Source organism: Misgurnus anguillicaudatus, chromosome 18 (genome assembly GCF_027580225.2).
Source record: "Misgurnus anguillicaudatus chromosome 18, ASM2758022v2, whole genome shotgun sequence".
Lineage (NCBI taxonomy): Eukaryota > Metazoa > Chordata > Actinopteri > Cypriniformes > Cobitidae > Misgurnus > Misgurnus anguillicaudatus.
The window spans coordinates 30,513,605-30,767,963 of NC_073354.2; the positions used below are offsets into that span (position 1 = coordinate 30,513,605).

A 254,359-nucleotide genomic window follows, 5' to 3' on the forward strand; every position below is an offset into this window, starting at 1 on the left:
TTTGATTCAGTCCTTCCAGAAAAATGCAGTTTTTTTGTGATTGTTGCATGCAAAAATCCTCGATCTTGTTTTCTTAAAAAATGCGATGGAATATGTAGGATATTTATGCAATTTTATGGAATGAAATTGCAGGAACTTGCAAAACTGCGGGAACTTGCAAAAACTGCTGTCGCATAATTACGTCACTTCACAACGTTCCCATGGCAATAGGGGACATGGCTGAGCTTATGTGAAGTATATGCAACATTTTTCAACTTTCTGCTAAGACATAAGTGACTTTTTGCTACGATTATTAATTATGAAATCATGCAAGCCCCGCATATTTTGCACGTGAAAGTGCGGCATATTGAAAAAATGCGGCCCCGCATAAATATGTGGACTTTGGCTGAGTATGCATTGAATCATGCGATCGCATAATCGCGTTTTTCTGGAGGGACTGTTGGTTAATATCCTAATGATTTTTGTTATTAAAAAAAATCAATAATTTTGACCCATACAATGTATTGTTGACAATTGCTACAAATTAAGAGTTTAAAAGTCCAAAACGCGATAAATGCCATTAAAAAAGAGTCACCGCCAAAATCAGTATTGTATCAGGTCAGTTTTTAAAAGTAAATTCTTAATTTTACGCAAAATCCAAAATCCGCCGTGTTATTCTGTCATCTTTTCTCCCTTTTTCCCAAAACGCAATAAATGCCACTCCTCCTTTTCTGTAAAATGCAATAAATCCGATCAACGAATCACAGCGCACCATTCCACGCATTGTAAACAACAATGGCGGCACGATGAATACACAGAATCTTAGTTTTCCTCATCTTGTACTTCATGATCATCAAAAAAATAATAATAATAATAATAATACGTTGATGGCATTAATAAACCTGTGGTGGTTTTCTGTGACAGGAAAGAAACGTAAGCCATCAAAATCTAATAATTTACGGAAAACGGAAAAATTCTGATTTTGTCATGGATTTATTGCATTTTGTGGAAAAAATAATCCGTTTTTATAATAAAGCTTTCAAAATCAAATAATGGATTTGAATTTTTTATGTTGTTATAACCTAAAGATGCTATGTGAAAGTTTGTACTAAAAATAGTGTTTTTAATCTCTTTTTTAAACACGTTTTTACGCAAATTAGTCAAAATGAATTTATTGCGTTTTGGAACCAAACTCTTCAAATATACCCGTGCAACTTATAACTAATTTTGTGGTCCAGGCTCAAAATTGTTTCGTGATATTCAGGAGGTTACCATACAGTACAGCTAAATCAGAAAGTGGAAATTCCTAAATAGCTTTTGAACAGATAACATGAACAGAGCTCTCGCATGAAATTCGGGCACCAATTTGAAACTTTCTAATATTGTTTTTCACCTTCTTGGTATGACACAAAACAAAAAGTTTCAACCCTTTTTGACTTTCTCGCACATAATAATGCTATTCCTACCCCCTCCAAATATTTTACATTTATCTCGAAAAATGCCCACCTACACGGCATAATAAATTATTAGTCTACTAGAAAATAGCGAACAGTGGCACACGTTAAAAAAAGGCTTAAAATAGAAAGAAGTTACGACTGTATTCTATTCGGTATCTCGATAACAGGACTCAACACCATCTTAAAAAACACGATATTCACAAACAACCTTTTGGAGCAAGGACAGTCGCTCGACGGCCAACTGCTACCTCTTCCAAGGTCGGCCTATTTCTAGCTGAAAGATATTAAATACGCAACAGATTTTTGACACCCCATGCAAACAAGTACGGTTGATCCTGTGTTGACGTCGATCTGATAAAATCATCCTTTAACTCCAAAAAATATGAATCTCTTAGCAGCTACTGTTATCTTTATTCGTTTTTTGTAACTCGTCTTGGCACTTTCAACGCACACGTACATCCAGGAGAAGAAAAACTAATCGGGTAAGAAAACCGTGACTGCTAGAATAACCCTTTGTAAACACGACCACGACAATTTACCCCAGTCAACATTTGAAGATTGTAAAACTACATCAGTTAACTAATATCATACTGACTGGTTAATGAACATTCTTTAAGTGCGGATGGTTTCTGTCCTGCTTGGATCCACCGGGTCCATTGCACGAGTCCAAGTCTTTGTAATTTCTGTCTTCTGGCATCCGCAGAGATCAACACAATCTGCTCATTTGCTCAGCACCGCTTTGTATTGTTCATGGTTGCAATGAAGCGAGAGTCTGCTGAGGGAGCTTGGCCACAGGGTGGCTCTCTCGTACCTCCCGGATCTCTGCAGCGATGCTCTGGTGCTGAGCGAGAGAGAGAGAGAGAGGAAGGGCTGGGCATAGACAAAGAAAATCTGCTAGGTTGCATTAGTTTGTGAGGTTAAACGTCGGTTCTGTGTTCCTCCGACAGTTCGTAAGACACTATCATGTTAAGACATTTACGTAGAAAGACGAACATCAGTTCTTCATTTTGATTGGTTGATAAGGCAGATATCCTCTCACTTTGACCTATGGAGGAAGAAAACAAAGAAAATGGGAAAGTGTTAAAGGGGACATTTTACAAGACTTTTTAAAGATGTCAAAAAAATATTTGGTGTCCCCAGAGCACATATTTGAAGTTTTGGCTTACAATACCATATAGATAATTTATTTTATACAACAGGTCTTTCTGGTTCTCGAATCTGATTGGCTAAGAGCTATGCGATATTGTACTGATAACGGCACAGTAACCTCTTCACCTTTCGTATCATTCCGCCACCTAGTGAATGGAGGTCCTAAACAGGCTAATCTCTGAATGGAAAAACACAGACGCGCTGTTTTTAAACACTCTCCGTGTGTCTTATTAGTTCACTAGCTCGTAAATCAGTCGGTGAATCCCAATCGGAAGTTATTATTCCGTTAAAGATCAGCGCTCTTGGATGTTACGTTAAACTTAATGGGATTAATGTCTTGTCACATCGTCTGGACACTTGGAAAGAGGAATGTAAACACTCGGTTTTTCTTCTGGAGCTATATCTCTTAACAGAACGTGAAAACACTGTGGAACTGCAGGTAAGCACCGCAGCTTTTAAATGTGGACATTGATCATTTATTTAATCGCGACGTGACTATTAAAACATGTTATGAGAATATCGCCACTGATATATTTATAAACAGCATGCAAAAACATCTCTCTGACACTTATAAAAACTGTTTTATATAGTACTGACAAGAACAAAGTTTAATAATAACCGAGTGCTCGTATCGCGTTAAGAGTAAATGGGAAACCAATAGTATCATTATATAAGCATAGTTTTATTAACTTTTACCTCGCGCCAAAACAATAACAACACAAAAGACACTAAATATGAATAAGAAAACAAGTAATAGTTTCATCATGACACCAAATACTGCTGATTTGATCTCATTTTGACTATCAAAAACAAAGAAGGCGAATATCAGAGCCATGGAATCCCTGTCAGAGATGTAGCCCAGAGAGGGCGGTGGTCAGCGGGGCGAGTGAACACTGACGTCCGCTCATGCTTTGGTTCTCATTCGTACCGAATCTCACTAAGCAAACGTTCAAACAGGCGCTATCTTTACTAATCGACTGCAGATTTAAATATAATAAATATATATTCTCGACTGAACTAATCTTAAAACTACACTTTGTGACCAAGAAACGTTAAAATAAAAAAACGCATATCCGTCCATTGAGTTAATATGAGATTCAAAGCAGCCGAAAGTTTTACCTGTCATTCTGGCAGCCCTGAAATCCGTGGCGGAAGAAGTAGTTCTCAAACAAAGAGGCTTTTAAAATAACTCTGTTGTTGTTTTCTAGTTTTCGTTTTTTCAAACGTGTGCCGTCGAACTGTTTATTATTTGAATTTAGTATTATTTTTCCTGCCGTCCATGATACTATCAGCAATCCATATTTGGTTTACAACCAACCATTTGAGAAGCTCTAATGTAAGCACTTTAATATTCGTCAACAAGCTTAGGATAAACTCTATCAATGAGCAGTTTTTGTAGCTGGCTAAAACAAAGCATCTTTTTGTGTCTATGTGGGGTTTTGCATCATCTTTGAGTTGCATAGTAATGTCTTCTGCCCTTTCAACAAATTATTAGCCGTGACCTTTTCCACTTTTCATTACGCTTTTCTATTTTTCTCCATGCTGCATCTAAGAAGCACAGAAAGCAGATGCACCCCTTTTTTTTACCAAAGCATGCATACAAAAATCTCCCACCGCCATATCAAAATATGCAATCTGTCTATGGATAGATCTGCCATTCAAAGCACTCCAATGCATTATGGAAAAGAGACCCTCTGACATTTACAAAAGCAAAAGACTCGTGACAGAGTGGTTTAGTCAGCCGGCCATGTAATAAATACAAAACACCGGCTGACAGTAAATACTCAGCGCAAGATACTTTTACCAAGTAAAAACAGAAAAGCGCTTATGGGTAACAAGGGAGTGTTGCTCTTTTATAAGAGCAATTAATTTCCTCTCTTTTCTTTCTGTGGATTCTGTGTACAGTAATTCTCCTCCATCTGCTCCCAGAAGACAAGGATGGATGGATCTTAAAAGTTGCACAAAGCATTGTAACTTGTCATTGATTTAAAAGCCCATGTAAACGCACCTGTGGCAGAAAATAGCACAGTCAAAAATGCATTACACCATGAAGGTGTTATTTACTTAAAGGTGCAGGGTGTAATTTTTAGAAGGATATTTTGACAGAAATGCAAAATAATATACAAAACTATACACCACTGATAATATAAAGACGTTTATTGCCTTAGAATGAGACGTTTTTATCTACATATACCGAGGGTCCCCTTACATGGAAGTCGCCATTTTGTGCCGCCATGAAATCCTTAATGGACAAACTTTTTTTTACTAGGTTGTCTCCGATGACATGTTTGTCCGTTAGCTTCTCTATGTGATTAAAAAACGAGGGGTAAGCAGTGGACTGAGCCATTGGTTGCAATTCACCAGCACCTCACCACTAGATGTCGCTAAAATTTACACACTGCACCTTTAACTGCACCTTAAACTAGCTGCCAGTAACTTACTGTAGATTTTACATTTATGTTATTTACTGGCAACATTTTGTTCAAAGTTAAATGAACATGAAACATTTTTTGACTTTATCTTCTACAGTAAGTTACTGGCAACCAGCTGCAAAATTACAGCAAATTTTTTAGAGTGTATTATTGCATCCTTCATATCTCCGAAGAGTCTTAAAGTTTTGTCAGATTTATAAAAGACAGATCAGCTGTTCCGCTACTTTCAGAAAAAAAAAACAAAAAAAAAAAACAAAGAGCTAACAACGGGTGGACCGAGTCACGAGCAGGCAACACTCACAAAACATTAACCCACTATCTCTGTATAATTTGTCTGTGTCATTTACATAATCCCGTATGCATTTTCCGTGTATTTTCCGTATTGTTCTTGTGAAAAGGGCTCTGTAATGTTTTCCTCACAAAACTTAATTTTTTCTCGACTGAACAAAGAAAGACATCTGGGATGACATGGGAGTGAGTAAATTATGTGCATTTTTTTTATGAAAGTGGAAAATTCCTTAACACATTGGCCAGAATAACACATAATACTACAATACAGTTGTTACCCTGACTTTTCAGGAATTGCTCATGTGTAAACTCCCACAAGGTAAAAAATTACAGACCGATGACTAAAATCTCCAGAGACAAACTGTGGTTCAATATTATGGGAGAATCTTGCTCTCTCACTATCTAAATCCATAAAGGATATCCTTTCTGATCTCACATTGCTGACTGGATTCCAGTTGGCTCTTTTCTTGTCTCTGAATTCAGATGCTGGGCAGCTCAGCTGTGCCTTTTTTTCCCTGGAGGATGGCCGCTGAACGTCCCGGCTGGTATTTTGATGTGACTTGCGTGCCAAGACCAGCGACAGGCACATTTGGACCCCCGCCATATGTTTTCACATCAGCTGGGCTGATATCTCACCCACAGGCCAAAGATGACTTTGAATGATGCCATGGTGAAAATACAGTTCATGTTATTTAATAGCTCATACACCTATAGTGTACTTTTAGATTCGGATGACCAGTTTACATTTGGCAGACACGTCTAACACACAGGAATTTATAGTAAACTCAAGGTATATATTTTATTAGTTTGTAAGTGTATTGGGATTTACGGATGCTCCACCAGCTACAATATCAAACAGATACGATGCATTTTATTGATGCATATTTTATTGTAACTGTTACCGCTGTGTATGCTACCGTTTTATAGCGACTTAACAGAACTGCATTAAAGTGATACTCCAGTCAAATATCAAATAACCCCATAATGTACTCATTCTAAGCAATATGCGATACATATGTCCATCATCTTTCAGACAAGCACATTTGGAGATTTTCGAGTAAATGTCCTTGCTCTTCCAAGCTTTATAATGATAGGAAACAGGGATCAGGGAACAACTTCTGACTTTATACCCCCAAAAAGTGCATTAATCCTTCAAAGAGATAATCCACAAGGCTCCAATTGTTTAATAAAGGTCGGAAAATTGATGCAGTTTTGTAAGAAAAATATCTAGATTTAAACTTTATAAACTGTAATAACTATAAAGTAAAAAAGTTGTCCGCCAGCATTTTTTGTGATTTTCACAAGTTTCACAAAATGCCTTCCAGGAAAATTTTTTTCTAAAAATGTATAAACATAAAATATTTCAAATAAAAGAACAGACCTCCTGCTTTCAAACAAACAATAAACAAACAAACAAAATGGGATAAAAGCGTTTCATCCTATCTATATATCTTAAATAAAGGTATTTTTCTTTAAAAATATTTTTTTTTAGTAAAAAGCTGAAATAATTGCATTTTTTGTGTAGGAATTTTAAAATTTTAATAATTGTTTAGAACGATTATCAAAACATACACAGAGTTTAAAGTTAGTAAATAACGTTTTGGATTCAGGTTTTTCATAAATTGGGTAAGTGCATGGATAATCTAGTGGATAATCACAGTATTGCAGATTAACATAAAAATTCCTCAGAAACACTTTTTTATGCAAATGTTTTCTCTTAAAGGATTAGTCAATTTTCTTAAAAAAAAAAAAAAATCCAGATAATTTACTCACCACCATGTCATCCAAAATGTTAACTCTTTCACCGCCAGCATTTTTTAAAAAAGTTGCCAGCCAGCGCCAGCGTTTTTCATGATTTTCACCAAAGTTTAATGCCTTCCAGAAAATGTTCTTCTTCAGATATATAAACATATAATATACCAAATGAAAGAACAGACCCTCTGCTTTCAAACAAAAAAAACCCGTTTCATCCTACCTTGAGTAGTTCTTTTGTAATCAGCTTTTGAATATGGGTAGGTTTCTGCAAAAACACCACATTTTGAGCAAAAAGCAGAGATAATTCAATTTTTGTGACGGACTTTTCATAGAGATCCCATTCAGAGCGATCTTTAAAACAGACACGGACATGCAGCAGCTTGTCAGAGGGCAACACTTCCGGGTTGTATAAGTTGCGGAAGTGCGCCACCTGGTGGATAAAAGCGGTATTGCGAAAAGACGGAAAATCTCGTCATTGGCGGGGAAGCGTTTTCTCTTAATTGACGAGATATCTCGTCAATATCTCGTCAATGGCGGGGAAAGAGTTAATGTCTTTTTTTGTTCAGTCAAGAAGAAATTATGTTTTTTTAAAAAAAAATTCCAGGATTTTTCTCATTTTAATGGACTTCAATGGACCCCAACCCGTAACAGTTTTATTGCAGTTTAAAATTGCAGTTTTAAAGGACTCTAAACGATCCCAAACGAGGCATAAGGGTCTTATCTAGCGAAACGATTGTAATTTTTGACAAGAAAAATAAAAAACATGCACTTCCAAACCACAACTTCTCGTCTATCTCCGGTCCTGTGATCCGCCAGCGCGATCTCACGCAATATGTCATCATGTCAAGAGGTCACAGATGACATATGCGAAACTACGCCCCAGTGTTTACAAGTGTGGAGAAAGAGGACCGTTCTGACGTTGTTGTATGTCGAATGATACTAATTACTGTCTTTGTGTCAGTTCATTGTTTAAAATGGTCCGCAAATGTGCGTTTCATATATGTAACACGAGACCTTTCCACGACGTTACACAATTACATGAGGTCGCGCTGGCTCGTCACCCAGCCGGAGGAAGACGAGAAGTTGTGGTTTAAGGGTGCATATTTTTATTTTTATTGCCAAAAATGGCAAGACCCTTATGCCTCGCTTAAGACAATTTAGAGTCCTTTAAAACTGCAATTTTAAACTGCATTAAAACTGTTAAGTGCTGGGGTCCATTAAAGTCTATTAAAATGAGAAAAATCCTGGAATGTTTTCCTCAAAAAACACAATTTCTTCTCGACTGAACAAAGAAAGAAATCAACATTTTGGATGACATGGTGGTGAGTAAACTATCTAAATTTTTTTTAAGAAAATTGACTAATCCTATAATTGACGAGATAATTCGTCATAACAAAAATAACCTTTATTAACCCATTGGAGCCATGTGGATTACTTGTAGCGTGAAGGATGGATTCACTTTTTTGGGCTTCAAAGACAGAAGTTGTTCCCTGATCCAGGGTCATTTTGATATTTGGCTGGAGTATTGCCTTAACCCTTCCTCTGTGGCTTCTTCCATCAAACACTTCTCTATTGAGATCATAAAGGTCTAAGCTTGCATAGCATTGCTGTCTCACCTTCTGGCATAATGGAGCACACTGTGGACTTCATAGTACACAATCACCAATAGATCAGTGTCAATAAGCCAAATCCTTTTAAATCTCCCAGCGATCGCACAGTCCCACCTCTGAGCATTCAACTACTTCTTCATAAACATTTAAGCCGTCAGCAGAGACTAAGAAAGCCGAATACCTTCTCTAATATTGACATATAGCTATTGTCGCAGCCACAGTGACAAAGAAATGTTCCTTTGATCTTTCAGACAGCTACTCTACAGCATTCATACGTGTCCTTACTATAGTGTCAGACTTACTTTATTTAAATCTAAGGAGTTAACAAAGATGAAAAAATTAAAAGAATATATCATGAAAATATATATTATTATTATATTAACAATAACTATATTATATAATAAATAATGTTTGCTTACATTTAAATCCAGCGTGTTTGTGGTACTTACATGTACATTGGTTGTAGTTGCAAATGTGATGTCTTCTGTGGTCCTTGGTAGCCGTATGAATCGAACCCTCCTATAAAGTCAACTACAGAAAAAGAGAGATTATTTTATTTAATGTTTTTGAATGTTATCATACATCAGCAGATCTTCATTTGATCGTATATTCAGTGGTTATGGAAATTCATGAAGAGTGAATGCATGCTGACAGATTCGGATTAGATTCGGACCCCTGTGAAGGCCGGCCAGCTGTTTCAAGCCCAGGAAAGGGCCGAATATCTAGTCTCTCCACAAAGATGCTAATGTACTAAAGCGTGAGATAAAGACCCTGGGTTTGGCCATCAGAGGCCGTTTCCCACACCAATGAACATTTGAGATAAGCAGGCGAATTAGCCAAGATCTCCCGTGCATCCCAAACCGAGGGGGAAGTTAAGATATGCTGATTATCATTCTCATGACAGATTTAAGGGGGCATATACCTACAAATCCCATAATCCACGTGGGTCTTATTGTAAAATCAGACCTTTGTCCTGATTAGTGTTATCAGGACCCACAGAGGTCACTCCCAAAGCAGATTAAATTAGATACTTACATTTAACAGTACGTTGTTTTTATGCAGCTGCAGTTGCTCACCATATTTCAGTCAGGATCACTTAAGAATACCAAAATTATATAATATATTTATATATTATAACAATATCTGAATTTGGCCAAAGGCTGAGGAATCAAGGGGCTCGGTTGTCATACTGCACCTTTAAGATGCATCCTTTGCATGTATCCCCCAGCCAATCATAACCAACATTTTAGTATGCTACACGTGAAAATAATTAAAAGGGGTGCAATGGTTGTGAAACTGAGATATTGGAGGTGAAGGGGAGGTGGTGGGTAAAATTGTCTGTGCGACAGAGTAGCTACAGAGCGTCTGATTAACTGCTTAAATACTGTTGATTAAAGCAGGTGAGAGTGATTAAGCAGCTGAGCGTCAGCTGGAGTAGTTAGCGATCAGTGCTCTGCCTGAACTACGCTTGAATTCCATCCGGTCACTCAAGCTATATTTCAGTCAGGATCACTTAAGAATACCAAAATTATATAATATATTTATATATTATAACAATATCTGAATTTGGCCAAAGGCTGAGGAATCAAGGGGCTCGGTTGTCATACTGCACCTTTAAGATGCATCCTTTGCATGTATCCCCCAAACACAACAACGTAGTTGAGTGCATAACTTCTAGAGACTGCTTGTCTCGGAGTACGCGGCTCCTGGCATGTTGGGTAGCATACCTCAAAAGGGAACGCGGTTCCCTGATATTCATCAGATTGGAACAGGCAGGTTCAGAGGAGAGAAATAAAATGATGGACAGCTTAGGTTGACATTAGTTAATCATTAATTAACAGACCACCAACACAAGATAACGCGTGCAAAATGTTTCTTACATCTTGGCATTGTTGGAGACTTTTTACGTGACATTCACTCTTCTCAATAAGCAGCTACCGCTGCTTCTGTGGGCTCCACCCCCGACCCAAAGCCTTCACAGGCTGTCTAGTCCTTGCGCAGCAGAGCAGAGTCTCTCTTAGGCCATGTTTACATTAGAGCATTTGCGTTTTAAAACGGCATTTTAAAATGAAAACGATCCTCGTTTATACTGGCATTTTTAAAAGAATCTTCATCCACACTTTACACCACCATAAACGCATGAAACTTGACCAATCACGTAACTGGGCATGCGCATATAAGTGTAAAATAACTTATTACTCTAATAATAGCTTACCTTTGCACGTTTATGCAGCCTAGGGGTGTGCGATATTGACAAAAAGTCATACATGGGTCCTTTGCTGGCAACTATAACAGACACTATTTTTGAACCTATAAAAATGTGTTTGGGAAAGTCTTATACTGTTCTATTTCCCCCCTACAACATATTCATATGATTAATAGGTTAATTTTGATTTTATAACTAAACAGAAAGGTCTTTATGATTTAAAAAAAAGCATTCAAGTGAACAGTACTAAACATTAGCGAAGTTGAAGCAAAAATAAATTTCAGCAAATGCAAACTTTAATCAAACATAGTAAGAGGTGAAGTATTGCTTTAGCCTACCAGAAATGCTTATTGCATTAATTTTTAAAAGTGTGCGAGGTCCGTGCACGTCCTCCGCTAGCAACACACAAATAGCTAAAAACGCAAGCGCCTAAACCAGCATTATATTAATGACGTTGAGTTTATTGTTTTTATTAATTTATATTCACAAAACTAATCAACAAAACATCGATTAAAATTAAGAGACAAATTATCTGAAACGAAATTCATTTTAAAGTAGCAAACAAAACTTACATTAAACTGGAAAATAATGTCTGACCCATTACAATTCTCCCTTCATATTGGCCTTTGCAACGCCTATATGGCGTATAAAATTACAGTCTATCTTTAAATTTAAACAAAACATAAACACATTAAACCCAACAATACTCACACATTAATATAAAACAGGCATTATCTATAAGGATACATGTTAAAACAATCCGATATAGCGTTTATAATAGCTGGTTGGTAGATGTTTACTATTTTTGGCAAAACCTCCGTTGCAAACCAACATTTACATCAATAAAATAATTTTTACTTTGAAAATGATGCGCTGTCACGTTAATATCAGCTGTTCGTTTACATAAGACTCCGTCTACGTTCATTTACACTTAGAGCAACGTCTGAGTTCTCAAACTAAAACAGGGTCTTCAGCGTTTGCGAACGAATCCGTTTATGAGGGTCGAAAACGGTGATGTAGTGTAGATGAAAGGCGTAAACGTAGCAAAAGTAACGCGTTTTAAAGCATAAACGCATTAATGTAAACATAGCCCCAGTTGCAATCGGGGCAGGAGAAGTGGTTATCTATCCGCGTCCAGACGGCATAAACGTGCATGCGGGAAGCCGGAGCAGGCGGATCCCGCGATGGCTTACATATATGGCGAGATATAAATATAAAATGGTCTTTGAATAAAATGAATCACTGTACATAAAATAAATGTACTTGAAGGAGCTGAGCAGCAGCACATTTAGAACAGACAAACTGTACGGAGCTGACGCGTTAATGGGCTATTTACCTACAAAACAACGTTTCCCATCATTTATCAGTGTATGTTTTGAACTGGACTGTTTGGCCATATAAACATGAACATACACACATTCGTTTTATGAGAACATAAGCAGATAAACAAACGAGAAAACATTTTCAAGCATTCATGTGTCTTAAAATAACATTTTTGACAGTTCAGAGAGAAAGAGAAACGTGAAATAATGTATTAAGCCAGTGTAGTAAGAATGCAAATGTGACGTGATGACGTCACTGTTAAGCAAATGACGCAATGACGTAATCTAGCTACATTTAGCGACTTTCCAAGCAAGCTTAGCTACTTTCCATTGAAAATAGTTGGCAACACTGGTTTCTTATGCTTACATGCTTGTTGAAGATGCGTAGAGCGACTGCCTTCGGGACGTTAAATCAAGTGTAAGACACGAAATGCTGTAAAACTATAACTGTCGAATTTTTGAGGCAATCAATTAAAACAACATAAACACTGACACTACAAGGTGACCTGAACGATTTATATCGAAATGAATTGGAACGAATGACGGACATACTCCTTGCTTGTAGTCACATTGGTCCTAAATATTGCATGAAATGCTGTTAATAGAACATCCTGCTATACTGTTGATAAGAAAGTTATTGTTTACAGTGACATAGCGATTTTAGACTATTTGAGCGACAAAGATACTAAAGTGAACTTTTCCAGTGCGCATACGTGCACAAACTCAAAGCTCACGCACTGAAAAGCGCGTTCAAAGATCACGGAAACATAAGTTCTTTGGGCTTGACAGGAGATATACGCACAAATTATCTTAATACCTGTAAGGAATGGATGTCTTCCGGCACTTCCACAGAGAGTATTGCAACATCTTCCGATTCCGAGCAAGCCATGGTAACGCCGAAAAGGGTAAGGAATAAAATTCTATCGATCGCATTAGTACTGGCTCAGTCTACAATCTGCTATGCAAATGTCTGTGCGACAGACTCGGTAAAAATGTCTGTGCGACAGACTCGGTAAAATTGTCTGTGCGACAGAGTAGCTACAGAGCGTCTGATTAACTGCTTAAATACTGTTGATTAAAGCAGGTGAGAGTGATTAAGCAGCTGAGCGTCAGCTGGAGTAGTTAGCGATCAGTGCTCTGCCTGAACTACGCTTGAATTCCATCCGGTCACTCAAGCTATATATCTGATTGTATAAATGTACACATTTCACCTATACATTTTAGCGATGTAGTAGTTACATTAGTAGTAACCATAGTAACCTTAGTTTAAACATGGTATTAGTAGTAAAATCACAGTAACCACATACAGGATTTTACCATTGTCTAACCATAGTTTTTACCATTGTAAAATCATAGTAGCCACTAATTTACTATTAGCCTCACCATAGTAACCATAGTTTAACCATGGTATTTCTAGTAAAGCTATAGTAACCAGAAATTTACCCTTATTTCACCATATAAACCATAGTTTAATCATGGTATTTCTAGTAAAACTACAGTACCACAGTAACCATTGTTTTACCATGGTACTTCCAGTAAAACTATAGTAACCACAAGTGTACTTTTTATCTCACTATAGCATTCATAGTTTAACCATGGTATTTCTAGTAAAACTATACTAGCCACAAATGTACTATTATCTCACCATACTTACCATAGTTTAACCATGGTATTTCTAGTAAAATTATAGTAACCAGAAATTTACCCTTATCTCACCATAGTAACCATAGTTTAACCATGATACTTCCAGTAAAACTATGGTAACCAGAGATTTACCATTGTATCATCATAACCATAGTTAACCATGTAATTTTTCAACCTTCATAATACATTTTCAAGACCCTTATGATAGTACATCGACTTTAAATAGGTTGAATGACATGTCTACCATAGCCTGTCGGGGTCTGTATCGTTTTTACTCGTACTTTAAAACTTTTTTTCTGGTAGTAACCAGGGCACAAAAAAACCCTACAAATTCGACTGCTTTACGGCATACGTCACTTCCTCCACACAATTTTTTTTAACGTGAATTTTGCTGGAGGCTACTTAAGGAGTGTAGAGAGCAACTTCTATTTTGTGACTCTGTGGCACCGTGTTACGGCGCATTCACACGGGGCGTCAGCGTTAACGCTTCTCATTCACTTTTAATGGGTGACGTCATGCGTTGCCGAACTGAATTGTGGATCCGTCGGCGCCGCGTCAGTGCCGTTGCTCGCGGCAGAAGTTGAACATTTCTCAACTTTTCATGCGGCAACGCGTGCGTCAGCCAATCAGATTGCCTTATGCAAATTACCTAGACTGAGCCAGCCAATTACATTTATGGAAGAACGGAGCATGTGTAGCGGCCACTGTGATTGGCTGTTGGCCACGCTTCAGACAAGCCTTCCGTTAAGCGTTAACGCTTACGCCCCGTGTGAATGCGCCGTTAGTGTCACGGACCTATGACACGGGCGACCCGGGTTCGATTCCCCTTTAAGGCAATTTTTTATATAAACTCACGATCTTGATTCATACATAAATGCGATCTTCTTTATAAATGACGGCGATTATCTTGCATATAGTTCCCTGTATTCAGATGCTGCATTCACGTGTTCACATATTTACCTTTCTTTTACTGTCTATGTATTTACATTACAATCCAGGATGCTATAGCAGTCAAACTTGCTCAAACTCAAACAGTGTAAAACCAAACCCTATTCATTCACCAATCAGATCTGAGCGTTTCTCTCTTCTCTCTTCCTCAATTGCTGCGTTCCGCTGTCACTCACGTGACATATTACAAAGCGGCAGACCTAAACACATCGGTTCACTTGGATTTGGAGTGACAATTTTCACATAAAAGAGAGGAAATACGAGCGCCATTGCGGAAAATCCTGGTGGCGAGGGAGAGAGAGACGATGCAACAATATTTGTTTGGAAAAAGGCAAGGAAATACTTCTGGTCCTTTCTCAATTGGAAGGCTGCAGCCTCCGGAGGTCAAATATGCAGGCTGCATACGTCATCAAGCCTGGTTTATTAAGGTAAACTGAGCATTACATACGCAAGTCATAAGCATACTGCAACAATTTACGATCAACTAAGTATAATAGTCAACTTTATAATTGTTAATATTCTGAAATAAGACAGTCTTGATGACGTATGCAGCTTAGAAATACGACATCCGGAGGCTGCAACCTTCAGATTGAGAAATGGCTTCTGCCACGACGAGTTCCTCACCAAAAGTTGTAACATGACTGCGTTTCTCACTGATGCCTCAAAATGTTGATCGTTTAGCGTTTTAAAGGTTTAGTTTTTAGTTTAGTTTTAAGGTTGGCCAGTTCTTTTCCTTTGCGACAGTGCTGCGGCGCTTGTGGCCTCTAGGGGCGCTAGGCGTGAAAAATACATGTCAAGCGCCCCCTAGTGGCCAAAAAGTTCCGCGGTGTGCCTTTAACCATCGTATTTCTAGTAAAACTATAGTAACCAAAATTTACTATTATCTTACCATAGTATTCATAGTTTAACCATGGTATCTCTAGTAAAACTATAGTTACCACAATTAACTATTATCTCACCATAGTATCCGCAAATATACTATTATGTCACCATAGTATTCATAGTTTAATCATGGTATTTCTAGTAAAAATATAGTAACCGCAAATATACTATTATCTCACCATAGTATTCATAGTTTAACCATGATATTTCTAGTAAAACTATAGTAACCGAGAATTTACTATTATCTCAATATATTAACCACAGTTTAATCATGGTATTTCCAGTAAAACTATAGTAACCACAGTAAGCATTGTTTTACCATGGTACTTCCAGTAAAACTATAGTAACCACAAGTGTACTATTATCTCACCATAGTAACCGCAAATTTACTATTATCTCGCCATAGTATTCATAGTTTAACTATGGTATTTCTATAACTATAGTAACCACAAATTTACTATTATCTCACCACAGTAACCGCAAATTTAATATTATCTCACCATAGTATTCATAGTTTAACCAGGGTATTTCTAGTAAAACTATAGTAACCGCAAATTTACTATTATCTCAATATAGTAACCATAGTTTAACCATGGTATTTCCAGAAAAACTATAGTAATAACAGTAACCATTGTTTTACCATGGTACTTCTAGTAAAACTATAGTAATCACAAATTTAATATTATCTCACCATAGTATTCATAGTTTAAGCATGGTATTTCTAGTAAAACTATAATAACCACAAATATACCATGGTTGCACTATAGTAACAATAGTTTAATCTTGTAGTTAAACCATATTAACCACAAATTTATCGCTGTCTCGCTGTAGCAACCATATAGTTTAACCACAGTATTTGTAGTTAAACCATGGTAATTAATCTGCCTTAAAACATACTACCCTTTTAGTATAATAAAGTAATGGTTCATTTTCATTGGGGAGTACACACACACACACACGCACGCACGCACGCGCACACACAATCTTTATACACGCACACAAAATCCAACGGCAAACAGTAATCATTTCAGTAAGGAAATGAAGTTAAGCCACACTTCAGATCATTCTCATGTTAATGTCCTCTATATAAATATGTCTTTAGGGGATAATTGTTAAGACGGATCGCCTCAAGACGAGTGTCTGCATTAGAGTGCTCTTAAAATGCTCTTAAAACATTTCCCCTTTCAATGGAACAAATAGCTCAAGTTGTTTTACAGCCTCTCGGCTAGTACTGCCAACTTAATGGAAACGCTGGGATCCCTGATTCAATAATGAAGTAAAAAAACTACAAGTATGGATGACTGTGGACAAGAGGACAGATCGAGGGCCTGCCAGCCGCCTCCAGCTACAGCATTAACATTCACCCACATAAAACAACCATCCAACGACCTCAATGAAACAACTCGCACAGCTATTTATTCCGTTTTAAGCGACACATCCCAGAAACAAGCCATTCAGATGGCCCTTCCACCGGAGGGAATTAAGCCAAGATGGACGTGTTTTCCAACGAAATGCCTCGGCTTCACCCTTCCGAAAGCATTTGTAAACCGCACGAGGCACACAAATCCCATCGATGTGAGCTACCACCCCTGCAACCGCAAAACCTGACTGCGTATCCCCAAAGGAAAGCCTTTGCCTAATTTCCTTGTTATGGATGCACAAAGTGTTTTCCCGCACTTTACACACAGTAATAGACACTCTCTCATGCTTCTGTCTGCTCTCAGAGGTAAAATCATTTTAAATACGGTCCTTTCTTTAAATGGAACCTGGGACAGTACCCTTGATAAAAGCTGTAATTAAGAAAGGAACGTGTTGATTAGTTTGAGTCCTTCATTACCTTTGCAGAGGTTCCTCATGTACTGTAATAATTAAAGCTGTAATGGCCAATATAGCGACCCGATTAGTGTTTCTATACATCTCGGAAAACAAACCGGCAATATCATAGGCTGGCTTTGGAGGATTCAGAGCTTGCACGATATTACTCATCTTTTGTAGTTTTTAATCTCGTGTCTGAAACATCACCGTTACATCACCTTTAAAGGGACACTCCACTTTTTTGAAAATATGCTAATTTTCCAGCTCACCTAGAGTTAAACATTTGAATCTTACCCCGGATTCCCACCGACTGCGGATCCGCTGCGGAAAGGCGGCGGAGTCAATCGGTTTCCATTCAAGTCAATGTGTGTATTTCCACTGACTGCGTTCCGGCCATCCGCAGCCCTCCGGAACAAATACGCAGAGCTTCTATTTTTGACGGATGCCAGACAGCTCCGCAGGGCGGAGACATGACTATATCGCGTGATCATACCTGAATTCACGAGATCTCGTGTTGTGATCCAACACATCCTCACCCCATGTCGTCAATATTTGACGACACTTGACCATTCGTCAATATGTGACGGGGAGGGTATACCTTTCGCGTCATTTTTTGACGAACTGGGGACTTCAATACTATTACGTCCCTTGCATTCTCTTTCCTGTTTTCTTGCCATTTTCGCGTCGGTTTAGGGTTAGATTACGCAAAATTAAACAGTGTACGCAAAATTAAACAGTTGTCACCTGGCGTTGGGGTTAGAGTTAGGTACGACAGTTGTCACCTGGCGTTGGGGTTAGAGTTAGGTTTGGGTAGGGATGTCATTATGTAAATCTAACCCTAAACCGACGCGAAAATGGTAAGAAAATAGGAAAGAGAATGCAACGGACGTAATAGTATTGAAGTCCCCAGTTCGTCAAAAAATGACGCGAAAGGTATACCCTCCCCGTCACATATTGACGAATGGTCAAGTGTCGTCAAATATTGACGACATGGGGTGAGGATGGGTTGTGTGATCTGGGCTGGTCCAGCAAAACGTCATAATTTAACGTCATAATTGGCGGAGACAGAACTAGATATTGCGCGATCATCACGTGAATTTACGAGACCTCATGGGTCATCGGCACTTCGGCACGCAGCCGCTCTGCAACAAATACGGAACTGGTGGGTATTGGCGGACCGCGGAATGCGGACCCGTAACGCAGCGGAGCCGATCTGCAGCCGCTCCGCAGTTGGTGGAAATCCGGGGTCACAGTTTTGGAATCCATTCAGCTGATCTCCGGGTCTGGCGCTAGCACTTTTAGCATAGCTTAGCATAATCCATTGAATCTGATTAGACCCTTAGCATCGTGCTAAAAAAAACCAAAGAGTTTCAATATTTTTCCTATTTAAAACTTGACTCTTCTGTAGTTACATCGTGTACTAAGACCGACAGAAAAGTAAAAGTTGCGATTTTCTAGGCAGATATGGTTAGGACTATACTCCCATTCTGGCGTAATAATCATGGACTTTGCTGATGTAACATGGCTGCAGCAGGCGTGATATTACGCACTGCCAGAAAATAGTCCCCTTGGTTACTTTCGGCACTGCGTCCTTAAAATAGCATATTTGTTATTTTGTACTGTTCTCTTTGTCACTATGACATCATAGCCACACACTTTTCAAAACGAGTTGAATTCTGACCTTGGTTTAAAGGTGCACTGTGTAACTTTTTGCGCCGACTTTTTGGGACTTTAGCTTATACACCGTATCCCCAAGAGTTAGATAAGTCCATACATACCCTTTTCATCTCTGTGCGTCCCGTTACTGCATCTGACGCACCCACCGCTAGCCTAGCTTAGCATAAAGAATGGAAGTAAATTGCTCCAGCTAGCATACTGCTCTTTATAAGTGACAAAATAACACCAACATTTTCCTATTTTTATGTTGTGATTTGTTTAGTCACAGCGTGTACAAATAACAAGGTCAGAGATATGACACACAGCCATCTTTAAACCATATACATACTGGAAACTATATTCTCAGAAGGCGAAGCACTGCTACTTGGGCGTAGTGATTAGCGTAACACTTGCGTGAACTCTCTGCTCCTCACCACGGGGATTCTCAGGTGTTGCGAGTAAATCATTACGCTGCCTTGCTTTTAAAGCTGGTTGCGCAGTGAGAACAAGCGCCTGTTAAACAAGCAGCTTGTGTTTTATAAAGAAAAAGTGTCTGACTTTGAGCACGCAGCTCACGCTGTATAAAGAAACAACGCCTGGTATCTACATGAGCCACAGTTGCTTACATTCAGGCGACCTACGGACTGATTGGGAAGAGATACTTTTCAATTACACAAATGTTCCAGAACGTCTCCTGATCGCTGATTGAGACAATCAGACGGCTCATTCAACATCAGGGGTGAAGCTGAATTATGTTTGAGTTTAGTCAGACTGTGTGGTTACGTTTATTTGACTAATCTCACTCCAGTAAACTGGATTTTGAAAAAAACAATATGCATTTGTCAGGCGTTTTTATCTAGTGCATTTAATGTATACATTTTAATAAATATGTGTGTTCCCTAGGATCAAACCTATGACCTTTTGCATTGCTAATACAATGCCTTACCAGATGAGCCACAGGAAGATCTTGTTTTTTGCACGACTTAATTGTAAAGTTTAGCTGATAAGGCACTTAGAGAAAGCTATTATGCGAAAAAAGGAACAGTTCACTGAAAAAAAATGAAAATCTGAATTTGTTAGGTTTATATTCGAACCAAGAAAAAGCGATTTGCCAATGGGATAAGAAAATTGCAATTAAATTAAGATATATTTTTTCAAATATCTTATGCTAATATGTTACAGTTTCACTTCAAGTATTATATATTTTTTGTTACAATGATAGTATCATCAAAAATAATTTATATAGTTGTTAAAAACCTGTATACATTTCTTTGTTCTGTTTAACATAAAAGACGATATTTTGAGCATTATTTGTAACCAAACCACTTTTGAGCACCATTGACTTCCAAAGTATTTTTCTTTCCTACTATGGAAATCAATGGTGTTCCTCTTACCCGCCTAATTTACAAATTTACAGTGTGTTCACACAAGCCGTGTTTGAGGCGTCAAATTCGCGTCTACCGCGTCTAGTTTGCCGCTTGAACATTTTGTGTTTACTCGCTTCATTCGCGCATGAAAGCCACGTGTGAAACTTTAGTTCATTCCTCTACCGCGCCTAGTGTGAACGCAGCATAAGAGTTTGGTTCCAGAACGCGATAAACAGCATTTAAAAAAAAGTTCATGCCAAAATCAGTATTGTATTTGGTAAGTATTAAAAAGTCAATTCTTCATTTTGAGTTTACTCGCTTCATTCGCGCGTGAAAAACCACGTGTGAAATTTTAGTTCATTCCTCTACCGCGCCTAGTGTGAACGCAGCATAAGAGTTTGGTTCCAAAACGCGATAAACAGCATTTAAAAAAAAGTTCATGCCAAAATCAGTATTGTATTTGGTAAGTATTAAAAAGTCAATTCTTCATTTTGAGTTTACTCGCTTCATTCGCGCGTGAAAAACCACGTGTGAAATTTTAGTTCATTCCTCTACCGCGCCTAGTGTGAACGCAGCATAAGAGTTTGGTTCCAAAACGCGATAAACAGCATTTAAAAAAAAGTTCATGCCAAAATCAGTATTGTATTTGGTAAGTATTAAAAAGTCAATTCTTCATTTTGAGTTTACTCGCTTCATTCGCGCGTGAAAAACCACGTGTGAAATTTTAGTTCATTCCTCTACCGCGCCTAGTGTGAACGCAGCATAAGAGTTTGGTTCCAAAACGCGATAAACAGCATTTAAAAAAAAGTTCATGCCAAAATCAGTATTGTATTTGGTAAGTATTAAAAAGTCAATTCTTCATTTTGAGTTTACTCACTTCATTCGCGCGTGAAAAACCACGTGTGAAATTTTAGTTCATTCCTCTACCGCGCCTAGTGTGAACGCAGCATAAGAGTTTGGTTCCAAAACGCGATAAACAGCATTTTAAAAAAAGTTCATGCCAAAATCAGTATTGTATTTGGTAAGTATTAAAAAGTCAATTCTTCATTTTACGCATAATCCGATATCCGCCATGTTATTCTGTCACATTTTCTCCCTTTTTTCCAAACCATGACAAACGCCAATCCTCCATTTCTGCAGAATGCAATAAATCCACTTAACCAATCACAGCGCACCATTCCACGCATTGTAAACAATAATGGCAGCGCTTTGAATACACACGGAATACACAGTTTTCTGTGACGGGAAAGAAACGTTAGCCATCAACATCTAATAATTTACGTGGGAGGCACTCGGGCGACGGAAAAATGCCGGCTGTTGCTTGTTCTCACATGACAGCATCAAGCTTTTGTCATGCTAACACATTGACCCCAGCAGATCTTATGAAAAACTTTCCATTATTTTACTCAAAGTCAACAAAAATTGAGCAGGACAAAAACATTTAACAGCTGATTGCTGTCAAAAAAGTTCAGTGACGACGTCCCAAGGATGACAGCAGCAGTGACAGTGTTCTTAATATGACAAAGTAAGTGTTTTGATTAATGTCATTAATGTTTAGTTTTTTTTTTAATCAGTGTGTACCACTAGTCAACTTAATGAAAATAACCTGGCAAAGATGAATGCACATTTATATATTGATTCAATAGATTTATAGCATTTTGAAAAAAATCTTCAGTTTTTACAGTATATTAAATCTTTGTACATTTTTTAAATGTTATTATAACCTAAAGACAGAAAATGGTGGTTTTCATCGTGTCACTTTCATGGTATAGAAAACACATTTTACCCAAATTAGTCAAAATGGATTTATGGCATTTTGGAACCAAACTCTTCAAATATCTTCCTTTGTGTTCAGCAAAACCAAAAATTGTATACAGGCTTGTAACAACTTAAAGCTCACGTAACACACGCTGTTTCTGCATTTCTGATATTAATCTGGAGTACCTATAGAGTAGTATGACATCCTTTATATCTCTGAAGAGTCTTTAGTTTAATCAGATTTATAAAAAAAGATTAGCTTTACCGAATCTTTCCGATAACGTACGAAAAAATGAAGAAGGAGGAGTTATAACACGGGAGGAGCGAGTACGAGTCATGCAACACTATACAACACTGTTTTAACTTATGATTCACTACATGTTCGTGTCATTTATATAATATACACGCGCCTATTTCCAACATAAGACAGAAGTCTTACTTACCACGTGTAACTCGTCATGACCCGGTTCTGAAAATCCACCGCATCAAACACACACGCAAAACTCCGCTGCTAATACGGATAATAAACTATATCCATTGTTTCCATAAGGCTGGATGTCTTCTCCTTACATCCAAAAACACACTTCTTGTTGTGCCATTGTTGACTTTTGAAATTAAACAAAGCTGAGTGGGGTGATAAGCTGTTAGCAAGCTCTAGCGTCTCCCGCTGACTGACGGCTGGGCGGGGTTTTCCGGGGGAAGTTTTCCGGCGGAAGCCCATATAAAGAAGTGATACGTATCGAAAACCCCTGAAACGTCAGTTAGAACCGTAATCGAAAAAAATTAGCCGAAACTTGTACGAACCCTGGCGAAGTGCATTCGGCACAGAAATACTCTGATACACGCCCAACTGCATTTTTGACACTTTGCCTACGTTTAGCATGAGGAAACAACTCTATAAATATAGCTTGAGTGACCGGATGGAATTCAAGCGTAGTTCAGGCAGAGCACTGATCGCTAACTACTCCAGCTGACGCTCAGCTGCTTAATCACTCTCACCTGCTTTAATCAACAGTATTTAAGCAGTCAATCAGACGCTCTGTAGCTACTCTGTCGCACAGACAATTTTACCGAGTCTGTTGCACAGACATTTTTACCGAGTCTGTCGCACAGACATTTGCATAGCAGATTGTAGACTGAGCCAGTACTAATGCGATCGATAGAATTTTATTCCTTACCCTTTTCGGCGTTACCATGGCTTGCTCGGAATCGGAAGATGTTGCAATACTCTCTGTGGAAGTGCCGGAAGACATCCATTCCATACAGGTATTAAGATAATTTGTGCGTATATCTCCTGTCAAGCCCAAAGAACTTATGTTTCCGTGATCTTTGAACGCGCTTTTCAGTGCGTGAGCTTTGAGTTTGTGCACGTATGCGCACTGGAAAAGTTCACTTTAGTATCTTTGTCGCTCAAATAGTCTAAAATCGCTATGTCACTGTAAACAATAACTTTCTTATCAACAGTATAGCAGGATGTTCTATTAACAGCATTTCATGCAATATTTAGGACCAATGTGACTACAAGCAAGGAGTATGTCCGTCATTCGTTCCAATTCATTTCGATATAAATCGTTCAGGTCACCTTGTAGTGTCAGTGTTTGTTGTTTTAATTGATTGCCTCAAAAATTCGACAGTTATAGTTTTACAGCATTTCGTGTCTTACACTTGATTTAACGTCCCGAAGGCAGTCGCTCTACGCATCTTCAACAAGCATGTAAGCATAAGAAACAAGTGTTGCCAACTATTTTCAATGGAAAGTAGCTAAGCTTGCTTGGAAAGTCGCTAAATGTCGCTAGATTACGTCATTGCGTCATTTGCTCAACAGTGACGTCTCACGTCACATTTGCATTCTTACTACACTGGCTTAATACATTATTTCACGTTTCTCTTTCTCTCTAAACTGTCAAAAATGTTATTTTAAGACACATGAATGCTTGAAAATGTTTTCTCGTTTGTTTATCTGCTTATGTTCTCATAAAACGAAATGTGTGTATGTTCATGTTTATATGGCCAAACAGTCCAGTTCAAAACATACACTGATAAATGATGGGAAACGTTGTTTTGTAGGTAAATAGCCCATTAACGCGTCAGCTCCGTACAGTTTGTCTGTTCTAAATGTGCTGCTGCTCAGCTCCCTCAAGTACATTTATTTTATGTACAGTGATTCATTTTATTCAAAGACCATTTTATATTTATATTTCGCCATTAATGTAAGCCATCGCGGGATCCGCCTGCTCCGGCTTCCCGCATGCACGATTATGCCGTCTGGACGCGGATAGAGAACCACTTCTCCTTCCCCGATTGCAACTGGGAGAGACTCTGCTCTGCTGCGCAAGGACTAGACCGCCTGTGAATGCTTTGGGTCGGGGGTGGAGCCCACAGAAGCAGCGGTAGCTGCTCATTGAGAAGAGTGAATGTCACGTAAAAAGTCTCCAACAATGCCAAGATGTAAGAAACATCTTGCACGCGTTATCTCGTGTTGGGGGTCCGTTAATTAATGATTAACTAATGTCAACCTCAGCTGTCCTTCATTTTATTTCTCTCCTCTGAACCTGCCTGTTCCAATCTGATGAATATCAGGGAACCGCGTTCCCTTTTGAGGTATGCTACCCAACATGCCAGGAGCCGCGTACTCCGAGACAAGCAGTCTCTAGAAGTTATGCACTCAACTACGTTGTTGTGTTTGGGGGATACATGCAAAGGATGCATCTTAAAGGTGCAGTATGACAACCGAGCCCCTTGATTCCTCAGCCTTTGGCCAAATTCAGATATTTGTTATAATATATAAATATATTATATAATTTTGGTATTCTTAAGTGATCCTGACTGAAATATAGCTTGAGTGACCGGATGGAATTCAAGCGTAGTTCAGGCAGAGCACTGATCGCTAACTACTCCAGCTGACGCTCAGCTGCTTAATCACTCTCACCTGCTTTAATCAACAGTATTTAAGCAGTCAATCAGACGCTCTGTAGCTACTCTGTCGCACAGACAATTTTACCCACCACCTCCCCTTCACCTCCAATATCTCAGTTTCACAACCATTGCACCCCTTTTAATTATTTTCACGTGTAGCATACTAAAATGTTGGTTATGATTGGCTGGGGGATACATGCAAAGGATGCATCTTAAAGGTGCAGTATGACAACCGAGCCCCTTGATTCCTCAGCCTTTGGCCAAATTCAGATATTTGTTATAATATATAAATATATTATATAATTTTGGTATTCTTAAGTGATCCTGACTGAACTGTGTTAATAAGTCAGAATGCTTGAAATACCATTAAACCCCCCCTTTAAGGGTAAGTCAATGATGACAGAATTTTATTTTTTTTGTGTGAACTATCCCTTTAAAGTGATACCATGTAATTTTTCAACCTTCATAATACATTTTCAAGACCCTTGTGATAGTACATCGACTTTAAATAGGTTGAATGACATGTCTACCATAGCCTGACGGGGTCTGTATCACTTTTACTCGTATTTTAAAACTTAGGGTTTGTGGTAGTAACCAGAGCACAAAAAAAACTACAAAATTCGACTGCTTTACGGCATACGTCACTTCCTCCACACATTTTGTTTTTAACGTGAATTTTGCTGGAGGCTACTTAAGGAGTGTAGAGAGCAGTTTCTATTATGTGACTCTGTGGCACAGTCTTTAGTGTCACGGACCTATGACACGGGCGACCCGGGTTCGATTCCCCTTTAAGGCAATTTTTTATATAAACTGTTGATTCATACATAAATGCGATGTTCTTTATAAATTACGGCGATTATATTGCATATAGTTCCCTGTATTCAGATGCTGTGTTCACGTATTTACCTTTCTTTTTACTGTGTCTATGATATTTACATTACAATCCAGGATGCTATAGCACTCAAACTTGCTCACAGTGTAAAACCAAAGCCTATTCATTCACCAATCAGATCCGAGCGTTTCTCTCTTCTCTCTTCCTCATTTGCTGCGTTCCGCTGTCACTCGCGTGACGTATTACAAAGCGGCAGACCTAAACGCATCGGTTTACTTGGATTTGGAGCGATTTTCACACAAAAAAGAGGAATAACGAGCGCCATTGCGAAAAATCCTGGTGGCGAGGGAGAGAGAGAGGATGCAACAATATTTGTTTGGAAAAAGGCAAGGAAATACGTCTGGTCGTTTCTGAATTGGAAGGCTGCAGCCTCCGGAGGTCAAATATGCAGGCTGCACACGTCATCAAGCCTGGGTTATTAAGGTAAACTGAGCACTACATTCGCAAGTCATAAGCATACTGCAACAATTTACGATTAACTAAGTATAATAGTCAACTTTGTAATTGTTAATATTGTGAAATAAGACAGTCTTGATGACGTATTAGAAATACGACATCCGGAGGCTGCAACCTTCAGATTGAGAAATGGCTTCTGCCACGACGAGTTCCTCATCAGAAAGTTGTAACATGACTGCGTTTCTCCCTGTTGTCTCAAAATGTTGATCGTTTAGCATTTTAAATGTTTAGTTTTTAGTTTAGTTTTAAGGTTGGCCAGTTCTTTTCCTTTGCGACAGTGCTGCGGCGCTTGTGGGCTCTAGGGGCGCTAGAAGTGAAAAATACGTGTCTAGCACCCCCTAGTGGCCAAAAGTTTCATGGTGTCCCTTTAAGGTATATTTAGACACTTTGGACAAAAAACAATGAAATTTATTAAAGTTTAATAAAATGAATTTTGCATTACTATCCTTAAGAATCAAATAAATTTTAGATAGTAACCTTAAGTCATGCTTTGCTCCAGTTCGGGCCTAAATCCCAATGCGCAAACTCATGCATAAAATCTCATAAACACAAATAAACAGTCTGCATGAATAGACCATCACGGCAGACTGAGTACATTCAGCCACAGGGCTCTCTATCAGTGATCCTAACATGTACTGAAGCCACTCAGTTTAATGAGAGGCTGGACCTCTAAACATAGCCACCTTTTATTACATACAGACTGAAGTTTAATGACTCGGATTATAAAACATTATTGACCAGTTAAAAACAGTAACATGCATACTTTCTCTTTATCATTGTCTGTGTTCTTTGCTGTATGGAACAGTAAAAATAAAGAGAAAAACAGTATCGATCTTGCATGCTTGTGTTAGCTTGCATATCCCTTGTAATTGTATTTATTCCTTGAAGGAAAACACCACTGTTTTTCAATATTTTACTATGTTCTTACCTCAACTTAGGCAACTTAATAAATACCTTATAAAATCTTTTTTCAATGCGTGCACTTCATCTTTGCACAGTGGGTCGTGAATGTGTTAGCATTTAGCCTAGCCCCATTCATTCCTTAGGATCCAAAACAGGGATGAATTTAGAAGCCACCAAACATCAAACTTTACATGAGTAGTTACAACTGTATTGCATGACGGAAGAGCACTTAGTTTGCAGTACTTCGACCTCGGGTGCAGTAATATTTAGAGAAGTTTTATCGAGAGGGGGAGAAGTCAGGAGTGATGATATGTTACTGCGCGCTGAGGTCGAAGTGTTGCAAACTAAGTGCTCTTCCGCCATACAATATAGTTCTCATTTCTATCCACTTAAAAAAATCACCACATTTTATTTTGTTCCACAATAGACCCCTTCACGGTTCACGTCACAGGTGGTTCCCACTGCACATGTCGGGGTCAGAAAAGCCATTACAGCAGATTAGTTGCGTATTATTCGGTATCGTAAAAAATGCCTACTTACGTCGTAGGCTGTGAAAATCGTGCGATTCATGCAGAATCTCAAAAACAAAAAAATACAACATCTGCTGCAAGCAATTAACGTGCAGACACGGACAATGCAAAGATCAAAGAGGCTTGTGTTTTTAGTGCTCACTTCATTTGAGGTAAGTCATCATTTTTCAGCCCTGTAAGATTAAATTATAAAGCCTGGATGGTATGAACAGTTTGACCCCATGCTGCGTGCGCACCCAATAGTCATTCAATGTTTACAAACCTTGAAGGGGTCTATACTTACTCATGTAACTACTCATGTAAAGTCTTTAAATAGGGAACACATGGAAGTGTTTTGTGGCTTCTAAATTCATCCCTGTTTGGATCCTAAGAAATGAATGGGGCTAGGCTAAATGCTAACACAGTCACAACGCTCGGTACAAAGATTAAGTGCACGCATTGAAAAAAGATAAGCATGTATTAATTCATCTAAGTTAAGGTGAGAACATAGTAAAATATTGAAAAACGGTGGTGTTTTCCTTTAACTTCTTAGGGTAAACACATTAATTATGAATCCTCATGTATTTTGCTTTATAATAATTTGTCAGGAATTGTAACTGAGAGGAATAATGCACGTTCATGCATGTTATTGTGATGGTGCCTGTTAGTAATGTCTTAGCACAGCAAATTGAGCGCTTTTCTACAGAAACTGGTAATCTGGATATTTATATAATTTAAAAATAAAATTAATAATATAAAATAAAATGACCTTATAAATATTATGCAATTATAAAGAAGTACTCACAGCTGTCTTCCTCTTCTGAAATGAGCTTCACAACGTAACAGGCATAGATGAACCCAGCCAGCTGTAAAGACACAAACACAAACCAATATTAATCAGGATGTTTTTAATTTTTAACTCAAAGTTTGCCCTCTATATTAAAAGTTAAAGTGATTAATTAATTAATGCGATTTCATGTTTTATTTCAAAGTAAACTGTGTTTCAAAAATGAATGTTCATGTAGTTGGTTATAAATACAGGACAGAATGAAGAGAGAAAACAGGTGTTGTAATGGCAGGAGCTTTGCATCAAACCGAGACACCGCTGTGGGAAATGGGTCTTTAGAGCAATAAGGACATTGAGAAGCAGAAATGCTACTCTCTACCTCTCGAAAACACAACAACTTTCAATTACTGAAGCACATGGACGCATAAAGCTTTCTAGGTTCTGAATTACTCATCAACATCCGTGTTTTGAAGACAGAGACTACACCAAAGACTTCAACAGTAATTAAAAGGGTAAAATATGACACAAATGGAAAGACCGTGCAAGAAAATTGAGTGCAGCAAACAAATTTAATGGACACACGAAGTAAATCTCTTTTAGCAGAGCATTTTAAAAGCTCAAGCACCGCAGCTGTGCTTTATATAAACCCTCTTCATCAGAGAATCATGTTGTGTGTTGCACCGTTGATTTTGTAGGACCGGACTGATTGGACGTCTCTGATTGAATCCAGAGAAATGAGAGAGCAGGACAGTTTGAAGTCCTCTCGTCTGCAGGTCTACTACTGTCTGGAGAAAAAAACGAACTTAAAAAATCAGAATGTTGAGGACTAAAAGTTGCAATCACCCAATAAAGTTGTATAGAAGACTACAACTTTCAGTCACTTATTCTTTTTCTTACTCGGTGTTCACAGAATAAAGTCATACAAGTTTGAAACAGTTTGAGAGACAATTTTCATATTTTCCTCCTGCAGCCATGTTACGGCAGCAAAGTCCTTGATTATTACGCCAGAATGAGAGTATAGTTCCTAGCCATATCGACCTAAAACAAATCGCAACTTTTAATTTTCCGTCAGTCTTAGTACACGATGTAACTACAGAAGAGACGAGTTTTAAATATATCGAAACTCTTTGGTTATTTTTTAGCGCGATGCTAATGGTCTAATCAGATTTAATGGATTATGCTAAGCTATGCTAAAAGTGGTACCGCCAGACCCAGAGATGAGCTGAATGGATTCCAAAACGGTGAAAATAAATGTTTTAACTGGAAAATAAGCTGGAAAATTAGCATATTTCCAAAAAAAGTGAAGTCTCCCTTTAAAAATAGATTCTTCAGTAGCATGATGGTACTTTAGTTGTTACTATAGATATTTGGTACAACAAAATTGGGCGCTGCAATTACTATGAATAGGAGACAATGCAATGCTCAAAATGGCCGCTCTGGCGACTGAAGTCCCGCCTTCCAGTTTTTGGGGGAGGGGCTCTGTATAGAGTCACGTGAGGCACTTTACAGCCTGTGCACATGTGCAGTAGCTGAAGCAACCTTGAAAAAGTATTTTTAACACAATTTAAGTTTAAAGCCCCCCTAACCTAAAAAGGCACTTTTAAATGTGTTTCTATCAGAAAATGAGTTGCCAGTGTGTGTTTAGAAACATTCTGTTATTATACAAATCCATCTTTTCTTCTTTGTGTAATCTCCTTTAAACCGCAACAGTCACACAAAACAGGCTCTAGCAATGTGATGTCACATTGATTACGCCCCACTCTTGACTGCTCACAGACTCCGCCTTATGAGTGCGTAGTTTAATCTTCTGCCAGAGACACATGTTTTTGATGTCTTGTTGCGATGACACACTCGTCCTCACCACGACACGCCCCTTACGGCATTGTTTCTGCCTCTTGTTTACACAGAATGCTTTCCGTGAATGTTACGGCAATGTTACTAGGTCCTCTTTATGGGAGGGATCCCAGAACATTTACAATGATGGGACGTGTTTGTGTTCACACTGAAGCCCCTCTGTCAATTTTACTGTAATTTTCTGGAACCAAAGTGCTGTGTGAATGGGGTTAAAGGAATATTACTCATTTTCAGTATTGAAGTGTGTTGTTGCCTTGACTGAGAGTTGTTGATGCATCCCTCTGTCATCTGTGTGCGTGCGCGTGGGCGCTGGAGCGCGCTGCGACGCTTCGATGGCGTTTGGCTTGGCCCCATTCGTTCAATGGTGCCATTTGGAGATAAAGTTAGAAGTGATCAAACACATCAACGTTTTTCCTATTTAAGACAAGTAGTTATACGAGCAAGTTTGGTGGTATAAAAAATAAAACGTAGCGCTTTTCTAAGCGGATTTAAAAGATGAACTATATTTTATGGCGTAATAGCACTTTTGGGAGTACTTCGACTCGCCTGAAAAGTCCGTTCCCCTTCTCACTCTCATAATGGGAGAGGGAGGGTGTTACTGCGCAGAGTCGAAGTACTCCCAAAAGTGCTATTACGCCATAAAATATAGTTCCTCTTTTAAATCCGCTTAGAAAAGCGCTACGTTTTATTTTGTACCACCAAACTTGCTCGTATAACTACTCGTCTTAAATAGGAAAAACGTTGATGTGTTTGGTCACTTCTAACTTTATCTCTAAATGGTACAATTGAATGAATGGGGCTAAGCTAAATGCTATCGAAGCATCGCAGCGTGCTCCAGCGCTTACGTGCACGCACACAGATGATAGAGGGATGTATCAACAATTCTTAGTTAAGGTAATAACATATTTTAATATTGAAAATGAGTAGACTATTCCTTTAAAGTTTCAACAGTTCTTAAAAACATACATTACTGTATAAAGAAAGAAGTATTATGTAAATATAGACCGCCAAGTGCTTCACATAGCGGAAATACGGATTGCCGGAAAATCTTGTCATTCGCAGGGAAGCGTTTTCTATATATTTTAGTGTTTACACTAATCTATGTGTTTTTCCTGGGCATCAAACCTACAACCTTTGCACTATTAAGGCAATGCTCAACACACTGAGCTACCGTAAAGTACTCTTGGTAGTAACTTCTTTTTAAAGAGTGGCTTGACTACAGTTAGAAGTACTTTAGATTATAACTAGCTTTTACTTTGGCAAGCTACAGTTTTAAAGTAATTTCCCAACAGCGGCCCGCAGAGACGCAACAGACTCGCACAGTTGTGCCTAAATCAAATATCCTTTGACGTATAAGTGGCCACCCAGACTTAAGATTACAATTAAGAGTCTGAGAGCCATTTGCTTTTGCATGAGATATAAGCTTGTGTCCCCCCAGGGGAGTCTCTAGCAGGGGGACATATTAACAAGACTGTTTATATCACCATTCTTATCTTTCGAGCAGTTCATTTAACTAAATACACGGAACAAACAGTCCAAGACTGCAGTCGGATCCCGCCGGATAATCACGACACTGCAGTAAAAGGGAAAAAAAGCAGATTTAGGATTCCAGGAATACCTCAAGGTCCTGCTCTCATTTACACGGTATAATGTACCACTCCCAGCAGCACGGGGCGGCACGGACACAAATGCAATCCGTCTCCAGACACGCTCATTTGCATAATACTGCACAGCTATAGGAAGGACACGAGAGCAACATGGTGTCACCTCACCTCAGCACAGTTTCTGGTTCCTGGGAAACAGCGACCAGAATGGATGAGAGGGATAATGGAGCAGTTATACAATAATAGCAGCTTGAGTCTGTGTTTTTGTTCAGGAAGGGGTGGATCAGGGATCAACACACACAATACATGTTGCTCCTTTGATAATCTGATGCTATCGTCTGTTTGCAAATGATGTAAACCAAATTAGCAGGCTGTAAATACACTCTGCACTAGCGGTGTGATCTTGAGGCTATGTAATAAGGCTACAGTACCGTATTTCTTACTACATAGCAGTACAATATATTATAAAAATGTTTTTACAGTAAGCATCACCTTAGCAAAACCTAATATGCATATTTGCTTAATAGTACCTTAGACACATGATAAAAATGTATAGCTTGTAATGCACTGTTAGTCACTTTGGATTTAAAATGTAAATAATGTCAATAAATTAAGTTGAGTAGCATGCCATGCATTAGTATCGCTGAACGCAGACTATTATTTATTCTAAATAATAAATAAAAACAGTTATTTATCATTTTAATCCAGTGATGTATTGTGAGATAGCATTTGTCAAAGTGTGCTCTATGGTATACTGCACATTCTAGCATCCATACTACAGTAAAGTATAAGAAGTATGGTAAGAATACTGGGCACCATGTGCAAACCGGTGCACACACACTCTCAGACACATGCTGCTCTATTGTGTACCATCTTCCTGTGCCATGCCATTCCCAAAAGGCAGTACTAAATTTAGATTCTGTATAAGTGAATAATACATGCAGGCGGGTTTCTAAGGAGATGATAAATAATAGAGGATGCGTCTCGAAGCAAAGCACTAATCTCAATGCGAGTATCTTATAGTTAAAGCCATTGCCTGTTCCTCATCGCCTGCGGTTTTCGATAAATGGATTTTAATGTTTAATATGTTTATCTTTAAAGCACGATGCAACTTGATTCCCAACAACAACAACAAAAAAATAGCTGGTTAAAGGTGCAATTTGTAAGATATTTGCAGTAAAATGTCCAAAAACCACGAGGCCAGTGTTATATATTTTGTCCAGCTGATTACTATCAATATCTGTAATGTTTTCAACTACTTGTAAATCGTGAGAAAATTTCCATTAAAACATTGACACGGGGCAGTGCAGTCTCCTGTCAATGACGTTAATATCCATGTGACCCTTTGTCACCACCTTTACTAACGTAAAAACCACATGACAACAGGGGTCGAGTTCCAAAAAAATAAAATGGCGGGCAAGGATGCAACTGGAGCACAAATTTAGTGTAAATAAACGTATATTTTCACTTTTTACACATTTTAATTGCATTTCTAGTGAGAAATTAGTATTGTAGTTTTCAAATATGTGATTATTTATCACAAAGGCGCTCTCTGTTTATATTTCAAACACGCTGCCTTTGAAGTGCATCTGAAAGTCTTTCTCTGAGCTGCCTTCATGCCTCCGAAGTCATTTCCTCATGAGGCAGCGAGGCAACAAGTCACTGCCTTGAGTTTTCGGACGCAGACAGTGTCGTGGACAAATGCGGAACTATGCGATAGCGCCGGTCAGGCTACGCACTTGCTTATGAACTTATGGATAACTCTTTACCGTCTGCCGCTGGTTGTGTCAGCAAAGACTGCTCCTGTAAGCGTACGGGCCAACCAAACGACCCAAGAAGAGTTTGGAACAAAACGAGAGAGGATCAATTTGTTGTTGCATTATCTGGATGGAGAGAGCTTCACGACAACATTTAACTAGACCGAGATTCTGATTCTGCTTGTGTTTTACGCGAGTTGTTTTAATTCGTAACCCTTCAAAAAACGTATGCTATTATATTGATCACAACATTCGTGTGTAGATTGTAATCAGCACGTCTTCCCGCGGACGATATGCACATCAAGAGGTATTGTACAGCAATATAAATGGTCATTTTAAGACACTTCAAAATAAGATTTTTACTGTCAATACAATATGTGAAAAATCATTGTAGATTGTAAGTTGAAAACTTAATTCTGTGCTGTGTTAAGCATCGAATTTGGACTAATAGTGTAACATCTATGACTAACAATTTCGTTTTGAACATCACATATAAACTTACATAATGAAATAAACGATGTCATCAAACGCAACATTTATAAGACTTGATTACTTTATCCATCAACGTGATTTCTCGTTCACGTCTGATTGATGGCCATCAGCGGTTGAGTTAAAGACTACAAATCCCATAATTCCACGCTGCTTCAGAGCGTCATTAAACAACATCATTGTTATTGATTTGATAATACAAATTGCATCTTTAAGTATGTGACTGGTTAAAGCTATATCCACTTGAATAAAAATAAAGGCAGAAAAAAAATGTGTTGCCATGCCTTTAAAGGGGTCATGGCATGAAAATCTGACTTTTTCCATGTTTAAGTGCAATAATTGGGTTCCCAGTGCTTCTATCAACCTAGAAAATGTGAAAAAGATCAACCCAGTAACTTAGTTTTGGTAAACCATTCTCTGCAATCATGTGAAAAATAAGGTAATTGAAAATTGGCTCTCCTTATGATGTCATAAGGTGTAAAAAGATGTCATAAGGAGATCTTATTATAATAATACCCTTAATCTGCCGTATCCAACCACGGCACAGCCATTTAGTGCAGAGAGAAAGAATGAGAGAGAGAAATTGAATTGCAACTGCAACAAACCACCATCATTGTGATCAGTGTTTGCACTTCATCCGATCATTTGCATTTTAAAGGACACACCCAAAACAGCATATTTTTGCACACACCTACAAAGTGGCAATTTTAACATGTTATAGTTACTTATCTATATGGTATTTTGAGCTAAAATTTTACATATGTACTCTGGGGTCACCAAAGATTTATTTAACATCTTAAAAAATATTGTGACATGTCCCCTTTAAGAAACACTGCATGTAAAATACAAAATAAGCTGCATTTAAGTCAAATTTATAGTTTTAAATAACCCATCTTTCAACAATAATCATCTTGTTGCCTGCTTTACATTCTGATTGGTTCAAATAAAAAACAATTTGCTCTGAAATGTAGTGCATTAATCTTTAATATCAGTGTAAATGATAAAATCTTCAATAAATCATCTTTTTGTACAGGGAATGAGGTTACAATGTTTCACGATACATTAACTCTTTCCCCGCCATTAACGAGTTAACTCGTCAATTAAGAGAAAATGCTTCCCTGCCAATGACAAGATTTTATGGCAATCATATTTCCGCTATTATCCACCAGGTGGCGCTCTTACCCAACTTATAAAACACTAAATCATCCCAAGACCAAAACAGTTCAAACTCCGTGTATGTTTTGATTATAGCTCTGAATCTGACCTCTAACAAAAGTCCTTCCAAAAAATGCAATTATATCAGCTTTTTGCTAAAAATTTTGTATTTTTGAAGAAACCTACCCATATTTGAGAGGTGATAAAAAGAGAACAAATTAGGGTAGGATGAAACCGGTTTTTTTTTTTTTTTGGAAGCAGAGGGTCTGTTCTTTCATTTGATATATTGTATGTTTATATTTTTAAAGAAGAACATTTTCTGTAAGGCATTAAACTTTAAACAAAAATGCTGGCGGGGAAAGAGTTAAGTATTCAAAAAAAGATCAAGGAAAATGTAAATTTTTTCACAATATGACCCCTTTGAAAACGCCTCCATCTAGCACTACTCTTATAGTTTCTTACATTACCTACAGTACTGTGCAAAAGTCTTGAACCATCATCACCAGACTTGTTTAAGATAAAACTATTTTATTAAGATACAAACAGAAAATACAGGAAATATATACAAAAAAAATGTCTTCTTTAGGCATTGGCGGTGTTTAGTGTGACCTCTCTTGGCACTAAACACATCTTGAGTGTTTTTAAGCAGAATGAAGTAAAAAGATTAATTTCTTTAAAATTTGAAATTAGGATTTAAATGATTAGTCAATTTTCTTTGAAAAAAATCCAGATAATTTACTCACCACCATGTCATCCAAATGTTGATGTATTTCTTTGTTCAGTCAAGAAGAAATTATTCCAAGATTTTTCTCATTTTAATGGACTTTAATGGACCCCAACACTTAACAGTTTTAATGCAGTTTAAAATTGCAGTTTCAAGGGACTCTGGGCGATCCCAAATGAGGCATGGGTGGCTTGTCTAGTGAAACGATTCTCATTTTTGGCAAGAAAAATAAAAAGTACGCACTTCTAAATCACAACTTCTTGTCTTCCTGTGCGACGTGCCAGCGTGACCTCTCGTAATTGCGAAATGACGTCAAAAGATCATTCGCGGACAATTTTAAACAATAAACTGACACAAAGACATTAATTAGTATCGAGAAGTTGTGATGTTGATTCTTTTTTAAGAAAATGGACTAATCCTTAACTTTTATTTAGGTTCAAGAGATCCTGCAGTTTCCTGCTATTGCTCAAGTGGAAGGGGAGTTTACCCTAAAAACCTGACCCATCAGTTTACATTCTTATAGTTTTTAATACTATATACACATTTCCTGTATTTTCTGGATGTATTCTATTAAAGAGACTGAGAAACAATTATATATGATCACTATAACATCGCAAAAACAACAAATCTAATTTGGCATAGTGGCCTAAGACTTTTGCACAGTACTGTACATTACCTTGTTTTGTGCACAATAACCTGGTTTATTCAATGTTGATGGAGCATCACTCATCTCATTTCTTGGCCTGAAACTGTGCTTGCATTTTGGCGGCTTGGACTAATTCACATGTCCTTGACTTTCTTCAGGCGCTGGGCTTCTCTACAGGTGGGCTGCTCACTCCTGGCATTTATAGACTGCGCTATTGGGCTACTTAACATGCCAACAACCGCCCATGTCCAGACGCACCAACGTCTTTGCAATCTTCAAAGTGCAAACACTTATCCGGGGGCAACCGGTGTTTTGTTTTACTGAGCAAATCAAGGGTGAATGGTTTATTTATGCTTGTTAAACGCAGAGAGCTGACATAAAGAAATGCTGATTATATGGTCGCCTGGGTCGTTTACGGGGTGAGTAAGGAAGTGGTGTGTTTTTTATGAGTCATCAGTCAAACAGTTTTTCAATAAAACAGTGCTATTTTAAAAAGGATTGAGTACTGCTTGACCTGAAGCAAATATGATATTACAAGTATGGCTGAAATGTTTGTTCAGCTCGGAACTTGGAGACAAAGATGCCTATTGCAACCACCATGACCCATCACCATCTCTTTGTAAATTTAAGAATCTATTATGCATGTGTACAATTAACACAACACATATGCAAATCACCAAATAATCTACTTTACATGCTATTTTATCACATGGTATTTCACTTGTGTGTTTTAATTGGGTCTCTGCTGTAGGCTACGGCAATAATAGACATGTCATCTTTGACCTTCTTACTGTGCCACCAACAGTCTTAGTACAAAAACTGCCACAGGAACAAAAGAATAACAAATTTAAAGCCTTAATATTCAGATACACTTAAAGTAATATTACAGTATTTCCAGTCTGATAATTAGTTAAAACATTACAAATGACTTTCAGTAGTCCTTGTGGTTTTGGAAAGTAATTCTTTAACCTATATGGAATACCCCTCTGCCACCTTTTAGTGCTCGGAAGAAATTCATTTCAGCGCTGACCTTCTTGGGCTTCGTCCACCTGGCTCTTAAAATGAATTAGACGCAGTACATTATCACGGGTAAGACCATGCTGTAGCTCGGAGCTAGCGTCGAGAAGTCTTGTTAGCAATGCTAAATGAACCTTTTTAGCTCTTTAATCAAGGTTTTGCATTTATTCGCTGGTTTGTGGAGTTCTCGGCTACTTAAGTGACGTTTTGTAAAGAAAAAACATGCGAAAGGGATTCGCAATGCAGGCGAATGAAATGTATTATTTAGAAAAATATGCTTTGCTGGACTGCAAGATCAAACCGAATGATTCCAGTGTAAATGTATTATTCATGTTATGAAAGAACAAGTTGTCCAGACAAAATTTTTATTGCTCCGAGGTTGCTATATAGCTCATAAATCTAAAGGTACAGTTATGTTTCACTGAAATCGGATGCTTTACTTTTTTTTTTAGAAAAAGTAAAAATAGAACAAAAATGGGTCAATTGTTCATAGTAAGATTTACATTTTTGTTTTTTTACATGCATTTCACAGACACTTAAATCTCAGTGACTTACAGTGCATACATTTTATTAGTATGTGTTCTATCTATCTGTCTATCTGTCTGTCTGTCTGTCTGTCTGTCTGTCTGTCGGTCTGTCTGTCAGTTTGTTTGTCTGTCGGTCTGTTGGTCAGTCTATCGGTCTGTCTGTCGGTTGGTCTTTCTGTCTGTCTGTCGGTCGGTCAGTCTGTCTGTCTTTCTGTTTGTCTGTCTGTCGGTCTGTAAGTCTATCTGTCTGTCTATCTGTCTGTCTGTCTATCTATCTGTCTTCTGTCTGTTTATCTATCTATCTGTCTGTCTGTCTGTCTGACTGTCTGTCTGTCTGTCTGTCTGTCAGTCTGTTGGTTAGTCTATCGGCCTGTCTGTCGGTTGGTCTTTCTGTCTGTCTGTCTGTCTGTCTGTCTGTCTATCTATATGTCTATCGATCTGTCTGTAAGTCTGTCTGTCTGTCGGTCTGTATGTCTGTCTATCTGTCTGTCTGTCTGTCTATCTATCTATCCATCTGTCTGTCTATAGGTCGATCTGTTGGTCTGTCTGTCTGTCTGTTGGTCTTTCTATCTATCCATCTATCTATCTATCTGTCTGTCTGTCTGTCTGTCTGTCTATCTATATGTCTATCGATCTGTCTGTAAGTCTGTCTGTCTGTCGGTCTGTATGTCTGTCTATCTGTCTGTCTGTCTGTCTATCTATCTATCCATCTGTCTGTCTATAGGTCGATCTGTTGGTCTGTCTGTCTGTCTGTTGGTCTTTCTATCTATCCATCTATCTATCTATCTATCTGTCTGTCTGTCTGTCTGTCTGTCTGTCTGTCTGTCTGTCTGTCTGTCTGTCTGTCTGTCTGTCTGTCTGTCTGTCTGTCTGTCAGTCAGTCAGTCAGTCAGTCAGTCAGTCAGTCAGTCAGTCGGTCTGTCTGTCGGCCTGTCTGTCGGCCTGTCTGTCTGTCTGTCTGTTTATTTGTCTGTCTGTCTGTCTGTCTATATATCTGTCTGTCTGTCTGTCTGTCTGTCTGTCTGTCTGTCTGTCTGTCTGTCTGTCTGTCTGTCTGTCTGTCTGTCTGTCGGTCTGTCTGTCGGTCTGTCTGTCTGTCTGTCTGTCTGTCTGTCTGTCTGTCTGTCTGTCTGTCGGTCTGTCTGTCGGTCTGTCTGTCTGTCTATCGGTCTGTCTGACTAGCGGTCTGTCTGGCTACCGGTCTGGCTGTCTGTCTGTCTGTCTGTCTATCGGTCTGTCTGTCTATCGGTCTGTCTGTCTATCGGTCTGTCTGTCTATCGGTCTGTCTGTCTATCGGTCTGTCTGTCTATCGGTCTGTCTGTCTATCGGTCTGTCTGTCTATCGGTCTGTCTGTCTATCGGTCTGTCTGTCTATCGGTCTGTCTGTCTGTCTGTTGGTCTATCTGTCTATCGGTCTGTCTGTTGGTCGGTCGGTCTTTCTGTCTGTCTGTTGGTCGGTCGGTCTTTCTGTCTGTCTGTCTGTCTGTCTGTCTGTCTGTCTGTCTGTCTGTCTGTCTGTCTGTCTGTCTATTTACCTATCTACCTACCTACCTACCTACCTACCTATCTACCTACATACCTACATACCTACATACATACCTACTTATCCATCCATCTATCATATTTAATGTGCAATAATGGGGTTTGCATGATAGATATCTTCAGGGTCATTCCCACTGATATAAAGCAGACAACAGTATAAGTCTATATTTTACCAAAAATCACAGACCTAACAATCTTCAGACAAACACTAAACTTCCAGAAAAAGCAAAGAGTCTTCACAAGACCAAACTCCTGTGCCAAAATGCCTTTCCATTCATTAGATTACTCTTTATTCACTGGACGCTTTCCAGTCTTAGTATGCATCTCTATACCGTGCTGTATAATGTGCACAACAAGGTTGTCTGTTCAAACTAATAAGCAGAGATTGAATTCCTGCAAAAGGGAAAGGCTAAAACCAGGTATGAAAAAAAGTCTCAGAGTAGGGCAAACTAAATTAAAAAGTCTTTGAAACAGGGTGACACCCATCCTGATATGAGCCCGCATTTGATGCTCTATCAACAACACTAATGTCCATCTCAAAACATTCTGCTTCTCCGGAATGTTTAGTAATATTTTCTTTAAAAACCACTGATAATAAACCACCCTGTCTATCTATCGCTGCCAATATTTCTCTAAAGAGCAACAATCTGTGAGGCAGTGTTACGCGCCAATGGGTTCTCGCTTTTGTTGACAACTGGCAGAATTTGACTGCGTTAGTAGAGAAGGATAACAAAAAAGGGAGTAAAGCCTTTACTTTCATCGCAACCACTTTGATTTCCAAACAACACATCACACCCAATTTTCCACTTTCACAATTGAGGAGGCACTTAGCCGGAGGGGATAAGCTTCTCTATAACATGGCACCACCGACGCTCAGAGGAAACAACACAGTTCTGTACACAACACAAGATCCTTACAGGGAATCTGATGGAGAAAATCGAAAGAAGAAATGTAAACATTTTGAACGCAGAACCTGCTGAGGCAGAAGAGGGCTTTATCATGAGCATTTAAACCCTCATATTTTGTACTAATATCAAATGGAAAAAATACAGTGGTCCTGTATAGCTCAGTGGTAGAGCGTGCATTAGCAGCCCAAATGGTCATGGGTTCGAACCCAGGGAACACACATACTGATAAAAAATGTATACCGTGAAAGGGTGCACGGTGTTTTTCAAACCCAAAACCTTTTGCACTGCCAACACAATGCTACCTGTTGAGCTACATGAACACCACCTTTACTGTTTATATTTTCGAAGTACTTTTTAAGCTTGTGTGAATTTATTTGTGGTCTCCATGTGACATGGTGACATGCAATCAACCATATTCAGCTCTGGTGTTAATTTAAGGATGTGTCTACTTTGTTTGATTTTATTTCATATCACGGCCCTGAGCTTTACCGCGCTGTATTGATAGTCTGCTGTAAAAAGAGAATCTCCAATAAAGAGCATAATTGTTCTTTGTTTACAGTAATGAATTCAGACATCACATCGATCTTGACAAAATATTGTTTGAGTACCTGCTTTCCACACTGCCTGCCAAAAACTGCCGAGTATCTAAAGCCTACTGGGACACGCTTGCCTTGCATTTTCAGTTTTATACTCCTAAAAGAGCGATGCTGCCGCGTTGCGACCTCTGTACTCACAAACACAAATCATAACGCCGGACTTATAAGTCTTGTTCAGACCGCCGAGGGAAGCAGAAGGGAGAATCTGCAAAAAGTGAGACGTACGACATCGTGCTTGGCGGACCTGTTGGCCCTCTGACGCACGTGTCAGTGCTCATATTGTAGTAGGAGAGAAATGGGTGGTGGGCAGACGTCCAGCTGAGTTCGAGAGGTCAGGCGGTGCTGGAAGCAAAGCCTCAATGACTCTTGGATAATTGCTTCTGTGACCTCCATCAGTAATGGCAATTTTATAACACACCAGAGATATTTCCGTTCCTGCCAGAGCGTAACCGGTTAAGTGAAAGGTTTTATACTGACAAACACAGAGATAGATAAAGAATTTAAACCTAAAACCCGCAGGCGTATGGTTGGTGTGATGCTGCATGTCAGGGCCGGTGAAATTGCTCAAGGACTTGGTTTTTTAAATGCCCACCAATGCAATACCTGCAAAACATCCTGCAAGCTAATCTAATAAATATCATGTTTGTTTTGACAGAGCTGGAAATAATCCCCCTATGTCATAACGTACGCAACACAAAAAAACACCCCTGCCCTGTCAGCTGCTAAGACTGTATTGTCATATGTTGTCCAGTCAAACAATAGGAAAGAGAGATCTCATTTAAAGGGATAGTTAACCTAAAAATGAATATTTTGAAATCATAAGCCCCATTCACTTCTATGGTAGAAAAAATTATACTATGGAAGTGAATGGGGCTCATGAATGGTTTGGTTACAAACATTCCTCAAAATATCATTCTTCATGTTTAATAGAACAAATAAATTGATACAGGTTTGTAACAACATAAGAGTGAGTTAATTATGACAGAATTTTCATTTTCGGGTGAACTATCCCTTTAAGATCATTTTAAAGGGGTCATATTATCAAGTTTTTTTAAAGATGCAAAATAAGTCTTCAGTGTCCACAGACTGTGTATGTAACGTTTTACCTCAAAATACCCTACAGATAATTTATTATATCATGTTAAAATCGCCACTTTGTGGCAAAAATGTGCCATTTTGGGAATGCAAATGCAAAAATGCAAATGAGCTGATAAAATGCAAACACTGATCACCATAATGGTGGATTGTTAAAATTGAAACTCAATTTTTCTGTCAATTATTATTTTTTTTCTTTCTGGATATTGCAGATTAAGGGGCGGTATTATTGTAATAAGACTTGCTACCTACGTCACAAAACAGGCAAAATCTGAATTTTTCACATGCTTGCAGAGAATAGTTTACCAAAACTAAGTTACTGCTTTTTTTCACGTTTTCTAGGCTAATAGATGAACTGGGAACCCAATTATAGCACTTCAACATGGAAAAAGTCTATAGTACTATTTGTACGGGATTAGTTTTCCAAACAACGTTTGAGTTTCAACGTGTCACCCAGGACGTCTGTGATTTTATGTACCGATTCGGACGGGATTAACTGATGCAGGCTATTCCAGAGATGGGAGTGTCTGTTTCATGCATTTGGGCGTTGCAAAAGAGCATGTGCTCTGAATACGCGTGTTTGTAATGTTTAATATTTTGCTTTAAATGTAAAATTATGACAGAACATGTAATTTATTAATTTAATTTTAACAAATCAAAATAAAATATACAAATCCTACTAAAGTAATGTTAGCCTACGTGTTTTATATAACTGTCTGCTTATAATAAACACAAATAAATAAAGAAATAATGATTAATAACAATTTATTATCTTTATTAATTAACATTACCATTCCGAAGTTGAACAACTTTAAACAGAGTTTCTTATAACGTTAATGATATTACAGTGGCCAGTCTTAACAGGGTTTGATATTCAGCTCGTCTTGATTTAATTAATTTATTTTGCCGAATGCGAAAAAAACATTCATATCTGAATGAATGGGACTCAGGAAATACAATATTCGGACGGGATTAAATTTCTCAGAGGACCTCTGAGTTCGGCGAAAAACAGGAGGTAAATTGCTCTGGAATTCTTACGGAGGTCGTCAGAGAAAAACACAGACATGGCCAATTCGGACGGGATTAAAAACACAGAGGACCTCCGAATAGGGCTTATGACCCCTTTATGATTGAACCGCTTTACTGAGTTCGAGATAAAACACATGAAAGAGACCTTTATTATCTCTGCAGATGGTATTAGGGTCAATGACGTGACGTTATTTATTTTGTGTCCATATATGGTTCAATTAAATGTAAAAGGGTTAAAATTTCAAAATAAATTTGCAGATTACTTGTATAAATTCTCTTTTTTGAGGACCAAGTCTAAAATTTCTGGTTTTATTTCATTTTGAAAGAATATTTGGGGGATAATTGCAAAAATGTCAATGTGGTGTAACCGGTCTGTGTCAATTGGTATAACTAGTATTTTTTTTAATGAAAATATAAATATATTCATAAAAATGTGAAATAAAATATAATCATCTAGTTTAGTGTAATATGATTTTTTTACTTACATTTTTACATCACTTGTCAAAGATTATTTAGAAAACAGAGCTGTTTTCAGCATATGTCAACAAATATTACAAAAAACTTTAAACATTAAAATTTACATTTAGAAATAACTAATACAATTATTTTTTTTAAAAATTTTTTTTTGATGAGTACATTTACATGCCATCAAATTGGATAAAATATTTAATATTTCTCATTCTTTGGCGCAATTGGCGGTTACACCATTTGACATTTTCAGGTCCATTCAGTCTTAACTTTCATAAAAATAGTGACTTGTGTGCATTTTGAAGCAATACAAAGGGCACTGATGTATTTTAAGATATGTGCAAGCTGTTTTCAGTTTGGATAGCTCTTACATTTATTTTAGTCTAGGACTAGTCTAATCCCTGTCCGGGAAACCGCCCCTATGTGCATTGAAATAAACCTGATGCGTAGTTTTTTTAAAAGATTTTTGAATTTCTCATCTTGCCAAACCGTTTTTGTCACTGACCCATAAACCATCTCTTGTCAACTTCCTACTTGTGCAGAGTAACAGGGTTCTGTCATTCAAACCCCGGTCGGTGTTTTATCAGATGAGACGCTCTGCCGCGTCAGCCGCGCTGACAATATCAGACCTTCTGTCACTCAACCCTGGCCCTTGACGTTACTCACTCCAAAAGAGTGATGGTTAAAAAAGCAAGACATAAAAGAACTGAAGGGGTTCAACGAATGGATGAAAAGAAACAAAAATAGACTTTGAATAAGATCAGCTGGGATTTATGCCCACTGTTGACATTTGCGAGAGCTTGCGGCAATCGCCTGCTGAACTGGCATCTGCCAAGACTCTGAGCAAGACTCGCCACCGAATTAAGACCCGAGATGCACTTGGCGGTGGCGACAGGTTTTTCATGCAGGTCTTGAGGGATCAGCATGTAATGAGGTCAATTGATTTTTTCCTTTCCTCTGGGTGTTATGTTTTATCAGAACAGTTACCTTTTCTTCTCTAGGCGTTTCATAAATCGTTCAAGGACTGACAGCTTATGAGTTCTGTCTGGTGTTGTTGTTTTCAATATATATGCAAAGGGACGGTCACAACTGGACGAATGGAAGAATGGCTTTAACAGAGTTTTAGCAAGAAGTTTAGGGGCAGTTTCCCAGACAGGGATTAGACTAGTCCTAGACTAAACTAAATGTAAGAGCTGTCCAAACTGAAAACAACTTGCACTCACATATCTTAAAATACATCAGTGCTCTTTGTTTTGCCTTAAAATGCTCACAAGTAATGTTTTTAGTAAGGCATGTTTGATAAAACTAGTTATATTTCCTAATTAAACTAAGGCCTAGTCCTGGATTAAACTAATCCCTGTTCGGGAAACCAGCCCTTAGAGTTTGGATACTACTCAGAGGAAAATTTTATTGCTCATAGGAGATTTGATGGAGATCAACTTTTGAGGCTGTTTACACCTGGTATTAAGATGCGTTTTGGTCGATCGGATCACAAGCGGGCGGCGCTAAATAAATGTGTAAACTGTAATAATCGTGCAGTGTATCCCGGGCTTTAGGTTTAACTACATTAATGAACCTGGAACCATCAAGTGTCGCCTTTTAAGTTAAGATTTAGAAAATGTTAAAAATAAATAAAATACATCACATTTAAAAAGTTGCCATGTTAATCCTCCATTAATATGACTTTGAAAAATGTGGTTTTCTGCAATAATCCTTATACACCTCCTGCAATGATTTCATTCAATTTAATTCCTTGTTTTTATCCCCATCCATTTTCCTCACAAAGCTGCCACTCAATGTCCCTTCCTTTCCTTATCATTCTCACAAACGTCTCAGAACTGCAGTCAGAATGAACGGTTCAAGGCGAGACACAAACGGGTTCAGATGTTGAAATGAATGTCTGAGACAGGAATCCCAAGCAATCATCTGGGGAACGCTGAAGAGAAGCGCTGGGGAAATTGAGCGAGTAGACTGAGTCCCGCCGTGCATCTTAGCAACAGAGCACAGGGAGAATTGTTAGCACATCGGGTTATGCAAATTTTACCGCTCAACCAACAGGCTTAATATGGAAGAGGGTACATAAAACCCAGAAGTGGGACTATTAATAAGGCAAATATACAAACCGTTTTTGGCATAGGTATAAGAATTTGTGAACATTCTTGCATCGAGCAAACTCATTAATTTTTTTATCGAGCAAACTCATTAATTTCGCTGTTACATTTTCTTAACATAACCTTGACCGTAGTTTGTATAGATTTTTGATAATTCCATTTTTTCGTATAAAAAGATCAAAATTACTATCATACTCTTGGTTGAAAAAACAACTGTGAAAAACAAGCCTTAATTATTTTAAATCTAGATTTTACTGTATTTTACTTCATGCAATCTAAAAATGCTGGACTGTTTGAACCCCTGTTTGGGTAAATTATGAACAAATGTATGTGTATTTTCCTTTGACTGAAATAACCACTTGTTACAACCGAGGTATGCAGCAAAGCATTTGTGAAGCCACAACACGCACAACCTTGAGGCAGATGGGCTACAACAACAGAAGACCCCACCGGGTACAACTCATCTCCACTACAAATAGGAAACAGAGGCTACAATTTGCACGAGCTCACCAAAATTAGACAGTTGAAGACTGGAAAAATGTTGCCTGGTCTGATGAGTATCGATTTCTGTTGAGACATTCAGATGGTTGATTCAGAATTTGGCGTAAACAGAATGAGAACATGGATCCATCATGCCTTGTTTCCACTGTGCAGGCTGGTGCTGATGGTGTAATGATGTGAGGGATGTTTTCTTGGCACCCTTTAGGCCCTTTTGTACCAACTGGTTTTAATGCCACGTCCTACCTGAGCATTGTTTCTGACCATGTCCATTCCTTTATGACCACCATGTACCCATCCTCTGATGTCTACTTCCAGCAGGATAATGCACCATGTCACAAAGCTCAAATCTTTTCAAATTGGTTTCTTGAACATGACAATGAGTTCACTGTACTAAAATGGCCCCCACAGTCACCCGATCTCAACCCAATAGAGCATCTTTGGGATGTGGTGGAACGGGAGCTTTGTGTCCTGGATGTGCATCCCACAAATCTCCATCAACTGCAACATACTATCCTATCAATATGAGTCAACATTTCTTGTTGAATTAATGCCACGTAGAATTAAAGCAGTTCTGAAGGCGAAAGGGGGTCAAACACAGTATTAGTATGGTGTTCCTAATAATCCTTTAGGTGAGTGTACATACTGTACCTTGGCCAAAAAATTGTGGCACGCCCCTAGTACTTCCTTTCACTGTTTAAGAACAACTGTCATTAACCTTTATGATCAAATATCGATATTGCATTTTTGCACTCACATGCATATATTTTCTTACACCACTAATCCCTATATCCATATCTGAATGCACTGTTAATAAATGCATTCATGTAAATACAATGTAATGTATTCAATAACAAAGAAACGCCATGATGCCACGCTGTAATAGAACAAGCTTGAATTGATTATTGCAAGTGAAAATGTTTCCAGTAGCTCACCAGTTTAGCATTTATTAACCTGACTGGATAAACCCTTGGCTACGGCTGCCTGTTGAGAACAACGCATGTTGCAACCAGCATAATGCGAAAAAGCGGTGACTCAGATTTTACCAGCTGTCAAAAGACCACCGGCTGTCAAAAGACCACCGGCAGGGGCCTGTTCGAGCCCAGCGCATGGGAACAAAGACTGGGAGTTGACATCGAGAGGGAGATTTCTGTTAGCATATGTCACATCGTACAGCTGTGACGGCTGAAGGTAAGCAACAGGGACGGGACAGACAGTGCCCACACAGCTGACAATATCATGTGAAATTCTCACCGAAGCCTCTCACCATCATTACCAGCAGTTGCTGTAATATAAATGACATTTAATATTTAAAACAGCACATGGGATAAGAACGAGGTGAGGGACTGAAACGTATCATAGGTGATTGATATGAAAATGTACATGTTCCTGTAGCTCAAATAGTGGAGCATTGCATTAGCAATGCAAAGGTCATGGCTTCAATTTCCAGGGAATACACATACTGATAAAATGTATAGATTGGATGCACTGCAAGTCACTTTGGATAAAAGTGTCTGGCAAATGCATATATATATAAAATGATCTAAGTAGATATAAATACTAATATATTCAAAAGTTAAAGGTGCCAAAGAATGCATTAAAATAATATGGTAAATTGTTCTTTGATATCTACACAGAAGGTATGTGGCTTTATTAAGTGCCAAAATTATCCAAAAACGTCCATTTACAACACTAGGATGAAATGGTTTATTATTACCTTATTTGAAAGGGTCATGAATAATAATGTTGAGCTCTACTCTGATTGGCTGTTTCACAGAGCAGCTCCTTTCAGTAGTTTTGTGTGTGTGTAAACAGACTTTATGTCTGAGCAGGTATCAGATACAAAGATACAGATTTTGAGGAATAATAAACAGTTCGGAGATTGGTAATGGACATTTCTGGTTGGTAAGTTTGTGGGGGTTTTTTCAGTATGGACCTGCAAAACGTAACTGTAACGTCAATAGTAGAACGTCAGTCTAAACGCTAGCATAAAGCATGAACTAGCATATAGCGCTAACTCAGCAGTCCCAACTTTGTTTTTAGCATTGTAACAACATTGTACCTAATTTAATTTGTAATTTAATTTTGATGGCCCACATCTCGACTGTAAAGTCACAGTCGCCGTTATGATGAGATTGGCCTGTTTTCAATGTCTTTTGCATGTACGGTGTTTACATAAAACGAAGGAAACGATCTTGTTTAATGCTCATGATATGTCATTACCATGTACAGAACTCCATTATTCATCTATGCCTAAACACAGTTTTCCATTCTACTGCACCTTTATGCAAAAGTCCAGTCAGTGGATTAGGAAGACTGTTCATGGTCAGGCAAATCCCACGGCTGATGACATCACTGCTACTCTATACAGCTCATTTGCTAATGTACCCATGCAGAGAGAGAGAGAGAGAGAGAGAGAGAGAGAGAGAGAGAGAGCAGTGGTCTTACACTACATACTGCCTGCTCTCTCTCTTTCAAAGAGAAGGAGAAATCTGCCCAGGAACAAATTCCTCAAACGCCCCAAAGGTGTCCTCTCAAAAATAAATATCAGCCAGCCATTCGCCCGAACCTTAGTAAAGATTTCCGTAGAGGAATTTTGAATGTCAGATAAACGCACGCCTTTTCAGTACAGTTGCTTTTTGTATGGCAAAGGTTTTGTTTCAGGTGACTCCTATTTTCTGCGCACGACACAAACAGATGTGAGAACGTCCGCCGGGTTCTGTAGACAATGTTGGATAGCAAGACCGGAGACCTCACGAGTACATGGGGCAGGAGGTGAAGGGAAGAGCATTAATCACAGATGAGAAGTGTTATCCCACCATCAGCGCTCTTCTCCCCTCTCTTCTCTTTGCTGCAACCTTTCCCACAATGCACTTCTCAAATAGCCTGCCACTGGAAGCCAAGTGTATCGGTTTCATCCAAAGCACCTAAGCAAATAAACACACTCTCCCTTGGTAAGGACTTTCAAATTTGGTGTGTGTTGGGGGTGAGGTGTGCAAAAGAAAGTTGTTTTTAATGCACCACTACTTACCGTGGGTTCCCACCAGCCGCGTTTGAGGCATCAAATTCGCGTCTACTGCGTCTAGTTTGCTGCTTGAACATTTTGCATTTACTCGCTTCATTCATGAGTGAAAGACGTGCATGAAATTCTAGTTATTGAGACATTCACGTGGAAATTCGCGTCATGGGAGGGGCTTCTGCGACTTCGCTCGCTTTCTGTAAGTACCTCGACTCTCAACACATCACAACCTGGTTAAAACCACAGTGCGATTCGCTGGGGTGCCTGGGGGGATTATCCCCCCTCTGGTCTTTATATCCCTTCCTCTGATTAATAATTTTTACCCCTGATGGGGACAAAGTGTATCCATCCCCTGATTAATCAATATAAGCCTGTGGTTCATAATTTATTTTCATAAATAAAAATATATAAAAAAAAAAACATCCACCATTTTTTCACAAATCGCTTCCTGGTTAACACTAACCTGATCTCATGGAAAAACTTACCTATTGTATGTGGTGGTGATATTGCATGAATTTATATGATGTGAATGATACAAAACCATACGATTATCCGAAAAAAGCACAAATGAAACCCCACCCCTAGTCTCAGCCTCAGAGGTCATGTCCTTTGTCTATTTGTTCTTTTTAGATTCATTTAATGGGTTATGTGTTTTATTGTCTATTTATTTATTTATTTCATTATTTATGTATTTAACTTACTTTTATTTTTTATTATTATTTATTTAATTTAAATTTAAACTCTTCTTTAACTTGTTCAATCTTTTACTTTTAATTAAATTCATTAATAAAATAAAATTCATTAATATTCATTAATTTTTACTTTTTAATTTTATTCATTTATGTTTTATTGTCTATTTATTTATTTCATTTTTTATGTATTTAACTTTTATTTTTTTATTATTTATTTCATTTTAATTTAAATTATTCTTTGGCTTGTTTAATCTTTGTTTAATTTTATAAGTTTTATTCAGATTAATTAATTAATTTAATTCCGTTATGTAAATGGCTGTCATCCTCTTTTTGGTTGATTTATACAGGATTCCCGAAAGACGTGTGTGTCACGTTCTTTAACGGTCCGCCTGGAACCAATACAAAGCCAAAAAGTATGCAAGGTTCACAGCATAAAGTCCAAGAGTATTTTAACGTGTTTGCCATTGTTGTTATGAACTTCAGAGACGTTCGTGACGGCCTTCAGACGAACTTCAGAGACGACCAGTGTTTACACGAGCTGTGTCCGAAACCGCTCCCTATCCACTATATAGTGCACTATATCGGGCCATTTTGTAGTGGTGTCCGAAACCTGAGTGAACAACTTAATTCCCCACATTCGTTCACTACTTTTTACCCACAATTCACTCTGATTTTGAGGGTACATTCGATGTACACTCGCTCATTCATATTTCCCATAATGCAACGAGAGACGAACGCATAAGTGGAATCAGCAAAAGGATACTGACAGTAATCACCAAAGATTTACGTTTATACACAATTTTTAATTCTTGTTGTCAGTTATTTTCTATTTTTTTAAAGGTGACATAGAATGATTGAACGGAGTATTTATCCTTGTTCTGTGACATGTAGACAATTTTTTTTTGTTTGAGTCTGTAATGCCTTAGAAGCTTCCTAAAAACCTCTCTCAAAAACCTCTATTAGGGTGGGGGATTTTAAACAAGTGGTTTTGCACCTATTTGGCTCCCCCTACTGGCTTAACTTGCAATCTCATTTCTGATTGGCTGACTTTGCTGCCACTCAAAAAATGTAGCCAATTATTTTAAAGTGGATGGGCAGTTAGATGCCTGTGATGTCATAAGCATCAGTTTTTCAGATTGGGCCATTTTCTGGCTGACATTTCTAAAAGAGGAATTTCTATGAAACTGAGATGTTTAGCATGTTTGGCACTTTTTGTATGTTTGTGAATGTGGGTAGACTACCATTATTCAACAAAGACAAGGAAAAATGGTTTTTCATTCTCTGTCCCCTTTAAATAAACAAATTCAAAATAATTGCGATATCTTTTATTTAAAAAATAATACACATTTTTATTAATTAATAGATAAACAACAGTAAATAAATATAACAAGCAGTTGTTTTGTTCTCTTTATTTTTAACTAATACAATGAACATGACAAATTATGTGACAAACAGTAAGAAAGTAAACTTTACCGTTTCACAGTACAATCAATAAAGCCGCACAGGTGTAAGGGTTTATGACGAATCTCTGCGACAGCTCTCCGACGCATGGTATTTACGTCAGTGTCCGATATAGTGGACTCAATTGTCATTTGCTATATAGGGAACAGTGAACGCATGAACGAGGAAGCGGTTTCGGACGCAGCTACGAGCCGTTTCTCAATACCAAGTACGCCAAACTCGGACTTGTGTCCTTCGTAGTTCGAACTTGCAAGTTCAGACTCAGAAGAACGAACTCCTGACGCGAAATGCATTATGGGAAACTTCGCTGTCATAAGTCCACACAAGTCTCCTCTGATGCATCCTCGATAAAATGGGCGGATCAAGAACAAATCCGGGGATTTTATGTGAACTTGGGCTTGATGCGAACTTTGAATTGGAACAGTACTTGGGCCGCGACGACGTTTCACAAGTCCACAAGAACGCAAGTACAGACAAGAACGCATATTGAGAAACGGCTACGGTCTGTTATTGTAGAGACATTTGCTCGCCAATAAATATGACGTGCGAAAGCAAAACGTGCTTGATTGCTTAATGTGTCAATCATATGGCCTGGACTTGGACGGTCCCTTCAGTATGAGACTACCTGAGACTACCCCACCCCTAACCCAAACATAACAGGAGCGAAAGTAGATCATACTAAAATACACAAATGACATCGTACAAATGCATGCAAACCAGCCACCTTACAAAATAGGCACATAATGGCATGAGATTGTGTTGGTTGTGCAATTTTATGTATCCTCCATTTGTATGCTGTTTCCATTTATTCTGTAGTGCCTCTGAGTTAAGAGGTCGTAAAAAGAGTTATTCAAAGCCAACCCTGGAGTCATCTACCCAGCTGTTGAGGATTACAGTTTTATGAGATTGCTTAGCACTCAGCCCAAAATCACATGTAGACTGAGAATGTAGACAGTGTGAAAAGACAAAACGGAGACAAAAATATAAAAGATAAAGAGAGAGAGACTAAGGGATTATCACGGAAAGATCGTTGTACGATTCCGATATTAGCTCTCGCCGTGAGTCTTTTATTATCACACGACTCGACTTAATTACTTTCAGACTGACGCTCTCTTACTGTGTAATGATGCATGCAGGCTTACTAATGTCTGAGCTGCTTGTAAATGAATGGTCGAAGGCTTCGCATCCGTTCGACTGGGAGAGAAACCTCATTAACTGAAGGTGCATCGCTGATGCTCTGACTGGGGAAAAACAATGGGCCCGAAGATGCGTCTCCGAGCTTACCGCGGGTGCCGTTTGGAAAACTCGAACCGTCTGGCTAGTGACAGGACGCTTTCCCAAAAGCCTCCTGTGTAATCCACATAATTATCTGCGCGTCTGCGAGAGCGAAGGAAGAAAGGATCTAGCCGTCATTACCGTGGTTCACATCGACGACTTCTCAACGAGCCTCATCCATCTCCATATTACTGAATCGAATTAACCCCTAGGTTATTTTCATTAATAAATATGAGATAAGAAATTATACTTTGTGTGCCGTCTAAAAACTGTGTTTTAATGATGGAAAAGACAAACGAAAGCTGATCTTTTCTGCTAGACGAAATGAAAGGGGGTGAGACGAGAAAGAGAAAGTGTAGTTGTCTCCATAGTTAACCGATCAAAGAACCACTTATTCGCTTTATAAGGAAAATAACTAACAAGTAATTTTTCTACCCCCTGATTCAAATGTGGGGAACAAAGACGATCATTATGTATCTGGGAGCTTGAGGGAATGACTGAAAATGTATTCAGACAGCAGGGAACGCTTTATACAGTATTTTCCTCCCTGTGTATTTGGGAAGGGTCTGAAACATAAAGAAACATGTCATGAAGGAGGCTGACACATTTGTGCTTCATTCTTTTTTTTTAAAAGTGGTCGTCAAACAAAGATGCCTATAGATAACGCACATTATGAATGGGCGTCTGAAGTCTGATGGTTTTGTAAATAATTGGCAAAATGAATTTACGCCTGACCAAAAAAATCTGCTAAATGCTTTTGAATCTTTTACAAACCAATTTAGTAGTGACATTTATTTAATCGTAGTCACGCTCCACAACAACGATTGGATAATCACTGCTATAAATGAAATAATTGAAAAACAACTATTATGTAAGCAATAATGTACAGAGAGGTGATCATATTACAAAATAAAACCTGACAGGGTGATCAAGACCCTGATGCATCTCTCCTCTATAAAAGGGATAGTTCACCCAAAAATAAAAAGTCATAATTTTCTCACTCTTATGTTGTTACAAACCTGTATAAATTTCTTTGTTCTGACGAACACAAAGAAAGATATTTTGAGGAATGTTTGTAACCAAACCAATCATGAGCCCCATTCATTTCCATAGTAGTAAAAAGAATACTGTGGAATGGGGCTCATGAATGGTTTGGTTACAAACATTCCTTGAAGTTCATCAGAACAAAGAAATTTATACAGGTTTGTAACAGCATGAGAGTGAGAAAATTATGACAGAATTTTCACCCTTGGGTGAACCATCCCCTTAAACAGAATAGGCCGATTTACACGCCTGCGTAGGACCCACACGTCACTTATTATTTATACTAGGGATGCATATACTGGGCTTTTTGACGGGGTTCGGGTTCGGCGAATCTTAGATTATTTTTTCACCGAAACGAACCCTATGCTTGCGCTACGCTGGTCAACGTCACGCGGCCGTTGATTACACACATCGGGTGCTGACGTGAAGATAAGCGTTTTTTTTCCCGGTGAGCCTTAGGGGCGGTTCACGTTTCGTGGACGCACCTGGAAAAAACTAGTGCATCGCACCGCATCGCTTTCATTATGCATAGGCTTGGTAATTGTCAAAATAGTTTTTCCCACTTGTCATCCTGGCATAATGTTGCCTATCCTTTTTTAACAGTTAAAATAAAATAAAATGAAAAATACACTGCTGTGGACGTTGTTTACTTCATTAATGTGTTTTTTTACTGTGTTAATGAAATAAGGATGCGAGTAGGATTCGGTATTCAGTTTCGGAATCGGCCAAATCTTAAACAGTGGATTCGGTATTTGGCTGAACCCAAAAAATCTGGATTCGGTGCATCCCTTATTTATTGTTCTGTGTCGTTTGTGTGCACAGCATCAAGGCAAACGCAGAAGAAGAAGAAGCAGAGTTATCTCGTCAATTAAGAGAAAACATTTGCATAAAAAACTTGTTCCTGATGAATTTTTATGTTAATCTGTAATACCGCTATTATCAACTAGATTACCCATTTATGAAAAAACTGAAGCCAAAATGTTATTTACTAATTTGTATGTTTTTATAATTGTTCTGAATCTGAACAAAATACCTTTCATGAAAATGCAATTGTTTCAGCTTTTTGCTAAAAAATTTTTTTTAAAGAAAAATACCCATATTTAAGAGTTTATAAGCAGAGAAAAAAATATAGATAGGATGAAAATTTTTTTCCTGTTTTGTACACACAGCCTTTGCTGTAGGTCCAAAGCAGAAGTATAAATCGACCTTAAAGAGCTCGTTATAGTCGTGCGTAGGTCTTACGGCGTAGCTGCGACGGCGTAGGTTCCGCATCGGTTTTCATATACTTTTGCGTCGTCCTTTGTGTCGACGTGCAAACACACGCGCAAACCGCTGGAAGGCAGTATACACACGTGTAACCACAGTAGCAGCGCGACCGTCAGCGAGGAAGAAGCTTGGCAAGTTAACCAGCAACTTGTTGTGTATGATTTGAGAAGACCAGCAATGACTTTCGATGCAGTTTGAGTTAAATCACTCCCCAACTTGGCTCATCTTTGTTTTCACCGTCGCAAACGGAAATACCTATTACGCAGTTTTTTTACCTGACGGGAGGGGTTCTGGTGGACCAATCACAGCGCTTGCGGTCTGCGTAGAATTGTTGCTAAATTTTTATTGTGTTAATAGAAAATCAAATAAACAAGCACAACAAAGTTTCTTCTGCAAAGAGATATTTAATATCTCTTTAAAAAGGTTTATGTCTGTTAAAAGTAATAAAAATTAAACACTTCACAGTCTTTACTGTACGAATTAAATATACACGCATTCGTATGAAGTACAACAGTTCCCTAGTCAAGAGCAGAGAGTGATTTTATTGAGAGATGAATTAGGTTACTGTAGCTTTAAGACATGAGAGAGGAGCGCATCCTCATAGAAAATACACATATCTCTGTAAAAGCTAAGAAAGAAATCCAAATCTGCATGTCTCACATGAGCAACAGGTTATAAAAATGCTTACACTACGTAAAAAAAGGTCTCTAATTGCAGCCGCATTCAGGATCCTTACGATGACAAAAGTAAACAGAAAGATCGGTTCACGAGATCGGCAAATTTAGAGAGTACCGATCGAGTCATTTAATGCCATTATCGGCCGATCGATCGAAGCATCCCTAGTACAAATATGGGTTACACTTAACTGACTATAAGTAACATTGCATCTCTTTGTCAACTTATTCTCATTCATTTGCATTTAACTACATGTCAACTAACTTTCATTAGAGTATTAGTAAACTTTTAGGGATAATTGACATGTAGGGCTCTATCTTACACCCGGCGCAATGCAGCGCAATGCGCGACGCAAGTGTCTTTCGCTAGTTTCCACCCTAATTTTCACGTTTAGCGCCGCGTTGTTTAAATAGCAAATGAATTTGCGCCCCCTTTTGCGCCCATGGGCGTTCTGGTCTAAAAACGAGGTGTGTTCAGGCGCATTGTTGGCGCGTTGCTATTTTGAGGCAACTAAAATAGACTACGCCATTGACCAACAAAAACCTGCTCTAAAGTCTAAAGTCAATGGCGCAATATGTTTTTTGTTATTTAAAGAGCGCATTAGTAATATGTGCCTAACGGGAGGACAACGCTGGTTTGCTTATCACAAAGTACATGAATGCGCAGCAGCACAAAAATGCTTTTAAATATGAATGATTAAAGGATTGAATGTAAAAGATTATTATTGAGTCTCTTGGACATAAATGAGGACTAATTATGAGACGTTAGAAGGCGCAAAGAGCTGCTTTACCTGCAGCCTGATAAGTAAATAAATGCTTTGCTTTAAACAAATGCATCTGTTTTTGAATGTTTTTTTTAATGCTACCTCACGGATTTATTGTATAAGATGACTCTGTACCTGTGGATATGGTGAGATGAGAAACATTTTTAAGTAATGCTTAAAAAAAACTCTTTGCGTAAAAAAACGCTGTCCAAAGTGCTGAAACGCGCAGAGAGCCGTTTGTAAATCTTTATCTCCTGTTTGTTACAAATAAAGTATTTTTAGAGTACAAACCTTATCTTACATACTTGTAAATTATTTTTTGATGATATTGGATAGCCATACATTTAAAGCAATTACAAGCCTGTTTTTTTACTTCAATGACTAAAAGAAAACAGGTTTTAAAGGTTTTAATAAAAAAATAACAATTTCAATACAAATGAAAACAACACAATTATTTAACTTTAATCTTAAACTGGGGATCTTGTTCCTCCACTTAGTTTTTCAGTTTACAAAGTCCGTCATCTAAATAGGGATTAGACATAACGCCAGCGCAACTTGCTTTTAAAGGGGATGAGAGCTGAGACTCTCATTGGTTTACTGCACGTTACGCCCAAAATACTCCCATTACAATAGGACCAACCCTTTTCGACCATGCGCTCGGCGCAAAAAACATTTTTCCCGTCGTTAAATTAGCAAAAGTGGATTCGGACCCACCCATTTACACGTTGCGCTGTGCGCTTTAGACAATGCGCTTAGATCGTTAAAATAGGGCCCGTAGTTGTAAGTTACTTATAGTTAATAATGTCTAAAGTTACCAAAACATGTCTATGTAAAATTATGTCTAAGATGTAAGTTGATTTTCAGCTATACACAAGCTTGACTAGGTTTGGAAATGCCTAAAATAACAGCGCCTAGAAGTACATAGTTTTTCTATTGTTGCACTATTTTAATATATATTTACATTACATTTATGCATTTGGGAGACGCTTTTAGAGCAGACGTGACAAGGTTTACTTTTTTATCATGATTTTTTGTACTGCTAATGCAATTCCCTTCCACTGAGCTATACAGAAACACAGTGGTAGAGTTTGTACTTAAATCTCCAAAAGAAAACCACAGGGTTTGGTATTAACCCTTACACACATGTTCCAGTTCACATAACTTTCAACACCTTTGATTGTGCAATAATGTCTGCCAGAGAATCTGGATCAATAACCGGGATTCTTGTAGAGTTTGAGGGACAGCCCAAACCATAAAGCACTGTAGGGAGACCACCAACAAAATGTCTTGATATTGTTTTACACCCTCTGAGCGTAACCGTGAAGTGAGAGGAAAAGCTTGAGCGGCCGACGGTGAGACTCTGCTCAGCAGTACTGTTGACACATACATATGTCTTGTCCCTTTTAATGCTTCAGAGAGAGCTTAATTCAATCATTTCCATATTGATTCTGGCACTGCGTGTTCTCCTGACAGTTCCTGCGTTTAGAAGACTAAGCATTATTGAACATGCAGTAACTTCAACAGTTTCCTACATATGTGAAAGACCCTTATCATATTTCTTAAGCTGTACATGAAAGTGGGCTTTGTTACTTTCCCAGCATGCACCAGAGACACTTCCCACAGGAAACTGAAATAACTTTAATACCTGCTTCTCCTAGCAACAATGACAATAAATAGATTTTTTCTTTACTTCCTGATTTCTTCTTGAGAAAGAGGCTCCAGAAGTTTCCCATAGAGGTAAAATTTCGCACAAAAGTCAATTTCGCAATGATGTATTTAAAATGATGTATGTATGGTGCATTGGCGTGTTTTTAGTATTGAAAAAAAGATTTACAACACTTTATAAAGACAACAACTCATGGACAATAACTACAAAATAGTCGCACGACCGGCAGGTTTGCGACTGAGATGCCCTTGAGCAAGGCACCTTAACCCCAATTGCTCCCTGGGCGCTGCAATGATAGCTGCCCGCTGCTTTGGGTGTGTGTGTGTTCACGACTTGCTGTGCTTGTGTTCACGACTCACTGGGATGGGTTAAATGCAGAGGTCACATTCCAAGTATGGGTTACCAAACATTGGCAAATCCAGGGTTCCTACAGGTTTATTGTTTACAATAAACGTCCGTTTTCCGATCGACTCGGGTTTTATACACAATGTTAATCGGACCAGGTCTTCCGTGAAAACCTCTAATGCATACAACTCTGCTCAAGTTCAGAAACATGTGACGCTGAACTCGCTTCATGTCGCACCCAATTCATCGAGACACAGAGAGCACTTGAACGTACACCAAACTCATCGAAAGAGACACAATGTGCTCGCACGCAAAAAAAAAAAAAACACTTTGGATTTGCACGAAGTCACCCAAACGAGGAAAAATACAATAAGGAGAAGTTACATACATCACAATTTTGAAGACCCAGACATCAAAATTCAAGACTTTTTTAAGTCTTTTTAAAGGAATAGTCTACTCTTTTGCCATATTAAACTATGTTATTACCTCAACTTAGACGAATTAATACATATCTTTCTTTTTTCAATGTGTGCACTGTACAGTGCGTCGTGAATGTGTTAGCATTTACCCTAGACCAATTCATTCCTATGGTACCAAACAGGGAAGCCACCAAACACTTCCGTGTTTTTCCTATTTAAAGACTGTTACATGAGGAGTTATACCAGTAAGTATGGCGGCACAAAATAAAACTTTTTTTTGGTACCATAGGAATGAATGGGGCTAGGCTAAATGCTAACACATTCACAACACGCTGTACAGTGCACGCATTGAAAAAAGATAGGTATGTATTAATTCGTCTAGGTTGAGGTAATAACATAGTTTAATATGGCAAAAGGGTAGACTATTCCTTTAAGGTATTATTTCCAAATTAATAAATTAAATGCTTTTAAGGCTTTTTAAGACCCCGCGGCCGTGAGAACCCTGCAAATATGACACCTTTCACTTCACAAAATACTACTGCAAAAATCAACGCTACCTCATTGCAAGTCGTACATATTTTAAAAGGTGGCTTATTCATATTAATTTGTACGACCGCATTCCTACATTTTTGTACGTTTTGCTTTTGCCCCTGTGATGTTGGGGTTAGGGGTGGGAAAACCCTTATATGGAGCTGGTTTGGGTGTGTTTTATGCAAATTACCAACCACGTGCATGCAGCCGCTCATGAAGAACACTCCAAATTCACTAACGTAAAAACAAGTATAAGAACAAACTCATGTGCATACGCACCTGTTGTGAATTAGGTAGAAAGTTTTCATGAGAAGTTCAAGTGTGCGCATAAATACGAAAAACGTACGCAATTATTAGTGAATGAGACCGTCTCGGTTACGGATGTAACCCTCGTTCCCTGAAGGAGGGAACGGAGACGTCACGTCGTGACCGACGAATTGGGAGCTCGCTTAGAGAGACCAATCTGCTTCGAATACTACTAAAACGCCAATGAACTTGGCATTGAGATATTTGCATAATGCTGGCGCCGCCCCGCCAGGTGCGTATATAAGGCGCACGTGCAAATAGGGAAATCAGCTTCTGTTCGCTGAGAAAGCCGGAAGGACCGGCCTAAACAGCAGGTGGCAGCACCTGTGGCGACGGGACGTGACGTCTCCGTTCCCTCCTTCAGGGAACGAGGGTTACATCCGTAACCGAGACGTTCCCTTTCAGTCGGTCACTACGACGTCACGTCATGACCGACGAATTGGGAAACCCTATCAAAACGCCACTAGGGGCTGACCTCTTCCAGTGTCTGCATAAAGCCCTCCGGTTCCACTTAAGGATAGGAGAATTAGGTTTTAAGGCAGAAGGCCGGGCACTAGATGTTCCTTTAACCCCACAGTAGTGCCAGCGACTGGGAAGCGCCCTATCTGAGCGGTATAGGGACGCTGCGGAAGCCACCGCCCCGTTTAGGGCTAATGGTGGGCGAAAGTCAACCGTAGTTGAGGTATAAATGACAGCCGTGGCTGTGTAAGCAAAGCAGTGCTCTGCTAAGGGAAACGTGGGCTGGTAGGATTAACCCCACGGAATAATACTCACAAAGGAACCCGTTGGGACACAATGTGGGGCCCTGGCCAAACACGTAGGTTCGTAAGAATACAACTAGTGAAAGGCTGACAGCCAATGCTCCGCAACAAAGGCTGTCAAGGCAGTGGAGAGAGCAAATCAAACCATTACGCATTTTTGCTCTGTTAGCCTTCCATACTGAAACTCAATTTGGAGCCTCAGTCGAAGGCTGCAAGCCGACTTGCGAGTCTGCTCTCCGTGTCCTCCCTGGTGAGGACAGAACACGAGAGGATACAGGCTCGATACGAACATTGTAAAATCTAATGAACGTATTAGGTGTCGCCCAACCAGCAGCTCTGCAGATGTCTGTCAGCGAGGAACCACGAGCTAATGCCCAAGATGAGGCAACACTCCGAGTGGAGTGCGCTCTCAGATTAAAGGGGCAAGGAATGCCCTGCAAATTGTAAGCTAGGGCGATAGTATCAACTATCCAATGAGACATCCTCTGCTTAGTGACAGCTTTCCCTTTCTGCTGGCCACCATAACAAACAAAGAGCTGGTCCGAGGTCCTGAAGCTTTGTGTGCGGTCCACGTAGAATCGCAGTGCGCGTACGGGGCACAACAAAGCCTCGGTTGGGTTTGCCTGCTCCAAAGGCAATGCTTGCAAGCTCACCACTTGATCTCTAAAGGGAGTAGTGGGAACTTTGGGCACGTAGCCTGGTCTGGGTCTCAAAGTCACGCTTGAGACAGAAGGACCAAACTGAAGGCACGAATCGTCAACAGAGAATGCATGTAAATCCCCTATTCTCTTCACCGAAGCCAATGCTAGTAGGGTCAGAGCTTTCATTGACAAAAGCTTCAGACTCGCAGACTGCAAAGGCTCGAACGGAGGACTCTGCAGCGCTTTCAGCACCATGGACAAGTCCCAGGGAGGAATAGAAGGGGGGCGCGAGGGGTTTAGCCTGCGAGCGCCTCTCAGGAATCTAACAACCAAATCATGCTGGCCCACTGATCTGCCGTTAATAAGTGAGTGATGCGCAGATATAGCGGCGATATCAACTTTAATAGTGGACGGTGACAGCCTACCATCTAATCTGTGTTGAAGATATAAAAGCACGATGTTAATAGGGCATTCTCTGGGGTCCTCGCGTTGCGAAGAGCACCAGGTGACGAAAAGGTTCCATTTTAACGCGTAAGCCCGTCTCGTAGACGGAGCTCGTGCCGCGTCAATAGTGTTAGATACCGCCTGGGGCAAATCACTTAAACCTTGCGCGCGCTCAACGACCAAACGTGGAGATTCCACAGGTCGGGGCGCGGGTGCCATAATGTGCCCCCTCCTTGAGAAAGAAGGTCCTTCCTCAGGGGAATCCGCCAGGGAGGGGCTGTCGCGAGGAGCATTAATTCCGGAAACCAATTCCTGGTCGTCCAATATGGGGCGATCATTAAAAGGCTCTCCTCGTCCTGCCTGACTTTGCACAGTGTCTGTGCTATTAAACTCACTGGGGGGAACGCATATTTGCGCATGCCCCGCGGCCAGCTGTGTGCCAACGCATCCACGCCGAGGCTGCCCTCGGTTAGTGAATAAAACAGGCGACAATGGGTATTGTCCGGTGACGCAAATAGGTCTATCTGCGCCCGACCGAATTTCCTCCAAATCAGCTGGACCGTCTGGGGGTGGAGTCGCCATTCGCCGGGGCGCGCCGCTCGGGAAAGCGCGTCTGCCGCTGTGTTGAGCGAGCCCGGGATGTAAATGGCACGAAGGGACCTCAGATGCTTCTGACTCCAAAGGAGGAGATGACGAGCGAGATGCGACAGGTGACGAGAGTGCAAACCGCCTTGACGGTTGATATACGCTACAGTCGCAGTGTTGCCATATTAAACTATGTTATTACCTCAACTTAGACGAATTAATACATATCTTTCTTTTTTCAATGTGTGCACTGTACAGTGCGTCGTGAATGTGTTAGCATTTACCCTAGACCAATTCATTCCTATGGTACCAAACAGGGAAGCCACCAAACACTTCCGTGTTTTTCCTATTTAAAGACTGTTACATGAGGAGTTATACCAGTAAGTATGGCGGCACAAAATAAAACTTTTTTTTGGTACCATAGGAATGAATGGGGCTAGGCTAAATGCTAACACATTCACAACACGCTGTACAGTGCACGCATTGAAAAAAGATAGGTATGTATTAATTCGTCTAGGTTGAGGTAATAACATAGTTTAATATGGCAAAAGGGTAGACTATTCCTTTAAGGTATTATTTCCAAATTAATAAATTAAATGCTTTTAAGGCTTTTTAAGACCCCGCGGCCGTGAGAACCCTGCAAATATGACACCTTTCACTTCACAAAATACTACTGCAAAAATCAACGCTACCTCATTGCAAGTCGTACATATTTTAAAAGGTGGCTTATTCATATTAATTTGTACGACCGCATTCCTACATTTTTGTACGTTTTGCTTTTGCCCCTGTGATGTTGGGGTTAGGGGTGGGAAAACCCTTATATGGAGCTGGTTTGGGTGTGTTTTATGCAAATTACCAACCACGTGCATGCAGCCGCTCATGAAGAACACTCCAAATTCACTAACGTAAAAACAAGTATAAGAACAAACTCATGTGCATACGCACCTGTTGTGAATTAGGTAGAAAGTTTTCATGAGAAGTTCAAGTGTGCGCATAAATACGAAAAACGTACGCAATTATTAGTGAATGAGACCGTCTCGGTTACGGATGTAACCCTCGTTCCCTGAAGGAGGGAACGGAGACGTCACGTCGTGACCGACGAATTGGGAGCTCGCTTAGAGAGACCAATCTGCTTCGAATACTACTAAAACGCCAATGAACTTGGCATTGAGATATTTGCATAATGCTGGCGCCGCCCCGCCAGGTGCGTATATAAGGCGCACGTGCAAATAGGGAAATCAGCTTCTGTTCGCTGAGAAAGCCGGAAGGACCGGCCTAAACAGCAGGTGGCAGCACCTGTGGCGACGGGACGTGACGTCTCCGTTCCCTCCTTCAGGGAACGAGGGTTACATCCGTAACCGAGACGTTCCCTTTCAGTCGGTCACTACGACGTCACGTCATGACCGACGAATTGGGAAACCCTATCAAAACGCCACTAGGGGCTGACCTCTTCCAGTGTCTGCATAAAGCCCTCCGGTTCCACTTAAGGATAGGAGAATTAGGTTTTAAGGCAGAAGGCCGGGCACTAGATGTTCCTTTAACCCCACAGTAGTGCCAGCGACTGGGAAGCGCCCTATCTGAGCGGTATAGGGACGCTGCGGAAGCCACCGCCCCGTTTAGGGCTAATGGTGGGCGAAAGTCAACCGTAGTTGAGGTATAAATGACAGCCGTGGCTGTGTAAGCAAAGCAGTGCTCTGCTAAGGGAAACGTGGGCTGGTAGGATTAACCCCACGGAATAATACTCACAAAGGAACCCGTTGGGACACAATGTGGGGCCCTGGCCAAACACGTAGGTTCGTAAGAATACAACTAGTGAAAGGCTGACAGCCAATGCTCCGCAACAAAGGCTGTCAAGGCAGTGGAGAGAGCAAATCAAACCATTACGCATTTTTGCTCTGTTAGCCTTCCATACTGAAACTCAATTTGGAGCCTCAGTCGAAGGCTGCAAGCCGACTTGCGAGTCTGCTCTCCGTGTCCTCCCTGGTGAGGACAGAACACGAGAGGATACAGGCTCGATACGAACATTGTAAAATCTAATGAACGTATTAGGTGTCGCCCAACCAGCAGCTCTGCAGATGTCTGTCAGCGAGGAACCACGAGCTAATGCCCAAGATGAGGCAACACTCCGAGTGGAGTGCGCTCTCAGATTAAAGGGGCAAGGAATGCCCTGCAAATTGTAAGCTAGGGCGATAGTATCAACTATCCAATGAGACATCCTCTGCTTAGTGACAGCTTTCCCTTTCTGCTGGCCACCATAACAAACAAAGAGCTGGTCCGAGGTCCTGAAGCTTTGTGTGCGGTCCACGTAGAATCGCAGTGCGCGTACGGGGCACAACAAAGCCTCGGTTGGGTTTGCCTGCTCCAAAGGCAATGCTTGCAAGCTCACCACTTGATCTCTAAAGGGAGTAGTGGGAACTTTGGGCACGTAGCCTGGTCTGGGTCTCAAAGTCACGCTTGAGACAGAAGGACCAAACTGAAGGCACGAATCGTCAACAGAGAATGCATGTAAATCCCCTATTCTCTTCACCGAAGCCAATGCTAGTAGGGTCAGAGCTTTCATTGACAAAAGCTTCAGACTCGCAGACTGCAAAGGCTCGAACGGAGGACTCTGCAGCGCTTTCAGCACCATGGACAAGTCCCAGGGAGGAATAGAAGGGGGGCGCGAGGGGTTTAGCCTGCGAGCGCCTCTCAGGAATCTAACAACCAAATCATGCTGGCCCACTGATCTGCCGTTAATAAGTGAGTGATGCGCAGATATAGCGGCGATATCAACTTTAATAGTGGACGGTGACAGCCTACCATCTAATCTGTGTTGAAGATATAAAAGCACGATGTTAATAGGGCATTCTCTGGGGTCCTCGCGTTGCGAAGAGCACCAGGTGACGAAAAGGTTCCATTTTAACGCGTAAGCCCGTCTCGTAGACGGAGCTCGTGCCGCGTCAATAGTGTTAGATACCGCCTGGGGCAAATCACTTAAACCTTGCGCGCGCTCAACGACCAAACGTGGAGATTCCACAGGTCGGGGCGCGGGTGCCATAATGTGCCCCCTCCTTGAGAAAGAAGGTCCTTCCTCAGGGGAATCCGCCAGGGAGGGGCTGTCGCGAGGAGCATTAATTCCGGAAACCAATTCCTGGTCGTCCAATATGGGGCGATCATTAAAAGGCTCTCCTCGTCCTGCCTGACTTTGCACAGTGTCTGTGCTATTAAACTCACTGGGGGGAACGCATATTTGCGCATGCCCCGCGGCCAGCTGTGTGCCAACGCATCCACGCCGAGGCTGCCCTCGGTTAGTGAATAAAACAGGCGACAATGGGTATTGTCCGGTGACGCAAATAGGTCTATCTGCGCCCGACCGAATTTCCTCCAAATCAGCTGGACCGTCTGGGGGTGGAGTCGCCATTCGCCGGGGCGCGCCGCTCGGGAAAGCGCGTCTGCCGCTGTGTTGAGCGAGCCCGGGATGTAAATGGCACGAAGGGACCTCAGATGCTTCTGACTCCAAAGGAGGAGATGACGAGCGAGATGCGACAGGTGACGAGAGCGCAAACCGCCTTGACGGTTGATATACGCTACAGTCGCAGTGTTGTCTGAGCGCACTAGTACATCCTTCCCTCGCAGCTCCGTAGCGAAGCGTACGAGTCCCAGATATACTGCCCATAACTCGCGGCAATTGATATGCCAATGCAACTGGGGTGCTGTCCACACCCCCGAAGCCGTGAGCTCGTCGTACGTGGCTCCCCAGCCCGTGTCGGAGGCATCTGTGTGGACAACAGCATGCCGGGAGACCTGTCTCATGGACACGCCGGCCCTGAGAAACGCGGGGTCTGACCACGGGGGGAATGTTAGGCGACATGCAGGTGTAATGGTTACACGATGGATGCCAGCGCGCCACGCTCTCCTCGGGACTCGATCGTGAAGCCAACGCTGAAGCGGTCTCATATGGAGCAGTCCGAGCGGTGTCACGGCCGCTGCTGCTGCCATACGCCCCAGGAGTCTCTGAAATTGTTTCAGAGGGACCGCATTCTTCCCTCGGAATGAACCGAGGCAAGTCAGAATTGATTGGACGCGCTCTTCTGTTAAACGCACCGATAAATCGATCGAGTCCAGTTCCATACCGAGAAAAGAGATCCTCTGCGTGGGGCAGAGTTTGCTCTTTTCCCAGTTGACCCGAAGACCCAGACGGGCGAGATGTTGAAGTGTTAGATCTCTGTGTTCGCACAGCGTCCGCCGAGAATGCGCTATTATAAGCCAATCGTCGAGGTAAGCCAGAATGCGAACACCGCTCTCTCTGAGGGGCTTTAACGCCGCCTCTACTACTTTCGTGAACACACGGGGAGAGAGAGACAGCCCGAACGGTAAAACTTTGTACTGACATGCCCGTCCCTCGAACGCAAACCGGAGAAACGGTCGGTGACGAGGGAGAATGGACACATGAAAGTACGCGTCTTTCAGGTCTATCGCTGCAAACCAATCTTGGGGGCGTATTGCACTGAAAATTTGTTTCGGTGTAATCATCCTGAAAGACCTCTTCTGAAGAGATTTGTTCAGGACACGCAAATCCAAAATCGGTCGTAACCCGCCGCTTTTCTTGGGTACTATGAAATACGGGCTGTAAAAACCCGATCCCATCTCGGTAAGAGGGATCGGCTCGATCGCGTCCTTCGCCAGCAGGACTTCGACCTCTGCACGCAGTACATGTGCAACGGACGCTTTCACCGTGGTGAAACGTATGCCCGCAAATTTGGGAGTGTGCCGATTGAATTGAATTTCGTAACCGAGTCGGATCGTGCGTAAAACCCAATGAGACGGACTGGGAAGCTGAAGCCAAGCCCCCAGGGACCGTACGAGAGGAATTAACGGCACTACCGGTGTACCCGCGGCGGGGCAGCGAGGCGGGACAGGCGGGACTGCCGGTGCGTCTGCCGTGACAGCATAAGCATCTACAGTATGTGTGTGTGTGACACTGACCTGAGCCCGCTGAGGGAAACGGTCGTCCGGTCTCCTCAGCTGAGGACGCAGACTCCGAAGGGGTTGCTGGTGGTCCGGTCTCCGTAGCGGAGAGCTCGAACTCCTCAGAACACCCACTGGCGATAGAGGAGAGGGAGGAAGAGCATCTGACTGCCCGCTCACATCTCTCTCGATCCTCTGGAGACCTGGAGGAGGAATAGGAATGCACTCTCTTTGTGGTTTTGTGGGTGCCGGCTGAGAAGCCGGCGGAACAGAAACAAAACGAAACAAAAGATTTTCCACCCGGCCCTCTACCGGTGGAAGGAGCGGTGCCGTCACCGTCTCCCGCTGAGTGATCCCATCCAACTCCAGGTCGCCCGTCTCAGGGCCGCTTCGATTTCCGTTTGCCACGGGAAGCGGGTGGTGCGGGCGGGGCGGGCTGCCGACGGCTGTTCCCCCTCCGTGGTCTAGAAGACGTTCTAGCGGGGGGGGCGGAGGCAGCCGCCGGAGGGCGCCCTCGGCGAGGAGCAGACGGGGCCGCCGGCGCTGGGGGGCGAGATGCAGGTCGCTTGCGCCGGGGCATAATCTGAGCGATCGCTTCCGTCTGCTTCTGGGCGGCGGAGAACTGCTGGGCAAACGACTCCACCGACTCGCCGAACAGGCCTGCCTGGGATACGGGCGCATCCAAGAACTTGTTCTTTTCAGCATCCGTCATGTCAGCCAGACAGAGCCACAGATGGCGTTCCTGGACCACCATCGTGGACATCGCACGACCAATCGCCTGTGCCGTGACCTTCGTAGCACGGAGGGCCAGATCCGTAGCGGCCCGGAGCTCCGAAAGCACAGGCGAGTCGTGTCCTCCCTCGTGCAGATCTCTCAAGGCCTTGGCCTGGTGGACCTGCAACAACGCCATAGCGTGCAGGGCTGAAGCCGCCTCTCCACATGCATGATAGGCAGCCCCCGTTAAACCGGAAGACTGTCTGCAAGCACGGGAGGGGAGGGTTGGACGATCCTTCCAAGTGGGAGCGTTGGCCGGACACAGCTGCATCACGACCGCACGCTCCACGGGGGGAATCCCCGTATAACCCTTAGCGGCTCCATCGGTGAGGGAGGTGAGGGGGGAGGGCTGAAACGGCCGTAAACGGGTAGAATACGGCGACCTCCAGGTCCTGGTCAGCTCCTCGTGCACCTCGGGGAAGAAAGGTACTGGCGGAGAGGGCTGTGAAACCCGGGCAGCTCCAAAGAACCAATCATCCAGGCGGGACGGTTCGGGCTGTGGGGGGTGAACCCACTCCAACCCTACGGTCTCCGCCGCTCGAGAGAGCACGGCCACCATCTCTGGATCGAAATCCGGCGTCACGACCCGTCTGGAAGGGGGGAGGACATCCGGATCCTCAGAGGTAGAGGGCCCACCCTCGGATGCTGCGGTCTCCGTGGACCCGGAGGGAGGCACGACAGATCCAACAGACATCGTAGAACACGACTCTGAAGTTTCCATCGGCGCATCAACCGGCTGTGGATGAGGAGGCTGAGAGCCGGAGGACGAATCCCCCGCCCGGTTCAGCACAGTGATGCGGAGATCATCCTGCGAGAGCTTCACAGCCGCACCGTGGCGGCAATCAGAGCTCGTCGGACGTGGGTTGCGTTTTTCCCGGAGGAAAGACAACCGTCTCCGCAAATCCACAAGGGACATGTTCTCGCAGTGAGAACACTTACCCCCAGCGAACGCTGCCTCAGCGTGCTCGATGCCCAAGCACGAGAGACAACGCTCGTGACCGTCCTTCGGACCCATATACTTCCCGCATCCAAGATCGCACGGACGAAAAGCCATCCTGAAAAGGACGCTAATCTCCGGATATACGAGAGAGTGGCTGCCTTTAACAAGGCACAAAGCTCTCTCGTATCACTCTTTTAGGGAAATTCACTCAGATGCTCAGTTGATGATGCGCACAGGGAAAGGCAACGCACACACTAAACTCAAAACAAAAAGATGCAGAGCCTGTGGAATACTGCGAAGCGTCCGCTGTGGTACTGCCAGTCCAACCAACTTCCGCAATCGATCCCAACAGAGTAAAGTAGCTTCTCAGTAGCAGATACTGCCGGCTTTCGAAGCGATAAAAAGCTGATTTCCCTATTTGCACGTGCGCCTTATATACGCACCTGGCGGGGCGGCGCCAGCATTATGCAAATATCTCAATGCCAAGTTCATTGGCGTTTTAGTAGTATTCGAAGCAGATTGGTCTCTCTAAGCGAGCTCCCAATTCGTCGGTCACGACGTGACGTCGTAGTGACCGACTGAAAGGGAACCATTGTTACCCAAATTATTAGGACTTTTTTTAAAAGGTTCTGTTCCAGTAACATCTTTTGTACCTTTATTTCAGAAAGTGTATGTACTTTATAGCTCTGTACTCTTCATACTAAACAGCTGATTCATTTCAGCATCTACTTTTTTCTCCTTCATCTGAGATATCTAAATTAGAGGAACCCAATTAGGAAGTCCATTAGGTCTTACGAGCTGTAAAAAAAAATTCTCAGCGATAAAACGGGTGGAAATTCTCCAACCAGTGTGAATGTACAACTGATACAATTATCATAAATCTAAATGAGCTTAATATTCACCATATGGTGTCGGCACAAATAAGACGTTGACTCAGAAGAGTGTAGAGCGTAGCCTGCATGGAAAGGTATCTCCTCGTAGAAGAAGCGACTCGACGGAATAATGAATTGTGAAATCAAAAACGAAATCCCTCGCGTTCACGCGCTTAAGAGAGAAATTCCCTCAGGAAGCAGGTGTGCATCAATATTATCATATACACAGCACGGCACTCAAATCTGTTTCATCAACACACACGCTTAATTACATGAAATCATTACAAAAAACCCTCAGCAGCTTTGCTATTCTCTCATATTCCAGGCAGACTGACATGAAGGTTTTAGCCCTGCAATTACGAGAATAACTAGGAAAGAAAGTCTACCAGGGATTTTATGCATATCAGTACTACACTATTTTTGACAAAAGTATACCCCCTTTTAATGAACAGGTTTGACTACTTTAGTCATTTCCAGGAGAACAAATATTAATGATACAGAATATAATGATATTGTAGAGATTTGTTGTGTGCTTCATTGTATAGCGAGTTTGGGCAAGGATTAAGATTGAGTCGGTCTAGTGTGGAAGAACTTAAAAGCCCAGATCTGAACCCAGCTGAACATCTATGTAATGACGCCAAAGACTCATCATCAAAACCCATCAATTGCTTGGTACATAGGGGTACAGTAATTTCGGAACAGAATAAGGCCCTTTCAAAACAAACAAAAAAAAGTTTTAATGGTATTGTATGGTATACTATAGCATTAATATTTTTTTTAATTGGAATTATTAGAAGGGGGTGTCTTAATACGTTTGTCCACACAGGCCTAGTGTATAATACAACATTAACCTCTTGAAAAGCACCCCCACTTTAGCCCAAACCATGAAAAGACGTACTTTCATTAAAATGGTTGTTTTTACCAAACCATTTAGAGTATAAGCATCATTAGAGAGAAGACACTTTGAGCTTCATTTTCCAGGTTTCAAAATAATTTTAAGTTAAAAATTAAAAAAGTTAGTACATTGGAATAAAACTTTTTTTGCATAACATCTTTTTTATTACAAAACAACTTACTAATAAATATGTGTGTGAAACCTAGAAATGCAATGATCCCAAAGCCACAAGTCTAAACAAGTTATGTTTCATGTTTGAGGTCAATAGGCCCAAAAATGGCTAGACTAGTGCCTTTTCTGAGTGCCAGTGAGCCCCAAAATAAAAGTCTTTTGTTTACATGCATACACGTTTGTTCTTATTATTATTTATCCTTATGTTAGCATATAAAATGCAGTTTTTTACACCAGGAAATAAAACTTCATACAAATATTGTTGGATTCGTTAATTGGCTACACATTCTGTCTATCATTATTTTCCATGAATTCATTGGAGGAACGAGCGAGTCAAATGCTGTTTTTGACAGCGCTGTGTGGATATTATGTATTATACTCCTGCCTACTTTTAAAATCAAAATTTGAATGCGGGTTTATGTGTTTAGCGGAACCTAAAGTGTAATCACATACACAGTGTTACGACGTAAATAGTCCTCAGATTGTATATTATATTCTATTACAAGATGTTCATGCAAAATCTGATGTAAACAACAAACTATATATCTATATTTCATGGATTATACGCATTTGTGGACAAAAATGGTAATTGGATGTATTCTATTTGACGGTTTTCATGGGCTATGCACACTTCTGAAACAGACTGGATTCGACCTGCGATCGTTATATCAACACAAAGATAAGAAGTCCTGTTTATATTTTGCATGTTGTCATCTGGACTTCTGTCATAAAATACTACATTTATAATGCTGGATCATCTGTATCTCAAAACAGAGACCATACACTGATGCTAAACCCGTAGACCTTTTAAACGATGTATAGTAATGTTAATATTATTAATGTTTGTAGACAGTAGGCTATATAGATATTGTTAGCAGCGTTAAAAAAACTGACGTCATCCCGCCCACGAATTAGTGTGCGTCGAGAGGTTAAACTGCCCATAGCTTCCTCCAGTAGAGATCTAACAGGCAATAAGAGAAAAGCATCTACTCTCGTTTCTGCAGACCTGCCAACCTTGGAAATTTTTTTTGAGTAGCAACTTACCGCAGCGGCGCAGCGCGAGGTCAGGCACATTTGTTGATCAGTAGTGATTGAGTTCACATGCTTACTTATGACTTATTACTACAACTTATTACTAAGCAAATTGTTCCCACTCACCACCATATCTAGTCTTTCAACATACAAGTAGGCTATGAAGAACTCATTTAATGAAAAGGCAACCTCCAAAAATATTCCTATTAAACAATATGCTTATGGCATATGTCTTAAATACATGGGACATTATAAATAACAAAGAATCAACAAATAGCATGCTATGTCCTTGCTTTATATTCCAGCAGGCACGTTGACATAAACCTCTAATGGGGCACAGCAGGCCTACCACTACTTTTTCTTTAACATACCTAACATGAACAGTATTAATATGTTTTAATGCATAAATGCCATGTTAGCAAATGTGCATTCTACAGTACTGATGATAATGAGTCTTTTACACAAATTTACAATAACATTACTTAGCTGCTACTACAATAAAAAACATATGTGGATGATCCTTTTGTGTATTTTATCAGCATAGTGTTTAAACCTGCTGAAAAAACAGCATAAACCAGCATGATTCCCTTGCTGGTTTAGCTGGTGGACACCAGCATACAGCACCAAAACACAACATGGTCTTGGTGGTGCTGGTATGCTGCTGATGATGACCACCAGCTAAACCAGCACCAAATCATCATGAGAATTAAGCTGGTCTATGCTGGTCACCAGCAAACCAGCAACAAAACACAACATATGCTGGTCCTGCTGGTATACTGCTTTTTTTCAGCAGTGATGCCAACTGTTTATGTAGTGTCCTAAAGTAGATCTAGTGAACTAAACAGTAATGTCATATCTGACAATACAGAACAGTACACAAACATTGATTTTCTCAGCAATAATGCAAACCTCTATACTTGGTTTTGACTGGCTGAGCATATAGTTCGTTTTACCTCCCTCATCATCTATACTTTCTGCTTCTATTTCCCTGCTCTGCACAAACAAATCTGATGTAGATCGACAGGAGCCAGTAACAATCGAGTAAGAATAAGATTGATTTAAATTCAGAAGCGTACTTTTGTTTTGTCATGTTTTCTCGCGTGCCTCACATCACATGCTCTTCTGAGTGAGCGGCGGTATGGTGCTACAAAAAGTAAACACAGAGGCTCCGCTCGTGGACATCGATTTCTGCGTGCTCGCGCCAGTTTGTCTTGTGGGACTGCAACGTGTTTACAAGCGTGAATTACGGTTCATATAGCTCAGTCTTTTTGGCGCGATTAACAATGTAAATGAATATACTAGCAAATAAAGTAAAAACTTAAACTTGAGGCACAACATAGGACACTGGGTACAACAGATTTACACTGGGGCACGTACAACAGTAAAAGGCGTCTAGACGCCCCTGGTTGGCAGGCTTATTACAATGGATCCAATTCACAATTCCCATACCCTGCCCATTTACCTTTAAAAACGGTGTTTAGAACCATCCTCCCTTGTAAAACAAGTCACAGTATGAAGATGGACTGGGATGAAAAACAATTTCGTTATTTTCGTTATTCGCTTCGACGGCTCCCCGCTCTCCGCTTTGAAGAGTTTAAAACTAGCGCTATGATTGGTCGACGTCGTCTTTTCCCAACAGGTTGCTACAATGCGGTTACACAGATAGAGGAGTTGCCTAGTGCGCAAATGCACAGACAGTTTAATTCAAAGCCACCAAAGGCTTTTCGCGTATTTTGAAGTGACAAATCGTAGCAGCGTAGTTTGATGTCTAAATGCGTATCTGTTACGCAAAATGCGTAAAGGTTGGCAGGTCTGTTTCTGGATAGGAAGTCCCACAAAGCCACTAAAAGTTCCCACCCGACCCTACATCCTAAGAGAGGACCGGCTGCCTTTCTTCTCCACTATTTGCTATATAATATCTCTGCAGGAATGTCAGTGGTAAGAGTGAAAGGTCTATAAATAGAAATGCGAATGGAGCCGATACCTGCCAGAGTTGTGTTACTGCTTTTTGTGTGACTCTGGTGGTCACATTAAAGTCACTGACCCACAGACACTACAGCTGATGTGTGCCGGTGTAGCAGACTTGCACAGAAATGCTCTTATATAGGAAACATATTTCAATTCATTCAAGCATTTGAGTACACACTACAAATGCAGGGTTGTTGGGTCAAATATGGATATTTTCTAAACCAGCAGTTGGGTTTGTCCATATTTTACCCAACCATGCAAATATTTAATGACTATTTTCACTCTCTTTATTCGGATACAAATAATAAATACTTTAAATATCGACACAATGTAAAAAAAACTAAATTTTCAGAACAAAATTGCATCTTTAGGCACAAGTCAGTAGTTAGTGTGATCTCTCATGGCACTAAACAGGTGTTGTATCACCCTGCAGAGGTTTATTTTGTGATAGTAAACACCTGACTTAACATCATCTGGCTTTTTAAATGGCTGTTTATCAAACAATTAAATTACAGTGAAACAAACGAATACATGATATTGAAAAAGGAATGCGGAATAACATCCCAGACAATGCAATATAAAACACGCAAAATTATTTTGCTTCAAATATGTTCAAGGACTAAAAATTGCATAACCAACATACATATTTTACATCCTGTCTGGGAAAACAGCATCACTCTTTTCTTTATCACATGATCCACTGCTATCTGCATCAACCTAAAACTTACTATTCATAAGCTTGGAATGGTAAAAATGTTCCCTAGTTGTCACTGGGGCAATACCCTTTAAAAAAGTACTAACATGTAACATTTAGGCACAGATATATATATATTTGGTGCCAAAAATGTACCTTTAATGTAATAATATGCACTCTTTGGTATCAGTATGTGGGACAGTGACAAAAACGGTTTGGCAAGATGAGAAATTCAAAAATCTTTTTTAAAAACTTGATTTAAAAGCATGCATTGGGTACATTTCAGTGGGCAAAGATTAATTATGATTAATCGCATACAAAATAATATATAAAAATATTAATAAATATATATACACATGTAAATGTTTCTTAAATATATATATATATATATATATATATATATATATATATATATATATATATATATATATATATATATATATATATATATATATATATATATATATATATATATATATATATATATATATATATATATATATATATATATATATATATGAATGTGTGTGTATATACATAATATACATAATAATTACACACAGCACACACTCATATATTATTCCAAAAAATACTTTTATTTTGTATGCAATTAATCACGATTAATCTTCGCCCAGTATGTTAATTTATGCAATAAAAAAATGCATTTGCACCATTTTTATGAAAGTTAAGACTAGACCTGAAAATGTCAAATTGTGTAACCGCCAATTGTGCCAAAGAATGAGAAATATTAAATATTTTATCCACCTTGATGGCATGTAAGCATAAACATCAAAAAATAAATAAAAATAAAAAAACATTTTAAAATATCATCTAATTAGTTATTTCTAAATTAAAATTTTAATGCGATTTTGTAATATTTGTCCTGACATTTGCTGAAAACAGCTCAGTTTTCTAAATAATCTTTGACCATGATGTAAAATAAATCATATTAGACTAAACTAGATGATTATATTTTATTTTTTATGGATATATTTATATTTTCGTTAAAAAACGTACTAGTTACACCAATTGACACAGACCGGTTACACCACATTGACATTTTTGCAATTATCCCCCAAATATTATTTTGAAATAAAATAAATCAGAAATTTTAGACTTGGTCCTCAAAAAAGAGAATGTATGCAAATAATCTGCAAATTTATTTTAAAATTTTAACAATTTTACATTTAATTGAACCATAAAGAAACAAAATAATTAACCTCACGTCATTGTACCTTTTTAAGTACAAAGGTTAACATTTTAAAAGGGTACTGCCTCAGTGACAGCAAGGAACCATTTTTTGATCATTTATCTGCCAGTGTACAAAATATTAAAATCATTTAGTTACTGCAAAACCATTGTTGCTTATGTAATGTATTTCAGTTTGTATGGAAATAATGGTCACGACCTGATTTTATTCCCTGTGATCTTGGTTATGTTTACAAAAAAGATAAATCATTTCAGTAGCAGAGAAAGTTATAAGATCGTGATTTAAGTTCGCGTCGACAAACAACATGAACGTTACAAACTGATAAATCATGCACAATAAAATCAGGAATATTCATGCACAAACATCCAAACTTTGATTTCACGTTAATCCTATATAAGATTTTTTCTATATTAAAAATGAAAACAGGGACAGTCACGTACAAGCTTGTAATCAGAGACTTAGTGCTTCTAAGTTGCTTCACATCACTATCGAATTAGAGATGCTGATTGCAACGGGGGTTTGGCTGTGGTGTGGGTGGGGTGTGGGAGATAAAAGCAGGTGTTGCAAGTAATGAAAGAGATAAAGAATAAAGACTCAGAGGAAGGGAGCATCCTAAGGGCCTATTAACAACCCTCATTTAAGCAATATCAGCACTGGAGCCCAGCCAAATGGCTCAATGCTTCTCATGTTTCTAGCATTTCCGGTAGAATTTCCAGTTGTTTACCTTTAACAGAATTGGTGTAATCAACTAGTTACAATTTGAATAGATGAAAACAAATGCACTGCACAGCTTATAGCCCAAAATTGCTGAAGCTATTGAGTTTTTCAATCACTGACTCTTTGCTGCCTCCTGAAAAGCTTTTGGGTGCTCTGTTTGCAGATTTAATGTATTTCTGCTTGTTTAAAATGGAGCATTCTGGCTTTATTGTTGAAAGCCTCGTAAAAACTATAATAAAATGTACAGTCAGACAGTCGCAAAATAAACCCTGGCGGCATGATCCGGTGTTGTATCACTCTGCAGAGGTTTTTTTGTGATAGTAAACACCTGACTGAACATTATCGGACTTTTACATGGCTGCTTACCAAACAATTAAATTATGGTGAAATACAGGGCGACGCGATATTGAAAAACCGCAATAACTTCCCAGACAATGCAATATCTGATATGCAGTATGATTATGCTTTAAGTCTGGAAAGTCAATTTAAATGAAAATAAAATATAAAAAAATTAAGATAGGCCTACATAGCCAACATACATTTCATATTGCATGTCTCTATCTCTCACCTCTCTCAACAATCTCTCTGGTATCTGCATCAACCTAAAACTTACTATTCATAACTTTATTCAAATCATTTAGTTATCGCAAACCACTGCAATGCGCACATTTTGATGCATATTGCAGCCCTAGTAAAACATTGACTTGTTAGTAGAAATAATGACCGCAAAGTGATAACACTGCCCCAGCAATGCAAACACACAAAATTCACTTCAAAGTACATCTGAAATGCTAGCGAAATGTGAACTTGTCTGTGCAAGAGAGATACAACTTGCAGTGGTTACCCAAGACAATTCAATTGTACAATTTAGGTCATTATATAAAAATATTAGACCGCATAATGCACCGATCAATGCAGACCAAAACAGAGTGAGTTTTTCTGAGCCATTCAATAAAGCAAATTCATGATGATAATCCTTCAAATACAACTTCATTTAAATCCTCGAGTAACAGCACACAAGCAAACACTATACTGTAGGTATTGGATGCTACTCACAGCCAGGATGATCTGTAAGGAGCTTTGAGCCACCTCCACATACTGGTACTCCAGCAGACAGCCGGCGATGCTGATGTAGCGATGGTCCTCCGGGGCCCAAGAAGGAGGAGGAGTCACAGGGGTCACCCTGCACCCTGGGCCGTTCTCCATCCACCAGGAGCGATGCATGGAGATATTAAAGGTCATAATCAGGTCTGTGTCCTGCGGGAGAAAAATCAGTCAGAGAGAAACTTTATTAACCATCACCTGCGGTAACATTTCTGCATTATGAATAATCAAGTTTTTCGCTTTAAATGGTTAAGTTGTTGCCATTCTTAATGCTAGACTGCAGTTCAGACCAACTAGTCAAATGACATCAAAGTTATCAACCAAAAATCATACTGTAAATTGTTTATTCAACTCTTCTTCCATGCATTTAAAGGTCTTAGCTAAAAAATTGTCGTGGCACTTAATGGATTCTGTCAACAAAGCGTTATTTCTAAAAGGCAGATTTTTGCGAAATAAGACTTGTGAGGTGTCATGAAACATTTTTGATAAAAAATTATATGCAAAGTAAGAGTCTCAAAATAAGAAGCATATTTTACAAACATCTCGTCATGTATTATTTTGCACATGATTTCAAATGACATCATATCAATTTTGTTGTTTTTTCCACATTTAACGGGAAAATTTTCATTACCGCAACGTGTCCATGACTGGATTTGGGTTCTTTGACATGGAAATATTTATAATTAAAAAATAAAAAGCTTCAGTGCATGTTATACTATAAACATTTACAGAAACATGTGGTATTTGGTGATCATTGGTAAATGTAGCGACAATAAAAAGGAATATAAATGTGTCTGAGACCAATTTTCTCATCCTCCGCAACAATTTTCAATCATTGTTTAAGCCCTCAAGGAACTAACATGTGACACTCAAGATGGCTACCAGGTAAGCAGTTCTTATTTTTTGCCTCCAGATAAAAGTAGAAATTTTGTCATTGTACCTAGACAACTTTTCAGTTCTCATTACCGAAACATGAGTTTGTAAATGCATATATTTAATGTAATATCATGTTGCGGTAATGACAATTTTTGATAATGATAATTTAAAATTTTAAATAATTATATAGGAAAATTTTTTTAAATCCTCTAAAAATAATGATTATAGTAAGTTTATATGCAAAAAATTGCTTCAAGGGCTTTTTAAAAAAAATCTGATGCTGGACACCTTCTGAATCTGGATTTCGTGAGAATCACCCAACAGGCCTGAGGCTGGGATTAAGCAAATTTGAAGCGAAAGTATTTGATGTATAATTTGTGCTAAGAGCAATCGATCAATATCATTATCTAATTTTTGACAGAGGTGGCATTTAGCTTTTTCATATATTCAGAATAACACCGAAATTCAATTTTCAAGTGCTGGCAAGTCGTTATGGCAACAAGTCATTGCAATGATAATTTTTAACAAGCACTTCTTTAACAATGTAGGTCAAATATCAAGCACTTCTGAATATTTTAATCAAGCTAAATTCAGTCCACTTTAATTCGTAATCAAGAGAGCAAGAAAATTCCCCTTTGAGACGTATCAACTTCTAACCTCAAGAAATGAAGTACGAATCTTGAATTAGCTCATAATAAAATAATAATGCATCATGATCATTGTAACACTTGCACCCGTTGTTTAAAGTCAGACTTTGCAACATATGGCAAAAACAAAATTTTCTCTCATTTTTCATTGTATCGTTAATCAGTTAAAGTATCCCAAAATTGCGCAGTACAATTGTTTTGCTGGCACCTTACGTTATTAATGTTGGGGACTCAAAAGGGGCTCGTCGAACACAAAGACAGTTAAATGTGCCGTAACATTAAGTACAAAATCAAACGTGGGACGAAATTACATTTCTCAAATCCTAAATTTCCTTTTGTGCAATGTTTTTTTTTGTTTTAATGATCCACCCGCTGGTGCGTGAAGTGTTCACAGCACCCTGGGTCATTTAAGTGAATGCCAGCTGCACGAACTGAGGATTATTCACCAGTTTCGAGAGGGTAAAGCATGCATACTGTATTTAAACAAATCCCATCAGTCTTAAAAAACACGAAAAGCTTAAAAACAACTCTAACACTCAAACCTATAAATGCATGACCGTGTAAATTTGGTGCATGTGCAGAGTGTCTCCAACTTCCAAACCATGCTTTAGGTCTGAGCGTTTCACGCTTGAAAATAAAACTGTGTACAATATAACACTTTTCAAGAGAACAGTTCACCCCAAAAAAGACCCTTATTTTTGCCTCCACTGTGTTTCGAGGCAGAGTGAGTCATCTCAGTGGCCCGAGTCCTAGTCTCCATTATGTTTTCTTGAAGTCCAGTGGAGGATCAATCACTCGCCAGCCTCCATAAATGGCTCAACTGTTTACATAGCCAGTGTGGATGATGTGATAAAACACTTTTAATCCATTTCAAACCGCACACCAATGGCAGACGTTTTGTTACAGACTTGACTGACCTCAGACTGCAGTGTCCATCTAAGTGTGTGTGACTCCACAGCTCCACACAAAGATGCTCCACAATCTCAACAGAATTCAAACTGGGCTTTAGTGTTTTCATGTTTCTTATTAAAACATGTACAAAGAACCTGAATGCTTGAATTGATTCGTTTTCACAAATCAATACACCTCATATACATGCACAAAGCCTTGTTTGTGCACAGAAACATGGCGAATGACAGACCATTATGATGCAAAAAGTCAGGGCTTTAATTAAAAATGCAACCATGCAAAGTACAACCACCTGTTTACAACACCTTTGACCGCAGGCTGTTAAAATAAATGAATTTCTAGATAAAATAAAATAAATAAATAAACATATCAGCCTGGCTTCATTATTATTTACTGATCACTTAAAAGTAAAGGTCCCCAAAATGGTCTCTTTGTCTGCTAAAAACGGTTGGCACTGTGTGGCACCTTCATTTTGAGACGCGTAAAACAAGTAAATAAAAATACTTATGAGAATGTTTGACTTTAAAGCTATTCTAGAAAACGTATCGAGTCACGTATGTAACCTTTGTTCCCTAAGAAAGGAAAGAGACACTGCGTCTCCTTTGCCATATTTCATGCGTACCTGTTAAGCCACCTTCGGCAAAATTTCAGATAGCGAGGGCGTTTTTCAGGTTGCCTTTTATACTTCCTGCCTCCCACGTCACCCCGCCTGTGATGTCACACCCCACCATTGATTGAATTTGATATACAGTATACATTTAGATGCACTCATGCCTGGAGGTGTTCTCAAAGCGTCGCTATGGTGATGCAGTGCGAGTTCCCTCGAAAGGTCCCCAAAATGGTCTTTGATCTTTGACTTTAAAGCTATTTTAGAAAACGTCTTGGGTTACGTATGTAACCCTTGTTCCCTGAAAAAGAAGGAGACGCTGCGTCTCCCTTGCCATACTTCCTGCGTACCCGTTAAGCTGTCTTCGGCAATATTTCACCTAGTGAGGGTGTTTTTCAGGTCACCTTATAAACTTCCTGGCTCCCACGTCACCCCGCCGGTGACATCACACCCCACCATTGTTTGAATTTAATATATACATTTAAATGCACTCATGGCTGGAGGTGTTCCCAAAGCGTCGCTATGGTGATGCAGCGCGAGTTCCCTCGAAAGGTCCCCAAAATGGTCTTTGTCTGCCTAAAAACGGTACTTCTATGGCACTGTGTGACACCTTAATGTTGAGAAGAGTAAAACAAGTAAATAAAAATACTAAGAATGTTTGACTTTAAAGCTATTCTACAAAACGTCTCAAGTCACGTATGTAACCTTTGTTCCCTGAGAAAGGAAGAGACGCTGCGTCTCCCTTGCCATACTTCATGCGTCCCTGTTAAGCCGTCTTCACCAAAATTTCAGATAGCGAGGGCATTTTTCAGGTCGCCTTTTATACTTCCTTGCTCCTACGTCACCCCGTCGGTGACGTCATGTCCCAACATTGGATTGAATTTGATATACACATTTAGATGCATTCACACCTGGAGGTGTTCCCAAAGCGTCACTGTGGAGACGCAGCGCGAGTTCCCTCGCAAGCGAACCTAACATGGTTTCCCACAGCATTGTTGCGAAGAACCCTTTCATAACCTTTATTTTTTAGGCGGAGTGCACAATTTTTCAAAACGCTTTGGAAAAGGGAGTCGGGCCGACAACCAAAACACACTTGTAGCCAACCAGCATTAAGGTGCGTGTCTACTAACCAACATCCTTGCCAGGGTTGCGTTTGTGTGGGGCGGGTCTATCAAAAGAAGGTCTACTGGGGTACAGTAAGGGCGTGTTTGTTTAGGTGATTTCAAATGTCAACATTGGCTTTCAAAAATTGTGCACTCCACCTTTAAGAGTGTATCAGATATTAAACTCTTTGAATCTGATATCAAACAGGAGTAAACTGCCTTTGCTTAGTCAGACAACTGTGTTTGACAGGCATTTCTCTCCCTTACACAGGGAAAGAAAGGCATGGGCCAAATTAAGTGTATATGTTGTCTTCATCTTCTGCCCCCTCTCTCACTCACCTTCTCTCTCTCTCTCTCTCTCTCTCTCTAACAGGTGTAATGAACATCAGCCGAGTGGATAAATGTGATCCATCAGCAGTCAAATAGCAGGACTGACTGCTCAACACATCAGCATTTCAATCTGAGACGCAGCAGGGGTCCCACAGACAAAAACTCCTCCATTACTCTTTTTTAGTCTGGGCTGGAGTCACGGCAACGGGGGACACGGGCGGTCTGAATGAGGGGCTGACAGCGAGAGGTTGTCAGGACAGTGTCTGAAAAAAAATGCCACCACATTTCAACAAGACTTATGGTCTGATGCTGCAGCATGCTTTACTGAGAGTGATGGTAGATGTAGCTGAGCCATCAAAGCATATTTAGGATCAAGTGTCCTAATATGGTATACTGTATGTCGTTAAATACTATAACTTTGTCTAAAAACAGTTACATTTTGTTATCTTGCAAGAAATTCAAAGTTCACCTTAATTATTAAAGCGATACTCCAGCCAAATATCAAAGTTACCCCTTGATGTACTCACCCTCAAGCAATTCGAGATACATATGTCCATTATCTTTCATACAAACACATTTTGGAGTTATTTTAGTAAATGTCCTTGCTTTTCCAAGCTTATAATGGGAGAAAACAGGGATTAGGGAACAATTTCTGACTTTGAAACCCAAAAAGTACATCCATCCTTCACAAAGGTCATCCACATGGCTCCAAGGGGTTCTTTTGCGGGTTATTGATGCGATATCTATATTTTAAACTTTAAAAAACAATAATACTAGCTTACGGTAACAACGCAACCTTGACTATGATTCACTACGAGTCACTGCGCAATGTACCTATGGCAATAAACTACGCTAACGCTCACTATGCTAAAACTCTCTTGTGAAACGTGTGAGTCCAAGATGACGCACTTACCGGAAGCTATAACAGTTTATAAAGTTTGAAATATGGATATTTTATTTACAAAATCATTTTTAACTCTTTTACCGCCAGCGTTTTTAAAAAAAGTTGCCAGCCAGCGCCAGCGTTTTTCATGATTTTCACCAAAGTTTAATGCCTTCCAGAAAATGTTCTTCTTTAAATCTATAAACATACAATATAGCAAATGAACGAACATACCCTCTGCTTTCAAACAAAAAAACCTGTTTCATCCTACCTTCAGTGGTTCTTTTGTAATCAGCTTTTGAATATGGGTAGGTTTCTGACTTTTCATAGAGATCCCATTCAGAGCGATCTTTCAAACAGACACGGACATGTAGCCGCTTGCCATAGGGCAATACTTCCGGGTTTAAAAAGTTGCGGAAGGGCGCCACCTGGTGGATAATAGCGGTATTGCGGAAAGACGGAAAATCTCGCCATTGGCGGGGAAGCGTTTTCTCTTAATTGACGAGATATCTCATCAATGGCGGTGAAAGAGTTAACTCCTGCAATCCTGCTTACTAGGTAGAATACTGCATTTGTACCCCAATGTCATGGGTTCAATCCCAGGGTACACACATATGGATAAAAATGTACGCTTTAAATAGTTGCTTTGGATAAGAGTGCCTGCCAAATGCATGAAATGCAAATGTAAAATGCATATGCAACAACCACTCATCTACTTGTTACTGATGAAGATATATAACTATACTTTCATGAAAGTGGTTCAATCAGTTTTTTGTTATTGTTCCGGGCAAAAATCCTTGATCTTGCGGCACGTTCTCTTAAAAAATGCGATGGAATATGCGCAGGGAGCTACACTGCGACCAAAATGGTCGCATATGCGACCTTTTGAACTGCCGTTGCGACCCTAATTTTTAATGGGTCGCAAATGTGCTACCTAATGTTTTAGACAATATGCTATGATTTACTGTGAGCATTTATTAAAACAGAAATGTGGATTTTAAGAATATGTTTTATAACGTGCTCTGAGCCATCAACACGTTGGCTTCATTTTGGGTGAAAGCACGTCGTGTCTCTCCCCATCAGTGTGCGTTTGCGTGCTCAGCTGTTTCTCAATGAATTAGGTGCGACGCAAGCGCAATGTCTACCATGTTTCTGAACTTGAGCAGAGGTCTTTCTTCACTGAGGACGCGGGACCCGTATGGTTCCGGGTTTATATTTTAAATGGTCTGTCGGGTCCGGTTAGGTCCTAGTTTAATTACTTTGGGTCCCAAGTCTGATTAATGTTGTGTTTATAACCCGAGTCGATCGGAAAACGGCCATGAGCGCTACCGCGCTAAAGCTCGAGTGCATTTTCAGCGTGCCTCCGGTTACTATGGCGATGGTTCTTGTTACGAACATGCGCTGCATTTTCTTTCTCACATTTTTTTAATAAGCTTATTATTAATAAACCATATCTTTTCTAAAACCATATCCATATTAAGTTTGGACAGAGATTGTAGCAAAAAGCAATGCTAATGTCAAGCCAATTGCACTGAACGAGCAAAGCAATGTAAAGTCTGTCACCGGGACAGCAAGTAGACTTTTAAATCTGAAATAATGAGTGGATTAAGCTTTTTAAATCGGCAAGAGAGAAATAGAAAGAGAGCAGAAGCAGGAAAAGTGCCTATCTAATAGAAATTATTACCATTATAACATCAGTCACATTTATAATCTATAGACCTGCACTGTCTATTAATATACTATACATAGTATTGTATTATATTGAGTTTGATAAAAGGGGTCTAATTGCTTCATATATCAGTGCAAAAACAGTAAGTGTTTTAGTGGTGCTTTGACAAACAGTGTCAGCTTTGTTAATGGCAAAGAAAGTTTGGGGTGGTTAGATTGATGAAATATAATGTGAAATTAATATTAATTTTCAATAAATCAAAGTATTGTGTTGTGTCACACATTATTAGTTCTTCGACCATTATTTGTCAGTGGGTAATAATTGTCCTTTTCACCGGCTACCACCACCAAGTAAATTTCAGATCTTTGGGAAACACTGCAACGTTTAAGAAAACAAGGCGGCATGTGGTTTAAAAGATGGCAAGTAAAATAAAAAGCATATTTGTATGCAATACAGTTTCATTATTGTTCATTATTATCCAGAGCGCCTTAATACAACTTGAAAAAAATATGTGCGACCAAATCATATTTTGCGCCAGTAACTGAAAAAGTTGGTAGCGCAAGTGCCACCAGTGGAAAAGGTTAGTGTAGTTCCCTGAATATGCGGAATATTTATGCAATTTTATGCGATGAAATTGCAAATTATGCAAAAATTGCAGGAACTTCAAAAACTGCAGCTTTTCATTAATGTTCATATCGCGTAATTACGTCACTTCCCAACATTCCCATAACAACAGGGGACATGGCTGCACATGTGTGAAGTAAATGCAACATTTTTCAACTTTCTGCTAAGATATATATATGACTTTTTGCTACGAAAATGCGGGGGTTATGATATCATAATGAAATCATATTTTGCAAGCAGAAATCTGCAATTTATGTGGCGAAAGTGCGGCGTATTTAAAAAATGCGGCCCCGGATAAATATGCGGACTTTGGCTGACTATGCATTAAATCATGCGATCGCATAATCGTGTTTTTCTGGAGGGACTGTTCAATAACTTTTCCACACATTACAAAAAGAGTTTTGCTTATAAAGTTTGTTGTTTTAAAATGCAGTTTAGTAATGCTTAAAAGAGCAGAAGCAGGGTTTGGATAATTCTCCATCATCAGGGATTGTTTGTTTGTCAAAAAGCAATCAGAGGGCATTTGGAGGGGATCAAGATGGGAAAAGTCAGCCGCAGGATGACTGTCCATCATTTATCCATCAGAAAATGGGTTTCTGCGAGCAAGCTACAGCAATGTTTCCCTGAGGCTAGAACCATGATATCGGGACTGGGGCTGAACAAAATGGAAGATTAAGACTATGAGATAAACAGTTTACTTATTTATTAAAATCGGCTAAGCTTGTTACAAGTGGACGAAGCTTCAGAAAGTGGGAATTTCATATATCACAGACTGTTAAATACATTTTGTCCTCAATTTTTATTTAAACAAACCTATTTTTGCTTGAAAGTGTGATCATTAAGATACTTTGAGAGGCCACTGCATGTGTCATGCAAGAAATGTTGTACGTGTTGTGTTGTCTGTCATAGAGCCAATCAGAAGACATAAGAAGGACATTTGCTTGGCATGCTGACTTCACTGTGATGAGTTGCCACAGTAATTACAGGAGCACAGGACATCGGCCTGGAGCATCACACAGATTTAATTGCCTGTCTACAGACGGGGGTTTACTCTCAACAGACTGACACACTGGGAGGTCAGCAATAAATCTCCAAAACTGAAATAGAAACATGGACTCCATGGACACCAACCCAATATTTGTGTTAATGAAAGTAGGTGATCTCATACTGTAGGATAGCATGGCCGTATAGATCAAGAGCTTGGAAATGGGAGTGATTACAGATGTTCATGTAGCTCAAATGTTATAACATTGCCATTATGTAAAAGCTTAAGTTATAATGAATAAAGCTTAGTGACAAAATATGCTGTATTGAAATAAGCCTACTGATGTCATGCTTACACTGAACATCAAGCATTGACTAAGGATCTAATACAGCTCTCCTTGTAAACACGGGCAGACATCCATGGTGTTCATTTTCCAGAACCTGCACACAGCAAACACTTCATGCCAGTAGAAGAGTTTTGTCAATCCACAAGAGCATGAAATTAGCCTGTTTAGCAGAACTGAATTAATTTACAGCTACAGTGCTAAAATATCAGCACACGCTGCTGTGGATTTCCAACAGAAACTGTTGCAAATCGTCATGCTTCTTCTTTCAACCCTATTCTCGTCCCTCTGAGACACGAGCCTGTTTGGAATGAAAGCAGATGCATCTGTCACAGACCAACATGTGACATTTCAAAATGCGTGTTAACAGATGGAAGATTGTTTATATTTATGAATATTCCAGTGCGATGACTACACGTTTAGCACTGGAGGGAAGTGCGCCCACGTCACACGCATAAATGTCAGTAAAGGAACGTGGAGAAATGCTTTTGCTTGGATAAAGTCTGAAGATGTTAAAGCCAGAAGATAATACTTTGTAATTCAGTTAACATATACTGCCTGCCTGCCTATCTGTCCATCCATCCATCCATCCATCCATCTAGCTAGCTAGCTATTTTTCTGTCTATCTGTCAATCTATCTAGTAGTTAGTAGAAGTTAAAGCCAGAAGATGATGCTTGGTGATTCAGTTAACACTATGTACCTACCTAATCTACCTACCTACTAACCTACAGTCTCCCTGTCTTTCTGTCAATCTATCTATCCGTCCATACATACATACATCTGGCATTCTATCCATCCATCCCTTTATCCACCTACAGTCTGTCCGTCTGCCTGCCTGCCAGCCTTTCTATCCATCATCCATCTGTCTAGAATTCTATCCATCTATCTTTCCATCCATCCATCTAGCATTCTATCCATCTATCCATCCATCCATCCATCCGTCCATCCATCTAGCATTCATCTAGCCTGCCGGCCTTTCTATCCATCTATCCATCTATCCAGCATTTCATCCATCTATCTTTCCATCCTTTCAACCATCCATCCATCTATCCAGCATTCTATCCATCTATCTTTCCATCCATTCAACCATCCATCCATCTATCTAGCATTCTATCCATCTATCTTTCCATCCATTCAAATATCCATCCATCCATCAATCTAGCATTCTATCCATCTATCTTTCCATCCATCCATCTAGTATTTTATCCATCTATCTTTCCATCCCTTCATCCACCTAGAGTCTGTCCGGCCTGTCTATCCATCCATCTATCTAGCATTCTATCTATCTATCTATCTTTCCATCCATCCATCTAACATTCTATCCATCTATCTTTCCATCCATCCATCTATCTAGCATTCTATCCATCTATCTTTCCATCCATTAAACCATCCATCTATCTAGCATTCTATCCATCTATCTTTCCATCCATCCATCCATCTAGTATTCTATCTACCTATCTTTCCATCCATCCCTCCCTCCATCCACCTACAGTCTGTCTGGCCTTTCTATCCATCCATCCATCTATCTAGCATTCTATACATCTATCTTTCCATCCATCCATCCAACTAGCATTCTATCCATCCATCTTTCCATCCATTCAACCATCCATCCATCTATCTAGCATTCTATCCATCTATCTTTCCATCCATCCATCCCTCCATCCATCTAGCATTCTTTCCATCCATCCATCCATCCCTCCATCCACCTACAGTCTGTCCGGCATTTCTATCCATCTATCCATCCATCTAGCATTCTATCCATCTATCTTTCCATCCATCCAACTAGCATTCTATCCATCCATCTTTCCATCCATTAAACCATCCATCCATCTATCTAGCATTCTATCCATATCTTTCCATCCATCCATCCATTCATCCATCCATCTAGCATTCTTTCCATCCATCCATCCATCCATCCATCCATCCATCCATCCCTCCATCCACCTACAGTCTGTCCGGCCTTTCTATCCATCTATCCATCCATCTAGCATTCTATCATCTATCTTTCCATCCATCCAACTAGCATTCTATCCATTCATCTTTCCATCCATTCAACCATCCATCCATCTATCTAGCATTCTATCCATCTATCTTTCCATCCATCCATCCATCCATTCATCCATCCATCTAGCATTCTTTCCATCCCTCCATCCCTCCATCCACCTACAGTCTGTCCGGCCTTTCTATCCATCTATCCATCCATCTAGCATTCTATCCATCTATCTTTCCATCCATCCAACTAGCATTTTATCCATCCATCTTTTAATCCATTCAACCATCCATCCATCTATCTAGCATTCTATCCATTTATCTTTCCATCCATCCATCCATCCATCCATCCATCCCTCCATCCACCTACAGTCTGTCCGACCTTTCTATCCATCTATCTTTCCATCCATCTAGCATTCTATCCATCTATCTTTCCATCCATTCATCCATCTATCTAGCATTCTATCCATCTATCTTTCCATCCATTCAACCATCAATCAATCAATCCACCAATCTATCCATCCATCCATCCATCCATCCATCCATCGTATTTGCCCTACTGTGCTGTATTATTATCTGACATCATAACTGTACTAATAGTATGTGTAATAGACTGAGAGAGATAGAAAAAGACAAAAAATAAAAAAATGAGAAAATTGGGGGGTGTTGGAAAGTTTCAAGTCACTACTCATCTGTTCCTCAGGCGCTGTATTGATCGGCTCAGCAGGTTGGATATTAGAGAGGTAATTCACTTTTTAGGTAGAAGGCGTAGCGGAGCAAGGCCTGCCTCATTTGTTACCCAGTCTGAGGAAATCACTGATACTGCCACACTGTCGGAGCCCACGGGTCTGATGAGGTGGGCTGCACAGACACAGATCGCAAGACAACTGTCTTCTTCATCTTCCCCTGAGCTCACATGCAAAACGGATCAAGCTACACATTTTAAGACGGGTGTTGTTTCGCAGTCGTGATTGACGCTTGCCAGATTTTCTGATATGAGCCAGTAAGGTTTTGGCATGCTGTGTGACTGACTTTGATGTCAGACAGTATGATATACATCTCGGCTAAGACTCTGGTCATGACTGACTAAGCTGGTTGGCCGTTTTACATCATCATATCGTGTCATGATTCTGATTTATGCGTTTATACATTATATTGCACAAATCCAAGCAAAAACTTAAAAAGCAAATCATGCAGTTGACATGAGGGTAAGAACATTTTTGGGTGAACTATCCCTTTAAGGTAAAAGGAACGCTAAAAATCAAAACATTTAACATACAAATTTAGACAAGCTACTAGTATCAATAGTTTTATCCAAGCATCTCAACTCTTGCTCACACACAACACAAACATCATAATTTTGAAAATCCATTGGAAGCTTTTGTAAGATTCATTGCCTTGCCATTATTCGGCCATCTTTGAGGACACTAATGCTGCATTTAAACCAGCCGCGGTAGAGGCATTAAGCGCGAGTGATTTTAATGTTAAGTCAATGTGAAGACGCGTTGAGCGCCTGGCGCGGTATGCGCAAAAGGTGCATTTTGCGTTTCACGCGAATTTGCCTCTGACGCCCGAGTTGAAACATTTTAATTTTGGCTGATTTTTGCGCCGCGTTAACCAATCAGGAGCCTGCTTGCTGCTGTGGCGACAGCCCCGTCCGGAGTCACTCATTCAACATGGAGGAATGCTTAATATTGTCCGTGAGCAGTCACCCAGAGCTATGCGACACAAGTTCGTATTTCTATAGAGACAGGAATAAAAAGGACCTCGCTTGGAAGAGTGTCAGTAAGGAAATTGGACAACCTGGTTAAGTTGTAAATGCACATTTCACTTTTGAGTCACGTGACGTTTATCGACCCGCGGCATTCCCACTGTTTTTTAAACTATTTTCCCCCATAGTAAGGTGACCAAATACAAACCGGTAACTCTCGATGAATGCACAATCAACATCAGCCATCAGGTAAACAGACAATCGCATAGCACTTGCTCCTCCCACAAGAAGCAGATTTTGCCTCTGACGCGCGCCAAATGCTTGCTTTTTCCGTGCGTCTACTTTGCTCTAGACACGCAAATGCATTCAAACTGTTCAAGCGGCAAACTAGACGTGGTAGATGCGATTTTGACACCTCAAACGCGGCTGGTGTAAACCCGTGGTACGTGCAAGCACGGGGCATCATGTTACTCGCTCTAGATTACTCGCTGGATTTAACTTCGCGTCATGCGAATTTTTTGCTCGAGTTGAATATTTTCAACTTGCGTGAAGACGTGTTAAGGCAAATAGCGGTGTTTTCGCTGCAAACACACTGTCCATATCACATCATTCCCATCGCCCCACGCGAGGACACGTCTGGTCGCGTCTTTGCATTGATTTGGTATGTAATCTACTCGCCCAAATCGTTGAACTCGCATCTGGTGTGAACCCACATTAAGATTGAGGATTTTGCCCAACAACAAAAGCAAGAACTCAAAGACACGACAAGAATTGTACATTGTGCACCTAAGTTTAGTACAGACAATAGCACTGCAGGGCTTAAAAGCAGAGCTATTGAAAAATAGCTCAGATCACCATCAATCACTTATATCAATGCATTTCCATCACAAACAACCCAGAGGAAAAATATTATTATCAATCAAATGACTATTTCATTTCCTTACATCTTACCGATTAAAATGAACTCTGTTTTCAATATCCTCTGCTTTGTGTGCAATACAACAATGTTTGCTCATGAAAATGAAAAACAGTTCAGGCATACATTTCAATATTGACACTAACAATTTTAGGAAAACAGCAGGACTGTTGTTTTGACGTTTATATCTGATACACGGCTGTAAATGCGTTTATGGATATTTCTTTTTACAATGTGACAGGTGATGTCATTAAATATAACAATATTTGTATTTCAACTGGATATTTTATATACCAGATTCCAAAGCATTTCATTTAACAAAGAAGGAGAGCAAAAAGGAGAAGTAAAAGAAATGACATCATCACTGAAAAACCTATCAGGGTGTGGTTTTAGTTCTGCAATGACATTTTCTCTACAGTGACATACGTGAGTCAAAATGGGTTCAATTTGGAGAAAATCACATGTCATTATTTAGCAAACAACGGACAGGACAGAGGCGTCTTGTGCGTGTTTCATACCCACTTTATTTGGGCCATTATTGAGAGCACACTACAGATGATCAAAACAAAGGAAGGGAACCAAGATGAAAGCCAAGTAAATCAAAAGCCACCGAGCTGCACAAAAAAATAGGGCAAGTTACAGCAAAACTCCTATCTGCATGTCATTTACACAACCAAACAGAAGGAGAGCAATAATAAGGCAGGAAGGATGATAAAATGAAGACGAAAGATAGGAAGATGAGAGCAGAAGGGAGCGGGTTGGCAGGGTAAGTCTGTGTCTGCTTTTGGAGGGCGAGCGAAGTGCACAGGGGATGAGGGTTATCAAGGAGACAAGGGCACAGAAGAGGAGAGAGCTGAACATATGGGTTGTTTTAATGGATTACCATGCGTATGCTTGTAATAGCTGTTCCTGTAGCTCAGCTGGTAGAGCATTGCATTAGCAGCGCAAAAGTTTGTGAGTTCGATCCCAGAGAACACACGCAGTGATATAATGTATAGCTTTGGATAAAGCAACTGCCAAATGCATAAGGGTGATTCTCACGAAATCCAGATTTAGAAGGTGTCCAGCATCAGAATTTTTAAAAAGTCCTTAAAGCCAAATTTCTTTTTTTGCACATATAAGATTAATGTCTGAACTATAACCATTATTTTTAGAGGATTTAAAAAATATTTCCTATAGAATTATTTACATTTTTTAGATTATCATTATAAAAAATTTGTCATTACCGCAACATTATATTTAAAGGAATATTCCATTTTCTTAAAAGAAAAATCCAGAAAATTTACTCACCACCATGTCATCCAAAATACTGATGTCTTTCTTTGTTCAGTCGAGAAGAAATTATGTTTTTTGAGGAAAACATTGCAGGTTTTTTCTCATTTTAATGGACTTTAATAGACACCAACAATTAATACTCAACACTTAACAGTTTTTTTTCAACGGAGTTTCAAAGGACTATAAACAATCCCAAACAAGGCATAAGGGTCTTATCTAGCAAAACGATTGTCATTTTTGACAATAAAAATAACAAATATCCACTTTTAATGCACAACTTCTCGTTTAGATCCGGTCGTCATGCGCTAGCGTGACCCGACGCAATACGTCATCATGTCAAGAGGTCACAGAGGACGAACGCGAAACTCTTCCCAGTGTTTACAAGTGTGGTGAAAGAGGACCGTTCCTACGTTGTTGTATGTCAACTGATACTAATTAATGTCTTTGTGTCAGTTTATGGTTTACAATGGTCCGCAAATGTGCGTTTTATATATGTAACACGTGACCTCCCTACGTCACTACGCATTTACGTTAGGTCGCGCTGGACCTGACCTAAACGAAAAGTTGTGCTTTGAAAGTGTATATTTGTTGTTTTTGTTGTCGGGAATGACAGTCGTTTTGCTAGATGGGACCCTTGTGCCCTGTTTAAGATTGTTTATAGTCCTTTGAAACTCCGTTGAAAAAAACTGTTGAGTGTTGAGTTAAGTATTAATTGTTGGTGTCTATTAAAGTCCATTAAAATGAGTAAAATCCTGCAATGTTTTCCTCAAAAAACATAATTTCTTCTCGACTGAACAAAGAAAGACATCAACATTTTGGATGACATTGTGGTGAGTAAATTATCTGGATTTTTCTTTTAAGAAAATAGAATATTCCTTTAATATATGCATTTACAAACTTATGTTTCGGTAATGAGAACTAAAAAGTTGTCTAGGTACTATGGCTCACAAAATTTCAACTTTTATCTGGAGAGAAAAAAATAAGAACTGTGTCACAGTCAATTATGTCCCTTCCAACAAAGCCCAAACGTTCATTGAGGGCTTAAACAATGATTGAAAATTGTGGCGGAGGATGAGAAAATTGGTCTTGACACATTTATATTCCTTATTATAGTCTTTACATTTACCAATGATCACCAAATACCACATGTTTCTTTACTGTAAATGTTAATAGTATAACATGCACTGAAGCTTTTTATTTTTTAGATTTTTTAATTATAAATATTTCCATGTCAAAGAACCCAAATCCAGGACACGTTTCGGTAATGAAAATTTTCCCTTAAATGTGGAAAAAACAACAACATTGGTTTGTATAATGTCATTTGAAATCATGTGCAAAATAGTACATGAAGAGATGTAACTGTATGCTTCTTATTTTGATACTTTTACTTTGCATTTACTTTTTTTTATCAAAATGTTTCATGACACCTCATAGGTCTAATTTCATGAGAATCACCCATTAATGTAAATATCTGACTAAAATTATTTCACTTTTCATGCCATGTTATGATATAATGTCATCCTAAAAACAAAACAAACTTCACCTAGTTACTTCCCAACTTTGTGTCTGTTTCCTGTTCACTTCTACACAAAGCATCTAACTTTTGGAGCTACATGAGACCACACGCAAGCCAAAAACCTGGAGCTGAAAGACGGCTGGACGCAGCTGAGATCAGCGTACGGCAAATTAAATTCCACACTTCCGCTTTCCTAACAACCCATATGGATACACGAACTGGGAAAACACTGTTGAGGCATCGGAGACATTAACATGCTTCACTAAAGACAAGCAACATATGCAGTTGTTGAGGCAGCGCTACGGACGCAAAAAGCGGCAAAACAGCTGTTGGGAACGGATGGGAAATCCATTAAAGACACATAGTCTGTTTGTTGAACCAATAACAGACAGATTTGTTGATTTTTCCAAACAGGGGCTCTTTCTTTTCACTGCAATGTCAAGCCTCAGTTTGGTAATTTGACCGTTTGGGGTTCAAATGGACCATAACACCAAAAGGACAGATCCATAGAGACAGCATAAGCGTTTCAGATGATAAATCGAGCAAAAAGCAGATAAAGGATTGTAAAAAAGAAAGTTAAATGGGCATCTTGCATGTGTTCTGTAAACTGCATCTACATCGATGTGATATAAAATCAGGTATTGGTCCTTTATGCACCTAAGGTTATGAATTGAAAACCGATTCTCTTCAGTCAATATTACATACAATATATAAACCAGCCCATCAAAATAAGCCTTCAGCTATGCACACCAGATTAAACACTCCTAGTTTTACTTAGGTCAGATTGTCAGGAGAATAAAAAGTGAGATTTTTATGTTTTTTGCAATGCAATAAGGAGAATAAAAGTTTATGGATTTGTGCTATTGTTCTTTTGACCTTGAGCATAATGGCCAATAGTTTTAACAGTGGACTTAGGGGAAGCATTAAAGTCCTCCATGCACAAATGATTCATTATTCTTTTGATTTAAATTTTCGGGCACTCACAGAAACTTCTCACTTTTTCCAGACTTGCTCAAGGAGGAAGTGACATCACTACTGGCTTACCAGCTCATTTTCATTCATGTGCAGTTACCCTAAAGCTGTGCTCAGATCATTAACTGGTAAGCTACCATGACACATGCAAAGCCCTGTTTACACTACCAATCATTTTATTACTGGTGGTCACCAGGTCTCCATACTGTAAACGTAATTCATGTAGCTTAATTAGTAAAACATTGTGTTCGCACCGCAAAAGTCATGGGTTTAATTCCCAGGGAACACTAATACTGTTAAATGTATAGCTTGAAGTCGCTTTGGATAAAAGAGTCAAATGAATATAAATTTGAATTCTTTTGTTCACAAGTGCTGTAGGTGTTCCTGTCTCATGGTACTGCTGGGCTGCACAACTGGCTTTTTAAAAATCTGATCATGAATAAGATTTCATTATGATCTGACAAGGAGTTCGTGTTCTTGCTGTTAAAAATTAATATTCTGCCGGAGAAAGTGTTTGCAGCGTAATTTATCATATTAACAAGATTATCAGTGCAAGAATCTAACTTACCCAGAATGCCAATTTTACTGCTGAATGTGAGCAAATATGAATCTAACATATCACAGGGCTCAACATAAAAGACTGCCTGAAGGCCTGCTCGGGTCAGTAAACAGTATTTGCTTCGCCGTCAGTCATTAAAATATATATTTTGCCTGTGGTCATTTGTCTGTATGTATTCTTAAGCAATGTTATCATTTAGATACATTTTACATTTAAAGCTCACGTAACACACGCTGTTTCTGCATTTCTGATATTAATCTGGAGTACCTATTATGCTTGCCGCGATAGTCGGTGAAACGGTGATAACCGGTGCTTCAGCCTCTCACCGGTTAGATCACTTGCCCACCGCGACACCGTCTTTCACCGTCGTTTTGATATTTTCGTGTAATTTAATCATTTAGTTTCGTTGGCGAGAGCAAACTGAATGTGTCTGGTGCCTGAATTAAGCGGAGCTGAACGCGCGTCACGTCACAGAGCAGCAGGTGTCAGATTTCATTTATTTCTATCAGAGTTTGCGAGGCGAGCTGACTGACCAGACGAAGGCAGAAGCCGCGTGCTTACTCGTTTTTGTTATAATATACATATATGATGTTTAATATAAGCGAGATTGTTTTGTTGTTGTGTTTATCATCAAGAAAAATAATAAACCCATCATTCAAGCAGCGCTTTATGGAGAAGCAGCCGGTTGCTCTGCTTGGGACTGGCTGGTTCTTTGAGAATTACCTGCGCACATTGACTCAAGCACTTAAGTAAACCAGCTGTTGCACTCGCATTGCATGCAAATTCATACGCAATTTAACGCAGCGTACGCAAGCACTGCATTTAAACAGTTGCGTACTTCAAAAGTGATAGTAAAATGTGCACGCCTGCATGCGCATTTATAAGCCCCTCCCACACGGTGACACCGGTATCACCGGGTTTGTGACGCGCTGATTAACCGGTGGGAAAATTACGTCACCGCGGCAACCCTAGTACCTATAGAGCAGTATGACATCCTTTATATCTCTGAAGAGTCTTTAGTTTAATCAGATTTATAAAAGAAAGATTAGCTTTACCGAATCTTTCCGATAACGTACGAAAAAATGAAGAAGGAGGAGTTATAACACGGGAGGAGCGAGTACGAGTCATGCAACACTATACAACACTGTTTTAACGCATGATTCACTACATGTTCGTGTCATTTATATAATATACACGCGCCTATTTCCAACATAAGACAGAAGTCTTACTTAACGCGTGCAACTCGTCATGACCCGGTTCTGAAAATCCACCGCATCAAACACACACGCAAAACTCCGCTGCTAATCCGGATAATAAACTATATCCATTGTTTCCATAAGGCTGGATGTCTTCTCCTTACATCCAAAAACACACTTCTTGTTGTGCCATTGTTGACTTTTGAAATTAAACAAAGCTGAGTGGCGTGATAAGCTGTTAGCAAGCTCTAGAGTCTCCCGCTGACTGACGGCTGAGCGGGGTTTTCCGGGGGAAGTTTTCCGGCGGAAGCCCATATAAAGAAGTGATACGTATCGAAAACCCCTGAAACGTCAGTTAGAACCGTAATCGAAAAAAACTAGCCGAAACTTGTACGAACCCTGGCGAAGTGCATTCGGCACAGAAATACTCTGAAACACGCCCAACTGCATTTTTGACACTTTGCCTACGTTTAGCATGAGGAAACAACTCTATAACTGTGTTAATAAGTCAGAATGCTTGAAATACCATTAAACCCCCCCTTTAACAAAAGCAGACATTTACTTGAAAGTTTTGGCGGGCAAGTGAAAACCTAAACTACAAAAAATTCTTTGCGTTGAGCCCTTTATCACGTAAATCACTTACACTAATGGCGCATAGTACCCCACGGTTTGGGTCAGATCAGCTTACTTTTGGGAGCTTTTCCACTGGGTGCAGTACGTAGTACCCGATACTTTTTTAATACCACCTCGGTTGGGATTCCAAGCGACCCGAGCTGATACCAAAACGTGACGCGAAAACACTGTAGATCACTGATTGGTCTGAGAGAATCGTCACTACCAGCGTCATCGCAATATGTAAAAGATTAGCTTTACCTTCATGCTAGCTTGCGCTGTCTCAAGTAAACCTGTTGTCATCTGTACTTTGCTGTGAATTCCCAAACTCCCTTTTAGCGATAAAAAACATCCACAAATTGAGAATCTGGAACACCATAATAGTTTTTTCCAGACTTGCAGTTTGTGGCGGCACATTCGCGAATCGCACGTCTGCATATATGCTTAAATGCAACTTAAACGAGGCTTAGCGGAGCGAGTCGATCTACGCCACTGAGTTTTGTTCAGAAACTGTCATGTGAGACAATGTTAATGTGGTCAATTTTAATTTTGTGGCGGACTGAGAAATAAATGAATGTATGGGGATGTATAGCATTCCAACAACGCTCTCACTTGTGTGATGTCACAGCAGGAGTCAGCGCAAATATAATGACACGCCTATAATCCCTCCCACTCCAAAGTGTTACTAAACTCGATGGAAAAGCTAACCAAGCCAAAGTGAGGTGAGCTGATCCGACCTAACCCGACCTAAACCGTGGGGTTCTATGCAATGGAAAAGCACAATAGAGGGTTTTCACCGACGTCACGTTCTGGGCGGTAACCCAGATGGGCGGCCATTGTGGAGGCACTCGGTGTAAAGAACTGAACGGAGTACAATGGAGTATTGTGTGCTTTGGATACTTTAAGTGAATGTAGACATGTCTAAACAACAGAAAACGCGTCCAAGATGCAAAGGCATATAGGGAAGGACTTGGACCACAAGAAAAGGACGATATTTCGTGAAATTACAATCCTCACGAGTAAGCTCCCTCTTCTAGGATCCGTGACAACCCGTCGATTCTTCCTTCAGTTGCATCTTCCGATATAGTCAACTACCTGGTTTTCATGCCGAGCCCATATGTCAATGTCAGCTTTATTTATATAGCAAATTTAAAATAGTCAGTGTCCTACCAAAGTGCTTTACAATAAAATAAGCACACAGTAAAACAATAAAAGCAAAAATTGTTTTTACCATTTACTATTAAAAATATTATTATCATAACAATAGAAAATTTGTTATGAGCAATTAAGCACACTGGCATTAAGGCATTGCAGCGCAAATTTATGTACATTTTGTGCAAACACTAAAAGTACATATTAAATACTCTTTAAATAAAGACCAACAAGTAGAAGCATAATTGTTTTATACTTTATGTACTTCAATCATATTTCTAATACAATACTACTCTTTTTCCTGAGCTTTGCCAACCACAAGCGCCTCATCTGATAAATTCTTGCATTCCTTTCCCTGGTTTTTAATAACTTTTGGAAGTTGATAATATTCCAAATGTTTTTCTCAATTTGTCCTATTGGTACAACCTCAAACACGGCAATAATTCATAATTTTCCTTGACGACGTTCGGGATATACTTCAGTGCCTGTGCTCTGTTGTGATGCGGAGTGCCTCCAATATGGCGTCTTCCGCTCTAACGACGCGGTGAACGTGATATCACCAAGTATACTGTGATCCTGGATCAACACCATTGTTGGTCCTTGATCAACATTTTCATTAACCAATCAGATTGCAGGATTAGGATTAGTGTGTATGTTAGATTTAGGTTTAGGATTGGGTTAGGGGCTTTTAAGAAATACTCCTCAAACTACTATTTCACACTATTTTTGGGGTTTAAAAATGGTTAGGGTTTGAGTTGAGGGTAGGTTGGGGTATCTTTGACTAAAACGTTGATCCAGGATCAACAAAAAATGTTTATCCAGGATCACATCTTACTTGGTGAAATCACGGCGACCCTAATGACGCGTCGTGAAAACCCTCTATACTTTCTTAACCTATAGACTACAATGTCTCGTTGGAGATGGATCATGTGAGCTTTAACGTCATGTAACCCCGTCACTGAGGTGAAACCCTTTCAAAAAGTACAACTTTGCACCTACAGAGTTCGTATTAGTACTTCAGAGCTACATATTGGTACCAAAAAGTGCATATTAGTACCTCAAAGGTATACTTTGTTACCACATATCTGTACCTAAATAGCACATATTAAGGGTACTGCCCCAGTTACAGCTAGGGACCATTTTTGGCCAGCATAAATCTTTCAAACTTTGACATCTACCATACAAGACCCCAAACTTTAAAAAGATTGCTTGCTGTTGTAAGGTTTAAAGTTGATGTGGCAAAGGCTACCTACAAATCAAACACACAGAAATACCAGAAAGTCAGACAATAACTTTGATGCGTGTCTCAGGAGTTCAAAGACATAGAATTGATTTACTGAATGACCTTTCAAAACAATACATTCAACCCAACATCCAAATACATTTTTGCATTCAGCACACAATTTTATCCAAAGCAACTTTTAGCATTCAATCTACATATTTATTTTATGCGTATGCGTGTGCCCTGGGATCAAACAATGACCTTTGCGTTGCTAATGCAATAGAGCTACTGTACAAACAGAGCAATATTTTCACAGTTTGGAGAAATCAGCTTTTCTTCTCATCAGCCAAATGGCGAACATTGTGCCAAGCCTCCACATCAAAGAATGGGCATGCATGGCTTTGTCCTAATGCTAAATGTCCATTAGGACCCAAGAGTCCAACTCCCGCCCCCTACACATTCATTCTTTGGTGGAACGGCATGGAGCAAAGGACACAGCCATGTGACTTCCGGACACCAGGCAGAGATCTAAACCCAAGGCGAAGACATCAGCTACAAGGGGACAGCAAAGGGCATCTGAAGAAGGTCAATGGGTCAGCGGAGAGCCGCCATCCAGCTGGCATTTATTTCTCAGTCATTAATCCCCCCCACAACTGCAAAGAGCAAATAGAGCGAGCAGGTGGGGCTTTTTGGTTAAACACAAAAGAGAAAATGACATTTTAAATAGAAGGGTTTAACCATAAAATCAAATCAATTCAAGAAAGAGCTCCTTCAGTCTCATAACTCATGAGTTTGTGCACGGCTCATACACGCTTAGATGTAGAAAGTGGGTCAAATGGATATAGCTTCTCCTCTGTAGGGGCTCTGCTGGCTTTCTGAAGTTTTTCCCCTCCTCGCCGGTCTCAGGAGACCCGGCTGCTATGACCAGCTCTGGTGCATCACACACATCTACTGTGTGTAAAGAATTGCAAAGCTTTGCCTTGAAACAGTGTGCCTTGGGCATCATGTCTTGAAATGTCTTTCTTTCATCTGCACACAGGTGTACTACAATATTTAATTATAGGTCAAGAATATAAAAGAAAGTCGTTTTAATGGTTTATTTATATTTCATTTAATTTCTAACTTGATCTTAATAATCAACATACCAAGTATCTAATGTAAGATACATTCACAAAAAAATATGTAATTTCAATAGAGGAAGAAGTTTAGTTTATATAGTGCCTTTCCACAAGCTCAAGGTCGCTTTAATTACATTCATAGTACATAGGCAAAGCATACACACTATAAGATGCATGGTTATTTTTGACCTAGTGTTGGGTAAAAAAGGGACAAACCCAAAATGCTGTCATGTTTTAACTCATCGTAGGTTCAAATCAAAACTATCTCATGGCAATTCATACATATTTTACGAGGTGGCTAATTCTTATCAATTAGTACGACGACATTTGTACATTTTTGTATGATTGGCCTTTGCCCCATGCCGTTGGGGTTTCGGGCGGAGTTAGGGGTGGGGTTTCGTTATTATTTTTTATAATTATTGAACATTTTTGCACAATTAAATTAGATCTTACAATACCACACTAAGCTTTCACCATTCACAAAAATGTTTAAAAGGAAGGTAGGTAGGTACATGTAGGTAGATGAGGAATGGATGGATGGATGGATAGATACTGTAGATAGATAGATAGATAGATAGATAGATAGATAGATAGATAGATAGATAGATAGATAGATAGATAGATAGATAGATAGATAGATAGATAGATAGATAGATAGATAGATAGATAGATAGATAGATAGATAGATAGATAGTAGGTAGATGGAGGAATGGATGAATGGATGGATGGATGGTGGATTGATGAATGGATAGAATGCTAGATGTATAGAATGCTGGATGGATGGATAGATGGATGGATGCATAAAAACTGTAGATAGATAGATACTATAGATAGATAGATAGATGGATGGATTGATGGATGGATGGATGGAATGCTGGATGTATAGAATGTTGGATGGATAGAATGTTGGATGGATGGAAAGATAGATGGATAGAATGCTAGATGGATGGATAGATGGATAGAAAGGTCGGACAGACTGTAGGTGGATGGAGGGATGGATGGATGGATGGATGGATAGAATGCTAGATGTATAGAATGCTGGATGGATAGATGGATGGATGCATAGAAACTGTAGATAGATAGATACTATAGATAGATAGATACTATAGATAGATACATAGATAGATAGATGGAATGTTGGATTGATAGAATGTTGGATGGATGGATGGATGGATACTGTAGATAGATACTGTAGATGGATACTGTAGATAGATAGATAGATAGATAGATAGATAGATAGATAGATAGATAGATAGATAGACAGATAGATAGACAGATAGATAGATACTGTAGACAGACAGACAGACAGACAGACAGACAGACAGACAGATAGATAGAAAGGTCAGCAGGCAGACGGATAGACTGTAGGTAGATGGATGAATGGATGGATGGATAGAATGCTGGATGGATAGAATGTTGGATGGATGGATGGATGGATGGATGGATAAATGGACAGATGGATGGATGGATGGATGGATGGATAGAATGCTGGATGGATAGAATGTTGGATGGACAGAATGTTGGATGGACAGAATGTTGGATGGATAGAATGTTGTATGGATGGATAGAATGTTGTATGGATGGATAGAATGTTGTATAAATGGATGGATAGACAGACAGACAGACAGACAGATAGATAGATAGATCAAAATGCTTTTTAAGGAAATTAAGCAGAATATTACTGTATGTCCTCAGTTTCCTTTCTTCCTTTGAGTTTCACATAAGAAAATGTAGTAGGCTAAGACTTATTAAGCCCACTATGTATTATTTAAATACACAGCAAGCCTACTTTGTTCTTACCTGTAAATAACATTTCGCCTTCATACTAATAGCTCTGCTGTAAAATGGCCAAATCATTGTAATTTTGTTCTCGCTCTTGTTTGTTTTATCTTGCCAAAATGGATCATTAGCAAAGCTAACCTCTCACTACCTGCGGGCACACATTAACTATATATGCAAATGAGTCTGTTTTAATGAAATTACACGCGGCAGAAACACAAAAATAAACAAGGTAAAATGGTAGACGTAGGAAGTAGCTTGTTTTACACGTTGTTCCATAGATCAGTTGTCATCTCCTCAAAGCACTGAACAAAGCCTGCGGAGAAACAAAGAATAATCTCTCTCCTGCACACACGGCTAAGCTCATCAAAAACCAATAATACCATCTCATCATTAGCCTGCCTTAAGATACACAAATCACATTGAACTGAGACTCAACTCACTGGTATTATGTGCCTATAGATCCGCAGGCAGAATGCTGAAACAGCTCTGAAATTCAGCTCCAGAGACTGAATTAATTCCAGCAGCAAAGGGCAAATCCACAGCTACTTAAGGTCAAACGAATGCACGCCAGACCGAGCGAAAGGATCTACAGGTACCTGCGTGATCGCCGGGATTAGGAGCTCAATCGCTCGGTTCCAAAATCCAGAGAAAAGTACTTGAATACATCTTGCATAGCTCTTACAATGAAAAGTGTAAAGTTGCGTAAGAGCATTTTGTTACTGGATGCGCAAAATTCATGAAAAATACATAGTTAACCAACAAAAACATATGGACACAGCTATAAACATATGCATGCATTCACTAACCAACCATAAAAAATTAACTGCAACATGCAAATATCAGATGCAAAATGATTGCGTTAGCATTGCAGTAAATGATGCAACAATTTAAAATATATCACTTCAGCCGTATAGGATATTGATCCCATGGATAAGCATTTGTCATCATTTTAAAGCTTTTGTCTTGGATGTAAACAAGGAGATAACAAAAAAGCGGATTCGTTTACTTGATATTCATAATGAAAAATCAATTTAGCCAAACATATGGGTTGTGTTAACCTCATGGTTGAGTAAATAAAGACGTCTCATCGGACGCATCGAAGCTCGTCACAACATGTACAGTATTTAGCCCGTCATGTGTGTGGCCCGTCATCTCAAAATATGTGTTTGCCGTGTCATGTTCATCATACGTGGCTGTTGCAGATGCTTCGAAGTGGTTTATGATAAAAGAGCCGCTCACATTTACCAGATACTCGCTAAATCACATGTGTCACATCTGAATTAAGTGTCATGTTAGTGTTTTGTGAGTATTTTGTGAATGTGAGAGTTTTTTTTTATTATAAACCCTTAGGACGTGTGTGCAGCATACGTACAGCACGTTTGAGTACCTGAAGGGGTTGCAAAAGAACTAGAAGCTATGCCTTCAATATGTTGTGAGCATCAAAATCGCTATTTTTAAAACACTAAGAAGGCTCGACATAACATAATACTTTTCTCGAAGTATCACCTGGATCTCTACACATGAACTCGAGCATTGAAAACATTGTTTGTGTACACAGAATTTACTAAAAAGAAGGTTTTGAACAACTGACTTTGTCTGTTTTAGTGTCCGCTCGCCGCCATCTTGCCAGTCAAGAGGTATCGATCTCCAAATGCGACGTAAGGAGATAGGAGAGTAAAGATGGATACAGTAGCTCCTAAAGCATAGTTCCATATAAATGCACGGAAAATTTGTTGTTTTGCCGCAAGTGAAAAACAATATTGACCTTCTAGTTGAAAAAGGAGCCTCATATGAGATTCATTCATTCGCATTCGGCAATCGACTCTTTATGTCTGGCAAAGATGACGAGCGGACACCATAACAGACAAAGTCAGTTGTGTAAAACCTTCCTTTTTAGTAAACTCTGTGTACACAAACAATGTTCTCAATGCTCGTGTTCAAGTGTAGAGATCCAGGTGATACTTCGATCAAAGTTTCATGTTGTGTCGCGCCTTCTTAGTGGTAGTTCGGTAGCAACGAACAGCGGCTGGAAGAACGCATCAGTGATTGAGTAGGCATCACACCCTTACCAAGATATATTTTTTAAAGTAGCATTTCTTTTCATGACAGTCGAGGTGCGAAATGTTGTTTTTCGTAGCCATTTCCTGTATCCGTAAGAGTCATAGACAGTAAAAGATAAGAAATCTGTAAATCGTAGCAAGCTAGCCAATGCCAGTAGCCTACTTGTACTTGGTAGGTACTCAAGATGGCGGCAGTAAGCTGAAAAAAAGGGCGGATGACGTAAAAGGTCACATGACTGATAATCATCTATAGGTGAGAACAAGGCATTGGGTTATAAATAAACCAACAGTAGTTTTTGTTACCTCAACATGGGGTTTTTTCAACATATGGTTGGCCATTAAAATATGGACCAATCTAAGCCTAATTTAGTTTAATTTAAAGGGACAGTTCACCCCCCAAAAAATTATTCTGTCATCATTTTCTCATCACCATGTTGTTCTAAACCTGTATAAACGTATTTTTTTCTGATGAACACATGGTGAATGATGTTAAAGGTGACATAGGGCTCTATCTTACACCCGGCGCAATGCAGCGCAATGCAGCGCAATGCGCGACGCAAGTGTCTTTCGCTAGTTTCCACCCTAATTTTCACGTTTAGCGCCGCGTTGTTTAAATAGCAAATGCATTTGCGCCCCCTTTGCGCCCATGGGCATTCTGGTCTGAAAAGAGGTGTGTTCAGGCGCATTGTTGGCGCGTTGCTATTTTGAGGCAACTAAAATAGACTACGCCATTGACCAACAAAAACCTGGTCTAAAGTCTAAAGTCAATGGCGCAATGTGTTTTATGTTATTTAAAGAGCGCATTAGTAAAATGCGCCTATAAACGGGAGGACAACGCGGGTTTGCTTATCACAAAGTACATGAATGCGCAGCAGCACAAAAATGCTTTTAAATATGAAAGATTAAAGGATTGAATGTAAAAGATTATTATTGAGTCTCTTGGACATAATTGAGGACTTATTATGAGACGTTAGAAGGCGCAAAGAGCTGCTTCACCTGCAGCCTGGTAAGTAAATAAATGCTTTGCTTTGAACAAATGCGTCTGTTTTTAAATGATTTTTTTTTTTAATGTTATACCTCACGGATTTATTGTATATGATGACTCTGTACCTGTGGATATGGTGAGATGAGAAACATTTTTAAGTAATGTTTAAAAAAACTCTTTGCTAAAAAAACGCTGTCCAACGTGCTGAAACGTGAGGAGAGCCGTTTGTAAATTCTTTATCTTCTGTTTGTTACAAATAAAGTATTTTTACAGTACAAACCTTATCTTAGATACTTGTAAATTATGTTTTGATGATATTGGATAGCCATACATTTAAAGCAATTAAAAGCCTGCTTTTTACTTCCATGACTAAAAGAAAACGCGTTTTAAAGGTTTTAATAAAAAAATAACAATTTCATAACAAGTGAAAAACAACACAATTATTTAACATTAATCTTAAACTGGGGATCTTCTACCTTCGCTTAGTTTTTCAGTTTACAAAGTCCGTCATCTAAATAGGGATTAGATATAGCGCCAGCGCAACTTGCTTTTAAAGGGGATGAGAGCTGAGTCTCTCACTGGTTTACTGCACGTTACGCCCAAAATACTCCCATTACAATAGGACCTACCCTTTTCGACCATGCGTTCGGCGCAAAAACCATTTTTCCCGTCGTTAAATTAGCAAAAGTGGATTCGGACACACCCATTTAGACGTTGCGTTGTGCGCTTTAGACAATGCGCTTAGATTGTTAAAATAGGGCCCATAGAATGATTGAACAGAGTAGTGACATGTAGACACATTTTTTTTGTTTGAGTCTGTAATGCCTTAGAAGCTTCCTAAAAACCTCTCTCAAAAACCTCTATTAGGGTGGGGGATTTTAAACAAGTGGTTTTGCACCTATTTGGCTCCCCCAACTGGCTTAAATTGCAATCTCATTTCTGTTTGGCTGACTTTGCTGCCACAAAAAATGTAGCCAATTATTTTAAAGTGGAAGGGCAGTTAGATGCCTGTGATGTCATATGCATCAGTTTTTCAGATTGGGCCATTTTCTGGCTGACATTTCTAAAAGAGGAATTTCTATGAAACTGAGATGTTTAGCATGTTTGGCACTTTTTGTATGTTTGTGAATGAGGGTAGACTACCATCGTTCAACAAAGACAAGGAAAAATGGTTTTTCATTCTCTGTCCCCTTTAAGCTGATTGCAACCATTGACTTTCATTGTAGGAAAACAAATATTATGGAAGTTTTGTTATTAATAATGAGGAAGATATTTTGATAAATGATGGTAAGCACACATTGAATTCCATTGTATTTATTTTTCCTACAATGGAAGACAATGGCTTTATAATCTCTCTATATTATAAAGTATGACATATACATTCTGTAAGTCATATCTTCTTTAGAAAATACATGTAAAATCCTATTTAAAAAATATTCAAAGATGTGACTGACTGTGACTGAATCCGGTTTACCACTCACTCATTCTGCATAATAATGCGAATAAAATTCTCATAAATTAAACCAATTACTTGTAAATGCCCTTTTTTATCCACGCTCTGTCCACTGTCATCTGCAGCTTTCATCTCGACCACAGTTTCTCTGTTCTGATCTGTTTGAGTTTTTTCAATAATTGACCTCTGGCTGCATTTTAATTTGACTAATGCCACCAATTATTCTCCTGATGTAATGAAGTTATTTGTGCCAGAAATAAATAACCCTTAAAATCCCTGACTCAAGCATGTTATCATAATTTGTTAAACTGTATTGTTAATCAAAATGGTCTATAGTCAATTGAGGTAAAAGCTTTTCTGCTCTCCGTTTGGACTGAGGCCCAGTTTATGAGTGGTCTTCAGGAGAGTAAATGAATCAATGGCGGCCGTAAACTGTCGATCGGGGTCAGAGTCTCGTACACCTCTGGAGGAACGAGAGTAATCCGCAAACTACAGCATTACAAATGCTCAAGAACAAAAACTTTCTGACAGCTACATGACAAAGGTCATTCTCGATATTGGATCTGTCTGGCACTTTATATCCTGCACTGAATAAGCAGCCAGTTGTTGTTAAATGTGTTTACAGGCAGTCAAAAAGAGGTAATAAACCAAATTTTGTGTGCAAAACAGGTTTTGCTTAAACTGTAAACCCTGATGAAAGCAGTTTAAGCGTTTACATGATCCAACACATTGCTACCGCTGAGAAATAAACACTTGCTAGTGGAATCAATCTGAGAATGGCTTAATTATATCTCTGCACATAAGGCTTGGGTAAGAGAAAGTCTTTTAACATTAAATAAATTGCACACTTCACCTTAAACTATGCAGAAATAGTCTATAAAGCAGAGGCACTGATTTATACGGCTCATGCGAAAGTGTTTATTTCTAATGAGGCAGAGAGGATAGAGTGCCAGAGGAAGATGAAAGATGAAAGACACGGTGATGGAGGTAGTGTGAATGTGTCTGTTTGTCCAGGTTGGATTTAGGTAGGACGGTGGGATTGGGACACAGCTCATTAGGTGGGAAATGGGACTCCAGGCGATGAGGCTAAAGACATCTGTTCCCCTGACGGCATATTTGCGGTTGATGCTGTACCGCATTGCTTAAGGAAACGTTGCGCTTCACGTGCCGTGAGGTAGATCAACGGCACATGATGGAATGCATATGTTATGAGAATATGGAAATGTGACATATAGCTGCTTCTTCAATTTTGTGTACTTCTGTGTCCTGCGGGTACATTTTTTAATAATAAATGTAAAGGGGTAACACTTATCGTAAGGTTGTATTTGAAACACGATTGTTTCTTCCTTCTTATGTAAACCTCATCCATGCAAAAGATCACTGGAACACTTTGACATTAAGTACATTAAATTACACATTAAATTAAGTACAATGTTGTTACAATGCTAAAAACAAAGTTGTGAATGCTGAGTTAGCATTATATGCTAGTTAATGCTATATGCTAGCATTTATGCTAAAGTTCTACTTTTAAGGTTACAGTTACGTTTTGCAGGTCAAAACTGAAAAAAAAACCCCCACAAAGGTACCACTCAGAAACGTCCATTACAGGATTAGTCAATTTTCTTAAAATAAAAATCCAGATAATTTACTCATCACCATGTCATCCAAAATGTTGATGTCTTTCTTTGTTCAGTCGAGAAGAAATTATATTTTTTGAGGAAAACATTCCAGGATTTTTCTCATTTTAATGGACTTTAATGGACCCCAACACTTAACAGTTTTAATGCAGTTTAAAATTGCAGTTTCAAAGGACTCTAAATGATCCCAAATGATGCATAAGGGTCTTATCTAGCGAAACGACTGTCATTTTTGGCAAGAAAAATAAAAATATGCAATTTAACCACAACTTCTCTTCTTCCTCCGACTGTGTGACGCGCCAGCGCGACCTCACGTAATTGCGTAATGACGTTGAAAGGTCACGTGTTACATATATGAAACACACATTTGCGGACCATTTTAAACAATAAACTGACACAAAGACATAAATTAGTATCATTCCACATAAAACAAAGTTGGAACAGTCCTCTTTCTTCACACTTGTAAACACTGGGGCGTAGTTTCCCATATATCATCCGTGACCTCTTGACGTGACGACGTATTACGTGAGTTTTTTCCTGCCAAAATGACAATCGTTACGCTAGATAAGACCCTTATGCCTCGTTTTAGATCGTTTAGAGTCCTTTGAAACTGCAATTTTGAACTGCATTGGAACTGTTAAGTGTTGGGGTCCATTATAGTCCATTAAAATGAAAAAAATCCTGGAATGTTTTCCTCAAAAAACATAATTTCTTCTCGACTGAGCAAAGAGAGACATCAACATTTTGGATGACATGGTGGTGAGTAAATTATCTGGATTCTTTTAAGAAAATTGACTAATCCTTTAACAATCTCCAAACAATTTATTATTCCTCATATTCTGTATCTTCGTCTGATACAGCATCAAACATAAAGTCTGTTTACATACACACAAACCTACTGAACTGAACAGCCAATCAGAGCAGAGCTCAACATTATTATTCATGACCATTTCAAATAAGGTAATAATAGACTATTTCATTTCAAAGGCAAATCCTAGGGTTGTAAATTAACATGTAAAACTATTTCTGGATAAGTTTTGCACTTAATAAAACCACATATCTTCTATGTAGATATCAGAGAACAATTTAACAGATTATTTTAATGCATTCTTTGGCACCTTTAATTTTAGTTGATGCCAATACAATGTTCATGTTAGTTCATTGTGCATTAACTAATGTTAACAGTTTCAACTTTTGTTTAAAAAATGTATTAGTAAAAGTTAAAATTAACATAAGATGCTGCAGAACTGTTTTTCATTGTTAGTTCATGTTAGCATATGCATTAACTTGTGTTAATAAATACAATGTTATTGTAAAGTGTTACCAGTAAAACATTTTTAGGAATCCTAATTCTTAAAATATTTATTATATAAAAAAAAATCATTATTATACAAATATGAATTATTTACACTATAATTATCTACACAAAAATACAATTTAGTGTACTTATTTACGTAGAAACGTCAATAAATAGCACAACTGATATGAGTGTAAATGTGTGATAAAAAATCAAGACTGTAAATTATACAAAAAGTGTAAATGAAAACTATTATTAACTCTATGCATTAAAATATGAAAAAATTGTGCTAAATAGTACTAAAAGCTCGTAATCATAGGGGAACCATTTTTAGCGCTTTATAGCACCTATAGCATTCTTGAAGAACCATAAGTGGTGCTAAAGCATGACTATAGCACCACTTGTGGTTCAACATAGCACAATATGGTTCTACACAGGTTTTATATAGGTTTTGTTTAGCACTAAAAATGGTTCTCCTATGATTACAAACCAGTTAATCACTTTTAGCACCATTTTATAGAGTGTGCTATGCTATACAGACATGCAAACATCAGTCTCAGTCAACAAATGTTTGCATTTGCAGAGTTTATTTGTAAGACTCGGCTATGCATCTGCCTCCACATGTGCTAATGTACTTGATGAACTTTTATACACGACAGCTGCTTGCATTGACAACAACACGGTATGTTCATCAAGCCCGCAAGCATTAATGTGACCTGGTAAAACCCCACTTACATCCAAATTGGTACGGTGAGAGATCTTTTGAGAATAATGGTGAAATGGCTACACAATCACACTACTAACACAGCTGACCTACAAATAATTGAGTATGAGTTAGCTGGGGGCCCGGAGGGGTGAGTATGCAAGGGAGTTCGCGGTTTGCTTCATTTCGTCGATCTGAACCGCCTGAAGTATTGTGTCCCCTCATCCAATCGCCGTCTGAGGAGCAGGTGCAAGATGGGAAATGGAGAGCTATACCCCCTAACCATATGCCATACACGCACACACGGCACCCGTAAACCGTCTCTCGGTGATAGGCCAAATGAATAAGCAGCCATAAATGAGGGCCTGGCATAGCGACCGAGAACGGCAAGGCGTCTGCACCATGCTGCTTCCTGCTGAGCCGAATTGGACCCCAAGGCGGTGAGGTCAGCGCACTTCTATAGGGAAGCAAGGGAGTGTGCCGGGGCCATTTGTGCTGCAGACAAAGTAACAGGGCCGAGCGTATCCAACAAGCCCAACCGGCCGGAAATGACACAAAAGCAGATAATTTGGTTTGCTGCCCGAGTTGCACTGGCGTGCGGCGAGCTGTGCACCCTGTTTTAATGGAATCACAGCCTCAGATATAAGACGATCGTGAAAAGTCACAAACATCACACAACGGCAGGACTGTGCAGGTATGAATTGACATAAACAACAAAGACTGCATTTAAATAAGTGTATCTACACTTCAATTCTCTGATGCATGTTACATACTCAGTCATAAAAGGAAAAATGCCTTAATGTTTCAACCATAACGCTATGTAAATTCTTTCCAATCACCACAGTGACAGTATAATGAAACATTTATGCTAAAGCATTGAATGAAGCATAGCGTTAAAGTCCATTATCAATCTACAACAATAAAAGATATAGCAATAAATATTCCAGAGGTAACAGATGCATACCATGTTCATAGTCTCCATCGTATTGGATTTACTATGTGCTGACACAACGACATCAATGACATTTAAAGAGAGCAGTTATATGGAATTATGGGTATAGGTCAAAGGTTATCACCCCAGTTCCATAAATAGCTAAAACCGTGGGTTCACACCAGCCGCATTTGAGGCGTCAAAATCACGTCTACCATGCCTAGTTTTCCGCTTGAACAGTTTGAGTTTACTCGCTTCATTCACGCGTGAAAGCCACACGTAAAATTCTAGTCATATAGACTTTCATGCGGAAATTTGTGTCATGGGAGGGGCTTCTGCTACTCCGGTGGCTTCCTGTAATCATGTCACTACTACAGCAAAGTCCTGATTGGTTAAAGGAATAGTCTACTCATTTTCAATATTAAAATATGTTATTACCTTAACCAAGAACCGCCGATACATCCCTCCACCATCTGCGCGCGCGCACGCAAGCGCCGGAGCGCGCCGCGACGCTTCGATGGCATTTACCTTGGCCCCATTCATTCGGTGGTGCCATTTGGAGGTGAAGTTGGAGGTGGCCAGGCGCGTCAACGTTTTTCCTATTTAAGACGAGTGGTTATACGAGCAAGTTTGGTGGTACAAAATAAAACGTAGCGCTTTTCTAAGCGGATTTAAAAGAGGAACTATATTTTATGGCGTAATAGCACTTTTGGGAGTACTTCGACTCGGCGCAGGAACACTCCCCCTCTCCCATTATGAGAGTGAGAAGGGGAGCGGACTTTTCAGGCAAAAGTGCTATTCCGCCATAAAATATAGTTCCTCTTTTAAATCCGCTTAGAAAAGCGCTACGTTTTATTTTGTACCACCAAACTTGCTCGTATAACTACTCGTCTTAAATAGGAAAAACGTTGATGTGTTTGGTCACTTCTAACTTTATCTCTAAATGGAACCATTGAATGAATGGGGCTAAGCTAAATGCTATCAAAGCGTCGCAGCGCGCTCCAGCGCTTACGTGCACGCACACAGATGATAGAGGGATGTATCAACAATTCTTAGTTAAGGTAATAACATATTTTAATATTGAAAATGAGTAGACTATTCCTTTAACACAGTGCCTTTTTCCGCCAAAGTTACAATTTTTCAACTCGTGCGTTTGCCGCGGCAACGCTCAATTCGCGCCATTCCAGTAAATCTTTACCAACACATGCCAGTAGCTTATCAATTGGGCCATCTCAAACAATAATCAATAAAAAAAATTTGTAAACTTTTGACAAAAACAAACTTCTCGCTAACAAATAATACTGTACGTCTATCCCGAGCCGCTGGGACAGAGAGCAGGTTTAGCCAGAGATCCACAGACCTGAACCTGGATCATCAATCGCACGCTGTAACAGTTTCTGCTGCTACTGCTTTTAATTTCCCCAGTGTCTCTGTGTCTAAACTCTATACAGCTGGAAGGAGTTTCAGTTAAAAACGACAAAGGCACTTACTGAGGGAGAAATAATGGCAGTCGATGCCGGACTCTAAGCCTTCGGCTGTGGTGAGAGACGGTCATCTCATTGCAGGAGGATGCAATGTTTTTTCATACTGTAGCAGCTGATCTGAGCCCTCTTGTGTCTGGATCATTTGCATTAAATTGGAATACCAAAATCCTTTTCAATGCTCCTCTGGTTTAGACTTAAGTCCAGCTAGTATGTCATTAAAAATGTCATTAAAGGAATGCAATGAAAGTTGGGATCGTTCAGAACTGCATTAAAGGCACAAAAGAGGATGTTTTGTTTTATACATTTTTGCAGTATTACTTGAAACTGTCTTTACTATCTGATAAAAGACTATTTATTAGGTGCACTGAAAGTAATAATATTAATATACGTCATCTGTGCACAAGGTAGGGCCTTAAAAACATCAGCCAATCATTGACGCAATCATCGCAATCCTCATTGGCCCTCTGGCTTGTCAATCACTGCCATTACATTTCTTGTGAGAGACGTGCACGCTCCAGTAACTTTACACAGGCGACGCATGCGCACGGCGCATGAAACTCGACGTAAGTTTCGGTTTGTTTTCCTTGTCCTCCTCAAATTTGCACCATGGTAGAGAAGAAACCCGAAGGAGGACGCAAAAGAAATTTTAATTTATCCAGAGTCTAACCAGAGTCGTTATTGGAGAAATATTTCAACGCTGGAGAGCAATGAAGGAACAGAGAAGTGTCAAGACAGACGCACAGTTTGCATAAATTCTTCTCGACAGGTAACAGTGATTATTTTTTCTTTGTGGAATAATTATTGTTGTACTGTTATTCAGGTATATTGACGTTGTTCTTGTACTGTAGTTGTAAGACGGCCAGTCTGCTACATGCTAGCTGAAATGGTAGTAGCGTCGACTGATCTAACGTCTTATGTGTTTATTATCATATCATTTCACATAATGAATCCACTGACGCGACATATGCCGGTGGTAAACAAACACTCGTGTTCAAATACTTGTGCACGAGTTTTGGAAGGCGTTCCCTAGAAATGAACTTTGAAGGAGGGGGGCTGTTCTTACGCATGCGCTCATTTCAAAAACTCAGTAACGGTCTTTGGACTCTCAGTCGGCGAAAACATCCTCTTTTGCGCCTTTAAAACTGTGGCTGTTTCTCAATATGCGTTCTTCAGCGATCTTGCGTTCTTGTGTTCTCGCTCTACATCATCATTAGATGTCGAAGTTCAATTCCAATTCTCAAGAACGTAAAGTACAGAGGACGCTTGAAAATATTCGGATGTGTTCTTGATATCGAGGATGCATCGAGTGCAGACTTGCTGTCACTGTTGATCTGTGTCATGTCTTGTTTCTGTTCTGATTGTCGTCACCTGGACTCTTGTTAATTAATTACCTGCCTCATCACACCTGTGTATCGTTAGTCTGTTTGTGTATATATACCCTGCCTGTTGTATGTGCACTTGTCGGATCATTGTCACTACTTTAATGTCTGTTCCTGTTTCGTGTGTTGGATGTTCCTGTGTTACCTGCCCGTCCAGGAGGGTCGAGTCGTCTGCCTCGGTTCCCGAGATGGCCGCTCCGGTCTTTGCGGCTTTGTCCCGGCTTCCTGCCCTGCCGGTTTCACTCCAGCTCCCTGCGCTGCCGAGTTCGCCCTGGCTTCCTGCCCTTCCGGCTTCATTCCGGCTCCCTGCCCTGCCGCCTTCGCCCCGGCTTCCGCCGGCTCCGCCGTGGTCTCCAAGCCCTCCATCCCTCCCCCCAGACTCACCCTCCCGGACTTTTGTTTTTATTTATGTTTGGGTGGTTGTGTCTGGAAGCCACTCTTTGGGGGGGGGGGGGGGGGTACTGTCACGGTTGGTCCATGTCATGTTTTGTTTCTGTTCTGATTGTCGTCACCTGAACTCTTGTTAATTAATTACCTGCCTCATCACACCTGTGTATCGTTAGTCTGTTTGTGTATATTTGTATATCTACCCCTGCCTGTTGTATGTGCACTTGCCGGATCATTGTCGCTACTTTCATGTCTGTTCCTGTTTCTTGTATTGGATGTTCCTGTGTTACCTCCCCGTTGTTTTATTCTCGTGCTTGGTTTCTCATTTGTTATTAAATGTTATTTATTTCATCGTGAACTTGCACTTGTGTCCTTACTCCTGTTCCCAGTCATGACACTTGCGCGCTAAAATCGCTTCATGCCCCAGAAGTCATTGCGGCAAAACAATGGCAGAGGTCAGGTTACCAACAGGAAGATCGCTCTTTGTTCTTCCAAGGTCGCCTGGCAAAACCGATCTCCACTAGAGAACGAAGTCTGTTCTTTGCGTTCTTGGAATTGAAAAACTGCCTGTAACTTTTTGAGGCCCACTAAAGTCCACTATATGGAAAAAAACCTGGAATGTTTTCCTCAAAATACGAATTTTTTCTTGATTGAACATCTTGTATGACGTGTGTGTGAGTAAATTATCAGAATTTTTTCTAAAAGTGGAGTTTTCATTTCACCATTTAAACAGAATCAAATGCGTATCCGGTCTAAGACAGCCTTTTCAACAGGGTATGTAAATTGTGTTTGGTGACTTAACCATTTTCAAAAACTTCATTTAATTATAATTTGTAATAGTCTCTCTTATCTTCAATGACTACAGCATCTGTTAATAAACCAGGCACTTCCATTAGAGTGTTTGTGTGAATGCGTCCTTAAAGAGCACCTATTTCCTTGCTAAAAAAACAATGCTATTTTGTGTATTTGGTATAACAATGTGTTCACGTGGTTTAAGGTAAAAAAAAAACGCATTCTTTTCTACATACCGTACATTTTTGTAGCTCCAGATTTCACTTTCTTCCTGAAATGCACGGATTTGAAAAGTTCTCTGTCCCTGATTGGTCAGCTAATCTGTACGTTGTAATTGCTCTAAATACTTCTGACGTCAGCCGGAAACATGACGCTCCTTACCATGTTTGAAAGATTCGGTTGCTAACAGGAGTTAACTTACAGGCTGCGAGTCTGAAGTGGGAGGAATTATGATAATGTCGGTCTTCTCTACATCACCAATCCCAGGAAGTAAACTGTTGCCTACAATCCGTGTGTTTGTTATAGTCCAAGAAAAGAGATTTACGTTGGAGATGATAACTCGCATCATCGTTTATTTTAGGGTATGTACCTTTTGCATATCGTTAACATGTACTAATACACACACATCAAAGGAAATGTAAAAACATGAATCAGACAATTGTCTCTCAGCTCGTGTCCTACCTGCAAGGCCACAGATCCAAAACACTACATACTACTGTACTGTACATGCTGTAGTTTACCCTTGAAAAACTGTTCATAACCAGGAGCTCTGTGGTAATTTTCTGGGCCATATAATGTCCATTTTGACAGTGATGAGTCAGATGAAGGTTGTTACGATGAATGTTCTCCCGCTTCCCTTATGAAACATTACCTCACCATCATGATTGGACAAGATTACGGAGATGGAACAAAATTAACAGCAATATCAGATTTCATTCAGTGTACTTTGCTAAATTTATGTAATAATCCTTGAATAAGTGACATCAATCACCTACAAGAAGCAAATTATGTGAGTCTGAACATTATGCCAATTATAGGTGTAATTCAACGGACTCGAATCCGCTCGCCAGCCCGATAGCAAATTTCGTGCTGTCAAAGTCAGTTTAAGGGACAAATTGCTAATTTCAACGCTATTCTCTGGAAAATTTCAGCCTGCCAAGTCTCTCATTGATTTCCATGAAATCCATAACAGTGCGGCTATGTCTAGAATACATCTGAGTTTCACACCTAATGCAACTTATCATGAAATCAACAGATTTTATATTCGGAGTAAAGGCCAACGATCCATAACCTGGTAACACGGCATGCGTGTAAGTCATTGGAGTCCATGCTTTTGTTATGACAAAGGTAATCAATCACTCTTTTGTGCAATTGGCATTCTTGTCCAGACACCAGACTGGTGGAAGTGAGAAGATATAATGAATGAAGCCTCTAGAGACAATCTGTCACTGAGCTGAAGAGGGGAGGGGTGTGATGTGAGAGGGCGTGGCCCAGCTTGAAAGAGGAGTGGTCATGTGACATGTTTGTCTGTAAAGGGAAGATGAGAGGTGTGGAGCATAGCTTCTTAATGTATATGATGATAAACAAAGTCAGATAGTTGATAGATATATTTGATAGACGTCAGTAATAATAAAATGATCTGCTGGAAAAATCTTAAGTTGGTTAGTTGGTTTATCAGCCAAAATGGTCCAAAAAATAAGTTTACTGTTGTGAATCGGGTTTTAAAAAAAATCTTTTATTTTAATCCAAAAAGTTACATAGTACTGCTTTATATATGATCAAAATTACCATCTGCTTGCTTATGTTTTACTGAAATAATGCACACAAAAGTGTCATATCTTACCCTTCAAGCAGCATTCAAAGGTATCATCACTTCAGAATCGTCATCAATATTTTCTGTTTATTTTCATACATGCAATCATACTATACACGGTCTTTATCAACAACTTATTACCGAAGTACAATAACATTATTGATTGACCTCCTAATGGCCAACTTGCACTCATCTATAATCAGCTGCTGATCCATAACTGGTGAAAAATCAGTTACTCATTTCTCTGAGGGCATATTAAGCATGCAGAAAAAGCGAGACAGAACAATGACGGCCCACTGATACGGCCTTGGGGAACCTCGAGTCCCAATTTGACATTCAAACCAAATTTGACTGTATAACAATGATGATTGCAAAATAATAGCCTTGAACCCCCTGAGAACAGTCAAGGTTTGCTAAAGTGCCTAGCAGGGAAGTCGAAAATTGGCACAGACAGCGCAGTGTCTCTCAGTTACTTGATTAAGCATTATATGAAACTCAATGTTATTTATATTTTTGGAAGCACTAGTTTTGTTCTGCTTTAAAGCTACAATAAGATTACGAACTAAGGTGTAGGTGGTCTTACAGAGAGTCAATGGATCATTTCCATACATTTACCCACAGCTTGCTCTAAAATGACTCTTTCTCTACATTATTTGTCTCGTGGCCGCGGCTGTGGTATTAAACTCCTCGGGGACTGTTGTTATTGTTATGAGCACAGAGGATGCACAGATGAGACACACAGCCACCGCGCATGCACCCACAATGAGTATATTATGCTAATAGGTGGCATGTCCGTTTCCCATGGTGCTCTTCTTATGCAAAAGAGAGAAAACTGCAGTGATGAATAAGAAAAGGGACTTGGTTCTGCTTTCCGATCGTCCGTTAAACCACAAACAAACATAAATATCTCTCTCGCTAGTGAAAATGAGGCTGTGGGTGGATATACTCTACACATGTAATCTCACCACTTAGAAATACAGGCATCACAGTTGTTTAAGTGTACACAGAGTTTAGCATTAATCAACCTTACTTAAAAAGCCAGTTATAATCTGTTTTTGAAAAGACATCGTGTTCAGTAGAATATAGATGATGGTCACCAACCATAAAGTACTTCAAATGTCCAGTTTAGATGATTGTCCAGATAATTTACTCACCACCATGTCATCCAAAATGTTGATGTCTTTCTTTGTTCAGTCGAGAAGAAATTATGTTTTTTGAGGAAAACATTGCAGGATTTTTCTAATTTTATTGGACTTTAATAGAGCCCAACATCCAATACTTAACTCAACACTTAACAGCTCTTTTCAACTGAGCCTCAAAGGACTACAAACAATCCCAAACGAGCCACAAGGGTCCTATCTAGCAAAACGACCGTCACTCTTGACAATAAAAATGACAATTATACACTTTTAAAGCACAACTTCTCGGCTAGATCCGGTCGTGATGCGCTAGCGTGACCCGACGCAATACGTCATCACGTCAAGAGGTCACAGAGGACGAATGCGAAACTCCGGTCCAGTGTTTACATGTGTTGAGAAAGAGGACCGTTCCTACGTTGTTGTATGTCAACTGATACTAATTAATGTCTTTGTGGCAGTTTTTTGTTTACAATGGTCCGCAAATGTGCGTTTTATATATGTAACACGTGACCTCCCTACGTCACTACGCATTTACGTTAGGTCGCGCTGGACCGGACCTTGATGAACAGTTGTGGTTTAAAAGTACATATTTTTTATTTTTCTTGTCAAAAATGACAATCGTTTCTCTAGATAAGACCCTTATGCCTCGTTTGGGATTGTTTATAGTCCTTTGAAACTCCGTTGAAAAAAACTGATAAGTGTTGAGTTAAGTATTAAATGTTGGGCTCTATTTAAGTCCATTCAAATTAGAAAAATCCTGCAATGTTTTCCTCAAAAAACATAATTTCTTCTCGACTGAACAAAGAAAAACATCAACATTTTGGATGACATGGTGGTGAGTAAATTATCTGAATTTTTCTTTTAAGAAAATGGACTAATCCTTTAAACCAGACTAAGGTAGGTTTGGTTGGTTTGGAGGACTTTTGAAACAAGAAAACAAACTCGGTCAGCCTGAACTATTTTTTTCAAAAGGGAAAAGGGCATGAAAACATCTAGTGGTGCTCTAGCTGGCGTCCACCATGGCTTTCTCATCACTGTGATTTCTGTCAAAGGTGCAAGTAAATAGGAAGACATACATACAGGGTTCACAGTAAATGTCAAGCAAGCTACAGCTGCTAGGTGCCAGATGGGTGATCTTTAACTATGCCATCTATATGAACGCACCTGAGAAAGTGCCCTCGGAGGAGTCAGGAGAGCTTTTTCTCAGAGCCAAAAAACAGACCCACTCTCAATATCTATTTTGCCAGGCCAAAGGCATCACACGAAAGATGAATTTATGTGGTAAAAAAGGTAACGGTAAAGTTAAGTAGGTCTGTGACTATTAAAATGCGCGTTTTCACAACGAATGAATGTTAACGAATTACGGTGAACTGGTGCCACATCCAAAAGCCAGAGGGCGCTCTCGTGCAGAAAATTTATTTGTGCCACAGAAGAAGTATCATTACAAACGCTATTCCAGGAAATATCTAGATGCATATTTATTTCGCTGTTCTTCAAATTGTTTCAGGTATTTTCATGATTATAAAGAATATTTTGAATGATTGTGTTTGACGAGTGTTGGATTTTTAAATGCACGTTATAACGACTCAAACTCATAGTGATTTTAGATTGATAAGGACTTCCTACTGATCACAGAGCCGTAGTACACAAACAAGCTGTGCATGAAACACAGAATCGAATCCTTGTGATTCAAAATCGATTTCAGACAGGCATTTAAAGTTAAGCAAAAAATTACATTTTAAAAATAAGTTTGCAAAAATTAGTCTACAAAAAGACCAACGGAAGGGTGAACTAAAATTGATTTGCATTATTTACAAAATGCAAGAAGGAGAAACAAATGTCCAAACAGTAGAGTTCAATTTTTGGGTAAGCTTAGGTTAGTTGCACATAAAAAAATGCTACATCTCTGACATTGTAACAATCTTATTGAATCACACATAATGCAACATAATTTTTGCTATTGCCATGACACCCCGAATGCTTCTTGTCTGCTGGCTGTTCACAAAAACAAACAATCTTGCTGTGCATTATGGTTCACACGGAGCCCCTAAGGGGAAATGGGGCAAGATTAAATAAAGTGCGCACGCGATAGTTTTATGTGTGCACGGGATAGATTCACGTGGACACGCGATAGTTTCATGTGCGCAGGCGATAGTTTCATGCAAAACTAAACTTTAAAAAAAAAATCTGCACATAAAAGTTTCACGTGAGCACATGAAACTAAACTTTCAATTTTTTTACTCCAATGTCACCTTAGGGGCTCGGTAGGTTCACAAAAGTTTCAAAAAAGGCCTTCCAGTAAAATGTTCTTCTAAAAATACTAAAACATTATTTGATATAAACAAATATATCAAATATTAGAACAGACCCTCTGCTTTCAAACAAACAAACAAACAAACAAACAAAAAAAACGGGGAAAAAACGTTTCATCCTATCTATATTTTTTTCTCTGCTTATAAACTCTTAAATATGGGTCTTTTTCTTCAAAAATATTTTTTTTAGCAAAAAGCTAAAATAATTGCATTTTTGTGAAGGGATTTTGTTAGAGATCAGATTCAGAACATTTATCAAAACATACACAGAGTTTAAAATGTATAAATCATTTTTTGCTTCAGTTTTTTAATAAATTGGGTAAGTTATCTAGTGGATAATCACGGTATTACACATAACCATAAAAACTCACCAGGAACATGTTTTTTTTCATGCAAATGTTTTCTTTTAATTGAGGAGATAACTAGTAAATGGCAGGGAAAGACTTAATAACAAAGTAAACAGTTAACAAAAAATTTTGACAGCACACCAGAATACTGATTATGTAACCAAACAAACTATAATGGAGACGGTATACTTAAAGATTGAAATTTTGTCTTATAGGAATACTTCACCCAAAAATGAAAATTCATCTTTACTTCCATAGTATTATTTTTTCCTACTATGAAAGTCATTGGGGCCTTTGATGATAAGTTTGGTTACAAACATTACTCAAAATATCTTCCTTCGTGTTCATTAGAACAATGAAATTTATACAGGTTTATAATAACATTAAAGTGAGTAAAGACAGAATTTTATTTACTTCCTATTTCTAAGATTTAATTTTTTCTCTACAAAACCATAGGAGTTTGGAACAAAAAGAGGGTGAAATAATGATGACAGAATTGTAATTTTAAGAAAAGCTACCCATGTAAGTGGTCCGGGCTGAATAAATTACATAATGTTTAATACTTAAGCGTTAGAACAAACCATTAGCTATAATGTTTGTGTAATATCAATATGTTGCTCCCTTGCAAACTATGCTGAATTTTCGCAGTTGCCAGTCGGAGAGAAAAAAAGCATCCATTATACTGAGCGCAAAGCATTATCAAACGAGATGGCATACAAAACAATAAAAAACCCAGAATACAGTACGAGATGAAGACAGCTCCAGCTGAGCAGCCATTCATGTGCAGTTCAGCCCAACAAAGACTTTGAAGCACTGCATGATGGGATGGTATTCACATACTGACAGCACTACGTCCCACAATGCACCTGTCACCGTGTTTCTCTGATTGTGTCTGACATGACATAAGGTGTAGATAAACCTCTGCGAACCCGCACCTCTGACCTTCATTGATATGAGTCCCCAAAACATCTGGAATGCATAAATGCACAACGCTTTCAGCTTAATGCGCCTATTATAAGCTAATTAAAAACATATGCCAGGAGCGGGTCGTACAGGGGACTCGGAGACGCTCATCTCACTGGGGGAGAGCTCAATGTCATTAAGTCCTAGTCTTTCATTAAATCCCACGAGACACAATATGGAGGCAGATGACAGGGGAGAACGATACCAAAACAAACAATTGAACCCGGGAACATGTGAAGGAGCACTAGTCATTGTATACGCTTTAAACAGACACCATCTGACTGACGACAAAACAAGAGAGGGTTATACAAAATGACTCGGAACAGAGACATGACAAGTTTTGACTCCAAAAGCCACCAAAGGCGACAAAAAGACAGCAATCTGAGATTGTTTGTTTGTTTGCTTCAGTAACATGCAAAGCTTTTGTCTGTATTGTTCTTAATGGAAAAAAACTACCTAAAATAGTTTGTATGGTTTTAGAAAATATGGTTAAGATTTAACTTTATTGTTACTGTGCAAAGTACAAATAAGCTTGAGCAGGCTAAAAGATAAGCTTGGTAGGACAACGTAAACCAGCGAACCAGCTTAGGTTGGTTTGAGATGTTGTTTGTAATCAGTGATTTGTCTGTTAAACTTTTTTTACTAGTAAAATGTTATGCATTAATGCACTGAAATTTCAGGCGACACTCATACACAATAGTTGAACCAAGTGTTTGATCTTTGTTTGCAAACACGTTTGATCATTATTTCACAACATCACAGTCTTAGATAAAATCTGAAGGTGAGTGAAAAATGAATCATGATCAAACAGAGGAGATCAGAATTTCCGATGTGTTTCGCCAACTGATCCTTTCATTCAACCAATTATCTGCAGATGAAAGCACGGTTACCTAAGACATGTTATACAACAATCCTCTATAGGTGTCAAAATGCTTTTGTCTTGGAAGTCATTATTTTTTTAATAATTCATGTGGCCTCATAAACTCTAATCAAAATCTGAAAATGCACTTCCGTTCTCTTGTTGCGATTCTTCTCTGATAACGGCTGGGGTAGAAGGCATCAGGGCACGTCTGAATTCAATGTTAGGTTTATTTCCTGTCTCCTGAGATACCTTCATTGTCCTGTCCCACAATTCTTTGCATGGGCGTTGAAGGGCAACCTTCTGGTCTCTCTGATGAAGCCAATACGGAAGTGTCTTAAACTGCAATTCATCGACTGGCCGCTAGAGGCTGGCTCTAAAAGGGATTTAATACCCATAGACCTCCATGTTAAAATTCTAAAATGAATTTTTTTTTGTAACTCATCTGTTTAAATGATATTAAGGGCCCTATTTTAACGATCTGAAACGCAAGTGCGAAGCGCAAAGCGCAAGTGACTTTGTGGGCGGATCTTGGGCGCTGTTGCTATTTTCCCGGCGTGAGAAATAACTCTTGCGCCAGGCTCAAATTAATAAGGGGTTGGTCTGAAGTAGGTTAATTATTCATAGGTGTGGTTTAGGCGTAACGTCAAATAAACCAATCAGAACGCTATCCAACATTCCCTTTAAGCGCAAGGGCACAAGTTCCATGGCGGGTTGCTATTATAATGACGGATTTACCAGGCGCATGCCAGGAGCGGTTTACAGCCGAGGAGACCCACGTTCTTGTAAGAGCAGTCAAAGACAGAGAAGTTGTTTTGTATGGGGATGGGAGAAACCCGTCCAAATCAGCGTCGGTTAAACAGGCGTGAGAGGAAATAGCCACAATTGTCTCATCAGCTGGCATCCCTTTCGTTGCGCCAAGCACTACAATGATGTCAGGAGACAGGGGAATCCCAAGCTTGCCAGCATAAATCGGGCACTCCATGTAACGGGAGGTGGATCTGCCTCTTCACATGACCTGACGCCAGCAGAGGACATCGCTGCGTCCACCCTCACCGCTGAAAGGGTTTGGGGGCTTTGAAATCGGACCCAAGAAACGCAAGCAAGGTCCAACCCCAAAGTACACTTAAAAATCAAGTTCATATACATGAATGTTTCTTATGAAAACATTTTAATTATTATTTACATAAAATAAACGTAATACAGCCAATCAACAAACTTATGAAAATATTTTAATCGTTATTTGCATGAGAATTTTTTAACGCAGCCACACAATAAATAAAAACTATCATCACAATGCTCAACACAATGATTTCCCTTATCTCATGTGTTAATATTTTTTATCGTAACAATTTATGATTTGCAAAGATAACTGTTGCATCTGTGTAGATTAGATAAGCAAAGTGTGTGCGCGTTGTGCACGCTACACATTATGGTCAAGCATGCGCCCTTAAAATAGCATAATGAACCACGTGCAACGCGCCACTGACTTTAGACTAGTTTTTTTTTTGGTCAGTGGCGCAATTGTTTTTTGAAACTGCAAAATTGCATTAGGGATGGTTTGCGCCAGAACACGCCTCCTTTTTGCGCTGAACCACCCAGGGAGCGCAAGTTCATTCCCTAGTTTGCTGACAAAGTCAATTGTGCTGGCTGCAAGATAGGGCCCAAAGTCTTAAAGTTCTGCATAAAGAAGGGTGTGGCCACTTGAGTGACGGGTGAACTGCCACTGCTGTCACTTGAGTAGGCGGGTGTGGTTTCAGCAACCAGCCACTTCAGCTTCACCTACGTCCCACCTCTTTACCCATTTTTGGTTATTTGTGAGTGATGCGCGATGACGCAAAGCCAAGATGGTGATGGCAGGCACCGCCTGCTTTAAGCTTCAAACAAAGCTCTTCACAAACCGATGGGTGACATCACGGACACTACGTCCATATTTTTACAGTCTATGCATGGGCGTGCACGGAGAATGTGATTGGTCAGATCTGGTCGAGCACACATTTAGTATAAATAAAGTTATATTTGTACTTTTTACACCTTTTAATTGCATTTCTAGCGAGAAATTAGTATTGCAGTTTTCTGTTTATATTTCAAACAGAATTCCATTACGCTGCCTATGAAGTCTGTCCGAATGTGTTTTTCAGAGTCATTGCCACATTAGGCAGCGAGGCAACAAGACAGCTCCATAAGCTTTTGGACGCAGCAAACATCAGCTAGACGGCTGACCCCCCAGTCACATTAGCTACAAGAGACAGAGCCACAGGCTACCATTCATTTTCAATGGGAGTGGCTGTTTGACTGAGACAAGGGACGAGCTTGCCGCTGCGCCGAGCAAGGTGGGGCCAAAATAGGCTTTTTATGCAAATGCTGAGCGATGCGACAAAGCGACTGCCAATCGGAATGTAGGGGCAGCGTGACGTAAGTCTGTGGCTCGAGTCGAAGAAAAAATTCAAGATGGCGGAAATGCGTTTTTCTGTATATACTGTATCTGATAAGTTTGGCATTTTATCTCATATATTTTGTTACTTTTATCGAGAAATAAATGAAGAGTTTGGTTCCAAAACGCAATAAACGCCATTTTTGAAAAAAATGAGTTACTGCCAGAATCAGTATTATATCAGGTCAGTATTATAAAGTAAATTCTTAATTTTATGCAAAATCCAATTTCCGCAGTGTTATTCTGTCATCTTTTCTCCCTTTTTTCCCAAAATGCAATAAACGCCACTCCCCCTTTTCTACAGAATGCCATAAATCCACTCCTCCACAGATTACAGCGCACCTCACGCAATGTAAACAAAGAATGGCGGCGCGCTGAGTACACGGAGTCCTAGTTTTCCTCATCTACTATGTACTTCGTGATCACCAAACAAACAAAAACAAAATAATACTTTGATAGCATTGATAAACCTGTGATGGTTTTCTGTGACGGGAAAGAAATGTAAGCCATCAACATGTAATAATTTACGCAGAGGAACTCGGGAGACCGGTGCTTGTTTGGCCGGGCTGACAGCATCAAGTTACTGTCATGCTAACACATTGACCCCAGAGGATCTTATGAAAAACTTTCCATAATTTTACTCAAAGTCAACGAAAATCGAGCAGGACCAAAACATTTTACAGATGATCGCTTTGAAAAACGTTAAGCGAGGACGTCAAGTATAACCGATGACTTCTTAATATCACAAAGTAAGTGTTTTGATTAATGCCATTAATGTTTATTTTTTTAATTAGTGTGTACAACTAGTCAACTAAATGAATATAACATGGCAAAGATGAATACACATTTATATAGGCGATTGATTCAATAGATTTATAGCATTTTTAATAAAAACTTGTCATGGATTTATTGCATTTTGTGGAAAAAATAATCCGTTTTTATAATAAATCTTTGAAAATCAAGTTATGGATTTGAATTTTTTATGTTTTTATAACCTAAAGATGCTTTGTGAAAGTTTGTAACAGAAAATAGTGGTTTTCATCTTGTCACTTTCTTGGTATAGAAAACACGTTTTTACCAAAATTTGTCAAAATGGATTTATTGCGTTTTGGAACCAAACTCTTCAAATACTTTTAAATCCAAAAACATCGTTTTTGTAACTTAACAATACATCTGAAGTGACTTTTGATACCGCTTTTCGATACTAGCCAAGGAACGCCCATCAAGTGCGTGTCGCTTGGTGTCGCTGACTTTTGTAGCTTTTGTAGCTTTTGTAGCTAATGTTAAGGGGAGCATCAGTTAACCCCACCCACTCCAGCTGTCAGTCTGCCGCAAGTTCACACACCTACTTTTCTATATTCAATACATGTAATAATCCGTTTCTCTCAGGAAAATGTCGTAGAGTGATTTCAATGTTCTGATGTCAATGTAAAGGTCTGAAGGTCTTACGTGCGAATGGTAGACCCGAATCTGCCTCATTTGCGTGTCTAGTTTGCGTGAATGACGCGAATTGAACGTTGCTGCTGGAAACGCGCAAGTTTAAAAATCTGAACTTTGGCAGAAAATCGCGCTGCGTTTACCAATCAGGAGCTTGCTCTAGTAGTGATGTGATTACAGGAAGCAAGCAGAGTCGCAGAAGCCACTCCCAAGATGCGAATTTCCGTGTGAATGTCTTAAATGAATAGAATTTCACGTGCGGCTTTCACGCGCAAATGAATTTCAGGCATCCAACTATGTGCGAATAGCGGGTTTTTGCATCCTTTACCACGCCTGTTGTGAATCCAGCATTAGAAACATATTTCTTTAAGTAGCTAAATGACGATATTATTTTGTCATAGTGATATTTCTTTAATGTTCCTTTCGACGTTCTCAGCACAACACATGACATGAGTATAATCCTGTTCGAAACAGCCTGATATAAGAAACTCCTGTTACTTCTCATCATCCATGTGAGCTTGGAGGTGTTTGACACAGCCTGTGAAAAAGATTTATGGCAAAAATATGAACAACAGCTTGGCTTGCTTTGTTTGTGGACCCAGTTGTAACAAAGAGTTTTACTAAACAGTGATGTTAACATGTTTTCTTACACCAGTGCAACTTGATCTACATTTAATTCTTAAAATATTACATCTAAACAATGTATTCTTTTCAACAGATGTTATATCGGTTAGAAAAGGCCCTCCGGTGAAACACTTTCCTGACACCAAACAAATTGCTCTATGAAAAATACTACCAATTCAGAGAAAATTAGTGTCACAGCAGGTATGCCACTGATATCCTTAATGTCCCATGACAAGTAAATGAAGTCATTCTTCACCGGACACTCGAGAAACCAATAAACCACTTGAGTGCTTTATCCCAATAGCGCAGGCAGGTCCGCTTTGGTCAAACCATCTTTACCACATTAAAGAAAATTAGGAACAATTTATCTGTCTATACACAAGTACCTAAAAACGGTTGAGATCTCGAATTTAATGACATTCCTTTTTGCTGCTTAAAGGTGCATTGTATAACTTTTAGAAGGATTTCTTGACATAAATGCAATATAATATACATAACTATATTATCAGTGATGAATTGTATTGTTTTATTACCTTAGAATGAGCGTTTTTATCTAGATAGATAGTAGGTTTCCTTACATGGAAGTCGCCATCATGTTTCTACAGTAGCCCTAAATGGATAAACTGTCCAACAGAGCACGTTTGGTCCCTACGTTGCCTCAGTAGGCGCCTACCATATACGTTTTGAAATTGAGGGGTGAGCTGTTGGTTGCAATTCACAATCTTACCACTAGATGCCGCTAAAATTTAGACACACCACCTTCGAATAGAAAAAAACTATTCTTTCAAGCAACTGCAAATTAGCCTTGACCTTACAATCAGCATCTGTGTTTCACAGCCATTAACTAATTGCTCTGCGTGTGTAATGGAGAGAGAGAGAGAGAGAGAGAAATATTTGTGGCCACCTCACTCAAAATTTCTGCTAAATAAAATATACTAGAGCTTGCCATAATCACACGGATTTATATTTGTATATTTTAACTCTTTCCCCACCAGCATTTTTTTAAGGGTGCCAGCATTGATTTTTGCAAAAGTTTAATCACTTCCAGAAAAATTTCTTATAAATATATAAACCTGCAATATATCAAATGAAAGAACAGACCCTATGCTTTAAAAAAAAAAAAAGTTTTATCCTACAGTATCTTCATTAAATCTCTCAAATATGGGTTGTTTTTTTCAAAATACAAAATATTTCTCAAAAAGCTGAAATAATTGCATATTTGTAAATTACTTTTGTTTGAGATCAAATTCACAACGATGATCAAAAAATTCACATAGTTTTTTTTTTTGAATCAGTGGGTGCTTAAGTGTTTTATAAGTTGGGTAAGAGTGCCACCTAGTGGATAACAGTGGAAATATAGATTGCCGTAAAAACTCATTGGCAGGGAAACGTTTTAATCTTAACTGACAAGATAACTCGTCAATGGTGGGGGAAAAGTTCACGTTTCGTCTTATTTTGATAAATTTAAAAGTCTACTTCAGTGTTGTTTTCGTCAACGATGACGATAACGAAATGATTTCGTTGACGCACATATTTTTTATGACGCTAACGCGACGATGACTAGCTAAAAATGTCTCTAAAGTGACGAAAACATGACGAGACGCTTTCGAGTTTTCGTTGACGAAACGAGACGGAACGAAAATGATTATAAGTCTGACGTTCATAATGCATGTCATTTCTGCCTATTTTGCGTGAAATCAGTCTGTTTTTAGCTTAAAAGTATCAGCAATGCTGCCGCTTTCTATCCTTGTTTCGGGTCAACACAGTCTCATTCACGCTCACGCCCACCACCCGGCTGCCGCCATGCCGCGCACGCGCACAAGATTTCAAACAACAACAACAACAACACACCTGCGGCTGTGGCGAGTTCGAAGGACCGTAGCGGTGACGCCAATAAACAGAAACGACAAGATGATTTATGGACATACTTTCAGTATAATCCATCAGACAGAAAAACGAAATGCATATTGGGAGACGACGGTAAATGTGGCCACAAACTAGGTGGGAAGAATACCACCAATCTCAAGCGGCACCTGAAGGCTCATCACGCTAATATTTTTTAAAGGTAACTAACAAGTCACGCTGTTAACACACCATATACATTCAATTTTACTCGACAATCGGCTTGTGACACATTTCATGGTAAGCTTAAGGTTTTACATGTATCTGCTTGTCAAACCTAAGCCCATTTCCAATACTTTTTGTGGTGTATTTAAATGAGGCAAGGCACGCGTTTCTCAACTTTATAAGCGAGGTCTCAGCGTAACACACAAACTCAACATGATGGTATATTAGGCTAAACTTTTTTCTTCATAACTTTTTGTTATGACATGCGCAGAAGGCACACCGACTAAAACAACGGCAAGCCCTCAGGGACAATCTTAATGCACATTTTAATTGTATTAAATACACCACACTTTTTAACCTAAATTCATTGGTTAAAAAAACTTACTAAAATTGACTTAAACTTGACTAAAACCTTTTTGCGTTTTCATCGACTAAAACTTGACTAAAACCTTTTTGCGTTTTCGTCGACTAAAACTTGACTAAAACTATAAATTTTACAAGTGACTAAAATGTGACTAAAACTAAAAGCATTTTCGTCCAAAAGACTAAGACTAAAACGAAAACTAAAAGGGCTGCCAAAAACAACACTGGTCTACTTAAGGTTCCGTTTTTCCTGATCCCTTTTTCAAACTTAAGTTAGTGTGTAATGTTGCTGTTAGTGCATAATACCTGCAAAATTATAAAGCTCAAACTTTACTACTTTTTTTTACCAGTTAACTGTCGTTACACACTGTCTGTACGCGGTACAGTTTACTTCAATATTTTTCATGTAAATGTTAATCTATCATGACAAACTATATATTGTAATTTGTTGGTAAGGTCTTAAAATGTAGTTTCCATATTTCAAAACCTTTTAGCAGAAATAATAATGCAATGGTTATTTATTAATTTAAGATAAGAGTATGCCGCAAACCAACACAAACCTCTTTTTTTATAATTTTAAGTATAAAATAATACTATATTGCATTATTTTTATTTATTACAATACATTTAAAACTGCTATAACAATTTTTTCTTATCTAATATTTTCACCTCCAGACACTTCCGTAAAAAACGTTAAAGTGTCTTCCTTGAAACTAGACCAAAATTAGGCTTCTAGACCCAAAAATGCCAGAGTTATATTAATTTGAACGAGGTACATCACCTTTCCTCCCCTGACTCAAAAAGGGCTGTGCCAGGTACAGAGTTAAACAATCATAGCTTCAAAAACACAGGAAAAACGGGACCTTTAAGGCCCCCTTATAAGTTTGTCGAGGTCCCCTTATGGGCCCAGCAGCCCCATGATTAAGAAACACTGCTGTGATATCACACAAATATCAGCAATCTTACAAACAGCGCAAAGACATGCCAACATACCCAATCAAATGTAATTAAAAGATATTTTAATACAAACCCAAACATTTCGCTCTAAATAAATACTTTAAATGTAACATGACTGAGAACTCCATTAAGTCCCTGACAATAAAACCTTTGAGCTGCCATGCAGCATTGACCATATAGCTCACTTGTGTTGGCCAAAAATCTACAAATTAATCTACAAAAAGCTCCACCTACCACCACCTTCCCAAAAATATCTCAGACCACATTAAAAACATTTGAAAGATCCAGTACGACTGAACATAAATCTGATCAAATACAGGAATCATTGCAAACAGCAGACATGAAGATTATCTTTTCATATAAGTTTAATAAATCATTAAAACAGATTCCTGACCCTCCTTGATCGGTTAAAACAAAGGTTAACGCCTCCTCCAGAACATTAATTCAGAATACTTAAGCGAAAATAAAACCATTTAAGTGATTCATTACGATTTCTGTCATGCATCACTTTGGAAGGCCAAACAGGTAGGTGTTTTTAATTTGCTATTAAAATTTCATAGAGTAGGTTGAGTGATGGTCGCGCTACAGCAAATTGTTGATCACTGACTCTTCTGGACATCCAGAGTGAGTCATTCATTCACAACATGATGTTTTTAAAGACTAAGTGACACATAAAGGCCAGTTAAAAGTTCATTTTCACATCTACCACTGGCATAAAAAAACATGAAAAGACATTCTTACAGTATATAATGATTTTGAGATACTACAGTAAAGGTTAAACTCTAAAATTGCTCTTCCTACGAGATAAAATACAAAACTACAAAGTCAAAGTAATATTTTTCTGCTTTTCGCTGGTCTGAAGCTCGAAACGTGTGGGCTGTGGTGAAGGGATATTTCATCATACAGTATTAACGCTTTTGGAGAATCTCCTTTTCTTTTTAACCTCTATCCATCCTGCTTCCTGTTTTTCTCAGCCCACTTCCTGCCTCCTCACTCCTCGTGAGAAGGTGCTGTGATTGCAGCCCGACCTGTGGGTGACTTTTTCACTCTCACATCATCGGCACGCACGGTGGCTGAAATCATGTCGTGATCTGACAAGTGCAATCTGCTGGTCAAGCCCTGCCAATCACATCATTCTGGAAAAATGACACCATTACTGATGAATCTCTGTGCTGACGGATTTCTCTCCCAGCATGAGGCTGATCCAGTTTGGTTTATGGTGCTTGGTGCATTGGTGAGGCTGGTCAGCTATCTTTCTGGATGATAAAAGAGGTTTCCTTTAGTAGCTGTATTTTGAAACATGCAAGTTGATGCAGGTTGGCCATAAAATGGTGCCGATAGCCTCATGGGCAGCACTCTAACTGTTGCTCTGGTAACTCAATGGTATCCCCAGTTAAAGGATTATTAGGAACACCTGTTCAATTTCTCATTAATGCAATTATCTAATCAACTAATCACATGGCAGTTGCTTCAATGCATTTAGGGCTGTGGTCCTGGTCAAGACAATCTCCTGAACTCCAAACTGAATGTCAGAATGGGAAAGAAAGGTGATTTAAGCAATTTTGAGCGTGGCATGGTTGTTGGTGCTAGACGGGCCGGTCTATTTCACAATCTGCTCAGTTACTGGGATTTTCAGGCACAACCATTTCTAGGGTTTGCAAAGAATGGTGTGAAAAGGAAAAAACATCCAGTATGCGGCAGTCCTGTGGGCGAAAATGCCTTGTTGATGCTAGAGGTCAGAGGAGAATGGGCCGACTGATTCAAGCTGATAGAAGAGCAACTTTGACTGGATAACCACTCGTTACAACCGAGGTATGCAGCAAAGCATGTGTGAAGCCACAACACGCACAACCTTGAGGCGGATGGGCTACAACAGCAGAAGACCCCACCGGGTACCACTCATCTCCACTACAAATAGGAAAAAGAGGCTACAATGTGCACAAGCTCACCAAAATTGGACAGTTGAAGACTGGAAAAATGTTGCCTGGTCTGATGAGTCTCGATTTCTGTTGAGACATTCAGATGGTAGAGTCAGAATTTGGCGTAAACCAGAGATGGGGACTCGAGTTTGAGACTCGGACTCGAGTGCGACTTAAGTCGCACACACAGTGACACAGTCAACCCTCAAAGACTTCAGACTCGACTCGAGCCGCGCGACTCGTGAACAATGTTTATTTTTAGGAAACGTCTGATGAGCTCGCTGTCATAGCTCCCTCCGTTACCTACAACCTGCCCACGACGTAACACGTGACGTATCTGCTCCGCGCGCGCGCCCGCGAACATACATGTCGACTGCACCTGCAGGCAGCCGCTGCTGTGGCATTCATCTGAAGCTTTGGGTAGTGCTGTGACGGATCCGCGGTTCGGCTCGCATGCGATTTGCGGATTAATATGCAATTTAAATAGGGTAAGTTTATCATTAACATGTTTCTAAGGCTTGCAATTGTTTAAATGGTTAAACAATTTAACCGCAAAAAGGCGCTCAAGTGAGCAGATTTCTGTACGCACATGCGGTTAAGTGTATCCGGTCCAGCTCCAGTCAGGTCCAGAGTTGCGCTACTTTGTGTCATACTGTAGTGTAGTCCATTAACATACATTTGCTGAATAGAGCAATGAAAAACAATGTAACGTTTTTATGTGAAGCGACATCTTCTTCCTGAAGCGCTCCGCCTGTGTTTGAGCAAGCGTTTAGTGCCCTCAGTAGTGCACATACAGAGAGAAGTGTTTCAAAAGTTAAGCCAACATAAAATCTTTCTTTTCTTGACAAGGCACATACACGCAAAATGATCTCACAGTATTCTTTTTCTAATAATTTTTTTTTGTTTATGTCTTAAGAAACCAGAAACCAGTCTGGGCTTATTTGTTCTTAATAAAGAGACAGTAACCTCAATTAACCTACTTAAGTCTGTGTCATTTATGTTAATCAAACAACCCAAGACCAACAGAAAATCACTTCTATTGCTCAAAAATAATAATAATAATATTTAATTTGTACAATAAAGACAGTGTTATTATCCATTTAATTTAATTTCTGTACCTAATGCTAATTTTAGACCTTACTTAATGTGCAACTTTGTTTTTTTTATAAATGTTTATAATTTCTTTATTTGTTATTACAGTTTTATTTGTTACAACGAGACTTGAGACTTGACTTGGACTCGAGCCCAGAGACTTCAGACTTGACTTGGACTCAAGCTCAAAGACTTCAGACTTGACTTGGACTCGAGGTCAAAGACTTCAGACTTGACTCGGACTCGAGCTCAGAGACTTGTGAACATCTCTGGCGTAAACAGAATGAGAACATGGATACATCATGCCTTGTTACCACTGTGCAGGCTGGTGGTGTCATGGTGTGGGGGATGTTTTCTTGGCACACTTTAGGCCCCTTAGTGCCAACTGGGCATCGTTTAAATGCCATGGCCTGAGCATTGTTTCTGACCATGTCCATCCCTTTATGACCACCATGTACTCATCCTCTGATAGCTACTTCCTGCAGGATAATGCACCATGTCACAAAGCTCAAATCATTTCAAATTGGTTTCTTAAACATGACAATGAGTTCACTGTACTAAAATGGCCCCCACAATCACCAGATCTCAACCCAATAGAGCATCTTTGGGATGTGGTGGAACGGGAGCTCTGTGCCCTGGATGTGCTTCCCACAAATCTCCATCAACTGCAAGATGCTATCCTATCAATATGGGCCAACATTTCTAACAGTTCTTTCAGCACCTTGTTGAATCAATGCCACGTAGAATTATGGCAATTCAAAACAGTATTAGTATGGTGTTCCTAATAATCCTTTAGGTGAGTGTATATATTGATATATTATAATAATATAATTAAAACTCCTTTAAAATTGTGTTCTGTAAAAATAGCGCACTTTGTGGTACACAAACAGTTAACAGCTGTTGTTTTTGACATGTGTAACCTTGATAAATATGACACCTAAGAATAATATAATTGCATTATTTACATCCCCACCAATGTCAAAATCAAAATAATGCCATTGTGATCAACTTTTCCTTACTATTTTCTTTATATTATTGTTACTTATTGTTTAAACTTATTATATTACTTCCTATTAATTTTTATATTACTTTATATTATTATTTACTAAAGAGGCAGTTTTTTTAAATAAGCACAATCTTAGAAACTGTTATCTCCCAGCAAGCATCAATGAGATGCTATACAAGATAATACAAAAGCAAACTGCTCACCGTGAAATCTCAGTGGTCCAAAAATCAAAATCAAACATCCTCAGATTGGTTATGATTGCATCACGCTGCTCATCAGTTTCACATTAAGTGTGAACAGACAAATTGCTTGTCACTGGAAACTTGATTAGGACACACTATCACTACATGCTTATACACATAACATAACCTTTTTTTCATTTCATACAGTAGTTTAGGCATTCCCAAAGAACTGCCAATCGTGCATTGTGTATTTTATTGCCTATGACTCAAGCCCACTGAAATCTAATGCTCCAGCATCAGATTATCTGTGTGGGTGAGTTATGGGAAAATAATTCTTTCCCCTGAGCAGATCTGTGGGTTTTTGCAAAAGCCTGTGCGAGTTTGTTTGCTTTGCGCGGAGTGACATGACACGTTTCCTTCACAAAGCGCGTAACGGGACCCGAACTGAAGCCCCCTGCCGTGGCATGACTGATAGCAGAAGCTTCCAAAAGCGCTAAAAAGAGTCTTTAATGAACAGACTTTCCCTGAAGATTACTGACAGACAACGGACAAAATGACAAACTAAACTCGGAGCACTGAGGCAAACAATGAGAACATCTTGGGTCTCAAAAGCAACAGCGTAGTCGAGGGCATACTCTAGCGTGTGCCATATGGCAAACAATTTTAATAATAAATTTTGCATATGCTTGACTGAAAATGAAAAACGATATGTATCCAAGGCCGCCAAAACTTTTTGAGCAACTTTTTATTAGAGAATATCTTTTACTATATAGGCTGACCTGAAAATCCTGTTTAATAGACCTAATTAAAACTATTAAAAATAGGTATGGTAATTAAAATAAAATAAAATATAGGACCAACAATTAGTTTGCCTTAAAAATGTTGCCTTAGAAATAAACAGAAAAAGTTTAAGTTAAAGGGACATATCATGAAAATCTGACTTTTTCTATGTTTGAGTGATATAATTGGGTCCCCAGTGCTTCTATCAACCTATAAAATGTGAAAAAGATTAACCCAATAACTTTTTTTAGTAAACCATTTTCTGCAAAAATGTAAATGAGAAAAAATTAAATGAGAAAAGCTCTAAAAAATGTACAAAAAATTAAAGCGAAAGTTTTACATGCGCACAGGAAAGTTTTACGTACGCACGCGATAGTTTCACATGCGCATGTAAAAACTAAACTTTTAAATAAAATTCTGCACATGAAGGTTTTGCTTGAGCACATGAAAGTTTCACGTGCGCACGAGAAAGTTTCAGGTGCGCACGCGATAGTTTCAGGTGCGCACGCGATAGTTTCACGTGCGCACGCGATAGTTTCACGTGCGCACGCGATAGTTTCACGTGCGCACGCGATAGTTTCACGTGCGCACGCGAAACGAAACTTTTTTTTTTAATTCTGCACATGAAGGTTTTGCTTGAGCACATGAAAGTTTCACGTGAGCACGCGAAAGTTTCACGTGCGCACGCGAAACTAAACTTTTTTACAAAATTCTGCACATGAAGGATTTGCGTAAGCACATGAAAGTTTCACGTGAGCATGCAAAAGTTCAACGTGAGCACGCAAAATTTCACGTGAGCACATGAAGCTAAACTTTAGATTTTTTTACTCCAATGTCACCTTAGGGGCTCAGTAAAAATGAAAATGAAAAATATAAAAATAAAAGCTATTTCAAAATATTAATTACTATAAAATTACAAACTAAAATAACTCAGGGACCAACATATATACCCTGGACCAAAAATTACTGTGGATGTATGGTTTGTTAGGATAGGACAATATTTGGCAGAGATACAACTATCTAAAAATTGGAAATCTAATCAGAAAAAAATCGAAATATTTAGAAAAAGTCCTTAGCTAAAAATAATACTAATGATAAAAACATTTTTACGGTAGAAAATGTATGAAATATCTTTTTGGAACATGATCTTTACATAATATCCTAATGAATGAGTCTTCAACCGGGGGTCTGCGGCCCACAGGAACGATTTTATTAAAAATGTACAACATATATACAAAACATTACAACCAATGTTCTCTCTAAGTTGCGCACGTGTGCGGCTTATTGAAGGTCCTGCGTTCAGTGCAATTTGAGCCTGTGCACAAAAACAAAATATCTGGAGGCTAACGATACATTCACACGGGGCGAAAGCGTTAACGCTTGACGGAAGGCTTGTCTGAAGCGTGGCCAACAGCCAATCACAGTGGCCGCACCACATGCTCCGGTCTTCCATTAACATAATTGGCTGGCTCTGCCTAGGTTATTTGCATAATGCACCCTGATTGGCTGAAGCACGCGTTGCCGCTTGAAAAGTTGAGAAATGTTCAACTTCTGCTTCGAGCAACGGCACTGACGCGGCGCCGACGGATCCACAATTCAGTTCGGCAACGCATGATGTCACCCATTAAAAGTGAAAGGGAAGCGTTAACGCTTACGCCCTGTGTGAATGTACCGTAAGCGCCCACTGAGGAAGCAGCAGTAGGAACATAAAAAAAGCATTACCTCTGCATCATAAAAACAGGTAAATCATATAGGATTGTCTTTCTTTCAGAATGTAATTTTAAAATCAGTGCGATCTGTGATCTCATCGACTATATTTCTGAACGTGGACAGCTGTTTAAAGCTGTTCAAATTTGTTATTGCTAAAGTGCTAATTCGACAGACAAATAACAGCACACCACGTCTGCATTATAAACTGTGACAAAACTATTGCTCACATTTAAAATCAATGGTAGCTTACTGATGGTGCTTGGTGCAAGATTCATAGTCGAAATTGAAATCCGGACTTATAGTGCTTGTCAAACAATGTTGCCCCAAATATGCTGCGGACTCATGTTGCATGTACATAAATATCTCTGTTTTACACATTTAGTATCAGGAGGTCCCTGCTCCATCCCTCCCTCATCTAAGGGGTCCTTGCCCTGAAAAATTGTAAGACCCCTGTCCTAATGATTTTTGGGATTAAAAATACGATAATTTTGACCCATACAGTGTATTGTTGGCTATTGCTACAAATATACCTGTGCAATTTATCACTGGTTTTGTGGTCCAGGGTCACACATCTCCATCATGCCTCCTAAATAATTGATGCTAAGTTGCAAAACAATGTTTATGCAACATTTTTACAAATGTTTGCTCTCAAACTTTGAGAAAAATGTGACTGCGCCAGTGCCAAATTCCCAGCGTGTCTACTTTAGCCATCAATATGATTTGCAGTAAATCATGTGAATGCTGGCGTTGCGTGTGACTGAAGTCAGCTCTAAATCCAGTTTGAACAAATGAATTAACAGTGTGGAAAATGAAAACCCTGCTCTTGGAGACAGAGGTAAGACCTCCAGCACCCAGACAACCACTGAATGGCACATTAGTGTCACTCCAATGATGGCACATCGGAAGGGGAACTCTAATTGTCATTTTTAATAATGCTGGAAGCCCTCGGAGGTTCGTGTTCATCAGAGATAAGATACGGATGTCACCCTGTTCTCTGCCTTCACATTAACCTAAAACCGCTCTGAACACATGCTGATTTATGAAATCACCAAACTAATCCTCCAGCACGAGATAAAACTTCGGCAGATAAATAAACACACAGAGTTGCTGACAGAAAATCTATTGTTATATTACAGAGGGCGGTATTTCAAAAGAATAACATTGAAATAGGTATGGCTAGATCTGTTATTTAAGACTGGTGTTTTAAAAATTAGTCTCTCAAGGACAGATCCAGTTAGCTGAAGCAAAGCAGGATTGGTTTAGTTTATTGCTTTCTCCATTGCAATTTTGATAATTTCCACTCAAATCCGAAATACACTTATACATCCTCGAAATGCATGAACTGAATGTCTTTAAAGGCATGTCTGAATGTTGCACAACTCTGGAAATGTAATACAACAACACAGCACATAAACCAGTCACCAACTTAGCAAAAATTGCTTCAATCCCTCCATAAAAACGCATTTAAACAATTACATCCATGGTTAATCACCTATTTTTACATAGAACAACATCCCTGTTCAAACTTAAACTTTTGCTACTTGGTAACATACTGTGAAACACATAGACCATATCATTAGGCTATCTTGTTAGGACAAAAACTCCAAAACTGCATTCAGGCAAACAATTATTTTTATGAGCTTTTCTGCCATACGCAGTTGCAGCATTAGCTCACCTGCCCGAGCATTTTCTTGCTCTGTGGCCACGTGGCAGTGAGGTGTCCTGATGGGAAATGATAGCCTCATTGAGCCGGTGCATGGGCTCTGAGTCATTTGTTTTGAGGGTCCATGGCTGACAGGAGCCAGAGTTTCTTTTCACCAGCTTACAGTGAAAATTGACTATAAATCACCTTATCACATTCACCCCTGACAGTTTTTGAGACTGCCAACATTTTTACTGAATATTTGGGCACTGAGTGCAATGACAGAACCGGGCATTTTAAGCCGCCAGCCTTGTAAACCCATGGCAATAGTTCTGTGGATTAAATTGCTGTTATTTTCAATAGCAATTCAGCAACTGTAAAAATATACTGCATAAAGCAAGCAAACCTGGTAAAAGTTTAGGAATTTGCTTTTGAAACTCCAAAAGCTGATGATTTGTGTGTTCACTGTGCATAAAAACAACGGTCTACACCAGGGGCGGACTGGCCATCGGGAGTTCCGGGAGCAATCCCGAACGGCCGGTCCATTTCAGGCCGAACCGGCCGGAGGTCAAAAAGTTTTTTTTTTTAAATGCCTGACCAGACGCTCAGCTGCAGCGGAACGCTGTGTCTGTTTCAGACCGGGCCAAACCAATTCTTCAAATCTTGAGGGGGGATAAGAGCGGCCCCTCCCAACTTGGGCTGATCCTCGTTTTTCCTCACATCCGATTGGCTCAAAGGCGCAGATCAAAAGAGTTTACTTTTGGTCAGGTTTGGATTCGTGTGAATGCAACATAGACAAGACGGTAAAAATTGCGAAAACAAGAAAAGAAGTGAAAGAAATGGGTGGGGCCTAAAAAATAAAAATGTTGGCACAAGAGGCAGCTAAATGCGCCAAATTAACAGACCTTTTTCGCAGTCAAAAGGACGCTGTGGCAGGAGGTGCAGATGAGGAAGGACCAGCAGCATGGACAGGACAGGTGCACATTTAGTGATGCATCTATTATATACTGAAATCATTTATATTTGCATTTAAATATAGGCATATATAAGGGATAATGTAGAGCGAGGCGGTTGTTATAGCGAATTCAACCCCGACAGGCTTATCAGGACCCCACGCAAAGCGGAGCTTGGTTGTATTCGCTATAAGAACCGCCTCGCTCTACATTATCCCGCTTATGAAATTGATGAAATAGCCTGCGTGCGCATTTTGGCAACAGAAGTGGTGTTGTTCCCCAGTGGTTTTAACGTGTTAGCAACTCAGTAAGTTTATCAAAACAGTTTCCCAGCATCAAAATGTCTGGTAATTGCGTTTGGTTGCACTAATAATATACTAATATACGTATATATGGTCACTTTATATTTGGCCATCTGCTAACGTCTTCTATTCACTCCACTATAGTACACGGATCTGGTAGATGTGTTGAAAAACTTGATAAAGTCAATTTTTAAATATAACTTTCTCTGTCTGTGTTGCTTCACTGCTGATTCTTGCCATACTTCCATTGCCAACATGCGCGTGCATACGTTTCCACGTCATCATTGTGTTCAAACAGTAAAATGGTCTAAGGAATCCCTGTATGTCTGTATATTAGCTGTTAAGGTCACTGATGGAGAGAGACAGGTTGATGATGACCCTTGCAGTCATATTGATGATGAGGAGGAAGGAAAGCAGAACAAGAGGAGGAGGAGGAGAATGGAACCAGTACAAAAACAGTGATGGGGCAGTGTGAAGGGCTGGGTAGGCAATCATATTACCCTGCTGGAAAAACCAGCATACCAGCAAGACCAGCATATGTTGTGTTTTGGTGCTAGTATGCTGGTGACCACCAGCTAAACCAGCATCAAACCAGCATAGAACAGCATAATTCCCATGCTGGTTTGATGCTGTTTTTTTCAGCAGGGTAGGCATATCAATCAATCAATCAATTTAAAGCTTTATTAAGGACACACAAATAGAAAAATACAGCACAATATTACATATTTACATATAGGATAAAATGCAAGATTATAACCTGACTAAAGCACAGATTGAATTAAAAAAAGGAATTATTCTTAGTCATATTTTTTACTGATGTTCTTCTCATGCATATGTAGCTGTACAATCAGTAAGCAGAGGCAGGGTCCAGCACAGGGGAAGTGGAGCCAGGGAGAGTTGAAAGTGAGTACATACACACACAATCTCTATTTTATGGGACTGTATTGTAGTTTTTGATTATCTGAGTGGGTATGTGTGAGTAATTGTAACAATTTTATCACTCCAACTGACTGTACACATGACATGCTGGTAGTTAGCAGTATACTGTGACTTATGTGTTCGAGATTAGGTTTTGCTGACCTGGTTGTGTTTAGTGCAGTGGTGACTTGCTTATACAACCTGAGGAGGCAGGTGTTATCCTAAAGTTTCTTTAAGGTCTTCAGCATAATCTGATTCTCTTCATACCATAAAAACACTACTAGAATTAAAATAACTGCAAAAAATCCTGCTCGTGCACCAAGGGCACTCGCGTAAAAGGCCTCTCCATCTTAAAGTCCCGGGCTGAATTTCAGTCCCAGTACGTCCCTGGTCTACACATACACTACCAGTGTTGGGCAAGTTACTGAAAATTAGTAATTAGTTACAGTTAATAGTTACTTCTTTTAAAAGTAACTGAATTACTTTACCAGTTACTGTATATCAAAAGTAATTATTTACTAAGAAAAGTAACTTTTAAGTTACTTTTATGTCTGCTTTTTAAATGTAAATATGAACAGTACTGAACAGTCAAACAGTAAAATGATATGGATGGGCTATTTTACACGTAAGACTCTAATATATCACATACTGTAGGAGCCTATTTTGCTTTAGATTCAACCTTTGAATATTTTTGTTAGAAATTATCTTAATATGTAAGCTTAGTTTATTTATGTTTATCATTTAGATCATTTAGACAAATATTCTGTGAGTTTACAAAAATATATAATGTGTTAAAATTGTGTAGTGTCTCTTTAAAAATTTGGAGACAATTGAGTCAACATGTCATCTTTTCTAAAATAAATTATCATTTTTCTGATTCCTTATTTATTTTAATAAGTTAGAAATGTCTCCGCTGTGTCCTGCTGACAGGCGCGGTGCGCGTGCAGCAGGTGACGCAAATTATGGGTCCTCCGAAGGAATATTACAGAAAAATACATAGACATAAGGGTGATTCTCACGAAATTAGACAACTATCAGGTGTCATGAAACATTTTGATAAAAAAGTAAATGCAAAGTAAGAGTATCAAAAAAAGAAGCAACATCTCTTCATGTACAAACCAATTTTGTTTTTTTCCACATTTAAGTGGAAAATTTTCATTACCGCAACGTGTCCATGACTGGATTTGGGTTCTTTGACATGGAAATATTTATAATTAAGAAATTGAAAAAATAAAAAGCTTTAGTGCATGTTATACTATAAACAGTAAAGAAACATGTGGTATTTGGTGATCATTGGTAAATGTAGAGACAATAATAAAGAATATAGTGTGTACAAGACCAATTTTCTCATCCTTTGCAACAATTTTCAATAATTGTTTAAGCCCTCAAGGAACTAACATTTTCAAACGAAATTTGTTGTAAGGGACATAATTGACTGTGACTCTCAAGATGGCTACCAGGTAAGCAGTTCTTATTTTTTTCTCTCCAGATAAAAGTTGAAATTTAGTTTGTCATAGTACCTAGACAACTTTTTAGTTCTCATTACCGAAACATGAGTTTGTAAATGCATATATTTATTGTATTATTATTAAGCAGGCTTCAAAGATTACCGGGGTCCCACAGTTACAACTTTCAAATCTCTATTATACAGCGGTGAAGAGAAAGACTTCCTCTATTATTACAGATTGTACGCATCCTCTTTATGATGCTTTCCAGCTACTTCCATCAGGCTGCCGGTTTAGAACTCCGCTGGCTAGGAAGAAGGCTTACAGGAATTCATTTGTGCCCAATGCAGTAACTATTTTAAATACGGCTATGTGATGTGCGGAGGTGTTTATTTAATTTTGTAAAATGCTTGTTTTAAATTAATTGTGTGTATGTATGGTTATGTATTTGTTGTGAGCCTTTTAACTGAAGAAAAATTTCTATCATCGCTGATAGACAATAAAGTTACTCTGAACTCTGAACTCTGAACTCTAATATCATGTGGCGGTAATAATCATTTTTGATAATGATCATCTAAAAAATTTAAATAATTCTATAGAAAATATTTTATATAATGGTTATAGTAAGGTCAGACCTTAATCTTATGTGCAAAAAAAATTGGCTTCAAGGGCTTTTAAAAAAATCTGATGCTGGACACCACCTAAGTCTGGATTTCGTAAGAATCACTAATTGTATTGAGACACAAATAAACTAAAGTTTAGATGCAAAAGTTCAATAGACACTCTTGAATGTATTTGACTTGTATGAAACACCTCTTCTCAAGGTCTTCCCAAGTGGCTGAGACCTTTAATAATTTGGAGGTCCAATCTTAACCACTTTGATTTTTTTTATCAGAATCTATGTATTACAATTAAAAATATCTAAACTTTTTTAAAACAAGACACATTTGCTTAAGGAAAACATTTTGTAAGACCCCCCTGCTAAAAAGACCAGCTAAAACCAGCTTAAGGTGTTTTAGCTGATCTCCCAGCCTGGTTTTTGGTGGTTAAAGTGGTGTTTTAGACACTTTTTAGCTGGTCAGGATTGGAGACCAACTGGCCCACCAGCTTGACCAGGCTGGAAGGACCAGCTTAATCCAGCTACTTCCATCTTAAACCCCGGGTTTCCGACAGCACTTTGCAGTTCGGGTGGCCCGCCTAAGCTGGGAAACCCTAACGCCTTAACTAGGTCGTCCAAATAAAAAATAAAAAAACATCTGCACAAAGGCCGTCAAGTGCATCTCGGAGAATAGCGCGGACGCGCTTCACACCGCAAGTGTGCATGCGCACCACACAGCCGAAATGAGATAAAGACATGGTCCGTCACTGTCTAGAGAATGGCCAGTTGATAAAATGCGTGTCCGTGAGAACTGTAAGTGGGCTTATGTTTTGGGTTTATTTAAGCCTGTTATTGTATTAGTCTATAGTTCTTGCAAATTTAAAGTAAGTTAGCTGGTGATTTTGATGTTTAAGCAAACCTGCTAGCTAGCTTTCACGTGCCTGTTGAATAGATATAATTGTTGACTGCTCTTGCTCACGTTATTTATGTGCATTATTTACATGCTACAGTAGTTACACTTCTTTAAGATAATGTAATTAATAGTGTGACATAATCAGTTTTTACCATTTTTTTTTTTACAATCTATCACTGTTTACCCGACGTTCTACTACATCTGCTTCAGTTTGTGTTTATTAACCCTTTCGTTTCACTTAATCACACAGCTATTTCCGTTAGAGGTATGTGTTAAAAACATTTAATTCATTAATAATCTTGTATGGGTTCATTTTCTGTCATAGTTTCTTCAAAATTAAGTTTTATTTGAGTGTTTTTAATAAAAATATTATCATTTTCATCATGACGCATACGCCCCGCCCCTTTGATTGCCACGCCCCCGGACCCATACTACCCGCCCAACCCTACCACCTTAACTAACTAATTTTCTGTGGGAAACCCTGAAACCAGATAGATCCAAGCTGGTTTAAGATGGTGGATCAGTGGCTAAGACCAGCTAAAAAAAGTCCAAAACCGCTCTAAAACCAGCCTGCTACACCAGCTTAACCAGCTAAAACCAGGATGGGAGACTTGCAGCTAAAATCAGCCAACCAGTCTTTTTTTAGTATGGCTTTTCTCTAATAATAAAACTTAATTTGTTTTTTTTTCCATAAATCATTGACAAATTTAAATTTCTTGTTTTAAATCTCCAAAAATTGAGCGATGGTGTAAAAAACAAACGTAATTCCACATAGGCCTATTTATTCTCTAAATAAACAACTCTTAATATATGCAATTTTGCTTCTTGGGGAAATGTGTTGTTTTAGGGATGTTTATGTAATTTTACTGTACTAATTGAAACTGTTTGGTACTGCACAGACCACTTTAAATGAACGCTGCATTCAAAAAGAAAAATACTGTTTGTGTAAAACAAATATATTCACATTTCACACTTTTAAAGTGTCTGTTTATGTTCAACTGAAAATAAAAAAATTCTGCGTGGTACATCATGCAGGTGAGTATATTATAAGAATATTTTCATTTTTGAATGTATTATTCCTTAAATAGCCAATATGAATGCAGGCAGCTCAGACTAGGTCTCAAACGGCACTGAAAGTGTGCATTAGCTTTCAGATCGCTAAAGGAGATGCAGCGGGTAACTCTTGTCCTCGCCAGGCTGTCTATGTTTGCTTATAAACTAGTGAACTGGATGACGTCTGCTGTGATATTTATTTTGGCCACCTTTTCGGTCTCTCTGGTGTCACTTTTGCTCAGTGCCACCATCCTGCCAAATCCCATTCCAAACACGCACATGTGGAGATACAGCGACGTGTGACAAACAATAACCTTCTGCATATTCACAGGATTTTTGGCATATAACACACGATCACAGTCAAGACCAAAACTTTGCTTTCGTCTACTGTTGCAAACTGAAACATTAATTAGACCTGTTTCTTAAAGAAAAGAAAAAAGCATATACCATGTTGCCCTTACTGCTGGTATAGTAATTGTCATTGAAGTAATAGAGTGAGTCTTGATTTGTATCGAGTCCTGTTTGACTTAAAACGAAATATAGACTGGGATTTGTCCCTTGTATTTGTCTTCATTTGTTTCTCTGTGATCCAAATCTAATTGCCTATGTGGGTCTCGACAGTTTCTCTCCTGGTTAAACACATTACACCCACATTAATAAATCATGAGCCGCAGCGTCACATGGTAATAAATTACACTAACTAATACCCTATAACTTCTCTCACTAATTAAAGTAACGTCTAGGAACGGATCCCGCGCCTCCGAAGTGCGACTCGATTTGTTTTCTGCTTCAAGTTCACTCTATTTCAAGACCGACCGCGGAGACATCAAAGATATCCAAGTGACTTTCTTCTCCAGCTGACAATGACTGACAACATCCCTTGTGGGAAGAGAAGCTGTGTGAATTCTCTAGTTAAAAAACTGAGAAGGCGACGATTCGGCAATGAGAACCCACGAAGAGCCTCTCCGGAGGTTTCTAGAGGCTCTCAATTTCTGCCACAAAGCTGTAGCTGTGACAGGTTGCCAACCCCTCCGACGAAGAGCTGAAGAAACGCAGCAGGACTGCCAATCCAGTGGACCAACTACACACAACCAAAAGCTCAGAAGCTCCAAAGGATCATCTTCACTGTGCTTTAAGGGGGGCAGTGCAACACATCGTTTTTTTCCCTGGAAAATCCGAGGATAACAAAAAATCGGAGCAATATAAACTCAAATGTAATGTACTGTATATAATTGAAAGGGACATAACATACTCTTAAAAGTAAAGATGCTTCAAAGTGACGCCATAGAAGAAGTGATGCCCCTAGTAGTTTGCGAGGGAATTGCAGGGGGTTTGTGAGTTAATGAAAAACATTAAAGGCGGAGTGCACGATTTCTAAAAAAACGCTTTGGAAAAGTGAGTCCAAAAGTGACCAAAACAGACTTGTAGCCAATCAGCAGTAAGGTTCGTGTTTTCTAACCGACATTGTTGCGGGTCTATCAAAAGAAGATTTCAAATGTCAACATTGGCTTTCAAACATCGTGCACTCCGCCTTCTCTCTCCGTCAATTAACTCTTTCCCCGCCAGCGTTTTTAAAAAAAGTTGCCAGCCAGCGCCAGCATTTTTCATGATTTTCACAAAAGTTTAATGCCTTCCAGAAAATGTTCTTCTTTAAATATATAAACAAACAATATATCAGATGAAAGAACAGACCCTTCTGCTTTCAAACTAAAAAGTTTCATCCTACCTTCATTAGTTCTCTTGTTATCACCTCTCAAACATGGGTAGGTTTCTTCAAAAACACCCAATTTTGAGCAAAAAGCTGAGATAATTCCATTTTTGCGAAGGACTTTTCATAGAGATCAGATGCAGAGCGATCTTTAAAACATACCCGGAGTTCTTTCTCTTTCACGTGAGGCGCTACTTCCAGGTTGTATAAGTTGCGGAAGTGCCTGGTGGATAATAGCGGTATTGCGGAAAGACTGAAAATCTCGTCATTGGTGGGGAAGTGTTTTCTCTTAATTGAAGAGATATCATGGCGGCGAAAGAGTTAAGAGAAAACATTTGCATGAAAAAAACGTGTTCCTGATGAGTTTTTATGGTTCTCTATAATACTGTGATTATTCACTAGATGGCTAAATTACCCAATTTATAAAAAAACTAAAGCAAAAAAATTATTTATTAATTTTACACTCTATGTATGTTTTGATAATCGTTCTGAATCTGATCTTTAACAAAATTCCTTCACAAAAATGCAATTATTTCAGCTTTTTGTAAAAAAACTGTATTTTTGAAGAAAATCCTCATATTTAAGAGTTTATAAGCCTAGAAAAAATATAGATAGGATGAAAGATTTTTTTCCCGTTTTATTGGTTTGTTTGAAAGCAGAGGGTCTATTCTTTTATTTGATATATTTGAATGTTTAAAATTTTCCTGGAAGGCATTCTGTGAAAATCACAAAAAATGCTGGCAGGCAACTTTTCAAAAAAGGCTGGCAAGGAATGAGTTTATTACTAACAATTAAATAATAAGATGCAAATAAATTATTTTTAAATAAAATATTCTTACCGAGCCCCTAAGATGACATTGGAGTAAAAAAATTGTAAAGTTTAGTTTCATGTGCTCACGTGAAACTTTCATGTGCTCGCGTGAAACCTTCATGTGCAGATTTTTTTTAAAGTTTAGTTTTTCGCATGCGCACGCAAAACTAAACTTTTTCTTTAATTATTGCTACATGTCCCCTTAGGGGCTTCGTATATTCTAAATGAAACACTAACAAAATATATTTTTTACTAATGAAAGATATATTTCATAAATCTGCATGTCATGTGACCATTACACAACACTAGAAAAATTTACCAGATGAAGGTAATAATAACAATAAATATGTAAAATACTACTGATAAAAACTTAAAATAAATGAAAAAAGTTAAATATGAAAATGTGCTACTAAATTGTTGAATTATTTACTTAAAATCTCAGGGGGTACATCAAGTACAAGGTAAAAGGGGTTCAACTGACAAAAAGTTTGGAAGAACTTTTAGATAAAAGCGTCTATCAAACGCATAAATGTAAATTAAGTGAAACCCTTTTTGCCATTGATTTCAGTGACAAAAAGTGTCAGACTTTACCCTAAACCACCCTATAACAGAGCAACGATAGCTACATCAGGTGATCGTTCTTATATTTTTGACATCATACCTACTGTAGCGCAGCACTAACAGACCAGTGAAATATTCAGTCTGTCACCTGAGATTCTTGATAGGATTGCGCATTAATGACACATCAACCAGAAGACCAAAGTGACGGCCAGACATTTCTAGGTGATTTAAAGATTAAAGAATCAATCTCCATTACAGGTCTCTGCCAAAGAAATGGAGTGAAGGTATTGGCTTCTGCCATAGTGTGTTTTTATCATCGGTGATACTCTACTTTGTTTGTCCACCTTATAAGAAACAATGGTTTTGATTCTGACTCTTTTACATTGTTATTGATACATAGAGAGACAACAATATCTGGCAAATACTTTACCTTGTAATGATTTCCATATCAACTCTAGTTACTGTACAAGTCACTCAATTTTCAAAATTGACCCGATTATAAAAGCGGGAATTCATGACAACCTTAGTATAGTATAGACGGTTTCATCGGACGCACGTGATACATGTCTGGATCCGAACCTTACTTCCGGTTTCCTTTTTTTTTAATGGTCTGACTAGTTGCTGAACTGATCTCTTGAACAAATGCCTCGTCGAAAATAACAAATGTTTTTGTTTCCTATGTAATCTATGTGTTGTTTTTTGTGCTTGTTATATAAATAAACTACGTTTAAAGAAATTTGTTGTTATTTATTCTTAGCGGAGTTTACCGGAAGCTACGTGCGGATCGCGACAGCCGCTTGTTTATGTTGTTACTGCTGAAACCGTCTATATAAAAACGCTCCCATATTACACTTAAAAAATGCTGAGTTGTTTTTAACCCAGCGTTGGGTCAAAAAGGTACAAATCCATTTTAAAAGCCAACAGTAGGCAGAGCCTGCCAGTCGTCATGTTAGCAGCGCGCATTACTCGTGGATAACCAAAAATGGGCAAATAGGTGGGACGTGGGTGCAGCTGAGGTACCTGGTTCCTGAGACCACTCTCGCCTAGCTTGACGATAGTGATAGTGACAGCAATGGCAGTTCACCTGTCACTCAAGTGGCCACACCCTAAATTATGCAAAACTTTAAGGCTTAATATGATTTAAATGGATGAGTTACAAAAAAATTCACCTCCCTCACAGTTGTCATGAAGGGCAAAATTTGCAATATAGACCAAAAACACTTTTTGTACCAGGCTGTAAACATATTTATTTCTGCTGTATAGTTGGGCATTTTAACAAGGGGGTCTATGGCAATTGACTCCCTTTTGGAGGCGGTCTTTAGTGCCCAGTCGATGAATTGTAGTTTAAGTCACTTCCGTGTTGGCTTCATGGTAGAGACCCAAAGGTTGCCCCTTGTATTTGATCCAACAATGGGTTAAAACATCACATCATTTTGAATTGAAACCCCCCAGCATAGGTTAAATTACAACCCATATTAAATTAAAATAATTTGCAAATGTGGACTTTAAAGCACTTTGAAGATAAAAATGTAACACATATACAGTGCTTCATGAATCTGGTAATTACATTTCATGGCTGATTTGCCATTTAATTGGGTACAATATTTGACATTTTAATTAAATATTTACTCATTTTTTTTTACAGGAGCAGAAGATTGACTATTAAAATATTATTAGGATACATAAAAAAGACAGGCAGTGGATATACAGCCGAAAAATACACTGTAAAAAATACTTTGCTGCCTTAAAATTTTTTGTTGAATCAACTCAGATTTACAAGTCATTTCAACTTATTATTATTTATCTTGACTAGAGATGAGTTGTTATAACTACAAGTGAGTTGTTATAACTTATAAATTTAAGTTGACTTTTCTCAACTATATTTTATAAGTTGTGACAACTAATTTCTGTTGACATGACTTGTAAATCTGAGTTGATTTAACAAAAAATTTTAAGGCAGCAAAGTTTTTTTTACAGTGTATTCTTTACAGATCTACATCATCATTAAAAACTAAATTTTAGAGACTGCCGCTTAAACCAAAACCGTGCTAAGATGTTGTGGCATTTGCAATTTGTTCTGGATGGTTGTTAGGTAAAAGGGGTCAAAGAAGCGAAATCACCGGTTCCTAGGATTTTTCTCCTTTTTATTCGGTTTGTTTTCCACATGACAAAACTGTAGGTCAGACTGCACAGAAAGCAATATCACACCTTTTCTCAACAAGCTGCATGATGCACAAAACAGCCTTAGAATATTTGACATTCGGTATCAAATCGCTAATCCCATAAGCAATAAACACCAACAGAACCACTGTTAGGCCACAACCGTGTAAATCTCTCCATCCAAGCACTGCTACTGTATAAATGACATTTCAGACCCATCTGTGACTTCTCTAACAAAAGATCATCGTTCCTGATCTCATGACACCTTAATTAAAAAAGTATAAAACACAGACACCCAAGCTGAAGATTTATGCACAGCAAAGCAAGTACAAAATCAAGCATTACCTTTGAAAGGTCACCCACTTCCAGATAGAAGCAGATGATAAAGACGTTCCAGGCGATCCACAGCACCAACCACACTGCATACTGTAAAGGAGACAAGAAGCGGATGTTTGAAAGAGCCGGCGCAACCCTCGGACCCAACATTTGCATATGTGTGATTAATTGGCCCGCTAAAGCGCAAGTGGGAGATTTTCTCCATAATTAATTCACCGATGTGTTTCTTTAAACATTCTGCCTCCAGAGATCAGGAATCTGCCAAAGGAGCGGAGCTTGGAGATGCCATATTTCAATTCATAAAACCCTGTGTGGGAGTTTGTGAAGGTGGCTCGCACCCTGGTTCATGAGCTAATGCTCATGGAAACAGCAGGATGCGATTAAAAAAGAATGAGACGAATTTTCCGCCAAACCCGCAACCGACGCAGGGGATATTTAAGTAAATTTTGGTTAAATAAATGAAGGTTGCGTTTTGGACCATTGGGAAATGCAACAAGCCCACATTAAGTTTAACAAATTTGTTAAAGGATGAGGTCGTTGTATTCGTTCACAAGCATTACTGGCTGATAGAAGGTTTATACTGATTAAAATATAACCGGTAGCCTACGCATGAAAACTCTGAAGCAGACCTTTAGATAATTTAACATCTATCTAAGCTAAGTGTTGTCTCAGTGTTAGGGTTTTTCCAAAGCAAAATCATATTCCACTTTTAAAAAAATTTTTTAGATTTAGTTAAAGGAATATTCCATTTTCTTAAAAGAAAAATCCAGATAATTTACTCACCACAATGTCATCCAAAATGTTGATGTCTTTCTTTTTTCAGTCGAGAAGAAATTATGTTTTTTTTAAAGGGAAACATTGCAGGATTTTTTTTCATTTTAATGGACTTTAATAGACATCAACAATTAATACTTAACTCAACACTTAACAGTTTTTTTCAACGGAGTTTCAAAGGTCTATAAACGATCCCAAACGAGGCATTAGGGTCTTATCTAGCAAAACAATTGTCATTTTTGACAAGAAAAATAACAAATATACACTTTTAAAGCACAACTTTTCGTTTAGGTCAGGTCCAGTGCGACCTAACGAAAATGCGTAGTGACGTAGGGAGGTCACGTGTTACATATATAAAACGCACATTTGCGGACCATTTTAAACAATAAACTGACACAAAGACATTAATTAGTATCAGTTGACATACAACAACGTAGGAACGGTCCTCTTTCACCACATTTGTAAACACTGGGGCGGAGTTTTGCGTTCGACCTCTGTGACCTCTTGACATCATGACGTATTGCGTCGGGTCACGCTAGCGCATGACGACCGGATCTAAACGAGAAGTTGTGCTTTAAAAGTGGATATTTGTTATTTTTATTGTCAAAAATGACAATCGTTTTGCTAGATAAGACCCTTATGCTTCGTTTAGGATTGTTTATAGTCCTTTGAAACTCCGTTGAAAAAAACTGTTAAGTGTTGAGTTAAGTATTAATTGTTGGTATCTATTAAAGTCCACCAAAATGAGAAAAATCCTGCAATGTTTCCCTCAAAAAACAATTTCTTCTCGACCGAACAAAGAAAGACATCAACACCCTGGACGACATGGTGGTGAGCAAACCATCTGGATTTTTCTTTTAAGAAAATGGAATATTCCTTTAACATTTTTTAAAGGTCTGTTTTTTCTTGATCCCATTATTCAAACTTTAGTGTGTAAGTGTGTAATGTTGCTGTTAAGAGTTTAAATAATACCTGCACAATGATAAAAGCTCAAAGTTCAATGCCAAGCAATATATTTTCTTTAATAGAATTCTTGTTTCAAAGCCTACAGCGAACGGCCGGTTTGGACTACAGCCCTCTACTTCCCGGTTGAATGACGTCAAAGCAAGAGTTTTTGACTAAACTCCGTCCACAGGAATATATCAGTCGCCAGCTAAGCTCAGATGGCTCTGGCTAAGCTAAGCTAAGCTGTTGCCGAATCACAACACACTAAACAAACCACACAATCAGAACTTGTTACGTATTTCTGAAGGAGGGTCTTCATAGGACAAGAAAGACATCAGCCCGTTTTGAGGACAGTGAAAACAGCGATGTAGAGATAAGTAAATTGTGTGAAAAATATTGCATTTTTTACACAAGAAACATGAACACGTTATATTGCGCACTGTAAACACAACCATAGCTTCAAAACGCAGGAAAAAATTGACCTTTAACCTTTTAAGCGTCACCCGACCCTATTGAGTTAAATCTACACTCTTGGAGCTTTCAAACAATATACAGTTTGTCATGATTAGATAAGAATTCATATGCAAACATTGAAGTAAATGTAGTCGTCCTGCTGGTGGGACAGTGACATTTAGCAGAAAATAAATGTTTTGAGGCACACTCTCTTCATAAATGAATCAATTACTCTCCCTACATAAGTTATTTTATAAAACACTGTTGAAATCTCTATTCTGGAGGCTTAGACCTTTCCAACAATATAAAGTTTGTAGTGATGGATTAAAATTTACATCTACAATATTAATGCAAACTTAGGTGTCCCGTATTCGGGACAGCGGCGCTTAACAGTTTAAGGGTTTAAGGCACATTTTGTTTAAATAGTTTCTTAGTGTTTTGTATCATTTATGGTGTTCATTGTTCATTGCATTCTCACCAAGATGCGTACAAATGACACGCAGTGTGATTATAGATACGCCAAATTCCGCTTTTGTGTGCATATGATACGCCAGTCCTTCCCATTCACTTATAGACGGTTTCATCGGACGCACGTGATACACGTCTGGATCCAAACTTTACTTCCGGTTTTGTTTTTTTAATGGTCTGACTAGTTGCTAAACTGATCTCCTGAACAAATGCCTCGTCGAAAATAACAAATGTTTTGGTTTCCTAGGTAATCTATGTGTTTTTTTTTTTTGCTTGTTATATAAATAAACTACGTTTAAAGAACTTTGTTATTATTTATTCTTAGCGGAGTTTACGTAAGGAATAATTGACGATGGGCCATTGAATTATAAGAAAATAATGCACACCAAGGTGGAAATGCGGCACGACGCGAAGCGCAGGTGTGCATTATTTTCAAATAATTCAAAGGACCGGAGTCAATTATTCCGCTTATACCACGGTTACCACAAACATTGCTCTGGTGCCTATTTTTAAGACATTTGAAAAGTTAGGTGTGCGGTTTACAGAAAAATAATCAACACCCATAGAACATTTCTCAGCCAATCAGAATGCAGCATTCAACAGACCCGTGGTATAACGGAAGTTACGTGCGGACCGCGACAGCCGCTTGTTTATGTTGTTACTGCTGAAACGGTCTACAGGGAGTGCAGAATTATTAGGCAAGTTGTATTTTTGAGGATTAATTTTATTATTGAACAACAACCATGTTCTCAATGAACCCAAAAAACTCATTAATATCAAAGCTGAATATTTTTGGAAGTAGTTTTAGCTATTTTAGGGGGATATCTGTGTGTGCAGGTGACTATTACTGTGCGTAATTATTAGGCAACTTAACAAATATATACCCATTTCAATTATTTATTTTTAGCAGTGAAACCAATATAACATCTCAACATTCACAAATATACATTTCTGACATTCAAAAACCAAACAAAAACAAATCAGTGACCAATATAGCCACCTTTCTTTGCAAGGACACTCAAAAGCCTGCCATCCATGGATTCTGTCAGTGTTTTGATCTGTTCACCATCAACATTGCGTGCAGCAGCAACCATAGCCTCCCAGACACTGTTCAGAGAGGTGTACTGTTTTCCCTCCTTGTAAATCTCACATTTGATGATGGACCACAGGTTCTCAATGGGGTTCAGATCAGGTGAACAAGGAGGCCATATCATTAGATTTTCTTCTTTTATACCCTTTCTTGCCAGCCACGCTGTGGAGTACTTGGAGACGTGTGATGGAGCATTGTCCTGCATGAAAATCATGTTTTTCTTGAAGGATGCAGACTTCTTCCTGTACCACTGCTTGAAGAAGGTGTCTTCCAGAAACTGGCAGTAGGACTGGGAGTTGAGCTTGACTCCATCCTCAACCCGAAAAGGCCCCACAAGCTCATCTTTGATGATACCAGACCAAACCAGTACTCCACCTCCACCTTGCTGGCGTCTGAGTCGGACTAGAGCTCTCTGCCCTTTACCAATCCAGCCACGGGCCCATCCATCTGGCCCATCAAGACTCACTCTCATTTCATCAGTCCATAAAACCTTAGAAAAATCTTGAGATATTTCTTGGCCCAGTCTTGACGTTTCAGCTTGTGTGTCTTGTTCAATGGTGGTCGACTTTCTGCCTTTCTTACCTTGGCCATGTCTCTGAGTATTGCACACCTTGTGCTTTTGGGGACTCCAGTGATGTTGGAGCTCTGAAATATGGCCAAACTGGTGGCAAGTGGCATCTTGGCAGCTGCACGCTTGACTTTTCTCAGTTCACGGGCAGTTATTTTGCGCCTTGGTTTTTCCACAAGCTTCTTGCGACCCTGTTGACTATTTTGAAGGAAACGCTTGATTTTTCGATGATCATGCTTCAGAAGCTTTGCAATTTTAAGACTGCTGCATCCCTCTGCAAGATATCTCACTATTTTTGACTTTTCTGAGCCTGTCAAGTCCTTCTTTTGACCCATTTTGCCAAAGGAAAGGAAGTTGCCTAATAATTATGCACACCTCATATAGGGTGTTGATGTCATTAGACCACACCCCTTCTCATTACATAGATGCACATCACCTAATATGCTTAATTGGTAGTAGGCTTTCCAGCCTATACAGCTTGGAGTAAGACAACATGCATAAAGAGGATGATGTGGTCAAAATACTAATTTGCCTAATAATTCTACACTCCCTGTATATGGCGAATCGTTTCGTGTCGTTTAATTTATTGGTTTCTCATTTGTTACATGATATTATCAAAATGGAAATACAAAACCAATATGTGACTTTTTACTTTATGAACAATCCATTTTTTCGGCCCAGATCTTTTTCCACAATTTTGTTCTTTCAATTATTTTTCAATCATAATTTTGTTTGTGGAGACCCTATCTTCCTTTCATCTTTAAAGAAAACTCCTCACTCTACATCTTATTCAAGCCATCGTGCAAACAATCCTCACCTGGTTTCTTGAGAGTCTTACAGTAGACAAGAATGATTTGCCTCAGTACCTGTAGCTCAGTAATAATAATTTTAGACTTAACTGGACATCATTGTAACAATTCATTTACCCTGACCTTGAACAGCTGCGTGGTTTACAGACATGCATTTTTATATTTGTGCCTCAGGCTGGGGCCAAAGATCAACACATCACGCCTGTCTTCTAACTAAAGCGTGGTTGACATATCTCCTGCTTGTATAACATGGTGGACTACTCCACGTCTGGGGGTGGAAAAAGGTCTAGATGAAACCATTGCTTTCAATTTAGATTCATAATCCACTTTAATATTTTTAATACACATTCTGATTTGATCCATGAGGATAAAGGTATTTTTAAAAAGTTAGCCTGATCGTTTCACCTGAGAACTGCAAGTTGAGAGCACAAGACCACTGAGGTTTAACTACATAAGGAATTTTGCCATTTTGTAATTTGACATGATGTCAGGACATTAGATACAGAAGATGTGGGCATGTAGTGGAACCTCATTTGGTCCTTTGCCAACCACTGGAATGTGCCAAGTTGAATTAGAATAAAAATTTATCTGCCCTGACAGCATCCCCAAAACGGATATAAGCAAGAGTAATGTTCGAATATCAGCAATTTATCTCTGTAGAAGACTACTTTTCTCTGGCTGGCCACTGCCAACACACTGAAAAATTGAGCGTTGTTTATTTCAATGTGGCACAAATGGGGCTAGAAATAAGGGGAGTGAGAACATGTAGTGCATTTTAAGGTGGGACAGAGTTTGATGATTTCTAATTTTGAAAGCCTTTATAGAAATATCATACAGAAATACAGTGGCATTTTTTCATCTATGGTTTAAAAAAATATAATTTTTTTCGGAGTGTCTGTTCTTTCATTTATATTGTATTTTTATATATTTAAAGTCGCCATGAAATGTAAGTAGCCATTGCCTTATTTTTCCCGTGGTGACGTATATCCGAATGAAACGGCTTCTGAAATGAAATAAGGCAGGGCTGGATATGAATTTGTCCATTGAGATCTCATTGGATCGTTTGAAGTTGGGTCGTGTTGCTAATTGCTGCAATCTTTTCCCGGACCCCGCCCACCTGCTATACCATATGACCGGAAGTGAAGAGAGCGTTTTGAGGAGGGGAGGAGATTTGCATTTTTGATTAAAGATTATGAGCACACACAATTTTTTTACAAATAATGAAACTCACAGATAAGTCATTTGTTAATAATACCACAATATTTAAAAATATATATATATAGTTTTTCATTTCAATTTCATTGCGACTTTAAAGGATTAGTCCATTTTCTTAAAAGAAAAATCCAGATAATTTACTCACCACCATGTCATCCAAAATGTTGATGTCTTTCTTTGTTCAGTCGAGAAGAAATTATGTTTTTTGAGGAAAACATTGCAGGATTTTTCTAATTTTAATGCACTTTAATAGAGCCCAACATTTAATACTTAACTCAACACTTAACAGTTTTTTTCAACGGAGTTTCAAAGGACTATAAACAATCCCAAACAAGGCATAAGGGTCTTATCTAGCAAAACGATTGTCATTTATGACAATAAAAATAACAAATATACACTTTTAAAGCACAACTTCTTGTCATGTAGATCCGGTCGTGATGCGCCAGCTGACCCCACGCAATACGTCATGACGTCAAGAGGTCACAGAGGACGAATGCGAAACTCCGCCCCAGTGTTTACAAGCATCTTGAAAGAGGACCGTTCCGACGTTGTTGTATGTCAACTGATACTAATTAATGTCTTTGTGTCAGTTTATTGTTTAAAATGGTCTGCAAATGTGTGTTTTATATATGTAACACGTGACCTCCCTAGTACATCACTACGCATTTACGTTAGGTCGCGCTGGACCGGACCTAGACGAAAAGTTGTGGTTTAAAAGTATATATATTTTTTTTTTATTGTCAAAAATGACAATCGTTTTGCTAGATAAGACCCTTATGCCTCGTTTGGGATTGTTTAAAGTCCTTTGAAAGTGTTGAGTTAAAGGAACAGTATGTAAGAAATGTACATCAATTAATCATAAAATGGCCCTGATATGTCACTAGACATTAAGAAATCATTTTCATTTCAAATACTTATAACACCGACAACAGTGGTCTGGCCAGGATATTGTCATTTAAAAAGTGGAGTTGCAGCCCTCAACTGATGTTTATGTTGTCATTTTGCATATTGGCCACTAGTTGTGTGATTGCAGTACCAGTTTTAGCCACAAGGTTTGTGATTGCAATACCAGTTTTGGCCACAATCCTACATACTGTTCCTTTAAGTATTAATTCTTGGTGTCTATTAAAGTCCATTAAAATGAGAAAAATCCTGCAATGTTTTCCTCAAAAAACATAATTTCTTCTGGACTGAACAAAGAAAGACATCAACATTTTGGATGACATGGTGGTAAGTAAATTATCTGGATTTTTCTTTTAAGAAAATGGAATATTCCTTTAAAGAAAAACATTTTCTGGAAGGCTGTAACTTCCATACCACCACGCCACCAGAGGAAGCCCTCTCCGGAGTTCTGACATGGCGCCACCCTCTGCTTCTCTAATCATTTACCCTGCATACCAAGCGTTTATCTGAGAGTGTATTGTTTGCCTGTTTATGACCATTGCCTGTTTACCCGTTTATTGTTTCTGGATTACCCTTATAACCTTATAAACATCCGCAAATGGATCCCGCTTTGTCTGCATCCTCTTTACAAAGGCAAAAAACTTTTTCTCCACATTTTTCCGTGGCCCTACCACGGACTGTCTTTTTCCGTGGAGTTCTCCCAGATAGTAGTTACTTAACAGCTTTTTCCTATTTTCAAACCATTGTCGCTTCGGTTTAGGGTTAGATTTGGTGTTTGCATTAGTATGCCACTTTAAGTATTGCTTTATAGTATTTTTTCTGCTTTATTCTTTTATTTTTTCTAAACTTTAAACAATTGTTGCCTGACGGTGGGGTTTGAGTTGGGTTCGGGTAAGGATGTCATTTTATGTAAATCTAACCCTAAACCAAAGCAACAATGGTAAGAAAATAGGACAAAACAGAAAAATGCGGAGATCCATGAGAATGCCATGGAAAAATGAGCAAAAAAATTCTGTGACTATCCCATGGAACTTTGTGAGGTCAAGTTTCACTTTTGTATTATATATACTTTTGTATTATAATAATTATATATAATCCCTTACTTTTCTTTTTCAAGGTTTTCAAGGAAAAAGTCATTAAATTACAGTAACTAATTACTTAATAACTAGTTACATCCAACACTGATTGCTACAAATATACCCGTGCTACTTATGACTGGTTTTGTGGTCCAGGGTCACATATAGATCACATATATTAGTTAAAACTTGCATCTCACTGATAAGTGGACTTATACAAAAACATTTGTTTCGCTTGTAACAAGGTTTTTACACCAAATAAAAACATATTTTATGTATTTTGTTTACGTTCACTTAATCCTATATTTCAATACTTATTTCAGGTCTTAAAGGCGGAGTCCACGATGTTTGAAAAACGCTTTGGAAAAGGAGACGGGCCGACTACCAAAACACACTTATAGCCAATCAGCAGTAAGGAGCGTGTCATAACCGACATCCTTGCCGGGTTGCGTATGTGTGGGGCGGGTCTATCAACAGAAGGTCCAGATTCTATTGGGGTAGGGGCGTGTTTGTTTAGGTGATTTCAAATATCAACATTGGCTTTCAAACATCGTGGACTCCGCCTTTAATGATTCAAAGAATTAATCAAATAATAATTTTTAATAATGTGCAAAATGTCTAAAAATGACTAAAATGAAAAAGTAAACTGACAACATAAGCCACGGTGGAAAATCAATGTTGAACCTGCTGAATATCTTACATTAACATGTTGAAACTCACCCCGGTCACATATCGTGGTCTGAACTGTACCGTCCCAAAGAGGCCGAGGATCACTGTAATGATGTGGATGAAGTTTGTGAGTATTGGAGCCCACTGATATCCGAGGAAATCAAATATCTGTCGTTCCAAGATGCTGATCTAAAGATGAAACAAAAAGAAAAGGATACAGCTTTTTAATCCGAAGGAAGAAATGACAACACCACACTGGCATACACGGTCGAACAAAAGGGTCAAAAAATGGTCTATCACTGTGGCAGTAGCCTTTAAAAAGGTCCTAATGTGCACCATTTAGGAACAGATGTGTTTATATTTGCTATAAATATGTGATGCAAAAGTGTACTTTTTGAAAGGGTACCATTTTTTTCCAACAGTGTATGAGGATTTATTTGCATAAGGATTGCATAAAGTTAATCTTCACTGTATTATTTCACCCTATGAAAACATTAAGGATGTAATACAAAAGGCAGGGTAAGATGGCGGTCTGTCAGGATGCATGTAAAGTTGCACACTTCTAGCGGGCAGCCAGAGGAAAACCCCTGTCATACAGGCGATTAATTAGAGACGTTGGGCTCTGTGGTGTCGAACAAGAGATGACTTGGAAATTAAAGCTGGCAAGTCCGGCCTCGCAGCTCTGCGTGCTCCAGCCACAAACAGTGATTGGACATGACACTCGTGTCAATACCACAAGCCATGGTACTTTTAAAGCAGAGCAAGATGGGGGTCACGATTTTATCCCCAAAGGTGCTACAAACTGTCAGCCTCATGAAGCTAATGCTAATGGCATCCGTACTTCCAGCTGTATTCACCAGCATTTAACAACCTCAACCCTCAAGGTCTTTCCTGGAAATGAAACAAAACAGGCAGCGGTTGAATCAATCGTTTTGCCCTGTGATATAAAAGAGGCTAGCCAAGTAGTTGGTAATGCATTGAGATATCAGCGTATAGGTCATGGGTTTGAATCCCAAGAAACACATACCGTATAAGGCACGGCTGTAATGCATACCGTGAATGGACTGTAAATCACTTCGGATAAAAGCATCTGCCAAATGCATAAATGTAAAGTGCATGAAGGTTAAAACCGACCGCTGAGCACATGAACGTTATCGAGACCTCAAAAGCGTCATTTAACAAGCATCTACTCAAGGGAACATCAATAGATGCTTCAGAGGATTCAATAAGAGGCATGAATATCAAATGGCCCGAGATGCAGACTGAGATTGCTATATTCACAGTTCGGCTGAGAAAACAATGCCAGGTAATAACCTCGGTGTTATTGATGGCTCATGCTGGAAATTTATTATCACCAGACAATGCTTCAGAGTCTATTAATCTGTGGCTCATGTCCAGTTCTGCCCAGCGATGACCAGCTTGTGACCCTTACCAAACACATCTCCCCAAGGGGCGGGCCTTCTTTTGTCTGGGCGTTTCGTTTGAGCTTATGTTAGCGTACATCTGGCAAGCACGTCTGCTGTAAACACTAATGCCCTTCATGTCTTTATGAAGCATTTCTCTGTCTAATTTATTATTTTTAATTAATTAAAGGAATAGTTCACTGCAGAAAATGACTTTCTAACTTAGAATTTTTGTATTGTTTTTAGTAAATATCTAAAATATCTAAAAATGAAGATGCATTTTCTTGATGAACAAAATGACTTAGAAAAATAAGTCTAGTTTTTAGACAAAAAAAATATAAACTTTAAGTAAATTAGTGCTTAAAACTATGGAATAAGAATTTTTTTTCTTGAAATAAGTTAACTTTTTTTTATAAACAATTAATTCAAGAATTTTTTTCTTAATTTCATTGACAGATTTTGTTTTTGCTTATTTTAAGCACAAATTTGCTTAAATTTTATATATTTTTTGTCTGAAAACTAGACTTATTTTCCTAGGTCATTTTGCTCATCAAGAAAATACATCTTGATTTAAGAATTTTTAGGTATTTTTGCTGAAAATACCTAAAATACTAAGTAAGAAATTTATTTTTTGCAGTGTTCACACTGCAAAAAATTATTTTCAAGAAAAATATTTCTTGTCTAGTTTTTAGAGCAAAAATATCAAATTTACATGATTTTGTGCATAAAACAAGCAAAAAAATCTGCCAATGGGGTAAGCAAAAAAAATCTTTTTTCAAGAAAAGTTCAAGAAAAATTTGCTTACCCCATTGGCAGATTTTTTTGCTTATTTTATGCACAAAATCACTTAAATTTGATATTTTGAGTCTAAAAACTAGACTTATTCTCTTCAGTCATTTTGCTCACCAAGAAAAAGCATCTTAATTTAAGATTTTTTAGATATTTTTACTGAAAACAAGACAAAAATACTAAGATTTTTTTTTCTTGAAAATCATTTTTTGCAGTGCACCCGAAAATAAAAATTCTGTCATCATTTACTGTACACTCCAAAAAATGATTTTCAAGAAAACATTTTCCTGGTATTTTTGTCTTGTTTTTAGTAAAAATAAGATGCCTTTTCTTGATAAGCAAAACACCTGAAGAAAATAAGTCTAGTTTTTAGACCAAAAATATCAAATTTAAGTGATTTTGTGCATAAAACAAGCAAAAATAAATTATGCCAATGGGGTAAGCAAATTTTTCTTGAATTTAGTGTTTGAGAAAAATGTTGAAGATTTTTTGCTTGCCCCATTGGCAGATTTTTTTGCTTGCACACTGCAAAAAATGATTTTCAAGAAAAATATTTCTTAGTATTTTTGTCTTGTTTTCAGTAAAAATATCTAAGAATTCTTAAATTAAGATGAATTTTCTTGATGAGCAAAACGAGCAAAGAAAATACTAAGAATGTTTTTCTTGAAAATGATTTTTTGCAGTGTGCAAGCAAAAAAACCTGCCAATGGGGTAAGCAAAAAAATCTTGAACATTTTTCTTAAACAGTAAATTCAAGAAAAATTTGCTTACCCTATTGGCAGATTTTTTTTGCTTATTTTATGCACAAAATAAGCTTAAATGTGATATTTTGAGTCTAAAAACTACACTTATTTTCTTCAGTCGTTTTGCTCAATGCTCACCAAGAAAAAGCATCTTAATTTAAGATTTTTTAGATATTTTTCCTGAAAACAGGACAAAAATACTAAGATATTTTTTCTTGAAAATCATTTTTGCAGTGTATGATTTTTATTTTTGTTGAACACAAAATAAGATATTTTGATAAATGATGGTAAGGACACAGTTGACGGTACCATTCACTTCCAAAGTATTTGTTAGGGGTGTAACGATACACGTATCCCTACTGAATAAGTTTTTTTTAATACCATGTGTACCGAATGCAGTATTATAACCTAACAGTTGAATCTGTCTAATATTTACCCAACCATGGGTTAAATGGGTTTAAATTAGGTTTAAATTAAATGGGTTTGCTTGATACACGCAATAAATATTGGGTTGGTTTAACCCATAGTTGTGTAAATATTAGACAGAACCAACTGCTGGGTTACCAATAAACCTGTGCTGGGCTGTTTTAACCCAAATGCTGGGTTGTGTTAATCCATGTTTAGGTTACAACCCAAGTTGGTTCTGTCCAAAACATTTGTTAGACCAACGTAACACACAAAACAAGCATTTATACCCACTGTTGCAGGGTTTAATAAGATCTGCACATTTGCAAGCTTAATCTAGTCAATTAGACTGCAGTTTAAATTCACATAGCTGTCGTTCATACGCACATTAACAGTTTACACTTACTCTTTAAATACCTCAAAACCCCCTGCTTGCGTGTCATAGTTTAATTACACATTCAATTCGGCGGTCTCTTGGTTATTTTTGCCGTCTCATCTCTGCAGAGCGTCATTAAAATCACTAACGGTAGCAGCAGATGGAATTGAATTACCGACGGACAATGGAGGCAGGCCAAGATGCGGAGCTGCACGGGAGCTTCCTTCATTAGTCTGAGCTCATTCTGTACTTAATGCTCTGTAGTGGAAACACTGGGAACGCTACAACCCGTCCAGGCTCGTCTGAATGCGCCGTGAAGCTCTCTATTCAACCTGCCCCAGCTGATTGATTAGCTTTTGTCTCTCTGATTAAAGGCGGCTCGTGTCCCCTCGCGCCGCTAGACTTATATAAATGGGGAGAAACCGAGATTGAGCGAGCGAGAGAGACGGGCTAAGCAGCCAAGAGGGAAAGCAAAAGGTTTAGAGAATGAGATTCGGCTTCGCCAACGGGAGAATAAATCAGCGACTGAAAAGGAGATAGTGTGTGTGTCCGTGTGCCAAGGCGGCCAATCGCTAATGGATGTTTCTCCTGCCAAGTAATAATCATAAGAAGACATTATGTGCACATAAGAAAGGGAAAATATCATTAGGAGAAACGGTTGCACGGGCATCTATTAAGTGATGGGTTTTGCTTTGCGTCCTGCTAGCCTGCATTGTCAATTTACCACGGTTAAGGGTTGTTGTGAAACTAAGTTAAAAACCTTCTTAATCACGGTGAAATAGTTTATGTGAATAATGATATTTTTTCATAATAATTTCATGGTAGATGGCAATAAACAATCATAAACAGGCTATAGTTAGGCTAATGAACTAACTGTTTACCATTTTAATAGCTTAAAGCAATGTTCCTGTAGCTGGTGAAGCATGTGGGCTAACGATGCTAAGGTCATGGGTTCAATTCCAATTAAAGGCTAAAATCATTTGCATTGGACCACAGCATCTGCCTAAATAAAGAAATGTGACCCTGCCTGTGAAAACCCAGCTAAAGTATTTTCTTTTGTGATCCTACATAATATAAAGAACATTCTGTGAAAATATAACCTTGATATCTTTAATATTGATTGAAATTTAAAAAAAGATCGAAATCAATAATAAAACAAACTTTAGATTATGAGACAGGGTCAGAAAAATAAATGGTAGTAACTTGCAGCATTAATATAGAATTCAATAACGATTTGTGTAAATTGTCCATTTTAGCATTGAATGAGATTGTATAGCTATCTGTCTTGTAATATGACGTTTTAATATACTGTAGTAGTCGAAATGTTTGGTTATGTTTTTATGGCTGAAATGCTTCTCTGAAATAACTAAATATCTGTACTGCCGTCTTGCTGTCCAAGATTTTCAGCGTTTGGTCGAGCCACTTTGTTGTTTATAACTATTCCAATTAAATCTCTATCCGCTGTTCGGCCCATTAATGGATTTTCTCTCATATTTATGGATCTAATTACTCGTGTATAAAGAAATAGTTGGTAAACATGTCACTTTGAGGCCAGCTGCCCCGCAAAGCTATTTACATTACAGTTCATAAAAGGGGGGCCCAGGGGCCACATTAATGATGATCCAGGGCCCCAGCCTCATACAAGAGCCAGCAGCCTTTCTATTAAAACCCTTAAGCCTTTTTTCTCCTGTGAACATGCATGTTATTGGTAGGGTGTCTGATCTCCTCTGTTGCTTTGGGAATTCTGTCAATAAGCCCAGGTGTCCACAATAGCCCAATGGAGGAGAACTGTGGATAAGAGTTTTAATAGTGTTGTCAACACAGCATCTTTCACAGAATAGCATAATGTAGAATAATTAGCCATATTTGCATTTTGCAAAGCGCTTGCATGCAGTGCAGGTTGTGTTTTGTGGTTCCCTTTAACCCCTCGCTCTTGCGGTTTATTAGCTGAATTCAGTGGTGGCTGATTTTTCCGCAAGGCTTGAGTCGGATCAATCCTTCTTCTTCTTCTTATGTGCTTGTAGCTGCTTCATGACTGAGCTAACAGTGCTTCTGGGAATAGTGTGTCTCACGGGGCAAGAAGAGCCTTTGATAATAAAGGTATTATGGATCGGGGAAGGGTGTGGCAAATTCGCCGTTGCGATGGCTTGTATTTATCTGTCCATGCTGTTTTTGTTGGCTAAAGGTTCTTGGTCAGGCTGTATGGTTCCATAAAGAACCTTCCGGAGAACCTAAATAATGGCAGTTGATGGTACACTGTTGAAACTTTCTGTAGAAATTACAGAATTTCAGCTTTCAGCTCAACATGATCTCAAAAATTCTGTGGTATTGTCAAGGAATATTTTGCTCATTTATCCGTGTCATTGTCACGAATCTCCGGTTCTTTTCCGTGTCACTGTCACGGATTGGTTACTCTGCTATTTCCTATTTTCAAACCATTGTCGCTTCGATTTAGGGTTAGATTCGTTTTTTTTTTTGCGTTAGTGTGTCACTTTAAGTATTGGTTTATCCTATTTTTCGGATTTATGTTTTAATATTGTCAAATTTTTAACCATTATCGCCTGGTTTTAGGGTAAGAGTTGGGTTTGGGTAGGGATGTCATTTTATGTAAATCTAACACTAAACCGAAGCGACAATGGTAAGAAAATAGGACAAAACAGTTGAGTAACGAATTCAATTCAATTCAATTCAATTTTATTTATATAGTGCTTTTCACAATTGGTAATTGTTTCAAAGCAGCTTTACATTAATAGAAGCAGGCAAAAACACAGAACAACATAATACAGATAGTATAAGCAGCATAATTTGCTGAGGATTTGAATCAACATTATAAGCGAGCGTATTACTAATGTAACGTATAGGAGAGGGTGCTAAGTTAAGCCAATGAAGGCTGACTCCCCGGGTTGAAAAACCCCCTAGGAGAAAAAAACCCGGACTTTTTATCCAGGAGAATTCCTAGTGGGAAAAAACCCTTGGGAGTGTCACACAGTGATGTGGTTTAAGTCAGCTCGGTTCCAGACAGGCAAACTATTGCGGCATAAGTATATTACCCGTAGTTGAGGATTTAGCAATTTGTGGGCCCAGAATGAATCTATGTATGGGACCCCTCATCTGATCTTTAAAACAGTAACAGAAACTCGTTTAACCAATCTGTGAAAATTACATGGAAAAGAAAGTCTGTGGTACGGCCACAGAAAAAATGCGGAGATCTGTGACAATGACACGGATAAATTAGCAAAATATTCCGTGACTATACCACGGAACTTTGTAAGATCAACTTATTATTCATAATTTTTTTCAACTTATATGTTTAAATAAAAAATACTTAGGTGAAATATTTAAGTTATAAAAACTTACATTTTTAAGTTTATCTAACTTTTCACTTTTTACAGTAACCCAGTAAATACTTTCTTTCTTTTTCATTTTTTAAGTTGAATTCCTAACATTCTGAACAAACCATTATCTGAATAAACCATTATGTGAATAAACCATTATGTGAATAAACCATTCTGAAACACTTTTAAAGATGATTTAAATGCCAACTGAATAAATAATTGAAAGCAATCAAGGAGCTAAGATACAAGCACACATATCTTTGAAAACTAAAAACAAGGAATGACTCATTCAAGGACCCCTGTTGTTCCTCTTTGTGCGGTGGACATTGGGTATGCTCATGTCCAAACATTGGAGTGGGTGAACTAATAAAGCATGTGCGAAATCGTGATCATATCAAAGCTGAGAAACATATGAACCATGAGTCATTGATCATGAAAAGGCATTGTTTTTATAACACATTAGCATGGAACATTTTGTGGAAGAAGGGAAAGCAAGAAAGAAATCAAGCAAGCAACCGAGAAAAAATAATATAAAAGAATATAAGAATATAAACCAGCTAGAGCAAATTCGGAAATGAATAATTTAACATTGTCCACAATGACAGGACACTTTGAGATGATTTGGTTTCTTGGGTGAAAGCACACATGAGCTTAAATGAGAAGAGTTGAACCCAACATGGTTTAATGGTTTACAAAACTATTTAATAGGGATGCACCGAATATTCAGCCACTGAAAATTTTAGGTCGAAAATGGCCCAAAAGAGCATTTTCGGAAAGACTTTTATCACCGAAACAATATGGCCGAAATGATGACGCAAACAGAAACCGCGACCTGCACATGCTTGTCTGAAGCAATATGTCTGCGGTGTGGATGTATCTCTGTGCGCTCGCACATTTAAGTGCACTCAGTAGTGCATACACGAAGAGACGCATTTCAAAAAGCAAGTAAACATAAAATCTTTCTGTTATTGACAGGGCACATACAAACTAAATGATCTCGACACTATTCTTTTTCTAATAAAAACATGTGTTTATGTCTTAAGTGTATGTATAGATATTACAGTCAGAAACCAGTCTGTGCTTATTTGGTCTTAAAGAGACAGTAACCTCAATTAACCTACTTAAGTCTATGTCATTAATGTTAACCAAACTACCCAAGACAAAGAGAAAATCACTTCTGTAGCTCTAAAAATAATAATTATATTTAACTTATACAATAAAGACAGTATTATGATTCATTTAATTCGATTTCTACCTAATGCTAATTTCAGACCTTCCTTAATGTGCAACTTTGTTCTTTTTTATAAATGTTTGCAATTTCTTTATTTGTTATTAGATTTTCCCACCCCTTTTTTGCTGATATGAAAAATAATTCGATCCGTGCTTCAAAAACTGTAATGTGATCCGAACTGTGAGTTTTGTGATTCGTCACAACGCTAGTAAAGTTAGTACACAGTGATAGCCATAAATGCAATGGTACTAATAATTGGCATCATCATTTCTTTTGGTGTATCGGTTTTCGGCCTTGGTTTCCTCTTTTTCGGTTCGGCCAAGAATTTTTATTTCGGTGCATCCCTACTATTTAATGATGATTAATTTGAGGTTATCTAAAAGAAGTTAAGATTATGAAAGGATTCATGTTAATGAGACATAGTGGCATCCATCATGTCTAATGAAAATATTTCACAGGTCTTTTCCAAAGAGAATAAATGTAAAATAAAAGTGCACATTACGTTCAGTTAAGTAAACATGAGAAATGGTTTGATGACACGGACATTCAAAATGAACACAATCTTTTAAAAAGGTATAACATTAAAGGTCAAGTGTAAGACCTTTTATGCTAAAATACTCTCTCCTATTCCAGCTATATTTTATTTTCAGAGTCATAAGAAAGCCACATTTGCTCTACCACTGGCATACTTTAATTTTAAGGAGAGATTATCTTTTTTAGACCAATTTACAAACTTCACCTTTTAAAAGCTGTAAATAAATCAATGAAAACACAAAGCTTTTCACTTAAAGGGCACATACTGTATTATGCACCATTAGACATGCTGTTTTGATTCTCTTGTTAATGTGATGTCACACTGATAAAGCCCCGCCCACGCCCACCGATTGAGTGGTTAATTTTACCCAAAAGCTTTTCTAAATGTACTTGTTAGCACATTGTAGCACCAATGCAGACTGTCTCAGACTGTATTCACAGGAATCAGATTTATTTTTAACTGAAAGCCCTCACTATCTCTTGATAAGGGACTGAGGTGCAGTAACTCATTTGCATTTAAGGTACACACATGAAAACAGCTTTTTGCTCCCATCCAAATATTTTGAGCTTAAACTTCGCAGACTCATTCTAGGCACATCTCAGACTTTTACAGTATTACATCTTGTAAAAATGGCCATGATATGTGCCTTCAAAGACATAAAGCAAAGCAGACATATTTAAATATGTTTTACTAAATATGAAATTAACATAACAATTATATTCTTATTCATACTAAGCAAACACACACACTAGCTTAGAATTGTCGGATTACAATAAAAATAAAGTCTTGAATTCAAGAGCCTTGCTATTTGTACTCCGGCCTGAGAGACAAATCCACAGTGTGGGCTCACTGAAAGCCTGTCAAGCAATGTAATGAATGCCAACATTTATTCTCATCCAGTAAGAGGTTACCAAAAATGCATGAGGTTATTTACATTATATAGAACTGTCAGAACGATTTCATGGCAGCGTTCATTACCTCACTGAATGCTTTCTGTTCAGACAAATCTCAGCATTTTACACTGAATGACGCATGTTGGACATTTGAAAAGTGCTTGTGTTGTTTGTCATACATTATGTTAATGACTTTCAATGTCAGCCTTAGCATAATATAGTTCATGATACTGCTGTCAGACTGTATCTATGCTTCAAAAATGCAGTTTCACAAAAAGCCCTTTCATATTTCTGGCTTCTTGATCTTTGACCAAGACAAAGATATTGGATATAACAAGATTGAGCACTCCTATTACTATGAATCAGTGGTGAAGCTACATAGGGGCCAGATTGACGCTGGCCCACCCAGTCAGAAGAGACAAATAAAAAAAACAAAAAAAAAATTATTATAATCTCTTTTTATAATAATCGCTCAGTAGGCATAATTCAGAAATAAATAAATATTCATATAGAAAGTTTATCATGTGTTCATCAAAATATGTGTTCTGTACTTCGAGTGCGTGTATGTGCATCACGTGTCTTGTCAAAATAGGTGCCTGCTGCAGATGCGTCTAAAGGGTTTATGATAAAAGAGACGCTCGTGTTTGCCAGATACTCGCATAATCTCATGCGTAATCAGAGTTTACTGTTAAGGGAGTGTCTTGCGTGTATTTTGTGAAAGTGAGCGTCTCTTTTATCATAAACGGTTTTGACGCGTGTGCAGCAGGCACTCACCTTGACAAAACACGCGACGCACATGGTTCACATGATGTAACAAACACATATTTTGAATACACAAGCAACACACGACACGCCGAACACATATTTTGAATTTGCGCCCCTCGGATGAGCAGTCACGAGCTGACACTGCTCAAATATGCATCATTCATAAATAAGTAAATATTTATATAAAGTTTATCATTTGCATGTGTTTCTAAACATTTTTAAACAATTTGGACACACTTATAAACGTGCAGACGCCGATACCTATTTTGCACACTATAGTATAGATACTATGCAAAATAGGATTCATCCATTCACTACTTTTTAAGTATTGAAGCTGAATTTAATTTATCTTACCCATTTAATTAATTTAGCCTCATTTATACAATCCATTGAGGATGAGCTTTGTTTGCCACCTAGAGATTGTCAAGGAACCAAGTGGAGAGCATTAATTTGGTTCGTAAGGATGGCTCAGGGGGAGGGAGTAGAGAGAGCGTCTGAATAAAATTCATCAAGATACAGCCCAGTGCTAATGATTATAATCTATTTTAATATTCTTTTGCATTTAAATGCGGCTGGCGAAAGAGGGCCAAAAAGATGATCGAGACTGATCTGGGAACAGACCCAGCTGAGAACTCAAATGTCAACGGAGTGTAGTGTAAGATGCCAGCATGTGGAGAAAGCAAACTGTGATAGCTGCCACAACAGCTTTATTGATAAATATGTAAAATATGAATCAGTCAGGATACAGTAAGAACTCTAGAGATGGATGAAAATTCATTTTAAATGTCAAATATCCTCCAGGACTTCAGCAAGAACATTGAAACTATATTAAAAATACCGGTTTTGACATATAAATGTTGAAACATGAATGACAACAAAGAGATTGAATGGATATATTAATAATATTTTTCATCATGTACTCATCCTCATGTCATTCTAAACCTATTTGACATTCATTTTTTTGAAGACCATAAGAACTATACCCATGCAAATACATATATAACCCTTAGGTGAGTGTATATACTGTGTATATATATATATATATATATATATATATATATGAAGAGTTTGGTTCCAAAACGCGATAAACGCCATTTTTGAAAAAAATGAGTTACTGCCAAAATCAGTATTATATCAGGTCAGTGGTTAAAAGTAAATTCTTAATTTTACGCAAAATCCAATATCCGCCGTGTTATTCTGTCATCTTTTCTCCCTTTTTTCCCAAAATGCGATAAACGCCACTGCTCCTTTTTTACAGAACGCAATAAATCCATTTCTGATATTACAGCCCACCAGTCACGCAATGTTAACAAACAATGGCGGACGCGCTGAGTCCACGGAGTCCTAGTTTTCCTCGTCTACTTTGTACTTCATGATCAAACAAACAAAACAAAATAATACTTTAATTGCATCGCTAAACCTGTGATGGTTTTCTGTGATGGGAAAGAAACGTAAGCCATCAACATCTAATATTTTCCCTGAGAGGCACTCGGGAGACGGGTGCTTGTTCTCCCGACAGCATCAAGCTTCTCATGCTAACACATTGACCCCAGAGGATCTTATGAAAAACTTTCCATAATTTTACTCAAAGTCAACGAAAATCGAGCAGGACCAAAAACATTTTACAGCTGATCTCTGTGAAAGACGTTAAGCGAGGACGTCAAGTAACCGCAATGACAGGGTTCTTAATATGACAAAGTAAGTGTTTTGATTGATGACATTAATGTTTATATTTTTAATTAGTGTGTACAACTAGTCAACTAAATGAATATAACATGGCAAAGATGAATGCACATTTATATAGGCTATTGATTCAATAGATTTATAGCATTTTGAATAAAAACTTGTCATGGATTTATTGCATTTTGTGGAAAAAATTATCCGTTTTTATAATAAATCTTTGAAAATCAACTTATGGATTTGAATTTTTTATGTTTTTATAACCTAAAGATGCTATGTGAAAGTTTGTAACAGAAAATAGTTGTTTTCATCTTGTCACTTTCTTGGTATAGAAAACACGTTTTTACCAAAATTTGTCAAAATGGATTTATTGCGTTTTGGAACCAAACTCTTCATATATATATATATATATATATATATATATATATATATATATATATATATATATATATATATATACACACACACACACACACACACACACACACACACACACACACACACACACACACACACACACCTAAAGGATTATTAGGAACACCTGTTCAATTTCCCATTATTTAATCAACCAATCACGTGGCAGTTGCTTCAATGCATTTAGGGGTGTGGTCCTGGTCAAGACAAGACAATCTTCTGAACTCCAAACTGAATGTCAGAATGGGAAAGAAAGGTGATTTAAGCAATTTTAAGCATAGCTCGTGCCAGACGGGCCGGTCTGAGTATTTCACAATCTGCTCAGTTACTGGGATTATCACGCACAACCATTTCTAGGGTTTACAAAGAATGGTGTGAAAAGGGAAAAACATTCAGTATGCAGCAGTCCTGTGGGCGAAAATGCCTTGTTGATGCTAAAGGTCAGAGGAGAATGGGCTGACTGATTTAAGCTGATAGAAGAGCAACTTTGACTGAAATAACCACTTGTTACAACCGAGGTATGCAGCAAAGCATTTGTGAAGCCACAACACGCACAACCTTTAAGCGCATGGGCTACAACAGCAGAAGACCCCACCGGGTACCACTCATCTCCACTACAAATAGGAAAAAGAGGCTACAATTTGCACGATCTCACCAAAATTGGACAGTTGAAGACTGGAAAAATGTTATCTATGTGGTATTTTGAGCTAAAACTTCACATTCATATTCTGGAGACACCAAAGATTTATTTGACATCTTAAAAAAGTCTTGTGAAATGTCCCCTTCAATATGTTACCCAGCACCACAAAATCAGTCATATTTTTTTTATTGAGATTTATGCATTGTTTGAAAGCTAATAAATAAGTTTTACATTGATAGGATAATATTTGGCAGAGTTACAACTATTTAAAAACCTGGAATCTGAGGGTGAAAAAATCTAAATATTGTCCTTAGAAGTCCACATATTACTAATTATAAATAAATGATTGATATATATTTACGGTAGGAAATTTACAAAATATCTTAATAGAACATGATCTTTACAAAATTTCCTAAGCATTTTTGGCATTAAAAAAATCGATAAATCTAATACAATTTATTGTTGGCTATTGCCACAAATATACCCATGCAAAATAAATAAATAAATAAATAAATAAATATATATATATATATGTATATATATATATATATATATATATATATATATATATATATAAGGCCACTTCTATAGTGCTTTTCTGCTGCTTTCAAAAATAATTTGGGTGAACATCCATTCATTCATTTCTTTTTTGTGTTATACAGAAGAAATAAGTCATGTAAGTTTTAACGAGTAAGAAATAAATGACTGAATTTCTAATTTTGTGGATATTATTCAGAAATTAATGACACATTTTTGGGTGAGCTATTTGTCTAAATAATGTGCCCATGTGGTAGTGACCTTCATAGCCACAAGGTAAAAAAAGTACATAAATCCTTTGATTGTTTCTCTTGCTCTTCACTCGGCTGACCTTAAACTGTCGTCTTTATTTTCAGGCTTCATAATTACCGAATGCTTTATTTATTTCATTTCTCAGTGGGAGAGTTTGGGAATGTGCCACTTCTCATTGATGTGGATCCATCAGGGAACTAACAGTCATCAAGTTGAAGGCAGGTTTTTATGAACATATATTATATAAGTATAGAGTATGTGGCAGTAGATTTCAAATAATTACGGGGCAGCCGTAATGGTTAGAGAGTTGGGCCTGTAATATCGAAAGTTTTGAGTCTCATGTCCGGCAGGTTGCAAATGAGGTGCCGAGTGCACGTTCACTGGGATGGTCACATTTTGAGTATGGGCTCTGATGCTTGCCAGTCACGTAACGTTCGCTTCACCATATAGTGTATAAAAGCCAAAAGCTCTGCTGTCTGCCACCGGTTTAAATGTTCTGTGAGTTTAAAAGGAAATATTACAGGTCAGAAAACCCTGTCATGCTAAGTTTAGCAATCACAAAGTCACAGTGTAACAAAGAGCAGGGCTTCACACCTTCATTCGCTTTGTGAGGTGCACAAAAATAATGTGTTTTACCCGTGCAAAAACTTCTATCACAAAAGTTATCCACATAAATGATACACGTCATGCCTCTTTCAAACTCTGATGAAAAATGAGTGTGCTCTGATTCTCCCATTTCCCTGTTAAAATATACTACAGTGCCCCAAATGTGGACAAAGCCACCCTGAAAACTGATGAAATGTCATTTCAAACAAAATGTCAAACGTGCAAACAAACTACTTTACTTTTACTGCAAATGCTTTTAGTCGGTTACCCTTAAGTGCACACAGGTGCTTTAGCAGGTGTGGTTGTGTATGTTTCACTAATGTTACAGCCAAAGTGTCAAAATACGTTAGGTGGTTTCCATTCTTTTTAAAGTGCTTTTTAATTCACCATTAAAATAAATGTCTCTTGGTTTGATCCCATACATAGATGTTTTAATGTCACTGAAGGATTCCAAACACTTTTTGGGGCTACTGTTAGCCTGACGTTGTCATACTCAATTCTAGTCAGAATTTGAGTCTGATACCGCTCCATTGGGCTATGATTATGGGGCGTGTCTCAACCGAAAAATGCCTCTGCACTCAATTGGATAGACCTACGACCAATCAGAGCAACGGAGTGTGTGACGTATGTTGAAATGGCATCTTTAGCAGCCTGACTGAACTGCTAGTTATTTCGCTACAATCACACTAACATTGTGATTATACTAAGTCTGAGTTAGCGAACGTACATCAACACCTACTATGTTTACAACATTTCACTTATATCACAACATTAAGTATTTACTAAGTCACACAGTCAGACTATCTCTTACCATTTGTACGTTAGGTGAACTTCATCCACGACGATACCCATTACGTTGGCTTCCAAAAATATCGGAGCCTAGCATGTCCCTCCACTTATTCAGCAGCCACGATTCCGGGGTTCCGAAAAAACGCTGGCAGCTAATTATATCCATCTCGTCATGCACGCCGAGTTGCATCGCCGTGATACCCATTTCAGTTGCTTCTTTTACTTGGTCCTTCTTAAGTGCGACCAAAGGAGAAACAACAATGACAATAGGGTTTTCATGTCCTGTCTTCATCGGCTAGCTGATAAATTAAACGTTTGCCGAATCCCGTAGCAAGGACGGCAAAAACATCTTTAGGATCAACAAATGCCTTGATCGCGTTTCTCTGTTCCTCTTTTAAAATCAATGCTCTGTCGATATCTTTTAGAACAGACTCAATGTCAGAATCCACACATTTGAATTCTACAGCGGCAGTCATTTCGTTGTAAACAGATTCAACACACTCGCTCTTTTGTGACGTGGTTGATTACGTTACTGTTGATCATCTGTCCATCATCGTATAAAGCCCGCCCTGACAATTTGATTGGTCGACCAGCTTTGGGTTTCGCATAGAAGCTCCTCAACGGGAAAACCCCAGACTGATCTTCCCATTTCTCAAAATTTTGTGGGCGGGGCTAAGATCGGCTGGCACCCAGGCTAGGCTACTGTATTTGTGCATGGTTTTCTCAGTCCAGATTTGGCAATATCTGAAAATAAACTATTTATTTTAAATCAGCGAGGCCAAGTTCGGAAGCCAGTGCAAAAATTTGACACAAATAGAAGAAAGTTTTCATCTGAGGCATTCGATTCCCAAGCACAGGGCCAAAAAGAGTATTTCAATGTGTGCAAATATACATTTCCTGATGAACAGGCATGACTGCAGAGTAGGTGTGTAAATCAAACATATAAGTAATAATAACACACATCAGGATAGAGCTGGCAAACATGTCCATCACATAATATAAAGGTTTTATTTCCAAATAAACAATGAGTTTGGCACTAGAGACATACGTCGCTCTGGGAACAAAGTGCTACAAAAAGTTTGTTTCTGTTCCTGCAAATTCTTACACTTGCAAATTACTGATTGGTTTAGCTTTGCAATTTTAACAGCAGTTAAAAATTAACTTTTGCCTGAAATAATCTGTATATAATATATAGAAAAATAATGATCCTCATACAGTGAAAACCAAGGGATTGTGTAATAGACTGAGCATTTATGACCCAATGTAATTATCAGAGTTGTCAAAAATACTTTTGGAAAGCATGACATGCTGTGTAAAACTATTTTAAACGGTTATTTCCTTCATAATTATGCATGCCGGGTTTATGGCCCCATATTAATTCAAAGGCTACAAGGAAAATTACTTTAATGTGTTTCTTTCCATAAGATCATTTAAAATGAACTAGTTTGTGTTTCAAGGCTTTATTTCGCTAGGCTTAAACCTAGTCCTAAAATGCATGTTTGGTGACACTTTACTTGAAGGGTTGTTCATGGGACTGACATGACACCTTCATGGTCATGACGTGGCGCATGCCGTAAACATGAAGGAGATTTTGTGCACATTTATGGCAACTGTCATTAAGTGTCATTCGTTTAGTTATGTCATTTTTAATGCAAATATGACATTGTTTGTGATGTATTTGTTATGACAACTTGACATAAACCAATACATCATAACTTGACATTACAAAGACAACATAACTGACCACTTTTTACCAGTGATACAAATTGAATTTGTGATTGAAATGTCATTAAGTGTTTTATAACAGCGTCATGAATATTTTTCTTGACCTCAACTACAGTGATAAAAATATAATTTGTCATTAAAATGTCATTAAGTGTTCATACTCTGTCATATAGCTTTATAACAACATTATGAATATTCTTCAGTACATAATGTTTTTTTAAGTTTCCTCCATGTGTTTAACAAATAAAATCAATGATTCAATAATAATTATAAAAATTGATACAATTATACTGTATTGCATTTGGAGACCGATTCACTTAAAATTAATTGAAAACACTACAATATTGGGTTAAGTCATGCAGCGTTGGGTTCATACCACTGCAAATTTAATTAAATTAAATTTATTAAATGTTTTGTTAGTTTTTTTTCTATGTCAGACAATTGTGTGAGGAAGAACAATGTCTGTTAGTTGTCAGTTTTTTATATATTGTGCACATACATAGAGTCAAGTTGTCATAGCAAAGACATCTCAAACAATGTTATATTTGCATTAAAAATGACATGGCTGAACAAATGACACTTAATGGCAGTTGACATAAATTAGCTTTTATTAGCTAGAAAAATACCCATATTTAAGAATTAATAAGCAGAGAAAAATGATGTGATTTTAGAGATACTGTATCTGCCTTTTCCCATTCAAGTAGATAGTATTTTAGTCGTGCATGACTAAAATTGACCACCTACAGGAGTGGGACTTCGCTAAATCTGATCTAATCTATGATTCAACAACAATGTGTGAACTTCATCAGAATTCACACGCAGAGCATCGTTTGGGTCAAGATGTTGAGTGAGGCGCAGCGAAAGATGTGAATATTCATCACACTCGGCCGCGCTTATGGAAATCTCCCTGTAAAGTCAGGCATTAAACAAGCAGGTTATAACTAAGGTCAAGCTGCCACAAGTCCACATGCTTTCTGGTGACAGGCACCCTCTGGGGAAGAGCAGGTGTTGATCGAGATGGTCGGTTTCATTTAGTTGAAATGGAAGACAAACCATCTTCTCAAAGAGACAACAAGAAATCACCTCTCACCCACACACCGTTCTGATCATAAATCATAAAAGAGATGTGAAATTTTTTGCGAAATCTTGACAGTTTCTTCTAGACAACATTGAGATTAAATAAAGACGGAGCCTAATCTTCTTTCTTTATCTCAATCTCACATGTTTCATGCAGTTTAACAAGAGATCTCAACAATATCTTAAAGACACACTATGCAGTTATTTTACCTTAATATAACAGCTTCAAAGTTATTTCAGTGGTAATCAAAGTCATAGTAGGACGAATCATCCTCCTGCTGAAGCTCGGGGAGGACGCCGCTAGCAAAACCACCAATGCAAGCTTGAGAGAACCCCCCCTGACAAATCTCGCGAGGATCACGACTTGCTTTACGGCAACGACGTCACACACGTTAGGCTTGTTCGACTTCGTGTGGTGCTGCAAGAAACGACCGCCGGATGACGTCAAAGTACCGCAAGAATGATCTGAGACGGCACTTTGACGTCATCCGGCTGTCGGTTCTTGCAGCGCTGCATGAAGTCGATCAAGCCTATAACAACAACTGCACGCACGAATTTGAGACATGAGGCTAAACAATTTTCAAGTTAAGAAAGCGCGTTCGGAAGAGAGTAGGAAAAGGAAAAGAGAATCTGACCGCGTTTGGAACCGGACAGGAGTCCCACTCGGTCAGGTTTTTACTCGTTGGCGTGAGCTAAAAGACAGCACTGGATGGGCTGTAGTAAGTAAATCTCTCATTTGTAAACTTGTTTGCGGTCTATGTTGTATGTTGTTGCGCTTGCTTGTAGTATGTCATGCGGTTATCAAGACAACAGTTGTCAATATCTCACATAAATATCAGGACATAAATAAGCCTTGAGGTTGTAAATAGTGTAAACATGCTCAATTTGCAAACTATTATGATAAATAGCAATAATCATGTATAGTGACATTATAACGGCCAATGTACTGAAATAATGCAACGTACACAATTAACTTTGTCATGGCATTTTGTAATGTTTACTTGTGATTTAGCTGCAATCGTGTAAAAACGTTATAAGCTAGCAAACGCGGTACTTTATTATTATATGCACTTTACACTTGGAATAAACTTCTTATTATCATATTACCATCATCTGTAGGCATTATGCAGTAGCCTAATATTTGTATGAAATTATGAAACATTACCTGGTCATTATCTTCGGAGTACTAGAGTGGGAAATTACGACAGTTGCAAGTATTCTCCAGCGACTCTAGGGGTCGCTGTTTGACAAAAACGGCGAAACTGCATAGAACGGCTTTAAACATCTTTTAGTTTTATTACCAAGATACCAGTGTGCAGCCAATCAAAATTCTACTAAAACCAAATTTTCTGATATATATATCCATATACACTTTAGCTCATTTCAACTCCTTTATTTCTATTTTTATATCTTTTAGGGAATTTTAGGTGAAATATTTTATTAAAATATATATTAGTTACAGTAAATGAAATCACTACATGAAATAAAAGATCAATCACAAACTTTCCTCTGGGCAAGCATAGAAACCTGATAGCTTGTATTTTTGTATTATTTCTTATCTTAATCCTTAAAGTGCATGGATGAGTCACACTGTTCTTCCAGATCACTACATAAACATATGTCAGGATGTGCAAAAAAGGCCTGTTTTTATCTTCTGTTTGTTGTGGCATCTGGATTTCAATTAAGTATTCAATATGACAACATAATTAACAAAGACGTACGCAAGGTTTATAATGCTATTAAAAGTTATTCAAAACAAAGAGACAATCCACATTTACGAATGTTCGGTACTTTTGAAAAGGGATCTGGCAACGTATTCTTCAATTGACTGTAGACTGTGGGTTCTGAACATGCATTGTAAATATTAAATTGACTTGACGTGTGGTTTACATTTTTCTGTGTTGATATTTTTTCCTATTGAAATATGAAGACAGCAGGGGACATATTGAAGGTTTTTGAGTCGTATTAAAGGAATACTTCGCTTTCATAAAAAAATCCTGATAATTTACTCACCCCCATGTCATCCAAGATGTTTATGTCTTTCTTCGTTCAGTTGAGGAAAACATTTCAGGATTTTAGGGGACCTCAACAGTTTACAGCTTCAAAGGCCCCTAAACGATCCCAACCGAGGCATAAGGATCTTATCTAGTGAAACAATCATAATTTTCGCCAAAGAAAATAAAAAATATGTACTTTTAAACCACAACTTCTCGTCTTGCACTAGCCGTGTGACACGCCAGCCTGACCTTACATATTACGTAATCGTGTAGAAATCTCACACCTTAAATATGTGGTACGCACACTTGCATAATTATTATTATTAATTAATTTTTGATTTTAGATCACAGTACTAATCAATTATAGACATTAATTATGGAACTTTTCCATTGCATAGTACCCCACCATTTGTGTCGGGTCAGCTTACATTTGGGGGCTTTTCCACTGGGTGCAGTATGTAGTACGCGATACTATTTTAAGTACCACCTCGGTTGGGGTTCCCAAGTGACCCGAGTTGATATCAAAACATGATGCGAAAACACTGTAGATCACTGATTGGTCTGAGAGAATCGTCACTACCAGCATCATCGCTATAATGTAAAAAATTAGCTTTACCTTTATACTAGCTTGCGCTGTCTCGAGTAAACCTGTTGTCATCTGTGCTCTGCTATAAGTTCCCAAACTCCCTTTTAGTGATGAAAAACATCCATAGGTTGAGAATCATGAACACCAACATTTTTTTTTCCAGACTTGCAGTTTGTGGCGTCACATTCGCGACACGCACATCCGCATATAAATGCAACTTAAATGAGGCTCAGCGGAGCGCCGTCGACTGACGCCACGGTTGTTTATACAGAAACTGTCATGTGAGTGATAAATGCAATGTATCTATTTGTGGTGGACAATTTAAATTTTGTGGCGGATTGAGAAATAAATAAATGTATGGGAATGAGCAATGACGCTCACACTTGTATGATGTCACAGCAGTAGGCAGCGCAAATATAATGGCACGCCTATAATCCCTCACACTCCGAAGTGTTACTAAACTCGATAGAAAACCTAACCAAGCCAAAGTGAGGTGAGCCGACCCAACCTGACCCAAACCAAACCGTTGGGTACTATACAATGGAAAAGTGCCATTAGTATCATTTCACATACAACAACGTCAGAACAGTCCTCTTTCTTCACACTTGTAAAGCGGTAGTTTCGCATAGTGTACGTCATGCGTGACTTTTTGACGTGATTATGTAAAATGTAAGGACACGCTGGCGCGTCACACAACCAGTGCAAGGCGAGGAGTTGGGGTTTAAAAGTACTTCTTTGGCAAAAATGACAATGATTTCGATAGATAAGATTCTTATGTTTCAGTTGGGATAGTTAAGAGCCCTTCGAAGCTGCACAGAAACTGCAATTTAAACTGCATTGAAACTGTAAACTGTTGAGGTCCACTAAAGTCCACTATATGGAAAAAAAATCCATAAAAAAAAAACAAATTCTAGACTGAACAAAGAAAGACATAAACATCTTGAATGACATGGGGGTAAGTAAATAAAGTAATTCAGATTTTTTCTTATGAAAGTGGAATATTCCTTCAAGCCATCAAAGGCTATCTAGGTAATGGCCCTGGTCACCATGGTTTATGTAGGTAAAAACATGCAAGTACATAAAGAGGAAAGACTGAAAGGATATAAACCAATGCCATGAGTCAATATTTTAGTCAATTTTCTCATCTGTATTTTTTTCCTTTAATAGGCATATCGGCAAAAATAAATTTAGCCATCCTGCACTGTAAAAAAATCTTTGCCTCCTTAATTTTTTTGTTGAATCAACTCAGATTTACAAGTCATGTCAACTTACTATTAAAGTATTTATCTTGACAAGAGATGAGTTGCTACAACTTATAAAGTGAAGTTGACTTTTTTCAAAACTCATCTGTACTTATAACCAGGGGTGCACATAACTTTTTTGTCCTGGTTCTCAAAGGAGCACCTGGAAATGCTGCCTGGTGCTCACACTATTCATAGCGCCGACATCCTACATGCTGTCAACATCATTAATCTCCTGACTACTCTCTTCGCCATATCACTTTGGTTAAAACATGGTAGACGATGATGTATATAAAATAGTGCTGGGCAAAGATTAATCGCGATTAATCGCATACAAAATAAAAGTGATTATTGGTATAATATATGAGTGTGTGCTGTGTCTAATTATTATGTATAAATATATACACACACATTCATGTATGTATTTAAGAAACATTTACATGTTTATATATATTTATTTATATTTTATATAATCTATATTAAATATAAAAAAAAATTATATATAAATAAAACAATTCTGAAATGAATATATGAATGTGTGTGGGGTTAAATATATAATAATTAGACACAGTACATGCACATATATTATGCAAAAAAAATCACTTTTGTTTTGTATGCGATTGATCGCGATTAATCTTTGCCCGGCACTAATATAAACATACAATATGTCTGGTTATTGTTTTAACACATGTAACCTTTATAAATGTCTGCTAACTCATATACATTTTAAATATTGTTAAAGACAAGTAAAATATTTAATCGCGATTAATCGCATGATTTCATGAGTTAACTCGCGATTAATTGCAAATTAATCGCACATTTTTATCTGTTCTAAATTTACCTAAATGTAACACTTTTCAAGTTTTTAATGCTCTAATCAGCATGGATTTGGATAATATATATGCTATATGCAAATGTATGTCTACAACAGCCTGTTTACATTTTCAACAGAACCATCAGCCATAGTTTTATAAATGTTTTTGCCTTTAGAAGACCTTGTTCTTTCTCCATTTCTGTTTGCTGCTGCATCATTTGTGACCTGTGCTGGCAAATTGAGTTGGGATGAGCAAATTTTCAAAAATTTGTCATTTATATTTTAACATTCTCTATTAAAAAACTTTAAAACAATTGGAACAATTGTTGGAATCTGACAAAGCATGACAGAACTATACCTGTTAACGCAGAGTAAAAACATTATCAATATATGTTACATATATGTTTTTCTTTTATTGTTTAATTTTGACATTGAGACAGACCACTTTAAGATACTGTAGGATAATGCAAGGGTTTAATATAATGACACAACAGATACTTTTCCTTAACAGTTAACCAAACATTCACTTCAGATATAACAGATCATACCTGTGTGAATTGTGGTCAAAACAGATATTTTTAAACCTGTAATTTTGTGTTAGATGTCTATATATATATCAGGGTCACGCTATCGCGCGTTTGTGTGCATGCGCTTCAGACGTCTGCGTCAGACATCGCTTTTGAGTCACTCTTAATAACTCTTTTAACATCAATCAGATCCCGAACTTTATCTCTTTTAATAATTATTTTAACATCAAGAAAGTCCTGCAGTCTATTTTCTATCATTTCTGAATGCTTTAAAAACGAAACTAAAAAGTGAAAGAAGACGCATCTTTGCTTTATATGGATTTGGGACGGTACACCTCACAAAAAACGTGCAGATAAAGAAAACTGCACGTGCAGAAAACGTGCATTTTAGATGTTTAATGACCATTTAGAGCATTGGATTCGCTAGACGAGAGCTTAATGTTCTTATTTTTATGAAAAGCTCTGACTCATCTAGACCAGTGGTTCTCAAACTTTTTCAGCGTGCGGCCCCCCTTGTATATGGTGCATTCCTTCGCGGCCCCCCCAATTTTTTTTTATACCAAATTTGTTCTAAAACTTAACATTTTAATAAGACAAAACATATTAAAGTATACAAAGTAGTGGTGTTGGTTAGTAGCCTTATTTTTTTTAGGTTTAATTACACAGAATTCATGATAAATTAATGTATTTTATGAAATGTCATAAAACTGGGGCCCCCCTGGCACCATCTCACGGCCCCCCTGGGGGCCCCGGCCCCCAGTTTGAGAACCACTGATCTAGACAGCCCCGGTCACTTGCTGCGTCTCAATTCATCCAGCTGTGGGTCAAACAGAAATTGTGTGTTGCGTTAATCGCGCGTTAATAAAATTAGTGCCGTTAAAATGAATTTGCATTAACGCGTTTATTTTGACTGCCCTATCAGAAACTAAATAAAGTATTCAGATAGTCTTTACTGTGTATATTGGATTAATTCTTATTAAAAGTTACAAAAGTTATTTAGTCAAGACAAGGAAATTATGATTTTCTTTGTCTGTGGTTTGATTAATATTAAAAACAGCATTTATACTCTAAAAATGGGTGTACTGTCACTTTAAATGCATGAAACCAATACATAGTTACACACGCATTTTTTTCCTCAACTGCTTGTATTTATTTAATGTGTAAAAGACTTCTATAATACTACTATAATCATGGCATTTTGAGATGATTTAGTTTTAAAATGTCCGCTCAAGTGCAAGAAAACAAACTCAGTTGGCATTTTTTGCGCGCTGCCTGTCGGTTACTAGCAAGCTGTCTGAAACCTTGAGGTGCGCACAAACAACACATGAGTAAAGAGAGATCTGGGCTGCGTTCAGCCCCGACAAAACGTCACCCCTGGTTATAACAATTCATCTCAAGTCAAGATAAATAATAGTAAATTAAAATGAAAAAATCTGAGTTGATTCAACAAAAACATTTAAGGCAGCAAATATTTGTATTTGTGTATATGTAACAGTCTAAAAATCTGAAAAATTAACTATGTGTTTTATACAATTTTGGTTGCTTCTCAATTCACAAGACGCGTTTTGACTAAAAGTGACATAGATGTTGCACACAAAGGTCAATACCATCTGATATCAAACTCGAAAATGTCCTTTGTCATAAAGGAGAGGAGATTATTGCAGCTCATCTCTGATCCCTGTGTACGCCTGGGATTCGGATCCAACCTTTCCAAAGATTTCTTGACCTTTTCTAATAGAGAATAAAAAAATCCACCTCCACAAAGGATTAAAAGAAACAAGGAAGAACCGAGCAAAGTGGCTTTCATCTTTAATTACAAAGAAAGCCTTGAAAACAGCTGCATTTTCTACAAAAGTGCTTTGGGGCCTTGAGAGGTGAGTCTGAGGATTGTAAAAAGTAATATTGTGCCCTGGGGTACCGGCAAAGTCTCGCTATTGCGTTTCGACTTTGGTAAAGTTAAAAACCCATTCCTAGGTCAAATATATTCCTGGGTCCGGGTGGAAGCTGTTATCGAAATTTCCTGACACTTAATGATATCACTCCACCGGGAGAAGAATCGATCGCCCATGCAGTCCACGAGTCGCTGATTGCTTGATGCATCAATCAATTATCTAACCCTGTCATCGATCACAGGGAACATTAGGATACACCAAAAAGAATCAAAGCAATGCATCTTCAACCGTATCATTTAACAAACAGGACAATGTTTTGAAAAAAAACACATTGACTGGCTACTATCTACAGTCTGCCCAAACCTAGATCTGTACCGTATACAGTGGAAGAAAAAAAAGTTTGTAGAAAATAAAATAAAGACAAACAGTATTTGTTTCCTCAGCACCCAAGTAATTTCCTTCAGGAAGTGTTAGAGGACATATCCATTATATTCATTAAAGTGCACCTATTTCTTTGCTTAAAACAACGTTATTTTGTGCATTTGGTATAATACAACGTGTTTGCGTGGTTTATGGTTCAAAAAACACATTATTTTCCACATACCGAACATTTTTGTAGCCAAAATTCATCAAAAGTGCCGTGTCCCTGATTGGCCAGCTAATCTGAACATTGTGATTGGCCTGAATACCTCTGACATCAGCTCCTCACCATGTTTAAAAGATTCAGTCACAATGCAATGCTTACAGAAGTTAACTTACAGGCTGTGAGTCCGAAGCGGAAGGAATTAATAATTAGTGTTTTAGACAAGACCACCTAAACCGAGACCAAGTCATGACCAAGACCAAGACAGGCCGAGACCGAGACAAGACCAAGACTTTAAAGGGTTGAGACCAAGTCAAGACCAAGACCAAGACAGGGCCGAGACCAAGTCAAGACCAAGACCAGTGCAAGACACTGCATTAAAACACTTCAAGCCCAAGTTCACATAAAATCCCTGGATGTGTTCTTGATCCGCCCATTTTATCGAGGATGCATCAGAGGAGACTTGTGTGGACTTATGACAGCGACGTTTCCCAGAATGCATTTCGCGTCAGGAGTTCGTTCTTCCGAGTCTGTACTTGCAAGTTCAAACTACGAAGGACACAAGTCCGAGTTTGGCGTACTTGGTATTGAGAAACGGCTTATGTGTTTGTTGTAGTCCAAGAAAAGAGATTTACGTTGGAAACGTTAACTCGCATCATTGTTTACTTTGGGGTTTGTAACTTTTGCATATCGTTGATATCGTTAAGAAAAAAAAAACTTAAGAAGAATTCAAATTCTCGAAAAAGAAACATCTTAAAGTTAGGATAAAATTACAATTGTCTTAAATCTCAAAATGTAAGATGTTTTATAAGTTAATTTGATTGTTTTAAATATAACATGTATTGTGTAGTCTGAAATGGCAATTTAATCTGTTTACTTTCCATAGATTAGTTTAAAGAGGAATTTCACATTCATATGAAGTTTAATGGCTTACTCAGTAATATGTCACGAAACACAAAAATGTATTAGTAATTTTTATTATTATAAATTAGTATTGGTAATAGAAAACATTTAACTTCCTCCGTAATACATTCATTGTGAAATTACTTAACAGCTAAAAGTCGCTCTAAGCGGGAAGCGAACCAGTAATCGCTCCGTCATGCGAGTCGAGCGCTCCGAAACCGCATGACAGACCGATTGGGACATTAGGGAATGATATTTACTCACCGCACCGCCTTAATACTAGCTTTTGTTACAACAGCGAATAACATCTTTTATTGTCTTAATGCATCACTCGTTTGAATCGCAAGGTAGTCAAAAGATTACTGGATAAGTGTATTGTTACCTCATTAGCAGGGTAGCATAATTCATTTCAAAGCTTGTCATTTTATTCTTAAGACAAAAATGTAAGATGTTCTTAAGGAAAAAATTGAGAAAATCTTAAGAGATGTTCGAGAATTGCACTTAGGAACATTCTTACACTGCAAAAAAAAATATTTTAAGAAAAAAATTCTTAGTATTTTTGTCTTGTTTTTAGTAAAAAATATCGAAAAATTCTTAAATTAAGATGCTTTTTCTTGATAAGCAAAACGACCCAAAAAAATAAGTCTAGTTTTAAGACCAAAAATATCAAATTTAATTGAATTTGTGCATAAAACAAGCAAAGAAATCTGCCAATGGGGTGAGCAAAAAAATCTTGAACATTTTTCAAACTGCCCAGTGGCAGATTTTTTTGCTTGTTTCATGCACAAAATCACTTAAATTTGATATTTTTAGTCTAAAAACTAGACAAATTTTCTTGGGGCGTATTGCTTATCAAAAAAAAGCATCTTAATTTAAGAATTTTTAGATATTTTTACTGAAAACAAGACAAAAATACTAAGAACATTTTTTCTTGAAAATCATTTTTTTTTTGCAGTGTACGAACTTCTTATAATTTATCTTAAGAACTTTTTTATTTTTGTCTTAAGAATGTTTTCGTGAATCGGACCCCAGGTTCCCAAAAGGTTCCTTTTAGTTTGGTTAAGTCATACAAATGCATGCATGCATCCAGATCATAACATCAAGTGCTTGATTAAAACACATTTAACGCTTGCTTATGTTGGGCAACAGCTGCTGGGATTTCACCCTCCGCATGTCACAATGTCAGACACTTCAGCCCACGATGAGCTGATAGCTAAATGTGATCACAGCACATTACTTTATGAGATTAAAAGCATTGCACAGGTCTCCGGCATTTGCTCGCTCTCTTTCCATCCAACCCCTAATCATCTAAAAAGCTTTCGCTTTGCTATCTCAAAAAAAAAAAACTGTCTGAGAACATACGCTTCTATTTCAATACAAAAGCCTCGTTGGCATTTCAATGTAAAAACCTGATATGAAACAACTACATTATAACAGGGGTTTCTATTATCCCAGATCTTTTATCCGTTGACGTCCGTCTGAGGAGGCAAAACTATCAGCTAATGAAGCTAACAGATTTGATTGGAATCAATAATCTCAGGCGGTGGTGTAATGTACTAATAAGCCACTTGAGGGGGAAATGGCAGTCCTTAAATTGATTTCAGTCTTTAATTCTCTCACGCAGCGCTTCAAACTAAGAGCCAAGTGAGGACAATTTGAAAATGAGATACTGGACTGTTTGTGTGTCAGTACAGAAAGTTGCTTGAACATTCTGCAACAGTAGTGTACACTGATGTCCTGTTGTTTGTGTGTCTACTGCCCGTGTACTGGGTTATTAATGACCCATGTTGGGTAAATATCGGACAAAACATATGTTGGGTTAAAAGTTACCCAATACTGGGTTAAAAATGACCCATTGTTGGGTTGTTGTTATGCACCATGGGTTAAACAACTGAGCTTTGGGTAGATTAACTAAGAACATGGTGACAAAACGATTGACGTATCATGCAAATGAGCGGTAAAAACCTGGCCACGCAATCCGTTTTTGTCGTGGGTGCCCCTACCTTCCATAGGAAAGAATGAAAAACACATAATTCACGCACCAGCGGGCAGAGCGAGACCTTCAGCTTCAGCCTATGTACCGGGGCTTAGCCCCGGACGGCCCCGGCCCAATTTAAATCCTGAATATTACAGAGAAAACATTGTCATATTAACTCTTCAGATCTACAACTTTTCCAACACAACAGTCGGATGAGGAAAGAACAAGCAAGCAATTTGTGGTGTGTGGACAAATAATGTCTAAAATTGGTGATTTTTACAAATGGACATATACTGTAAATCTCACAGTGGTGGTGCACGGCAGTCAAACCCGTGACTTCCCACCTGTGAACTCGTACTAGATCGATGTACTCCCAGTTCAGAGTCGTGAGTCGTGGTTTTGAAGTCATAAGTTGTCTCTGACAATGACATGTTTGTCAGAGGTGGCTATCGTAGCTTCTCTATGTGTTTCAAAAGCGAAGAGTGGACTGAGCCGTTGGTTGCAATACACAACCTCACCACGCTAAAATGTACACACTGCACTAGTGTTGGGCGATATGCCCTATTTTCAGATCGTCCTATCGTCAGCCTGTGAGATCGGCGATACACGATATTATCGGGGGGCGGGGCAGTAGTTTACTCATTTTTTTATTTGTTAATGTTTACTCATTATAACAAGTCACTTGATGGGTGGACAAAAAAACAAGAGCAACACCGTCATGACCGCAACCTTCTTAAACCTGATGCCATTAATGCGAGCGCGTCATTAAAACCCTATCATGATTACTTAATAACTGTAAAAACATGCATCTGCGCACGCACACACACGTGCGCGCACATAAACAATTCAATGCATTGGTTTAGTGCTGTTGCAGAAGACTACATGTGTCAAGCAGTGGTGCTCTCATGAGGTGCCTTTTTAAACGCATCGGTCCAGCGGAACGCGATCATATTTTAAACACAATCATATATTTAACACGAGGGACGTGTTGCTACAATTGAAATGCATATCATAAACAGGATTAATACCTAGTGATCTGACTTCAGACAGAGCGCAGCTTTCTGCACGTACGCGAGAGTGAGAGAGAGGCGCCAATATGCAGCGGGTCATATTTTAAACAAAAAGTATAGTTTGCCTCAGCTCGCATGAAACGCATTAAACTGAACAAATACATAAGGATTATTACTTTAGTTTATGTTTAGACTTCGGACAGACGTGAGAGCGCGTGCACGTGAGACAGAGAGAAGCACAGCTGCTCATGACGCGGCGCTTTGGATTTTAGTGGTAGAAGGAGACCAAGACGCACGCATTAATGCAGGTACGTGCAAGAAGGAATTCTCTCTTTACAAGCTCTCCACGTAAAGTAAAGCCAAACCCTCATGTGAGGAAAAGCATGCATTGTGGGTCTTAATATAAAACTATGATGATAATAATAATAATAACCATTCGCCAACTATCGTCGTGACTATCGCCATGAAAGCCTGCCATTGGCGATATGTCTGAAGATCGTCGATACACGATACTATCGTCTATCGGCACAACCCTACACTGCACCTTTAAGAGAAAACATTTGCCTGAAAAAAACGTGTTCCTGATGAGTTTTTATGGTAATCTTTAATACCGCGATTATCCACTAGACGTTTTTAAACAAATTAATAAAAAACTGAAGCAATTTTTTTTAATTAATTTACACATTTACAATTGTATGTTTTGAAATCGTTCTGAATCTGATCTTTAACAAAATTCCTTAACAAAAATGCCATTATTTCAGCTTTTTGCTAAAAAATATATATAAAAAAAAAACATATTTAAGATTTTATAAACAGAGAAAAAACAAAGATAGGATGAAACTTTTTTCCCGTTTTGTTTGTTTGTTTATTGTTTGTTTGAAAGCAGAGGGTCTGTTTTTCATTTGATATATTTGTATGTTTATATATTTTTTGAATTTTTTTTCCCGGAAGGCCTTTTTGTTTAAACTTTTGTAAAAATCACAAAAAAATGCTGGCAGGCAACTTTTCAGAAAAAGGCTGGCTGGGAATGGGTTAAGCAGAACTTGTTGTCAAAGTGGAGCACTTCGGACAGACGCCGTATAACGCTATGTGCGTGTACACTGTCGATTTGTGGTGGGTCGCCACAAATAAATCAACGTATGAGAAACAGTAAAACCTACTAAAATTAACATTTAACTCTTTCCCCGCCAGCGTTTTTTAAAAAAGTTGCCAGCCAGCGCCACTGTTTTTCATGATTTTCACAAAATTTAATGCCTTCCAGAAAATGTTCTTCTTTAAATATATAAACAAACAATATATAAAATAAAAGAACAGACCCTCTGCTTTCAAACAAAAAAAACCTCGTTTCATCCTACCTTAGTTCTCTTGTAATCACCTCTCAAATATGGGTAGGTTTCTTCAAAAACACCCAATTTTGAGCAAAAAGCTGAGATAATTCCATTTTTGCGAATGACTTTTGATAGAGATCAGATGCAGAGTGATCTTTAAAACATACACAGAGTTCTTTCTCTTTCACGTGAGGCGCTACTTCCGGGTTGTATAAGTTGCGTAAGTGCGCCACCTGGTGGATAATAGCGGTATTGCGGAAAGACGGAAAATCTAGTCATTGGCGGGGAAGCGTTTTCTCTTAATTGACGAGATATCAGCGAGTTAAAGAATATGATCCGCCGTTTAAGAAAATCATAAATGAGATATCTGTAATATCTCAAAAGTTGTTTCTCTAACCGTGGGTTCACACCAGCCACGTTTGAGGCATTAAATTCGCGTCTACCACGTCTTGTTTGCTGCTTGAACATTTTGAGTTTACTCACTTAATTCGCGTGTGAAATTCTAGTCATCGAGACATTCACATGGAAATTCACAGCATGGGAAGGCCTTCTGCAACTCCACTCGCTTCCTGTAATCACGTCACTACTAGAGCAAGCTCCTGATTGGTTAACGCGGTGCGTTTTTCCACCAAAGTTCAAATTTTTCAACTTGGGCGTTTCCTGCGGCAACCCTCAATTACTAGCCTCATTCGCGAACACGACACGCGAATAAGGCAGAATCGCGTCTACCGCGCCGCACTAAACACCTCATTCACACAACAAGACCTCCAGACGCGCGTCAACGCATCTTTACATTGCCTTAACATTGAAATCACTCACGCTTGACGTTTCTACCGCGGCTGGTCTGAATGCAGCATAAGACAGCATTGAGAGTAAATGGGGAGCCCGTGGAAAGTCTCCTGTGTAATTTCTTCTGAAAAATATGACCCAGATACTCTTTTATATCTCATATGTCTACATTATCACAACAAGGTCAAAAAGTTATGCAAGAAAGTCAATTTTAATGAAGACTTTTCTTATTTTATCCATACAATCTAAATTAATTTTGTACTCTGTACTCTTGTAATGTAGTGCGCGAGTCATATTGGCCACATTTATAGTTTTATCATGTTTTATAGTTTCTATTTCACTATAGAAAAAAACATCATTCTTCTAAACATCCTTTATGTACAGAAGAGAAAAAGTCCTACTAGAACAATATGGGGGCCAAATGATGATAAATGTTCATCATTGTCTGAACTATTCCTTTAATGCAAGAGACATCCAGTAATGCCTTGGGTTTTCTTTTCTGTCTATTGTCATTATATTAACAGAGACAATATAAGATATAAAGGACGAAGCAAGCAAAAGTGTAGGCTAATATAAATATACACTTATGGAAATGTCAGCGTTAAATCTGAAATGTGACAAAGTGAGCTATAAACTCACCTGGTTGTTGTATTTTAATACAAAGCACGAGTGCATCTATTACTTTTATAGTTGGATTCCTGCTGCTAGACCAGATGGTGAGGATCATATCGGCAAAACTAAAACTGACAGTGACTGTTACCAACACACATTTCCTCACAATAAGCACTAAAAAGAGCATAGGGGGGATGGCGTTAGACGAAGACTTCCCTCTGATGTGATGTACTGTACTGGCAGAAATAAAGATGGAATCGCCCATGAGGAAAATCTAACTTCAAGAATGTAAATCACTTCACCTGCTATTCCATTACAGAGGAGAAAAACAGAAAGATGAATAACAGCAATCAATGCAGCTTGGCATGGGACTCTATAAACGAATGTCAGTCCTGTTATGCAGAACATTTGAGCTGTGTAACTTTAAATGAATATGTCTATGTTGTACTGTAATTTAAAGAAGGGTGAACCAGCCTTTAAGAAATATCCTCTTGTTAAGCTAAAGTACTTAAAGGGTTCGTATTATGAGATTTTTTCAGATGTAAAATAAGTCTTCGGTGTCCCCAGAGTGCTTGTTGGATACTAGATGGTAAAAGTACCCAAGGTTCAGTGGACGTGTAGTACTTGGTGGTGTGTCTTGTTAAAACACGGGACAGATACCATTCCTTTTGCTTTCATTTATTCTTGTTGACATTAAAACTGGATGCACATTACACAGGTTCCACAGGATAAGCAGAATGCTTATAATACACAGGATGATAAAGATGGTTTTCTGGTCACTACAAACAATACAATAAAGAAATCAGGCTCACAAATAATAATAAAGATGGAAACCATACAACATCAAACATAATATTAATAAACCTACTAATGATAAATATACCGCCCATCAAATTCAAATAACAATACAATAGAAAACTTACATTACACATCTTGTGGAAAACACTCAAACAAACATGATTGAGTGCTCATCTTCAGGCCCACACCTCACCAATACAAAAGAACAAAGAAAGGAAATGAGGCCTATTTATAGACCTCAGCTGGGGATTATGGGTAATGGAGTATACAAAAAATGGTGATGCAGTCTGCAAGGGATTGTAGGAAATGTAGTATAAAGGAGAAAAAAAAGGGAAAAATAGTCTAATTCACAACAGTGCTTATGTGGAGTTTTAGCTTAAATTACCCCACAGATAATTTATTAAAACATGTTAAAATTCCAAGTTTGTAGGTCAGAGCAAAAATGTGCCGTTTTGGGTGTGTCCTTTAAAATGCAAATGAGCTGATGAAATGCAAACACTGATCGCAATGATGGTGGTTTGTTGATGTTGAAACTCAAATGTTTTGTCAATTATTTTTTTCTCTCTCTCGTTCTCTCTGCACTAAATGGCAGTGTTGTGGTTGGATAGTGCAGATTAAGGGGCGGTATTATTGTAATTGAAGAGTTTCATTGCAAAACGAGATAAATCCGTTTTTAACATTTTTGTCAAAACATATTTATTATTATTTTATCATGTTATTATTTTGTTTTATGGTGCTACTTAGCTGTATTTGGTTTAAATCAAAACAAACCAACTGCAGTTGAATTGATGTTAATTGGAACACACAACCAAAAAACGAGATTTCTGAAAAAACTTTGCAACAAAACTCTTCAATTGGTCTTGACACCTACCTCACAAAACATGTGAAATCTGAACGACCTAATTTTTCAAATGCTTGTAGAGAATAGTTTACCAAAACTAAGTTACTGGGTTCTTTTTCACGTTTTTTTTAGGTTGATAGAACCACTGGGGACACAATTATAGCACTAAAACATGGAAAAAGTCAAATTTTCACGTCATGACCCCTTTAAAGTTTATTTTGTAGCTCAGTTGTTAAAGCCTTGAGTTAGAAGCACAAAGATCATAAGATCAATCCCACATAAGCTAATAAAAATGTATATGTTGTATAAAATAAAAAATGGGGTCACTGGGGTGGTACCTACAGGTTCCGTTTTGTAACAGAACAGGTACAAAACATAATACAATGTTGCACCTTTTGTGTTAGATTACTATAATTTAACTCTTTCCCCACCATTGAGGAGTTATCTTTCAATTAATAGAAAACGCTTCCCTGATGAGTTTTTATGGTGATCCATAATTCCACTATTATCCACAAGGTGGCACTCTTACCCAACTTTGTAATTATTTCAGCTTTTTGCTCAAAATTTTTTATTTTTGATGTGATAAAAAGAGAACAAATGAAGATAAGATATAATGTTTGTTTCCGTTATTTTTGTTTATTTATTTGTTTGTTTGAAAGCAGAGGGTCTGTTCTTTCATTTGATATATTAAATGTTTATATATTTATATAAGAACATTTTCTGGAAGGCATTTTGTAAAACTTTTGTTAAAATCACAAAAAAATTCAACTTTTTAAAAAATGCTGGTGGGGAAAGGGTTAAGGACCTATTGTGTACCTTAAAAGTTACAGTTAAATACTTTGTACCCCCTAACATTTAACTGGTACACAACAGGTCCTTAAAGGTACACAATGTATTGTACCCAAAAAACACATATGGGCGATTCTTGCGAAATTAGACTTGAGGTGTCATGAAACATTTTGATAAAAAAAGTAAATGCAAAGTAAGAGTATCAAAATAAGAAGCATTCAGTTACAAACATCTCTTCATGTACTATTTTGCACATGATTTCAAATGACATCATACAATCCAATTTTGTTGTTTTTTCCACATTTAAAGGGAAAATTTTCATTACCGCAACGTGTTTATGACTGGATTTGGGTTCTTTGACATGGAAATATTTATAATTAAAAAATCTAAAAAATAAAAAGCTTCAGTGCATGTTATACTATAAACATTTACAGTAAAGAAACGTGGGAATCGGTGATCATTGGTACATGTAGAGACAATAATAAGGAATATAAATGTGTCCAAGAAAAAATTTCTCATCCTCCGCAACAATTTTCAATCATTGTTTAAGGCCTCAAGGAACTAACATTTTCAAAAAAAGGGACATAATTGACTGTGACACTCAAGATGGCTACCAGGTTAGCATTTCTTATATTTTCTCTCCAGATAAAAATAGAATTTTTGTTTGTCATACCTAGAAAACTTTTTAGTTTTCATTACCGAAACATGACTTTGTAAATGAATATATTTATTGTAATATCATGTTGCAGTAATGATAATTTTTATAATGATAATCTAAAAAATGTAATAATTTTCTAGGAAATATGTTTTAAATCCTCTAAAAATAATGGTTATAGTAAGTTCAGACCTTAATATGCGCAAAAAAATTGGGCTTTTTAAAAACTCTGATGCTGAACACGGATTTCGTGAGAATGGACACTGGATTTCTTGAGAATCACCCATATATTTTTAATATGTTGTATACCCAATAAAGGTACAAAAAGGAACCTTTGAGGGTACCACCCCAGTGACAGAAAAGATAAAATTTTGTACTTTTATTCTGACAATGTATTAGCATAATTATCTAGGGCAACTATAAGTAAACATTTATTTTCAATCACTATATATACTTATTCATCTTTCCTTTTGCTTTAATCAAAGTCACATTGAAGAATGCAACAGGAGGATAAGAAGGCCAGAACCGTGTCCGGCACTATTAATTACTGTCAGACGTGCATTAACACATCTCAAACAGACGACCTTGACCGGACCGCAGCTGCACACGGCCCGCTGGTCTACTAAACACACAAGTACATGTCTAAGGTTTCAAGCTGAGAAAGGAGGCCCGTGTGCAATGCATCTAGATCTGAAGCACGCTGGAGAGCCGCCAGATACGCAGAGCGCCATTAATAACACCGGGTCTGCATCAAAAAGGTTTTTATCAAAAGCTGTTGTTTCCTGACCCCCATCTGATCTTGCAGAGCTGCGCTCACGTTAATCATATAAGAGTAAAGACCTGGTGACTGGATGCCATGATCTACTGAAAAGTGTTGAGTGTTTTGCAACAGCAGAGCTCATTAGAAACTCAAACATGGAGAGAAATGATAACAAATGCTTGCTTACAACTTAACAGCTTGGCATTTACAGTATATGATAGTATCATTTACAAGAAAATATATATGGTAAACACGGATCTCATTATGATCTCAATCTTTTACCTTATAAGCAATTTGTCTCACTTTGTAATAATTGTGGATTAACAAGCATTCATACATGAAGAAAAACTCATCAAAACTATAAAATAACAACATGGACTATAAGACTTATGTATTCAAATTTGCAAAGGTGTACTCATTTGCATTGTAACAACCAACTTAAGGCAAGATTTACAAACAGTTTGCGCCAGCGCAAACCATAATTTTGGCAATAAATAATGACTGTCGTGATTTATTAAAGACGTGCAGTGGATAATTAGGGCTGAAAAGATGTGGTCTAGTTGTTTTTGCGACTGACCTTATTGCATTTGCATTTCTAGGAGTTTTCAGATGCAAAATTTAGGATAGTATTTCAGTCCCTCTAGAAAAACGTGACTATGCGTTTCCATGATTCAATGCATAATCAGCCAAAATCTGAATATTTACTCAGGGGGTGCATTTTTTGAAAACGCAGCACTTTCGCCGAATAAATCGCAGATTTATTTCTGCTTGCAAAATATGATTTTATTATGATTTCATAATCCCTGCATTTTCGTAGCAAAAATTTTGCATTTACTTCACACATGCGCAGCCATGTCCCCTGTTGTCAATGAAAAGCTGCAAACAGTTTTTGCAAGTTCCCGCAAAATTTGGCAAGTTCCGACAATTTCATTGCATAAAATTGCATAAATATCCCGCATATTTCATCACATTTTTTTTTAAGAAAATGTGCCACAAGATCAAGGATTTTTGAAAAACTTTGTGCGTGTAATATTACTGGTATTTGTGCCATTAATTAACGGCAAAAATAGCATGTCTTAAAACATTTTGCGCTATAGATGGCTCCAATTGTTGCTGATAGGAGAGGCATCGCATAGATCAAAGAGCGTGTGGTACAAGGCAGAGGATTTTTTTGACATATATCAGTTTATTTGGAATGCCAGAGAAACATATTATGCAAAATATTGTTTGTCAAGCCATGTTATTTTTATTTACTGGAGAAATAAAAGAAGAGTCAATATGAAAGGTCACACAATATCAGGCGTTTCAAAACCTCAACCAATTCTTTTCAGTGAACTATGGCTTCATTAGCTGAGATTTCACATCGCAAATTTTCCATTGCAATTTCTGTGGTGCTGAACTCAAGCGCATCAGGTGTAAGTGGATCACCCGCACCTCATCAGCTCTGCTTATTTGCGCTGCTCTTAGTAGATTGCGTTGGTCATCATGGAAATTAGCTGTTGCGCCTGTGTTATTTATTTTGCGCCTTTTTAATAAATAACCCACAGATATTACCACTTATATTGGTGTTTTTTTGGCATTGTACTTTTACGCAATTGAAACCAGCCATTTTAATTATTTAAAAATAATTCACATCAGGTTTATTACTCTGCTTCGCGTCCTGCCACATTACCACCATGGTTTCCCGCAGCACATTTCAGTTAAGGCGGCCCGCCTAAACTTGGAAACCCTACCGCCTTAACTAGGTCGTCAAAAAAAAATCGATGCACAAAAGGCCGTCAAGTGCATATCGCAGAATAGCGCAGACGCGCATCACACCTCGAGCGGGGACGCGCGCCACATGGCCAAAATGAGAAAGACGTGGTCCGGACCGTCACTGCCTGGAGGATAACTAGCCAGTTGATAAAACATCTCAGAGAATAGCGCAGAAGTGCTTCACACCGCGAGCGTGCACGCGCACCACACGGCCGAAATTAGATAACACGTGGTCCGTCTTGTCTGGAGGATAGCCAGTTGATAAAACATGTGTCCGTGAAAACTGTAAGTGGACTTATGTTTTGGGTTTATTTAAGCCTGTTATTATATTGGTCTATAGTTCTTGCAAATTTAAAGTAAGTTAGCTGGTGAACTGCTAGGGTTTCACGTGCCTGTTGATTAGATATAATTGTTGAGCGCTATTGCTCACTTTATTTATGTGCATTATTTACATGCTACAGTAGTTACACTCATTTAAGATAACATAATTAATAGTGGGAAATAATCAGTTTTTACAATTTTGGCGCTATCTATCATCGTTCGCCAGACGTTCTACAACATCTGCTTCAGTTTGTGTTTATTAACCCTTTAGTGTCACTTCACCATGCAGCTATTCAAGTTAGAGGTAAAAACATTCAATTCATTAATAATCTAGTATGTGTTCATTTTTTGTCATCGGTTCTTCAAAATTAAGTTTTATTTGAGTGTTTTAAATAAAAATATTTTAAGTTTCATCATGACCCATACGCGCCGCCCCTTTGATTGCCACGCCCCGACCCCAAAACCACCTTAACTAACAAATTTTCTGCGGGAAACCCTGACCACCTTGGGTGTGCATTATTTTCAAATAATTATACGGCCCGCCAAAATTATTCCTATTCTCGTTTAGCCCATTCTATGTTTATCAAGCCATAATGAGTTTGTGAATATTGAGTAAATAGCTTCAGCAATTTTACGTTTTCAATTGTGAACTTATAGGATGGAAGATTTGTTGTGCATCACACATGCACGCTCAAGGTTAACGGCTGAGACCCAATGCCACCTTAGCTAATTGTTCGTCTCGGTGTGTGGGCGCACACAATGCCCCATCCGCCTCCCCCCTACCCGACCTGTGCGATAAATAAATAAAATGCACACAAATGATTTCCCGCTCATGAAAACAGACAACTAAATGGTTGATATATGGATTGGTAACTCTTTTATGAGGAGAACCGTGGGCTCGAAATCGAATTCCAACATGATAAATAGGCTACATTATCTCCCCTTTGCCCGAAGAAGCCATTGGAGCTACTTAAACAGAGTAGTGATGACAGTGGAAAAATGCTCACAGATGGACACCCAGAAGGCTAAAAACATTAGCCCAGTCCACTCCATCAATAAAGCTGGCCCATCTCGGAAGGAAATTGGCCGCTCTTGGCTTATCTCCCCTTTTAAAAGCGTGGCATAACGGCAGAATTAAGTGCCTGATACCCCACTGCAACATACTTCGGGGGCATTGCAACTCGAGTGTATGTCATTTACATCTGAGGCATCGGTGAAGAGAGAAGGGACGAGGTAGACGGTTTGAACTTTCCAACTCTGCATGTCTGATTTTTATCACCGTTACGCCTCTGGCACAAACAAAAAGAACGAAAATATCTCTTCTCGAATGACATCTAAGGCATCCGAATGAGTGCTGATATTTAACAAACATTTGAAATCAGAGAAAGGGCTGCTCTCATACCTAGATAAACACAAAACTAATCACTCTTCCAGCGTATTACTGAGATTTGGGTCCTTTAAAGACAAACAGAAGACATCCAGACCTCCATAAGCCAAATATAGTCTAGACTCCAGTCGGTTCTGAGCAGCTAATGAGCTGTTGTAGAGGTAACGCTCGCACCGAGGTCATCAATTTTTCAAGCCATTTATCGGTTGCTGTTGGTTCACCGGCAAATGGTAATTTGCATGTTGAAACAGTCCGACTGGAAAAAAAAACATTTCCCTTTGACTTGAGATTTTCCAATAGCAAAGCTACATCTTCAACTCACAGAGCAGCACAATAAAACTTTATTAAAATATGTAATAAAGTTGTAAATTGTTTAATAGTTTTCTAACCAAACAAACAGCCTGTAAAAACAGTACTATAAAAACAAAATGTCATTAATGTTACTTTTCCCCACTTTTATATATTATATATAATATGTGAAAACATCTAATTAAGTAAATATTTACATTTTATCCGATTATTAATCGAAAGAATAATCAATCGATTAACCGATTATGAAAAAATCGTTAGTTGCAGCCCTACTTAATTGTATGTAACTTTGAGGTACTAATATGAACTCTCATTAGATGCCAATGTATACTTTTAGACAGGGTACAGCACTAGTGACAGCTGGGGTAAATATTTTGACCTTTTATTTTCCTGATAGCATACTGTACCTGCTTTGATACACTCACCTAAAGGATTATTAGGAACACCATACTAATATTGTGTTTGACCCCCTTTCGCCTTCAGAACTGCCTTTATTCTACGTGGCATTGATTCAACAAGGTGCTGAAAGCATTCTTTAGAAATGTTGGCCATTATTGATAGGATAACATCTTGCAGTTGATGAAGATTTGTGGGATGCACATCCAGGGCACGAAGCTCCCTTTCCACCACATCCCAAAGATGCTCTATTGGGATGAGATCTGGTGACTGTGGGGGCCATTTTAGTACAGTGAACTTATGGTCATGTTCAAGAAATTAATTTGAAATGATTCCAGCTTTGTGACATGGTGGTGCATTATTCTGCTGGAAGTAGCTATCAGTGGATGGGTACATGGTGGATTCATGTTCTCATTCTGTTTATGCCTAATTCTGACTTGTCTTCAACTGTCCAATTTTGGTGAGCTTGTGCAAATTGTAGCCTCTTTTTCCAATTTGTAGTGGAGATGAGTGGTACTCGGTGGCGTCTTTTGCTGTTGTAGCCCATCCGCCTCAAGGTTGTGCGTGTTGTGGCTTCACAAATGCTTTGCTGCATACCTCGATTGTAACAAGTGTTTTTTTCAGTCAAAGTTGCTCTTCTATCAGCTTGAATCAGTCGGCTCATTCTCCTCCGACCTCTAGTATCAACAAGGCATTTTCACCCACAGGACTGCCACATACTGGATGTTTTCCCTTTTCACACCATTCTTTGTAAACCCTAGAAATGGTTTTGCGTGAAAATCCCAGTAACTGAGCAGATTGTGAAATACTCAGACCGGCCCATCTGGCACCAACAACCATGCCACGCTCAAAATTGCTTAAATCACCTTTTCTTTCCCATTCTGACATTCAGTTTGGAGTTCAGGAGATTGTCTTGACCAGGACCACACCCCTAAATGCATTGAAGCAACTGCCATGTGATTGGTTGATTAGATACTTGATTAGATACTCCTTTAGGTGAGTACATGGGGGTCTCCACCCAGTGTTGGGACAAAAAGGTCAAGCCTTTGGGCTAAATTAACCCTGAAAACGTTTATATTTGACCCAACAATAGGTTTAACCAACCCAGCATTTTGACTAGAACCCAACTGTCTTAGTTCATCTCTTTTTGACCCAACGTTGATTTAACTTTACATTCGGATTGTTATGCTTTGCTATTTAAAACATGTATAAAATGAAAGAATAGCATTCTCAGTAGTGGACTTTTGGACCCCAAAATGCATTTTATCAGTTTAATTCAAACAGGCGTCACCGACTGTAATTACTGTAAAAAGATCTTTGGGGAAAGTACCCACAAATCAAGTAATGGTCAATACCTTGCACACCAGTTAAAATGGATATCCAAGAGTAAAGCTTTGTTAATTAAGTAAAAAAACTATTTTGATTACAAAAAACCTTTAAAGTGGAGGTATCAAAAATCACAGAAAGCTGCACACGTAAGCTTGCCGATTTGAATTTAACATCCAAATCCTCTAAAGAGGTCAGCAAAATGTCCCAACTCCTATGGTCCAAATAAATGAAGACTGATATAATTTGCAGAAAAAATACGCTTTTCTCATGATCGTAGACTCTAATCAGGGCCTGGTGCGTCTATCTGGCTGTCCAGTGTGACAGGGTGGTTACACTTCAAATCATCTCCAAGATTGAGGTGGGAAATTGGGTCTTATTTTCCCATATGCTAAAAATAATCAGAGTAATTTCTGTCTGATGGCTGGAGCCGCAGTTGCATGATGAGAAGAGAGATGACTAATAAAAATCAAGCTGTCCCATTCTTGTTCCGGAAAGGACGGGCGGGTGAGAGCATGAGGCGCTGATTACCTGTCTGTCGCATGCGGTCAACCTTGGTAAATGTGACCTCCACGTGAACGAGATAGAATAATATTTAATGACAGAAGATGATGGTGGAATATTAAATCGTCTTTGTTTCAGACAGGTATATGTTAGGAATCTCACAGCCATGGAAAACCTGGGAATATCAATGAATTTTCCTTACTTACTGTAGAAGCAAATAGTACATTTACTGATTTAGCAGTAAAAGTAACTTACAGTGCATTTAAAGGGACACTCCACTTTTTTTTGAAAATATACTCATTTTCTAGCTCCCCTAGAGTTAAACATTTTACTTTTACCGTTTTGGAATCCATTCAGCTGATCTCCGGGTCTGGGGGTGCCACTTTTAGCATAGCGTAGCATAATCCATTGAATCTGATTAGACCATTAGCATCGTGCTAAAAAATGTCCAAAGAATTTCAATATTTTTCTTTTTTAAATCTTGACTCTTCTTTGGTTACATCTAAGACAGACAGAAAATGTAAAGTTGCGATTTTCTAGGCAGATGTGGCTGGAGCTGTGCTCTTATTCTGGCGTAATGATCAAGGACTTTGCTGCCGTAACATGGCTGCAGCAGGCGCAATGATATTACGCAGTGCCCGAAAATAGTCCCCTGCTATTGAAAGTTAACAAGGGGACTATTTTCGGGCGCTGAAAATATTGAAATTCTTTGGACATTTTTGTGCACGATGCTAATGGTCTAATCAGATTCAAAGGATTATGCTAATGCTAAGTGGTACCGCCAGACCCGAAGATTGGCTGAATTAACTCCAGGGGAGCTTGAAAATTTGCCTATTTTCAAAAAAAGTGGAGTGTCCCTTTAAATCATAATAAATTGTTATCAGTATGTGTATTCCTGGGAATCAAACCCACAAACATTTGTGTCGCCAATGCAATGCTCTACCAGTGAACACAGCACACATAAATTATACTGGTGTAGTATTTTAGCATGCCATTCTAAAAATACCTACTGTATGATAAATCATCTTCAGCTAAATTTGGCTTCCACGTCATGTCATCAAAATATGGCATTAAAAGCTAAAGTGCACCGCAGATTGTGCCTAATCTGATATGAATGATTAGAGCATATGAATCAGTAAATAATACGATCGGGCTGCATCTAGACATCAGCTTGAAATGTCATTAAAACATTGTTAAATTGGTTGAGAGGACAGAGATGTAGTGAAACGCGAAAGCTCTCAGACTGGTAAGTCTTGCCATCAAACAGTCCCGTACGCCATGACCCTCTCAGCACCCCTGCATCTGGCAGCAGACCCTTTATGCTTTTCCTCTAATGCAATTTATCTGTCAATTCCATCTATCTTACACAAGCATCCGCCAAGTATCGCAGTACTTAGGATATTGCTATACCCACACACAGAAACGCACACAAACTTTAGCATTGTATTCTGATATGAGACTAAAACACCGAGATTGCATTTTCCTCTTCTAACAGACCAAAAGAAAAATAATGATCCACGCTTAAATGGAGGAATTAAATTAGGGCATTTCATTAGTTTAATAGCTGATCGAGTCAATGCTTTGGTTTCACAACATTTGCAATACAACAGACATTGCTGATTGCATGGATTTTTATAGAGAAAGGACTTTTTTGCGTAACAAATTGCTCGGATGCGGTCCAGTATACGCTCTGATTAGTGTTTAAAAATTAGATTTGACTGAAATGTTGCAGAGTGAGAATTTGACATGAATTTTGCAACGTAATCTCATGAGAATACATTTGTATTTTTACTTAAAGTGTGGTTGCACCACAAGTACATTTACTTACATTTGTATACACACTAAAACATATGATATTGTTGTGTTGACAGGACTAGTATGTTAATTATTTAGGTATAAACAGCTTTACAGAATTACTATTCCAAATTATAAAAATAGCGGGGATAGGCTTTTCTTACTTATATTAATGGCATGTTTTCAGTCTTATTTTCTGACTTATTTATTTTAGACAGTTTACTCGTTTACATAAAGAAATGTAAATGACTTTCAGAGAATTACACAATATTAAACAAGAGACAATTTAAAACTTTAAAATGAATAACATTTCTGTAATCATTTGACCATTTTGCAATATTTAGTTTGTTTCCCGTGACACACAAAATGCGTTTTCTCCTAAGCAACAATAAGTAATTCAATAATTCACAAAAGATAAAAGATAAGAATGAATAAAAAGTCAATTTTATTCATTCGCTGCAATCCACATCTTAAAAATTAATATGACTGTGAGGAACAGATTTAAATTTAGCACTTTATCTAGCCTTCTTGATCCCAATTCTCACCAGTAATCGTTAACGTCAAATCTCGTATTTGTAATAAATTTAAATAAAAATCTTGCACCTCAAGAAGCTTTACGAAACATTGCTTTATGGCACTGATATCAAACACTGGTTGCGTCCGAAAACGCCAATTACCATACTATATGGTAGGCGATAAAAAGTAGGCGAGGCGAGTAGTATGTCCAAATTCATAGTATTTGAAAAACAGTAGGTGAAATGACCTACAGTACTAGCTCTGGCAAGATCAAGAAGTGTTCATTCGATGGACAATTTGCTATCCCGTGAGCCACCAGGAGAGGAGCTATCCAACGAAGAAGACGATGGAGGGTGTTGTTTTATTAAAAAATGCCCGAAAACGGTCACATGGCTTTATTCAAAAGCAAATACATATAATTAACAGATGTCCCTTGTGTTTAAAGTGTGCTTGTTTAATGTCATTCCAGTTAACGACTAACCTGTTGTTATGACGATGTACACTCACCTAAAGGATTATTAGGAACACCTGTTTAATTTCTCATTAATACAATTATCTAATCAACCAATCACATGGCAGTTGCTTCAATGCATTTAGGGGTGTGGTTCTGGTCAAGACAATCTCCTGAACTCCAAACTGAATGTCAGAATGGGAAAGAAAGGTGATTTAAGCAATTTTGAGCGTGGCATGGTTGTTGGTGCCAGACGGGCCAGTCTGAGTATTTCACAATTTGCTCAGTTACTGGGATTTTTAAGCACAACCATTTCTAGGGTTTACAAAGAATGGTGTGAAAAGGAAAAAACATCAGTATGCGGCAGTCCTGTGGGCGAAAATGCCTTGTTGATGCTAGAGATCAGAGGAGAATGAGCCGACTGATTCAAGCTGAAAGAAGAGCAACTTTGATTGAAATAACCACTCATTACAACTGAGGTATGCAGCAAAGCATTTGTGAAGCCACAACATGCACAACCTTGAAGCGGATGGGCTACAACAGCAGAAGACCCCACCGGGTACCACTCATCTCCACTACAAATAGGAAAAAGAGGCTATAATTTGCACGAGCTCACCAAAATTGGACAGTTTAAGACTGGAAAAATGTTGATGGTCGCGCTGCTACTGTGGTAACGCGAGTGGATACTGCCTACCAGCGGTCTGCATGTGTGTTTGCACGTCGACACAGACGACGAAGCAAAAGTATAAATGAAAACCGATGCATAACCTACACCGTAGGACCCACACACAACTATAATGACCCCTTTAGGGCTAATCACCATTTTATGTAACATACTTAACAGTATGTTATGATTAGTCTTGAAGAAAAAAAACAGATAAATAACTTTTAAGACTACCCTACTGAAAAATCCAGCTAAGACCAGCATAAGCTGGTGAGCTGGTTTTAGCTGGTCCCCAGCTTGGTTTTGGCTGGCTTTGCTGGTGTAGGAAGCTGGTTTTGCTGGTGTAGCAAGCTGGTCTAGGTGTGTTAAGTTGGTCTCAGGCTTTGTTCCTCCTCGCACACTCTCTTTCTGTCACACACACATACAGTAATAAAGCAAGTGAGGGATAAATTGTGCTGAGAGATAACAGATCAATCAGACCTGAAGGCTTGACAGCAAGGAACAGTTTGTCTTATTTCCAACCACCCTCAAGCAGTCAAGTGCTATCAACACGCATGCTGTGCAGGGTTAATCCAGACCGCTCGAAGATCGGCTTCTTCCTCTTTCATTGTCTCAATCTCCAATCCTGTTTCAATGTCTCTCATCCACAGTTTCCATCTACTTTACCCTGCTGCTCATTTGCACACACTTTTCTTTCTTTGTGGTGACCCCTCTGCCCACTCCCGTATCACAACTTCTCTCTCTCTCTCTCTCCGAGATCACTTCCTCTAACTCGTCCTGTCAGCCAATATCTTGCAAACTGTCACCTTAGTGGCTTTTTGTTCCAGACTGATGGTGCATCTTGTTTACCCGGCTGGGTCTGTGTGATCTGTCTGGAAAGTGTTGGGGGCGCTATAAGGTGAAGATGGGCTGATCTCAGTTTTAAAGTCCTTTGTGTTCAACATGTTTGCTTTATATAGATGAACGTCACCGAATAACATGACCAGCTTCGGATAGGTGGTGCCTTTATGTTTGTAGGGTCTGTATATTTGGGCACTAGAAGGGCATTGTTATGTTTTTTCTTATATAATGATTTTTCCTATTCTATAATAGTCAAGCAAATGTTCACTTTTCAAAAGTTAACTTTAGTTTCAATAAAAGGAATGAGAACTTTAGATGCTCTGCATTGTTAAAGTGAACACTACCTCTACACCACATTAAATGTGGTTTCCATGTGGCGTTTCCATTACGCTGTCGCTTTACCTAATGTTTAAAAACACCTGTTTTCTGCACTTTCATTTGTGGGAAAGAATGAAAACCTCTTTCAAAAAAAAAAAAAATGCATGAAATGTTTTTCTTTGCTAAAATATCCAGAGGCAATTTTCAAGTGTTACACGCTCTCGCAGTCTCTCGCTGTTCAAAATGCGACCAACATTTCATAAGTGTTTGTGGTCTTTTAATCATGTACTCTAAATGCACGATAATTTCCCCCATCGACAATTTTCTGACACTGTGACAGCAGTCACGACCTATAAAATACAGCAAACGCTGCCGTCCGTGGCCTGTCGAGTAATGAATGTGTCAAAAAATGTACCACTTAATTACAAGTCACAGAGGAGTGGAGTTGCGCTATCGCCTACAAAGCTTCTTTTTGGGCTGGTTAGCACAGACGTGTACAGATTACAGAGTGAAACTCTAATGTTAAGCCACAAGACGAATGAGACTTCGTCCGGCAAGAATACAGATAAAGGACAACTTGCTTTATTTTAACCATGATGCATACTGTTCAAAAGTTTAGCCTACAATGCTTCTGGAACTCCTATTTTTAAAGGTCTGTATACTTTTATCACAAAGTACGGTTCACTTTCTCTCTAAATGTGGTTTTAGTATTTATTAGCTTTAAAAGTCAACACATTGATAAGGCCTGCAGCTACAATCTCTTATTTCATAGGTCAAGCAATTCAATACATTGAATTAACAGTAAATATTGACCTGCCCCTGTTCTTCATGTCAATAAGGTCACAAGTGCATTAGCCTTATTCTCATTATCTGCTATAAGTCATGTCCATGTGTATTCCTCAAAGTTCAGCACATATTTCCTATAAGTGAAAAATCTAATGTAAAAGAAAACCCTGTAAGATCAACAAGTTGTCTGTCGATTGTTGATTAATGACCAGTATGTATGCAAAATCCATTTGAAAGCCTTGTGTTAATGTCAGCAAACATGTGTAACAATCATCCGTCGGTGATGATGACTCAGACTCAGAGCATAATTTTACATTTTTAGCTTTTAAAGATGACACACAAATAACAGAAAATTGGTAATTACTGTATGTAAAACAGGGAAAACAAACATGGCAGGGTACTATTCTTATTTAGGCAAAACAAAATATCTTGGAAATCCGTAAAAAAGTCCATAAAATTCCTTTTCAGAAGGAATATTCAGTAGTGGTCAACCGATATGGTTTTTTATGTCCGATGCCAATATTAAGAAAGCTGTATGGCCGATATGAGGCCGATATAACACAAACGTTATTACAGTAAATAAGACACAAACAGAAAATTGGTGAAAGTAAAAATACATGTTATGCATAACATTTATAAAAATACCCTTTTAAAGTACTTAAAGAAAAAAAACCACCGTTTTTCAATATTTTACTATGTTCTTACCTTAACTTAGATGAATTAATACATACCTATCTTTTTTCAATACGTGCACTTTTAATATTTGATCATTTAATCTTTTGATCACTAATTTTAATCACTTTTACAGCGCTTCTTGAATGTGTTAGCATTTAGCCTAGCCCCATTCATTCCTATGGCTCCAAACAAAAGTTTTATTTTGTGCCACCATATTTACATGTGTAACAGTCTTTAAATAGGGAAAACATGGAAGTGTTTGGTGGCTTCTAAATTCATCCCTGTTTGGAGCCATATGAATGAATGGGGCTAGGCTAAATGCTAAGACATTCACAAGGCGCTGTACAAAAATTAAAAGTGCATTCATTGAAAAAAGACAGGTATTTATTAATTCATCTTGTCAAGCTGAGGTAAGAACATAGTAAAATATAAAAAACAGTTGTGTTTTCCTTTAAAACATATTTACAAGACATAATTAATGTGGATCTGACATCTTACGGTACTGTTTGACTAAGTGTGTTAAACTACTGGTGTTGTGTGAGACAACATAAAGTCATGTTAAAAAGTGAATAATGATTGGTCATTATACTGTCTGTCAGTTTTTAGCTTATTGAGTGACACTGTCTTACAAACATCAAATTTAAGTAGAGAAATTTACTGGCCGACTGAAAAGATTTATCGGCCGATGGCGATAATAAAAAAGGGAAAAAAATCGGCCAATATATCGGCCTCTGCAATATATTGGCTTATCCCTAATGCCCCATTCAGACAGCCAGCGACCAGCAGTAGCAGAGCGATGCAATCTCATTCATTTCAATGGAAACTGGGCGACTTCTGGCGGCACGAGCGGAAGTGGCCGTTGGCGATCGTATGGGCGTGTCCAGCGACGCGAGAAAGTTAAAAGAAGTTTTACTTTATGCAATTGTCGAGTGAATTTCGGGAGCGACTACCAATGAGAACGCAGCAGTGGAGTTCACGTCATCCTTCATTCGTCTGTTACTGGCGTGGATGGTACTCATTTATTTATGACAAGATTAAGAAACGCCTCATTGAAAGAGACAGGCGACACACAGCGATAACATCCCTGACTGTCTGAATGCGGTTTAATATTCAGTAAAATTTTCCTTACCCCACTGACAAAATGTTTTGTGTTTTCTTTGGGGTGGGAAAATGGGGTAATAAAATCTAATTTAATTCAGGATTCATTATATTAACTCATTATATTCTCTAAAATGAAGTATTAATACTTTTAATATTAAACACAATTTTGCTTATCAAGTAACCAGTCCTTCTAGAAAAAGAGTCTTTTTGTGATTGTAGCGGGCAAAAATCCTTGATCTTGCGGCACTGTTTTTTTTTAAATGCGATGGAATATGCAGGATATTTATGCAATTTTATGTGATGAAATTGCGTGAACTTGCAGAAATTGCGCGAACTTGCAAAAACTGGAAACTTGCAAAAACTGTTTTCAACTTTTGCAGCTTTTCAATGATGTTCACGACACTTCATAACGTTCCCATGGCAACGGGGGACATGGCTGCGCATGTGTGAAGTAAATGCAACATTTTTCAACTTCCTGCTAAGATATATGTAAATTTTGCTACGAAAATGCAGGGATTATAAAATCAGGCAAGCCCTGCATATTTTGTGCATAGAAATCTGCGATTTATGTTGCGAGGGTGCGGCGTGTTTGAAGAAGGCGTCCCCCGCATAGGTATGCGAACTTTGGCGATTGTGCGTTGGATCATGCGATCGCATAGTCATGTTTTTCTGGAGGGACTGAGTAACTGTATCTTTTTATAAGGATGTTTAGAATTTTTTTATGAAAGTACAAATTATGAAAATAAATTTTATGCTGTGCAAACACAAAAAACACGCAATGATGCTTTGAAAACATCACTCTGGTAGTTATGATTGCTTTCCACAATGGCTACAATTTATTTTACCCCACTCAATAATTTTCTCCTAAGTAAGATAAATAGCCAAATCATCATGACCAATTCATTTCTCTCTCTCTCTCTCTCTCTCTCGCTCTCTCTCTCACACACACACACACACACACACACACACACACACACACACACTCAGTGATGACAGCTGTATCCTCTGTAAGCATATATACGTCTAATCCCCTCCAACCAGGACCAGAATTACAGTAAAAGGCAGGTGTGTGGACTGCACTGTAAAAACAAAATGCTGTAAATTGCTGTAGTTATGCAGCTGTTTGCTAGTTACTTACTGTACATTTTAAATTCATGTTATTTAGTTTGTACAAAGTTAAATGAACATTAAACATTAACAAGTCTTTGTCTTTTGCATTTGTCATTAACAGTGGCAGACAGGGACTTCTTTTTTCGAGGGCGCACAATGCAAAATTCGTCACGTGATGCATGTAGACCATCATGTGTGTGGTTCCTAATTTCAAAATATGTGTTCGCTTCGAGTGAACCTGTGTGCATCACGTGTCTTGTCAAAATAAGTGCCTGTTACAGACGCGTCTGAAGGGTTTATGATCAAATGATAATAATGCCAGATACTCGCATAATCTCATGCGTAATCAGAGTTTACTGTTAAGGGAGTATCTTGAGTGTATTTTGTGAACTTTTTTTATCATAAACGGTTCTTTTATCAAAAGCAGATATTGGCAAATACAGATTTACTGCATCAGCAAATTGTCCATGCTTACTGCAGCTCTGGACACAAGACAAGAAAATCTAACAGCAGTTTGTCATTATATGTATACACAATACAACGCAGGGTTGGGTCAAAAAGGAACGAAGCTAACCCACTGGGTTGTAATTTGACCTATTCTGGGTTGTTTTGACACATTGTTGGGTCAAATATTAACATCTAAAATCTTTCTGGATATATTTTACTACACAATAACAATAAACGTGACCCAGATTTGCTGTTTTCTAATCACCCTACAACATTGTAAAGAACATTATAAGGGTGATTCTCACGAAAACTTGGTTTTAAAAATGTCAAGCATGAAAATGTAAAAATTGCTTAAATTTACTTTTTTTCCACCAGACATTGAAAAACAAAGTCTGGAGTAAATGGGAACATTAATTTAAAAACTTGTACTTATCATTTAACACTTTTTGTAACATAATTTAAAAAATTAGTCCTAAAAAATCTCATTACCGCAACAGTCAGAAAACATCAACACTGACATATTTTCAAAATGACATGACAAACCTGAAAGAACATCATTTGGAGATTCTGCACATTCATTTAAAATCAAAGTATTATGCTTCTATTAATTAAATTAACATTTAATACGCATCTGTTGCGGTAATGACAATCAAAATGTCGTGTAAGCATTCTGGCAAGACAACATTTCAAATTAACTGTAAAAAAATGACAAACACAGCCGAACACATTGCGGTAATGAGAATTTCAGCAGAAAATGAAATAAAATTTCCAATTATAAATTCTTATGTTAAAATCACACATTGTGCAAGGTAGAACACAGTATTGTGTTAATTCTGATGCTTTTTAATGTTACTATATTACACATTTTAAAGCTAAAATCATTAGTGCCGTGGTGTTTCAATGGTTTCGTGAGAATCACCCATAATATATTTAATGTTGACTGAGTAAGGTCATGTCAAAGATTTAACTAACAATTAAAATCAAACCCATAAACCCATAATAAGACTTAAGTCAGATAGGGTCACAAATGTCCTCACAGTCCCATTTAATTTCTCTTTTCCTAAAATAGACGCCTAGCCATTTTCTAAGAGTTTGTACCTGTCGTCTCCATGGCTAATTTAGGCCATCGCAGCCTTATTCTACCTACCGACCGTATGACCACAGAAGGAAGTTTTGGACAGGTTTAAATACATCTCTCTAGAACTTCTAGGCTATTAGTAAGTTGAGATCTCTATTTAACTAGACTGGCTGTGGCGTCAGCAGGACACACGGTACAATAATGGCAGGCGACATGCATGACCTTTCCCATTAAAACAGCCCGGCTCTTTAATACCGGCTGCCTCCACATCTCATTAGCCAGCTCAGCACCTCGCACAGCATCACTGCTCTGTGACTGAACCCACAAACTTCAACAGCCACTCATTAATTAATTTCTGCCCATTATTCGCCTCTCTGGCTTTCCTTTCTGGGCCGGGGTTGTGTATGTGCTGTACGTGTGTTGTGCTGTAGTCTATCGATGATCGGACAGGTTTATGCTGTTTTCGGGTGATAGCTTGGCAGTGAAATTACTAATGGATATTTGCAAACAAATATCAGCCTTATCAGACAAATAATAGCCACGATGTTAAAGGATAATGTTTTTAAATCTTTTTTTTAACAATATAAACAGGTAAAACATCACCAAATTAAACACCCTACCAGAACAGAAACAGATTGGGTTGCCTGATCCTTCGATTAGCCCCCCTTGTAAAATCTACATTAAACTGTGGCAAGCCAACAAAACAATCCTAACATGCTAAAATCTTTGGCTAAATTGTAGTACATTGATCAGCAACCATAAAAATAAACTTTAGCTTTTAATTGAGATCCTTGAGAAGTATATTCACAGCAGCGGGAGTAAATAACACGAAAAAAACTAGGGCTGTCAAAAGATTAATTGTGATTAATCGCATACAAAATAAATGTTGGTTTCACATAATATATCTGTGTGCACTGTGTGTAATTATTTTGTATATATAAATACACATATACATACATTTAAGACAATTTTTATGTATGTATATTTTTTTATCTATATATAATATAAAATATATCAAAATCTAAATAAATAAATATAAAAATAAAAATATGTAAAAGTTTCTTAAATACATGCATGTGTGTGTATTTATATTTACAATTACACACATTGCACACACATATATTATGTAGGGCTGTCAAAAGATTAATCGTGATTAATCGCATACAAAATAAAAGTTTGTTTTTGCATAATATATGTGTGTGCACCGTGTGAAATTATTTTGTATATATAAACACACACACACACACACATGCATGTGTGTATTTAAGAAACATTAACATCTATGTATTTTTTATTTTTATATATTTTTATTAAATATAATATATATATATATATATATATATATATATATATATATATATATATATATATATATATATATATATATATATATATATATATATATATATATATATATATATATATATATATATATATATATATATATATATTTATATTTATATATATATATATATACATTTATATTTAATAAAAATATATATACATACATAAATAATAAAATCTTATTTTATACATGTATGTGTGTATTTATATATACATAATAATTACACAACCCCCCCCCCCCACACACACACACACAAATATATTATGCAAACACAAACTTTTATTTTGCATGCGATTAATCGCAATTAATCTTTTGACAGCCCTAATATTATGCAAACATAAACTTTTATTTTGTATGCAATTAATCGCAATTAATCTTTTGACAGCCCTAGAAAAAACATTTCATCATTTTACTTTTATCATTAGTTTGTTGGATGTTTATTATATCTATCATAGTCTTTCTTCAATAACAGACTGTGCAGAGCAAGATTGTGAATGTTCAACAGACATAACTAATGTGTTTATGCACAAAAAAAAGTTAGTTGGGTCAAATATGGGCAAACCCAAATGCCGAGTGATTTGAACCCAAATGCTGGGTTGTTATAACCCATAGTTGGGTAACAACAACCCAACATAGGGTTATTTATAAAGATTGTGGGTTGTTTTAAACCATGGTTGGGAAAAGCCCAACCGTTGGGTTAAATTAACCTACACCAGTCCATATTTAACCCAACCATGAGTTCATCCCAAGCCGTTGTGTTGTAATTTAACCTGTGCTGGTTCGTTTAAACCCATTGCTGGGGCATACATAAACATTTAACCCAACAACTGGGTTTGTCCCTTTTTGACCAAACTCTAGGTTAAGAATAACCCAGCAGTTTAGGGTGCATGGGAGAAACATGACAATCCCAGTAAACTGTGTAAAACAAATTTTGGGCGTAAAATAACATGGCATTGTAAGTTTTTTGGGGCCGCTGGTACCATGAAATGAAAAGACTTTTCCTCTGAAATGCTCACTGGGCAGAGTGTATCCCAAGGGGCAACTGACAAGCATCATAAGCACCACCAAATCCATCATTCCTGACCACTTCCCCCAGCCTCCAATCCCACAAGGTCACTACACTGAAACAGGCAGTTTGATGCTGGCTGTCACCTCCAATGCAATCAGAACCTCCACGCTGCAGCACACTGCTCACAGGTTTCAAGGAAATTATATTTATGAGTCGCAGACAGCGATCGCTTTTCCACTGGGTACTCCAGACACTTACAGTAGAACAGAACCACCAGCACGCAGACAGGCCAACTCACGGGCCCTGAACGTTGTTTGTTTGAGCTTCTAAGATGTTGTGCTCTGGGTATTGAGAAAAGATGCCCCCCAATGACTCAACAAATGATGGAGCTCGATGGAAGACTAAAATGGGTCAACAGGCAACATTTTCAGCTTGGAAACATGTGCATACATGTGTTTGGCTATGAAAGAAAAGGTCAAATTCAAAAAGATACATGGCAACTAGTGTTAAATGACTTATAATACAGTCTAGAAAAGGGGACGAGCCTTAACCCAGATTTTTTAGAGTGTACATGTATACAGTGACTTAGTTGGGTAAAAGGGATAGTTCACCCAAAAATGAAAATTCTGTTATCATTCACTCACTCTCATATTGTTACAAACCTGCATAAATGTCTTTGTTCTGATGAACACAAAGGAAATTAGGAAATACATCTAATCAGGGCTCTCAAGTCTCACGCACTCACCTTGACGCACACATTTCAGTCAGTTCAAACGCCACACTTTGTATTTCTCACGCTGAGAAGTAGGAGATAAATTGTCCTGCTATATACAACAGGCATACGCAGGGCAGTTCTGTTGAGTTCAGTTGCTTTCAGTTTTTTAAGCGTGCTCAACTTTACGCAGCGCCATCAGCGTCAGAGTACCGCGAGAAATCTTGCGGAGGAGGCTGATTTCAAATCGCTCTCGCGTTACTCTGACGTCATCCACTTGTCGTTTCTTGCAGCGCCTCGTGAAGTCGTACACACCTTTTAATTCATCCTACAAGCCTTTTTTTTGTTCTTTAGTACATTGATATGAAATAAGGCCAAAATGTAATTTTAAAATGTATTTAGGTAACACTTGTAATAATTTGAACCCATATTTGTATGAAAGATGAGTACAAGATTACTTAAAGTGGTATACATTTTTGAAATACGAGATAGTATGTTAAATGCATTTCAGTTCATATTTTAATGACATCTCAAAATAACACTGATAAGGACACCTATGTTTTTAAGATTAGCTTAAGTACTAAAAAAAAATGCCTTCATTTTTGTTTTGCTTTTCCCTCCATTGTACCGAAAGTGAATCGAACCGTGGCGCCTGAACCGAGGTACGAACCGAACCGGGACTTCTGTGTACCGTTCCACCCCTAGTTACAACTTTTAATTTTAAAAATGTATTTGTAAATACTAATATTAACTCATTAATAAAACAGATTTTTTACAAAAGTATCACAAAATGCCGTGATAAAGGGATAGTTCAGCCAAAAATGATATTAAACCCATGATTTACTTCCCCACCAAGCTGTCCAAGATGCATATGTTCATCATTTTTCAGACAAACACATTTTCAGTTATTTTAGAAAATGTCCTAGATCTTTCTTAGTTTACTTTTAAAATGTAAAAATACGGGATCCACCTCCTTTCAGGTCCAAAAAATGTGAATTCATCCTTCACAAAAGTAATCCAAATGGCTCCAGGGTGATAAACCACGGCCTTTTAAGGGTAATCTTTGTGGCGTTGTCGTGGAAAATCCATATTTAAAACTTTATAAACGAAAATAACTAGCTTTCGATAATGCCGCCATCTTAGATGCGTTCGCAGTCAGGAGAGAGAATCAGTGTAGTGTACGCACTTTTCTTAGCAACGTATGACTTATCTGAATGTGGATATTTCTACGACAATGCCACATGGATTTCCCTCAGAAGATCTTTATTTATCCCTCTGGCGTGGTTTGGATTAATTTTGTGAAGGATGGATGCAAATTTTTTGGACCTAAAAGGGGGTGGACCCCGTATCTTTACATTTTAAAGAGCACCTATTTCATTGCTAAAAACAATGTTATTTTGTGTTTTTGGTATAATACAATGTGTTTGTGTGGTTTATAGTTAAAAAACACATTCTTTTCCACATACCGTACATTTTTGTAGCTCCAGATTTCACTCTCTCCCTGAAACGCACAGATTTGAAAAGTTCTCTGTCCCTGATTGGCCAGCTAATCTGTACCTTGTCATTGGCCTGAATACCTCTGACATCACAGCTCCTTACCATGTTTAAAAGATTTGGTTGCTAACAGGAGTTCACTTACAGGCTTTAAGTCCGTAGCGGGAGGAATTATAATAATGTCGGTCTTGTTTACATCACCAATCCCAGGAAGTAAACTGTTGCCTACAATCTGTGTGTTTGTTGTAGTCCAAGAAAAGACATTTACATTGGAGACAATAAATCGCATCATCGTTTACTTTGGGGTATGTACTTTTGCATATCGTTAACATGTACTAATACACATTTCCACACCAAAGGAAATGTAAAAACGTGAATCAGACAATAGGTGCTCTTTAACAACTGAAAGATCTAGGACATTATCATAAATAACTGAAAATGTGTTCGTCTGAAAAATGATGGACATGTGCATCTCGGACAGCTTGGGGTGAGTAAATCATGAGTTAAATATCATTTTTGGCCAAACTATTTCTTTAACATGAAATAGGATTAATAAATGCTGTAGAAGTATTGTTTATTGTTAGTTCATGTTAGCTAATGCATTCACTTATGTTAACAAATACAACCTACCTTATTGTAAAGTGTAACAAGAAATTCACAATATAATTCAACCTGAGTAAAACAGTAGCCTGATGTAAAATAGTAGGCTAATGAGCATGTATTAAAATACTAAATTGATATCCATATGCTGCTAATATTAAGTTGGTAACTTACATTCTGTGAAAATAATTAAGTGACTCAGATTTCATGTATATTCATTTGTAGTTCTTACATTAAAGCTTCATTGAGCAATCATTTAAAGTTCACATACAGTAATTACCTGCAAATTACATCCATCTGAATGTGTTGATTAAAAGAAAGACTATTCATTTGCAATTCATTCTAAACAATCACCCCATACACGCAAACACATTTCTGCATGCGTACGTCTAACTATACATACATCCAGGTAATAATCAGCAGAAGTGACCCTACTGAGAGTTTAGACTTGCCTGGATTATTTATTGGTGCAAATGAGCGCTAAACAGTGTATCTTGAATACATAGGCTGGCTCTGTAGCCTGGGGTGTTGATGTTGCATTTAAATATCCAAACACACCTCCTGCCAAGCACAGTGGCAGTCATGATGGTGATAAACAATAATTAAAGAAGTGTCTACTGTATCAGAATTGAATCTCAGCATGTATATCTGGCTCAGGTTTATAAAGAAATAGATAACACCAAAAATAAACTTTTTTAATACAACCCCCCCCCCCCAAAAAAATGTGTCTCAAACTATTGATTGGTTTCAAATTAGGATGACCACAGTTGAATGTTTGTAACCGAAATGTTACAGGCGAGATCTCATTTATATCTCAACTGTTTCAAGAAAGCATTAAGGTGAAATGGAGAGCAAATGGTAACTTCCACATTGTTATCCGAGCCCAGTCTCCTGAAGTTGCGTATAAATAGCACGAAGTGTAAAAATTGGCAATACATACGCCAAATTCCACTTTGGCGTGCATATGATACGCAAGTCCTTCCCATTCACTTAAACTGTGCATCTTTTTTGTCGTTTTATTTATTGGTTTCTCAATTTTTTTTCCTATTTTTTTACCATTTTCGCTTGGGTTTAGGGTTAGAACAACTTTTTGTTATATAAAAATGACATCCTAACCCAAACCCCAACTCTAACCCCAACTCCAAGCGACCATGGCTTAAATATGGACAAAAACATGGAGAAACCTGGGGTGCGTTCCCCGAAACCTTCTTAGCTCTACGTCGTTCTTTAGTTGTACCTTAAGCTGTACCTTATCGTTAATACGTGTTTCCCGAAACGTTCTTAGTTACGTATCTCTTCTGTAAGTCGTTCGTTCGGAAGGTTGGTCTGGAGCAATCTTAGCTATACCTTATCCCACTTGACTCCGCTAGGGGCCATGACTGTGATAAAAGCTTGTGTAGATTGCAGTCTATATAACTAAATATCTGTTTAAAAAAAAGTTGAAGTATACTCCGTGTTAAATTAGGCATTTTTTATTTATTTAAAGAATAAAACATTCACATAATTAGACATTATTACACTGATGGTTGTTAGATTTTTTATATTTTTTTCCAAAGGAACATCAGCTGTGAACTATTATTACAGGCTAAAGAAACTATTAAGAAAAGATTTTGGGTGGAGGAGTTGGTGAAACTATGGCAGGCAGCTATACAGCGAATCTTACTATTTTATTTGTGCATTTCATATCCGTTAAATCTTTAGTTTACCGGCTGTTTTAGCTGCAAATAAAACAAATCAAGTTAAAAAATTGCATGCCACGGGAGCACATTCATCACGAAATCATAATTGTTGATTTTCCTAAATATTATTATTGATGTTAATTCGACTTTGCATCGAAGTTTTTTTAATGTTTTATAACTTTGAGGCAACTGCATGCCATATTCTTTATGAACATTAAAAAGAAAATGCTCCACTTAATAATTGCTTGTATAAGGTCAACAAATTTTCCACATTAAAACTAATCAAAGCTTAAACCTAAAACAATCATACTATATATTTATATATCATATAATATATATTTTATGTTATATTTAAGGTAAACAGACAGGCGCGGCTCCAGAAATGCGTCCATTAAGCGTTATCCGCATTGTAAACGTGCTGCTTGCGCAGTGTCCAAGCACATAAACGCGTGAACTAATGAACAACAATTTGTTTTTCTATATTTTAAGTGTAATGCCAAGCCAGGTGACTTGCACGACCCACCTTATTTCCCTGTGCAATGCATTTATTGGGAACCCCTAATATAAATTATCCTTTAAAGTGAAGGAATAATGGATGCATTGGAGCAGTTTATGCATTATACTTTTGGACATGAAGTTGCGAGTTTTGCACGGGTTTGATATAAAATAAAATATACAAGGTTTATATTTAGTTGTTTGCAATTTGAAATATTTGTACCAGATATTCCTAATAAATGTAACTTGAACTATTTCTGAAATGTTTCTTTAATAAATAACACCGCTCTCTGATAACGCAGCGAAGTACCTATTACATAAAGTGAACAATTGATTGTCGAGCAATCGATATCAACCTATTCAGCACCATCGCCATGGACAGCACCTGGTAACGTCGTACGTAAGAAAGTATACCTTAAGAAACCCGCTAAGGTACAGTTCGGGAAACACGCCTAGAAAAGGTAAACCTGTAGTTAAGGTTTAACTTAAGAGTCTTTGTAGCGCGCTAAGAGAGAACGTTGTCGGGAAACGCAGCCCTGTATATTAAATCAGTGGTTCCCAAACTTTTTCAGCGTACGGCCCCCCTGGTGTATGGTGCATTCCTTTGCGGCCCCGCAAAGAAAATTTGTGACAAAACCTGTTCTAAACTCAACATTTTACTAAAACACATATTAAATTATACAAAAAAGTAGTGCTTTTGGTTAGTAGCCTTTTTTTTTTTATGTTTAATTACACAGAATTCATGATAAATTAATGTATTTTATAAAATGCCATAAAACTGGGCCCCCCCTGGCACCATCTCGCGGCCCCCCAGTTTGAAAACCCCTGTATTAAATAACCTCATTGAGCAAATCTAAAATCTAACCCTAAACCCAAGCAAAAATGGTTTAAAAAAACAGAAAAAAATTGAGAAACCAATAAATAAAACAACAAAAAAGATGCCCCGTTTAAGTAAATGGGAAGGACCTACGCATCACACGCACGCCAAAGTGGAATTTGGCGTATGTATTGCACGAGTTTTACACTTTGTGCTATTTATACGCATCCTCAGGAGTCTGGGTAGTGTTATCCACATCTCATTTTCATTTTTGAGTGAACATTTGTTTAGTCCTGGACTGGTTTAATTGCACAATAATAGTTTTACTTTGATTATCATTGATTATTGGATAAAAAAAATTAAATTGAAAATCAATAACGATTAATTGCACAGCCCTATTATTATCTGTTATTGGACCTTCATCTGGTAATTTTCTTCAGTACATAAAACGTATTTTTATGTTTTGCAGTTCTCGGTTTTCTGATATATTGTAGTGTTGTGTAATGGTCACATGACATGCAGATTATACAAATAAAATATATACAGTTTTTGTGAGTGATTGTGATTTTTTATGTTTTCACCAAGGCACGGACCCCATGCAATTCTCCTGCGTACCACCAGGGGTTTGCGAACCCCAGTTTGGTTAAAGAGTTAAAATATAAATTGCATGCTGCTGGACCGATGTGTTTGTAAGGGACTTCAAGGGCACCACACGCTTTGACACATAGCCTATTGCAACACTTACTTAATAAAAAAGGTTAAATAAATGCATGTTTTTAAAGACACAGAGTAATTGTGTTGAATAATCGTGATTATGATTTTGCCCATAATCAAGCAGTCCTAACAATAATATTACAAAATACTATTCATAATTACTTTAAAACGATGAAAAATAATTTTTTGACATTAAACATGCAAATGTGCTAATTAATTATTAAAATATTTACTTAAAATCTCAGGGGGTAGTTCAAGTAAATAATTTCGGTCAATGGGATTCAGCTGACAAAAAAGTTTGAAAACCACTAGTCTAAAGTACAATACTTTCCGTACTATAAGCCGCACCAGAGTATAAGGCAAGTTATTCAACTAAACAATAGCAGACAGAACAGCAGGCTAAACAGATGTCTGTACGTTAAAGTAATATTATCAGTTATTTAAACGATAAACCATAGCATACAGAACTTACCTGAAATGTTGAATAGGCTAAATTAACCGAACAAGCCAACTTGCGTAAAGTTCGCATACTCATCATTCAACATTATTGAATCCATTGAATTACATAAATACAGAACCAGCATATGGCGGACTCTCTCGGCTGATAACGGTAATGTTATCTCTTGCCTCATAAATGTCAAAATTAATTCATACCAACTTACAAGGCGCACCTGACTATAAGACGCAGCACCAGCCAAGTTATGAAAAAAAACGCAGCTTAAAGACCGAAAAATAGGGTAAAGCTGGCTAACTGAATAGTATTTTGGTCTGGCCAATTAATAATCCTTGTTTAAAAAACTCCAGGACACCAGAATCCCTCCTATCCAACAACAACATTGGCACCCACTACCCAGACATCCTCCTCCATTTATCTGTAGCTGTTTACAGTCAATAAAGATGTGGAAAACTTGCATTTTTCAGGTGAAAACCAATAACAATCAATTTGTCTTTCCCACTTTTCAAACCAAGCCCAATGATAGAGGATCAGCAGAGACCCGTTTTAATTTTTCTTGTAAGAAGTGTGTCTAATATAGATAATATATTCCATAAAGTCTTCCAACCTGTGCTCCAAGACTGTAATTACATTGCCGCACTGCAATATGAAGCCATTGGCGATGGCCTGAGGCACATTTAGCATATGATCTGTCACTGTGTGCGATGCCTAACAATATTTCAATCCCCATAACCAATTTCCATCACACACCACCCTATGTGGCTGCCACACATCTGCTCCTCTCCCCCAATAGCTTAAATCCTAAAAATTCCTAATAAGAAGGTTGAGAAAATTATACAAAAAGTGGACATTTTTCAAGATGTGGAAAGTAAAGGGTGCCAAGCTCACAATGTGTTCAACACTGCAAAGGTCAGTTAAAAGAGAGCAGGTGCTGGTCAGGAACTATTCAAAATAAAAACATTGGTTGTACAACATGCTAGATATGAATTTCAACCTTGAAGACCCACAAATGCTTAGCTGATGTGGAAAGGTCCACCTCATCTAAAATACCGTTTCTGCATCTGAGCCCGCCACAAATGACTGCTCACGTGTCGGAACGGTGCTCGCAGGTCATGTGGCGATGTTGCACGTGTAACTGTCCTTGACCAGGCATATGCCAACGCAGTTGAAGAAGAAAACTGTCATCATGTTACGATATGCAGAAGCGCAACCGTAATCAGGCTAAGTGCCACACTGAAGCACTGTTCCAGGCACCCATAAAACACTTTGTGGAAAAGAAAGGCCACTAAGTATCGATCATAAATTATTGTAACATTTGCAGCCAGTCAGCACAAAGATATTAAACAGCACTATAAGATATCAAAGTGCATTTGTTTCTTGTAAAGCAGCTGTTGTCATTGCAACTATTCGTGCATCGGGTGTCATATTACAACTACGGTTACCTGCAATCACAGTGAAGTCATGCTAACGAAATGACTATACGGCCAACAAAGAGAACCGGATAGCAGTAGGTCCACATATACAACGAATGTCAGGGCAAACAAAGAAACTGTACACCTAGATTTCAACTTGGTTAAATATTTATGCTTCCACGGCATCAAAATGCACTCATCCTAAAAGCTTTGCTTGTAACAGTGTGTGCTAAGGACACTTTTGGATTACAGGAATGCATGTAAACAAGACAATTAATATATCTCTCTGACCTCTTACAAAACTCTACTTTGGTGGTATCATGCAAGTAAAGTAAAGGTACTAAATATTATTGTTCGAAAGTTTTGTTTACTTTTCCCCACATTTTAGAATAACAGTAATCTTAAAGGTGTGGTTCAAGGGTAATTCATGCATTCTGACTTATTAACACAGTTTAAGAGTTGTTTCCTCATGCTAAACTATGCAAACCATGTATTTCTTTGCAGAATGTACTTCGCCATGCTTTGTACAAGTTTCGGAAAGTTTTTTCGAATACGGGTCCAGCTGACATATCAAGGGTAAGCCATACGTATCATTTCTTTTTATGGGCCCCGGAAAAGCACGCCCACACGTCAATAAGCGGGAGAGTGAGAACCGAAGACGCTAAAAGTCACAGGTATCACTTCACGCGACACCTTTGTTTTATATCAAGACTCAACAATGGCATGAAAGAAGAAGTGTGTTTTTGGATGTAAGGAGAAGAAAGACAGCCTTACCGTGGGTTTACACCAGCCGCGTTTGAGGCGTCAAAATCGCTAGTTTGCCACTTGAACAGTTTGAGTGTACTCTCTTAAACCGCGCGTGAAATTCTAGTCATCGAAATGCGTTTTCACATTGTCTGTACCGCGGCTGGTGTAAACGCAGCATTATGGAAACAATGAATATAGTTTGTTTATCTGGTGTAGCAGAAGAGTCTTGCGAGTGTTTGTTTATGCTGGATTACGTTGAAAAGTCTGAACCGGGTCATGAGTTGCATGCAGTAAGTAAGACTTCTGTGTTATGTTGGAAATCGGCGCATAAGTGCATATAATGTAAATGGTCCAAACATGCAGTGAATCATAAGTTAAAAAGTGTTGCATGGCGCGTAACTCGCTCCTCCCGCAGCTCATAACTCCTTCTGAATTTTTTCATACGTTATTGGAAAGAATCGCTAGAGCTGATCTTTCTTTTATAAATCTTATAAAACTAAAGACTCTTCGAAGATATGAAGGATGTAGTACTACTCTATAGGTACTTAACTCATTCACCGCCATTGACAAGAGTTATCTTCGTCATTTATGAGTTCATATTTAACTAATAAATATGCCTTTTTGGACGAGTATTTCAAAGTGAAAGTGTAATACCGCTTTTATCCACCAGATGGCGGCAAATCGCAACTTTATCAAAAACCGGAAGTATTGCCCTATGGCAAGCTGCATTTTTTTTAACTGTCCGTTTATGTTTGATAAAGTCATTGCTGAGTCTGATCTCTAACATAAATTCCTTAACAAAAATGGAATTATCTTTTTGCTTAAAATGTTGTATTTTTGAAGAGAAATATCCATATTTCAGTGGTTAAGTTAAGTAGAAAAAGTAAATATATAATTAAACGTTTTTTTTTTTGTTTGTTTGAAAGCAGAGGGTCTGTTCTTTAATTTGATATAATTTGTATGTTTATATATTTATAGAAAATGATTTTTCCTGCAAGAAATTTTGTGAAAATTTTGTTAAAATCACAAAAATGCAGGTGGGCAACTTTTTTTAAAAACGCTGGCGGTGAAAGAGTTAAGATTAACATCAGATATGCATAAACAACGTGTTTTATGGGAGCTTTAAGAAAACTATGGAATGACCAATGGTATCTCATGGCAATTTGTATGTTTTTTACGAGGTGGCTAATTCATATGAATTCGTACGACCACATTTGTACATTTCTGAATGATTTGCTTTTGCGCCTGTGATGTTGGGTTTAGAGGCGAGGTTAGGGGAGGGGTTTTGTCATTGCTTTTTTATGATTATCGTATGTTTTTGTACTTCGTATGAATTATGTATTAGCCAACTTGTTAAATACATACAAATTCTTGTAGCATCAGGCTGTAATGATACACGTAACTATGGGAATTTTGTTCCCTAAGCCAAGAGATAACGTAAAATATACCAGTGCCGACTCGTGACTACTCATCCGAGGGGTGCAAATTCAAAATAAGTGTTCGGCGTGTCATGTGAGTTGCTTGGGTTTTCAAAATATGTGTTTGTTGCGTCATGTGAACCATGTGCATCATGTGTTTTGTCAAAATAAGTGCCTGCTGCACACGCGTCAAAACAGTTTATGATAAAAAAGACGCTCACGTTCACAAAATACACGCAAGACACTCCCTTAACAGTAAACTCTGATTACGCATGAGATTATGCGAGTATCTGGCAAACGCGAGCATCTCATTTATCATAAACCCTTTAGACGCATATGCAGCAGGCACTTATTTTGACAAGACACGTGATGCACATAGGATCACTCGAGACACAGAACATATATTTTGAAATTACAAACCACACACATGACGGGCTACCACTGAAATATACAACATTACAAACGTTCAATTCGCTGACCTATCCACCAGCTTTCGAAAAGTGGTTTAAAATGTTTCAGAGACACCATACTGTGTGGCTTTAAATTTATTTCAAGAGAGTTTAAGTCTAAAGGAGCATACTTAAAAGCCTTTTAGTCTGATTCAATACAGACAGCAGATACAGAAAGAGTGTAATGTAAATGTAAGCACAATGGCTGTAAATCGAAAACTTCAACTATTTTCTTCCCTTGAATTCCCATACAGACAACGCTGTAGGAGAAAAGCTTTTATTCACAGTTATTTCTACTGCCCTTCCTCATTTCGTTCTGCTGAAGCGCGTAAGTGCCTTTGTCTGTATTCCCACAGGATCACATCCTCTCTAGACTACAGCAGCAGTCAGAGTTAAAAATGCTCCCCTGTGCCAATGACACAGAGGGTTTATCAGACAGGTGATACAAAAGCATTACGGGTATTCATATTTCCAGACAATAAAACTAGGAAGTGCTTATTATTAGATCATAAACTACAGACAAAAGCGTATATGACACGACGTTCAAACGGTGTGTGTGCTTAAATACAGCCAAAAGAGTAAAAACGATGCCTTTATTACAAGAAGAAAAGTACGGTAACTTTACCGTCAAGTGACTTTTGATAATAGCTGGCTATGAACACTTCTTTTCGCTCTGATGGCCACTGTGGTGGGGAATAATTTGATGGTTTAAACAAGATCAGGAGCGATGACAGGCGAGAGAATTGGTATGCTGTCAATCTTAACAATCTAATTAATGAAACTGATTACACCGCTTGAATGGAGTGCCTAAACATTTCTATCCTGAAAGTTCAACATTAAAACACGCATTAAAGCTTGTCAAAAGGCTAATATTCACCTTTTGAGCCCAACGAAAAAGATTTTGCCCCAAATATACAGAGAAATGTTTCTATTTACGCATAATAAACACACACAAGTTAGACAATTTTATATGTAAGTGTAATTTTAGAGTGTAATCTATATGAAATTGTATATCTAAAATGAATGTTTAGACATTTGTTGTGTAGAAAACCAATTGATGAGAAATGTTAGAATTTTGTCTAAACGGTTTCAGCGGCAACAACATAAGCGGCTTTTGTGGCCCAAATGTAACTTCCAGTAAACCTCCGCAAAGATCAATAAAGGTACATTCACTTTAAGCGACTTTGTCGCTGTGTGTCGTAGTGCTGTAGTCAAGACCACCTAAACCGAGACCAAGTCATGACCAAGACCAAGACAGGCCGAGACCGAGAAAGACCAAGACTTTAAAGGGTCGAGACCAAGTCAATACCAAGACCTAGACAGGCCGAGACAGAGTCAAGACCAAAACCATTCACTGCATTAAAACACTTATGATAAAATGTGCAATATATGATTAGGCACTTCTTGTCTGTGTGTGTGTGTGTGTGTGTGTGTGTGTGTGTGTGTGTGTGTGTGTGTGTGTGTGTGTGTGTGTGTGTGTGTGTGTGTGTGTGTACCTGGTAATTATCACGTTGTGGGGACCAATTGTCCCCACAAAGATAGGAATACCAGTGTTTTTGTGACCTTTTGGGGACATTTTGATGTCCCCATGAGGAAACAAGCTTATAAATCAAACAAAATAATGTATTTTGAAAATGTAAAGTAGGAGAAGGGTTTCTGTGATAGTTGGGGTTAGGGAATGGGGTAGGTTAGGGGAATAGAATATACAGTTTGTACAGTATAAAATGCATTACGTCTATGGAATGTCCCCACAAAACATGGAAACCAGAATGTGTGTGTGTGTGTGTGTGTGTGTGTGTGTGTGTGTGTGCGCGTGCGTGCGTGTGTGTATGCCATCAGAGAAGTTGATAAAATAATCAAAGGCATTGCAGATGGCTTGCCATCCACTTAACACAATGCAGGTGTTTTTAATAATACAATTAGAAAAATTGTCATTGGGAGAAACTTAAACAATGCTTAAAAAATGCCAACATCATATGCCAAACCTGAATAAACTGCATAAAATTTATGATAAAAAATAAATTTGTGATCAGTTGTGGTCTTGACCGGTCTTGAAATAAAATTCCGAGTCCTCTTTGTCTGAGACCTGAGACGAGACCGAGTAAAAATGCGTTCGATTCCAAGACGAGACCAAGACCTTGAGTGTTCTCGAGACCGGTCTCGCTAGCCGTACCAATAAACGAGCACAGACTGGAAGATAACTTCGGGCCAGGTGCGTAACCATGGCAACAAGCATGCTTTCGAAAAAGCCGTCTACAGAAATCTCTGGATTCCTTAAGGGGGAGTGCACACCAAAGCTTTTACGCCCGTGGCTGGCGTATGTTTTCAATTGTTTCAAATGGAAGCTCTGCCTGTTTCAAAAAAGCCAGCAGCTAGCGCTTTTTTCCGCGCTAAAAGCCGAAAAAGTTCCAACTTTGGGTGAAAAGCTCGGGTCGACAATGTCAGTTCTCACACGGCCATCCAATCACAGTGGAGGAGGGGCGGGACAAATATCACTACAACCAACCGCCGCATCGTACAACGACTGATAAACAAAGCAGAAGTATCACAGCAACCAAAGCGCTCAGCTAAAGAAAGCTAGCGCTCAGCTGAAAAAACAGTTAGCATTCGTTATCCTCCAGGCAGTTTCAGGCGAATTTTAAAAGCTTTGGTGTGCACACCCCCTAAGGGTTTAACCACAGCTTATAAACGCCAGTCGCACGCCGAAAGCAAGCGCTTGCCAGCTTTTTTCAACTGAGCGCCTTGGTTGCTATGAGATTTCTGCTTTGTTAATAAGTCGTTGAACGATGCGCCGGTTGGTTGTTATGATATTTGTCCCGCCCCTCCTCCACTGTGATTGGACGTCCAAGTGAAAAGTGACATTAACGAGCTGAGCGTTTCACCCCAAAGTTTAACTTTTTTTAATCTAGGCATTCAACGCTGAGCGCAAAAAAAAACACAGTGTGCCGGCGCTCAGCACAGACAAACTCCACCAGCTGCTGGCATTTTTGAAAAGTGTGGCGCTTCCATTGGAAACAATTAAAAACATACACCGGCCGCCGATTTGCACGCCCCCTTAAAGGACCCAATCAGGCTGCATGGGTCCTTAAAGAACCTTTAAAACATAAAAGAACCTTCCTGTTACAGAAAAGGTGTTTTATAGTGTATAAATTATTACAAACTATAAAAAGTTATGAACCGTTTCTCTTTCAAGAACTGCTGACTAAAAGGTTTTTGGGGGAACAAAATGGTTTTTCGGCATCACTGCAAAGAACCTTTTAAAAAAATCTTTAATTTAAGAGTGTATTTCACTGGAGAAACACCTGGCAAATAGTAATACTTAAACAAAGGTCTCCGTTTGCTCTCCATTTATTCTCACTGCTATCTAAGAGAAACACTGAGTCATGAAAGAGATCTTATTGTTGATCCTACAGCTGCCTGTTGTGGTAACAGTCATTAATGTGATTTGTGAATCTTGGTGGGAATGTGTTTGTCAATAAAAAATAAATGCAAATCAAATAGCTCCACTAAACAAAACATGCCAAACAGTATAACACACATCAGTTTGCTGTTTTGCTCTGGGCATTAATGGGTCAATAGGGCAAACGTGAAGATTTAAAATTCTCTCTTATTCCCTCCCGGGCAGCACTCAAGCTTTTGCACCTATTGTTGCTAGGAGACATAAGAGACATTCCCGCTAATATTTATAGCTCACCTCAGTCAAATGGGAATGTTGTAAATAATGTGCAGAACAGCACATGTATCATCACTATAACCTTTCCTGTTTTAAAATCTCAGGACTACAGAAGAGGCCCGCGGAACGGGAAAAGAAAGGTTAATTTAATGCCAACGGAAGGAGAAAAAACGTCCTGCAGCAAAGCCATATTTGCTCTTTGCGGCATGTGTGTTTGTTTTTTGTTAAGCTGGGAATGATTTGTAACATTTTGAAAAGCCATTAAATCCGTCTTCCTTTTTAGATCTTGATATTGGTGTGAATAAAGCAATTTAATTCACTTGCAAAATATCAAAGATTTATTTCCCAAGAGAGCCTGGATTTCTGCGTAAAAGTGCATCTGACATGTTTTTTTAAATGAGCATGTTTTTTATCAGACCGTTAAAGAGCACCAATTATCCGATTCAAGAGTTTTCCTTTCATTTGGTGTGTAAGTGTGCATTAGTTCATGTTAATGATATCCAAAAGGTACAAACCCCAAAGTAAACGATGATGCGAGTTATCATCTCCAACGTAAATCTCTTTTCTTGGACTACAACAAACACATGGTACACTTTTCAGTCATGGTGATTAATAACACAGTTTTACATTTGTTGTGTATTGGGTCAACTTGCTTAATAATATTTGCCCATTTGGATTATAACCATAGACCCCTTCACAGTTCACGTCACAGGCGGTTCCCACTGCGCATGTCAGGGTCAGAAAAGCCATTACAGCAGATTGAGTTGCGTATTATTCGGTATCGTCAAAAATGCATTACGTCGTAGGCTGTGAGGATTAATGGAGCATTGATAATGTACAGTATGTGAAAAATAAGTATAAAATGTTTTAGCAATGTAATAGGTGCATGCTCTTTAATAGATTCTGCCAACAAACTGGTATTTTGAATGACCAGTATTTAATAAACGTGTAATACGTGCTAAAAGTATTTTGTTAATATCATCTCATTTTTGACAGAGGTGGCATTTAGTGGCTTTTGCATCTGAGATCCTCAATTCTTTATTGTCGGATTTGTAAAACTATTAAGAAGAGTGCTTTCCAAATTTGTAACCTGAACAGTCCCACTAAATCAGTGTTTCTCAACACTGGTCCTCGAGGACCCCCTCCCAGAAGGTTTTAGATGTCTCCTTAATTAACACACCTGATTTAACTCATTAGCTTGATAGTGAGACATTCTGGAAGGAGGTTGATGAGTTGGTTAAGGTGTTTCAACTTTCTGGGAGGGTGTCCTCGAGGACCAGGATTGAGAAACACTGGTCTAAATGACCCTAACGGTCACAACCCATAACAGTCTGACTTGCGACTCTTCAGCAGGTGGTATGGGGAATGGATTGTTTGTTTTCTAGAAAGCATTTGATTGGATAAAAATCTGTGTTGTGCAGGATGAGTCATCAGGGTCGCTTTTCCCAGATATGGACCACAAGCTAAAAAAAAACAATTTTGATTTAGGAGCAGCATGTACAATCAGCAACTAATTAGCATTTTTTTTGGAATATAATATTTACTTGTATGTGGTATTTTTATGGCATAAACGCTTCAACAGGACAGATGGAAAATATTTTGATTCATTAAGCAAGATGCCTTCCTAAACCATCTGTATTGAAAGTCACCGTGTAAGGCAATGCAAAGCAATTTCGAAAGCAATAATCTGCCAATGTGATTGTTTTGTTTGGCAAAAACGTGAGCCTGTAATTCTTTCTGCATTTATTTACAAGGTAAAATGCAAGCATTTATTTTTTTAAGTTTTCTGCATGCTTATAGATGCACACAATCAAATAAACATATCACAGCGTTTTAAGCTGAAAAATTCAGTTTGTCAAATTACCTTCATTTACTAGAGTGATTAACGTCAAGCGTGCATACAACCGATTACAACAAGGAAAAACAACAATTAAACCTTACGTCTACACTGCGTTCAAAGAATAAAAATGAGAATGAGAGCCGACATCCATACCTGTTCGAAAAAAATGAAAAGGCGTGGGATATTTAAGTGGGTATGTAATTGAGTTTAGACGTAAGCTCAGCTTGTAACTTCAAGAACTACAGCACCCATTTGTTATTCTTCACTGACGATTCAATCTATCAACGAAAAAAATTCTCCAATTTATGTTAGATTTTTACCTCAGGGTAACATGAGCTCAATCTTAATTATTTTGGGCTAAACAAGCATTATTAGTTTGGAAAGATTGTTCTTCTTATAATAACACAACAGGGTAAGCAATAGAAATAAATCAATAAATAAGACAAATAAAGATGTAAGCGTTGAACTGAAGATTACCAACATCATCTAAAACACATTTTAAGTCGATTTATATTAACACATGCCATTTTGTACATTACATATGTACAGCAGGCCTATGCATGTTCATTTTATTAGTATATTATTGTCTTCGCTATGCATTATAAAACCAAAGAGATTTTACTGATTTGTTAATGCTACCGTCTAAAAAAAAACAGAATAACTAAGTTATTCAAGCAAACATTAGCACCAAACATTATCCCCAGTCGGCTTACTTCTAAACAAAACTTTTTTCCCCAACTGACTCATAAAAACCAAACATGAATCCTCGTATTTTCCTGCAGCCCAGTCAATTGGAATGGGTGGATTTAAGCACACATATGGATGCAATACACATATGTCTGTGGGGAGGTCTTCAGAAGGTTAAGGGCAAAGAGATTATGGCTTTGCTGCCGTTACATTCTTTATTACCCATGATAGATGAAAACAATTTCCCCAGCTGTGCTTTCTTTGATCAATCTCTATGAACACATCCCGTCAAGTACACAAGATTCCTTTCAATTCATACATTTTGAAAATGTGGGCCAAACTGAGGGACCACTGACATCCACCGAACGCAATAGAGAAGACTCTTATATAACGCTTCAACTATGGATATTTTAGTATGTAGTATAGCATCAGGCATTAAAACTGACTTGCCAGCCGAGCTAGATTCATTTTTCTTCATTTGATTCTATTTCATGCAGCCATTTTTACAGAAGAAGGGCCTAAGAAACTTTCGATTCGACTCAAATGTCATAATGTGAAAATGTGCCCTACATCATTGGGTAAAAATGGGACGGTAAATGAACTCATAAAAATGCGTACAGATCCTTTAGTAATGTGTAATGCGCACATTGCTTGCAGTGGTTCAATTTACGTTTTTTTACCTTATGGTCGCTTTGTTACATAACCGGGACTGTAATTCAATTTCATTTAATGCCCTCTTACTACATTACCTTCAAATAGTCACAAAAAAAAAGTAGTTTGTCTATATATTTAAAGTTATTGTAAAGTCAATCTTGAAAATTATTTCTAAACACTTTGTGGGCCCTATCATACAACGCAACGCAAGTGTCTTTTGCTAGTTCGGCGCAAATATCATTTTCACGTTTAGCGCCACGTTGTTTAAAAAGCAAATGCATTTGCGTCCAATTTTGCACTTATGGGTGGTCTGGTCTAAAAACGAGGTGTGTTCAGGCGCATTGTTGGCGGGTTGTTATTTCGAGAGCAACTAAAAACTGGTCTAAAGTCAATGGCCCAATATTGTTTTTGTTATTTAATGAGCGCGTTAGTAATATGCACTTATAAACGGGACGTCAACGTGCGTTTGCTTATCACACACACATGGATGCGCAGTAGCACACAAACACGTTTAAATGTGAAAAATTATTATTGAGTATCTTGAACATAAGAGAGGACCGATAGTTACGAGACGTTAGAAATGCAAATATTGTGAATAACGCAAATTGGGCAGTGCGTTTAGCACGAAAACATGCACTATTTACCTCAAATGCGTCTTCGCACAAGATAATTTGACACGAAGTTGAATTCCACGAGTAATGTAGAGCGAGGAACACTATGCTTCTTGTTTTGTGTGTACACATCAATAGATCGTTAAACAGATCAGGTTAAGTTCAGGTTTTTCTAGGTGGGCCTAAAACGGTGCCTCAATGATGCACAAATCGCGAGCATATATTCAGGTTGTAGCTGTATTTGAAAGTTGAGAGAGACGGCAGCGTTCCTGCAAGTGGGCGTGGTTTCAGCGCAGAGAGGAGACACGCCCCCACCGCTTGAGAGCAGAGAATGCTGCCTATTTTTCCAAGATTTTGATAACTTATTGTATAAAATTGGCATTTTTTTCATTATTCAAATTTGGTTGGGTGGTTAATAACACATTTTTCTTTGCATGGTCTGATAAACTCACAACACATTTAATATCTGACTTTACAGGGACTTTAAGAAACCAGGAGAAATATCTGTAATACAGAATAGAGTATACAGAATAAAAGGCTTTAAGGTTTGACACTGACACTATTTCGGCTGATCTGTGGCTCCATACAAACATATCAAAGGGGTTAATGCATTTTTACTCCAAAAATCTACTTGCAGTACAGCTCTGCTCTACAAGCAGGCACTGCGAATGGAGTAACCTGTTACAGAAAATGTGTGAAAGAGTCCTACAGATGCATTTCCTAACCCTAACAGCATCCAACCGAGAGCATCCGAGTTGTGTGCAGAATGCACTACCCTTGAGAATAGCTGTAAACATGAGGGATTGGAAAAGGTCAGAGAAACACAGAGGAAAAGAAAGAAAGAGAAAGAAAGAGAGACTGAGCTTACTGATCTTAAATCAGCGCACCAAAGCAAAAAAGTTAACTTCCTTTACACTTTATCCCACTTAGTGTGCCATAAATCAAGATCAACAAGAATTCCGAGTCGAGTGAGTCATCAATGCTCTCTGCTTCGTGTCCGTCAACACTACATCACAAACTTGCAGTATGACATCATCACTTAAACGATTTGCTTATGACATCATCACTCTGCACAAAGAAAAGTTCCTAGTTAGGAATGTCTGATTAATAGTCACCAGGTGGTGACCTCACCCACTCCGCTTGACTCTTCGGGTTAATGATCTGCGTGATGCATTAACCCACAAACGTCCATTTGGATTAGTGTAGCTGTGCTTGCCAGTTGTCATGTGATCTATCAGGCACGCCTGATTCACCGTGCCAGCTGGTTTGCATGGTGAGACAATGGCTGGGCACTATCCACTGAAAGAATGACTCAAAAGGTTTAATTTCACAAGCTCCAGATGATAAAAATCATTATGTATCCCTTTTATCCAAAGCGACTTACAGTGCATTGAAGGTTTTGTGCAACAACTTTATGCCACTATGGAGCTCGAACCCATGACTTTTGCAATGCTAACCCAAACCTGAGCTACAAGAGCACTTTTCCAACTTACATATGCTTAGATTAATGAGACTTGGGTTAGCTTCTTTAAATTAAAATCCCTAATTGGCTGTCAGAACTCATGGCAGAGGTAGGATAAGCATAAATGATAGTGACTCCAAGCTAATAACACAAGCCCTATCTTCATGAACACCATCATTCATCCGGTTAAATATAACACAGTGTTTCCACATATAAACTCATCTCAACCCAAACTAATCCCACAAACGTAAATTCCTTTAGATGAGGCACAGGGTGTGTTTTGAAGGTTCAGCAAAGGGTGACCCCAAAGGGCGAGGCTTACTGCAAGTATCCAATCTGTTTATCCTAAAGCGAGTCATTATAATCTTGGGCAAGAGCTACTGCCCATTTAATATTCAGTTCAATTTTAATGTATTTCTATAGTAGTGCTTTTCACAATATTCCATTGTAGCTTTACAGTAAATGACATACTTTAAGTTGAAATGGCATATCACTTACCAGCTGCATGCCACATATAAAAGCCAGCGTACATCTACCACTGCAACAGCCCATCTTGTCCTCCGTAGAGTCCGTGTTTCCACGTGGGTCGCTGTAACTCCACACAAACGATGCCCAGATACCCGGGCAATAAGTGAACGAGCGTTTACAAGGGTCTTTCTTCACTCCAAACCCGATTCAAACACGCCCTTCGCGTAAAAGCGCACCGAACGCTCACCGTGCGTGAAGACAAGAAGAAAACTATCCGAGTGCATGCATGTATTTGTTAGAAAAGTAACGTGAACGTACGATACAAAGTCAAGCAGATCAAAGCGAGATGGGAAAACACTTCCCTAAGTTACAGAGAAGGAAGAAAGCAGCGCGCGGAGGGGCTCGAGAAATAAAGGGATGCGTTATTATACGATATCTCCAAATCCGGCAATGAAAGACGTGACGATTTGATCTTCCACGGGTCCGTGTATGACAAACAAAGCAATCCAGTGTTGTTTACGCTCGCTCCTCCCTCGTAAGAATCCGAATTAACACATTTAATATTTCGCTTTCAATGCGGGTTCGTCTACAAAATCCACCGGAACGCTAAAATGATCCAATAATCCAGTCGCTCGTTCGGTAAATGGCCCGTCAGTGAAGCTGAGATGTGTCTTCTCGGGCTCTGTGCATCGCTCGTTCAAGGGTCCCTAAACTATTAATGGCCCCTTCCAGGGTTAACTTGCACGGTCCGGGTGTAGAGGGGGACAAAGAGGCAGAGCATCTCGCGCTCCGGCCAACCCGACCATCTGACGCTCCAGATTGAATGAGCCGCACGCAGGCTTGCGCTCGGCGGGGATGCGACTGGGTTTGTTTCTCACGCGGCGTCTGGTGCTGATGCTGTGGAGAGAGCAGATGAGGAGCTGGACATCCCTCAATGCGCAGGATTAGCTCTCTACTCCCTCTCTCAGTGGGCGTGAGAGCGACACGATACGGAAATAATGACAATGTTGTGATTGGGGGGTCACTCGAAAATGCAAATATATGTAAACATGTATGTTAATTCGATTCAAATTAAGATATTACGCCTTAGCGTACTTCATCTATCTATCTATCTATCTATCTATCTATCTATCTATCTATCTATCTATCTATCTATCTATCTATCTATCTATCTATCTATCTATCTATCTATCTATAAAAATTCATACTATATGGGCAAACAGATTTTTTTCTACTATTAAGCGTAAAAAAATCACAGACATATTTTAAAAGATTTAGCTAAAAACAAGTAAAAAAAATTGTATAATTTCGCTTTTTGAGTAAATATATTTTAATGTTGTTTAAATAGTCATAATTACAAATAAGAAAAAAAGTAAAGATTTTCTGTAGTGTTGTCTATACCAGTGGTTCTCAAACTGGGGGGCCCTACATTGTGCCAGGGGGCCCCAGTTTTATGACTTTTTTAAAAAATAAATAAATTTATACTTACCATATATATAATTTACTTACCAACAGCACAACATTGTATATTTTAATTTATACCACGGGTCTGTTGAATGCTGTATTCTGATTGGCTGAGAAATGTTCAGTGGGTATGCATTAATTTCTGGTAACCGCACACCTAACTTGTCAAATGTCTTAAAAATAGGCACCAGAGCAATGTTTGTGGTAACCGTGGTATAAGAGGACAACCCAGTATCACGAAATTGCGTGACTATTTCACGCATGGACCAGCGTGACAATGTCACGCTTTGCCGCGTTTGAGCGTGAGCATGTCACGCTTTCTGTTTGTGTCGCTGTCACGTATTGGTTACTCAACTTTTTTGTCCTAATTTCTTACCATTGTCGCTTCGGTTTAGGGTTAGATTTACATAAAATGACACCCTTACCTAAACAAACTCTAACCCCAACGTCAGGTGACAATTGGTTAAAGTTTAGAAAATATAAAAGAATAAGTATTGTATCTTTTTATTTTATAAACCAATACTTAAAGTGACAAATACTTAAAGTGACATATAACACAAGCACCAAATCTAACCCTAAACCGAAGCGACAATGGTTTGAAAATAGGACAAAAAAGTTGAGTAACCAATACGTGACAGCGACACAAACAGAAAGCGTGACATGCACACGCTCAAACGCGGCAAAGCGTGACATTGTCACGCTGGTCCATGCGTGAAATAGTCACGCAATGTCGTGATATAGGGTTGAAGAGGAATAATTGACTCCGGTCCTTTGAATTATTAAAAAAATAATGCACACCCGCGGTGTAATGGCACGACGTGAAGCTTGGGTGTGCATAATTTTCTTATAATTTAATGGCCCGTCGTCAATTATTCCTTACATGTTTTGTGTAAATCAAATTTTATGTTTTACAATGTTTTATGTCATAAATTTTCTTTGGGGGGGCAAAGGGCACACTTGGGGGTCCGTATGCCAAAAAAGTATGAGAACCGCTGATCTACACCATACTACATAATATTGTACTTCACATATCATCATCAGTGTACTTGCGTAGCTTGTACTGTACAGTATATCATAATGCAATGGAATCCCAAAAATGCAACAAACATAAACCCACGCGCCCAAAAAACACACCAGCAATCAGTCTTTCCATCAATGTTTATGCCATGCCCTAATTTTCCTTGCAAACTTGAGTGGCACTTCCCTAAATTTACATTTCCGGAGGTAATGACTTTTGGCAAAACTGCCAACTCATTCTTCCTGTCGTGTCTATCTTATAGTCCAGTTTAATTTGGCATTAATTTTACGTTTTCCCCTTGAAACCGACAGAACTGCTGAAACTGTTATGTTTATGTGAACGTTACATGCTACATCACTTATCTGTGTTTTCCAGCCATCATGTCTGGTCCTTGCATTTGCCAAGTTTCCACAATGCGAGCAAACTCTCTGCTAAAAATAAAATCCATTGACCCGCAGCTCATGACCAAAAGCACACAAAATCCTAATGATTATCTGATTACATACACTTCAATAAAGAGGCGTTTAATGTCATTTTTGCCCCTCTAGGTGTTTCAGCGCCCCCTTGTGGACGAGGGGTAACATTTCAACATGCATTGTTCATTCCTAATGTATGCATTATACTGTGCCTTTATTATTTGTCAAGGCTGTTATACTTTTATAAATAATATTTGTATGCTAAATAGTAAACTTTAATGCACTTTAAATGTTAAACTGCTGTTTATATTCAGAAAGCTAAATTTTAGAGACCATCCAAACAAAAAAAATCACCTATTTTAAAAAAAAAGTTATATAGACAATTGTCCAAATATGCATACAATGTCAAAAAAGAAATTGAAAAATGATGGCTTATTTCTGTAACAGAAAATTTTCATTTTTGACCCAACAATGGGTTAAAACAACCCAGCATGGGTAAAATTACAACCCAGCCGGCTGGGCTCTAGCCTTTTGATCTAATGCTGGTTTCAAAAATAACCAAGCATTTTAGAGAGTATGCATCACAGTCAAAAAATAGTCTAAGCATAAAATAAAAGCAATATCTTAGTGTCCTACACGTTTACACAGTCAGAAAAAAATGTCAAAAAATGGTCCCTAGCTATCACTGGTGCGTTACCCTTTTCAAAAGTACACCTTTGCACCTAAAGAAATCATATTAATACACTAAAGTACATATTTGTACAAAAGAGTGCATATTTGTATACATCAAAGGTACATATTGGTACCAAATGTATACATACCTGTACCTAAATGGTATTAGGACATTTATAAAGGGTACTCAGTTAAAGCTAGAGACCATTTTTGACCATTTTTCTCATTTTACATTGCTTAAATAAGGATCAATAATCCAATAAGATCAATAGAAAACAGAAAATCATGGTTCATGTCCATTATTAAAACCACAGTCCTGTATGGGATCCGACCCGTCACCCGTAATAATATCAAAATTAAATCCGCACCCGCCCAGACCCGCTAATATTTTGCCCGTTACCCGACCCGTACCCGCATAAATCACACCCGCTAAAATCATTCCAATAGGCTTTATGCCCAGCTGCACTACTTCCTGAACCACAGCCAGCTTTCCTGTCTGCCATTATTGGACAAACTGATTAATCCAGGTGTGTCTGATTATTTTTGTTGTGACTACTGAGGTCAGGCACACCTGGATCAATCAGTTTGACCAATAATGGCGGACAGGAAACAAGGAGCTGGCTGAAGTTCAGGAAGTAGTGCAGCTGGGCATAAAGCCTATTAAAGTGCTTTATTTTTTATCTAGTACCTCTCTCAACATCACAACAGCGTCATGAATGGGCTAATAAAACAGGCTAAAGTGCACTTTGTTTTGCTTCATTCAAGTAGCCTAACATCGACACCTAAATAGGCTATGGAACCTGATAACTATACACAAATAGACCTATTAATGAAAAAAAGAACAAGAAAAAATACAACCTACCTACACAACTCCTGCTGTGCTCCTACAAGTCTTGTCTCAAAATGCTTTCTAAGGAAAGACGTTCCCAGCTTCCGGCTATCAACAACAAAACAAAACTCCTGCAGCGCTCGCTCCAACTAGCGGGGTTCCGACGGGTCCTTGAAATCCTTGAAAGTTTGTGAATCTGAGGGAAAAAATTCAAGGCCCTGGGAAGTTTTTGAAAATATACATACATAGATACAGGTCATTGAAAGTGCTTGAATCTATTTTATGCAAGATGTTTTCTGGAAAAAAATCCATATTATTCCCTGTGGAGTTTAGGATAATATCATAAAAATTCTAGACTTTTTAAGCACACGTGCTAAATTGTTCACTTTAAATGCTTGTATCTTCTGTATGCGAATGTTGATTGCTTTTTTTGCATAGTTGTGTTTGACGCATGAAAACGTCTCGGGTTACGTATGTAACTGTTGTTCCCTGAGAAGGGAATGAGATGCTGCGTCTCCCTTGCCATACTTTTTGGTCCCTGTAACGGCATCTATGGAAATATTTCAGATAGAGATATACTTCCTGGCTCCCGCGTCACCCTGTCTTTGCCATTAAGCCTCACCATTGTTTAAATTTGATATACACATTCAGAAGCACTTACCCCTGGAGGCGTCCCCAAAGTGTCACCGCAGTGACGCAGCACGAGTTCCCTCGAAAGGCACCTGTAACAATGTATCTTTAAAGGTAACACATTGAGGCAAGGCAAGGCAAGTTCAAGTGCTTTACATAGAAATGTAACCTTGTTCTCATTTAAAATGTGCCCCCACATTTAGTCCTTGAATTTGAGGGTATTGGACCTGGAAAGTCCTTGAAAGGTCCTTGAATTTGAAGTTAACTAAGGTGTGGGAACCCTAAACTATGAGAAGCATTAACAAAGGTCGCACTCTGTCGCAGTGGTGGTAACGTGATGGGTCAAATGTCATATGTTGCGCGTGTAATGGTAGTTTAGACATACAAATATTGCACATATTTTCATTCACGCTAATATCCGCCCGCATCCCCGCCCGTGAATTTTAGGAATGTCACAATCCACCCGTTTTAGACACTTTTATGTGGGTATCCGCAGGTACCATTGCAGGACTCTGCACATGGCTATTTTGAGATACGCACCCTTTGATTTTTCTCGCCAAACTACAAAATGCATCAACACAGCAAAGATACCTTTTGAAAGGGGTCAACGTTTTAAAAGGGATCTATAACATAAAAAATGACACTTAACACCTTTACCAGACATGTAGTGTGCTTCCACCACATGAGTCACTCAGCTATATGTGTCCTTTACAAACAGAACTGACCCATCAGCCCAGAAATTACACATACCTGCAGAGTCTTGCAGCATGACCAAATAGAGACGTTTACACAACTATAGCCAGCTTTAAAGTGCACATTAACAAGAGTATTTGTTCAGTGCCGTTTTCTATCTCTAGACCTAAACATCTGCTGCTATTGATAGCTGCCAGCCAACTTTGAAAGTTGGCAGTGAACTTAAGAGAGATTGTTTGAACTTTCTTTGTATCTCTCTTAGTGATGCTTTTAAGCAAAGTGCTTTGAAAATGAATGAATGCCAGGAGTGTTTCTGCAATGCAGAGCTTTTAATTGATGATGTAGTATCTCAACAAAAGCATGGAAAGCTGGGCCACGGCATCTGCGCTGCAACAGACAGTAGCTTGATTCCGGCGTTCCCAACTGTGACCCATGTAGGTGAGGATCAATTATGCTTCGGCTTTCCCATCTCAGCACTCTTTTAAGGGACGTCAACTGTAATTATACACAAATGCATCTGACGTTTTGGGGCTTTGTTAGGATATGCGCTACTTTAACGCCAAAAAGTGCTGCATGGCCAAATCTTTTTATTTTTCATTTCCAATAATATTGCGGACCTTACAATGATTGAACACTTGCAATTTAGCCAGCATGAGCCTTGGGCTTTATGTGTTGCAATCCCAGCTGAGTTACTATCAATATCCTGCTCGCTTTCAGGACGGGCTTTTATGGATGGACGCTCAGTATGAGATAAGCATAACTAGGTTGTAGCCCAGAGAAAAGGATAAAAATAGTTACTTTCCCCTATTAAACTCTCATTACAGCTTGATTAACTAGAGTACTGCACCGTAAGGAGCGTATAGCTGAAATTTCCAAACTGATCTCACAGGAATTTTTTGCCTTTTAGGAGGTGGCTTATGAAGTGAATCATACAAAAATGTGTGTTTTTTAGAAGTAAAAACATTAATGAGACCACACCCCTAGCCTCACCTCTAAACTCAAAGAGGTTAAAGCAAATTAAACAAAAACAAATGACTTCGTAGAGACCCCCAAAAATTTATTGAATCCTCGTAGATGTGTATCTGTTTAACTAACTATTAAAGAAAGGTTGCTACAAAATCACATTTGAGTTCAGATGCAAAATCCCCTAAGGGACAGAACGTGTTTTTGGCAGTGGCTGGCGACTTTTTGAATGGTTTTCTATGGGCAATGAGTATTACTGTGCATTCATACCAGACACGAATAAAGCGAATAAATCACGCTTATTTGCACGTAGTATGATGCTTGAACATTTTGAGTTAACATTTGAAATTCGCATCAATTGCGCTTGAAAATCAGACACAAATACGTTCAATTTGCCGGCTTTAGCTAGCTTGTAGTCTCAACATGTATATATATAGCTCAAATTGAGTAAAGAGTTGGACGCTTGAACATTTTGAGTTAACATTTGAAATATTTGAAAGTCGTGTCATTCGCACGTGAAATTCATACGTGTTTTCTATAGGCAATTCGTGTTACTGTGCATTCACACCACATGCGAATGGAGCAAATAAATCATGCTATCGGGTAAAGTTGGACGCTTGAACATTTTGAGTTAACATTTTAAATTCGCATAAACTGCGCTTGCAATTCAGACGCAAATATGTTCAATTTGCTGGCTTTAGCTAGCTTGTAGTCTCAATATGTATATATATAGCTCAAATTGAGTAAAGAGTTGGACGCTTGAGCATTTTGAGTTAACATTTGAAATATTTGAAAGTCGTGTCATTCGCACGTGAAATTCATACGTGTTTTCTATAGGCAATTCGTGTTACTGTGCATTCACACCACATGCGAATGGAGCAAATAAATCATGCTATCGGGTAAAGTTGGACGCTTGAACATTTTGAGTTAACATTTTAAATTCGCATAAACTGCGCTTGCAATTCAGACGCAAATATGTTCAATTTGCTGGCTTTAGCTAGCTTGTAGTCTCAATATGTATATATATAGCTCAAATTGAGTAAAGAGTTGGACGCTTGAACATTTTGAGTTAACATTTGAAATATTTGAAAGTCGTGTCATTCGCACGTGAAATTCAGACGTGTTTTCTATGGGCAATTCATGTTACTATGCATTCACACCAGATGCGAATGGAGCGAACAAGTCATGCTATCGGGTGTAGTTGGACGCTTGAACATTTTGAGTTAACATTTGAAAGTCGTGTCATTCGCACGTGAAATTCAGACGTGTTTTCTATGGGCAATTCGTGTAACTGTGCATTCACACCAGATGCGAATAGAGCGAATAAATCATGCTATTGGGTGAAATTGGACGCTTGAACATTTTGAGTTAACATTTTAAATTCGCATAAACTGCGCTTGCAATTCAGACGCAAATATGTTCAATTTGCCGGCTTTAGCTAGCTTGTAGTCTCAATATGTATATATATAGCTCAAATTGAGTAAAGAGTTGGACACTTGAACATTTTGAGTTAACATTTGAAATTCGCATCAACTGCGCTTGCAATTCAGGCACAAATACGTTCAATTTGCCGGCTTTAGCTAGCTTGTAGTCTCAATATGTATATATATAGCTCAAATTGAGTAAAGAGTTGGACGCTTGAACATTTTGAGTTAAGATTTGAATTATATGAAAGTCGTGTCATTCGCGTGTGAAATTCAGACGCGTTTTCTATAGGCAATTTGTGTTACTGTGCATTCACACCAGATGCGAATGGAGCGAACAAATCATTCTATCGGGTGTAGTTGGACGCTTGAACATTTTGAGTTAACATTTGAAAGTCGTGTCATTCGCACGTGAAATTCAGACGTGTTTTCTATAGGGAATTTGTGTTACTGTGCATTCACACCAGATGCGAATAGAGCGAATAAATCATGCTATCAGGTGAAATTGGACGCTTGAACATTTTGAGTTAACATTTGAAATATTTGAAAGTCGTGTCATTCGCGTGTGAAATTCAGACGTGTTTTCTATAGGCAATTTGTGTTACTGTGCATTCACACCAGATGCGAATAGAGCGAATAAATCATGCTATCGGGTGAAATTGGACGCTTGAACATTTTGAGTTAACATTTGAAATTCACATCAATTGCGCTTGAAATTCAGACGCAAATACGTTCAATTTGCTGGCTTTAGCTAGCTTGTAGTCTCAATATGTATATATATAGCTCAAATTGAGTAAAGAGTTGGACGCTTGAGCATTTTGAGTTAACATTTGAAATATTTGAAAGTCGTGTCATTCGCGTGTGAAATTCAGACGCGTATTCTATGGGCAATTCGTGTTACTGTGCATTCACACCAGATGCGAATGGAGCGAACAAATCATGCTATCGGGTGAAGTTGGATGCTTGAACATTTTGAGTTAACATTTGAAATATTTGAAAGTCGTGTCATTCACATGTGAAATTCAGACACGTTTTCTATGGGCAATTCGTGTTACTGTGCATTCACACCAGATGCCAATGGAGCAAATAAATCATGCTATCAGGTGTAGTTGGACGCTTGAACATTTTGAGTTAACATTTGAAATTCGCATCAATTGCGCTTGCAATTCAGACGCAAATACGTTCAATTTGCCGGCTTTAGCTAGCTTGTAGTCTCAATATGTATATATATAGCTCAAATTGAGTAAAGAGTTGGACGCTTGAACATTTTAAGTTAACATTTGAAAGGCGCGTCATTCGCGTGTGAAATTCAGATGCATTTTATATGGGCAATGAGTGTTAGTGTGCATTCACACCAGATGCAAATGAAGCGAATAATTATTGCTATTTGCGCTTGAAATTTAGACGCGCATATGCTTTTAGTCTCAATATATAGCTCAAATTGAGTAAAGAGTGTTTTTTTACAACTTTCCAGATTGGCTGACCTTCTCACTCACTTTCATCCAAGCCAGATCCTTTTTATTTTTGTTTCTACAAAAGTACGAAGATGTGTCGTACAGCTCCGAGTGTCCAAATACAGCGAAGATGATTTTGTCCTCCATTGATTTTTCATATTTCTGCCTCAGCTAGCTACATTGTAATTGCGTCACTACTAGAGCAAGCTCCTGATTGGTCAACGAGGTGCAAATATACTCCAAAGTTAAAATTTTTCAACCTGTTCACACCCAAATCACGCGTTCCACACATAAAAAGTTGCATTCACACCGCGTCATATGCGCAGCGGTATGTGCGCAATTACGCAGCAGAATTGACCTTACATGTAAATCACTCGCGCTTAACGCTTCATTCGCGTCTGGTGTGAACGTTTATCCGTGCCGAACGCCTTACGTTTTGGTCGCCTCCCATGCCATGTGGTTTTTCAGGAGCGCTCACAGCGGAAAAGCACCTGACGTCATTCATGTTTTTTCCACTCACTCACTGTTTCCTGTATGTTTGAGCACCTCTAACTCTCGATTAAGGTAAGCACAAGTCCCCTTTTTTTTTTATTTCTGCTAACATGACAATTAACAGCAAAAGAGCGCTCTCCTTTAAAGGAATAGTCTACTCATTTTCAATATTAAAATATGTTATTACCTTAACTAAGAATTGTTGATACATCCCTCTATCATCTGTGTGCGTGCACGTAAGCGCTGGAGCGCGCTGCGATGCTTCGATAGCATTTAGCTTAACCCCATTCATTCAATGGTACCATTTAGAGATAAAGTTAGAAGTGACCAAACACATCAACGTTTTTCCTATTTAAGACGAGTAGTTATACGAGCAAGTTTGGTGGTACAAAATAAAACGTAGCGCTTTTCTAAGCGGATTTAAAAGAGGAACTATATTTTATGGCGTAATAGCACTTATGGGAGTACTTATGGGGCAAAGCTAAATGCTATCGAAGCGTCGCAGCGCGCTCCAGCGCTTACGTGCACGCACACAGATGATAGAGGGATGTATCAACAATTCTTAGTTAATGTAATAACATATTTTAATATTGAAAATGAGTAGACTATTCCTTTAATATTTGATTAACAGGACAGCTTTCTCGTTTTTAAGCGATTAAAACACATTTGGTGTGACTGGCCGCTATGTTAGCCTGTTCAGATAAAAAGCAGCATTTTATTTTTGCATACACTATCCCTTTAAATGTGAGTTTTTGTTAAGTCTAGTGTGCTTTATCTATTCCCACATTTTCCACCATGTTTATGGCTGTTATTGCTGAGTACGGTGAGCCATCCAGATGGCCGGTTAGAGCTGACAGGACTAAATTATGATTGAGTCTGGCATAGCATAACAGTGGTTTGATGCACTCATAACATCCATAACACCTCTCCCTCTGCAGACCCCATTAGGCCTGTTTTTGTTGTCTTTTTTGCCACATTCCCATTCTCCAAAAGCATCTGAATCAGGGCCTGACCTCTCATCCCATTATGCTCATTTAGTGCTGCTTGCTATTGCATTCCAGACAGAGCGTCTTTAAGTATTAATGACCTCATCAGCGGTTCTTTTAAATTACCCTTTAAAATGCATTTTTGGCCAATCCTTTACTGCTGGGTCTGCTTGCTCTCACTAACAGCTACACATCTCACATCTGAGGAGGAACAGAGACTTGTATCTTTTAGAGACGAGCTCTTGTTGTAGTTGTCAGGTTCGGTGGCTGTGCTGAAGGATTACTTCCAATGAAGCGGCCCGGCACTACGTTATGGCAGGTTAGTAATGCTGGATTCAGATATTGAAACTTTTATTTGATAATGCTAGTGTTCAGATAAGTGTGTGTTGTTGTCTTATATGACAAGAGCTCAATGTAAGACCTTTGGAAAATGCCATGCTATGTTTTGCCTATATAGGCTTATATGCGTTTATACATCACCTTTATTTCACAACTTGACGGTTTATTGCTTTTTCTTTCTAGAGGACCGTAAAATGCATTTTTTTTAAGATTAGTTCTGTAAATTGGAAAGAATTCAGTTGGGTTTTTATCATTATCAGCTTATCCACTCTTTTTTATTTTTCTTGCTTTATATTTGTATAATTTTGATTACTTTTATTTTTTATTTATTTTAGATATCACAGTCTGAGATGATGTAACAGCTATCCGCATACATTTCATAAAGCTTTTCAAGAAATGTAGTAAGTAGTACTAAACTGTACAATTTATATTGTTAATACAGATTTCTGAACAATGGTTTTAAGTTGAAATATTTTCTGCAATGTGATTCATGCTTAACTGAATATTTTAAGGTTATCACAAGGTTAGGTCATATGCATTGTAAAATTTCTTAATTTATTTTAACTTAGTATCTTTAATCTTGACTAGTGATGAGTTGCTGTATCTTACAAAAAATGTAAATAGCTTAATTAAAGGCAGGGTAGGCAGGAATTATCCAAAAAACTTTTTTACAAGTTTGTCCAAACTGTCTTTATATACAAATGCATAATCAAAATGTAAGTACTCTAAAAAAGAGAGCACAAAACTCGAGTGTCTGTAGACCTCTCACGACTGTGTTAAACACAGTTAATTATTTCCATCCGGGACGAAACATATGATTAGCTTGCTCAAATATCACTCTCTCTCGCGACCATGGCTCCACCCGTTGCTATGGGATCTGCCCAGACATGCGCACACCCGATTGATTTGAACGTGCACGAGGCAATACGAAGAGCAATAGTACAGCAGAGAAATAGCACTAACAACTCACAGAAACTGCATTCACATCTTACAGTACCTGCATATCCAGTCAGCGAAGGCAAAAAAGGAATAAATGAAGCAATCAAACGAGAGGAAATATCGCGTGGCTTTTCCTCGAGTCGATGATGCAGTAGCAGTATTGTCTGCGGAGTGTAGTCCTCGTCAGAGTCAACAATGCTTTCATCACAGAAACTCTTCCATGCAAAACACTGGCTTAATAGTGAGTACTAAAAGCCATCCGTTTATAAAAGCCATCTGTTTATATTCCTAGTGATAAAGTTAGGTGTATTATTACATGTGATTGTGACTTGATGTTATTACATGCACCGCGCTCCTTCCTCTCCGCTTGTCTGAGGTAATTCGCGCGTTCATGTGTTTTGGGGGCGTGGCTTAAGAAGAAACCCAGAAGGGAGGGGGTGGAGTGAATGGAAAAGTTAGCTGTGTTTAAAACAGTGCAGAGAGGTATACAGACACCCGATTTTTGTACTCTCTTTTTCGGAGTACTTGCATTGTACTTATGTATTGATATATAAAGTCAGTTTAAACAAATTTGTTAAAAAGTTTTTTTAGATAATTCCTGCCAATTCTGCCTTTAACTAGTGCTGGGTATAGATTAATCTAGAATAATCTCATACAAAATAAAAGTCATTTTTTGTATATATATATATATATATATATATATATATATATATATATATATATATATATATATATATATATATATATATATATATATCTATATATATATATATACACACACACACACACACACACACACACACACACACACACACACACACACACACACACACACACACACACACACACACACATGGCCGGATTACCATATGGGCAAATGGGGCAGTTGTTGCCCCGGGGCCTCCGGCCACCAGGGGGCCCCCGACGACATGTCATGTAACGTGCATTTTTTTACTTTTTTATTTTTTTTTGCACAACGACCTCAAATACAAAAAACACATTTTGTACAAAAAACTTATTTTGATGTAATGTGCATTTATGCCACTAAAATAAATTAAAATGTGCAAGTCAACAATCCAATGTTTACACACTCACTGTATAAGCGTGACAAATTGACCAATTAAATAGTGTGAATATTTTCTACCAGAAGACATGCCCTTTACGATTGGTACAATGGTACGGGAGGGCGGGTTTAATGTCAATTCTTGACAAAATTAAGAAAAAAAGCGTAGCTAGACCGCAAAATCAGAAAACATAATGGATCGACGCATTCCTACATTAAACATTAAACGAAAGCAAAAAAAGGAGACGCGTGAGGAGCAGCACTTTTACAAAGTGTGCCTTCTATCGACAGCTTTTTTTAAAAAGGAGGTTGCTAGTTGCTCGTTAGAGAAGGCACCTGTTGCTAATGTTAGCAATGAGGCTGATTGTGAGACCACCAACCCGCTTGCGAGCCCGAACCGCCGGAGAGTCTCTCGCCACCACCTGGAGCAAGCAGTGCTACATGCGACACGGTCCCAGAGGTTAGTGCCAACAGCTCAACACAACCTGTGGAAATATAAATGACCCGTCTTTGTGGGGCACAAAAAACGAGTGCTTTCTACATAAAAGTAAATTAAGTAGCCTAGTGTCCTCTGGAGTTGATAGGAAGAGGGGTGGGAGGGGCCCATGATGTCTTTGTGCCCAGGGGCCCAGAATTTGTTAATCCGGCCCTGCACACACACACACACACACACACACACATTCAGGTATTTACATTTATATTTATATATATATATATATATATATATATATATATATATATATATATATAAAACATAATATAAATAAAAATTTCTTAAATATATATATACACACACACACACACACACACACACACACGTATGTATGTATGTATGTATGTGTGTGTGTGTGTGTGTTTAAATTACACACAGCACAGATTAATATGTTATGCAAAAAATTGCTTTTATTTTGTATGAGAATAATCTAGATTAATCTATGCCCAGCCCTAAATTTAACATTTATGCTAGTATTAAATATAAACATTTTATGGGTTAATTTTACCAGGCGGCTCGGTTTGTCCCTTTTTGAGATGCATTTTAAACTAATATTCTGGCTTCTTATTGGCTGCTTTTTCTTAGATATTTAGTCTAAGTCACTGATTTTTAAAATATATATATATATATATATATATTTTTTTTTTGTTTATGATTGCCACAACTATATTTTTGTCTACAAAAGTATTTTCAGACATTTAAACAAGGACTGGGCCGATACCACTTTTTCATGTCTGATACCGATGTGGATACCACAACCTTGAGTATCTGTTGATACAATTCCATCTATATCGCCCTTTTGATCAATTAAGCTGTAAATAACACATTTGTTTTGTGTAAATATAAAAAGTAAATGTGTGAAGTAAACCATAACTTACCTCCATTACAAAATGTACAGAACAGTAAGATTTTAGATTTTAAGCATTACATCTAATATCACAGTAGATGCACTAAAAAACATATGAAGAGTTTCGTTGCAAAACGAGATAAATCCATTTTTTAAAAACATTTTTGTCAAAACATGTTTATTATTATGTTATCATGTTATTATTTTGTTTTATTACACGGCTCTCTGGAATGCTTGATTCTGATTGGTCAGTTGAGACATTTGCAGGTTCGTTCTTTTCAAATAATAACCGCTCCAAAGTAATAACGAATAGCCGGTACTACTTGTACGATTTAAAATCGCTCCGCGCCAATAAAGATTACTGTTTGGCGCCATCTTGTGACAAACACTGGACAGCCACAATTAAGAATGGAAAATTTTGACATTAATTTTAACATGTACAGAAAAAATAAAACATTTAAACAGTGGATAGAAGAACGAACAACGACAAGACACAGAGAGCTTACTGAGACTGAACTTGACAAAATAGAGCATGACAGCTATGAAGCCAACACACAAAATATACAGAATGGGCATTAAAACTTCTCAAAGACTGGCTAAAACAGAAAAAAATGGAGACGGACAAGTATGAAGCAGAGGATCTTAATAAGGTATTGCAATCATTTTATGCATCTATGCAAAGTTTCGCGGAAGGACAAAAATGTTAGTTTACAACAAATATGCCAATAAAATGTTTCAAATTCATATTCATGTCCAGTTTTTTTTTCTTATGTGGCAAGTAGCCGTGTAATAAGCGGGATAATGTACAGGCAGCTGGTAGTTATCGGGAAATAAGCCCCTTCAGTGTGATACAAGACCCTCCGCTTCGCGTCGGGTCCTGATCACACTGTCGTGGCTTATTTCCCGATAACTACCGGCTGTCTCTACATTATCCCTTACTTATGGTGCTACTTAGTTGTATTTTTTAAGTTATAAAGGTTTAAATCAAAACAAGTTGCCATGACAGTTAAGGTCCGTGTTGGTATCAGATCGGATTGTACTCCTCGACTTCTACAATATTCGATCCAGCTATTTTGGCCAATATCGGACTAATATCGATGTAGAATATCAGACCGGCTCACCACTACAGGCACCTTCAGATTAAAAGATTTGTATGTATTTACTGGCTGACCTTATTCGCGAGCTAACTTACAGTTAACAACAGCATTACTAGATTCTTCTTCATTAGAATGTCATACACTTTACAACATAGTTATATCCAGTATTTACATTTAGCCTGATGTAACAGCTAAGTGAGCCATCTATAAAAACACAACGCTATCTTTCCCCTCTGCAGCCTAGATAGAAATATAGATAGTCTATTCAGATCCTTGGCAAAGTCTTGTCTCATTTCAAGGAACCTGAAGCAGACTTGAGAAGCTATTCAGAGAGGCGGCATTTAGATGTAAATCAAGCAGATATAAAACTCTGCTATTGTGAGATAAGGAGGTCACAGATGTCATCGCCAAGTCTTTTATGTGATAGCTGTTTAGAGCCAACAAGCTCAGATTGAACCCTGAGGTGACACAGAACCGAACTAACCAGGACAAAATGTGCCTGCGTCAACCTTCTCCCAGCGTGGGCTTTGCACACACACACAAAAAACCCCAGTGATTCGCATCTCAATGCCAGTCATTTTTCCTCCTCATTGCACCCGATTTCATCAGACCTGCGTGTTTTTCCTCGACCTGCAAGAGGGTTGACTGCCTGCGACAGCAATGCAGATGTGTGGGTGAGAAATGCAAGGTTACTGTATACAGAGGAATAAAGATGCGAGAACGTTTTAATGCCTGTGGGTCTTCTGATGAAACAAAATAAACAAGTGCAAAATCAATCCTGCTTAATAATATGAGTTTGAGATCAGATTTTCTGTTTGTTTGACCAGTCTGGATGTGGGAATCTATTTATTATTGCCATCCACCCTCTTAAAAATAAATGTGGTTCATGAAGCAATTGAAGATCATTCTGTTTCACAAAAGGTTCTTAAAGGTGAAAAAAAAAGGTTTTTCAGATTATAAAAATGTATGGACTGTATACACTGTCAAAAATAAAGGTACGAAGCTGTCACTGGGGCAGTACCCTTTAAAAAAGGTCCTAATATGTACCATTTAGGTACAAATATGTTCCTTTTTAGGTACATTTTGGAGGTTCAAAGGTACATTTTGGCAGTTCAAAGTACTAATATGCACTCTTTGGGTACAAAGGTGTACCTTTTTGAAAGGGTACTGTCCCAGTGACAACTTTTGTACCTTTATTTCTGAGAGTGTATATATGTACGGAAATGGTTCTTTAAAGAACATTTGACTAAATGTTTTTTGTGGAACCAAAAAGGTTATTCTACAGCATTGCTTTTTAAGCACCTTTATGTTAAAAAGTGTAGTGGGAGCACCAATTCTATACTTTACATTTTAAGATCCCATTTAATCACAACTGACGATTTGTGGCTTTTAACACATATCTGTCAGCTTCAAAAAACACATTAGTGCACTCATCTGTGTCCAAAGTACTGTCTAAAAAATGCTTTCACGAATAAGAAAGGCTGAATTCCTAATAATAATAGCAATGGGGGTTTTGCACAACAAATTTCTGTATTCTGCAAAACAGGGCACATCTCTTCCAGTTCAGGTCTTTTGGGTGTGCTTCTTGAAATGAATGTTTAAATCAAGACATCAAAGAAGCTACCAAACCGATGCCCATTGCATATACTGTATATATTGGTATTTTACAACATGATCTCATGGAAAGTCGTGTTATTTGATTCATTTATTTGTGTCCATGGCACGTAATTCAGCTTTTTTGTGCCTTGAGCACAAATGTCTTTTTTGTGTCACTCACACAAATTTCTATAAATAGTTTTTCGTGTCCGTGGCAATACTTTCTTTTTCGTGTCATTTTATGTATTGTTTTCTCTCTCTCTCTTTTTATTTTTAAATCATTGTCGCTTGGGGTTGGGGTTAGATTTGGGGTTTGGGTTAGGATGTACTTTTATGTATTGGTTTCTACATGTGTTTTTTTTCAGCTTTTAAAACTATTCTCGCCTGCAGTTGGGGTTTGGGTTAGGATGTCTAAAAATGTAACAGAAAGTCATTCTAACCCCAAGCGACAATGATAAGAAAATAGGAAAAAATTATGAGAAAACAATACATAAATTGAAATGACAAAAGAAAGTCACGTGCAACAGACATGAAAAACTATTTATAAAAATGTGTGCGAGTGACATGAAAAAAAAACACATTCTTGCTCAAGGCACGAAAACGCTGAATTTCGAGCCATGTACAAATTAATCAAAATTTTCATGACTTTAACACGACTTTCCGTAAGATCAGTCTGTATTTTAACGTTTTTGAAGTATTATTTTTCTTTACACTGAAATTTACAGTGTAAAAGTAAAAAGTTGAATCAACAAAAAAAAATTCAATTTGTAATACCTAAAGAATTATGTTAAAACTTTAATGTTTTTTAAGTGAATAATACTTTTTTTTTAAAGGTGTTTTAGGTGTTACCAAATGTAGTATTTTTTTAAATTGATGCAACTTTTTCCTTTTTTACAGGACAAAAAATAAAATTCCTTCAATAAAAACAACTAGCTAGGTTAGTTGAATACCATAAAACAGAAATTTTGTCAGCCGAACCCCTTTGACCTATTATTTACTATACCCCCTTATATTTTAAGTAAATATTTCAATAATGTAATAGTTTACATAGGCTACAGTAAAGTTATTGATGTTATTACCCTATACCTGGACCTTCATTTTCTATTATTGGTAGCCTATATATCTGTAAAATTTGGAATTGTTTTCTTCCTGATATAAATATAATAAATACATATAAAGGAAGTAAGTGTTTTATTTAGATTTTCAAATGCAATTTCTAATTATTTTTTTTCCTATTTACATTTTATTTATTGTAATTATTTGTTTTTATCAACTCACAAACCCCAATTCCAACGCTACCTCATGGATATGTTATATATATTTTATGAGGTGGATATTCGTACGGCCACATTCGTACATTTTTGTACAATTTGCCTTTTTCCCTGTGACGATGGGGTTAGGGGTGGGGTTTCGTTATTGCTTTTTCAGGATAATCATACATTTTTCACGATTATCTCCATATGGATTCATCCAAATCGATGAATTCTTGTGAGATCTGGCTGGTAATTTCCTTGGGAACCACAATGGGTTCGCAAACCGCAGTTTGGGAAACCCTGTATAAAAAGTTCATAGTGCTATCAGTTTATAGCCTACTGCTGTTAAAGGGGACATATGATGAAAATCTGACTTGTTCATGTTTAAGTGCTATAATTGGGTCCCCAGTGCTTTTATCAACCTAGAAC

The 254,359-nt window shown here is 38.3% G+C and overlaps 1 protein-coding gene across 2 annotated transcripts; it reads right to left on the bottom strand.

The window, feature by feature from the left end:
• Positions 1-470: 470 nt before the first annotated feature.
• nkain2 (sodium/potassium transporting ATPase interacting 2) lies at positions 471-236,221 on the bottom strand. Of its 2 annotated transcripts, XR_008639129.2 has the most exons (8): positions 235,293-236,221; positions 160,498-160,635; positions 151,486-151,566; positions 77,920-78,120; positions 28,750-28,810; positions 9,120-9,201; positions 2,416-2,481; positions 471-2,277 (listed from the first exon to the last, which is right to left on the bottom strand). XR_008639129.2 is itself a non-coding variant. In XM_055185591.2 (7 exons), exons 1-7 carry the CDS (start codon positions 235,344-235,346, stop codon positions 2,472-2,474), a joined length of 627 nt encoding a protein of 208 aa, XP_055041566.1. In that variant the 5' UTR covers positions 235,347-236,219; the 3' UTR covers positions 471-2,471. The 2 variants fall into 2 exon arrangements, 1 of the variants encoding a protein (XP_055041566.1); XM_055185591.2 differs by having other exon boundaries at positions 471-2,481; positions 235,293-236,219.
• Between the last annotated feature and the right edge of the window lie 18,138 nt (positions 236,222-254,359).

Excerpts from the sequence above, each read along its gene's own strand:
- nkain2 (XM_055185591.2), bottom strand. The coding sequence starts at position 235,346 with ATGGGCTGTTGCAGTGGTAGATGTACGCTGGCTTTTATATGTGGCATG. Across the intron at positions 151,567-160,497 it reads GACCACGATATGTGACCGGG|TATGCAGTGTGGTTGGTGCT; the intron begins GTGAGTTTCAAC and ends TCTCCTTTACAG. Across the intron at positions 28,811-77,919 it reads CCTTACAGATCATCCTGGCT|CTGGCTGGGTTCATCTATGC; the intron begins GTGAGTAGCATC and ends GTGTCTTTACAG.